Source organism: Astyanax mexicanus, chromosome 1, assembly GCF_023375975.1.
Source record: "Astyanax mexicanus isolate ESR-SI-001 chromosome 1, AstMex3_surface, whole genome shotgun sequence".
NCBI lineage: Eukaryota > Metazoa > Chordata > Actinopteri > Characiformes > Acestrorhamphidae > Astyanax > Astyanax mexicanus.
In genome coordinates, this window is record NC_064408.1 from 59221265 (window position 1) to 59450662 (window position 229398).

General features: G+C 36.4%; 4 protein-coding genes and 4 long non-coding RNA genes across 44 annotated transcripts; 5 read left to right on the forward strand and 3 right to left on the reverse strand.

Moving 5' to 3' along the window:
* The first annotated feature begins 7507 nt into the window (after window positions 1-7507).
* On the forward strand, window positions 7508-51937 carry LOC103026697 (adhesion G protein-coupled receptor F5). Its single transcript, XM_049480842.1, has 25 exons — window positions 7508-7557; window positions 7821-7859; window positions 18020-18102; window positions 18717-18820; window positions 19927-19966; window positions 20539-20691; window positions 20821-20982; window positions 21061-21210; window positions 22762-22935; window positions 29794-29814; window positions 31150-31179; window positions 31275-31304; window positions 37540-37646; window positions 37736-37803; window positions 38091-38227; window positions 38767-38955; window positions 39376-39579; window positions 41134-41286; window positions 42705-42883; window positions 42967-43137; window positions 45152-46507; window positions 47646-47687; window positions 47813-47872; window positions 47992-48055; window positions 51450-51937. Exons 3-25 carry the CDS (start codon window positions 18090-18092, stop codon window positions 51524-51526), a joined length of 3684 nt encoding a protein of 1227 aa, XP_049336799.1. The 5' UTR covers window positions 7508-7557; window positions 7821-7859; window positions 18020-18089; the 3' UTR covers window positions 51527-51937.
* LOC125802519 (uncharacterized) lies at window positions 24718-29659 on the reverse strand. The gene is made up of 5 exons (XR_007439651.1): window positions 29315-29659; window positions 28663-28696; window positions 28096-28160; window positions 27061-27387; window positions 24718-24857 (listed from the first exon to the last, which is right to left on the reverse strand). It is a non-coding gene; the product is annotated as an uncharacterized LOC125802519 (long non-coding RNA).
* A 7953-nt stretch (window positions 51938-59890) lies between the features above and the next one.
* On the forward strand, window positions 59891-111997 carry LOC125780475 (uncharacterized). Its single transcript, XM_049480914.1, has 26 exons — window positions 59891-59985; window positions 60920-60997; window positions 64593-64693; window positions 64884-64932; window positions 65062-65214; window positions 67761-67925; window positions 68001-68150; window positions 69435-69608; window positions 70063-70095; window positions 72919-73071; window positions 75242-75415; window positions 76300-76329; window positions 76463-76612; window positions 76748-76921; window positions 77058-77087; window positions 77233-77382; window positions 77570-77743; window positions 77962-77991; window positions 78140-78289; window positions 101321-101494; window positions 101713-101742; window positions 101891-102040; window positions 107011-107184; window positions 107432-107461; window positions 107700-107846; window positions 111752-111997. Exons 2-26 carry the CDS (start codon window positions 60985-60987, stop codon window positions 111958-111960), a joined length of 2967 nt encoding a protein of 988 aa, XP_049336871.1. The 5' UTR covers window positions 59891-59985; window positions 60920-60984; the 3' UTR covers window positions 111961-111997.
* LOC125802537 (uncharacterized) lies at window positions 84286-92494 on the forward strand. The gene is made up of 3 exons (XR_007439671.1): window positions 84286-84428; window positions 91769-91915; window positions 92351-92494. It is a non-coding gene; the product is annotated as an uncharacterized LOC125802537 (long non-coding RNA).
* adgrf6 (adhesion G protein-coupled receptor F6) lies at window positions 96249-166025 on the forward strand. 11 transcript variants are annotated; one of them, XM_049480851.1, is made up of 19 exons: window positions 96249-96391; window positions 108190-108336; window positions 116195-116341; window positions 132061-132207; window positions 134878-135024; window positions 137280-137333; window positions 140573-140626; window positions 152853-152959; window positions 153059-153123; window positions 154072-154202; window positions 156742-156918; window positions 158006-158209; window positions 159897-160037; window positions 160200-160378; window positions 160470-160640; window positions 162601-163962; window positions 164865-165085; window positions 165193-165232; window positions 165546-166025. In XM_049480851.1, the coding sequence occupies exons 4-17, from the start codon at window positions 132063-132065 to the stop codon at window positions 164946-164948; spliced, it is 3021 nt and encodes a 1006-aa protein (XP_049336808.1). In that variant the 5' UTR covers window positions 96249-96391; window positions 108190-108336; window positions 116195-116341; window positions 132061-132062; the 3' UTR covers window positions 164949-165085; window positions 165193-165232; window positions 165546-166025. The 11 variants fall into 11 exon arrangements, with proteins under 11 accessions (XP_049336808.1, XP_049336809.1, XP_049336805.1 ...); XM_049480852.1 differs by lacking the exon at window positions 116195-116341 and adding an exon at window positions 117339-117485; XM_049480848.1 differs by lacking the exon at window positions 116195-116341 and adding an exon at window positions 119269-119415.
* LOC125802534 (uncharacterized) lies at window positions 144616-151879 on the reverse strand. Of its 3 annotated transcripts, XR_007439668.1 has the most exons (4): window positions 151792-151879; window positions 151350-151381; window positions 147531-147618; window positions 144616-144867 (listed from the first exon to the last, which is right to left on the reverse strand). It is a non-coding gene; the product is annotated as an uncharacterized LOC125802534 (long non-coding RNA). The 3 variants fall into 3 exon arrangements; XR_007439670.1 differs by lacking the exons at window positions 151350-151381; window positions 151792-151879 and adding an exon at window positions 150894-150956; XR_007439669.1 differs by lacking the exons at window positions 151350-151381; window positions 151792-151879 and adding an exon at window positions 150090-150159.
* Window positions 166026-171874: 5849 nt separating the features above from the next.
* On the forward strand, window positions 171875-221794 carry LOC103026087 (fibrillin-2-like). Of its 25 annotated transcripts, XM_049480926.1 has the most exons (45): window positions 171875-171907; window positions 177019-177133; window positions 177803-177851; window positions 178003-178146; window positions 180036-180206; window positions 180629-180664; window positions 182713-182856; window positions 182987-183142; window positions 186349-186495; window positions 186724-186870; window positions 187240-187386; window positions 187668-187814; window positions 188148-188294; window positions 188580-188726; window positions 189016-189162; window positions 189532-189678; window positions 189976-190122; window positions 196308-196454; window positions 196644-196790; window positions 197037-197183; window positions 197430-197576; window positions 198759-198905; window positions 199068-199214; window positions 199461-199607; window positions 200790-200936; window positions 201099-201245; window positions 201492-201638; window positions 202821-202967; window positions 203130-203276; window positions 203695-203841; window positions 204831-204977; window positions 207050-207205; window positions 207590-207696; window positions 208268-208332; window positions 208453-208589; window positions 208740-208940; window positions 209947-210153; window positions 210336-210488; window positions 211479-211657; window positions 211771-211941; window positions 217133-218491; window positions 219276-219317; window positions 220464-220523; window positions 220772-220835; window positions 221038-221794. In XM_049480926.1, the coding sequence occupies exons 1-45, from the start codon at window positions 171879-171881 to the stop codon at window positions 221118-221120; spliced, it is 7209 nt and encodes a 2402-aa protein (XP_049336883.1). In that variant the 5' UTR covers window positions 171875-171878; the 3' UTR covers window positions 221121-221794. The 25 variants fall into 25 exon arrangements, with proteins under 25 accessions (XP_049336883.1, XP_049336894.1, XP_049336889.1 ...); XM_049480937.1 differs by lacking the exon at window positions 188580-188726; XM_049480932.1 differs by lacking the exon at window positions 188148-188294.
* Window positions 213099-214513, reverse strand: LOC111191374 (uncharacterized). Its single transcript, XR_007439798.1, has 4 exons — window positions 214339-214513; window positions 214172-214241; window positions 213953-214030; window positions 213099-213815 (listed from the first exon to the last, which is right to left on the reverse strand). It is a non-coding gene; the product is annotated as an uncharacterized LOC111191374 (long non-coding RNA).
* Window positions 221795-229398: the final 7604 nt, after the last annotated feature.

The window sequence follows — 229398 nt, forward strand, 5'->3', positions numbered from 1 at the left end:
AACAACGCTAAAAGGTTAAGGGTTAACTTAACCTAACACTCAGTGTTACATCTTTATAACCAAGGCTGTATTCTCTGAAAACATTTTGCCCTTTGAGTTGCAGAGCTGTAAAACTGACTGTGGGGGTGGTGGGCAGGCAGCGTTCTTTGCTGCAGTGCTGTGAAATCTGCGAATCTGTTTGCATATATGAATATTCAGGAGCAAGAGCCAAAATCCTGTCCTTCTTCAGAGACCTCCAATTTAGTGAACTAAAGCAGGGCTAAATAGAAACACGTGAGCACTTTTTTTTTTACAAAAAGCGGCTCACATGGCATTCATTCATACTAGATGATGAATGAGACTTTTAAATGAATAATGGTGGTTCAAACTGACTCACCAATTTGATAATGGGTATGGTAACAACATGGAAAATTACTCACAGTTGCTTATAGCTCCTAAATGGACTGCACACGCTGAGCCAGGTCTGTGTACTGAATACTTTTTTACTTTATTATAGATGTCTGTTTTGGAGTAGCTCCAGCAGGCTTTAGTGGCTGTGACTCCAGAGAGAGTGAGAGTAGCTGTGCTCTGATTGAGTAGAGCTAGCATGTGGCCAAGGGTCAGTATGTTAGGTCTAAATTGAACAGGCATGAGACAAAAACCTAGTGCTCATGGCTGGATAAAAACAACAATATAGCTAACAAGCTAGAATAGCTTAGACCTTATCTAATTCTGAGCACTGAGGGAGGGAATTTTCTACTCATTATCTGTTACTGGACTGATCACCATCAGTTATCTATATTTATAACCTGCTGATTATTAATGCTTTAGTATTAGAGTTAGATAATAGTGTGCAGGTTTCCCCGTGGTGGCATTCACATAGCCGAGTGAGAGATAACTTTGGGTTACCAATGTAACTCAGCTTCTCTGATAAGAAGAGTGAGGTGTCTCATCAGACCAAATGCCACATGACGTAAGGTATGCCTGGCATCGAGAAACAGAGCTTCTGAGGTATACAGGTCCTTCTCAAAAAATGAGCATATTGTGATAAAGTTCATTATTTTCTGCAATGTACAGATAAACATTATACTTTCATATATTTTAGATTCATTACACACAACTGAAGTAGTTCATGCCTTTTATTGTTTTAAAGGTGGATTATGTAAGACCTGAGAGCGAGTGTGTGAAATGGCTACAGAAGTCCAATTTTAAAACACCACAGAGAATAGTCTGCTCCGCCCACCCCTCCCCAGCCACGAAGCTTATTTGGGTTGCCAAATTCAGCAGGCTGAATCAACACAACGTCTTCTAAAACCAGTATGTAGAGTTATATTGATTGTGTAGCAGCTGAGGTTTAAAACTGAACCAGCTCTGCTAGCTCCTTTGCTGTGCTGCTGTAGTTCTGGCAACCTCGATGGGCGGAGTTAGTGTTTGGGAAGGAGCAGCAGGAGGAGTCAGAGGACAAAACAAACACAAAACCCGGGACGGCCTGCACATTTAAAATAGGAACGTACTGCTGAAGCCCTGAGACAAGAGCTGCCAGTGCTTTCACTCAACATGTTCACTCAACAAAAATCCCTACCTCAAAAAATTAGCATATTTTATCCGACCAATAAAAGAAAAGTGTTTTTAAAAACAAAAAAGTCAACCTTCAAATAACTATGTTCAGTTATGCACTCAATACTTGGTCGGGAATCCTTTTGCAGAACTGACTGCTTTAATGCGGCGTGGCATAGAGGTAGTCAGCCTGTGGCACTGCTGAGGTTTTTATGGAGGACCAGGATGCTTCGATAGCGGCCTTAAGCTCATCCAGAGTGTTGGGTCTTGCTTCTCTCAACATTCTCTTCACAATATCCCACAGATTCTCTATGGGGTTCAGGTCAGGAGAGTTGGCAGGTCAATTGAGCACAGTAATACCATGGTCAGTAAACCATTTTCCAGTGGTTTTGGCACTGTGAGCAGGTGCCAGGTCGTGCTGAAAAATGAAATCTTCATCTCCATAAAGCTTTTCAGCAGGTGGAAGCATGAAGTGCTCCAAAATCTCCTGATAGCTAGCTGCATTGACCCTGCCCTTGATAAAACACAGTGGACCAACACCAGCAGCTGACATGGCACCCCAGACCATCACTGACTGTGGGTACTTGACACTGGACTTCAGGCATTTTGGCATTTCCTTCTCCCCAGTCTTCCTCCAGACTCTGGCACCTTGATTTCTGAATGACATGCAGAAATTGAGCAACAGTCCAGTGCTGCTTCTCTGTAGCCCAGGTCAGGTGCTTCTGCCGCTGTTTCTGGTTCAAAAGTGGCTTGACCTGGAGAATGCAGCATCTGTAGCCCATTTTCTGCACACGCCTGTGCACGGTGGCTCTGGATGTTTCTACTCCAGACTCAGTCCACTGCTTCCGCAGGTCCCCCAAGGTCTGGAATTGACCCTTCTCCACAATTTTCCTCAGGGTCAGGTCACCTCTTCTCGTTGTGCAGCGCTTTCTGCCACACTTTTTCCTTCCCACTGAGGTGCCTTGATACAGCACTCTGGGAACAGCGTATTCGTTCAGAAAGTTCTTTCTGTGTCTTACCCTCTTGCTTGAAGGTGTCAATGATGGCCATCTGGACAGCAGTCAGGTCGGCAGTCTTACCCATGATTGCGTTTTTGAGTAATGAACCAGGCTGGGAGTTTTAAAAGCCTCAGGAATCTTTTGCAGGTGTTTAAAGTTAATTTGTTGATTCAGATGATTAGGTTTATAGCTCGTTTAGAGAACCTTTTCATGATATGCTAATTTCGTGAGATAGGAATTTTGGGTTTTCATGAGCTGTATGCCAAAATAATCAGTATTAAAACAATAAAAGACCTGAAATATTTCAGTTGGTGTGCAATGAATCTAAAATATATGAAAGTCTAATGTTTAATTTTCATTAATAATGTTTTATTTAATTATGGAAAAGAATGAACTTTATCACAATATGCAATTTTTTTGAGAAGGACCTGTATGTAGAGGGTGTGTATCATTCCTTTGTTTTTCTTTTGTGTATATCGTAAGACACTTTACTCATGCTATCATGGAACTGGGATTACAGGATTAGTAACCTAAAATTTCCATATGTTGCTGTTAAGGTGTAAAATCAATTGACTCATCTTCTGGTGGCACAGATAAGTACCATTGTTTAAATATCATGTATCACATCAGTAAAAAAAAATCTTATAACTTAAAAATAATATACACATAATAGTGAAAATATGATGAAATATATTTCAGTATACATACACTGGTACATTGTCTTGGATATTTGAACAAGATTAAATGAATATTGCTTTGTTCTCTGTGACCAAGGCTGGACTGGTAATCTGGCGTACCAGGCATTTTCCTGGTGGGCTGACAGTCCTCAGGGGCCGCTGCTGTTGGATTTTTTAAATCTTTTTTTTCTAAGAGACTGGCCCACAATATAGAGGGGGCGGCCCATTGTCCCGTCTTCAATATAGACAGTGGACTGAACCAATCAGGATATAGGACGAAAGCAGCTGCACCCATTCTCTACGTGGGGATGGGGCGGGGTCGAAAAATAAATAAATTAACACACTGATTCTCACACGGGATCGAATCCGGGTAGTCAGGGTCGTGGTACATTACACTAACGCTGCCCTGGCTAATGAATTGTGAAAAACGAGAATGCTGAGCGCAACAGAGAGCCAGTGGAGGAGCCAGAGAGGCATTTTATTTATATTTACATTTTTTTCATTATAGTTTAAACAACCACATGGGCCAGATGTTTCATGCTTGCGGGCCACATCATAGCATTTTAGAAATTTAGGTTAAAGGTGTGTTAAAAGGCTGCATAATAGTGTGAATTTGTAGCCTCTGTGCTGTTGTTCAACATGTTCTAAAAAAGCACTTAAACAAGTGAAATAATATTTTAAAATGAATATATGATCAGTAAAAGCTTTGCAATTTAAGCATGACTACAGTAAGTGTAAAAAAGTATAAAAGTAATATTACCAAAAGGTATGCCCACACTGAATAAGAGTGTCAAATGCTGTTAAGACATATTTGCTTTGCATAATTTCATAAAGCACCTTTAAACTGATGAATTAAAATCTACCTGTTATATCAGAGAAATTCAGAAAATACATATTAAAGATGATTTCAATAAAAAAAAAATCAATTGAACTACAAAGAGCAGACAAAAATGTTGTAGTTAACAATAGACACTAAATTTATATTTAATATGTTGATGATACATTATGCTTCTCTGTAACCCCACATACATAAACTACAAGTCAGTTGTGCTCCGCTAATTATGAGGGGCCAGTCTAAACCAAAAATGCCAGGGCCGATTTTTTTGTCCCCAGTCCAGCCCTGTCCGTGACTCAGTACAACCATTAGCAGGTTGTGACATACATAATCCTGAACATCCATTGTTTTTCACTCAAACTAAAACTACTTTTTAATTTGTTGCATGCTGAATAAAGGGAAATGTATAAACAAGCTACGGATAAAAATATATATAACGAAGATTAAAAACAAGACTAGACTAATCTGGGCAGGTTCTGCCTGAAGGAATGTGTTTTTACCTGTTAAAAACAGGTTGTCACCGAGTGTTGTTATCTCATGGCAAGTTCTTAAGAATGTATTTCCTTTCCCAGTGGCTGTTTCATTTATGAGGAAATGCATCGTAATAAAGCCATAACTAGAAAATAATCAGTAAATGTAAAAATAAAGCAAGTTTTTCCAAAAGTAGTGTATAATTAATTTGAATTTTATGAGAAATTTAAACTCCCAGCCCCATTGAACATGGCCATTTTCCTACCAGGCTATACCACACATAAGAATGAGAGTTTCACTGTGTTTTACTGCATATGTACGTCTACTCTTCAAACTCAGTGTCAGACTCACATTCACATTCTGAAATTTCTTCCTCTGCATCGCCATCAGAATCAACTAATCAGTCTGAACAGAGAATCACTTTGCACACTTGATCAGTTGTGTATTTGAACTTTGCTGACAGAACTATTTATAGTGTCACATCACCAAGATTGGTTTAGATGTGTTGGCTGCGATAGTGTTGATGCTCCAATTTTAAAACAATGCTGCAACCTTGTATGGGAACAGCATGGGTGCTCACACTGGCTTTACTTTCTCTCACACACACACACACACACACACAGGCCAAGAGAGGAGGAAGGGAAAATTGAGGTGCACAGAACCTACCATTTTCATACTTTCACTAGTCCCAGAGACCCTGTATGTAATATAAATGTAAAAGGGTTTATGGTTCTTTACAGAAAATAAGCCATGGTCAATTAATTTAAGTCTTTTATCATTTTTTTAAGCTAAGACCAAAAGAACTTACAAAAGGTTAAATCAAGAAATGCTAATGCTATTTATACTCCACTTTGTTCACACAGTATGTTAAGGTTTTCAAAACGTTCTGTTAACTCTTCTAATTTGAGACAGCATGTTCTGAACTAACAAAATGAAGGAATCAAAAAGAGTCTAGGAAGGTTTAGAGAGACATGACGTCTGCTGGTGTTGATACAGTGTGTTTTATCAAGTCCAAAGTCAGTGCAGTGCAGTGTTTTGCCACTGCTGACAACTTTTAGGGAGATGCGAATTTAATTTTCCAGCAGGACTTGATAGAATGCCCACACTGCCTAAAGTACCAATGGGTCTAATATAATATTCAAACACTTTTTGGGTTTTCGTTGGCTGTAAGTCGTAATCATCAACAATAAAAAAACAAGAATAAACACTTAAAATAGATCGCTATGTGTTTAATACATCTATATAATATATGAGTTTCACATTTTGTACTGAATTACTGAAATAAAGTAACTTTTCAATGGTATTTAATTTTTTTGAGATGCACTAGTACTATGTTGTCGACACTCTACATTAAGTCAAAAACTCTGTTGTGTTTCTTAAAACTTTTTAACTCTATCACTTGTGCCATCTTCAAAAAATCTTAGGTATTACGTTGTGCAACTGGCTGTGGAAGGTGTCAGTCTCTTAGAAAAAATTTAAACAAGTTCATGCAAACTGCAACCTAATACAAAGGATTACTTTATTAAAGTAACATCATTTGATTACTCTCATGTAAGTTTTGAAATTGTCTTTCCATATTTAAATCTTCAAATGAAATTAAAAATCTTATTTTATTATAAATTCACATCATATAGTTCTAGTATCTGTAGTCTACACCACCCAAACTGAAATCCACATAAACCAAATCTACTGCCTACTACACACTTCTGAATTAAAGGGGGGCAATAAAATAACCATGTTTGTTCTTTTGAGAACCTTTTGTGTTGAACAGATGTGTTTATTCTTTTAAAGAAAAGCATAACTTTGGCTTGCCCAAAAAAAGCCTCAAACAAGGATGCACTGATTTCTTTTGTGATAGCAATAAAATATGCCCTGTATAATAATAATAATAATAATAATAATATTTATCTATAACTTTCTTAAACACAATTCACAATGTAAAGGTAGCCTTCAATGGTGGGCACTATCAACATGTTTTCTCATAAACATGCTGCAGAGATGTAGAGGAGCAAGACCACATTAACATTTAAAAGTAAAAAAAAAAAAACTATTCTGTATGGCACAGGTAGCCAGTGACACTGGGTGTAATATGATAACATCACGCATGCTAATATTCTGAACACTGAATTTGGGAAAAAATAGTATAAAATACTATTCTTAGAAAGACTTTCAGCAGTGATTTAAACTAGTCCAGATGTGAAGAAATAAATACATGCAAAAGTTCTAATATCAGTTATTATAAGAAGATATTCTGAGCTTGGCTGTGTTCCAAAGGTATTAGAAAGCTGTTCTTGAGACATTACCAACACTGCGTTTAAAGCTTAGTGCTTAGCATTGTGTTTAAGACCTTAGTCAAATGTGACACCAATCGTTTTTATGTAGTCTTGGGCTTTAACTGATAGGGCCTCCATATAAGTTACTGTATCAGTCACAACCATTCCCAATGATGATACCTTCTGTTCGTTCTCATTGAAGTGCAGGAAGTTATAACTTTATCTTTGTTGTTGGAGGTGGTATAGTATTTTTTTTTACACAGATTTAGTTTAAAAGGGATGGTTAGTCATAAATGCATAGTTGAAAGGATTTCAGTGCATAGCTTCAGATTGTCTGAGCTGTTTTTGGTTTAAAGGCTAGTTATCCTTTCAAAAGTTCACCAAATGCTGATAAGCCCTTTGGATACTCAGTTTTGGTCTAAATCCTAATAGTGTTTTTTTTTTTTTTGATTGAGTAGCTGGTTTATCAGTAAGCTGGCCATACTGCTTTTAACCATTTGGATGGCCAGTTTATGTAATACAGATTGTCTGGCTTGGTCAGTTTTGTCATACACTTTGTCACTTTCTAAACTACCAAATACAAACAAAACACTACTTAGTGTTGGTCAAGAGCCAAGTCTGGCAACCAGTTCAACAAACTTGAACTGGCCAGACTGGTACTTCCAGGAAAATTCCAAGGTCATGCGATGTGGGTGAGACAGAAATGGTGTGGTTTCTGGAAACCTGCTACAGATTGATGATGTCCGATGTCTGGCTAATTCAATACGGTGAGACTGCTTAGCATTTGTTTACTAAAATGTTTATTTTATTATTAAATTGTTATATGTGGTGTATCCATTTATTAGAAGGTTTGGTATAAAAATAAGGGTTATTGATTCCTTCTTTACACTTGATTTAAACAGACTTTAAAAAAGGAATTAGTGCAAAAAAATGCTGTTTATTTCTAAGGATGTCAGGGGATGTTCGCATGAGGGTACTTGTACATGATGCTATGCTACCTCTTTATTGTTGTATTTTCTTTTTTTTTCAGAGTGAAACAGCAAACACACTCAAAGTGCAGCTCATACTGGTAAGTGCTATTTGGAGTAACAATTAAAAGCCAGTGTGTGTGATTTATGTTACTAATAATGTGTTTTCTTTGATATTGAAAGCAAATGTTTTGATAAACAATTCTTTGTGTATTTAATATTTGATTGAATTTTTAAATGGGTGCAGTGTGTTATATTTTTCATAAAACAAACAAAATAGATTTTTTGATCGTTTCATCTGTTAGTTGTTTTTCAGTTACTGCCTATATTTTATCCACAATTATGCTAAATTAAGGTTTTATTAGGCTTTTACATATTTTTCTGACTGTCCTTTAACATAAAGTTTAACATTTATATCATATTTCTCCCCATCATGAATATTTAATATGAATGACATAAAAATAACAGGATTGAAGGGACAACCCATGTTTCAATACAATATGGATCTATTTACCTCTAATTTGTTTTTCATTTTTTATATTTTATTCACCATGTGAGGAAGATTTGTTTGTTTTAAATTAATTTGCTTAAAATGTGTTTCTTCAGTGCTGCTAAGTTATTAAATTAATAGTCTCTTAATATAAAAATGTGTTCGGTAAATAATAAAAACATTACCGGTACTTATTTCTATTTTGACTAAAAGTAAATGTTGTATGATGTTAGATCTACTAAAGAAGTACATCAGTATAAAGTAAAATAGAATATAATGATTTAAAACCTCAATAAATACATATTAAATAGAATAAATACAGATTATTTTTATTGTGTCTGACATTGTTGACAAAAAGTAATAACCCATTTTGTGAAGAATAAAAAACTAAACAGTCAAGACCTTAATCTATAATGACATACCTTCAGATCAGGGTTGATTTTTAGACAATTCCATATTTAGCTAAGACAGTATCAGCACATGGTGTTTAGCAAAAAAAAATTGCAATTCAAATGTTGAGCCTGACAAATCCCAATATTACAAAAAAACTTAGGTTAAAAAGGTGACACTATAATCTGAAGTCATTCAAGAGGGAATGTCATTTTTGGGAACTGATTATTCATTTTAAAGAGGGTGAACTGTGACAAGTTTGAACACATACATCCTTTGAGAAATATATACAAATGTAATTAAAATAGACATACATATGGTTACAGCTCTGAAAAATTGTGACCCTAAAAACATTTGGTATTTTCTATTCATTATAAAATGTATGAAGTAAAGTTGGGGGAAAATTCTAAAAAACACCCATATATATTCACAAAACAAAACTAACAAAAATGTGCTTTTATTTTTTTTATTGAATTGATTATAGAATTTTATGAACATTTCCAAAGTATTTCTGGCTAAGGAAGATACAGGAAATAGTTTCCATCTAATTCAAACCAATATCAGATAAACTATATGGAAAAAAAAGCATTGGCATGCATTTTAATAACTGGATTCAAGTGTCCCATTTCTACAAATGTATGAAACCAAGCATATAACCATACAGTGGGGGTGTGCCATACAATAATATGTAGCATTTTTCATTTCTTTATATCATTTTTTTGAATATTGTAAACAATATTATACACTAAATTATAATGCCATATCACCCACCCCTAATCATCAAATAAGGGTGCTACTTTTTCTGTTTTTAGCAGGAATACAGAGTGCTGAGGCCCATAATGAATAAAAGTCTCCAATGCTTCACATTAATGGCTATAGACATAGACAACTAACAAACACCTTTTATCTGAACCCACCCATTTTTCTTGTGAGCTAATGAATTGGAACAGATCAACTTAAAACTAATTAAGTGAATAAAAAAATATTTATTATATTTGTTATGAAACAAATATTTATTTGTGAATCCTTTGCACACCAAAGGTGTAAAAAAAATCATTATTTAGGTAGAAGTATAAATACTAGGGTTTAAAAAAAAACTTTTTATTCAAGTATAAAAGAGTAAACAAACTGGTTTTAAAACTACTTAAAGTATAAAAGTAATGTAAAGCCTATAAAGGACAAAAGCTCAAGCTGTATGAACATGATTCAGAACTGTAATTTTTAATCTTTTAAAATGTATTTTCTGGAAACTGGAAAAGAATATAAATATAAATGCCTGTCCATGTAGCAGTCCTTTCCTTTACTTTAGGACCACTACGCAGTTTGGTTATGCAGAATATTAATTTGTCAAGTCGTCAAAAGAGTAGTATTTAATTTTTACAGTGAATATTAAACAAAAATATCCTATAAAGCTCCTCCTCATTTCATGTGCTCAAAAGTAATTAGACAAGTTATCTCAAACTATTTGAAGCAATTTTAAGAGTGCACAGTGGTGTACAGAGGGTTTATCACGAGGTGCAAAACATTAATAGAAAGTCTGGACTTTAGCAAAACACATCTAAAGATGCTAGCCCAGTTCTTGAATGAAAGTAAGGACATTTTCACACAAGCACTATTTGGTCAGGTTAAAATAGACTCAACAACCTGACCGAGGGGGTGCCAAGTGGCCCAGCGGTCTAAAGTACTGCCACTATGAGCGGGAGGTCGTTAAATCCCCCGGTTTGAACCCCCGCTCATGCAGCTTTGCCATCAGCTGCCAGCTCTCAGCTCTCAGATCATTCAAGTAAACAGGTGAAAACTCTGTCAGTAATGTTGAGCAGTGTAGACTGTTAGGGGTTCTGTGTCTAAGAGGTTCTGGTAAATGGAAAAAATTAATGTGGTTAAAAAAATTAAGACTGAATTTCGAGATTATTTAAGGGTAGTAATTAGAAAAGCGTTAGCTTGGTGAGGCGTGCTGAGTGATGTAGGAGAAAAAAACATCCTGACAGTTATTCCAGAACCACAAAGCTAAAGCTAGCTAACTAAAGAACCATAGAGTCTAAAATACCTAATATAAGAAGGCTTAATTGTGTTTTTTTTCTTCCAATAAACCATTATAAGGACAAATCTTAACGTAGCTTAACGCACTAAAATAACAAGCCGGAAACACCAAACATTTCTAATTTATTTTAACTACATAATAAAGACAGTAAATGGTAAAACTTGCTACAGTGTTTGAAGCTGGTTCTGGAGTAATTCTGTCCTGTTTTAGTGATTTCCTGCTGTGACACTCTTAGCTCTCCTCAGTGAGGGCAGTTAGTTCATTAGTTGCATCAGCTGTGTGTAATATGCTGTAAACATATGGCTGGAGATTGGCTGGCCAAACCCTGCAGCTGGGCTGTAGCATTAGCTTAAGCTAGCATCTTAAACTATCTTGTAATTCAGAGGATCCAGTGATTTTTAGAAGTCAAATGTACACAGAATAAAACGTACAGGGTTCTGAACATATTTATTTACTACAGAATGTGATAGAGAAGTAGCAATGCATTTATATAGCTTGGCTAATGCCTTTTAAAAAGCTTGGCTAATGTTAATTTTCAAAGTAGCCTAATAAAAAGATAGAAAATAAGTCTCACCCTAAAAATTGGTAATACACCAGTTTACTGTAAAACTACTCTTCTAAGTAAGTTAACTAATTCCTCATTTAGGTCTACTGCAGCGTATGAAGCTTTTAGTTTCTTGTTCACATTTCCCTTCTGCCCTAAAACACATCTGTTCCACCTTAACAGTTTCCCTGCATTCAAACAATTTTCTTCACGTTAAAACATAGACTATAGTAGATGATGAGGTGTTTTAAGAGTTCTACACATTTCTGCTTAGGTCGTGCAGAAATCACAAACAGTCCATATAAAATAGAACGTGGATTCCCATTTGAATGTTCTGGTCCACCTTAAAAGCGCCAAAAAAAAAAAAAAAACAGCCACAGCAGCATTTGAGGCGGACTGGTAAATAAGCAGCATTTAAGGTGGGATAGCAAATTCATGTAAGTTATTTATGTAAGGAAAAGCATGTTTAAGAAAGATAGGTATATAGCGGTACCTTACAGGAAATGCTGAAGCTCCAGCATCTTGCGTACTTTCACACCTGCCTCGTTTGGTCCGGACATTCGGACTTTTCAGTTTGGTCCGATCCAAAGTAGCAGGTGTGAAAGGATTTTGGTCCGACTACGAGAGGTGGTCTCGGTCCGGATCTTCTGAACCATGGTCCGGTTCGTCTGCAGTGTGAAAGCGCTTTTCTTTCGGACCAAACTTTCGGACCAATTACAGGAAGCTGAGAAGGCGTTCCTCAACAACAGCAGCAAAAGAAGAAAAATAACCATCTACTACTGACTGCAGCCTGCGGGAAGGCGGAGTTAGACCCACCCACTTTGTCAGTCTCGCAAGCTTGTAGTGTATACACTGTATTTAAGCCGGACGACGCGGCACATTATATTTAAAGACCACTAACTGCCCTGTACATTGTTTACTTCCGTTCAGAGGCGGAGCTAAGACACGATGCTGACAAAGTGGGAGGGACTGGACGGCATGACGCTAACAAAGTGGGCGGAGCTGGACGCACTGGACGTCCAACTCCGCCTTCCTGCAGGCTGCAGTCAGTACCCTCTCAAAATAACCGAAAAGCAGGAAAAATGAGCCGTGGATACAGTTGCTTCAGGACAAGCACGTTCGATTGGCGAATTTGAACTAACCTAGAGTACTGTGCCTGAAGTTGCTGCTCCTGCTGGTATAAAAAACACGATAGCAGCACTATTATGGAGACAAAATAAATCTGTTTATTCATTTTATCCTTATCCTGGAAAGGCTTCCGACCGAATGAACCACCCGCTGAATTGTCAACACGCCAACGTCAGACGTCTGTACATCACGTGCTTTTTTCACCTGTACAGACGTGGATATATTACGTGTACAGACGTAAAAAATTAACGTCTTGGGATTTACTGTCCATCTCAAAAAGCCGCAGTTGCAATATGCAGCCTGTAGATGGCAACATTTACTGAGCTGTAGAAGCAGTCTTAATATGCCTGTACAACACCTCATATCTGCTAGGACAGATTAAAATGTGGATAAACAAGTATTTTTAATGCCACAGTGCCCTACTCAGGGAACCTTGTCAGTATGTGCTCAGCATCTGATTGAACATGATCTGACATTGCAAGCCTTGTGCAGTCAGCAAAAACTGTTCTACAACTCAACAGAAAATTTTGCAGAGCCATGATTGCACTGACCTAAAGGCAGGGTAAACACTATGGATATATAATGGCGGGGGTTACATCATGTGAAATAGGGGGTACATCATAGACACATGATTACAACGTTTCAGTTATGTGGACCTTGCGTGCAGAGTGTGTATGAGTATGTATGGGGCTATGTCACGGTACGTAGATATGGCAAGCCAACTAAGCCAAAACGTGTGGGAAAGAAACGCCTCCACACGTAAAAAAATCACGTGTACAGGCGGTAAAACTGTTCGTGTATACACGTTTTGGCATCTAACATCCAATCGGTAAACGCGCCTATGCATACATTTGCATTGTAATAAGGCAGCCTGACAACACATGATGTCATGCAACGTATTGTATTCCATATTCATAAGACGCTTACGTGGGTTACAACGCAGTGTCTACGTACCGTGACATAGCCCCATACATACTCATACACACTCTGCACGCAAGGTCCACATAACTGAAACGTTGTAATCATGTGTCTATGATGTACCCCCTATTTCACATGATGTAACCCCCGCCATTTTATATCCATAGTGTTTACCCTGCAATTCTGTTAAAGTTTTCCTGAAGCAATCTAAATCTTCGCCCTGCCATTGCTTTCAGTACTTGTTAGCTCTAAATAAATTACATTAAATTACAGTAAATTACATACGGGTTTCTCGCCATCCTCTGGGGGGGGAGGGCGTGCGCTCAAAACGAAAAAAAGACAATAAAAACACTTCACATCTATAAAACAGAGAATGCTAAAACAGTTTAAAAAAGCTATATTTTAATATAGCATTATTTGTATTGTATACTTTGGATGTCTATTTTATTAAAATGCAATTCATAGTGTATATATTAGTCATATTATTGTTATTATTATTATTATTATTATTATTATTATTATTATTATTATTATTATTGTTATTATTATTATTAGTTTTTGTAGTACTAGTCATCTGCACAATAATCTATGGTTATTTTGTCATTTTGATTTGCTTTAGGACAATAAAAATGTAAAAGAAACTAATAAAAGATACAGAGAAATTGTGACTCTAAATTTACTAAATTCAGTGGCTGAACACCGAATGTTGTTTACTAGGGCTTAAAAAAGCATTACAATTTAAAAGTATAACATTTTAAAAGTTAAGACTTTAAGTGTGGACAGTTAGGACTGAAATATTGTGTTTATATTGATTGTAGTTCATTTTTTTTTTTTTTTTTTTTAGACCTAACATTTTTAATAACAGCCTTGCTTTAGTGTTAATTGTGCCGCTATAATACGACTTGACTTAATATGACTTTCCCTGTGGGATCTGTCTTACACCTAGCAATAATAGTTATATTTCTTGTGTGTTAATGTAGGGAATGTTATGTTCCCTGAGTAGGGCACTGTGGCATTAAAAATACTTGTTTATCCACATTTTAATCTGTCCTAGCAGATATGAGGTGTTGTACAGGCATATTAAGACTGCTTCTACAGCTCAGTAAATGTTGCCATCTACAGAATCCGTGTATCATTCGTTCATTTGATATTCAATTGAGAATCAAAATCGGAAAATTAAAAAACCAATTCGTTTTTTCGTTTTTTCGTTTTTGAATATAATACCAAAAAACGAATAACGGCTTGTATTTTGTATTTTTATTTGGTTATCCAAACAAAAATTGGAAATTTAAAAAACGGACCAGGAGCCGAATTTGATTTTGATTTTGAACTTGACCCATTTGTGTGCCCCGGAAGTTACTGATTTGTTTATTCTTGGTGGGTTTCTGTTGCGCGGGAGTTCACTGCAGTGTTATCTACACAGTCTGTATTGCTGTAGGCTTTGGATGGAGTTGAGGATGGAGAGTTTTATCTTGTTCAGAGGAACTAAACGCGTTGCAGTGAAAGAAGACGATATGACAACAGAAAATACATGTCTTTTTCGCTTAAGGTCGTGTTGAACACAGAACCTTCTAACACTCATTGCAGAACATCGCTGGATCCCCATTTGCTGCAACGTGCACGAAATCTCTTCATGCGTCTTACCACCTTCAAAAAGATCTTTAATTAGGCCAGAATGTGGTTCCAGTCCGGCCATGCTGCCTACAGCAATACAGACTGTGTAGATAACACTGCAGTGAACTCCCGCGCAACAGAAACCCACCAAGAATAAACAAATCAGTAACTTCCGGGGCACACAAATGGGTCAAGTTCAAAATCAAAATCAAATTCGGCTCCTGGTCCGTTTTTTAAATTTCCAATTTTTGTTTGGATAACCAAATAAAAATACAAAATACAAGCCGTTATTCGTTTTTTGGTATTATATTCAAAAACGAAAAAACGAAAAAACGAATTGGTTTTTTAATTTTCCGATTTTGATTCTCAATTGAATATCAAATGAACGAATGATACACGGATTGAGGAGCCGAATTTGATTTTGATTTTGAACTTGATCCATTTGTGTGCCCCGGAAATCCGTGTATCATTCGTTCATTTGATATTCAATTGAGAATCAAAATCGGAAAATTAAAAAACCAATTCGTTTTTTCGTTTTTTCGTTTTTGAATATAATACCAAAAAACGAATAACGGCTTGTATTTTGTATTTTTATTTGGTTATCCAAACAAAAATTGGAAATTTAAAAAACGGACCAGGAGCCGAATTTGATTTTGATTTTGAACTTGACCCATTTGTGTGCCCCGGAAGTTACTGATTTGTTTATTCTTGGTGGGTTTCTGTTGCGCGGGAGTTCACTGCAGTGTTATCTACACAGTCTGTATTGCTGTAGGCAGCATGGCCGGACTGGAACCACATTCTGGCCTAATTAAAGATCTTTTTGAAGGTGGTAAGACGCATGAAGAGATTTCGTGCACGTTGCAGCAAATGGGGATCCAGCGATGTTCTGCAATGAGTGTTAGAAGGTTCTGTGTTCAACACGACCTTAAGCGAAAAAGACATGTATTTTCTGTTGTCATATCGTCTTCTTTCACTGCAACGCGTTTAGTTCCTCTGAACAAGATAAAACTCTCCATCCTCAACTCCATCCAAAGCCTACAGCAATACAGACTGTGTAGATAACACTGCAGTGAACTCCCGCGCAACAGAAACCCACCAAGAATAAACAAATCAGTAACTTCCGGGGCACACAAATGGGTCAAGTTCAAAATCAAAATCAAATTCGGCTCCTGGTCCGTTTTTTAAATTTCCAATTTTTGTTTGGATAACCAAATAAAAATACAAAATACAAGCCGTTATTCGTTTTTTGGTATTATATTCAAAAACGAAAAAACGAAAAAACGAATTGGTTTTTTAATTTTCCGATTTTGATTCTCAATTGAATATCAAATGAACGAATGATACACGGATTCTACAGGCTGCATATTGCAACTGCGGCTTTTTGAGATGGACAGTAAATCCCAAGACGTTAATTTTTTACGTCTGTACACGTAATATATTCACGTCTGTACAGGTGAAAAAAAGCACGTGATGTACAGACGGCATAAATTTACGCCTCCACACGTAAAAAGATTACGTCTGTACACGTAAAAAGATAACGTCTTTATCTGTCAACACATGATTTTTTTACGTGTGGACACGTCATATTTTTACGCGTGGAGGCGTTTCTTTCCCACACGTTTTGGCTTAGTTGGCTTGCCATACGTAGACACTGCGTTGTAACCCACGTAAGCGTCTTATGAATATGGAATACAATACGTTGCATGACATCATGTGTTGTCAGGCTGCCTTATTACAATGCAAATGTATGCATAGGCGCGTTTACCGATTGGATGTTAGATGCCAAAACGTGTATACACGAACAGTTTTACCGCCTGTACACGTGATTTTTTTACGTGTGGACACGTCATATTTTTACGCGTGGAGGCGTTTCTTTCCCACACGTTTTGGCTTAGTTGGCTTGCCATACAGTGTCAACGTCCGCCTTTTTTCTGCCCACAAACGAGCTTGCGCGGGTAGCCACGCCCAGCGAGCTGTGGTGATTGAGCTCAGCTGTTGTACATACTTGGTTGTGAGAGAGGCTCACAGTCTCGCGCCGTATCCTCCTCACTGTTGTAACAGCGTACTACAATTCACTCTTCTTTCAGGAAACCTGCGCCCATCCCCACTGTAAGAGAAGTAAGACCACCTAGTACGAGCTACGGTTTACATGTTTAAAAGCAGGATACCCAACTGAGAAGACAACAAGCCGCAACTACTCAAAATATCAGTCCCCCACGCTCCAGTCACCCACCTAGCCTCATTTCACTGTGTTTAGCTCTGAGGACCCCAGGGTGACCATATAACATACCTGACTCACCGGATCAGTCCATGGTGAAGTATGTGTAACAGCTCCTTTTAAAGCTGTGCAAAGTTATTTACAGCACTTTCCCTTTACTTTAAATCATGAAGTTCCTAAGTGACATATACCGAACATCCTGAGAGCATTACAGGACAGTCTGTGAATCTGTGTTCACATTATTACAGAATGTAGGTGTGCTGGATTAGTGCTGGAGATAAAACTAGCTTCTTTTAAAGGTGTATCTAATCTTCTACAGATTTTTAAAAACCATTTAACAATTCAAGTGCTTTAATTAAATGGTTTATGTTCCATAGAACTAAATCTGACCTGATACAACATATATAATTGTTGTCATAAAAAAACAGTCATGTGCCCATAATACAAAAAAAAAAAAAGAATTTATCTGATTCAGTTTAAAGTTGGTATCAATACTGAAAAAGGTGCCTGGACTTATGTGAGTGCTGTTGTTTATATTTTGTCATATTATGTGGAATTAGTGATTAAATACATTTTTTAAATCAGATTTAAAACTGGAACATACCTACAATCATCTGTGAACACCCTATTGAACAAGTTATTTATTTCTGTTGCATCATAATCACAGACTGGCCTGTGCAGCTAAACTAAACCAACTAAATCTGGAAATCATGTAAATGATTTGCTTAAAGAACAGAAAGCACACTGAATAAGAAGTACATTAGTAGTTTTGCCATGTAAATTCTGCTTTGTCTCTCTTGTCTCTGTTATAGTCTTTAAAACATGCTCAGTATACTCAATTTACCATGCCATGTTTCCTGGAGAATGTGATTTATCATGAAGTTTATCAATACAAAAATGTGTGCTGCTGTTTTACAGGTTTGACTGGAGCACTGAAATGTGCACAGAAATGTATGTATCCATCTGAAACTGCTGAAGTGAACGCAGCATGGCTTTTCAATGTAAGATATAAGTGAATAAAGAGCAACTATTTTCCTTTGGCCTCCTTTAGGCCCTGCCTTAAAATGTTTTTGCCTTGAACTTCTATGTCCTCTATTACTAATGTACATCAATATTTATAAGTCACTTTGGATAAAAGTGTCTGCTAAATGTAATGTAATGTAAATACCTCATGCAGCAGAGTGGCTGTTTACATTTGGTCTAATTTTTTGTAGAACAAAGTAAACCCTGTAGTAATCAAGGCCTATATTTAACACCTTAATGTTTTATATTCAAGGCATCAAAATGGCAAGGCAAAAAAAATGACTGTTTATCAATCACAATTCCCTTGATTCTTCAATTAACAAATAAAGCATTTTTAAATTTAATTTCGCAATAATTAAATTATTTAAAAGGGCTATACTGCTCTTGAAGTATTTTCCTATTCAGCATTTTAAGGATTGCATGGCATTTCACCATGAAGCAGCTTCTCCAAACTAAGTACTATACATCTATATATGTAAAGAGAGATATAGAGATATGTTTTAATATACTATAATTATTATACATTTTTATCAATTCAAATTATCAGTCAAATTAATAATACAGGTTTCTTGGATTATGTTATGACTTGCAGGGGGGAAATTCAAATATCTGCTGGTACTTGCTACTGTCTTCTTCATCCTGCTCATACTTATGGAGGACAAGCATGAAGAACATACTTCAAATGTCACTGAGGAGGTATTTTTTTTTACTCTTTAATTTAACGAAAGATTTCCTGAACTTTCCTGAGCTGTCTGATGCCAACAAATTATATAATGTTGTGAGCAACAATATATGGTATATATACTTTATGTATGTATGTAATTTGAATATGTTTCTTGGGCCTAGGCCTGGTGGGTTTAGTGGAGAAGGTTAGGGGTCGAGGCCTTAATGCTACCTCCCTGAACTCAGCTTTTTCAGGGTTGTCTACAGTTATACAGAAATGCAGCATGACTGATAGTCTTTTTACAGTGTATTATACTTTTATTTTAACATCTAAGGTGTTATGTGCAATTTTATCAACTGGGATACCACAGCAACTGCGTACCAACACCTTAGCAATTATACTACCTAAGAAAAAATGAGAAGTCAAACTAAAACCCACCAACCATGTCTATTTAGACAGAAATCCTCAGGTATAAAATACTAAAAAGTAATGATTATTGTTAGGGTTTTTTTTTTTTTAGTTATTTTAGTGCAAACCTACAACAGTCATGCTGACATGAATATGTATGGAGTCAAAAGTCTGGGGTGGGATGGCTGGGACATGCTGGTGAGGGTTTTTTGTTCAGCAGTAGGGTGAAGGTGCTCCGGAGGGCAGGCTAACAGGGAAACCCAATGACCACTGATCTTACATTCTATCAACTATTCAATTAGACATAGTACAGTACCACAGAGAGGACATAAACACATTTTGCTGACATAAAGAGCAAAGGACATCAGTGTGAAGAATGTGGAAGATTATATTTGTGTCAGTAGGTTACTGACACTGTCAGTTAGAATGAATTGAAGGACTGCTAGTAAGACTGCTAGGAAGTGAATCTGTATATTGTTGTTCCCACAGTTCTAATTAGCTTGTTTGTATTTGTGAATGGAAGCCCACATTAAAACCATTGCATTAACAATATTTTCTCAGTTACATTTGGAAGAGTGCCTATATATTATAATTTATGTTGTACGCTCCTTTAGCTTTACTCTTTGATCACTTGTGTAATAAGTGTAAATCCCAACAATGTTCAAAATAAGTTCACAAGAAAGAAAGCAATGTCATTGATATTAAATTCTAACATTTATTAAATTTACAGAATAGTTACACGAAGAAACTGAACCGGTTAAGAAAATCTGGTAAGTAAGAATAGAACAATATGCTGTATATGACCCAAATTATGGCATCATTGTGAATGTGTTAGTATTTTTTCAAAATATGTTTTATTAAAAATGTGAGCAATGTACAATCATGGTCTATCGTTTAAAATGGGCAAATGCATTCAGCTAGTTTTATTTTATCTTACCCTATGGTTACTGTGGCAGCAAATGGTATCCCACAACTTTAAAGGCATGAAAATAGCTTAAACTAAGAAAAAGCTATAATAATAATAAAAGTTAACATAGTTTTAGAAACTTGGTAATAAAACTTTTTATTTTATTTTAGTGATTTATGCAATTAATGCAATTCATGCAAAAATAAACAGCATATCCCAGAAGTGAATTCCAAAATGTATTGTTTTAGTTTTAAAAACATCGATTTAACCTAATATATAATACTGTATATTTGCAAATATATGCAGAAACTGTCAGATGTGTTACAACTTTAATAAAGTTGGTTTATTTAACAGATTATGTTTAATATTTTATTACATTTGTTCTCCAGTTTTACAGATTTTTGACCTTAATCAAAATCCTTTTATTTTTCCCAGTCGGGGCTAGCCCTGTACAGTATGTTGCAGTGGCAGAGTTGACGGTACCACTGTCCTTTTCACAAGATTACATTAAAGGATTAATCAACCAAATGACTGTCCCAATATCACTACAGAACTCCACAGATATCATTGATATAAACATTACAGCAGGTGAGCCAAAGATTTTCTATTTACTTATGGAATTAATAAAAAAGTGCAAGTGTTTCCTTTTTGTCTTTTTTGCTGAAAGCCTTAATTTAATCCTGTTCAGTTCTTTAAAGATGTGCCTTTCTCCGATAGTGTGTCATCAGACTCAAACTGGACAACAGTGTATATGTCAAAATCAGTATGTTTGGGCAAACAACATCTGTTTGACATACCCTGCGTGTAATTACCTATATGCTGGAGCTTGTGACTGTATCAGTGCCAAGCCAACAAGACAGATGTGCATTCCAAGAAGCGGTAAGATAAATTGCAGTAACAGTTGCAATGACAGTGACCTGAAAAAAATTATGCTCATTCATGCTCTTTTTTTCACAGAACTTCCCACCTTTACCTTCACAATTCGGATTGATGTGAACGCAGATGCCACATTGATTAATTTGTATAAAAGCTATCTTCATAATTCAGTCTATGCCCCATACCCACTTTCTACAATAATGGAAGTTTCAAAAGTGGATTTAACAACAGGTAAGCTGTGTTTGGTCACATTTCTTGTATCTGTCCTTTAAAAGTAAGCTGCATAACGAACTTTGAGTAAACTTTCATTTTTATCTTCTTGTTCCTTTCTCTCAGATTCTAAACCATATTCATTAAATTTCTTATCTATTGTGCCACAAAGTTTTGTACATATTAAAGATTTTTAGATGTTCAAAATTTAAATAATAAAAAGCACTCATAGCACCAGTAAAAGTACTTGTCTAAATGTGTATAAGTGTACAGATATGCATTTTAAAAGCAACAGATGCATGTTGCATTCAGTCACTGAGAATGCGATAAAAGTGACAGAGACTGAAAATAGTAGTAGGTAGTTTTAAAGCCATTTAATGGCACTGTTGTCAAAGCTGACACTGTGTTATTTTCTTAGCAGTAGAAGGTGTATATTCAAATCTATAGCAGCAAAGTCAGCAAAGAGCTGCATATTGCATCTTTCTATCAGGAGCAATAACATGGAAGTAGCTAGCCCTTCATAGCAATGATCAAGCACCCCTAAAATGAGTCCCAGCCCCCCTAAAAGTGAAAGCAAAGATATAATCCTGTAGTTTGTGTGTCTAATTGGAATCAAAATTATTTTATTTCTTCTGCTATGCCACGCTCACCCCTCACCTCACAGTGTTTTAAGGGGGGCAGGTGTGGGTGCTGTGCGGTGCGGCTGGGTTATGATCCTACAATCACCTCAGAGCAATAAGATCATCTAAAACCAATGTAGTAGCTTTAGTGGTTTTATGTTTTTTTCTGAAAACAAGCCCACTGTACACTCAATATAGAGTTTAATTGGAGGAATGACTGTAGTTAATCAATATAGTTAGTTGTAATATTTTTGTAAGCAATGAATGCTTAATAAATTGGCTGATATCTGTTTAAATCAGATACCCACCTTAATGCAATGGGGTTACATTATCTATTTTCCAGACACTCTGGAATGATCCACATGCTCAGGAATGATTGGGATAGCAAGTTTAATAAAATGATCAGATTTATTCTCTCCTGTTGTTATTCACACAAAGGGAAGAGGTGCAGGGTTAAGCGGACATTATGGTTAACAGTATCTTTACACCCAGTAATATTTAGAGAGGATTTTACAGACATTCAGTTAAATAGGTAACGACAGCAGCAGCGTGTTAAAAGTCATACACATCACTGTTTATTCAGTTGCCTCATGAGGCAATAGTTTAAGGATTATTATGCACTTAATGAACAGTCTTACAAAACTTGACTGGGTTTGAACAAGCTTCAAAAAGTAGTCTAATTTAGCTTTCTAAATGTTAATGTTAATGTTTTCTCCCCTGTCTGTCTAGAAAGTTTTCAGACTTTATTTATTTCATTAAGAAGCAAAAATATTTTAACAGAAAACCGAACCGGAGGCTCTGTCTGTGCTTAATACTTTTTTTCTAAAATATTCATACAGCTGGAAAAGAACCCTAAAAAAATACTTTTTCTTGGAAATATTCTGTACAAATAAATATTTTTAATCATGACGCTTATTAACTCACTTTGATATTATGTTGTATCATTTCACAGAGTGCCAATTAAATAGTGGTGGATACCAGTGTAAGTGTGGGGATCAGTATTCCTGGCCGTGCGACACATGTTTCAGCTATGGGTACTGTGATAACATCACCAATGCCACCTGTGGATGCATCAACGGTTTTCCAAAAGATGGACAGTTCTGCCAGCCAAGGACAGAACTTACAAGTATGTAAAGACTGTGGTTATTACCTAAAGACTGTTTTTAGCTTGCCTATTTATTTATTTTATTTTAAACGAGATTCAACCACAAAACCAGCTTAGTATTAAATACTAAATGAAAACATCACTTTTTTTCTCTTATTAACAGAAGTCAAACATCATTTAATGTGCTACTCATTGCTGGAAATGTAACATAGAATGTATTTTAATCAATAAATCAAACAATAGTGTCTACGAGAAAATAATTGCAAACATATTAAAAAAACTTGGTGAGGAGATGACCAAACACTAAGCACATTAGCAGGAGAGAGAGAGAGATAGAAAGAGAAGAGGAAGGAGATTTTTATGATGTACATCTATAGTCACCAATCAGCACCACCCACTGCCCTTACAGTGCCATTACACCGCCAGATAAGGGTACAGAAAAAATAGTAACATTAGTAACTTACACATTACGGGCTTGCTGTATTTTTTTTGACCATGTCTGTTTCACTGAGCATAGTGTTTAGATGTTAATGTGAAATAATTAAGCAATACCCAGATAGCAAAAAGCATTCTGGCCGGATCCGGGCCGAGTCTATCACAAGTTCCGCGCCGGATCCGTAAAACGGTTCTGGGCCGGGGTCCAGATGCACAACGGGCCAAAACCGTCACGGATCCGTTTTACGGAGTCAAAAAGATACTGGGCCAGCACCAGTCCAGACCAAGCGTTTCAGGTGTTCCTTTAGACCCAATATGGGCCGGATCCGCTTACCGTTACACTCGCTGGAACAGGTCCGTTACAGATCTGGACCAGATCTGGATCAGCCCCGGATTAGTTCCGTATTAGCTACGGCCAAGCCACGGCCTCCACGGCCTTTTCACGTTCCCCAGCCTACTTATTAATGATTATAATGACATATTTCAAAATAAAAGTAGTAAAGAAAGAGCACTAAGCTATTTGACTTCTTTTTTACATTGATAAATTAAAAGAGTTTAATACAGTACATTAAATGACAAATGCAATATTTAAATAATATAATAAAAAAACATTAGTTGTAAATGCAATCCTTAATTAGGTTAGCTAAATGAAATACAATAATTATAAATACAATACTTAATTAAGCTAATTAAATAAAATACCATAACTTATATATGCAATACTTAATTAAGCTAATTAATGAAAGTACCATCAGTTATAAATGCAATACTTAATTAAGCTAATTAAATAAAATACCATCACTTATAAATGCAATACTTAATTAAGCTAATTATATAAAATATCACTTATAAATGCAATATTAATTAAGCTAATTATATAAAATATCATCACTTATAAATGCAATATTAATTAAGCTAATTCAATAAAATACCATCACTTATAAATGCAATACTTAAGCTAATTAAATAAAATACCATCACTTATAAATGCAATACTTAATTAAGCTAATTATACAAAATATCATCACTTATAAATGCAATATTAATTAAGCTAATTCAATAAAATACCATCACTTATAAATGCAATACTTAAGCTAATTAAATAAAATACCATCACTTACAAATGCAATACTTAATTAAGCTAATTATACAAAATATCATCACTTATAAATGCAATATTAATTAAGCTAATTCAATAAAATACCATCACTTATAAATGCAATACTTAAGCTAATTAAAATAAAATACCATCACTTATAAATGCAATACTTAAGCTAATTAAATAAAATACCATCAGTTATAAATGAAATACTTAATTAAGCTACTTAAATAAAATTTGATTTCAATTAAAAAATTTATAAATCAACAGGCATTAATACAATTATTTTAATAATAAAACCATTTTTAATTCACATAATATAAACATGCAGACACAGACGTTTTTTGCAGCCAGCTGTGCCTCCACTGATGAGAGCATTCTTGGACACTTAACACCACTACAGTGCAGCCTATAAAAAAGACAAAATAAGAAAATATTTTATTTCAGAAACAGCAGAAAAGAAGTGGCTAGAAATGAATATAGCGTACTAAAATGACAAGTGTTTTTCATTTGACCAAATTTCTAAAAGATATATAAATGTCACAGCTGTATTTATTAGGGGCCAGCTAATTTTCATTTATACCATTTCACATAATAAATAATTACCATTTTACTGGAATTATGCACCCAAAATTAAAAGAAAGATAAATAAAAAGTGCACTTATAGCTTTGGGGTGCATTTCCCAAAAGCTTTGTAAGGCTAAGAACTTTGTTAACTCGTACTTAAAATTATATTGTATTTTATTTACAATAGAATATAAGTCAGCGGTTTTTGATAAATGCATTTGTTGTTGCAGTTGTAATTGTGTTTTTGCTAATAAAGCGGCCAGGTGATAAATGTTCAGGTTAACCCTCAAGCCCCCTTCAAATTTTGCACCCTCTGGACACGTTTGTGGTAAAAATGTACAAGCACCTAAAAATGCTCTTAAATCATTATACATCAATATATTTATTTTTTTTACATAAATAAACTTTTTTTTTTTCATAAAATCACTTAATCAACTTCCGTTCTACCCAAAACTACCAAACATTAAATAATTTTCAGGATTTTAACCCTTTAAATGACAGTTTAAATATTTTAACTATTGTTGTATTTTGGCAAAAAAAAAAAAAAGAAACCCCAAAAATTATTTTCCACAAAACAAACATCAGACAAATGAGGCATTGGTGACTATTAGAGTCTTGGACATGTAAAAGATTAGCAACAAAATTGATTTGATTGCATTATTATTTTTTTACGTAGTGCCAGATTTAAATTTTGCACCCTCTGGACACCTTTGTTGCCAAAAATGTACATGCACAAAATCAGCAATAAAATACTCATATACATTTTTTTTTGCTATTTTTTCATAAATCACTTAATCAAATCCAGCCCTGATCAAAATGATCAAATATTTAATACATTCCAGGATTTTAACCCTTTAATTGACAGTTTAATTACATTCATGATTAATTATTCATTAAAAACCCCCACAAAAGTTGTACTATTTCTCATATAATAAATATTAGATGTATGGGGCATTGGTAGAATTTTTTTATGTAGTGTCAAATACTCCCTCTGAACACCTTCTTGGCCAAAAATGCCCCATTGACTTCCATTGAAAACACATTTTTTTTATCTCACTGTAATTACTGTATAAAATTATCATTTAACAGTTATTTAAATGGTTAAAATCCTGATTTATGAAAAAAAAGCAAAACAATATTGATGTATAATGATTTAAGAGCAGTTTGTAGGTGTGTGAACATTTTTGCCATGAACATGTCCAGAGAGTGCAAAATGCGTCCAGAGTGTATGAATGACGTGAGAGTAAAAGACATTAGATTTCAAAAATTTAATGAAAAAGCAGGTTTTCTGCAAAAATGCATTCCCCTGGCTGCAACATAGCCAAAACGATCACCAAATGAAAAAAAAGTTGAGTCAGTACATCAGTAGGTGGGCCCATTACATTCTCATTGAAGGCTAATGCATCCAAAATTGATTTAAATGCTATTCTCAGTGGGCCCTGTTTCTTTTCAAAATAGATATTAGTCACCAAGAATGATAACTCTGTCAGAGTTGAGAGCTACTGCAGCTAAAAAATATACTGAATTTCTTAGTGAATTTTGCATATGGTCCTGGAGGACGGTACATAGTTATCAGCAGGAATGAATGTTGGGTTTTGGTGGCAGTAGATGGGCCTGTGACTATAAGGTTAAACAGTTCAAATGACTTAGCTTCAAACTCTGTATTTTGATTTATTCCTATAACTGACGACTACACCACCACCCTGACCAGTCCTGCATGGGTAGATGAAATAGCTAGAACCTGGGGGGAGTGGACTCATTTAGAGCTAAATATCCATCAGTTTTAACCCATGTCTCATAGAGAGTGCATTGTCAATGATAATTTAACCTACAGTAACTGATTTAGGTGCCAGCGATCTTATATTTAACAGCCCCGATTTAATGTGGTTGTTGCTGTAACTCAGAAGGACAGACGAGTTTGTATTAATTCTAATGGAGTTGTTAAAACAGATTTTCCAGCTATTTTGATAACGTGTTTTATTTACACTATTATGAAGAATTGCCATACAAATAGTACAAGCAGAAATACCAGCAAACAAACCTACTTGGCTGGTGTGACTGGGTAGAGACAGTCAGTCTCAGCGTAGCACCGCCTCGATGTTCACAGAGAGAAGCCTGTCTCTGTGGAACGGGGCCGGTCGCTCCCGAAAGCTCATCCCCACGTGGAGGGCGATGGTGCCGGGGTTCCTGCTTTGGCAATGCGCCCCAGGGAGCCGCTTGCCGACTACCAGCATGCAAGCATCTGGAAGACATGAAATTGTGCCATTACTCTTAGATACTTTTAAATGAGAGTACCGCCCTTGGTAGTTTCCTCTGTGCTGGGGGAGGCGAGGGCTGAGGACCTCGAACCATTTCGCGGATACCAAATCCTGCTGAGAAAGTTGTAAATTAAATAAATTATTTTAAAAAAATCATAAATTGTGATTTCCGGATTTTTATTATGTCTCTCACGGTGGACATGCACCAAAGATGAAAATTTCAGACCCCTCAATGATTTATAAGTGAGAGAACTTGCAAAGTCGCAGGGTGTTCATTTTCCTCACTGTATATATGTGTGCCTCTAGGTCAACTCAGTTCCACAGAGTTCCACCATGTACCACCTAACTGCCCACTGATTTTATGCTACAGGTGGTTTCCTGCAGACAACTGGTGATGGTCACGGTCTTAGCAAGTGTGCAGACTCCAAGTCTGTGCATTCTGTAACCCAGTTGTTACTGCACCATACACACACTTATATGGAATTCCCAAGGAAATACAGGATTTACAGGAATTGCAAAGGGGAGGAGTCAACAAAGACTTGACTAGTCAGGAATAGACAACTGATTAGGAATTATTTTAGTTCAAAAGGTGGCAATCATTTAAGATAAAGCAAAGGGATGAAAAGTAATGAAGTATTAGTACTTGGTTACTTTACTCAAGGGTATAGAGTTAGCACGGACACCAATATCCAGTGATTTTTTAAATGGTCCCCGCCAACAATTTGATTTGATAATTTGAACCTCGATCTGATAACGCCTGATGTAATTGTTATTATACGTAACAACACAAATGTTTTAAAAGGAAAGAAATGTATTTCTTACCTTAACTACTCTATGTATAATGTCACTGCTCAGTGCATCAAGTACTGTTAGGATCCAGGCTGATCCTGCGAGGGGGAGATGCAGCAAGCGCAGACAGAAAACAAAACACAAACTTAAAAGCTATTCTGAACTTCAAAATCACTGTTTCACTCCATTGAGGTGTAATACACTGAATAATATTCTTCTCATGTCTGATCTGACCTCCACGGTGTTGAAAGGAGGCTGAGAAAGTTCTGATAGCAGGGCACGCAAATACTTACATAGCCTTGTTTTAACACAGTGGAGCCCAGATCAGACATGAGAGGACTTTTATTCTGTATATTACAGCTCAATGGAGTGGAACACTAATTTTTATGGTTGTAAATTTACTTCTTTAAAAATGTATATAAATTAATCAAGAAAATCTTACAGTGTCCCTTAAAGTTTTTAGTGCAGTGGCACAACAAACAATTAAAATAAGAAAGTGGATAAATGCTACATTAAGAGCAAACATATCAAGTCAAACGTGTATCAACAGACTTTAAGTCAAAATTAATTACAGAACTGCTGGAAAATAGAATTAATTACCTTGTTAGGTGATTTGATGGGTAAATGATTACACCTAAAAAACAAACAAAACAAAATTACATTCAGTATTGTAAGTTAAGCATTTTCTTTTTTAAAATAAAGGCTGAACTTTAACTTACCATACATCAGATTTGCATCAGACTTTATGTATCCAGATTGAGTTATCCAAAAACTTATTTGCAAATAATGAACAAACTAAACTAAATGAGGCAATAAGTTTTGTAAACCTAACTATTAATCACTGTTGCAGCAACCTATACAAGGTGGAGCAGGAAAACGTCTGACGAGCTTTATTATAATTAAGCCCAAACACAACTATTTAAGGTTCTAAGAATAACTAAAGTTGTTTATTTTAATAAAAAAAAGGTGTGTTACTCGAGCAAAATGAGTTAACAGCGTTTATTACAGCTAGTTAGCCTGGTTAGCTTAGCTAGTTATACTAGCTAATACAAGCATAACTAACTGGTATCGTTAACTGAAGCTTTTTGTCAATTTTGCCTACAAATTGACAACAATTAACATTAAATACACAAAAAAACAATTGATATTATCCAACATACACGTGATAAATCAACTTTAGCATATACAAGATTAAAAATGAGCAATAAATGTAATTAAATGACGCTGATAGCTAGTTAGCTAGTTAACTCACCTGAAGCGCAGATTCAGCAGATGTCAGTTGGTCCTCGCGCTGAGTTTGAATTTCTCCCGCTCCTGTGCCGCTCCGCCGATGCGGCCCGGATCCGCAAAACGACACTGAACTGACACTGAACTCACATCTGGTATCTGACTCCGTGCCGAAGTCATATGGAAGGCGTGAAATGAGACGGACTGTTATGCGGATTTACCGTCAGTAAAACGGATCTGAACGTGAGTCACAATCATAACCCGAACCCGGAGTGAAGCCGGACCAGATCCACTAAACAGACCTGACTGTAGCGCGGATCTGCCGGAGGTAAAACGGATCCGGATCGGAGTAGTCTGCTATCAGGGTAGTGTCTTGAAGACGGAAGCACATGATGTAATTTTATAGTCACATTTTTTCCATTTTAAATGCATAATTAAAGTAGCCCTTTTGTCTGAGATGTGTAAGCAGAACTCTTGATTAATTCCATCCTTTTTGCTTTACAGATGCCTCTTCTTGTGAGCCAGGTAAATGTTATAACATTAAAAAGTGAACATGGTATTAATCATTTCTAATTCATGTTTGTCCTTGCATCCTTGTGTTGAAGGTGTAAAAAAAGTGATTGAGATATTGAGGCATATTTAGATTTTTAATAATTGTATTTGTGTCACTCCATTGTTTGTATAAGGCCACTTTCAAAGGAATATCTAAGTAACCATCAAAAAATCCAGTCTCAGCCCATGAATTTTAATGGAAACAATATGTAATGGGCATTGGGAAATACTTTACAATAAGAGTCACAAAAAACAGTCCCAACAACAATAATAATCAATGCTAAATAGTTAGTTAATGTCTCGCTAATTAATACTAAATTTTAAAGCTTAAGAATGTTGTAAATAGTAATGTATTGATAATTAAATAATGATTTATAATGTCTTAAATAGTGTGAGAATAAGTATTGTTAATTATTCCTTTAAGCAGACAGCGTGAGTGAGAGAGAGAGATAGCAAGCGAGAGAGAGACAGTACGAGCGAATTATCTGTGTTTCTGCACATGCTCTATGCTTGTGTGCTCGAGCCTGCACTGTTCCAGTCAGAGCTAAACTTCTCAGGACAGGCTTAGTCAAAAGCGAGTTGCTAATAGCAACAGTGCTACAGCTGCACCCTCTCGGGTGCAACACTCCATTAGTTCCGCATTACGTTCATTGGTTCCACAAGTCTCCTATAGACTGCCTGTACTCGTGTATTCTGTGTGCGTTTGCGCCAACCGTACCGCGATAATTCATAAAAAATACACGTACCATTACACCCCTACTGGACAGTAGACTGGACATTGGACGGGAACAGAGACTAGACAATAGAAACGAACGGAGACTGGACAATAGACTGGACATTGAAAAGGAACAGAGATATTAGAACAGGATATTAGACATGAATGGAGACTGGACAGTAGACTAGACATTAGACCTGAACAGAGACAGCTAGCATCGCTGGTACAGGACCACTAACAGATGCCACTGTCAGGCCTGGAAGGTTGGTACTTGTGCTGGGTAGAGTTCATTTCGATCGAGGGGTGCATGTGACAGGAAGTCCATGAGATGATGAGAGGGCGGGGCTAGGGCTGAGACAAGATAATAAAAAAATAACAGGGCCTGTGCATAAAGAGCATAATAGGGAAGAAAACAAAACAAGACAGGCAGAAAAACAGGACAAATAAAGGAAAAACAAGATAGACAAGGGCTAAGCTAATAATAATGCTTTCATGTATTTACATTACAAAATGTTAAGATTTTATAAGCCTGAAATACATCAAATATGCTCTCACTGTTTCAGTGTTTTAAAGTACTTACGTTTCTTTCACAGTAACCAGTACGGCAAGCCCAACAACTGCAGGTATGGTTTTAACATCACTGATAGCTGTTCAAGTACATTTTCATACAATCATTTACACAGAAATCATTCATTTATTCAAATCAATCATTTCACAGAAACCAGTACTCCAAGCCCTACAACTGCAGGTATGTTTTTAACACCACTGATAGCTGTTCAAGTACATTTTTATACAATCATTTACACATAACACAAATGTTAATCCCCTTTTATACAGCAACAAAATATTTGAGAGTGTTGTGATAAATATATTTTAAAATGTAGCTGTTTATCATAGTTTGTTTTTAAAATATACATTTGTTACAGTTTTAAAATAAAGCAATAATGACACTTCTGGACTTAACAAGAACTGTCCCTGTGCTCTTCCATTTCCTTACTATGTTCCTCACAGTGGAAACTGACAGGTTAAATCTCTGAGACAAATTTTTGTATCCTTCCTCTGAACAACTATGTTGAACAATCTTTGTTTTTAGATCATTTGAGAGTTGTTTTAATAAGCCCATGATGCCACTCTTCAGAGGAGATTCAAATCAGTCCATCAGTTATTAGATATATCAAACTGAAATGGCTGTTGCAAACACCCAAATATTTAGAACTAAAAATTATTAAGATTAATAGGGGTGCCCAAACGTTTTCATATGACTGTACAAACCAGCACAAGCTTAACGACTTTATTTATTGTTCTGTACATTATTATCAAATATTTGAATACTAGAATACAGCACATTTCTGTTTCCTAAGAAATCTAGTTATCTTTCATATTAGGTTTTAGAAGCCAGAAATACATTAAATGTGCTCTTGCTGTTGCCTGTTGTTCTTTGTATACAGTAAAATGTGGTCAGCTTTCAAAGGCCATACATTACACAAATGACACTTAATTACAGCCTATTATATTAAGGAAAAAAAATATGTGGTTAAAATGCAAATATTAAAAAAAACATAGCAGCTATATAATATAAGCAAATGTAACAACTGTCTGTGCATAGTTCAAATGTATACGTCTGTACAGTGTCCAGACGTATCAAGGCCTGGACTGATGACGGGCCCTACACAAAAGACTTGACCTAGAAATTTTTTTTTCTATATAACCTCTTTATAATTGCATTATATTTATAATTGTATTGTATTATTATATTTTGTTCAACATTAAATACACATTTGCTTCAGAAGTCGAAATAGGAGAAATCTAGTTATCTTTCAAATACATTAAATATGCTTTTGCTGTTGCTTTATCTTAATAAACCTTTGTTTTTTCACAGTAACCACACCTCCAGGTATGATTTTAACACCACTGGTTGCTGTTCAGTTAAAATTTTATGAATGACCCATATATTCTACCCTTATTTTTCTTTTGTTTAAATTGTGAGATTTAAAAACCCAAGACCTGTCCACCCTGCAAAACTACACAATTCTTACTATTACCTGAACATTCCTAAACAACTGAAGAATTACCTACCATGCATAACTGAGCAATAAAAACGTAAAAAAAAAAAAAAAAATACTTGCATTTTATCCCCATTGAAACACCAGACAGATAGGGGTGACGCTTGCCGAATAAAAGGTAAAGACTGGTTTATTTACAGAGCCGTAAACAGAATAACACAGCCAGATAACAGATTGAACAGAACTCACAGTATAAACAGAAGACGTAGTACAGGAAACAGTCCAAGATCCGCAGAGAGACAGTCCGATAATACAACAAATCCGATAAGGGCAAAGACAAAAGGCAAAATCCGTAATACAGGAAAAAGGGTCATAAGAAAAGGGCAGGCAGAAAAAGGTTTGGAAAAACGCTCAGTACGCAACATGAGTCGGCAATACCTCGCAAAGAACATATGCTAACAGAACCCTATATATACAAAACATGGAATTACTATGAACCGGAACAACTTAGAACACAGGAGAGTCTGAACGTGGGAGCGTAACGCGATTGGGTGAAGGTGAGCGGCTGACGATGACGTCATCGCCAGTGGGTATATGGGAAATGGAGTTCGGGAGTGTGAAAGGAGAGCCTAGAGACGTGACAGTACTCCCCCCGAGGAGTCCGAAAGGACCGAAGGATGAGGACGACACACCGAAGCCGCCCGAGTAGCAGCCGACCTACAGCGCCTACCCCTTCCAGGGTCAGGAGACCTCCTCCTCGGACGACCCCTATGGCCTGGTGCTGGACGAGACGGGTGAGACCGGTGGAACTCTTCCACCAACAACGGGTCTAGGATGTCGGCTGCAGTAACCCAGCTTCTCTCCTCAGGTCCATAACTTTCCCAATCCACCAGGTACTCCAGGGCACCCCTTCTCCTTCTGGAGTCTAACAGGCGCCCCACTGCGTAGACTGGTCCCCCATCCATGAGCACCGGCGGAGGAGGTAGCATCCCATGCGAGGTCTCATCCAGCGGGCCAGGGATAACCGGCTTAAGAAGAGAGACATGGAACGAAGGACAGATACGGTATTTATACGGCAGCTCTAGGCGATAAGTGACTTCATTGATGCATTTAGTAATTTTAAAAGGACCAATAAACTTAACTGAGAGTTTTTTGTTTCCCTCAGGGAGCCGGAAATCCCTGGTAGATAGCCAAACACGATCCCCAGGGGAGTAGAGAGGAGCCTCACGGCGATGGCGATCAGCCTGTTGTTTATGTTGCGCTAACACAGCCTCAATGCGTGTCTGTGCACCCTCCAACCAATGACGCCATTCATCTAGGGCTAATTTTATGGCCAGGAGTTCACAATCACCAATTCCGTAATTTTGTTCAGCTGGTGTGAGTTTGTGAGAGTAGTAAGCTACAGGATGCATTTTACTCGGTGAGCTGAATCTTTGGGACATAACAGCACCTACCCCAACACTAGAAGCGTCTACCTCTACCACAAAAGGTTCCTTAGGATCAGGATGTTTTAGCAGGGGAGCGGAAGTGAATTTCCCTTTAAGGGTAGCAAAGGCATCAGTTGCTTGCTCGGACCAAACCAGAGTTTTAGATTTATGTCGCAGCAGATTGGTGAGTGGAGCTGCAACTGAACTATAATTACGAATGAAACGTCTATAAAAGTTTTCGAAACCCAAAAATCTTTGTAATTCTTTCACTGACTTTGGACGTGGCCAATCTGTTACAGCCTGGACCTTGGTAGAGTCCATGGCAACCCCCTTAGAACTGATCACATATCCCAGAAAAGAGACAGTGGAGAGATGAAAAGCACATTTCTCTGCCTTGATAAAAAGCTGATTTTCGAGCAGACGGGATAGTACAGCACGTACCTGGAGGACATGTGTGGGCAAATCAGATGAGTATATGAGAATGTCGTCCATAAATGCAATGATAAATTTTCCTAACATGTCACGTAAAACGTCATTAATAAAAGATTGGAACACAGAGGGGGCATTTTTAAGGCCAAACGGCATGATTAAGTACTCGTAGTGCCCCCTAGTGGTGAAAAAGGCGGTTTTCCACTCATCTCCTTCTTTGAGTCTTACAAGATTATAAGCACTATGGAGATCAAGTTTGGTGAAGACAGAGGCCCCTCGTAATTGTTCTAAGGCTACGGGTACAAGAGGGAGAGGATACGGGTAGGTTTTAGTAACTGCGTTTAGTTGTCTATAATCAATACATGGTCGGAGACCACCGGCTTTCTTTTTTACAAAAAAGAATGATGCAGCAACCGGAGAAGTAGAGTGACGGTTAAAACCCTGAGCCAGAGACTCCTGCACATACTCTTCCATGGCAAGCTCCTCAGTCTGAGTTAGAGGATAGATGTGAGATCTAGGAGGTATTTGATTCTCAATTAGATCAATGGCACAGTCATAGGAGCGGTGTGGTGGGAGTTGAGTAGCCCGAAGTTTACTAAATACTTCACCAAGATCTGAGTATTCTTGGGGGATATGTACAAGAGACTCAGGCTCAGGACTTTCTACTGTTGTAGACTGGACCTTCAATTTAGGAGTAGTGATACAATGTTCATGACAATAGGGAGACCAGGACATTATTTCATTATTTAACCAGGAAATCAATGGGTTGTGTTTTCTCAGCCACGGGAGACCCAAAATAACAAAATAGTCTGTGTCTGTTAGTACAAAGAACCTGATTTCCTCAGAGTGTAGGTCACTGACGTTCATCTTGACTGGAACGGTGGTGTGGGAGATGGTTCCCTGTCCAATTGGTGTCCCATCCACCGCTGACAGTTTCACAGGATCATCCAGGGGCTCTACTGGAATCTGGAGTTGTTGAACCAGCTGCTCATTAATAAAGCTGCCCTCGGCACCGGAGTCTATTAGTGCTGGAAACACAGAAGGAGAAACTGACTGGCAGAGCAGAACAATAGAAATAAAAATGGATTTGGAAATCATGTCAGAGCAGTGACCACTTACCCCTTTAGCGTGTGGAGAAGATTCCACACGCTTTCCCGAGTATTTAGCAGGTGGCTCGTATGGACGGTCCGGGTTGCCATGGAAACCATGGGAGAGCCCACCGCGGGACAAGCCAGGAGTGTTATTATTCAATACTCGGGGGGGCCGAATCTGACAATTTCGGAGCATATGACAAGCTCCACCACAATATAGACATAAGCCAGCCTGTATGCGTCGTTGTCGTTCTTCTCTTGACAATCGAGTAGCGTCGACTTGCATGGGCTCCTCACGGGTCAATGAAGTGGCAGCTGGTCGAGGTGAGGTGGAGAACTGGAGTAAATCCAGCAGAGCGACGAGTAGCCAGGTAAGCAGCTGTAGCAGTATTCTTACGATCTACTGACGAATTTCGTTTAAGCTGATCCATCATCCTTGCAGGCTAACTCAGCTAAAATGTCCGACCGTAAACCATTACGGAACATGACACGCAGAGCTGACTCTTTCAATCCGCTACCCGCCGCTAGTGTACGGAAATCCAGCGCGTAATCTGCTACAGAACGATTCCCCTGGTGTAAACGGACCAATAACTCCCCCTGAGATTGTCCTTGATGGGGATGGTCGAAAAAACAAGCTGAAATTCACCCAAAAACTGTTCATAGGTGCCGTTCTCCACCATAGGCCAGATAGCAGTAGCCCAGTCCAAAGCTTTACCGGTCAAACGTGAAACAAAAAACGAAACGCGAGCTCTATCGGTGGTAGATGGCATGTTGGCAAAAAATAACGACATTTGGAGCAAAAAACCTCTACACAGATCTGGAGAGCCGTCATATTTATCCGGTTTACTCACAGAAAAAACAGTTGCTGCCGGAGCTGGATAAGCTAAGCTAACTGGGGCCTGGCTAGCGGGAGCTAAGCTAGCCGGGGTGGCTACGCTCAGCTAGGCTAACTGAGCTGAGATACCCTGGAGGCTAGCGGTTATCTGGACTAGCTGGGAGTGTTGCTCGGTTTGCTGGGCGGTGAGTGAGCTAACAGAGTGAGTTAGACCCTCAAACAGCTGGCTATGCTGCCCGAGCATTCTCCTCTGGTTATCTACAGCCTGCTGTAAATCCTTAAATTCGGCCATCACAGCTTTCGGCGAGGTATTATGAAACACCAGACAGATAGGGGTGACGCTTGCCGAATAAAATGTAAAGACTGGTTTATTTACAGAGCCGTAAACAGAATAACACAGCCAGATAACAGATTGAACAGAACTCCCAGTATAAACAGAAGACGTAGTACAGGAAACAGTCCAAGATCCGAAGCCAGAGAGACAGTCCGATAATACAACAAATTTGATAAGGGCAAAGACAAAAGGCAAAATCCGTAATACAGGAAAAAGGGTCATAACAAAAGGGCAGGCAGAAAAAGGTTTGGAAAAACGCTCAGTACGCAACATGAGTCGGTAATACCTCGCAAAGAACATATGCTAACAGAACCCTATATATACAAAACATGGAATTACTATGAACCGGAACAACTTAGAACACAGGAGAGTCTGAACGTGGGAGCGTAACGCGATTGGGTGAAGGTGAGCGGCTGACGATGACGTCATCGCCAGTGGGTATATGGGAAATGGAGTTCGGGAGTGTGAAAGGAGAGCCTAGAGACGTGACACACATATTTTAAACCCTTAATATAACAGGCTGCAATAAAGTGTAATTTGTGTAATATTTGGTATTTGAAACCTGACCACATTTTGCTGTAAATTACATGACTGTATGATATATGTAAATGACATTTGAGTGTATACAGTCATAAAGTACACAGGGATTGATTATGCATATAAAAACTTTTAAGCCATGCAGTCACATGTGCACCTGTCAACTGTTTGGTGTTTTGGTGCTTGTTATTGTAACCCTGATATTTAGAAAAAAATCACAAAAAGCTTTCATATTTAGTTACATATTTTAGAATTATTTACTAGTATTAGTATTACTGTAATTGTGATTTAAATAAGCTCCTTTTAATTGTTTGCATTTTTTTCCAGTAATCCGTAGAACTATATCAATGACAATAAATGAAGAGTTTAACAGTGCACTCACAGACAAAACTAGTGAAAAGTATAATCTTTATTCGAAGATCATTAAGAGCTCAGTAAGTATATTTTTATGTGCTTACTCATAACACTTTCAAATGCAGTCTTAGGAAAATAAAATGTTTTAAGTAACTCAATTCTTTTCCAGGTTAATAGTGTTTATGAAAATACACTTACTTCATACAAACCGAATTCTGTGGAAATCATTCAGTTCAGGTATGACTATTTATGTTTACATGCAGTATCTAGTTTAAGCATTGGGCTTTTAAAGGAATAGTTTGACTAGAGGTATAACATAGATTACCTTTAAAACTATGTATTATTTCTCATATACAGAAGGCTGATGTTATCAATACAAATTACAAATTACAAAATACAAATTATATTTGTGGAAATCAATTTAAAATGAACATATCTAAGGTGGACTGTGCATGGATTTGTATAGTTAATACAATTACAATTGCTGCAGAGATCTTTAATTACCTTTTTTGTATTTTTACCAGGCCTGGCAGTGTGATTGCAGACTTTCAAATTGCAACCTCAAGCAAAACACTTGATTTTAGTAAAGCAAACAGAAACCTAGCCTCTAATCTCACTGATCAAAAGATATTAGTGAGTGCTGATTCCTTTGCTGAGACTGGTAAGTTCACAGTTCAATTATTAAATGTAAACCCAGTACTGAGTTAGATTTTCCTATACTGTGGTGTAAAAAATAAGAATATAAATAATAAATAATATAAATAATAATTTACACTGTTGTCTGAAAAGTGCATTGCAGTGCAGAGTTATATACACAACACTATGGTGATGATGTGTTCTTTCTTAGTGCAGAGTTTAATATGGTGATGGATTTTGGATAAAAATTGTTTATTAATCTTGTAGTCTGTCCTCATATGGTCCTGTATCTCTTCCCTGAGGATCATTATGTCGGCGTGTGCATATGCTCTTGCTGAGCCCCCCATGGGAATGTTGCACTCTTCTCTCTTCTGTAATTTACCTATTACTGAGCGTCATGTAAACAGTAAATACAGCCAACAAGAGCTGACACTTGTCAGTTCTGTGGACACTTGGTGTGTTTTTGATAAGGATCAGATGTATGCCCTTAATCTTGAGTAATATGTACTAGTACTGAAAATGTATTACACAAAGTTAATGGAATGTATGTCTTTTTATTTTTAGTGGATAATGGTATATTCCAAAAACGAATATATCCTGGAAAAAATATGAATTTGACCTGTAATACTCCAGACCCAAATATTACGGAAATAACCTGGAGTAAGAATGGCCAAAACATCAAAGACGATGGTGTTAAATATCAAATAAATGATAAAATGCTCACTGTGACAAACACCAATGATAATGACAATGGTAAGTCTTAAATAATACAGAGCATATTTTATCAGATGTATCAGCCTTTGATTCTAATGGGTTCTTACTGGATGTTGTCTGGGATAGTTACAATGACGGGACATTGCTACTGCATACAGCCAATCTTTTACCATAGACCTTTTAAATATTTGTACTTGCTTAATAAACTAACACTAGAAGTGTTCTTAACATCTGACTGGATATTTTTAAGCACTATGAACTGCTCAGAGAACTTTTTACAATGGTGACTAGTTCTACCTATGGATAGTCAGATAAATAATTAGTTAACTGAAATCAGTGTCTGTAGCTGTTGTTGTTGGGTTCCATTTTATTCATTTTCATTAATTGTTATGAATATAATATTTAATATATTATACATTTAATAAAACATAACGTATATATTTCTGTTTGTGTTGACAGGAAAATATGCCTGCAATGTGACCTTTAACTCAATTCCATACATAAACTTCCAAACCATGTCTATTGAGCCAGCTCCTAGACTCACAACTACTGACTCAATAATTCTGAAATGTACTGACACACCAATCAACCTGAAGTGCTGTGCTCACAGCAGCTATAATGTTCTGTGGAGCCCAAAGCCTGCAAATGAGCAGTTGGTTACAGGTCAAACACTCACACTACACATACATTTTCCCCTGTTTAAATAGATATTCAGTTAAATAGACAATTAACAAAGGCAACTATTAACCAGCTACTGTACCAGCTGTAAACATGCCTTCTTGTATTGTTCAATGGGGCTAATTTACACTCTGGAGCAAGATTCTCTGTCTGTTAATCTATATTATTAGCAGGAGGACTGTTAGAAACAGGCCGTTAGAAATGATTGGGTATTGCAGTGAGAGAACACTGATTCACAAAAACATAATACTCAATAAATGTCAAACATGCTGCAGAAAATGTCCAAATACTAAATGATTCAGGCTGCTATGGCCAGTGATATGCTTTGAATGTCAGAGAGAAAGTAAACCTTTTACATTGACTGATAATTTAATTTTACTGATAATTAAATTTTTCTTTTTAAACATTTAAAATACTGTGCAAAAATAAATAGTTATCTGGGTAGTAAGTGTGTTTTTCTTGTAATAATAGTATGTGGGATATTTGGTAAGATGCGTGCAACACCTTTCTATGCTGGAATCTAATCGCCACTAATTTACTGTGACCTGTAGATATAAGCTGTGTTCCAATCTGAAACAGCTGCCTAGGTAGTCATTGCCTTCAAAGACAGCTCTCTCATTCGGCAGCATTTTAACCAATAAGGGGCTTCTATGAGGCGGGGTGTACAGGACACGCTTTAGAGTCAGCATACCTCATCACGTCTAGCGCAGTGTGCTCGTGGGCTTATCCACTTACCTCAGGACCTCCGGCTACTCGGAAAATTGAGAAATTCAGATAGCATTTTTAGCTTTTCCGGTAAATCGGCTTCACCTGGTCAGGTCTTACTTTGAATTAAATACAGGTGAAAACAACACTGTAAAACAAGTAAAAACAGTGTTAAATGTACTAGTTTGATAAACACAGGCAGCAGTGAGTGGAAATGCAGAAAAAAAATTGCACAGAAACTCCCGTTTTTAAACTCTAAGCTAATGAACTGCATCATGGCATTGCCTTCGACGGTAAGGATGCATCTCAAGCTGCCTTCAGAATTGGGGTAAAATAAGGATGCTGCCCACGAAAGATCATATGCTGCCTTACGATTGGGACAGTCCTTTTCTCAGGAACGCATACATCCTGCCTAAAAATGCTGCCAAGTTGGGCAGCTGCCTTCAGAATGGAACACAGCTATAGAATAAAACAGAGAAAGATGAAACAAAGATCTGTTAATACACTAAAATAGATAACAAAGAAAAAAAATATTTTAATATTGAATCCAGAAGAGATTACATTTATGATGGATTGAAGGCTACTTAGACCAACTGTGTGTTGGATGGTAACTGGTCATCCTCAGGAGGAGCTCTGGTAATGAACAACTTCTTCAGTTGTTAAGAGATTTTTTTACAATGTAGGTGGAAACTGTTTAGATAGAGGGCTAAAGAGTTTTACAAATCTATTTTCCAAGATTTGGATTGCATGGTTACTGATAATATACCCTTATTGATAATACTTTACATGTGATTTGTATCATTTAACAATTCTAATGTGTTATTTTATGTGCAGCCCAATCGACAAAGTGCAGCACATTTACTCACAATGTCAGCCTGGTGGATTGTTCGAACAGTGACAAGACTCTAACTTTCACGTGTGAAGCCCGTGATGACACCGATACCTCTCATGAATCAAAATCTTTCACAATAACTTTAACTTCAAAAAGTGAGTCATATTTGTCCTTCTCAAGATATGGCTGTTTACCTGCACAAACCCCAATATTTTTGGCCCATTCTTCTTTGCACAATAGTTTTAATTCAGCCGCACTGGAGGGTTTTAGAGCATGAATATCCTGTTTAAGTTCATGCCACAGCATCTTAATCAGACTTTGACTAGGACACTCCTTCATTTAGTTTAGCTTTTTTAAGCCAGTTAGAGGTGAACTTGTTTGTGTGCTTTGGATCATTGTCCTGCTGCAGAACCCAAGTATGCCTAAACTTCAGGTCACAAACAGATGGTCGAACATTCTCCTTCAGAATTGTCTGGTAAACAGCAGAATTCAAGCTGTCCAGGCCCTGAAGCAGCAAGGCAGCCCCAGACCATCACACCACCACCACCATGTTTTACATTCAGTATGATGTTTGATGTTTGTTTTCTGAAATAAGGTGTTACATTTACACCAGAAGTTACAGGACACACTTTTCAAAAAGTTCCACTTTTGTCACATCAGTCCACAGAATATTTACCCAAAGTTCTGGGGATCATCAAAATGTTTGTTTGTTGGTAATGGGCCGTTGTGCTGTTTTAGTCAGCAGTGGTTTTTGGTGTGGAACTCTTCTATGGAGACCATTTTTGACCAGTTTCTATCTTATTATCGAATACTGAACTTAGTCTTAATGAAGGCAAGTGAGACCTGCAGTTCTTCAAATTTTGTTCTGGGTTCTTTTGTGACCTTTTAAAGTAATTTTGGTAGGCCGGTCACTCCTGGAAAGGTTCACATGTTTTTTCAATTTGTGAATATTAGCTCTCACTGTGGTCCGCTGGTGTCTCTAAGCTTTAGAAATGACTTTGTAATCTTTTCCAGACTGACAGATGATCAAGAACTTTGTTTTCTCATTTGTATTTGAGTTACTTCAGATCGGGGCATAATGTGTTGCTTTTTGAGATGTTTAATCTACCTTATGTTGTCAGACAGGTCAATTCAATTGATTCTACTGGTCTGGCAGTAATCAGGCCTGGTTATAGATAGTGAAATTGTGGATAGTTTTTTTTTCTCTTAATACATGAATTATCATTTAAAAAGTGCTTTTTATATTTACTTAGGTTAGATTTGTCTTATATTAAAGAAAAACAAAATAAATACTTTTTTACGCCACTGTATTCTATTTAATCCCTATTGCAAATGTATTAGCAAAAAAAAATTACTCTCAGCTAACCCTATCAAACAAGCGAATACAGGTAGTTTCTCTGAATTCAGCATATCACTTTTAATACATTACCTGTCAAAGTCTCCAAATTATTAAACCCCTTTATCAAATGGATCTTTAGTGATTAGTACAGCACCCCTGTTGTGTTACTGTTATGACCTGCTTCAAATGTGCACAGCCAGATGTCAGTTTCTGCTTTTTGTGTTTTGCCAATAGAAGACTTCCCTTGCTTCAGTACTCAATATGGAGCTGGACAATTGGATGAAAGAAAGGCTGTTGCTTGTGATGGAAACAGCGTTGGCAACAAGACAGTTCAGTGCACAAATAGTGACTGGAAAACTGTGGAAGATAACTGTGTCTTGCGTGTCCTCCAAGGCCTGGTGGATCAAGCTGTGGTAAACATTTTCTTCTGTGTGCCAAAAAAATAGGTAAAAAAATATTTTTATGTCTGTAGTCACATCCTGTGCTTTTTTTGTAGAATTTACAAGCCGAAGATGTTCCAACCTTTATAAAGAAAGTACTTAATACCACTACAAATAACGCTGGTGAAATTAGAAATTCTACTGCAAACATTGTCGCGGTTGTTAGCTTGCTAAATTCCACGGCCATTGTTTCACAGTCATTTAAGGTGGATCAATCCATTATGGAGGTATGTTTACCTTTTGTTGCTATTTGGAATAATTCATTTGAATGGAATAAAGCATATCTTGAACTGTTATTAAACTCTTTGATGCACATAAATGCACACCCCCTTTAATATGCAACAGGGATACAAAATGCATAAATTTTCTCCATGTTATTTCACACTGGCTGTGTTTTTTTTTTTGTTCTACCTTTCAATATCGATGTATTTAATGATTAAATAATTTCGTTTAAGTATCTACATTTTCTTTAACTATCTTGTTATTGATTAATACTGATCATTATTTGATCATTTTTACTTAATGCGTTATGAAAAAAAACGAATGAAAAATTGCCCAAAAATATCCTGCTACCACTTATTTAATATTTGCAACATGTGTATCACTTTAACATTCTTACACACACACACACACATTCTGTCAGCTTTTTAGGGTGGTTAAGTGGGTAGACCCAAATGCAGACACCATAGGCAGAGGGAGTTTGAACAAAGCATCTTTAATATAACATTAGAAAATTACAAGTTATTAGCTATTAGCTGTTAGCTAACTATAACTTAAATATATTTTAGTGAGGATTACCCCGTTAAGTGCATTTGTGGATTAAGTGGTTAGGAAAATAGAAAAAGTGGTTAAAAGTAAACCTTATTTTTTTTTACCTACAAAAAAATCCATATTGTGATACAGCTGGATTAATTTTTCTGTAACGCATTCTATTTTGTATTTGTTTTGCTGTAAACCTTTGAATTCACATAAAAAAATGTGAATTATTATTATTTTTATTATTATTATTATTATTATTATTATTATTATTACAATATTATTTTACAAGCGAAGTGCAATAAAATCAAAAATCTCAAACAGCAGAATGCCCATATCTGCTATATTAAGCTACAGATCTTAAGTCGGTGTACTGAACATTAATATAAATGTGAGAATTTTTTTTCCTGTTTTTTTTTTTTTTCCTGTTGTTTTTTTCCTAAAGAAGTGATGGTATGTGTTGTTGTGCTTGGGGAGCACAGTGCTCATGGTGATCAGTGATCCAATTCTGGTTGTGCGGCTGACTGTTGAATGTTGTAAGGGTTTTTATCCGTCAGTAGCACCCCTCTACTTTCCGCCGCCAAGATAGAAACAAACCAGAAATTTACCTGAACACACATCATTTCCAGACCACAACGGCCATCAGCGTTAAAATATTCCTAAACTCCAACGCTATTTTAACAACGCGTGTGCAAGGCATGAAAATAAACTATGGACAGTGTGTAAGATAGCAATGCGCATCGCCTCGTGCGTTTTGCAGGGTGTACGCTAAGGCCCAAAATCTTGATAATTTATTGTTATTTACCTAATCTACAAAGGTATCCTGCTAAATGTTTTAAACTGTTATACTATATACAACTAGTCTGTAAACCTGATGTAGAATTACAAAAGATATGATTCTTAATAAAGTGAGAAAGAAAAAGAAAAATTAAGATTTATGCTAAAGAAAAACACAGCTGTACATGAATTAAGATAGAAAATGAATGCAGGTCATTTTTGACCCATGTGTGCATTAGAGGAGTAGTGATACAAAAAGGATTTTTATTCAAAAAGTAAATAAGGAAAAAATAAAATAAAGATACATGATGTTAAAAAAGTTAATTGAGGAATATCTTGAATACTAAATGACTGAATTAATTTATTGCAAAGTTATAGAAGGGGTTATTAGATGGTGGCTCGTACACACGCTGTGGCTTCCTCCTTTTCTTGTATTTAATCAACTATCGCTTTGTTGTTTTTTTTGCAGTAACTTTGGGTAGGAGAGTAACACAGTTTTAATCCTCTGTATGTCCTCTACATATACAGTATTGACAATAAAACTACTTGACATGACTAGAAAATTAAAACTCAGCCAGGTCACTTTTGACCCATGTTGCGCATCAAAGGGTTTATGTTAATTGTTGTTTAGTAATATTATTTGATCAGTAAGATGACTTTAATGTGCAATATTTAATACATTATTAATGATTTTTTTTCCATTTCAAGACTTTCCTAAAAACAGTGGATGTTATTGGATCAGTAAGTGCTAACCAAACATGGCTGAAGCTGAATACACGCAACACAACTCAGCAGACAAGCTCTCTACTTCTGAAGTCTACTGAAGAAATGGGGAAGGCACTAACAAATGAAAACTTCAGCATAACAACAGACATTATTCAACTAAACAGAACTAGCACTAATGGTTCATTTTCTGGAATAATTGGCACAAATTCAACTACTCAAATAGTCATTCCAGACATTACTGCGAATACTTCAATCACCACCATAGTTTTCTCATCTTTTAGCACTGTCCTGCCTGCTCGAAATATAACCTACAACGGCAGTCAAGAGAAAACCAGTATCAATGCAGATGTGGTTGCAGTCATTGTGAACAAAACCATTCAGAACATCTCTTTTACCTTTAATACTAAAAATAAGTCATTGTTAAACCCTCAATGTGTTTTCTGGAACTTCAGTCTTCTGGATGGGATTGGAGGATGGGACTCGACTGGATGTGAATTGAAGACTGATGTGAACAGTACTGACCAGGTTACGTGTGAGTGCAACCACACAACTTCATTTTCAATCCTCATGTCAACATTTCCAGTGGACAATGTCATCTTAGACTATATAACTTACATTGGAGTCGGCATTTCGATTATCTGCCTGATTCTGTCCCTCATCATCGAAGGCATTATTTGGAAATCAATGACAAGGAATGACACTTCCTACATGCGCCACGTCTCCATAGTCAACATTGCTCTGTCCCTCCTGATAGCGGACGTATGCTTTTTAATTGGAGCAGGTATTGTGGAAAAAGGAGAGCTGGCACCAGTTGGGCCGTGCAGTACAGCCACGTTCTTCATGCACTTCTTTTATCTGGCTCTTTTCTTTTGGATGTTGCTCTCTGCACTCTTGCTTCTTTATCGAACTGTTGTGGTCTTTGCTGGAATGTCCAAGACCAAGATGATGATCATAGCCTTCACTGTTGGTTATGGAGCCCCGTTATTAATAGCTGTCATCACTGTGGCAGCGACAGCTGGACAGCAAGGATACATCGTTGAAAGGAGTGCTTGTTGGCTCAACTGGGATAAAACTAAAGCCTTTTTGGCGTTTGTGATTCCCGCACTCACTATTGTGGTGATAAACCTTGTGGTGCTGATTGTGGTTTTATGGAAGATGTTACGGCGTGGAGTTGGAGCCACCACTCAGCCAGACGAGAAACATACCATAGTGGTTATTGCCAGATGTGTGGCCATTCTAACACCTCTGTTCGGTCTGACCTGGGGATTCGGCATCGGGACCATGGTGTCGGGTCTATTAGGGATTCACATAGTCTTCGCAATCCTCAACTCACTGCAGGTACATGTTATGTCCATGTATTTTTGTTAGAACTGGATGTGCATAGTAAAAATGGCTTAATGGTTGCTAATACGTTCAGTTGAAACCTTATTTGAAAAAAAAAACAAAAACAAACATAGTCTTCTGTATTCTGTCCACCAGATAGTGGATAAAAAAACTAAACAGCTAACAGCTCAGCACATGATTGATGACATAAAAGTAAATTAAGGACTGCTTTAAGAGATCATCTGTCACTCAAATGTTTAATCATTATATTAGTGTAAGGGCGGGTGCCCAGCCGAGGCATCCTCCGGGGCATCGGAGGGCGCGCCAAGCAAGTGCCAAAGGTTAATTTGGCTAATTATAACACCTTTTAAACCAGACACTTGGCACTGGATCTTTAAAGCACATCGGAGCAAATCTATGCTGGATTTTCCTCTGAGCTCCGGCTCTCTTTTCCTCCCTGCTCTATCTACGGCAAGTGCCGTTTTCCTGCCTGTGCGAGTGAGATTGGACAGCATAGCCGGCTTTCTCCTCCCCTTTTGAGTTTCCCCCTATCCCTCTCTCTCTCTCTCTCTCTCTCTCTCGAGTCTGTGGGAGCCAGGGCTGAGCTACTGCTCTCCACCCATTAAAATTCGAAATTTTATTTAGGCATGTTTTTGTGCCCATCAATCTCCTGATTTTGCAGTCGTCTTTAAACCCAAAAAAACTGACAGCTCATGGTAAATGTTATATGAATGTACAATATGTTCAGTATCATGAACCCAATGATAAGAACTGCTAGCTTTAATATGTGTACTGTTGATCCAAAAAAGACATTTAAGCCACAACTACAATGATGAATTGTGGCATCTGAGATGTTTTCTAAGAAACTTGACATGACAAACTCAAAATGTTGACTTGCTTTCTCAAAACCAAACGGGTTGTATTTATGAAGATAATTATTTAAACATACAATTGTGACACCAGTAGTAAGTATATTAAGATTAGAAGTAAAACTAACTAAGATGTTAGAAAAGGTCATAAATTATATATTAAGATGATATACCAGCTACCAAAAACAACCTTTATAACTAAAGTTTGCAATTCCATGAACTTGCTATGAAATCTTTTTTTTGCCTATTAATGATTCAAATTGTCTCATCTATCTCATCCAAAGGGTTTTTTTATTTTGGTCTTCGCAATTTTGTTGGACCGTAAGGTACCTATTCCCTTTTCATAACTTATTTCCCCATAAATTCTCATATGCAGTAACTAAATAGTGTGTTTATAAAACCAATAAACTCCAAGTAAACAAAAGTTATGTTGTTACTTTTTTCATCACAGATACGTGAAGAACTGGCAGGAAAGTTGAGGATAAGAAATCTCAGCTCAAACCGTACAAGGGTAATTTATTTTACCTTCATGAGATTCTCTTAGATACATTCAGTGATATGTTTCATTTGCATTTCATTTATTGTACCTGCTATCTAACTGATATTTTCTATCTCTTTATCCATTAACAGACCACTAGCGCAGGCCCATCATCTTCTAGTGGGACAGGCTTCATGGAAATGTTCCGGCGCAGAAGTAAGCATCTAACTGACAAATGTAGTCTGTTAATCAGAAACAGAGATTATAAAACATTTGTATATTGTCAAGTAGATTTATTAGACTCACTGATATTACACAAATGTTTCAGCTCTTAGGTCTTCCACTGCATGCTCACCAAAACATTATCAAAGTTAAGGAATTTGGGGTACATGATCTGCTGTGCACTAGTGATGCATCAAATGCACACACCAGTATTCCCCATCTAGTGGGTTTAGAGGCCTTTTGCAATATTTCTCACAACAATCAGTTGCAGCTTTAAATTCTCTGCCTGAACCAGACACAATGCCAAACCTATAATCGGGCCGAATCGAGCCGAGACTTCCCACCAATTTCCTCAGGCCCTGTCACATCAGGCTTTGGGAAATGTAGGTGTATGTTTTTAATGCAATTTTTATTTTATTTTATATAAAGCTATGACGTGATTATCACAATATAGTAACACATCACACTGTGATCATAAAAAATTACACAAATTTGAATGTTAGAATCATGCAGTGCTGGCCTGAACAGTGCACAAAGGTCAGCTACTTCACTTAAGTTTCACTTTTGAGTTCCATTTATAATAAATATATACATATACATACATATATAATATATCATTTTGAACAGAATTCATTCATTCAAACTCAACTCAGAACCGTAGATAAAAAGTCAGTTTTAACGCTCTACTTACTAAAAAATCAGGCTTGGGCTCATAGTGACAGTTTATGGGGTAGGCCGGGTGTCACGCTAGACCAGGTTAGGATCCAAATGCAGGTTTATTGAAAAAACTTACAAAAATACACAGGCAAACAACACAGGCAAAATCCAAGAGACTTGGTCAAGGTACACAGAAGGAAGGGTCAAATAGATGGTAAAACAACAGAGAGCTATAAATGCTTCAAAATAGCTGGAAAATACAGACAAGACGTCGAAAAGATAGTCCAGAGCAGTGTTCTTATATACTGAGACAATGAGTAAAGGAAAAACAGGTGTGCATGGAACTAATACTGAGGCGAGAGCGACCTCTTGAGTCTAGGAGGCGCAACACCAGGGTTACTGGTAACACCGGGTCGGTTCGGACAGAACGTGTCAGGCTGAATTTTTGGGGCTCTCTCTAAGCTTTAGCTGCAGCCCGCTATAGACAACTGATCGAGAGATATTGACCAAAGAATGTTTCATGTTCCAAAATACATTTTACTTACTAATTCAAATCACAGCTATGGGTTTTCATGTTGCTCCTAATTCTGCAAATCTATTTATGGAAAAATCTAAAAAAGATATTTTGTATTCCAATAATGCATTTTTGGAGTACATTACCATCTAGAATAGGTACACAGCTTATGTGTTTGTGTGGTCTAGTACATAAAACTATTTGAATCTTTTTGGATTATATTAATTCATGATTACCAACTGTTAACTGTACCTTTATGAGTGATGCTGAATCTTTAGCTTTTCTTGATGTAGGGGTTGGCTTGAAGTACAGCAAGATAAAAATATAATTCTTAAAGAATGAGAGACACTAAATGTACAATACAACATAGACACATATGGATATACCTGAGCAATAGACACAAGACAATAGTGCAATAGTGATGGGGGAATTAAAGTGGTCCATTGTAAACAGGACCTGTTTAAACATTAGTGCAAATATAGAGGATTAATAGCTTAAGGCTGGTAAAGTGAACGAGTGCATACAGTTCACAGTTGTAGGGGGATTTAAAGTGGGTAGTGCAAGTATAAGCAGTAGTGCAGGTATGGGCTGTGTGAGCACATATCAGTTTTTGAAAAGTTCCAATACTGTGTAAATTCCAGTATTAAGAGTATCACAAAAAGTCAGATTGAAATGTTTTTTTTTACATTGTTTTTTACATTGTTCATGTGATCATCCATCCTGTAACAAGCATAGTTTGTCATATAGTCAGCTTTTGAGAGTATATCAGATATGTGATAATAATGAGTCTTTTTATAGACAAGCTTATTACGCAAGCACTTCTAGACCTGAGAATACTGTGTGATTTCACGAGATATTAATCGTGAGGACTTTCTCTGAAACAATTCAAAACCACTTATTATTACAATGCATATAGCCACCACTCTCAGTTTTTGAAATGTGTGGAGAACAGTCATGGGTATATACTGAGAAGTGATTAACAAATTGGCGTGCTTTTAAGATTTGTTATAAAAGAGCTTCTAATTTAAGTGACCAATTTGTTTGTGCTCATTTTTCAAAAAGCTTATGTCTTTCCTTTAAAGATCTTAGAGGGTGATTTATTTGTTAGCTTGCTTTTGCTGTCTAAGGTATGTGCAGAAAAAATAACCAGAACTGAATATGAATTAATGAACACAAATACACAATTCTGATAATTCTACAGAATTCTACAACGCAGATGAAAAATCTGCAGTAGCTAGAGGGTTTTAATAATAAGGGGGATCATGCGTTTTTTTTTACACTTTGAGTTTGAAAAAGAGAGAAAGAGGCTTGGGGTATATTTAAATTCAATACAGTGGGTTTGAAAGGTGTGCATAAAGATTCTTCTTTGGTTCGTTTTCTTTTATTCCCTTTTTGGTAGGCATATTTGTTTATTTGTAAAGTGTTTGAACACTATATATATGTATACACATATTTTAATCCTTACTTTGAAGATGGTATTTGACATTTTGCTATAACAATGTCTTTCAATACTTTGGCATATTATTTATATTTTGATACATTTTCTGTTTTTTTCCAAACAACAATGCATTATAATGAGACCTTTTGTAATTGAGTTTTTAATGTTTCTAAGCTGGGCAGGGGGTATACACTTATTTGGTGTATTCAGCAATGCTGTCTGACGTTTGTTTGCATGCTGAGGAAGGCCAACAAGTGAAAAAAACTTACATTTTTTTAGTCTGGTAGGCAGGACAGTTGGTATTGAATTCTAAGATTATTTTGGAGATTAAACTTATAGAATTTTATGTAAAGCATAACAGCTTCACACGCCTCGCTTCTGTGTTTTTTTTACTAAACCCACAACACTAGCATAAAATTATTGCACATTATTTAATAATAACATATTTTCCCCATAAGTTTTGTTTAATTTCTGGGAACTAACATTTTGCAATCAAGGCTTAATATCCTTGATTTTTTTTCTATTAAATGAATGATTTGAATATGATCCCAGGTACTGAGAAGTTACTCTTCAGCTTAATATGTTGCTGATCATCTAAATTAAACAATATTTTTTGTGTAGTTTTCCCAGTAATAATATTAACAATTTAACCAATATCATATCGTCACTTCTGTCAATACAACATTAGTACTTTGGACAAATTAGGTATTATCTTGCATTCAATCTAAATGATATGCTGCACCGTAACCTGATCTCTTACATATGTTTTTCCTTTGCAGATATCTACCACGTGGCAGACAATAGTAGATTCACTGCAGATTCATCTCAGAACTCATATTCATTTATCAATACTTAAACCAGTAATGTTCAACCTGTTTGACAAATGTTTGTCCGACAGCTAAAGTGTACTGAACATTTGAGTTACAAACAGCTCTGAGTTCAACTCATTTTAATTAATTAACTTTCTTACATTAACAAACACAGAACATTCCACATGTAATCCTAAAGATATAGAGTAAAAAGTAGGTAAAAAGTTGTATGTATAACCTTGTAAGATCATCAAATATCAAATATCATTGTAGACATATTTTATCTTTATTACACTACATTTCTATACATGGTGAGATCTTAATTATTGTAAATATTACATAATCAGAGTTGATTCAGTTGTCTCACAAAGCTGCCGCTTTCTGAAAGTTGACATTAACATACAGTACAATGTCTTTTTTATTTTTTAAACTGTGTTCATTTGTTTATTAAATATTTTGTGACTCTAGTATCATATCATTATTCTGCAACACATGGTTTGGCAAATGCTATCGAAGTTTGTTCTCTACACTTACTCACAGAATCACTGCATGTCAATGAAGCACTGTTTTTTGACAATTTACATCAAAACACTTTGTAATGAATTTATTTCCAATTGTTAACAGTGGCCTCCCATAAATACCGATGTACCCAGCTATGGGTATCAGCCCTCAGCACTGGTCTGGGGCACCCTCTGTCGCCCAGGAGAATGCCTCGGTCAGTCACCAGCCCTTACATCATTATACACTGATAAAAAAAAATAAAGAGAACACTCAAATAACACATCTGAATTATTTTTTTTATTTTTTTTATTAAATACTTTGTTCTGTACAAAGTTGAATGTGCTGGCAACAAAATTATAAAACCATTAATGGAAATCAAATGTATTGACCAATGGAGGCCTGGATTTGGAGTCGCACACAAAATCAAAGTGGAAAAATACACTACAGGCTGATCCATCTTTGATGTCCTTAAAACAAGTTAAAATGAGGCTCAGTAGTGTGTGTGTGGCTCCACGTGCCTCTATGACCTCCCTACAACACCTGGGCATGCTCCTGATGAGGTGGCAGATGTTCTCCTGAGGAATCTCCTCCCGGACCTGGACTAAAGCTTTAGTCAACTCCTGGACTGTCTGTGGCGCATTGTGGTGTTGGTGGATGGAAAGAAACATGATGTTCCAGATGTGCTGGATTAGATTCAGGTCTGGGGAACGGGCGGGCCAGTCCACAGCATCAATGTCTTCATCATGCAGGAACTGCTGACACACTTCAGCCACAGGAGGTCTAGGACTGTCCTGCATCAGAAGGAATCCAGGGCCCACTGCACCAGCATATGGTCTCACAATGAGTCTGAGGATCTCATCCTGGAACCTAATGGCAGTCAGGGTACCTCTGGTGAGCACATGAAGGTCTTTGCGGCCCTCCAAACAAAAGCCTCCCAAAACTATTACTGACCCACTGCCAAACCGGTCATGCTGGAGGATGTAGCAGCAGCAGAAAGTTCTCCACAACGTCTCCAGACTCTGTCACATCTGTCACATCTGCTCAGTGGTGAATTTGCCAATCCTGGTGTTATCTGGCAAATGCCAATCGCCCTGCATGGTTTTGGGCTGTAAGCACAACCCCTATCTGTGGACGTCGGGCCCCCATACCATTCATAACAGTTTGTGCAGACACATGCACATTTGTGGCCTGCTGGAAGTCATTTTGCAGGGCTCTGGTAGTGCTCCTCCTGTTTCTCCTTGCACAAAGGAGGAGGTAGTGGTCCTACTGCTGTGCTATTGCTCTCCTCCGGCCTCCTCCGCGTCTCCCGGTATACGGGTCTGTCTCCTGGTATCTGCTCCATGCTCTAGACACTACGCTGACAGACACAGCAAACCTTCTTGCCGCAACTCGTATTGATGTGCCATCCTGGATGAGCCGCACTACCTGAGCCACTTGTATGGGTTGTAGAGTCCGTCTCATGCTACCACAAGTGTGAAAGCACCACAAACATTCAAAACTGATCAAAACATTAGCCAGAAAGCATAGGTACTGAGAAGTGGTTGCCAATAATTTCCACCTGTTGTCTGTGCCATTTGCATAACAGCATTTGAAAGTGATTGTCAATCAATGTTGCTTCCTAACTGGACAGTTTAATGTTACAGAAGTTAGAGTTACGTTGTGTTGTTTAAGTGTTCCTTTTATTTTTTGTCTATTTGACATTAGAAGACTTACATATTACAGAGCTATTACATACTTACAGAGCTTTCAGACCTAAAATAATGCAAAGAAAACAAGTTAAATAAATAGCTTATGCCAGTACATTTAACATGGCATTAATCATTTATTGAAATAAATGTACAGTGGTAGTACAGTTCTCATTCATTACACCTAATCTAGCATCTTGATGTCACTAACCCTCTTTTTTCTAAAAGCAATGCAATTCTCACAGCCATCCACCAACATCTAGTAGATGTTGGTTGTCCTGGACAGTGGAGAGACTAGAAACAACAAAAAAAAAGCAGAATACAATTGAAAATATTAGCCAAGGAGCAGATTCATTTATCCATATGGTGTGTTTGTGTGTATATAGCACTTTCCATTTTGAGTATAAAATATAACATTCTCCACAAGAAGGCAGCAAACTCAAAACAATCTCTGCAGTGGCACAGTAGTTTCATGTGTTCTAATACACATGAGTCAACCTACCAGCACAGCACATGAGCAGATCATTTTTTAGAACAAATTATTTTAAACACAAACTATAATTATAACCAAATTAGCAAATATTTTATCTCAATAAATCTCATAATGTTGGGTGCAAACAAAAAGAAAAGAAACACCATAGACCAGACAAAGGAGTTCATTCTGTCTTCATATTTAATTTATAAATCCGGATGAAAACAAAAGAACAATCATAGAAAAAAATCCAATAGATCATAGACCATAATGCACAACCATATAATGCAATACAGATACAATACTTGAATTACAGGTACTTAATACATAAGCATTTGCCATACGCCATAAGATCATACACTTATCTAGCATTTTGTTGCCAAATATTACCTTTTGGTATTGTGTTTTTTATAGTTAAGAAACAAATAAACACAATTTTGTGATATGTTTATGTGTTATATATGTATGTATATTATTAATTAAACTTTAAACAAAGTCCCGGATAAACTAAGTAAACATTCTTTTTGGAGAGCATTTACTTATAAAAAAAATAGTCTGGAATTTCAGTTCCTCATGCCTTTTCTTATTCATCATACCTTCTGTCAAAGCACATTTCTCTTCCATGACTGAATGGTTGTCAGCTGTTTCTTTAATGTGGTAAGTACCTGTTTGGGCAGTTAAATGTTTTTTTTTTTTTTTTTTTTTTAGCATTTTTGTCATACTTACATTTTTTAGATTATCAAACAAACTTTTATATCAGAGAAATATAACCTGAGTAAATATAAAAGGAATAAAAAAAAAAACTAGTTGCAACCAGGTCTGATTACTGCCAGACCTGTAGAATCAAGAAATCCCCTAAATAGAACCTGTCTGACAAGAAAACAGGGAATACTGGTGAATCTTCCCAGGAAGGCATGGAAAACTCATCCAGCTGGTCCAGAAAAGAACCCAGAACCACATATAAAGAACTGCAGTTCTCATTTGCCTCAGTTAAGGTCATTTTCTTTATGGTTCAATAATAAGAAAGAGACTGTTCAAAAATGGTCTCCATGGAAGAGATCCAAGACAACACTGCTGACCAAAAAAGCACAAAAGCCCATCTTACATTTGCCAGAAAACATCTTGGTGATCTCTTCAGGACTTTGGGTAAATATTCTTTGGACTGATGTGACAAAAGTGGACATTTTTGGAAGGTGTGTTTCCTGTTACATCTGGTGTAAAACTAACACATCATTTCAGAAAAATAACAACATACTGAACTTAAAACGTGGTGGTGTGATGGTCTGGGGATGCTTTGCTGTTTCAGGGCTTGGACAACATGAACATTTACCAGACAATCCTGAAAGAGAATGTCCGACCATTCGTTCATGGCCTCAAGCTCAGGTGTACTTGGGTTCTGCAGCAGGACAATGATCCAAAACACACAAACAGGTCACCCTCTAAAGGGCTTAAAAAACTAAATTAAGGTTTTGGAGTATCCTAGTCATCCGAGATGTTGTGGCATGATCTTAAAAATCCTCCTATGTGTCTGAATTAAAACAATTCTGTAAAGAGGAGTGGACCAAATTTCCTCCACAGAGGTGTGAAAGACTCACTGCCAGTTATCAGTAAAGTTTGATTGCAGCTGTTGCTGCCAAGGGTGACACAACCGAGTTACTAATTTTAGAGGGAAAACACTTTTTCACAAACGGCTAGATTGGTTTGAATGTTTCTTTTATTTAATAAATAAAATGATCATTTAAAAAGTGGTTTGATATTTACTCAGGTTATCTTTTCTGATAATAAAGCGTGTGTGATAATCAGAAAATATCATTATGACAAAAAAAGCAAAAACAAAAGAAATCTTTATGGGGCAAATACTTTTTACGCCAGTGTACATCCAAATCTTGACTAAGAGAGGTAGAGCACTCCTTCCATGAACGTCTGTCTGCTCTTCAGCTGTAATGACAACACCCTCAACCTGTTATTTTCAGTTATACAAGAGCAGACTTCTATGTACCTGAATGGGGAGTGGTTGTCTCCTGCTCACACGGTTATTAACAAGTGATTCACAAGGGTGGATTTCCCTTGATATGGCCATGGTATGAAATATAACAAGATATTTCAGAGAACATAGTCCTGCTAACCCAATTACTGGTGAGTAACGTCTGAAGAGAATAAGACGTGTTTGAGCAGGAATATTAGTAACTTGTTTAACTCCTGCTCAGGTGTAACTGTCAAGCCCTCACACTGAAGTAATTACATTTGACAAATAAATGTAAATGGTACAGCTGTCTGGGTCTGATATTGTGGTTTTAACTTGCACAGTGCAAAGTGCACATGGAAAGACAAAACGGAACAGTGGTTTCACTGGCGCTACCCAAAAGACATTTTTGATGCAGATCATTTGGCACCTAGCTTGGTGCAATGCATATATTTTCTAGACTGCATCTGTGCAACACAGTGCTGTATCTGTTTCGGGGCTGCACTAAACAATTGTGCAAAAAATCTGTAATATTTACTTTTTACACTGATTTTATCTTAGGGTCCCATTCTAGCAATCTATATCGCATCAGTCAAAAATACTGCCACACAATAACAACCACCAAGCAACACTATAACAACTATTTAGCAACACCGTAACACCCACCTGAGACACTTTAGCAAACCAAAATACCTTAACTGTGCAACCCTTACATGTACATAATAATACTAGAATAGTTCAGTATGTGCAATTACTAAAGAAAATGTATTATTACAAATGTTCATTGGTAATGGATTATAAAAACATATATTGAAATAAATAGCACATTAATAAAATACGGTTAATTAAGTGGACATACTGCCTCATTCATCTTGATAGGCTGTCCTTGCTAAGTAAAACTGGGTAATACTAAAGTCAGCTAAAATAATTGTACATATACTGTACAATAAGTTATAACGTAATTGTCATGATAGTCCTACCATCAGAATTACTTTCCTTATTTTTACCAACACTATTATGACTATATCAGTATGGCTACACATGAAAGACACGGAGAGACACACCTAGTAAAACAGCGCTGCCTGGTGAGAGGAACAAACATCATTAAAGACAAAACCCCACAGACTGTTCACTCTTCTGCCCTCAGGCACAAGAGACTGTAGCCTGACATGTAGAACCACAAGATTCCAGGAAAGTTTTTATCCCTTTGCTATTAGGCTGCTGAACACCACTAAATTAATGTTAAGCGCTACCTAAGGTGCAATATATTAGTGCAGTATGATGTGTATGCTTTTTTTTTAGCGGATATATAAAAATCTAGTGGATATTTATTTATCCAGTGTCCTTGTATTCTGTTTTTTGTCAGTGACTTGATGCAGCGTAATTTTGTTCTGCAATAAAGATTGAATTGAATTGAATTGTAAACAGATTTATGGTATAAAATAATGTGTGGCCATGCCTTAATCCTAAGGCGTGGGAATGAGATAATTAAGTCTTGGCCACAACTTAGTAAGGCATGGGAACTGGTTAATTAAATCTAGCTGGGGAATAATAAAGCTTGCTTTTCTGTAAATGAATGCCCAAGATGAAACTGAATATTACATTAAAGCTCCAATCCAAGCATAATCTTTAGTAATGGAGAGTGAACTCATTTCTTTTATCTCGGATTGAATCATGGTGATATTTTGGAGTCTCTTGCAGTAAAACATGGCATAATTTTAAGTAAAAGACTCATAATTCTCATATTAAACAGAATGAGACAGTATACAGACCCGTTTAACTTCCTTATGCAGTCAAATTGTGCACAACTTCTGAGAGCTGCTTGCTTTTTTAAAGTCTGGATGTCTCAAAACTTTCTCAGGTTGAATGGGGATAAAACAGAAGTCCTTATTCTGGGTCCAGAGAATGTGTCCAAGAGGGTGCAGACAGATCTGGACCATGCTGGTTTAAAGGCAAGTTCATCTGTCAGAAATCTGGGTGTGATTTTTGATTCCCATCTAAATTTTGCTGCTCACATTAAAAAGCTTCTTCAATCTTGCTTCCTTCAGCTCAGAAACATTAGTAAGACCAGATATTTCCTGACCTTTTGTAACACTGAGAAACTCATTTACGCCTTTGTCTCCTCCCGATTGGACTTCTGTAATGCCCTGTTCACCTGTTTGAGTCAAAGAGAGGTGTCTCCACTGCAGCTTATTCAAAATGCAGTCGCTCGCCTGTTAACCAGAACTAAACATAGCGAGCATATCACTTCAGTTCTGGGCTCTCTTCTTTGGCTACCGGTGAGATTTAGAATTGATTTAAAAGGGTTACTGAGTGTTCCAAGAACTACACTAAAGTTAAACGGTGACTGGGCTTTTGTAGCTTATGCTCTCAGACTGTGGAATGATCTCCCCACTGACATCAGACTCAGCTTTGGTTCATGTTTTTAAGAAATGTTTAAAGACTCATTTTTATTCTCTTGCTTTTAGTAAGGCATGAACCTTGATTATTTGCTTACTTTATTTGTTATTTTACTTGCTATTTTGGTTTGTTCTTTTGTGTTTTAGATTTCTTTTATTTATTTAATTTGATTTATTTATTATATGTATGTGTATGCATGTGTATGTATGTGTATATATGTATATGTGTATGCACATGTGTATATGTATGCATATGTATGTATTAGGTATTTTATTCTGTAAAGCACTTTGTGAGATGCTCTAGAAAGATGCTATATAAATAAAGCTTACTTACTTACTTTATATCGTTTGTATATATAGATTTATCATTATTTGTTTATATTTTTCCTGACCTGTTTCTCTGTCCTTTCCTCTGTACTGCTGTAACATTGTAAATTCCCCCATTGTGGGATTAATAAAGGATCATCTTATCTTGTCTTATCTTAAAAATAAGTGTAGAAGTACTAAAATGAGTGTTGAACTTCTGAAATGACTACAGACATACTAAAATGAGTGTAGAGCTAGTGTAATTGAGTGTAAAAGTACTAAAATGAGTTTAGAACTTCTGAAATGAGTATAGAAGTACTACAATAAGTTTAGAAGTACTAAAATAAATGGAGAACTAGTAAAATTGAGTGTAGAAGTACTAACATGAGTGTAGAACTTCTGAAATAAGTACAGAAGTACTAAAATCAATATAGAACTTCTGAAATTAGTGTATAAGTACTAAAATGAATGTAGAAGTACTGAAGTGAGTACTTAAATAAGCATATACGTACTAAATTGAGTGTAGAAGAAAGTAGTACAATAGCTGATTTAATTTAATAAACGAGTTTAATAAACTATTAAACACGGTGTTATAGTAGGCAGCACACTCACACACACTCAGCAGCCAGGACTAAGGCCAGACAGCCAACCAGTATACAGAACACAAATGTACATCCAGGAGAGAGGAGTCTAGGAGGAGTTGAGTTTTGCATTGCAGACACGTTAATTAAGTAAAAACTGCACGGCTGTTTCATTATTGTTCTGTGAGACATCAACAGGAGAAAAATGATTAAACCAAAAAGCAGTTCATTTCTTTTTTGAGTGTGCCAGATTTAAGCGCACATAGGTCAACCTCTATCCTGTTGGATTAAATAGACTATATTTACTCAAAACTGTGAAACAAATTCTGTGTCTGATAGTGTGACATGAAGAGACTGCTGTGTAGTTCCCGGAGACCAGCGATGAAAAAAGTTCAGAACATTCTTCTCTTCTTACACAATAGAATGAGGAAACGAGAACCAAAAACTAAACAGGTCCGTCAAGTGGTTACAAGGATACGTATTTTACTTTACTCCAGGAATGGTTGAGAGCAGTTCCCCAGTGCAGGTTCTCAGTCAAAAAATTTAAAGCTGTTTACAACAAACCTCTACAAAAAAAGCTTTGTTTGCCTGAAGCCAAGGTAAGACTTCTAATGACTAATTAAACCATTTAAATTACTAAGATGTATTAATATGTCTATATTTGTATGTTTTAATGGAAGAAAGTTTGTATTGCATACAAAAAGTGCACAAGATGTTACTGTTTGTTTATTATTTGATGTAAAGATTAACTGACTTAGCAAATCACTTGTTCATGACCATGATGTATGATATATATTATATAACGCTAAAATAACTTTCACTCATATTTACACTTTATTATTATATATTTAATTTGTCTTTCAAATAAACATAGAAACCTTAAAAATGTCAATCCAAATTCCAAGACTGACATAAATTGAGATTCATTGACCTGAAAAACTATATGAATAAAGGTTGTATAAATACATATTTAATTTAGCTCATAGCTCAGTAGTAGCTGAGAACAAAAAAAACTGTTCCTGTAAATCTATACATTAATGATAAATAAAATCAATATGGGTTGAAAACAGAGTATAAGAGAATATTATATTGACAATTATAGATTATCTCCTTTTTAATGCAAGTATACAAGAAACAGTAATAATTATAGTAATAATGTATTAAATGCCTCATTTATTATCTGTGTGTGCATTCCATAAGGACACCAGGAATACTTTCAGAAATCTTAAATGTATTGCAGTGTTCTCTGTAGATTAATCACTCACCTTCAAAAATGCATATGATTTTTAGCATTAAATATGTGTGGTATAAAACAAATACTAAAATTAAAATAAAAAATTAAATAAAACATACTTTTCACGGGACATCATTGAACACAAAGATATTAAATGTTTTTTTGTTATTTTTTTGTTCATGCTCAAAACACTCTTTATAGAAACTGAAAGTACCTTATAATGTACCAAACCTTTGCTGTTAAATGATTACAGACAAACGATGTTTCATTCTGAAAATATTTTATTTTCTTTTTGACAGAGGAAAGTGCCCAAATGTATATTGAAATGTTTGAGTGACTAGAGTTCAATCTCTGCATACAAATCATGGGAAATGGAGGTAAGTTTAAATTGTCTGTCATGTAATAATACTGTCATAAAATGCATTTTATACATATGTAATATTTTTTTCTCTATGAAACAATATTTGCTATTAGTTCTATTTAGTTCACTTAAAGTAAATTAGTGCTGCTAATAAACTTGTTCAATCAGATGGCTTCAGATGGTAGGAGGTAAAGGAAAGAGTTCCTCATTGAAAAGCTGCTACTTTAGAGGAAATTATATATGTCCTTCTTTGAAGTGACAAGATATGAACCTGATTGAACTGTAGTTCACTTAGAGTGGTGTAGAAAATGAGCACAATGCGGAACAAACTGTCTAATTTAAGTTTACATTAAATAAAGCATGAAAAAATATTGTTTTCTAACTGTTTTAGTTTAGTTTAATTTTAGTTAAATATATCATATATCAGATGAACACCATAATACTTGAGAAGTGAAATTAAGTTTGTAGGATTTACAGAAAGTGTGCAATAATTCTTTAAACTAAATTAGTCAGGTGCATACATTTGAGAACTACATCAATATTTAGTAGATCCTCCTTTTGCAGAAATAACAGCTTCTAAATGCTTCATATAGCTTCCAATGAGAGTCTGTCTTCTGGTTGAAGGTATTCTTCTTTACTAAACATCCCCAGTTCAGTTCAAATTTGATGGTTTCTGCTCATGAACAGCCCGCTTTAAATCACACCACAGATTTATAATAATATTCAGGTCTGGGGACTGAGATGATCAATCCAGAATGTTGTTTGTTGCTCTGTGTGTATGCTTTAGTAGATTTTTAACAGTGTTTAGGGTCATTGTCTTGTTGAAGTATCCAGCCCCGGCGCAAATTCAACTTTCTTGAGCATTGTTTTCAATAATCTGCTGATTTTTACTGGAATCCATGCAACCCTCAACTTTAACAAGATTCCCAGTACCTGCACTGATCACACAGCCCCACAACATGATGAACCACCACCAGATTTTACTGTGGGGAGCAGTAAAGTGTTTCTCTTGGAATGCTGTGTTTTTTTTTTTACCATGCACACTGCCCTCCAAATAACTTAATTTTAGATTCATCAGTTCACAGCACCTTATTCCATCATGAAGGGTTGACTATAAATGTTTTCATCATTCTACTCTTCTGATTATCTGAGATTTTTCTTGTTCTGCCGCTTCAGACCTTAACTAGAACTGTGTCTGTGGTCTTTCATTTCCTCACTATGTTCCTCACAGTGGAAACTGACAGCTGAAATCTGTAAGATTTTTTTTATCTTTCCCCAAAACCATGATGTTGAACAACAGTTGTTTTAAGACTCCCATGTTGCCACTCTTTAAAAAAGTGCAAAGAGGAGAAAAACTTGCAGTTGCAATGGTGTTTGTCTGTTATATTATATATTTAACTGACATTTCTGATCCCAACAACCAATGATTTATAAAGGAAAATCATGAAAATGATTAGGGGTGCCCAAACCTTTTCATATCACTGTGTTTGAGTAATGCTCTGTAAGAGAATTTTCAAGTGCAATCGTAAAGACCATCAAACATTTTGGTAAAACTTGCTTCCATTAGGAAGACCAGACCAAAGTTACAGCATAAGCTCCAGCCTAAGAAATCTCAAGTTACCAGCACCCCAGATAAGAGCCCACCTTTTGGTTAGTTGTCTACCCCACCCACCCCTTCACAGACACCAAGCTCACTGGGGTTGCCAAGCTGAACCTAAACAAATCAGTGCATTAACTTACATCTGCTCCTCCAGTGAAACTGACTGCAGTTTACTTTAGCATGTTTAGCATGACTGCCTTAGCCAGGAGAGTCCATATCACTTCAGCTTACCTTGGTAATCTAGCTAGCGTAGCTCTCTCAGGTAGCCTCTGCTTTGTTTAATCAGTGGTCTACTGCACACAGACCACTGATATTAATGCGGATACTTAATTGTTTTTATTAATTAAAAATGCCCGTGTCTAATAAGCTAAACTAGTGGTTCTTATAAATAACCTGGATAAAGTAGCTAAATAACCTATTCAGGAGAAACGTAGCAGCTTAATATATTCTTGTCTTTCTGAGCTCTTAGTTTTTATCCATATGTTGAACTCACTGACAGCATTTGCTCCTGTTTTCTTCTATATTTAGTCCTAAGGTTTTTTTGATGAATGCATAGGCTTTTTAGGTTGTGTAGCAGCTAAAGTTTGTTTCCTAGCTTCCATGGTTGCAGCACAGCTGTTGTATTTTTAAACCTGGCAACCACGGGTGAAATTAGTGTTGGGAAATAAGCAGCAGGTGGAGTCAGAGGCCCAGTTTAAACCTTGGACCTTTATCTAGTTTTAGGACTTGCCTGAAAGTGTAATGATGTTTTAGGTAAGTTTTTTTTGCAGAAATATAGACAATTCTAAAGGCTTCACAAACCTTCAAGCACCACTGTAGCGTAACATGGTTTTTGAAGGTTAAAACTGCAAGACAACAAAACTGGCTTTTAAAAATTTGCAGGGTACATTTTCTTTCCATACCTTAAAAAAAAACATATTCTTACATTACTTATAAAGTGTGACTTACAAATTATGACTTTACTGATAAAAAACAACAACTTAGTGGACCACTAACTTACACACTCAGCTCTAAATTCTGAGCTTTTATATAAAAATATAATCCTTCAAACCTGTTCACCCGGAGAGTCAGTATTCAGTGTTTATTTTTGACAGATAAAATTTTAATTGTGAAAAACAACATTCCTTGAGAACATGAGGTTCTTTAATTTAACTGCTGCTGTCCTCCCCTAGCTGAAATAGACATTCTGATTGGTTGTGTAATTACCCTATATTTAAAATGTACCTGTAATCTATTTTTTTTACTGTAACAAATTATAGCAACAGCTTTTTCTGTGTCCTGATTACGTAATGTTACTTGTATTCCCACCCCTGGGACTTTTTATAATTAATTGCTGCCACTGAAATGACCTATGTGGTGTTTATTAGTACTATTAAGGCAATCATTAACTAAAACATTTCCTCATTGCAAAATAACCTGGCACTCGCAAAAAATCCATTTCAGTAACACATTCCTGCTGCTTTATCACAAAACAGTGCATGAGTCACAACATAATACGTATTTAGAAAGTAATAGAGTGTGAGGCACAAGGTAACACAGTGTAATAATTATTTGTTTAGTTAAACCTGAACAGTGTGACTCTCTCTTTGTATTTTTGTGACAGTAAATACTTCTCACAGTATTACAGAAATAAATTCCTAGGTCAGTCCAAATACAAATACAGATGTTTAGTAAAAGTCAATCTATCATTCCTGAGGGTAGTGATATTTTATTATTATGCATTTTTGACAATTTTCTTATTGGTAAAACTCTTTGGTACAGCTAACATCCATAAAAAAGCTATTTGCTTGTAGAATGATAGTAAGCTGTCATTTTGATTGGAGGCAGAATGCAAACTATTTGTTATCTATGTTTTCATTAATTATATGTCTGCTGCATGAATTTGGACTGACTCATGTCTATTGTACACGTGTATTGGTTTCAACAGTATTTTTTTGGGGGTAGACCGATGTTATTAGAATTTAATGTCACAGTAAAATGTGAACTTTTACATTTGTTCATTTATTTTCAGGAACATCAGTTTACTTGCTGGCATTTATAGTCTCCTTGCTTTTGGGAGTGCCTGCGGTGGACTCACAAGGAATGCCTGATATTTCTGACATGATTATAGAGGTACAGTTTTCTCTGACTTTTGCATTTACAGTAATGCAAAGAATCTTTGAGGATATGTCTAAGACTAAAAAAAATGATGTTTATAAAAACATACTCAAGTGTGGACATTCCTCATTATTTTTCATGTTTCAGTGGGCTTATTTTACAGTTGCCTACTGTGTCTTAATATTTCTAATGCTTTAACTTCCAGTTTAGTTATACAGATGAATATCCTGTTCATTCAAGAGGAAAACGAGATGGTAAATATGAGTTCTATATTAACATTTATGTCACAGTTTCAACTGCATGGAGTGTAATTTTGAAAGTTTTTAAAGAAAAAATGTTACTTTTTTTAACCTAAATAATTAAAATTACATTATTGTTTCCAGCCAACTCACTGCCACTGGAATACATTGTGGTGGTGGAAGTCAATGTGTCACAGTTGATTTTGATTGAACAAATCAAATCAACGTTGGACTCAATCAGTCTTCCATTACAAGTAGACAACACCACAGAAATTGATGGCTTGAACCTCACAACAGGTAAACTTGATTTTGGAATATTTAATTGAAATATACCTTTTGGTCTTTTTTTTGTTTTCCATTCATGAAAAAAACAAAAATAAGTATCTTACTGTGGGAAAAGTTAGTTCCGACACATTTCTTCCTTTGAGAGCCACTCAGACTCATAGCACAAGCTTAATCATAAGCTTAATTTTCTGTTGTCACCCATCATAATCATTATTTTACAGATAAAGATGTTTATCAGATTTCTATTTATAGTGAAATTGTATTTCTTTATAATAATAATAATAATAATAATAATAGTAATAATAATAATAATAATAATAATAATAATTATAATAATTATGACAATTATACTAATTATTATACTAATTATAATAATAATAATAATAATAATAATAATAACAACAATAACAACAATAATAATAATAATAATAATAATAATAATAATAATAATAATAATGTGTACATGTAATAATGCTGTGTCTAATTGTAATTTTTTACACTATAACAAATCTCAGAGAATCTTTTTTTTAGAGAATTGCTACTGTATAATGAACTAATTCTAGCTGTAGGACTCATCATGTTACAGAAGCTAGATCTGTAAATTAACATGGTTAGGTCAATTCTACAATAAATATTTATCTTCTATGAGTTTTGGAACATGTTTCTTTTTCAGCAGTTTAATCAAGAATCCGTCTTTGTTAATGTTACATTTTTCATTATTTTCAACTCAATTTTATTATCATGCAGACAGAATCTTTATATTATCTACGCCTCTATAAGGATATGGAAAGCCCATATCGTCGCTGTCCTATGAAAAACACTTATCTCCATTTTTGTCCATTTTTGGTTTACTACATAATTTGAACAGATACTGTGCCAAAATTTCTTAATGAACGGACCAATGGAAACTCTTCAAAATTATGTGAAATTAACTATTTTTATGTTGACAAGTTTAGAAGGTTTTGTCTCTCCTGTAAAGTTACTGTTTTGGAGATAAGTGTTTTTCATTTGACAGCGGTGATATGTTGGTAAGTTGGTTTATGGAGAGTGTACCCACCTCCTATCTCCCCTGTAATATCAGTAAATTATCGCAAATGGCTAACAACACTTGGCCAAAATATTTAGTTTTAATTTTAGAAAGTAGAATTGAAAAACATACAGATATATGTCAGTTTCACCTACACAAGTTTTTTAGACTGTAGAGATGCTAGCCTTTCCCTTGCTGTAAGATGAGTGGTCGGTGAGCTTAAACTGGATTAACAGGCAGAGCATGTTTAAAAGGCCTATAACTGGAGTTAAAAAAAAATAAATATATGTCTTCATAACTGAAACATTTTGATGATTTGTTGTTCTGTGTTATAAGTACTATTTTAGATATGAATATGTTCAGACATTTATACAATCTGATTTTGCTGAACTGCTCCATATGAACCCATTAATTTTGGACTCACATGGGAATCCAAAAAAGAACTTAAGCTTGGTGTTTATTGGCTCCCTGCCGACATTCTTTGGTAGCTACAGCACTGCTATAACAAGAGAAAGAGAAAGAGACTTTAATCAGGTGAACCTATTATTACCAAATAAGGCGTCCATGTTTGTTTACTCTGTGTTAGTTCTTCTGGTGCAGCAGCAGTTCACAACACAAAACAAAAATATTGGGGTCTTGAGGAAATCAGTTTAAATTAAATCCACCACCTTCCACAGGGGAGGAGCTTGCAAATTAGCTAGTTAGCTAATTAGTAAATTAGCTAATTAGCTAATTAGATAATTATTAAATATTCAGGGCTTCCTGATTATCTCAGTGTTTTATTATATACTCAAGTAAACCAAACCTAAATGGTTCTTTTTTACACTAGCTAGCTATGTTGCACAAATAACTTACAAATAAGATTGGTACACAGTGCTATTGTCGGATTTCACATTTTTCCAAATCCCATGGAGCTGTGTTAGTTGACGGCTAAATTTAACACATTCAACCAAAGACCCATTCGTCTGCTCTTACCATTTTACAGAGGTTTAACCAATCCCAGAACATCCTAACCCAAAGAACCAGTTCTGAAGCTCCAGTAAAGTGAGTGTGCCTGGGTGTGCCCCTGCATACGTAGATCAGCTCTAAAGCTAGGAGGGAGGGAGTTTCCCTCCCCAAAGCAGCAAGAACAGACATATGAATGTTCCACAGCACACTGCTCCTCTGCTCTGAAAGGCAGCAGATTAAAGTTACCGTATTAGTTGCACGATAAGGGGAACTTAAAATCCTTTAATTTTCCCAAAACTTGCCAGTGCTTCATATAATCCTTTTGTATGAATTTTGCCAGTCAGGTAAATTAATGCATTCTTCCAAAAGTAATGTAGTAGTAATCTAACAGTAATATAGTAGTTTAATAATTGTTGTGATAAAAATTCAGAAGCCTATTACTGTGATAATAATAAGTAATGTGATTATTAATCTAATACAATTAAAGTATTTTATATGTACTTTGATAATGTACAGTATGCATATGTACACTACAGCAGTGTATTAGCTGCATTTCACAGTGTTGAGTTTTTTTTCTCTCCAGTGTGCCAGCCAAATGGAACCCTTTACCAGTGTGTATGTGAAGATCAGTATGCTTGGTCATATGATTACTGTGCCACATATAAAGCTTGTGATCCTGTAACTACTGGAACATGTGGTTGTATTGGTGGCATTCCAACTGATGGACAGATGTGTGTCCCAAAAAATGGTAAGAAAAGATCAGAGTTTGATTTACTCATACCTGCATATCTTATATTTATGTTAAATATTTTCTTCTGTCTAGAACTACCACTTGTTGACTTCATGGTTGAAATTGAAATGAACACTACGAGCACTGCAGTGATCGAGGAAATTAGGAGCCTCCTAAGTGGATTCAGTTTCCCTTTGCCATTTGATAATCTAACAGACGTCACAGCAATGAACCTCACAACAGGTGAGTATTACACTATAAAATATTATGTATAGATATAATATTTATTGGACTTTTAAAGTCATAAAAAGTATATTAACAGTATATTAAATTTTTGTGATATTTCTGAACACAACAAGCAGTACTTATGTAATGTAAACTATTACAGGCCATGCTGTTTTCTGTTTATTCTCACAAATGTAATGCAACAGCAAACAGCTCTGATTATCTGTAATGTATACTTGTGATGAAGTCACTAAGAGTTGACTCATCACCAACATGTCTACATACAGGTATAACCCTAGAACTGGAAACTAAGGGTAAAGGTCTCAAGTACTTACCTGTCTTAAAATGTTTGTAGGAATGAGGGTGCTGCTGAGTGGGTCCTCTTCTAGGAGCCGGCAGGATCCACTGTTAACATAGGGGAGGGGGGTCTCACTGGTAAAGCCTGTAAAAGAAGAAAAAGGTTAATTAATAAGCTAGCTAAAACATACTTATCAGTAAAACTGTGACTCGCGGCCATGTACATGTATTTTAAAAACATTGTATATATAGTTATTGGGTGTTGTTTTGTCAAGTGTAGTGATGAAGGGAACCTCTGCTGTGTAAACCTCAATAATGGTATGGCCCAGGTTAATTAGGGGAGGGGCCTGGGGTTTAAAAGGACTGTGCTAAGTGGTGAGGGGAGTCTTTCCCCCCTCCCAGATGGCTGTGTGGCTGTGTGGCTGTGTGGCTGTGTGGCTGTGTGGCTGTGTGGCTGTGTGGCTGTGTGGCTGTGTGGCTGTGTGGCTGTGTGGCTGTGTGGCTGTGTGGCTGTGTGGCTGTGTGGCTGTGTGGCTGTGTGGCTGTGTGGCTGTGTGGCTGTGTGGCTGTGACACCACAATACTGAAACTTAAATAGGGCGTGATGTTTAGAAAAGATTAAATGTAAGTTTAATTAACCTGGTTTCATTCATGAACTAAAGCCATGAAGTGTTACAGCTTGCAAAAACAGCACAGATATTAATAAACTGATTTTGTATTATGCAACTAAAAAGCCAATGATTTCATGAATAAATAATGTCATAAATGTCAACTACTAAAATTAAAGCAAAAATAACAGTGGCTTCTGTTCATGAATAGTAAAATGAATGTAAGAAAATTCCATCTGGAGCAGTTTTGTACTGCCAGTTATATAAACATTAAAAGCTGTAATATTTTAATCACATTGCTTATGATTTTCATTCTTCTATACTTTATAGAGTCAGTGTTTCTGTGATCATTTTCTGTTGTTTTCTGTTTTATTTATTAATGTATTGTTGATTTTCAGTCTGCCTGTCGAACAACACTGGATACCAGTGCAGGTGTGAGGAACAGTATTTCTGGCCATGTTCTCAGTGCACAGCATATGGACACTGTGATGACATCATCAATGCTACGTGTGGATGCATCAATGGCATGCCCAGTGATGGACAGTTCTGCCATCCAGTCACGGAGCTGACAGGTTCGTACAAGCTGAATGGCTGTATCTGTTCTGCAGTGATGCTGTTGCAGCACATAGAGGCGGAATGTATAGCTATAGTAAACACTCTCGTTATATGGTTGAAATATATAAAAAAATGGTAATTAAATGTAGATTCACAGTATTGTACGTGAAAGAAACTGCCAATTTAGTGTGGAATACAATATTTGTGAACGCATTATTTCTACCATATAATATAGTTTGGGCTGCCAAAGTTAATTTTTAATTGTAAATTAAGCACATTTTATAACATTTATAACAATTTTTTTATTATTTAAATCATGCCTTAAATTCACATCCATGCCATGGATTTGTTATCATTACAGAATTTTTATTTGTAAGAAGAGCCTTTCTTTTAAAGTTTACAATACAATTTATTATGCATGTAATTCTATATACAACTCTAAGTCATTTTAAAACTTTTTCTGACATTCAGAGACTGCATGTGCAACTCCACCTCCACCAACAGGTAAGGCACTAAATCAAATTCTGGCTGAAGTATATAGCCAAATTTAACGTATGTTTTATACAATATACACACATGGGCAAAATTGTTGGGACCCATCGGTTAATGAAAGAAAAAACATCCAAAAAGCCAAAAAAATAATGGTTCCCTTAACCTATTATTTTGTTCACTGCAATCAAACAATTCCTGTAGTTGTCAATGAGACCTCTGCACCTCTCAGCAGGTGTTTTGTCCCACTCCCTCATGAGCATCAGCCCCAGAACATAGCAGAACCTTCTCCATGTTTCACAGTAGAGACAGTGTTCTTTTCTTGATATGCTTCATTTTTCCATCTGTTAACATAGAGCTGATGTGCCTTGGCAAAAAGTTACATTTTTGTCTCATCTGTCCATAAGACATTCTCCCAGAAGCTTTATGGCTTGTCAACATGTAGTTTGGCAAATTCCAGTCTGGCTTTTTTATGTTTTGATTTCAACAATGGCGTCTCCCATTAAGGCAACTACGGCTCAAACATATATAGGCCCACAGACTGATTACAAGATTGTAGACACCTGTGATGCTAATAAGTGAACACCCCTTGATTAAAGGTCTCCTTCCGCTAAACTCCACTTGTTGTTGTTTGTTAGTTAAATACAATAGGTCTTTCTGAGTTGTATACGCATGCTGCATATAAAACTGTTCTTAGTATCTAGTAAAAGAAAAATATACAGAAAAATCAGGAAAAGCTCTGTGTCTACGTCAACTCTTGAGTTCACGGCCTCGCTCACCTTTGCTCAGGATCGCTCACAGACAGCGCTGAACCTAGGATACAGCAGAGCTGACACTTTCAGCTAAAGAGCTTACAGCTTTGTTATGACCAGCTAGTTAATGTTAGCTATCTTATGTAAGTAACTATAGGTTTGAATCAGATCTTTGGTTGATTCCGTGTTTTACTGAGACCTTAAATATACAATAGGAAGGCACGGGCTTTGACGTGGTGAAACTGCCCAAATCACCAAATCTGAGTTTAGTAGCGTTAGTATAGCTGAAAGAAACGTTATCAGTGTACCTACAACTCAGTGCTACTGTATATCTTTAACTAAGGCTGTATCTCTGAAAACATTTTGTCATTTGAGTTTTAGAGCTGTAAAATTGACTGTGGGGGGAAGAGACTGGAGGCAGGAAGTGTTTTATGCTGCAGTGCTGTTCGGCAATTAGAGTTGATATGGTTGCATGTATAAATATTCATGAGCAAGTGTTGAAATATTGTCTTTCTTCAAAAAACACTAATTAAGTGAAATAAAACAGGGCTAAATAAAAACACCTGAGCACTTTTTTCACAAAAATTGCTCACATTGCATTTATTTATAATAGAGACCACAACTAGACATTTTAAAATTAATTTTAAAACGATGCAATGAGACCTTTAACATGTCCGTTTGGTCACATTATTTTCAGGGGTAATTTTTGTCCATGTGATTTTAAAATAATTCTGTTGAATCAGGGTTTAAAATCAATGTCAAATTTTCATTTGTTCATTTTCATATAATTTTTTTTATCACTTTTGTCAAGTTTAAGTTATTTCTGTGACTATTGTGGGTTTTTCTTTCATTAACCAAGGGATACCAACAATTATGTTCGTGTTTGTATGTTAATTAAAACATATAAGGTTCAGGAATCAAGCTTAGTCTTGGGCTACACAGCATTTTGAATGGAATTGTGTCATTAAAATATTGCATAATAGTTTTTCTTTTAATAGGAAATCGATATTCAAAATGCTGTGTAGTCCAAGACTAGGCTTGATCCCTGTTTTGGAATCTACCACAAATTATTTTTTTGAGCCAAGTGTAACAGAAAATAACTTTATGAGTGAATTTCACTACTTGTCATTAGCTGTGATTTGGAGTTTTTACCTAAATTAGTGATGTGGAGATTTAAACTCACTGGGTCGGTTTCCTGCAAAGGGGTTAAGCCTAGTCCTAGACTAAATGTTCTTTCCAGATCAGTCATTGGTGTAGAAACCAGAGTGGGGCATATCCACACACAATATCAGATACAGGTAGATTAACATTAATAGTTTACATATTAATACCTGTACATTTAAATTTGCATTCACATATGTATAGTGTAAGTCAAATTTCGATATTTTTCTATATTTTTCACACTTGCATACAGTGTGCTCTTTTCTAGGGACTATACAAGTTTGTTACTTAGCTGTAAATATGTGTTTTTATGATGTGACTGATCTAACTAATTTATTCATTCATTTATTCATATTTATTTTATTTAAATGTATTAGTTGTGCTTGTAAGTTAAATGTGATAAGACACCTGGTACACCTTACTGACAATATTACAATATTTGTGACATTCTCACAGTACAGGATATGTAATGTGATTTATAGTTTAACAGTTTAAGTATAGTTTAATAGTTTAACATATTTAACAGGCAAAATAAATGAGCAGCAGTGCTAGATTTTTTTAAACAGAAAGGAAAAGCACAATTACAGGCAGATTTTTGGTACAAAATTAATAAAGTGATAAAGTAAGGCATAATGAGTTGAAATCCAGTCAGCTCCTAGATGTAGCTGTTCAGTGTCCTAGACATACTAATGAGTCCCACACTTAGACTGTGTTGTGTTATTTGGACTACTTGGGAGTGCAAATACACTTCAGCTTTGCATCCAGACTGTGAATCACCTTTCAGTCTTTGATCAGAATAAATCAATAATAAAGCTTTCTCTTCCATCAGAACACCATTCTTCATCCTTGACTTAATTTGAATGAATTATTTCCTGTTTCTTGTTGTGCCATTTTAACAGACTGTTGTTTGTGTTGTTTCCTTCAGTGGCTCCAGTTCTGACCGTGTTTAGGGTTGAGACTGAGATTGACACAATGGATGCAGCGGTTATTGATCTACTAAGAGAACTTCTGAAGAATCTCAGTTTTCCTCTTGTAAACAGTGACATGACACAAATTACTGAAGTTAATATCACCACAGGTAACTATGGTATTGTTGAGGAATATATACATAAAAGCCATATATTTTTTTTACAGCGCCTATCAGTGTTACTGGCATCCGTGCTGCTGCGCACCACATACATTGTGGTAATTGTGATACTTACATTTGTTCTCAAATTATTTAACAAGTATTATAAATGTTCATATTATTAACATGTAAATGTATGTTCAGCTGTTTCCAATAAAACAGTAAAATAAGAAAAGTTTAATACCTCAACACAGTTAACATAACAAGGAAAAAAAATACTTTTATCACAATGAATACTGTATTTTTTGAAGTATTCAAGCCCTTTCATGGCCAACATTTTTGTTTTTTTAAATGTGTGTGCATGTGTTCCGAATGAGGCCATCCATTGAAACCATTACAGCATATAATAATGCAGATCCAGTGTAGAAACTGTTATTAAGTTAAACTTCAGGAAAAATATGATATCGGTTATTTTATAAGTGTAATAAGTGTTATAAAATAACAGTTTTGTAAGAAACTTTCCTTCCCATCCAATCTAACATCCCATACATTCCTTGCTCGTTTCTTAAGGACTTCATAAGGAGTCTTAGCAACCCTTTTCCCTGTCTCCTCTCTTTATAACTTTGCTATGTCAATTTCCTGACTCCAACAAGCAGAACCTGCTGAAACTCTATCCCAGCGTTATCTGAGTTCTCTCCCCTCTCATCATCCTCTTCCGAATAGTTATATGCTGATTGCATGTTGTGAATTGATAAATTTAGCTTGGTGTGAGTGTTTCTAAAACTGCTGACCTTTGGAATCATCAGACAGTAGTCTATAGCAGTCTGTAGAGTCACTCACAATGGGGAAAGGAAAAAAGAAAAAACAGCCAAAAAACACCTTATTTCTCAGAGAGGTTAGCAAAAAATAGACAGACTGGTTTGGAATGGTAGGGTCAGAATTATAATGCAAACAACATAAAATCACTTGTAACTTGTGTAGGTGGTCTAATGTAGGGAATGTTTACTTGGCATATTTCATACTATCTAAGTATTGTTACTGACCATTTACATCATGGATACAATTTACCCATCTACTAATGGCAAATGCCTGCATGACAACACAACATGTCTCTCAAAGCAAAAGTTGTGTGCCTGATAATAAAGGTCATATAATTCAACAGGGTCTTTGTAGATAAAGTACAATTATAAGCTCATTGCTCAATAAGAATTTATTGTCAATAAATAATATACTTCTTATTTTTCCCATAGTTTAATTGTTTTAAATCAAAAAGTTCTGCATCACTTGGAGTAATAATTCTAGAGTCAAACAGCCTTTTGATGTGCTTTTGAAAATGCACATTAAAAATGACAAAGATTTATAAGTGTTTTTGTTAAATGTCCCATATACTATATATTTTACGAAAATGATCACTGCTCTAACATTACAGGATAGCAGCACAGAATGCGAGCAGGTTAGAGGTTGTATAATTACAAAGGTTAGCGGCTGTTCAACCCTTGGACACGGTAATGCACAACACCGCTTACCCTCACAAATTAGTTACTTTAGTAAGAGCATGTGGACAGTAAAATTCTGATCAAGATCTTGACAGAGCAGCTGGTTAACATTGGTTTTTTATATTGCCAAATTTCCTACCCTCTAATTTAATGAGTTCTACAGTCTACTACCCACTAATTTCTGATCATTTTTGGGCTAGTTTAAGTTTCTCCTGTGTTGTTTAGGTTTTCACGTATTGATCTCTAGGCTTTTTATAATTGTACCTCTTTCCTTTATTTAGACTATTAATATACAATGTTAATTGACAAAGACTGAAACAGAACACTGAGGATAATGGTAACAGAATATTATTTCGCATTCACTTCTATTTAAACTGAGCTTGTGTTCAGACGAGTTGTAGTACCATACTGGATAATTATAATTAAAGCTAACTAGCTAAAAAAAAGTGATATAAAACAAGTGAACTATTTGAGCTGAAAACCATTAAAACACCATTAAAAAAGGAGGATTATAGGCAGGACACTTAGATTAGATTATCCTAAATCACTGTATCAGTCTAAAAAGAAGGGCATTTTGAAAAGAAACATTTTTATTTTAATTAATTAGATGTGTAATTTTTTTGTAAAAACATAACAGACCTGCATTATTTAATTTTAATAATAATGTTACTGTGTTTTACTCACAGTGTGTCTTTCGAACAACACTGGATACCAGTGCCGATGTGAGGATCAGTATTTCTGGCCATGTAACAAGTGTGTCGCATATGGAAATTGTGATGTGATCACTGATAACACTTGTGGATGCATCAGTGGTCTTCCAAATGATGGACAGTTCTGCCAGCCATCCAATGAGCTCACAAGTACGTATGAGATATAACATGTAAATAGAAACATATGAAGGCTGCTATGTCATTATGTGATAAATATGGGACGTGTTTTATGCTACCATAAATTATAGTATACATATTTATTCTACTAACATTGACATATTTCTTGTATTTCACTAATAGCTTTAACCTGATTTATTGTTTTATGTTGTTTACATATACTTTATATGTGACAAAAAGAATTTGGTAGCTGCCAAAATCAGATAATGATTATATTAATACTGTGCATGAAAAAATGGATTCAAATGGATAAAGGTGACATGCCCAAGAATGTGCCCGGGGTAGGTGGTCTATTGAAGAAGAGGTTGGTGGAGCTCAGACAACAAGTTTCTGATTGACCCTCTCCGTCTGGCCATTGGATTCTGGGTGGAAACCAGAAAAGAGGCTCACTGAGGCTTCCAGGAGCTGACAGAAAGCCTTCCAAAAACGACTAGTGAACTGGGGTCCTTGATTGACCACATGTTTAGAAAGAGTCATCTCCTTGGTTGATGGAAGTTTGGTTAGGGTCACAAACTTGCAGGCCAAACTTGCAGCATTCAACGTGGATCAGGATAACAGTGTTACCCCTTGAGGAGGGCAGCCCAGTGATGAAATCCAGGGAGACATTAGAGCATGGATACCTGATCTGATAACACCTGGACACATAACCTGGTTTCTGATCGCTAGGGGAATATAGGTCCTACCACGGGGTCTACATCTAGAATAACATCCTTGAACTTTTCCATTTCAAAATTATGTGCTACTAAAAATCTCAATAAAATACATTTATTTTATTTATTTATTTATTTATTTTTTTGGTCGTGGAGACACACCCACACATTTTTCCAATGCATCTTTGTTTTTTTTATTTTTTATAGATATTACAACATGTCTGATTCCAACAACAGGTAAAAAAAACTGTTAATATTTCACTGTACATTGTCTTAATCTCAAATGTATTCATTCGAGTGTAGTAATTTAGCTCTTTTAAATCACTGTAATGAAATTAAAATCTGTTTTTATCTTGATTGATGTCTGCAGTGCCTCCAGTTCCCACTGAGTATATGGTGGAGATTGAGATTGACACTCTGGATGCAGCAGTTCTTAATCAGCTGAGAATTCTTCAGCAAAATCTCAGTTTACCTTTTGAAAAAAGTGACTTTCAGATCACTGAACTCAACATCACTACAGGTAACTGACCTCTCGCTCTGTGCAGATATTTTCTCTTTTAAGATATCATAGATCTTTTTAGCAAACATTTTTTTCTGCTTTTATAAAACTCTTTGCCCTAAATAAATAATAATAACGTGCGTCTGTGATTCACAGTGTGCCTTTTGAACAACACTGCATACCAGTGCCGGTGTGAGAATCAGTATTTCTGGCCATGTGACACATGCATACATTACGGATACTGTGACATGATCAGTGGCAGCACATGTGGATGCATCAATGATATTCCAAATGATGGACAGTTCTGCAGACCACTGACAGAGCTCACCAGTATGTATGATGTGAAACAACAGCAAGAACCTGTGAACATTGTATTTTGTGTTTTGTCCTCAATTAAGTATAAACCATAAACAATAAAATTACTTCATTAATGATAATGATCAGATACTTCATTTATTTTTTACAGATACCACAACATGTCTGATTCCTACAACAGGTAAAACAGAGTTCAAATGTCACTGTATTTCACTGTACACTATCTAAAAAATAAAATTTTCTTAATATGAATATTTAGTAATTTAGCTCTTTTAAATCACTGTAATGAAATTAAAATCTGTTTTTATCTTGATTGATGTCTGCAGTGCCTCCAGTTCCCACTGAGTATATGGTGGAGATTGAGATTGACACTCTGGATGCAGCAGTTCTTAATCAGCTGAGAATTCTTCAGCAAAATCTCAGTTTACCTTTTGGAATAAGTGATTTTCAGATCACTGAACTCAACATCACTACAGGTAACTGACCTCTCGCTCTGTGCAGAGATTTTCTCTTCTAAGATATCATTATTTCTTTTCTTTTTTTTTTTTAGCAGAATTGATTTTTTCTGCTTTTATAAACATATTCGAAGTAATTATGCCACAAACTGTGACAGGCCCTCTTTGCCCTAAATAAATAATAATAACGTGCGTCTGTGATTCACAGTGTGCCTTTTGAACAACACTGCATACCAGTGCCGGTGTGAGAATCAGTATTTCTGGCCATGTGACACATGCATACATTACGGATACTGTGACATGATCAGTGGCAGCACATGTGGATGCATCAATGATATTCCAAATGATGGACAGTTCTGCAGACCACTGACAGAGCTCACCAGTATGTATGATGTGAAACAACAGCAAGAACCTGTGAACATTGTATTTTGTGCTTTGATATTTTCCTTCCATCTCAATTAAGCATAAACCATAATCAATAAATGGACTTTATTAATGATAATTAATCATTATAATTGATAATTTATGAATGATAAGGACTCATGGAGTTAATGTTGGGTTAAATGCAATGTTCAGATCTTTGTTTCTGATTTTTTACAGATACCACAACATGTCTGATTCCTACAACAGGTAAAACAGCCTGTTCAAATTTCACTGTATTTCACTGTATACTATCTTAAAAGAATCCTTCTTCTTAATATGAATATTAAGTAATTTAGCTCTTTTAAATCACTGTAATGAAATTAAAATCTGTTTTTTTCTTGATTGATGTCTGCAGTGCCTCCAGTTCCCACTGAGTATATGGTGGAGATTGAGATTGACACTCTGGATGCAGCAGTTCTTAATCAGCTGAGAATTCTTCAGCAAAATCTCAGTTTACCTTTTGGAATAAGTGATTTTCAGATCACTGAACTCAACATCACTACAGGTAACTGACCTCTCGCTCTGTGCAGAGATTTTCAGCTTAAAATCTATAGAAACAACAAGCTCTTCAATCTGCACATTAGTCACACATTAATATTATCTTCATCTATTAGTATCATGTTTTGATGTTTTTGCTTTAAATTACGTTTAAATTATGTTTAAGTTATGTTTTTTTTTATTATACTTTTGTAACATTGTAAGAAAATTGCTTTAAAATTTACAGCAAGATTGCAACAGTAAACTCAGCTGAACTATTGGATTAAATGATGTTTATTTTTTGTGCTTCTGTCATTCAAAGTGTGTCTTTTGAACAACACTGGATACCAGTGCCGGTGTGAGGATCAATATTTCTGGCCGTGTAACAAGTGTACAGAATACGGAACCTGTGATGTGATCACTGATAACACCTGTGGATGCATCAGTGGTCTTCCAAATGATGGACAGTTCTGCCAGCCAATCACAGAGCTGATCAGTATGTATACACTGAAAATAAATAACAATCTGAAGCAGTGGTGTGACACTTCTTTGTTCGATGCTAGATCAGCGTACAGTATTTTATATGGCAAACATTTCTTACTTTTCTCAGGATTTATTGCATAAATGTACCTGAATTGTGCTGAATGTTTATGATTGATCTGGGTGTAGTCTCCATTTTAAATGTCTTGCATTAGAATCATTTATTATTAGAATGAATAAAGGTATTTTTAATTATTAATAGTTATTAAATATGTATGGGGTGTAATTGAGCAGCATTTGTTCTATTCGTCAGATAATGTTAGAGTCTGTTTGTATAACAATGTTTGTTCTGTTTCATAGATAACACAGTATGTCCAACTGCAACACCAGGTAAATAACAAAATTACAAATGTAAATTGTTTACTTACCACTCTGACTTTATGTGTGATTGGAATGTAACATTATGAAAGACATCAGGAGCATTTGAAACTTTATAAAATTATACTCATACTAGATCAATAGAACACAATGATTTCAGATCATGGTTAAAATGTCTCTTCTGTCCCGATCTGTTTTCGTCAAGATGTGGATGAATGTACTTACAGTCCCTCAGTGTGTGGACCGAATGCAAACTGTACCAACACTTTTGGAAGCTACAGCTGCACATGCCTGAATGGATATAATGTGACCAACTCAAACCAGTCTATCAGTATCAGCAACCCATGCACAGGTACACTTAATCAGTTTAATTTCAGTTTGACTCAATCTGCTCTCAGTCTTGTCTACTCTGTCCTTGGGTCCTTTTAACTGTCTCTAATAGGTAGCTCACCAAGTTAGGTGGTGATGCTCTGAACAATAAAACCTATGTTTAATCTCCTTTCTAGGTGAGCCCTTATAATACTGTTAAAAACTACGAATGTCAATCTATAAAAAAATTGTCATGGATGCTTCTTTGTTATTGTACCATAAATCTGTGCAGAGTTCTTAGCACTTTAGAATCCAGGACTGGAAAAATATTTAATAGACAGTTTTAAAAGCTAATTTTCTTTTTTTTCTTTCTTTCTTTAATGTAGATGTGGACGAGTGTTCTTGGGTTCCTGAAGTGTGTGGTCCAAATGCAAACTGCAGTAATTCTAATGGAAGCTACAGCTGCACATGTCTGAATGGATATAATGTGACCAACTCAAACCAGTCTATCAGTATCAGCAACCCATGCACAGGTACTCTTAATCAGTTTAATTTCAGTTTGACTCAATCTGCTCTCAGTCTTGTCTACTCTGCCCTTGGGTCCTTTTAACTGTCTCTATTAGGTAGCTCACCAAGTTAGGTGGTGATGCTTTGAACCATAAAACCTATGTTTAATCTCCTTTCTAGGTGAGCCCTTATAAAACTGTTAAAAATATATTAATTTTGGCTTTACCTACAAATGTTAAACAATAAAAAATATATATTGTCATGGATGCTTTTTTGTTAATGTACCATAAATCTGTGCGGAGTTCTTAGCACTTTAGAATCCAGGACTGGAAAAATATTTAATTGACAGTGTTTAAAAGCTAATTTGCTTTTTTTTTTCTTTAATGAAGATGTGGATGAATGTATTGAGACTCCTGAAGTGTGTGGTCCAAATGCAAACTGCAGTAATTCTAATGGAAGCTACAGCTGCACATGTCTGAATGGATATAATGTGACCAACTCAAACCAGTCTATCAGTATCAGCAACCCATGCACAGGTACGCTTAACAATCAGTGTTTTGACCATTTATGAATTCGGTAACAAATTGCCTTTAACTGTAAAACTTTTAATAACAAGATTAGTTATGTATGTTATGTAAAACAAGGTAGGAGAGAAAAGTGTGTATAGGAGTCATGATCATATTAAATGATAGAGTGAGTATCTGGTATATTGATCACTGAACCAGTTAAAAATAATATTTGTGCAGTAAGTCTTTCTGAAACCATTCAAGTCTAATTTCTTTATGAAGTCTCTAGACGTTTCTCACTTTGTGAGAATGGGCTTTCTTTTTTTCAGATAATTATATTATAATAAATAACATGGGATTTTGAATTATTAAAATCAGGGACATTTTTTTTTAATATGAACAGAATTTTTTTTTAATAGACAGTGATTAAAAATCACCATCTTAATTTCTTTCTTTTTTAATGAAGATGTGGACGAGTGTTCTTGGGTTCCTGGAGTGTGTGGTCCAAATGCAAACTGCAGTAATTCTAATGGAAGCTACAGCTGCACATGTCTGAATGGATATAATGTGACCAACTCAAACCAGTCTATCAGTATCAGCAACCCATGCACAGGTACACTTAATCAGTTTAATTTCAGTTTGACTCAATCTGCTCTCAGTCTTGTCTACTCTGCCCTTGGGTCCTATTAACTGCCTCTATTAGGTAGCTCACCAAGTTAGGTGGTGATGCTTTGAACCATAAAACCATAAAAAAAAATGTTTAATCTCCTTTCTAGATGAGCCCTTATAAAATGTTAAAATATATATTAATTTTGGCTTTACCTACAAATGTTAAACAATAAAAAATATATATTGTCATGGATGCTTTTTTGTTAATGTACCATAAATCTGTGCGGAGTTCTTAGCACTTTAGAATCCAGGACTGGAAAAATATTTAATTGACAGTGTTTAAAAGCTAATTTGCTTTTTTTTTCTTTAATGAAGATGTGGATGAATGTATTGCGACTCCTGAAGTGTGTGGTCCAAATGCAAACTGCAGTAATTCTAATGGAAGCTACAGCTGCACATGTCTGAATGGATATAATGTGACCAACTTAAACCAGTCTATCAGTACCAGCAACCCATGCACAGGTACTCTTAACAATGAGTATGCACTTGTACACGTTCCCAGTCTCACACCCCCTTAGCCCAAATATTGCTACAATGCATTTATAAGAAATTTATTTTGTTAAAATAAGTAACAATGATCCACTTAGCTTAGCCATCTAGATCTACTACTGCAAAATAAAATTTAATTGTCAGTGTTTAAATGTTTTTTTTGTTTTTTGATTTGTAATGAAGATGTGGACGAGTGTTCTTGGGTTCCTGAAGTGTGTGGTCCAAATGCAAACTGCAGTAATTCTAATGGAAGCTACAGCTGCACATGTCTGAATGGATATAATGTGACCAACTTAAACCAGTCTATCAATATCAGCAACCCATGCATTGGTAAGTATTTTAGGCTCAAGAATTTAATAAAAAATCTTTTCATAAAATATTTAAATTAATTTGAATTTTAAATACATTTTTGTCAACAGACACCATGTGTCCCCAGTCACACACAATATTGTAAACCAGTGAATGGAGATGTGAGCTAATTGTGCACAAAAGTAGTGCAGCATCATTGAAAATAAAGTTCAAAAATAAATAAAAAATAAGAGATAAAAGTATAGACATGCACAAGACAGAAAACGGCAAAAAAAAAACTTAAACAAGATCTTTATTTAACCTCAGCAAAAGCTTCCTAAAAAATGCTTCAGTTGTACAATGGTACTGTAACTGCTATCTGAAAAAGCCCATGTGTCATTTCCAGACAAATATGAAGACTTTTAGGGGGGTTGAATACTTCTTGTAAGATATTGATTGTACAAATCCATATTGTAAGTGAGAAAGTAGCTAGTTCATCTCAGCAATCCTTATTGTTTTGGATTATTATGTCGGATGTTAGAACTCTATTTTGATCACCACTGTATTTAACCTAGACCATCAACATTATGATATTATTTCTTTTTTTTAATGAAGATGTGGACGAGTGTTCTTGGGTTCCTGGAGTGTGTGGTCCAAATGCAAACTGCAGTAATTCTAATGGAAGCTACAGCTGCACATGTCTGAATGGATATAATGTGACCAACTTAAACCAGTCTATCAGTATCAGCAACCCATGCACAGGTACTCTTAATCAGTTTAATTTCAGTTTGACTCAATCTGCTCTCAGTCTTGTCTACTCTGCCCTTATGTCCTATTAACTGCCTCTATTAGGTAGCTCACCAAGTTAGGTGGTGATGCTTTGAACCATAAAACCATAAAAAAATGTTTAATCTCCTTTCTAGGTGAGCCCTTAAAATACTGTTAAAAATATATTAATTTTGGCTTTAACTACAAATGTCAATCAATAAAAAAGTGTTGTCATGGATACTTCTTTGTTATTGTACCATAAATCTGTGCAGAGTTCTTAGCACTTTAGAATCCAGGACTGGAAAAATATTTAATTGACAGTGTTTAAAAGCTAATTTGCTTTTTTTTTTCTTTAATGAAGATGTGGATGAATGTATTGAGACTCCTGAAGTGTGTGGTCCAAATGCAAACTGCAGTAATTCTAATGGAAGCTACAGCTGCACATGTCTGAATGGATATAATGTGACCAACTCAAACCAGTCTATCAGTATCAGCAACCCATGCACAGGTACGCTTAACAATCAGTGTTTTGACCATTTATGAATTCGGTAACAAATTGCCTTTAACTGTAAAACTTTTAATAACAAGATTAGTTATGTATGTTATGTAAAACAAGGTAGGAGAGAAAAGTGTGTATAGGAGTCATGATCATATTAAATGATAGAGTGAGTATCTGGTATATTGATCACTGAACCAGTTAAAAATAATATTTGTGCAGTAAGTCTTTCTGAAACCATTCAAGTCTAATTTCTTTATGAAGTCTCTAGACGTTTCTCACTTTGTGAAAATGTGCTTTCTTTTTTCAGATAATAATATTATAATAAATAACATGGGATTTTGAATTATTAAAATCAGGGACATTTTTTTGAATATGAACGGAAAAATATTTTTTAATAGACAGTGATTAAAAATCACCATCTTAATTTCTTTCTTTTTTAATGAAGATGTGGACGAGTGTTCTTGGGTTCCTGAAGTGTGTGGTCCAAATGCAAACTGCAGTAATTCTAATGGAAGCTACAGCTGCACATGTCTGAATGGATATAATGTGACCAACTCAAACCAGTCTATCAGTATCAGCAACCCATGCATTGGTAAGTATTTTAGGCTCAAGAATTAAATAAAAAATCTTTTCATCAAATATTTGAATTAATATGAATTTTGAATACATTATTTGTCAACAGACACCATGTGTCCCCAGTCACACATAATGTTGTAAACCAGTGAATGATCATTGAAAATAAAGTTCAAAAAGTAAGAGATAAAGGTATAGACATGCACAAGATAGAAAACGTCTGTAAAACCCTAAACAAGATCTTTATTTAACCTCAGTAAAAGCTTCCATAAAAATTGCTTCAGTTGTACAATGGTACTGTAACTGCCATCTGAAAAAAAAACCTATGTGTAATTTTTCCAGAAAAATATGAAGACGTTTAAGGGGATTGAATTCTTTTTGTAAGATATTGATTGTACAAACCCTTATCATGACTTAAAATGTGGCTAGTTCATCTCAGCATTACTTATTGTTTTAGATAATTATGTCAGATGTTAGAACTCTATTTTGCTCACCACTGTATTTAACCTAGACCATCAACTTTATGATTTTGATTCTTTCTATTTTTAATGAAGATGTGGACGAATGTTCTTGGGTTCCTGAAGTGTGTGGTCCAAATGCAAACTGCAGTAATTCTAATGGAAGCTACAGCTGCACATGTCTGAATGGATACACTGTGACCAACTCAAACCAGTCTATCAGTATCAGCAACCCATGCACAGGTACTCTTAACAGTGTCTTTATCCATGATGAATTCGGCAACAAACTGCCTTTAACAGTAAAACTTTCATAACAAGATAAGTTATGTATGTTATGTAAAACAAGTTAAGAGAGAAAAGTGTGTAAAGAAGTTATGATCATATTAAATGTTACACTGAATATCTGGTATAATGACCGAACCAGTTAAAAATAATCTTTGTGCAGTAAGTTTTTCTGAACCCATTCAAGTCTTATTTCTCTATGAAGTCTCTAGACGTTTCCCACTTTTTTTAGATAATAATACTGTAGTAAATAGCATGGTATTTAGAATTATTACAATCAGCGACATTTTCTGAATATGGACTGAAAAAAGATTTTTTTTCGGCCGATTCCGATTGCTGTCTTTCATCTTGATCGGACGATCGCGGATACCGATCTTGGATGGGGCCAAATGCCGCATTAATGCCACACAGGTGCCAGGCAAACCTGGTACAGATTCCCCTAATTACATCCACTGGTAATTTACGCTGATAGTAAATAAACAGAAGAGTCTTACTGACCAAAAAGACCCTTTTCAGGAGAGATACAAGTTATGTGTAAATATTTATAAGACACCAGACTTTTTATATTTATGTCAATACTGCAGAAATGTGTCCCAACATCAGCCGCCTCACAGCCTGTTTTTCGGAGTCAGTTTACTGCTTAAAATAGATCATATTTACTGTTAATATATAACTAATTATATATTATTTTATTAAGAACAACAGTAATCTAGTGCTCCAGCTAGAGCTTAGATTGGGCAAAAAATCCAGCCTGCCCGCTCCATAAATTGTCATTACAAGTGCAGACCTGATTTAAACTCCACTTTTTTTTTTTTAATTAACGTTACAGCAATAAAAGGGAGCTGTTTACTGAATTCCCAAATAGTTGGAATAAGCGAAATCTGTTTTTATGTTAATAAACAGTACAACACGGGAGAAGACTTTTTTTTATTTTACGAAACTGTGACAGCGCTGTGTATTCTCCACAGCGAGGACGTGAATCACTTATCTAACCAGCCTGTACTGATTTTGTTCCACAATAACTCTTTCAATAACCTCTAGTAGACTTTAATTTTCTTCAGGGACCTTCTACGGTCTTACCTGGAAGCTGTGTCCACTAAACCACGTAGTTATAAACATTCTGAGGTGAGCAGCGCGCTAACAGCAAAGTGCCTTTCATTTTTCTGAGCAGAGCTGCGGCTTTCACAGCGCGTCCATTATAAACTAATACGGAGTGGAGGAGCTGGAGTGCGCACACAGAAACTGCAGTGAGGAGCGAAAACTTATGCATATCCAGCTCAAAAAACAGTAACTATAGTCCTCTGCTGCTGTAAGCTTGTGAGCTAACTATACCTCTGTGACTCCTCCTACTGCTGTTAGCTTGTGAGCTAACTATACCTCTGTGACTCCTCCTGCTGTTGTTAGCTTGGGAGCTAACTAGCTTTGTGACTGAAGCGGCTGTTTGCTGCTGTTGTTAGCTTGTGAGCTAATTATAGCTCTGTGACTCCTCCTGCTGCTCTTATCTTGTGAGCTAACTATAGCTCTGTGACTCCTCCTGCTGTTGTAAGATTGTGAGCTAACTATAGCTCTGTGACTCCTCCTGCTGTTGTTAGCTTTTGAGCTAACTATAGCTTTGTGACTCCTCCTGCTGTTGTTAGCTTGGGAGCTAACTATAGCTCTGTGACTCCTCCTGCTGTTGTTAGCTTGTGAGCTAACTATAGCTCTGTGACTCTTCCTGCTGTTGTTAGCTTGTGAGCTAAATAGCTCTGTGACTCCTCCTGCTGTTGTTAGCTTGTGAGCTAACTAGAGCTCTGTGACTCCTCCTGCTGTTGTTAGCTTGTGAGCTAACTATAGCTCTGTGACTCCTCCTGCTGTTGTTAGATTGTGAGCTAACTATAGCTCTGTGACTCCTCCTTCTGCTGTTACCTTGTAAGCTAACTATACCTCTGTGACTCCTCCTGCTGTTGTAAGCTTGTGAGCTAACTATAGTTCTGTGACTCCTCCTACTGCTGTTAGCTTGTGAGCTAACTATAGCTCTGTGACTCCTCCTGCTGTTGTTAGCTTGGGAGCTAACTAGCTTTGTGACTGAAGCGGCTGTTTGCTGCTGTTGTTAGCTTGTGAGCTAATTATAGCTCTGTGACTCCTCCTGCTGTTGTTAGATTGTGAGCTAATTATAGCTCTGTGACTCCTCCTGCGGTTGTTAGATTGTGAGCTAACTATAGCTCTGTGTCTCCTCCTGCTGTTGTTAGCTTGTGAGCTAACTATAGCTCTGTGACTCCTCCTGCTGTTGTAAGATTGTGAGCTAACTATAGCTTTGTGACTCCTCCTGCTGTTGTTAGCTTTTGAGCTAACTATAGCTCTGTGACTCTTCCTGCTGTTGTTACCTTGTGAGCAAACTATAGCTCTGTGACTCTTCCTGCTGTTGTTAGCTTGTGAGCTAACTATAGCTCTGTGACTCCTCCTGCTGTTGTAAGATTGTGAGCTAACTATAGCTTTGTGACTCCGCCTGCTGTTGTTAGCTTTTGAGCTAACTATAGCTCTGTGACTCCTCCTGCTGTTGTTAGCTTGTGAGCTAACTATAGCACTGTGACTCCTCCTGCTGTTGTTAGATTGTGAGCTAACTATAGCTCTGTGACTCCTCCTTCTGCTGTTACCTTGTAAGCTAACTATACCTCTGTGACTCCTCCTGCTGTTGTAAGCTTGTGAGCTAACTATAGTTCTGTGACTCCTCCTGCTGTTGTTAGCTTGGGAGCTAACTAGCTTTGTGACTGAAGCGGCTGTTTGCTGCTATTGTTAGCTTGTGAGCTAATTATAGCTCTGTGACTCCTCCTGCTGTTGTTAGATTGTGAGCTAATTATAGCTCTGTGACTCCTCCTGCTGTTGTTAGATTGTGAGCTAACTATAGCTCTGTGACTCCTCCTGCTGTTGTTAGCTTGGGAGCTAACTAGCTTTGTGACTGAAGCGGCTGTTTGCTGCTATTGTTAGCTTGTGAGCTAATTATAGCTCTGTGACTCCTCCTGCTGTTGTTAGATTGTGAGCTAATTATAGCTCTGTGACTCCTCCTGCTGTTGTTAGATTGTGAGCTAACTATAGCTCTGTGACTCCTCCTGCTGTTGTTAGCTTGTGAGCTAACTAGCTTCGTGACTGATGCGGCTGTTGTTAGCTTGTGAGATAACTATAGCTCTGTGACTCCTCCTGCTGTTGTTAGCTTGTGAGCTAACTAGAGCTCTGTGACTCCTCCTGCTGTTGTAAGATTGTGAGCTAACTATAGCTTTGTGACTCCTCCTGCTGTTGTTAGCTTTTGAGCTAACTATAGCTCTGTGACTCCTCCTGCTGTTGTTAGCTTGTGAGCTAACTATAGCTCTGTGACTCCTCCTGCTGTTGTTAGATTGTGAGCTAACTATAGCTCTGTGACTCCTCCTTCTGCTGTTACCTTGTAAGCTAACTATACCTCTGTGACTCCTCCTGCTGTTGTAAGCTTGTGAGCTAACTATAGTTCTGTGACTCCTCCTGCTGTTGTTAGCTTGGGAGCTAACTAGCTTTGTGACTGAAGCGGCTGTTTGCTGCTATTGTTAGCTTGTGAGCTAATTATAGCTCTGTGACTCCTCCTGCTGTTGTTAGCTTGTGAGCGAACTATAGCTCTGTGACTCCTCCTGCTGTTGTTAGATTGTGAGCTAACTATAGCTCTGTGACTCCTCCTTCTGCTGTTACCTTGTAAGCTAACTATACCTCTGTGACTCCTCCTGCTGTTGTAAGCTTGTGAGCTAATTAGCTTCGTGACTGATGTGGCTGTTGTTAGCTTGTGAGCTAACTATAGCTCTGTGACTCCTCCTCCTGTTGTAAGCTTGTGACCTAATTAGCTTCGTGACTGATGTGGCTGTTGTTAGCTTGTGAGCTAACTATAGCTCTGTGACTCCTCCTGCTGTTGTTAGATTGTGAGCTAACTATAGCTCTGTGACTCCTCCTTCTGCTGTTACCTTGTAAGCTAACTATACCTCTGTGACTCCTCCTGCTGTTGTAAGCTTGTGAGCTAACTATAGCTCTGTGACTCCTCCTGCTGTTGCTAGCTTGTGTTGTTAACTTGCTCTGTGACTGATGCTCCTGAGGTTAGCGGCTGCTGTTAGCTTGTGAGCTAACTAAAGCTCTGTGACTCCTCCTGCTGTTGTTAGATTGTGAGCTAACTATAGCTCTGTGACTCCTCCTGCTGCTGTTATCTTGTGAGCTAACTAGCTTCGTGACTGATGTGGCTGTTGTTAGCTTGTGAGCTAACTATAGCTCTGTGACTCCTCCTCCTGTTGTAAGCTTGTGAGCTAATTAGCTTCGTGACTGATGTGGCTGTTGTTAGCTTGTGAGCTAACTATAGCTCTGTGACTCCTCCTGCTGTTGTTAGATTGTGAGCTAACTATAGCTCTGTGACTCCTCCTTCTGCTGTTACCTTGTAAGCTAACTATACCTCTGTGACTCCTCCTGCTGTTGTAAGCTTGTGAGCTAACTATAGCTCTGTGACTCCTCCTGCTGTTGCTAGCTTGTGTTGTTAACTTGCTCTGTGACTGATGCTCCTGAGGTTAGCGGCTGCTGTTAGCTTGTGAGCTAACTAAAGCTCTGTGACTCCTCCTGCTGTTGTTAGATTGTGAGCTAACTATAGCTCTGTGACTCCTGCTGCTGTTATCTTGTGAGCTAACTAGCTTCGTGACTGATGTGGCTGTTGTTAGCTTGTGAGCTAACTATAGCTCTGTGACTCCTGCTGTTGTAAGATTGTGAGCTAACTATAGCTCTGTGACTCCTCCTACTGTTGTAAGATTGTGAGCTAACTATAGCTCTGTGACTCCTCCTGCTGTTGTTAGCTTGTGAGCTAACTATAGCTCTGTGACTCCTCCTGTTGCTGTTATCTTGTGAGCTAACTATAGCTCTGTGACTCCTCCTGCTGCTGTTATCTTGTGAGCTAACTATAGCTCTGTGACTCCTCCTGCTGTTGTTAGCTTGTGAGCTAACTATAGCTCTGTGACTCCTCCTGCTGCTGTTATCTTGTGAGCTAACTATAGTTCTGTGACTCCTCCTGCTGCTGTTATCTTGTGAGCTAACTATAGCTCTGTGACTCCTCCTGCTGTTGTTAGCTTGTGAGCTAACTAGCTTCGTGACTGATGCGGCAGTTTGCTGCTACCGGTAGCTTGTGAGCTAATTATAGCTCCGTGACTGATGCTCCTGAGGTTAGCTGCTGCTGTCAGCTTGTGAGCTAACTAGTTCAGTGACTCACTGACTGAGCTGAAAGATGAACTGTAGAGAGTTGTATTATGTGTTTAGTGGGGTTAAAACCTTTATTTTATAATAAAGATGTGGACGAATGTTCTTGGGTTCCTGAAGTGTGTGGTCCAAATGCAAACTGCAGTAATTCTAATGGAAGCTACAGCTGCACATGTCTGAATGGATATAATGTGACCAACTCAAACCAGTCTATCAGTACCAGCAACCCATGCACAGGTACTCTTAACAATCAGTGTGCAGTTTATATCTTTACAACTGATGGTCAAATAATGCACACTTTCCTATTTAGGAATCATCTTTGAAGTCTTAAAAGTTCATATATATATATATATATATATATATATATATATATATATATATATATATATATATATATATATATATAAGACTGCAAGGGAAGCTCAGCTTCCCCTAAAATGTAAAAAAATAAGTGATTAAATATATACTATTATGTGTACATGTCACTGATTAAATATGCGCTACACCGCGCTGAACAGAATCAGCTTCTTATCACTGGTAACGCCGTGGCTTTCCTCTCACTCATTCCCGCAGCTTCACAGTGCTGCTTTAAGCAGTGCGGACGCTGAGCGTCCACAGACTTCAATAGCGGAGCAAAGCGCGCGGCGAAACGAGACGAGTCATTGGATAAATGCTGGGCTTTGTCCCGCCCATCGGACGCTCAGCGTCTCTGGGGGTCTATGGGGCAGTGGGCTGGCTTCAGCCGGCCCGGACGCTGAGCTTCTGCCTGATGATTGGATGATCTGTCTGAGGCGGAGTCCCTTTTTGATTGACAGCGAAATAAGCGAATCAGCGATCTTTTAGTGTAAAAATCCATTTGATAGTCTTCCTTACGAATAAAAACTTAAGAGTTAAACAGGAGGCCAGATCAACTGCTCAGATTAATTTGGTGTAAAAGGTGGAGAAAAGTAACAGGTCTTTTCAGCTGTTCTGGTATGATAAAGTGAGCGGGCTGACTGGAAGTGCTGCAACAAATAAAATGTACTGATGGCCATTCTTCTTGATGAAACTATCTCAGGACATAAATTAACAGGGGCCAATAGTAAGTATTGTGTTATTATTAAAAACAATTTAAATAATTTAAATTAATAAAGGGATTATTTAAGGAAATTAAAACTGTCCAAAAAGGAAATAAATTTACCTGCATTTTTTCCTTTACCAACTTTAAAGATTTTGCGTAATGTTTTTTTTTACTGATCATTTTATGTTTATTCATGTCATAGCGTCTTTTTTATGTAATTGTTCAGTGTAAAGAATGGGTACCTTTTTGTTGTGTAGTGAAAACTTGAAAATAATGCCTTATATCCCAGTACTGTTCTGTTGTTATCTTTAAACGCTGTCAGTACGTACTTTTCCAGTTGATTTTATTCTCTATAACATGAGATTCAGAAAACATCATTGGGAGAACAGATACGCTACATGAACTTCATGTTATTTAATTCCAGCTGCTTTTATTATTTTATTATTCTTTCATTCTGCAGTCAATGCTCTCTTTCCTCTTAAACACATAAATATGTATCATTCTAAAAACAAAAAAGAGAAGTTCTCTTCTCACCCAGATCTTCAACAGTTTTTCTGTTTTACGAATCAGACATCCTTGAGGATGGACTGACAAAAAATGTTTATTAGACAGTTATTAAAAGTTTCTTTCTTATTTAATTTTTTTCTTTCCATTTTGTAATGAAGATGTGGACGAATGTTCTTGGGTTCCTGAAGTGTGTGGTCCAAATGCAAACTGCAGTAATTCTAATGGAAGTTACATCTGCACATGCCTGAATGGATATAATGTGACCAACTTAAACCAGTCTATCAGTATCAGCAACCCATGCACAGGTACTCTTAACAATCAGTATGCAGTTATACAAGTTCCCAGTCTCACACCCCCTCAGACTGCATATTGCCACAATGCATTTATAAGAAATTTATTTTGTTAAAATAAGTAACACAGATCCATATAGCTTAGCCATCTAAATCTACTACTGCAAAATAATATTGAATTGATAGTGTTTAAATGTTTGTTTTGTTTTTATTGTTTAATGAAGATGTGGACGAGTGTTCTTGGGTTCCTGAAGTGTGTGGTCCAAATGCAAACTGCAGTAATTCTAATGGAAGCTACAGCTGCACATGTCTGAATGGATACACTGTGACCAACTCAAACCAGTCTATCAGTATCAGCAACCCATGCACAGGTACTCTTAACAATCAGTGCTTTTATCATTGATGAATTTGGCAACAAATTGTAAAACTTTCACTAATGAGATTAGTTATGTATGTTATGTAAAACAAGTTAAGAGCGAAAAGTGAGTATAGAAGTTATGATCATGTTAAATGATAGAGTGAGTATCTGGTATGATTATTACTGAACCAGTTTAGAATAAATAATCTTTTTGCAGTGAGTTCTCTAATTAGTCTTTAGGTGTTTCTCACTTTGTGTGTGTGAGAATGGGAAATTTTTCCATTCTTTTTTCCAGATAATCATATTGCAGCAAATAACGTTATTATAAAATCCATTGTCTTATAATAAGAATTGTCATTTTAATATGGACTAAAATATAAGTTGTTTAATAGACAATAATTAAAAGGTTCTTTCTATTTTAATTTCTTTCTTTCTATTTTTAATGAAGATGTGGACGAGTGTTCTTGGGTTCCTGAAGTGTGTGGTCCAAATGCAAACTGCAGTAATTCTAATGGAAGCTACAGCTGCACATGCCTGAATGGATATAATGTGACCAACTCAAACCAGTCTATCAGTATCAGCAACCCATGCACAGGTACATTTAACAATCAGTGCTTTAACTTAATTTTTTGAGTGATGGCATTCAGTGCAGGTCTGCAAATATTAATATTATAATAATCCATTTGTTTATTATAAGTATATTTGTTATTTTAAAATACTGTTTACAAGTGCCTTTACTAATTAAACAACGCAGGCAAAGGTGTGAAAATAGAATGTTGTCGGGGTATAAGACAGCAAAGAGCATCACAGTGTTTTTCACACGGTTTAAGATAGGGCCCTTATATGGCTTGTTTCAGATTGTCATATTGTAGTAAATAACATGATATTGTAAAATCCAGTGTCTCACAATCAGGGTCATCATTTAAACTAGAGCTCCCCGAGAATATATTGAAATCGATACTTTTTAATAGACAGTGTTTAAATTATTTATTTCTTCCTTAATGAAGATGTGGACGAATGTTCTTGGGTTCCTGAAGTGTGTGGTCCAAAGGCAAACTGCAGTAATTCTAATGGAAGCTACAGCTGCACATGTCTGAATGGATATACTGTGACCCACTCAAACCAGTCTATCAGTATCAGCAACCCATGCATTGGTAAGTATTTTAGGCTCAAGAATTTAATAAAAAATCTTTTCATAAAATATTTAAATTAATTTGAATTTTAAATACATTATTTGTCAACAGACACCATGTGTCCCCAGTCACACACAATAATGTAAACCAGTGAATGGAGATGTGAGCTAATTGTGCACAAAAGTAGTGCAGCATCATTGAAAATAAAGTTCAAAAATATATAAAAAATAAGAGATAAAAGTATAGACATGCACAAGACAGAAAACGGCTAAAAGATCTTTATTTAACCTCAGCAAAAGCTTCCTAAAAATTGCTTCAGTTGTACAATGGTACTGTAACTGCTATCTGAAAAAGCCCATGTGTCATTTCCAGACAAATATGAAGACTTTTAGGGGGGTTGAATACTTCTTGTAAGATATTGATTGTACAAATCCATATTGTAAGTGAGAAAGTAGCTAGTTCATCTCAGCAATCCTTATTGTTTTGGATTATTATGTCGGATGTTAGAACTCTATTTTGATCACCACTGTATTTAACCTAGACCGTCAATATTGTGATATTAATTCTTTTTTTTAATGAAGATGTGGACGAGTGTTCTTGGGTTCCTGGAGTGTGTGGTCCAAATGCAAACTGCAGTAATTCTAATGGAAGCTACAGCTGCACATGTCTGAATGGATATAATGTGACCAACTCAAACCAGTCTATCAGTATCAGCAACCCATGCACAGGTACTCTTAATCAGTTTAATTTCAGTTTGACTCAATCTGCTCTCAGTCTTGTCTACTCTGCCCTTATGTCCTATTAACTGCCTCTATTAGGTAGCTCACCAAGTTAGGTGGTGATGCTGTGAACCATAAAACCATAAAAAAAATGTTTAATCTCCTTTCTAGATGAGCCCTTATAAAATGTTAAAATATATATTAATTTTGGCTTTAACTTCAAATGTTAATCATGGATGCTTATTTGTTATTGTACCATAAATCTGTGCAGAGTTCTTAGCACTTTAGAACCCAGGACTGGAAGAATATTTAATAGAGAGTGTTTAAAAGCTTTTCTTTTCTTTAATATAGATGTGAATGAATGTATTGAGGCTTTCTTTTTTTCAGATAATAATATTATAATAAATAACATGGGATTTTGAATTATTAAAATCAGGGACATTTTTTTGAATATGAACAGATTTTTTTTTTTTAATAGACAGTGATTAAAAAACACCATCTTAATTTCTTTCTTTTTTAATGAAGATGTGGACGAGTGTTCTTGGGTTCCTGAAGTGTGTGGTCCAAATGCAAACTGCAGTAACTCTAATGGAAGCTACAGCTGCACATGTCTGAATGGATATAATGTGACCAACTCAAACCAGTCTATCAGTATCAGCAACCCATGCACAGGTACTCTTAATCAGTTTAATTTCAGTTTGACTCAATCTGCTCTCAGTCTTGTCTACTCTGCCCTTGGGTCCTATTAACTGTCTCTATTAGGTAGCTCACCAAGTTAGGTGGTGATGCTTTGAACCATAAAACCTATGTTTAATCTCCTTTCTAGGTGAGCCCTTATAAAACTGTTAAAAATATATTAATTTTGGCTTTACCTACAAATGTTAAACAATAAAAAATATATATTGTCATGGATGCTTCTTTGTTAATGTACCATAAATCTGTGCGGAGTTCTTAGCACTTTAGAATCCAGGACTGGAAAAATATTTAATTGACAGTGTTTAAAAGCTAATTTGCTTTTTTTTTTCTTTAATGAAGATGTGGATGAATGTATTGAGACTCCTGAAGTGTGTGGTCCAAATGCAAACTGCAGTAATTCTAATGGAAGCTACAGCTGCACATGTCTGAATGGATATAATGTGACCAACTCAAACCAGTCTATCAGTATCAGCAACCCATGCACAGGTACGCTTAACAATCAGTGTTTTGACCATTTATGAATTCGGTAACAAATTGCCTTTAACTGTAAAACTTTTAATAACAAGATTAGTTATGTATGTTATGTAAAACAAGGTAGGAGAGAAAAGTGTGTATAGGAGTCATGATCATATTAAATGATAGAGTGAGTATCTGGTATATTGATCACTGAACCAGTTAAAAATAATATTTGTGCAGTAAGTCTTTCTGAAACCATTCAAGTCTAATTTCTTTATGAAGTCTCTAGACGTTTCTCACTTTGTGAGAATGGGCTTTCTTTTTTCAGATAATAATATTATAATAAATAACATGGGATTTTGAATTATTAAAATCAGGGACATTTTTTTTTTATATGAACGGAATTTTTTTTTTAATAGACAGTGATTAAAAATCACCATCTTAATTTCTTTCTTTTTTAATGAAGATGTGGACGAGTGTTCTTGGGTTCCTGGAGTGTGTGGTCCAAATGCAAACTGCAGTAATTCTAATGGAAGCTACAGCTGCACATGTCTGAATGGATATAATGTGACCAACTCAAACCAGTCTATCAGTATCAGCAACCCATGCACAGGTACACTTAATCAGTTTAATTTCAGTTTGACTCAATCTGCTCTCAGTCTTGTCTACTCTGCCCTTGGGTCCTATTAACTGCCTCTATTAGGTAGCTCACCAAGTTAGGTGGTGATGCTTTGAACCATAAAACCATAAAAAAATGTTTAATCTCCTTTCTAGATGAGCCCTTAAAATACTGTTAAAAATATATTAATGTTGGCTTTACCTACAAATGTTAAACAATAAAAAATATATATTGTCATGGATGCTTTTTTGTTAATGTACCATAAATCTGTGCGGAGTTCTTAGCACTTTAGAATCCAGGACTGGAAAAATATTTAATTGACAGTGTTTAAAAGCTAATTTGCTTTTTTTTTCTTTAATGAAGATGTGGATGAATGTATTGCGACTCCTGAAGTGTGTGGTCCAAATGCAAACTGCAGTAATTCTAATGGAAGCTACAGCTGCACATGTCTGAATGGATATAATGTGACCAACTCAAACCAGTCTATCAGTATCAGCAACCCATGCACAGGTACTCTTAACAATCAGTATGCACCTATACAAGTTCCCAGTCTCACACCCCCTCAGACTGCATATTGCCACAATGCATTATAAGAAATTTATTTTGTTAAAATAAGTAACAAGGATCCACTTAGCTTAGCCATCTAGATCTACTACTGCAAAAATAATATTTAATTGTCAGTGTTTAAATGTTCGTTTTGTTTTTATTGTTTAATGAAGATGTGGACGAGTGTTCTTGGGTTCCTGAAGTGTGTGGTCCAAATGCAAACTGCAGTAATTCTAATGGAAGCTACAGCTGCACATGTCTGAATGGATATACTGTGACCAACTCAAACCAGTCTATCAGTATCAGCAACCCATGCATTGGTAAGTTTTTTGGGCTCAAGAATTAAATAAAAATTCTCTTCATGAAATATTTGAATCAATTTGACTTTTAACAGACACCATGTGTCCCCAGTCACACACAATATTGTAACCAGTGAATGGAGATGTGAGCTAATTGTGCACAAAAGTAGTGCAGCATAATTGAAAATAAAGTTCAAAAATATAAAAAAAAGAGAGATAAAGGTATAGACATGCACAAAATAGAAAACGTCTGAAAAAACCCTAAACAAGATCTTTATTTAACCTCAGCAAAACCTTCCTAAAAATTGCTTCAGTTGTACAATGGTTCTGTAACTGCTATCTGAAAAAGCCCATGTGTCATTTTTCCACACAAATGTGAAGACTTTTAAGTGGTTGAATTATTTTTGTAAGATACTGATTGTACAAACCCTTATCATAAGTTAAAAAGTGTCTGGGCGCCGTGTGGTTCAGCGGCCTAAAGCGCTGCCACTATCAGCGGGAGGTCGCAGGTTTGAACCCCCGCTCATGCAGCTTTGCCATCAAGCCGCCGGCGCTCAGAGAGAGCTTTCCTCCGAGCTCGCAGGCTGCTCGGCCATGCTGCATCAGTAGCAGCAAGAACGGAAGCGGTGTCTGACTTCGCATGTATTAGAGGAAGCATGTGTTAGTCTTCACCCTCCTGGTGTGTTGAGTCCTGGTATGTTAGGGCATTACTAGTGATAGGGTGAGTCCTAATGAGTGGTAATTGGAAAATGGGAAAAATTAGAAATAAAATTATATAAAAAAGTGGCTAATTTATCTCAGCATTAATTATTGTTTTATATTATTATGTCAGATATTACAATTCAGTTTTACTCTCCACTGTATTTGAGCAACACCATCAAGATTATGATATTGATTCTTTCTATTTTTAATGAAGATGTGGACGAATGTTCTTGGGTTCCTGAAGTGTGTGGTCCAAATGCAAACTGCAGTAATTCTAATGGAAGCTACAGCTGCACATGTCTGAATGGATATACTGTGACCCACTCAAACCAGTCTATCAGTATCAGCAACCCATGCACAGGTACACTTAACAATCAGTGCTTTATCATTGATGAATTCGGCAACAAACTGCCTTTAACAGTAAAACTTTCAATAATGAGATATAGATGATATAGATGATATAGTAGTAAATAATATATTATTATGAATTATTACAACCAGGGACATTTTTTGAATATGAACTGAAAAATAAACTGTTGCTTATTTGACAGTGATTAAAAGTTTTCATCTTAATTTCTTTCCCATTTTTTTAATAAAGATGTGAATGAATGTATTAAGACTCCTGGAGTGTGTGGTCCAAATGCAAACTGCAGTAACTCTAATGGAAGCTACAGCTGCACATGCCTGAATGGATATAATGTGACCAACTTAAACCAGTCTATCAGTATCAGCAACCCATGCACAGGTACTCTTAACAATCAGTATGCAGCTATACAAGTTCCCAGTCTCACACCCCCTCAGACTGCATATTGCCACAATGCATTTATAAGAATTTTCTTTTGTTAAAATAAGTAACAATGATCCACTTAGCTTAGCCATCTAGATCTACTACTGCAAAAATAATATTGAATTGACAGTGTTTAAATGTTTTTATTTTTTGTTTCTTTTTTTAATGAAGATGTGGACGAATGTTCTTGGGTTCCTGAAGTGTGTGGTCCAAATGCAAACTGCAGTAATTCTAATGGAAGCTACAGCTGCACATGTCTGAATGGATATAATGTGACCAACTCAAACCAGTCTATCAGTATCAGCAACCCATGCATTGGTAAGTTTTTTAGGCTCAAGAATTAAATAAAAAATCTCTTCGTCAATAATTTGAATCCATAAAAAAATTAAATACATTATTTGTCAACAGACACCATGTGTCCCCAGTCACACATAATGTTGTAAACCAGTGAATGGAGATGTGAGCTATTAAAAAATTAGAGATAAAGGTATAGAAATGCACAAGATAGAAACAGCTGTAAAAACCTAAACAAGATCTTTTGTTAACCTCAGCAAAAGCTTCCTAAAAATTGCTTCAGTTGTACAATGGTACTGTAACTGCTATCTGAAAAGCCTATGTGAATTTATTACAGACAAATATGAAGACTTTTAAGGGGGTTGAATACTTCTTTTAAGATACTGATTAGAGCTTGCCCAAACCCGACCCAAGATCTACCACCACTTTCCTCGAGCCGGGTCAGGTCAGGCTCCAGAAAATAGTCTGTGACATAGGCATGTTTTTTAATGCGATTTTTATTTTATATATAGCTCTGGTGTGATAATCACAATATGGCTAAGTAACCAAGTATTATTGTTAACGAAAACGAATGAAATAACGAAAAATGAAAGTAGAAAAACATATTCGGTAACTACAACTAATAAAAACAGTAATTAAAAGAAAAAAGCATAACTAACTGGAACTGTATTGAGAGTTTATAAAACTAACTAAAACGAATTGACATTACTTATAGAATACACTTTTCTTGTTTGTTAATTCTTTTATAAGTGCTGTTTCCACTCCAGCAGTTTAACAGAGGGCGGTGTTGTGATTCTGCTCGCAAAGGGGAGCCGGATTCTGCAGGGAGTCTCGCGGTCCGTAGCGTTAGTTCTTGTTTAGAGCGCTCGCGCTAGCTGCAAAATAACAACAGAAAACCCTGAGGGAGGTGCAGAATGGCATTAGAATATAAGTGCGAGGGAGATAAAAGCACGTGTTCTGTAGTGAAACAGGAGATACAGTATGAGGAATAAACTACACAGCTACAAATCCTTATGAGAAGCAGCTGTGAGAACCTTTACCTGTGAGTAGCTCATATACCTGAACACCCTGCGCGGGAGGATGAACTGATAAATCTCTCTCTCTCTCTCTCTCTCTCCCCCTCACATAGTTGATCATTTTGGTGAAAATTAGTGAAACCTGTAGAGTTTATTTTTGAGTTTGTTATGTGTTTCTCAGATTTATCTCTCTGATGTGATGTAAACTAGCAAACCCACTCTAAAAACCAATTAAAACTAACTGAATTGGAGGAGAAAAAGTGGGAAAAAAATAACTATAATGAAACATTCAAAACTATTATAACCTAAGTAACAAATCATAATAACAACTGTCTAAAAAAAAAAGTTGCAGGCTGGGTCAGATTTTTTGGGCCCGATCTAAGCTCTAATACTGAGTGTACAAACCCTTATCATAAGTTAAAACATGTCTAATTTATCTCAGCATTACTTATTGTTTTATATCATTATGTCGGATGTTAGAACCCATGTACAGGTACATTTTACTGTCAGTGCCTAGTTTCCCAAATGCGGTGTGATGTGAATATCTTTATAACTGGTGTGAGAATGTTTAAATTGATGATAACTCTACTATTTAGGAATCATCTTCACACTTAAAAGTCCATATATATATATATACGTATATGTATATGTATATATATACGTATATATATATATATATATATATACATATATATATATATATATACGTATATATATATATATATATATATATACGTATATATATATATATATACATATATATATATATATATCCCAGTCCTGTTCTAGTTATCTTTAAACGCTGTCAGTACATACTTTTTCAGTTGCTTTTATTCTCTATAACATGAGATTCAGAAAACATCAGAACAGATACGCTACATGAACTTCATGTTATACAATTTCAGCTGTTTTTATTATTCTTTCATTCTGCTTTCAATCGTCTCTCTTCTCTTAAACGTACAAATGTGTATCATTCTAAAGACAAAGAAAGAGCAGTTCTGCACCAGATATCTTCCTTTAACAGTGTTTCAGGTGTTTTATGAGTTAGACCTCCAGGAATATGGACTGAAGAAAGTTGTTTATTAGACAGTAGTTAAAATGTCCTTTCTTTCTTCATTTCTTTTTTTTTTATATAGACATAGACGAATGCTCTTGGGTTCCTGGAGTGTGTGGTCCAAATGCAAACTGCAGTAATTCTAATGGAAGCTACAGCTGCACATGCCTGAAAGGATATTATGTGACCAACTTAAACCAATCTAGCAGTATCAGCAACCCATGCACAGGTTCGCTTAACGATCATTGCTTTTACTATTTTTGAGTGATGGCATTCAGTGCAAAACGCCAGGTCCCAGAATCCCCAGCTGTAATCACTGCTCAGCTGTGTGAACAGCATAAAACCTGCCAAACCTCAGTTCACTGTCGCATCTTTGTTGAATGGTGACCAGTAACAGCACCACTGTTCAGGGGACTCCATCCATGCAACTGGGAGGTGCCGGTTACCTTTTCAACCACAAGCATAACAGACAGCAGTGAAAGGCTATAGAATAGTCTCTAACAAGGCGGGAAACTGCAGGGTCAAACCCAAGCTGAAAGAATCAGCCTTAGACCCTATGGTATCCTCCATCTCAGAACTAGACCTCTTTGTCAAGTTTGCCTGAGTCCCCTGACAACGTGCCTCACTAACAGCCTTTGTAGACTCGAAGCATAGCAGTAAAATAGATTTTTTTATATTGTATTTTGTTTCAAATATTCCAGATGATTAGCCAGACTACTGTCATAATATTAAAATCTGTTTTTTTCTTGATTGATGTCTGCAGTGCCTCCAGTTCCCACTGAGTATATGGTGGAGATTGAGATTGACACTCTGGATGCAGCAGTTCTTAATCAGCTGAGAATTCTTCAGCAGAATCTCAGTTTACCTTTTGGAAAAAGTGATTTTCAGATCACTGAACTCAACATCACTACAGGTAACTGACCTCTCGCTCTGTGCAGAGATTTTCTCTTCTAAGATATCATTATTTCTTTTTTTTTTTTTTAGCAGAATTGATTTTTTCTGCTTTTATAAACATATTCGAAGTAATTATGCCACAAACTGTGACAGGCCCTCTTTGCCCTAAATAAATAATAATAACGTGCGTCTGTGATTCACAGTGTGCCTTTTGAACAACACTGCATACCAGTGCCGGTGTGAGAATCAGTATTTCTGGCCATGTGACACATGCATACATTACGGATACTGTGACATGATCAGTGGCAGCACATGTGGATGCATCAATGATATTCCAAATGATGGACAGTTCTGCAGACCACTGACAGAGCTCACCAGTATGTATGATGTGAAACAACAGCAAGAACCTATTAACATTGTATTTTGTGCTTTGATATTTTCCGTCCATCCCTATTAAGCATAAACCATAATCAATAAATGGACTTTATTAATGATAATTAATCATTATAATTTATAATTTATGAATGATAAGGACTCATGGAGTTAATGTTGGGTTAAATGCAATGTTCAGATCTTTGTTTCTGATTTTTTACAGATACCACACCATGTCTGATTCCTACAACAGGTAAAACAGCCTGTTCAAATTTCACTGTATTTCACTGTATACTATCTTAAAAGAATCCTTCTTCTTAATATGAATATTTAGTAATTTAGCTCTTTTAAATCACTGTAATGAAATTAAAATCTGTTTTTTTCTTGATTGATGTCTGCAGTGCCTCCAGTTCCCACTGAGTATATGGTGGAGATTGAGATTGACACTCTGGATGCAGCAGTTCTTAATCAGCTGAGAATTCTTCAGCAAAATCTCAGTTTACCTTTTGGAATAAGTGATTTTCAGATCACTGAACTCAACATCACTACAGGTAACTGACCTCTCGCTCTGTGCAGAGATTTTCAGCTTAAAATCTTTCTTTCTTTTAACATTTGTTTATTAAACAGGAGTATATACGTATTCAACATTTACAAATAGTACAATGTATCTTCCCGAATTTTAAATAACACAAATAGTAAACCAATACAGTAACTCACAAACAATAAACACACTAATTAACCTTATCCCCCACCCACACAAACCCCCACCCACACAACTCGTCTTTTGTGGAAAAAAGGGAAAGAAAATCGCTCCGTTACTGCCGTCTGACAGCCGGAACGCTAACCAGCCAGGCTAGGCTAAGCTAAGCTAATGCTGAGCTAAAGCAAGCTACGCTAACCTAACCACAGTCCACAGAGCAGGAGAGGAGAGTATTAGCGTTATTTCACGCTCCTAACATTACCATCTTCACTTATTCCCAATTATTTCAAGCTAACTTTCGTGGTGTTAGTCTGTATGAACCATACACTGTTTTGTAGTTAAGTTTCAGTTCTGTGACAGTTCTTGTGGAACTACTTGTGGGGGGAAGGCACAGTCCATATTAAGCCATATTCTTCCTAAGTTCTTTGAATTATTTTCTTAATTCATTTTGTAAAAAAAACTGTTGTATAAAAGCAATAGAACACGAGAGGGAGTGTGTTATCACGAATAACATCACGGCTATGATGATCTACGGTTCTATTCGTGATAACACACTCCCTCTCATGTTCTATTGCTTAAATGTCTTGTATTTGCTGAGCATGTGTGAATGCCTTCCAAAGCCTTTTCCCACAGATTCCTGCTCCCACTGTTCTTTAAAGGTATCAGTGGATGGTTTATTATGACTCAATAGCATATCATAAAACCCTGATATAGCATGATTTGCCCAGTCACACAGTTTAAAAAAATTATCGAGAACGCTATGCTTGACTTTTTCAAAATTAGGTTGGTGTTTTCTTACATAGTCTGAGAGCCAATTATAGCCGCGATGTTGCTGTGCTGTCGCTTTTGTTCCGTCTCACTGATACCGGAAGTACAGCACAGCGGAGTGTGCGCCGGGACACTGGACAGCACAGCGGAGTGTGCGCCGGGACACTGAACAGCACAGCGGAGTGTGCGCCGGGACACTGAACAGCACAGCGGAGTGTGCGCCGGGACACTGAACAGCACAACGGAATGTGCGTCGGGACACTGAACAGTACAGCGGAGTGTGCGCCGGGACACTGAACAGCACAGCGGAGTGTGCGCCGGGACACTGAACAGTACAGCGGAGTGTGCACTGGGACACTGAACAGCACAGCGGAGTGTGCGCAGGGACACTGAACAGCACAGCGGAGTGTGCGCCGGGACACTGAACAGGACAGCGGAGTGTGCGCCGGGACACTGAACAGCACAGCAGAGTGTGCACCCGGGACACTGAACAGCACAGGGGAGTGTGCGCCAGGAAACTGAACAGCACATGGGAGTGTGCGCCGGGACACAGAACAGCACAGCGGAGTGTGCGCCGGGACACTGAACAGCACAACGGAATGTGCGTCGGGACACTGAACAGTACAGCGGAGTGTGCACTGGGACACTGAACAGCACAGCGGAGTGTGCACCGGCACACTGAACAGCAAGCCGCTGTACTGTTTACTGTGCCGGCGCGCGAGTGAGCCGCTGTGCTGTTCAGTGTCCTGGCGCACACTCCGCTGTGCTGCTATGTGTCCCGGTGCACACTCCGCTGTCCTGTTCAGTGTCCCGGCGCAGACTCCCCTGTGCTGTTCACTGTCCCGGTGCACACTCCCCTGTGCTGTTCAGTTTCCCGGTGCAGACTCCCCTGTGCTGTTCAGTTTTTCCCGGCGCAGACTCCCCTGTGCTGTTCTGTGTCCCGGCGCACACTCCCCTGTGCTGTTCAGTTTCCCGGCGCACACTCCCCTGTGCTGTTCAGTTTCCCGGGTGCACACTCCGCTGTGCTGTTCAGTGTCCCGGCGCACACTCCGCTGTCCTGTTCAGTGTCCCGGCGCACACTACCCTGTGCTGTTCAGTGTCCCGGCGCATACTCCCCTGTGCTGTTCAGTGTCCCGGCGCACACTCTTCTGTGCTGTGCGCCGGGACACTGAACAGCACAGCGGAGTGTGCGCCGGGACACTGAACAGTACAGCGGAGTGTGCACTGGGACACTGAACAGCACAGCGGAGTGTGCACCGGCACACTGAACAGCAAGCCGCTGTACTGTTTACTGTGCCGGCGCGCGAGTGAGCCGCTGTGCTGTTCAGTGTCCTGGCGCACACTCGGCTGTGCTGCTATGTGTCCTGGTGCACACTCCGCTGTCCTGTTCAGTGTCCCGGCGCAGACTCCCCTGTGCTGTTCACTGTCCCGGCGCACACTCCCCTGTGCTGTTCAGTTTCCCGGCGCAGACTCCCCTGTGCTGTTCAGTTTTTCCCGGCGTAGACTCCCCTGTGCTGTTCTGTGTCCCGGCGCACACTCCCCTGTGCTGTTCAGTTTCCCGGCGCACACTCCCCTGTGCTGTTCAGTGTCCCGGCGCACACTCTGCTGTGCTGTTCAGTGTTCCGGCGCACACTACCCTGTGCTGTTCAGTGTCCCGGCGCATACTCCCCTGTGCTGTTCAGTGTCCCGGCGCACACTCTGCTGTGCTGTTCAGTGTTCCGGCGCACACTCCGCTGTCCTGTTCAGTGTCCCGGCGCACACTCCCCTGTGCTGTTCAGTGTCCCGGCGCATACTCCCCTGTGCTGTTCAGTGTCCCGGCGCACACTCTGCTGTGCTGTTCAGTGTCCCGGCGCACACTCCGCTGTGCTGTTCAGTGTCCCGGCGTACACTCCGCTGTTCTGTTCGGTGTCCCGGCGCAGACTCCCCTGTGCTGTTCAGTGTCCCGGCACACACTCCGCTGTGCTGTTCGGTGTCCTGGCGCACACTCCCCTGTGATGTTCAGTGTCCCGGCGCACACTCCGCTGTACTGTTCAGTGTCCCGGCGCAGACTCCCCTGTGCTGTTCAGTGTCCCGGCGCACAGTCCGCTGTGCTGTTCAGTGTCCCGGCGCACAGTCCGCTGTGCTGTTCAGTGAGACGTAACAAAAGGGACAGCAACATTGCGGCTATAACCCCTACTGGATTGTCTTTGACATTCAGGTATCTGAAAAAGTGACTAGAGGGTAGGTCATATTGACTCCGAAGTTGTTCAGTTGAAGCAAAATTGTCCCCCATGTAGAGGTCCCCAACTGTGTGGAGACCTAAACACTAAAAACATGAAATTGGGGAGGGCCAACCCACCCTGAATCTTTGATTCACATAAATGTTTTTTGTTAATATGATGAACTTTATAATCCCATATGAATGGAAGGATAATTTAGTCCAAACGCTTAAAAAAAGCCTTTGGGAGAAAGATGGGAATATTCTGAAATAAATAAAGTATTTGTGGCAAGGAGACATCTTTATAGCGTTGACTCTGGAGATAGGAAGGGATTTCCAAAATTGAATGTTACCTTGTAATTCAAGAAAGGGAGAAAGTTAGCTTGAAATAGAGATTTATAATGTTTAGTGATGACTATTCCCAAGTATGTAAATCTATTCAGCGTTATCTTAAAAGGGAAACGTTGAACATCAGAGATATTGTTTAATCTGATTGGCATTAGTTCACTTTTAGACCAATTTATTCTATAGCCAAAAAACTGACCAAAATTTGAAATTAGTTTGAGAATAACTGGGATTAAAGACTGTGGATTGCTTACAAAGAGAAGGAGATCATCTGTGAAGAGTAAAATCTTACCTATTGTATCTCCCGTGCCATAACCCTGAATATCAGTATTACAACGAATGGCCTGGGCTAGAGGTTCTAGGGCCAAAGCAAACAACATGGGTGAAAGAGCACACCCCTGTCTCGTGTCTCTGTGTAGATGAAGTAGGGAAGACAAATTTTTATTTGTGATTATTCTCGCCGATGATACAGGATTCTTTTCGAGGATTCAAATTCATCACCCAATTTATTTTTTTTCTAAACTGCAAAAAGGTATGGCCACTCTAACTGATCAAAGGCCTTTTCTGTGTCCAAAGAGAAAACAACTAAATCATCCTTATCGCCGCATTGGGAGTAGATTATATCAAAAAGGCGCCGCAAATTATAAAAAGAGTGTCTATTTGGGATGAATCCTGTCTGATCGGAATGAACAAGTTGGCCTATTAACTGATTAAGCCTAATTGCCCGGGTTTTGGTTAGTATTTTTTATCGTAGTTCAGGAGAGAGATTGGTCTATAGCTATTCACCTCAGTAACATCTTTCCTTTTTTTAGGGAGCACTGTAATTATGGATTCATTGAGTGTGGGTGATAAGAAGAAATACATCTTAAGTAAATAAGGAGCAAGAATGTCATTAAATATTAAGTAAAACTCACTTGGATAGCTATCTGAGCCTGGGGCTTTACCTTTTTTTAGCTCCTAAATAGTTTCTTGTATCTCTTGGACTGATAGCTCTACATTCAGGGAATCTTGGTCCTACTAAGTTATCGGTGTGAGCTGTTAACAAGTCACCAGATTCTGCCGTCACCATATTTGTTGTCCGGTCACTTTCCATCTTTCTAAGTGAACGAAAAGTTACCCAGACTGTTCTTTGAACCTAAGCCACAGCCTGTGCGCTGAAAGAGGTACTGGTGCGTTGTTTAAACTTAATTAAAAGTAAAAATTAACGGGAGCTGTTGGGCAGTGCAGCCTACCACGCCATCGCTCAGTAGCGCCCCCATCATCTGTAAAATCTATAGAAACAATCAGCTCTTTAATCTGCACATTACACACATTAATATTATCTTTTTTTTAACTTCATCTATTAGTATCATGTTTTGATGGTTTTGCTTTAAATTAAATTTGTTTTTTTATTATAATTTTGTAACATTGTAAGAAAATTGCTTTAAAATTTACAACAAGATTGCAACAGTAAACTCAGCTGAACTATTGGATTAAATGATGTTTATTTTTTGTGCTTCTGTCATTCAAAGTGTGTCTTTTGAACAACACTGGATACCAGTGCCGGTGTGAGGATCAATATTTCTGGCCGTGTAACAAGTGTACAGAATACGGAACCTGTGATGTGATCACTGATAACACCTGTGGATGCATCAGTGGTCTTCCAAATGATGGACAGTTCTGCCAGCCAATCACAGAGCTGATCAGTATGTATACACTGAAAATAAATAACAATCTGAAGCAGTGGTGTGACACTTCTTTGTTCGATGCTTTGTTTGATGCTCTCCATTCTAAATGTCCTGCATTAGAATCATTTATTATTAGAATGAATAAAGGTCTTTTTAATTATTAATAGTTATTAAATATGTATGGGGTGTAATTGAGCAGCATTTGTTCTATTCGTCAGATAATGTTAGAGTCTGTTTGTATAACAATGTTTGTTCTGTTTCATAGATAACACAGTATGTCCAACTCCAACACCAGGTAAATAACTACACCTCTAAATGATCAGTCAGTTAATAATTGCGTTACATAACTTTTTCAGCTAGCTAACAAAACTACAAATGTATGTTTACCACTCTGACTTCATATGTGATTGAGTAGAAAATACTATAAAGGCATTTGAGCCTTAATGAATTGATACCCATACTAGATCAATAGAGCACAATGATTTCAGATCATGGTTAAAATGTCTCTTCTGTCCCGATCTGTTTTCGTCAAGATGTGGATGAATGTGCTTACAGTCCCTCAGTGTGTGGACTGAATGCAAACTGTACCAACACTTTTGGAAGCTACATCTGCACATGTCTGAATGGATATAATGTGACCAACTCCAACCAGTCTATCAGTATCAGCAACCCATGCACAGGTACTCTTAATCAGTTTAATTTCAGTTTGACTCAATCTGCTCTCAGTCTTGTCTACTCTGTCCTTGGGTCCTTTTAACTGTCTCTATTAGGTAGCTCACCAAGATAGGTGGTGATGCTGTGAACAATAAAACCTATGTTTAATCTCCTTTCTAGGTGAGCCCTTATAATACTGTTAAAAACTACGAATGTCAATCTATAAAAAAATTGTCATGGATGCTTCTTTGTTATTGTACCATAAATCTGTGCAGAGGTCTTAGCACTTTAGAATCCAGGACTGGAAAAATATTTAATAGACAGTTTTAAAAGCTAATTTTCTTTTTTTTCTTTCTTTCTTTAATGTAGATGTGGACGAGTGTTCTTGGGTTCCTGAAGTGTGTGGTCCAAATGCAAACTGCAGTAACTCTAATGGAAGCTACAGCTGCACATGTCTGAATGGATATAATGTAACAGATTTAAATTATTTTCCCAACAACAGCAACCCGTGCAGAGGTATGTCTTAATATGGCTGCTTTTTCTGTTTTCAGCTAATAGATATGGAGAATTATAGCAGTAAAAAGTGGTATTTTATTAGCAAATACAGTAGTCTATATAAGGCACCCCTTATATATTTCATGATTTTACTTTATAAACCATTGATTGTTTAGATCAAAATTTTCAGTTAAATATATCTTATAGCAGATGAACACAGAGATATTTGAGAAGTGAAATAGGTTTATAGGTTTTACAAAAAGTGTGCAATAATTCATTAAACTAAATTATTCAGGTGCATACATTTGGGCACCCTCAATGGAAAAAATACATCAATATTTAGTAGATCCTCCTTTTTCAGAAATAACAATAAACTCCATTTCACTTCTCAAATATCACTGCGTTCATTTGATATATGATATATTTAACTGAAATTTCTGATCCAAACAACCAGTGATTTTTAAAGGGAAATCATAAAAATTATCAGGGGAGCCTAAACTTTTATATACCACTGTACTACACACGTTTCTGACCTTCAATTTACATGTCTGTCATGGTGTGCACAGAATACAGAGACTCGCAGATACAGTATAATGGGTTATTTATTGAAATACAGGGCAGAGAAACAGTCGTACAGAAACAAATAGAGCACCGGTAAACAGAAGCAACGTAGGAATAAACATACCATGAGTGAGAAACAGTCCAGAGTTCAAACACGAGGATGCCAACATAAGAGATAATCCAATAATCAAAAAACGTGAAACAGTCCAGGTCATACACAGAAAAAGTCACAATCAGAGATAATCAAAAATTCGGCGTCGAGAAAAACAAAAGCAAGGTCATACACAGAAAAACACATACAATAGGGTAACGCTTTGTAAAGTGGTATAAACCAGGCAATACGCGGTACCAAAGAGTTCGTGAAGCGCCCTTAAATACTGTGGGGTAATTAATACTCGGGGCTTGCTGGTGGAAGCAGGTAGTTGTTGGCTGTAAACCTCCGTTGGAGCTCAGTGTGGAAGGATCAGGAGTGCCTACAGCACCAGACGTGACAATGTCACACAGTCCCTGACAAATGCTTTTCTTTTTTTTCGCCTCTAATACACAGATGTTCATTAACTGTTCTACTGTGATAAACACCATTATTTGAGTAATCATTATCAGTGATGGGAGTAACAGCGTTGAAATAAATGATGTTACTAACGCCGTTACTTTTTTCAGTAACGAGTAATCTAACTAATTACTCTGAATGTAACTATAACGTCGTTACTATTTCCGACACCTCGTTACTGCACATTACTTTAGCAGCTGAATTAACTTTTTTTTAACTTCGCACATACAGACAAAGGGCCCTATCATACACCCCACGCAAGGCGTGTAGCGTGACGCGTTGCCATCGTACACTCTGTCAACAATCTATTTTTACGCCTTGCACACGTCCTTAAAATAGCGTTGGACTTTTGGAATATATTAACGCTGATGGGTGTGGTGGTCTGGAAATGACGTGTGTTGTGGTAAATTTCTGGTGGTTTCTATCTTGGAGGCGGAAAAAAGCTTTGCCCTTCTTTACCACAGAAAAATAAAGCTCACCCAGAGCCTTCAGCAATCAACTAAAAAAATTAAATATACTTAAAACTCTGCACAGTAACTATACATTATTATAGGTATATTTATTTCTGTCAGTTATAAGGATTTGTATTTATGTTTAGTACACAGACTAAATAACTGAAACTTTTTATAGCAGACAGGCATTCTGCTGTTTAAGAATTTCAACAGATGCTCAGAGTTTTTAAAATGAAAAATTAAAAGAGAAAAGAACTTTGACTGAACATACATTTATTTTAGTTAACTTTGCTATTATTTATAATATAATATAAATAGTAAATATAATTTCACTTTTATATCTGAAAAATAAAGCATGTTGTCACCCTGGCGTGTGGTGCTGCCCGTCAATTATATAAAACTTAAAACATTTGAAATACACAGAAATATAAAGCTATACATTAGAATTTGTTTCTTATCACCAGGGCAAATTTATTAAAAGATTACATTTATTAATTCATGAATTAAAGTCTCGTCCAGCCTCTAAAATATCAGGCACGCAAAGTGGTGCTTGGCGCAGCGCGCGCGGCATTATGCAGAATAACATCTCTCTTCTAAAAGAAAAACGTTTTAATAAATAAGGTCGAACAAGTGTAGTTAAATTCATGTTATTAAACTCACTAAAGCCAACAAATGTACTGATAATTAATCAAGAGAAATCAGGCAACATGCGCTGCGCCTCTCTCGCTCTCGCTGTCTCTCTCTCTCTCTCTCTCTTTCGCAGTGCGGAGCTGAATTATGGCTATAAATAATATAAAACTCAGTTCAGTTAAATAAAAAGTAAGGAACTGTAAGTTAATCAAATATTGTCAAATATAAAGTATAGGTTAAGGTTTTGGTGAGCTGTTTTCATGATTTGAAACTGAAACTAACCAAAACTTTTATTATTCTGCACAAAAAGCCTGTGATTGTTTTAAATGAGATTGTTGTTTTTGTCCATTCTTTTGTTTTGTTTATATATACATTTTTCCTTTGAGTGTGGTTTGGTTTGTTTAACTTTTATCCCCAGATGCGTATTTGGTTTTTCCGTTTTTTTTTTTTCAGTATTACAAGTCTTAGTAATTTTCTTTGGTCCTGTGGAGTTTTTCGTTTCTTATTTTTTAAATATTCGTTAGATTATATTTTTGTCAACATTTTGGGTTTATTTTTGTTTGTTATTTTACTACTAATAATAGTAATTATATTATTTATTTTTCTTTTGTTCATTTTTTTACGGGGCGAAGTAACGCAATAGTTACTTTTACTGGTAACTAGTTACTTTTATATTGAAGTAACTCCGTTAGTAACTCAGTTACTTTTTTGGAGAAGTAACTATTAACTATAACTAATTACTTTTTCAAAGTAACATGCCCAACACTGATCATAATAAAGTGGAATAAATATTGCATAAGACAAGTATTTATTTTCTAATTTCTTGAATGAAGATGTGGACGAGTGTTCTTGGGTTCCTGAAGTGTGTGGTCCAAATGCAAACTGCAGTAATTCTAATGGAAGCTACAGCTGCACATGCCTGAATGGATATAATGTGACCAACTCAAACCAGTCTATCAGTATCAGCAACCCATGCACAGGTACTCTTAACAATCAGCGCATTAACTATTTTTAAATGATGGCATTCAGTGCAAATCTACAAATATTAATATTTTAAATATCCATTTGTTTATTCTAGGCATACAGTTTGTTTTAAAGAATTTTCTTCTCTGAAATAACAAATATAAAAAAGAAATCCTGTTTTTTAATCCAGACCTTTGTTTGACTTGAAAAACGTAAATAATATAACTATAATGCTTTTCAGTACACCATGTTTCATTGTGTTTTAACTTATTATTTAAAGATATGGACGAATGTACTGAGACTCCTGAAGTGTGTGGTCCAAATGCAAACTGCAGTAATTCTAATGGAAGCTACAGCTGCACATGTCTGAATGGATATAATGTGACCAACTTAAACCAGTCTATCAGTATCAGCAACCCATGCACAGGTACTTTTAACAATCAGTATGCAGTTTATATGTTTACAACTGATGTGGGAATGGTCGAATAATGCACACTCTTCTATTTAGAAATAATCTTTGCACTTAAATGTTCATATCTATCCCATTCATGTTCTGGTGTTATCTTTAAATGCTGTCAGAATTGACTTTTCCAGTTGATTTTATTCTTTGTAACATGAGATTCAGAAAACATCATTGGCAGAACAGATACGCTACATGAACTTCATGTTATTTGAGCAACACCATCAACATTATGATATTGATTCTTTCTATTTTTAATGAAGATGTGGACGAATGTTCTTGGGTTCCTGAAGTGTGTGGTCCAAATGCAAACTGCAGTAATTCTAATGGAAGCTACAGCTGCACATGTCTGAATGGATATAATGTGACCAACTCAAACCAGTCTATCAGTATCAGCAACCCATGCATTGGTAAGTGGTGAGCACCAGATAATGGTAGCTAGCAAGCTATGGTTTAAACTGACAGATGCTATGCAGTGTAATAAAGTTGTTAGATAGCTATGTTAGCTACCGTTAACTACTTTATTTCAGTGGGACATGTTTTAGCCAACGTTTTTAACTACTAACTTTAACTACTAAATTTCAGTGAGGAATGTTTTAGCTAACATTAGCTAGGCTAGCTAATTTCAACTATTTTATTTCAGTGGGGAATGTTTTAGCTAACGTTAAATATGTTAGCTAATGTTAATTACTACATTTCAGTGGGGAATGTTTTAGCTAACGGTAGCTAAAGGTAGCTTTAAGCCCAGAGCGAACAAAAGCCAGCTAAATCTTATAAGATGTGCACAAGGCAGGAGGCATCATTTTGTAGAAAAAGCTTTTGGACTCACACACACACACACACACACCCCAAACACAGAGGCTACTCTCACCCATGCCTACCATATATTGTAATGAAAGCAATGCAAGCCTTTTAAGGTAAGGTAACTTAGCTAGCGTTAGGTTAGCTAGCTAGATCTTTGAAACGCAGCCTACATAAGATCACAAATGGGAGCTAAATAAATATGGTTTTGATAATTGGATGGAGGATTGCAGAGCATGTGCACAGCACAACAGAGCAGTCTGTGAAGTCATGTAGAGTACAATAAATATATTCTCTGGTGCTCACCACTTAGTATGTGGTGCTCACCACTTAAAACTGTAGTGCTCACCACTTAGTATATGGTGCTTACCTCTTAGTATGTTATGCTCACCACTTTTTTATAATTGAAAATAAATAAAAAAAATATATATAAAAAAAGAGATAAAGGTATAGACATGCACAAAATAGAAAACGTCTGAAAAAACCCTAAACAAGATCTTTATTTAACCTCAGCAAAAGCTTCCTAAAAATTGATTCAGTTGTACAATGGTACTGTAACTGCTATCTGAAAAAGCCCATGTGTCGTTTTTCCAGACAAATATGGAGACTTTTAGGGGTTGAATACTTTTTCCAAGATACTGTTTGTACAAATCCATATTGTAAGTAAAAAAGTAGCTAGTTCATCTCAGCAAGACGTATTGTTTTGGATTATTATGTCAGATATTAGAACTCTATTTTGATCACCACTGTATTTAACCTAGACCGTCAATATTGTGATATTAATTCTTTCTTTTTTTACTGAAGATGTGGACGAATGTTCTTGGGTTCCTGAAGTGTGTGGTCCAAATGCAAACTGCAGTAATTCTAATGGAAGCTACAGCTGCACATGTCTGAATGGATATAATGTGACCAACTCAAACCAGTCTATCAGTATCAGCAACCCATGCACAGGTACTCTTAACAATCAGTATGCACTTGTACAAATTCCCAGTCTTACACTCCCCTTCAGAGGCTACTCTCACCCATGCCTACCATATATTGTACTGAAAGCAATGCAAGCCTTTTAAGGTAAGGTAACTTAGCTAGCGTTAGGTTAGCTAGCTAGATCTTTGAAACGCAGCCTACATGAGATCACAAATAGCAGCTAAATAATTATGGTTTTGATAATTGGATGGAGGATTGCAGAGCATGTGCACAGCACAACGTAGCAGTCTGTGAAGTCATGTAGAGTGCAGTAAATATACTATCTGGTGCTCACCACTTAGTATGTGGTGCTCACCACTTAAAATTTTAGTGCTCACCACTTAAAGTGTGGTGATCACCACTTAGTATATGGTGCTCACCACCATGTATCTGGTGCTCACCACTTAGTATTTAGTGCTCACCACTTTTTCAATGTAAAAAAAAATACACCATGTCCCTTCAGGTGCTCCGTGAGTTATAGACATGCCCAAGAAAGAAAGCGGCTAAAAAAATCTAAACTAGATCATTATTTAACCTCGGCAAGAGCCTTCTGAACATTTGCTTGAGTGATACAATGGTATTGTAACTGCTATCTGAAAAGCCTATGTGTCATTGTGACTTATTGTTTTATATAATTATGTCAGAGGTTACAATTCTGTTTTACTCTGCACTGTATTTGAGCAACACCATCAACGTTATGATATTGATTCTTTCTATTTTTAATGAAGATGTGGACGAATGTTCTTGGATTCCTGAAGTATGTGGTCCAAATGCAAACTGCAGTAATTCTAATGGAAGCTACAGCTGCACATGTCTGAATGGATATAATGTGACCAACTCAAACCAGTCTATCAGTATCAGCAACCCATGCACAGGTACATTTAACAATCAGTATGCACTTGTACAAATTCCCAGTCTCACACCCCCTCAGACTGCATATTGCCACAATGCATTTATAAGAAATTTATTTTGTTAAAATAAGTAACACAGATCCACTTAACTTAGCCATCTAGATCTACTACTGCAAAAATAATACTGAATTGACAGTGTTTAAATGTTTATTTTGTTTTTATTGTTTAATAAAGATGTGGACGAGTGTTCTTGGGTTCCTGAAGTGTGTGGTCCAAATGCAAACTGCAGTAATTCTAATGGAAGCTACAGCTGCACATGTCTGAATGGATATAATGTGACCAACTCAAACCAGTCTATCAGTATCAGCAACCCATGCATTGGTAAGTGGTGATCAACAGATATTAAGTGGTAAGCACTAGATAGTTAGTGGTGAGCACCAGATAGTAAGTGGTGAGCACCACATACTAGATGTTAAGCACCAGATAATGGTAGCTAGCAAGCTATAGTTTAAACTGACAGATGCTATGCAGTGTAATAAAGTTGTTAGATAGCTATGTTAGCTACCGCTAACTACTTTATTTCAGTGGGACATGTTTTAGCCAACGTTTTTAACTACTAATTTTAACTACTTTATTTCAGTGGGGAATGTTTTAGCTAGCATTAGCTAGGCTAGCTAATTTAACTACTTTATTTCAGCGGGGAATGTTTTAGCTAGCGTTAAATATGTTAGCTAATGTTAATTACTACATTTCAGTGGGGAATGTTTTAGCTAACGTTAAATATGTTAGCTAATGTTAATTACTACATTTCAGTGGGGAATGTTTTAGCTAACGGTAGCTAAAGGTAACTTTAAGCCCAGAGCGAACAAAAGCCAGCTAAATCTTATAAGATGTGCACAAGGCAGGAGGCATCATTTTGTAGAAAAAGCTTTTGGACTCACACACACACACACACACACCCCAAACACAGAGGCTACTCTCACCCATGCCTACCATATATTGTAATGAAAGCAATGCAAGCCTTTTAAGGTAAGGTAACTTAGCTAGCGTTAGGTTAGCTAGCTAGATCTTTGAAACGCAGCCTACATAAGATCACAAATGGGAGCTAAATAAATATGGTTTTGATAATTGGATGGAGGATTGCAGAGCATGTGCACAGCACAATAGAGCAGTCTGTGAAGTCATGTAGAGTACAAAAAATATACTCTCTGGTGCTCACCACTTAGTATGTAGTGCCTACCACTTCATATATGGTGATTACCACTTAGTATATGGTGCTTACCACCATGTATCTGGCGCTTACCACTTAGTATTTGGTGCTCACCACTTAGTATGTTATGCTCACCACTTTTTCAACATGAAAAATACACCATGTCCCTTTAGGTGCTCCGTGAGTTATAGACATGCCCAAGAAAGAAAGCGGCTAAAAAAATGTAAACAAGATCATTATTTAACCTCGGCAAGAGCCTTCTGAACATTTGCTTGAGTGATACAATGGTATTGTAACTGCTATCTGAAAAGCCTATGTGTCATTGTGACTTATTGTTTTATATTATTATGTCAGAGGTTACAATTCTGTTTTACTCTGCACTGTATTTGAGCAACACCATCAACATTATGATAGTAATCCTTTCTATTTTTAATGAAGATGTGGACGAGTGTTCTTGGGTTCCTGAAGTGTGTGGTCCAAATGCAAACTGCAGTAATTCTAATGGAAGCTACAGCTGCACATGTCTGAATGGATATAATGTGACCAACTCAAACCAGTCTATCAGTATCAGCAACCCATGCACAGGTATGCTTTACAATCGATGAGTATTGCAACAAATCTTTCAATTTAAGACATTTAAGAATAATATTTGTGCAGTAAGTCTTACTGAACCAAAAATAAATCTAGATATTTGCCACTGTTTGTGTGAGTGATACCATAAAGAAATGAGTCCAATAATAGATTTTGCAAATTTTATTTAAAATAATCTTCCTGGCGGAAAGGGAGTTTGTGGGATGCAAAGAAAGACAAGAAATTACCTAAAAAGTGAGCTCCATGGTTAAAGACTAAGCAAAGATTAAACCCTAAAATGTTAGCTTTCTGCTTGGTCAAAAAGTAAAAACCATTCGAACTTCCACATAAGATCATCTTGGGTTTTATTCAAAATTTGTACTCTCAGCCTATCACATTCTACCAATCACAGACCAGCAGTGTCATCATTGTCTGTTGATATGACTTAGAACATTCATCTCACATGTTCAATCATCTCTGCTTAGTCCTATGAGTTACACTCGCAAGTTGGACCACATAGTATGTTCTTTTCAAAGACACAATAACAGTTTACCAGTGAATTAGGAAAAGATTTAACGTCATTTTACAGCACCAAAATGATGTGTCTTTTTTATTTACATTTTTTTTCGCAATGTTTGTCTTTTATTCATATGAAGATGTGGACGAATGTTCTTGGGTTCCTGAAGTGTGTGGTCCAAATGCAAACTGCAGTAATTCTAATGGAAGCTACAGCTGCACATGTCTGAATGGATATAATGTGACCAACTCAAACCAGTCTATCAGTATCAGCAACCCATGCACAGGTACTCTTAACAATCAGTATGCACCTATACAAGTTTCCAGTCTCACACCCCCTCAGACTGCATATTGCCACAATGCATTTATAAGAAATTTATTTTGTTAAAATAAGTAACACAGATCCATATAGCTTAGCCATCTAAATCTACTACTGCAAAATAATACTGAATTGACAGTGTTTAAATGTTTGTTTTGTTTTTATTGTTTAATAAAGATGTGGACGAGTGTTCTTGGGTTCCTGAAGTGTGTGGTCCAAATGCAAACTGCAGTAATTCTAATGGAAGCTACAGCTGCACATGTCTGAATGGATATAATGTGACCAACTCAAACCAGTCTATCAGTATCAGCAACCCATGCACAGGTACACTTAACAATATTTTACCATCAACTAATATGGCAACAAAACTTTCAACAATCTTAGAAATGAATCAATGTGTATGGATGTACATATTGTGGACTGTATAGGCACTGGGTTCAAAACTAGTGTCATTCACTCTGGGCTGCAAGTAAAAGCACATGAGGGAGGCAAGAATTTGTCTCCCTTTACTTCGCTGGTAATTCAGAGCAGTTACAGCACATAAACTTCAGTTGGTGTAAGTGTGTGGCTGTAAATTAAAAAAAAAACATTCACTATCACATTACAATGATGCTAAGCACTAAGCGCTCACAGCCACCTTCTAAACAACATTTTATGCAGAAATTCACAACAAAAAACCTTCAACTCTACCTTAATATCATCTACTAAGCGTCATTCAGGAACATATTTCAATTAATTACTTATATAACTGGCATTCATTCACACAACACAACACCTCTCATACTGGGATAGTGCAACTCTCATTTGGGCCCTGAAGGCAACGGGTGCAGCTTGCGCATTGGACCAGCCCATTGACCTCCTCTCAGGCACACAGCCTGGGATGCAAATAAAGCCAGTAAATTACCCAAAAATGTGAGCTCCATGGATAAGCAAAGAATTAAATTATGGAATGTTTGCCTTCTGCCTTCTGTAAAAATCATCTAAACTTCCACGAGATCATCTTCGGTTTTATCCAAGGTTTGGACTCTCAGCCTATTACATTCTACCAATCACAGACCAGCAGTAATGTTATTGTCTGTTGATATGACTTAGAACATTCATCTCACATGTTCAATTATCTCTGCTTTGTCACTCACAAGTTGTACAACACACTATGTCATTTTCAAAGACACAATAACAGTCTTACAACTGGATCAAGAAAATATGTAATGTTATTTTACAGCATAGACAATGTTTTGAAGTGTCTTTATTAATTTTTCCTCTAATTTATAATTTTCTTCAATTCATTTGAAGATGTGAATGAATGTACTGAGACTCCTGAAGTGTGTGGTCCAAATGCAAACTGCAGTAATTCTAATGGAAGCTACAGCTGCACATGCCTGAATGGATATAATGTGACCAACTCAAACCAGTCTATCAGTATCAGCAACCCATGTACAGGTACATTTGACAGTCAGTATGCACTTGTAAAAGTTCCCAGTCTCACACCCCTTCAGACTGCATATTGCCACAATGCATTTATAAGAAATTTATTTTGTTAAAATAAGTAACAATGATCCAGCTTAGCTTAGCCATCTAGATCTACTACTGCAAAAATAATATTTAATTGACAGTGTTTAAATGTTCGTTTTGTTTTTGATTTTTAATGTAGATGTGGACGAGTGTTCTTGGGTTCCTGGAGTGTGTGGTCCAAATGCAAACTGCAGTAATTCTAATGGGAGCCACAGCTGCACATGTCTGAATGGATATAATGTGACCAACTTAAACCAGTCTATCAGTATCAGCAACCCATGCATTGGTAAGTTTTGGGCTCAAGAATTAAATAAAAAATCTCTTCATCTTGGGATTCATCCAAAATTTGTACTCTCAGCCTATCACATTCTACCAATCACAGACCAGCAGTGTCATCATTGTCTGTTGATGACACTCTGCTTAGTCCTATGAGTTACACTCGCAAGTTGGACCACATAGTATGTTCTTTTCAAAGACACAATAACAGTTTACCAGTGAATTAGGAAAAGATTTAACGTCATTTTACAGCACCAAAATGATGTGTCTTTTTTATTTACATTTTTTTTCGCAATGTTTGTCTTTTATTCATATGAAGATGTGGACGAGTGTTCTTGGGTTCCTGAAGTGTGTGGTCCAAATGCAAACTGCAGTAATTCTAATGGAAGCTACAGCTGCACATGTCTGAATGGATATAATGTGACCAACTCAAACCAGTCTATCAGTATCAGCAACCCATGCACAGGTACTCTTAACAATCAGTATGCACTTGTACAAATTCACAGTCTTACACTCCCCTTCAGAGGCTACTTTCACCCATGCCTACCATATATTGTACTGAAAGCAATGCAAGCCTTTTAAGGTAAGGTAACTTAGCTAGCGTTAGGTTAGCTAGCTAGATCTTTGAAACGCAGCCTACATGAGATCACAAATAGCAGCTAAATAATTATGGTTTTGATAATTGGATGGAGGATTGCAGAGCATGTGCACAGCACAACGTAGCAGTCTGTGAAGTCATGTAGAGTGCAGTAAATATACTATCTGGTGCTCACCACTTAGTATGTGGTGCTCACCACTTAAAATTTTAGTGCTCACCACTTAAAGTGTGGTGATCACCACTTAGTATATGGTGCTCACCTCCATGTATCTGGTGCTCACCACTTAGTATTTAGTGCTCACCACTTTTTCAATGTAAAAAAAAATACACCATGTCCCTTCAGGTGCTCCGTGAGTTATAGACATGCCCAAGAAAGAAAGCGGCTAAAAAAATCTAAACTAGATCATTATTTAACCTCGGCAAGAGCCTTCTGAACATTTGCTTGAGTGATACAATGGTATTGTAACTGCTATCTGAAAAGCCTATGTGTCATTGTGACTTATTGTTTTATATAATTATGTCAGAGGTTACAATTCTGTTTTACTCTGCACTGTATTTGAGCAACACCATCAACGTTATGATATTGATTCTTTCTATTTTTAATGAAGATGTGGACGAATGTTCTTGGGTTCCTGAAGTGTGTGGTCCAAATGCAAACTGCAGTAACTCTAATGGAAGCTACAGCTGCACATGTCTGAATGGATATAATGTGACCAACTCAAACCAGTCTATCAGTATCAGCAACCCATGCACAGGTACATTTAACAATCAGTATGCACCTATACAAGTTTCCAGTCTCACACCCCCTTAGACTGCATATTGCCACAATGCATTTATAAGAAATTTATTTTGTTAAAATAAGTAACAAGGATCCACTTAGCTTAGCCATCTAAATCTACTACTGCAAAATAATATTGAATTGATAGTGTTTAAATGTTTGTTTTGTTTTTTTTTTTTTTAATGAAGATGTGGACGAGTGTTCTTGGGTTCCTGAAGTATGTGGTCCAAATGCAAACTGCAGTAATTCTAATGGAAGCTACATCTGCACATGTCTGAATGGATATAATGTGACCAACTCAAACCAGTCTATCAGTATCAGCAACCCATGCATTGGTAAGTGGTGATCACCAGATATTAAGTGGTAAGCACTAGATAGTTAGTGGTGAGCACCAGATAGTAAGTGGTGAGCACCACATACTAGGTGTTGAGCACCACATATTAAGTGGTGAGCACCAGATAATGGTAGCTAGCAAGCTATAGTTTAAACTGACAGATGCTATGCAGTGTAATAAAGTTGTTAGATAGCTATGTTAGCTACCGCTAACTACTTTATTTCAGTGGGACATGCTTTAGCCAACGTCAACTAGGTTAGCTAATGTAAATTACTAAATTTCAGTGAGGAATGTTTTAGCTAACGTTAAATATGTTAGCTAATGTTAATTACTACATTTCAGTGGGGAATGTTTTAGATAATGTTAGCTAGGCTAGTGTTGTAAAAAGAAAATGAAGGGTGGGTTACCCCCACCCCTCATCCGGGGTACAACTCCCCATCACAGCTGCACATGTCTGAATGGATATAATGTGACCAACTCAAACCAGTCTATCAGTATCAGCAACCCATGTACAGGTACACTTAACAATCAGTACTTTTCTCATTGATGAGTATAGCAAACTGCCTTTAAATTAAAAATGTAATAATGAGATAAGTTATGTATGTTATGTAAACAAGTTAAGAAACAAAAGTGTGTATAGAAGTTATGATCATATTACAATTTGGATACACCTACGGGTGCTACTTGGACATCAGTAAAAAACCCAGGGTCATAGGATGTTTTGTGTCTTTAATCTTCATACACCCTCACCTGGGCAACCCAGCCAGGGATGATCCGTCCCTGGCTTGTGTCCAAGTGGTGTGTTGCTCCAAAGATCCCCCCTATGGATCCACAGCCACTGCAAGGCCCTTTCTGCGGCTTCTAAGATGTTTCTGATGGCTCTCTTCAATCTAGTGTAACAACTTGTTTGATGCACTCTGATGTACCATGTCTAATTGGAGAGAATTGGTTGTGATGTTGGTTGGGAGCTGTCTTCCGAGGTCAATTTGAAGCTGCCAGTTACGTGTGATTGTGAGAAGCTCCCCTGTAGAGTTTGGCTGGTGGTGATATGCTTTCTGCCCCACTATAATGAAGGTAATTAAGGTAAGCTCTTAACACTTGGTCTGGGCACCAGTGATACCGGCCCTCTCCTAGTGCTTTTGAGCAGCTACTCAAGATGTGCCCCCATTCTGGCATAGCCTACAGAGTGACCGCCAGTTCCCAGATGTGCAGGTTTGCTGCAGCATTCTTCCTCCAACTCTGCTTGTATCTCATCTTGGTTTATTGGCAGCTTTTACTTTCCACAGAGCCCGTTCGTAATGCTTTACCAGAAAGGAACCAATACCTGCATGCCCTGTTGACACAGAGCCCACCAACAATTTATGTCTCACTTATGTCCACTTATGTCCACTTCACGTGGATCCCTGCTACTGCGACTTTTGTGTCTCTGGAGACCTTGTATGTTAACACCTCTCTGGAAGGGGGATTTTAAACTCCTCTGTTAGCCCACTAAAAGGAAGGTGCAGCTTGGTGGAATGGCTATACAGGGCGATATTGCTTAGAGACTGAGGAAGCCCAGGCCTTCTCCAAAGAAACTGGCTGATGGACTTCTCTAGGGCTTCTATCATTGTAATTTGTAAATTCTAGACTAATAGGGGCCAGTGAATTCTTGGGAGGTCTCTGCTGGTAGATCCATGCTTGTATTTTCCAGAGAGGCCAGACTTGTCGATTGCTGTAAGCCCTTTGTTGCATGTTGAATGGCAGCTGAATGGCAGCTGAGTCCTTCAGGGACCTATCAAAAATGTTGCCCAGGCTCTTGCCCAGTTTTCTCGGTCACTTAAGGAATCATGGTCTCTCCCAAGGTAAAGCAGCGCACAATTGGTTGGTCACTTTACCTTTCCTCGGGACCAGAGATCTGGACTTATTGGGCTTAAAGCTCATTGTTGCCCAGGAGCCTTTCAAGCCCTCAAAGGAGCCACCTGTACCCTGGAACAAATGTTGTCATCACTGTTAGGTCATCCATAAAGGCTCTTATGGGTGGCAGCCTGTCTTATTTATTGACTTGGGCCCTCTGCATTCTATGTCGGATGATTTAACAATTTAGTTCATGGCCAGTGAGAAGAGGGTTACAGATATGGTATGCCAGGGAGATATTATTTGGCCGGTAGAGACTCTTGCGCTGAAGTTGTTGTAATAGTCCATAATGGTGTTACAAAATTTGTCTGGAATGTGATGTCTTCCCAGTGCTGATTTAACAAGCTTGTGTGAAATAGATTCATAGTCATTAGCCAAGTTGAGCCAAAGAGCTACCAAGTCTCTTTTGCTCTTCCATGCCTCCTGGATCAGCTACATCACCATGCCCATGTTGTTCAGACATCCTGGGACTCCTTCCTTCTAGACTAAGGTGTCTATATAGGTGTTCTTCAAGAAGAAGTCTTTCAAACATTGGGACAAGATCTTGAAACAGATCTTGCTCTTGGCATTGAGCAGCTAGATGATAAGAAACTATTCAATATTCTGAGAGCCCTTCTCCACCCTCAAGATCCTCAAAAGATGCCTGAGGGGCCATGGGCACTGTTAGTAGACTTTATATGGGACACTGGTGGGGCTGGGAGCAGGGCTGGATCTTGCAGCTCTGACTACTTCTTCCACCTCCGTTAAGGTGGGTCCTTTAGGGTACAAGGTCCAAGGTCTCTCATAGTGTCACTGAAGGTTACATGTAGATGCTGGTCAATCTCCTCTTCTGGGCAAGTAAGGTGGCCTGTTCGCTTCTGGCCCAGTAGTTTTTTGGTAAGATCAAAGCGATTACCAATGAGCACTGCTTTTCTGGGCCCTTTCTTTACTCTTCCTTTGGTGCCATTCTGCCCTCCTCAATGTGATTCTCTTTCCTACAATGCATAAGTGATCAGACAGGGAAGTTCTTTCATCATCCTTAGCCTTCTTGAACTGACGTCTCAGGGATTTAAGCTCTTGTCTCAGCTGGATAATCTTGGTTTCTTGCTGATTGAGCTTCAATTGATTGCTTTTTCTTTGTCTTTCCTTGATGCCAAACTTCTTTATTCCCATGTTCATAATAATGGCACACATGGACTGGAGTTTCTGGTCAACACTGTCTTTGGAAATTCTAGGCACATATCTACATCCTAATCCAGCTTTAGCCACTCCTTGTTGTTCGTGGCAGGCCACTTAACCCTACGTTGTATTGACTTCCTGCTTGTAGGGGGGCCTTGAGATGCTTGGAGGTTCCGGGTACTATGGGGAGATTCCAGACCTGGCTTCTCCTTCATCTCACTAGGTTCTGCAGTCAGCATGGCAAAAACTCTCACATCAGCTGCCAATCGTTGATTTATTTGGTCCCTCTTAGGGCAGACCATCTTTGCATGGTGGATCTTCAGGCCCCTTAGGTTTCTGCAGACTTTGCCGCAGATACAGACTGCGCTCATATTCCTTTGTCTATTTGTAGCAAATAACATAAAATCCAGTTATAAAAAGAACCATCCTTTAAATGTGGGCTTTAAAATAAATTGCTTATTAGAAAAAAAAAATAAAAGGTTCTTTCTTTGTCCATTGTTTTTTTTTCCTTTAATGAACTTGTATCAACGGTTCAGGCTGGTGGTGGTGGTGGTGCAATGGTGTGGGGGATACTTTCCTGGCACCTGAGTATTGTTGCTACCTGAGTATTGTTGCTCACCATGTCCATGTGGGGAAAAAAGGTTGAAAACTTCAAGGTTGCTGAATACTTTTGCAAGGCACTGTATTTCAGGTACCCTTTGCTTTGTTATCCCAGCTGCACACAGACCACAGATATGTAAATATGAATCCTTATTTTTTAGTTAAAATTCCCATCCCTAATAAGCTAAACTAGTGGTTGTAATAAATTACTGGTAGTGATAAATGACCTGGTTAAAGTAACTAGTTCACCTATTCAGGAGAAAAGTAGCAGCCTGGTGTCTTGTTGTATTTGTGAGCTCTTAGTGTTCTCTATCTGTTGAACTCACTGCAAATATTTACTCTTGTTTTATACAGTCACTTGTCACTGGGTTTTTGGATAAATGCTGAGGCTTTTTAGGCTGTGTAGCAGCTAATCTTTGCTTGCTAGCTTTCATGGCTCCAGCACCACTGTTGTGTTTTTAAATCTGGCAACCTCAAGGGTGGAATTAGTGTTTGGAAAATAAGCAGCAGACAGAGTCAGAGGCCAAAACCAACACAGATTTCCATGACTTACCACACCGTTGTAGTAGAAAAACTCTGGTTTAGTTCTGCTGACAAGAGCTAAAAGTGCTTGAATGTAAAGATGCTTTACATCATACAACATCACATAAAATAAAAAAGGTACCATGGATGACCCTATAAAAAAGCAGAACAATTGTTGGAAAATCCTTAACAGGTAGTGTCCTATCAAATAAAAAATCATGCTACTGGGAGCTTGGTCTTTAGTCCACCAATTTCTGGGACATGTAAGCACCTGATTTAAACCACAAACACTAACATCAGGTAAATTACACCCAAAAATATGTTGGTCTCTATCACTACCGATGGATAAAAATCACCTGAACAAAAGCATGTCTCTTGAAAAACACATAGATGGGAGAGGGAATCAACCGTAACATTAATGGCATCAATGAGCCCTGAAGCTCCCTTAAGTCCCATGCAGCGCAGACAGCAGCGACACCATGAAAAACACCTGAAAAACTGTGTGGGTGAAAATCACCCAGCGATAACATTCTAGGGTTAAACCCCAGATGTGCAGCTCTAACTCATCCACGTCCTCCACCAAAGTGCCAACTAGCATACACAAAAACCACTGTCGGTTAAAAAAAAAGGCACACTGCACTAGTGAAAACTCAGCAGTAACAATTGCATAACAAGTACTCACCTTATTTCACTTTAATTTAGAAACTACTTTGCTGCTAACATTTGATGAGCCTGACAATCAAAGTTATCTTTTGAACTAGACCTCCCAGAGAATGGATTGAAATATATACTGTTTATTAGAAAGTGTTTAAAATCCTCTTTCTTTTTTTAATGAAGATGTGGACGAATGTTCTTGGGTTCCTGAAGTGTGTGGTCCAAATGCAAACTGCAGTAATTCTAATGGAAGCTACAGCTGCACATGTCGGAATGGATATAATGTGACCAAATCAAACCAGTCTATCAGAATCAGCAACCCATGCACAGGTACATTTTACAGTCAGTATTTTGACCATTGATGAATTCGGAAGCAAACTGCCTTTAACAATAAAACTTCTAATAAAGAGATAAGTTACGTAGTGTTATGTAAAACAAGTTAAGAGAGAAAAGTGTATATATATATATATATATATATGTATATATATATATATATATATATATATATATATATATATATATATATATATATATATATATATATATATACATATATATATATATATATATATATATATATGTATATATATATATATATATTCTGATCATATTAAATGTTAGCGTGAGTAGTGAGTTTCTGGTATATTGATCACTGAACCAGTAAAAATAATCTTTGTGCAGTAAGTCTTTCTCAACCCATTTAATCCTTATTTCTCTATGAAGTCTCTAAATGTTTTCCACTTTCTGTGTGAGAATGGACTATCTTTCCCTTTTTTCAGATAATCATATTGTTGCAAATAACATGTTATCACAAAATCCAGTGTCTTACAATCAGGGCCATCACTGAACAAATGTAATTTGTTTATTAAACAGTGATTAAAAGTTTCCTTCTTTATTTCTTTTTTCTTTTTATTTTATTAAGATGTGGACGAGTGTTCTTGGGTTCCTGAAGTGTGTGGTCCAAATGCAAACTGCAGTAATTCTAATGGAAGCTACAGCTGCACATGTCTAAGTGGATATAATGTGACCAACTCAAACCAGTCTATCAGTATCAGCAACCCATGCACAGGTACTCTTAACTATCAGTGTTTTATCAGTGCTTTAACTGTTTTTGAGTGATGGCATTCAGTGCAAGTCTACAGATATTAATGTTTTAATGATTCATTTGTTTATTATAAGCATATTCTTTATTTAAAGATCTTGTTCTCTGAAACAACAAATGTTTATAATGAATCCTGTGTTTTATAATTAAGACATTTGTAAAATATAAATATGTAATGCTTGCCCTACGATGGATTGTTGTGGTCCAGGGTGTATACTGCTTTCTACTCAATGCTTGCTGGGATAGGCTCCAGCCACCCTCAGAGATGTTGAGATGTTCTGCGATCCAAATCTTAGTCTACATTTGCAGTTCCAGAACATAACACTCAATCTTTTCTGTTCCCCTCAGTGGTTAAATGCATGGCATAGTGACTTCTGAAACTCACTATATAACTATGAAAGTGTAGAAACTCAAAGACACTCAGACCACAGACAAAAAGTGTCTCAAAATGGCAATTACTACAGATTAAAAGTTTACTATAGTTGAAACAGGTATACAATTAATAAAACAACATTCCTAAATGAATCCTAGGAGTAAGCAAATAGTCAACAGATCAAACAAACGAGATAAAACAATTCGCATAGTACATTTGAATTAGATGGCTACATGCAGAACGTGGGCAGGCTGATATTGACAGAAAAAAATGGAAGACTATGTCCTTGTGGGTACAGATTTAGTATTCTGGTGGTTTTCACGAGGTATAAGTCTGTGCACTACTGCATGTGCATGTATGCATAACAAGCAGGGTGTATGTGCATTTTGCATGAAATTTACTGCCAAAATTCCAATGAAAGTCTTACTGTTGATATCTGACAGCCTGCAGACAGTGGTTCACCTGTGACAAGATAGCAATTCACCAGACATTTACCTGAACACACTTTATTTGGGACCACCACGCCTATCAGTGTAGATATCATCCCAAGTGCCTTTACTAATTAAACAATGCAGGAACAAGGTGTGAAAATAGAATGTTGTCAGGGTATAAGGCAGCAAAGAGCATCACAACGCTTTTTTCCCATGGTGTAAGAAGGGCCCTAGAAGCTAAGAAGCTAAGCTTCTTTCTTTTTTTTTATTTGAAGATGTGGACGAGTGTTCTTGGGTTCCTGAAGTGTGTGGTCCAAATGCAAACTGCAGTAATTCTAATGGAAGCTACAGCTGCACATGTCTGAATGGATATAATGTGACCAACTCAAACCAGTCTATCAGTATCAGCAACCCATGTACAGGTACTCTTAACAATCAGTGCTTTAACTTAATTTTTTGAGTGATGGCATTCAGTGCAGGTCTGCAAATATTAATATTATAATAATCCATTTGTTTATTATAAGTATATTTGTTATTTTAAAATACTGTTTACAAGTGCCTTTACTAATTAAACAACGCAGGCAAAGGTGTGAAAATAGAATGTTGTCGGGGTATAAGACAGCAAAGAGCATCACAGTGTTTTTCACACGGTTTAAGATAGGGCCCTTATATGGCTTGTTTCAGATTGTCATATTGTAGTAAATAACATGATATTGTAAAATCCAGTGTCTCACAATCAGGGTCATCATTTAAACTAGAGCTCCCCGAGAATATATTGAAATCGATACTTTTTAATAGACAGTGTTTAAATTATTTATTTCTTCCTTAATGAAGATGTGGACGAATGTTCTTGGGTTCCTGAAGTGTGTGGTCCAAAGGCAAACTGCAGTAATTCTAATGGAAGCTACAGCTGCACATGTCTGAATGGATATACTGTGACCCACTCAAACCAGTCTATCAGTATCAGCAACCCATGCACAGGTACTTTTAACAATCAGTGCTTTATCATTGATGAATTCGGCAACAAACTGCCTTTAACAGTAAAACTTTCAATAATGAGATATAGATGATATAGATGATATAGTAGTAAATAACATATTATTATGAATTATTACAACCAGGGACATTTTTTGAATATGAACTGAAAAATAAACTGTTGCTTATTTGACAGTGATTAAAAGTTTTCATCTTAATTTCTTTCCCATTTTTTTAATAAAGATGTGAATGAATGTATTAAGACTCCTGAAGTGTGTGGTCCAAATGCAAACTGCAGTAACTCTAATGGAAGCTACAGCTGCACATGTCTGAATGGATATAATGTGACCAACTCAAACCAGTCTATCAGTATCAGCAACCCATGCACAGGTACTCTTAACAATCAGTATGCACCTATACAAGTTCCCAGTCTCACACCCCCTTAGCCCAAATATTGCCACAATGCATTTATAAGAAATGTATTTTGTTAAAATAAGTAACAATGATCCACTTAGCTTAGCCATCTAGATCTACTACTGCAAAATAAAATTTAATTGTCAGTGTTTAAATGTTTTTTTTGTTTTTTGATTTTTAATCAAGATGTGGACGAGTGTTCTTGGGTTCCTGAAGTGTGTGGTCCAAATGCAAACTGCAGTAATTCTAATGGAAGCTACATCTGCACATGTCTGAATGGATATAATGTGACCAACTCAAACCAGTCTATCAGTATCAGCAACCCATGCATTGGTAAGTTTTTTAGGCTCAAGAATTTAATAAAAATTCTCTTTATGAAATATTTGAATCAATTAGAATGTTTTATATACATTATTTGTCAACAGACACCATGTGTCCCCAGTCACACACAATATTGTAAACCAGTAAATGAAGATGCGAGCTAGTTGGGCACAACAGTAGTGTAGCATCATTGACAATAAAGTCCAAATAAGATTTGCAAATAAGAGATAAAGTTATAGACATGACCAAGAAAGAAAATGACTGAATAAATTTCTAAACTAGATCATTATTTAACTTCAGCAAGAGCCTTCTGAACATTTGCTTGAGTGATACAATGGTATTGTAACTGCTATCTGAAAAGCCTATGTGTCATTGTGACTTATTGTTTTATATTATTATGTCAGATGTTACAATTCTGTTTTACTCTCCACTGTATTTGAGCAACACCATCAACGTTATGATATTGATTCTTTCTATTTTTAATGAAGATGTGGACGAATGTTCTTGGATTCCTGAAGTATGTGGTCCAAATGCAAACTGCAGTAATTCTAATGGAAGCTACAGCTGCACATGTCTGAATGGATATAATGTGACCAACTCAAACCAGTCTATCAGTATCAGCAACCCATGCACAGGTACTCTTAGCAATGAGTATGCACTTGTACACGTTCCCAGTCTCACACCCCCTTAGCCCAAATATTGCCACAATGCATTTATAAGAAATGTATTTTGTTAAAATAAGTAACAATGATCCACTTAGCTTAGCCATCTAGATCTACTACTTCAAAATAATATTGAATTGTCAGTGTTTAAATGTTTTTTTTGTTTTTTGATTTGTAATGAAGATGTGGACGAATGTTCTTGGGTTCCTGAAGTGTGTGGTCCAAATGCAAACTGCAGTAATTTTAATGGAAGCTACAGCTGCACATGTCTGAATGGATATAATGTGACCAACTCAAACCAGTCTATCAGTATCAGCAACCCATGCACAGGTACTCTTAACAATCAGTGCTTTATCATTGATGAATTCGGCAACAAACTGCCTTTAACAGTAAAACTTTCAATAATGAGATATAGATGATATAGATGATATAGTAGTAAATAACATATTATTATGAATTATTACAACCAGGGACATTTTTTGAATATGAACTGAAAAATAAACTGTTGCTTATTTGACAGTGACTAAAAGTTTTCATCTTAATTTCTTTCCCATTTTTTTAATAAAGATGTGAATGAATGTATTAAGACTCCTGAAGTGTGTGGTCCAAATGCAAACTGCAGTAATTCTAATGGAAGCTACAGCTGCACATGTCTGAATGGATATAATGTGACCAACTCAAACCAGTCTATCAGTATCAGCAACCCATGCACAGGTACTCTTAACAATCAGTGCTTTTATCAGTGCTTATTTAAATGATGGCATTCAGTGCAAGTCTGCAAATATTAATATTTTAATAATCCATTTGTTTATTATAAAAAATCCTGTTCTCTAAAATAGGAAATGTTTATAATAAATCCTGTGTTTTATAATTTAGACCTAAAATTTAATTATATACTTTAATTTAATTTTTATTATTTGTTTTTTCTCTTTAATTAATTTGAAGATGTGGACGAATGTTCTTGGGTTCCTGAAGTGTGTGGTCCAAATGCAAACTGCAGTAATTCTAATGGAAGCTACAGCTGCACATGCCTGAAGGGATACACTGTGACCAATTCTATCAGCAACTCATGCACAGGTACGCTTAAATCAGGGCTTTTACCATTGATGAGAACAGCAACAAACTGCATTTGATAATAAAAGTTTAAGTCTACAATTCAACTGGATTAGCCAATCTTTTTGGGTGAAGCTACATATAGTCATGGCAGAAAGGTTTGATACAGCTGAACTGTTTCCAGAAAATGAAGTCTTTCGATCAGAAAAGGTGTGCTCTGACTGGCGGATTTGTATTTTAATGGCACTGCTACCTAGGTATGTCCAGTGCTTTTCAGCAAAGTGAACTAATTTCAATCTTTTCTGTTCCCCTCAGTGGTTAAAAGCATGGCATAGTGATATGTGAAACTCACAATATTAATTAGGTGGCTACATGTATAACGTGGGCAGGCTGATAATGACAGACAAAAATGGAAGACTATGTCCTTGTGGTTATGTATTTTGTATTCTGGAGGTATAGGTCTGTGCACTACTGCATGTGCATGTTTGCATAACAAGGGGGTGTATGTGCATTTTGCATGCAATTTACTGCCAAAATTTTAATGAAAGTCTGGCTGTTGATATCTGACAGATGCCTACAGACAGTGGCACACCTGTGTTTTTATTGCCAAGACCTTATTTGGGACCACCACATATGTTAAGAGAGAAAGGTGTATATAGAAGTTACGATCATATCAAATGTTAGATTGAGTATCTGGTATAATCACTGAACTAGTTAAGAATAACCAGAAAAGGATAATTTATCACTCTATAAAGTCATATTGTAGCTAATAACATGTTATAATGATGGTGTTTATTTTTTCTCTATTTTTTTTGTCTTTAAATAATTGGTAGATGTGAATGAATGTATTAAGACTCCAGGAGTGTGTGGTCCAAATGCAAACTGCAGTAATTCTAATGGAAGCTACAGCTGCACATGTCTGAATGGATATAATGTGACCAACTCAAACCAGTCTATCAGTATCAGCAACCCATGCACAGGTACTCTTAACAATCAGCGCATTAACTATTTTTAAATGATGGCATTCAGTGCAAATCTACAAATATTAATATTTTAAATATCCATTTGTTTATTCTAGGCATACAGTTTGTTTTAAAGAATTTTCTTCTCTGAAATAACAAATATAAAAAAGAAATCCTGTTTTTTAATCCAGACCTTTGTTTGACTTGAAAAACGTAAATAATATAACTATAATGCTTTTCAGTACACCATGTTTCATTGTGTTTTAACTTATTATTTAAAGATATGGACGAATGTACTGAGACTCCTGAAGTGTGTGGTCCAAATGCAAACTGCAGTAATTCTAATGGAAGCTACAGCTGCACATGTCTAAGTGGATATAATGTGACCAACTCAAACCAGTCTATCAGTATCAGCAACCCATGCACAGGTACTCTTAACAATCAGTGCTTTAACTGTTTTTGAGTGATGGCATCCAGTGAAAGTCTGCAAATATTAATATTTTAATGATCCATTTATTTATTATAAGTATATTCTTTATTTAAAAATTCTGTTCTCTGAAACAACAAATGTTTATAATGAATCCTATATTTTATAATTAAGACCTTTGTAAAATTTAAATTATATACTGTATTACTTTTAAATAGATAATGTATTCATGTGTTTTTTTTTTCTATTTTTTCTTTAATTAATTTGTAGATGTGAATGAATGTACTAAAAATTCTGTTCTCTGAAAAAAACTAATGTTTATAATTGTGGCATGGCTAGACGATTATTTTGTTTTGTAGGGTTCAGATAATGGTTATCGCCTGATTAATGTTCCATGTGTCAATAATAGGCCACTAATATAACGTTAGTGAGAGCGTAAATGCTTGGCGGGTCCTTAGTGGATTGGGACGCTGCCAATGTAAGTGGAATGCAGGTAAGAAATGGGTCTGGCGCAGAGGGGGAAGATAAAAGGGGACGCACCCAGGTGAGCTCAACTCCACTTTGGGTAAAAAAAAGATGGCGTCGTATTGTTTGGCGTGGCACTGTCGCTGCTGGAAGAACTCTACTCGCATATGTGTACTGTTGGGAGCCACTAGCCCGGAGGCAAGCTGAAGTGTGTGTGTGCGCGCGCGTGTGTTGCTGAATTATCCGCATAGGTTGGTATGCGTGGTGGCGATTAGCTGTGGTTGCTACCTGGGGCTGGCTTAACGTAGCCTGTATATCCATTGGTTACGGAGCCAGGGTGCTTCTACTGCCTTGATGCCAACAGTATTTGGTGTTTGAGTGGGACCGCAGTCTTGGTGCGTGCGGGCCACTGTTTTCTCCCTCCCTATAAACCATAGGTCGGCAATAGGCGGCCCGCGGGCCAGATGCGGCCCGCAAGCAAGAAACATCTGGCCCGTGAGGTTGAACTATAATGAAAAAAAAAATCGGACTGTCCGTCTCAAAAATGCTCTTTATTTAGAAACTTAATTTTCCAAAACAGAAAAATTTATTAAAGATTTTTTGATAGAGCCACGGGCTGTTAGATAACTGCTAGCTTCTTTATTCTGTTATTTTTATTTTTATTCGTTTGTTTTTTTTTAATTTAACAAACAGGTATATCATTAATAGCGCCCCCAATGGTCAGTCCACAGATTTCACATCAGCCCACTTGAATGTCTGCTTGTCATTTTAAGAGCGCCCTCCCGCATGCCCGCCAATCCGCCCGCCAATCCCCACCCAACACCACCTGTGTGTTGGGGTGGGAGAGACTGGGGGGAAGAAACTGCTGGAAAGCCTGGGGGGAGGTGTTGAGGAAACAGGGAGAGATGGCTGCAGTGTGGTAGAGAGTGTGGTAGAGAGTATGGGGGGGGGTGGACTGGTTAAACCGGTTGAAGAAGTTGTTCAACCTGTTTGCCTCCTCCATTGTTCCCCCTTCAACTCTGGTCTTTGAGTTGTGGCCTGTGATGGTTTTCACACCTTCCCAGACCTCCCTCATGTTGTTCTCCTTCAGCTTCTGCTCCACTTTTCTCCTGTAGCTGTCCTTAGCTTTCCTCACACAGCGTTTCACCTCCTGCTGTGCTGCTTTCATCTCCTCCCTGTTCTTGCTCCGAAATATGCTATATATATGTATATATATACATATATATATACATATATATATGTATATATATATGTATACATATATATACATATATATGTATACATATATATATATATATATATATATATATATATATATATATATATATATATATATGTATATATATATATATATATATATATATATATATATATATATATATATATATATATATATATATATATTTAGATTACCTATTTCTTCTCTGTATTAATACTCTGGTCAGATCTGGATGGTTGAAATTATTTTTATGTTGTTGTTGTAAAATATTGTAATAACATATCAGAGGCCAGTTATTTTTGGAAGTTGTTGTCATTGAAGCATTTGTATTTTTTGTTTTCTTTTGTTTGTGGTCTAGGAGTGGAAACCCCCAGTATTCTGGGTTGTGGATTTGGTCATACAGTGTTGCTGTGGCTTGTTGTGTTTTTTTTTGTTTGGTAAGATTATAGAGTGTAGTGAGGTGTATTGTGTGCTGTGGTGGTCTTTACTGACAGTGTGAATTCTGTGGGTATGGACATTCCTTGACCACATTATTTTTTTTGGGCCTGTGGTTGTTATAGACTTGTGCATTTCCACCCAGATCTGGTACCGTAATTTTTAATGGTAATTATTAAAGTGTTTCTATTTTTAAAATATCTTTGTCATAAAATAAAAAAAGAATATAACTGCAATTTGACATCCTGATTGTGCATGTGTAATATTGGCTGGCTCGGGTACTCATTTAATTGAGTGACCTAGTGGGGGTCCCCGTTCATATCATTAGGGGCGGCGTAGTCGTGATAGCTTTGTGTCCATATGTGGACACTTTTGTTGTGTGGGTTATACCACACTAGGCCCTAATTACTGTTGGTCACATAATGAATCCTGTATTTTGTAATTAAGACCTTCGTAAAATTTAAATGATATACTGTATTACTTTTAAATAGATAATGTATTGATGTGTGTTTATTTATTTTTTCTCTATTTTTTTCTTTAATTAATTTGTAGATGTGAATGAATGTACTGAGACTCCAGGAGTGTGTGGTCCAAATGCAAACTGCATTAATTCTAATGGAAGCTACAGCTGCACATGCCAGAATGGATACACTGTGACCAACTCAAACCAGCCTATCAATATCAGCAACCCATGCACAGGTACTCTTAACAATCAGTGCTTTAACTGTTTTTGAGTGATGGCATTCAGTGAAAGTCTGCAAATATTATTTTAATGATCCATTTGTTTATTATAAGTATATTCTTTATTTAAAAATTCTGTTCTCTGAAAAAACAAATGTTTATATTGAATCCTGTATTTTAAATAATTTCTAAATAAAGAAAATACTTTAAAAAATGAAGGTCAGTCAATCAGATACATTTTAAGAACTTTGAAGTATCTTCAAGTCCAGTCGCAAAGACCATCAAAAACTATGTGATAAAACTGGCCCTCATCAGGACCGCCCCAGGATAGGAAGTTGAGAAGTTGAGAAGTTGAGAGTTGCGAAGGATAAGTTCATCAGAGTTACCAGCCTCAGAAATCGCAAGTTAACAGCAATTCAGAAATAAGCCATCTAAATGTATTTTGGTGTGTTTAACACTTTTAAGTTACTACATGGCTAACGGTAGGGGTGGGCGATATGGCCATAAAATAATATCACGATATTTCATGGTATTTTCACGATAACGATACTCTTGGCGATATGACAAAACGCTTTAAAACATATATAAAAAAAAAAATACACTACACACTACATTTTATTATTACATACAATATAATACTGCACACCCCAAAGTGAGATATTAAAAAATACAAGAATTTTATCAGATTTGTAACAAAGGTCAATTATCCAGAATGTTATGATACTAATAATGTACTCAAAATATCTCCATATATCCAGAATTAAAGTAAAATAAATGATACACTAGCAGCTATATAATGTTAAAATGGGATCGGTGATATGGCACGATAATTTAAGGTATAATATCGTTCACGATATTTAAACATTTTGACCTATATTATCATGTACGATACGATATGGCACACCCCTAGCTAACGGACTATTGCAGAACCAACAACCTACTTTTAAATGTGGATCAAACCAAAGAGGTGGTTGTTGATTCAGGAGAGCACCAGGTAGCCATCACTTGCTGAACATCAACATCTCTGCTCTGGAAATTGTGATGAACAACAGGAACTTCAAGAACCTGGTTCCTCAACACCTTAACCAAGACAGCCCAGCAGCACCTCCACCTCCAGCGGAGACTGAGGAAAGCACATCTTCCACCTTCCATCCTCATCATATTCCACATAGGAAATGTAGAGAGCACCTGGGGCAGCTGCATTACTTTCTGGTTGTGAACTGCAATATTTCAAGACCCTACAGCAGATAGTGAGGACAGCTGAGAAGATCATCAGAGTCTCTCCCCCCAGAGCAGCCGAGCCTTCACTACCAGACTCTGCAACAGCATCTGTCAATAATACACACTTTAATTCCCCAAAAACTGTGAACTGTAAGAACTTTACGCACTCATTCACTTTACCAGCCTAAAAGCTATATACCATATTTGCACTTTTAGATTATATATCTTATTTCTTTTTTACTTATATATATATATATATATATATATATATATATATATATATATATATATATATATATATATATATATATATATATATATATATATATCTCCCCCACCACTACTGCACCTTGTTTCTGTCTCATGTATGTCTATTTGCGTCCCTGCTGTATTGTACACATAGTGTCTCCCATTCTTTCTTTTATTATATCTATTATCTGTACTTTCTGTAAAATTGGGAAGGAGAGTAACGTAATTTCAATTCTCTGTATGTCCTGTAATAATAATAATAATAATAATACATTTTAGTTTTATAGCGCTTTTCAGGATACTCAAAGACGCTTTACATTGCAAAATGTATGCAGTATTGACAATAAAACTACTTGACTTGACTTGACTTGACTTCCACCAGGCAATCACTCACTCACACACACAGACAGACACTCACACACACTGTGATCATGTATAATTTGTTACAGTATGTTACCTTATGCACTTTATCCTCACCACACTCCTTTAAATTCCATTGTTTTGGTACTGCACTGTCCTGTCTTCTCAAGTTTGCTGTATTTATTGTATTTATTGTAGTGTTATACTTCTATATTGGCCATTTGTTGCATGTTTATACTTTTTGTTGTCTATTGTACTCAAACAGAATGAGAATAAAAGCCTTATGAAAGAAAAAAATTGATTCACTGTGTTCCTTCATAGGAAGCAGTAAGATTTCAGTAGTAATTTACACTGTAGGAATGTTTGGGTATTTTATTACTCATACATTTTACAGAAATATGTCTTCTTAATTTAAAACTAACAGTTTTCCTCATTATCTTTAGCAATCACTTCGGCTCCACCAACCACAGTCCCAACCCCGACCCCAACCAAACAAGGTATGGTAAACTGCCTTTTTAACTTTGTTAAAACCTCTTGCAAGAAAAAGTATGTGTAATACCATATATATATATACACATATATATATATATATATGTATATATATATATATATATATATATATATATATATATATATATATATATGATATCTATCTGTCTGTCTGTCTTTCAAGGAGGGGAAGCTCAATTTCGGCCTACATCTTAACATATGTAGTTTTATTTATACAAAAATTCTCCTCTCCCTGAGATGTTTTTTTTTTGTAAACAAAAGGCATTATTTTCAAGTTTTCACTACACAACAAAAAGGTACCCATTCTTTACACTGAACAATTACATAAAAAAGACGCTATGACATGAATAAACATAAAATGATCAGTAAAAAAAAAAACATTACGCAAAATCTTTAAAGTTGGTAAAGGAAAAAATGCAGATAAATTTAGTTCCTTTTTGGAAAGTTTTAATTTCCTTGAATAATCCCTTTATTAATTTAAATTATTTAAATTATTTTTTAATGATAACACAATATTAGTATTTTTATCAAAGAAAATGCCGCTATAAGGATTAGGAAAGTCTCAAGTTCAACTCAGAACAGAATGAAAATACTCCCATCACGATTTTTACACTAAAAGATCGCTGATTCGCTCATTTCGCTGTCAATCAAAAAGGGACTCCTCCTCAGACAGATCATCCAATCATCATGCAGAAGCTGAGCGTCCGATGGGCGGGACAAAGCCCAGCATTTATCCAATGACTCGTCTCGTTTCGCCGCGTGCTGTGCTCCGCTATTGAAGTCTGTGGACGCTCAGCGTCCGCACTGTTTAAAGCAGCGCTGCGGGAATGAGGGACAGGAAAGCCGCGGCGTTACCAGTGATAAGAAGCTGATTCTGAACTAAGTTCAGCGCGCTGTAGCGCATATTTAATCAGTGACATGTACACACAACAGTATATATTTAATCACTTATTTTTTTTTTTACATTTTAGGGGAAGCTGAGCTTCCCTTGCAGTCTTAGAGCAATCACCACTGATATATATATATATATATATATATATATATATATATATATATATATATATATATATATATATATATATGTGTGTGTCTGTGTGTTTGCATGGTTTTATTAAACACAACATGTTAACATGAAATATATAATGACTGTTTGTCTATTGTTGTGACTTAGATGAAGATCAGAACACATTTAATGACAAATTTATTCAGAAATACAAGTAATACTATTACATTACATTTGGCAGACGCTTTTGTCCAAAACGACTTACAATAGTGAAGTACAAAAGTAATAGAAGTTAAAGGTAAAAACATCTTCAGATAGGGTCTAAAGGAGGTCAAAGGGAAATAATGGGATAGAGGAGTGAAGGAGGGGAAGTAGGAAATGAGGTTAGTAGTTTGAAGTTTGTTGGTGTTAAGAGAGTAAGTGCTCTTTGAAGAGCTCTGTCTTCAGGAGTTTTTTTTTAAAGATGGCGAGAGATTCTCCTGATCTGGTAGTGGAAGGAAGTTTCTTCCACCATTGGGGAACTCTGTATGAAAACAGTCTGGATTGCTTTGTGTGAATGTTTGGTAAAGCAGGAAGTGCTGTTTGAGAAACTCCACATACATTATGGAGGTCATATTTACCCCTTCAGGAATCCTTAAGGGGCCGTCAATCTCTCTCCCCATGATTCCAGCCCAAAACATTACTCCACCTCGTCCTTGTTGGCACCGTAGCCTTGTTTGCATGGGGTGTCCATCAACCAGCCATCCACCACTCCATCCATCTGGACCATCAAGTGTTACACAGAACCCATCGATGAACAAAATAGTTTTGTCTTCATGTATTGTTTGGCCCACTGGAGCCGTTTCTGCTTGTGTGCAGTGGATAGAGGAGGTTAACAGGATGTCTTACGCACAGCTCGAACCTCTGAAGGACCCTGCATCTTGATGTTCGGGGGACGTTGGAGGCATCAGCAGCTTCAAAAACTTGTCTGCTGCTATGACATGGCATTTTTGCCTCTTCTCTTTTAACCTGACGTAATTGACTAATCAGCACGTACACGTGTGCGCTCTGAATCGGCTACATACTTCTTGATTGTGTGATGATCACGATGAAGTGTGTTGGCAATGTTAATTGTAGTCATGCCTTGACCTAAACACTTCACAATTTGTTGCTCCTTAGCAGCCGACACATCCTTTTTCTTTCCCATTTTGGCTGAAAATGTAGGCTGCTTAATAATGTGGGCAGTTAGCTTTCAGGTAACAGCTGTGCTGAACCAGTCAAGAGTTAATTTCTTGAATTTCTTGCCTTGTTGTGAAGAGGTAGAGTTGGTATACAGTGAAGACCTCTATTTGAGTGATGTTATTATCCATAGTATGGCAAGATCTACTCAACTAAGTAAATAAAAAAAATACTTTAAAAAATGAAGGTCAGTCAATCAGATATATTTTAAGAAGTTTGAAGTATCTTCAAGTGCAGTCGCAAAGACCATCAAAAACTATATGATGAAACTGGCTCTCATCAGGACAGCCCCAGGATAGGAAGTCCAAGAGTTTCCTCTGTTTCAAAGGATAAGTTCATCAGTTACCTGCCTCAGAAATCGCAAGTTAACAGCACTTCAGATAAGAGCCATTTTAATGTATTTTGGTTTGTTTAACACTTTTAAGTTACTACATGGCTAACGGACTGGTGCAGAACCAACAACCTACCTTTAAATGTGGATAAAACCAAAGAGGTGGTTGTTGACTTCAGGAGAGCACCAGGTATCCATCAGTTGCTGAACATCAACATCTCTGCTCTGGAAATTGTGATTAACAACAGGAACTTCAAGAACCTGGTTCCTCACACTCACTCACACACACTGTGATCATGTATAATTTATGTTACAGTATTGTACCTTATGCACTTTATCCTCACCACACTCCTTTAAATTCCACTGTTTTGGTACTGCACTGTCCTGTCTTTCTCAAGTTTGCTGTATTTATTGTATTTATTGTAGTGTTATACTTCTATGTTGGCCATTTGTTGCACGTTTACACATTTTGTTGTCTATTGTACTCAAACAGAATGATAAGAATAAAAGCCTTATGAAAGAAAAAACTTGATTCACTGTGTTCCTTCATAGGAAGCAGTAAGATTTCAGTAGTAATTTACAATGTAGGAATGTTTGGGTATTTTATTACTCATACATTTTACAGAAATATGTCTTCTTAATTTAAAACTAACAGTTTTCCTCATTATCTTTAGCAATCACTTCGGCTCCACCAACCACAGTCCCAACCCCGACCCCAACCAAACAAGGTATGGTAAACTGCCTTTTTATCTTTGTTAAAACCTCTTGCAAGAAAAAGTATGTGTAATACCACACACAAAAAAAAAAAAAAATATATATATATATATATATATGTGTGTGTATATATATATGTGTTTGCATGGTTTTATTAAACACAACATGTTAACATTTCACAGTGAGGGGGGAAAGTATGTAAACCCCTAGGCTAATGACATTTCTAAGTGTTAGTTGTAGCCAGGATGTGATGAGATTGGATGTGTTGGTTAAAGCTGACCTGCCCTATAAAAAACACACACTGAATTTGAGTTAGCTGTTCTTAAGAAACATTGCTTGATGTGAATCATGCCTCACACAAAAGAGCCACGGTAAGACAGATGGTCTACAAATGAAGAAAGTTCAGCACTGTTGCTACTCTCTCTAGGCGTGGTCGTCCTGTAAAGATGATTGCAAGAGCACAGCGCAAAATGATTAATGAGGTGAGGAAGAATCCTAGAGTGTCAGCTGAAGACTTACAGAAATCTCTGACACATGCTAACATTTTTGTTGACAAATCTACAATAAGAAAAACATTACATTTCATTGGAAGTTCATTGGAGAAAACCACAGATGAAGCCACTGCAGTCCAAAAAAATCATTGAAGTTTGCAAAAGAGCACCTGGAAGTTTACCAAGACATTTTGCAGGAAAACATAAGACTATCTGTACACCAACTTTTGTCCAAAGCGACTTACAATAGTAAAGTACAAAAGTAATAGAAGTTAAAGGTAAAAGCATCTTTAGATAGGGCCTAAAGGAGGTCAAAGGGAAATAATAGGATAGAGGAGTGAAAGAGGGGAAGAAGGAAATGAGGTTAGTAGTAGTTAGTTAGTTAGAGGTGTTAGGAGAGTAAGTGCTCTTTGAAGAGCTCTGTCTTCAGGAGTCTCTTAAAGATAGCGAGAGATTCTCCTGATCTGGTAGTGGAAGGTAGTTTGTTCCACGATTGTGGAACTCTGTATGAGAACAGTCTGGATTGCTTTGTGTGAGTGTTTGGCAAAGCGAGGCGACGTTCATTGGAGGAGTGCAGCAGCCGTGAGGTAGCGTAAGCCTTCAGGAGTGAGTGCAGGTAGGAAGGAGCTGTTCTGTCATCACTTTGTAGGCAACTGTAAGAGCTTTGAATTTGATGCGTGCATCAACTGGTAGCCAGTGGAGCTCAATGAGCAGTGGGATGACATGTGCCCGTTTTGGCTGGTTGAAGACCAGCCGTGCTGCTGCATTCTGAATCATCTGGAGTGGTTTTACTATGCAGGCCGGGAGTCCAGTTAGCAGGGCATTGCAGTAGTCGAGGCGTGAGATGACCACTGATTGTACCAGGAGTTGGGTGGCCTGTTGCGTCAGAAACGGTCAAATTTTGCTGATGTTATAAAGCGCGAAGCGGCAGGATTGAGCAACTGAGGCCACATGGTGCATGAAGGAGAGCTGGTCATCAACCAGAACACCCAGGTTCCTAGCAACCTTTGTCGGTGAGCGAGAGAGAGTCGATGCTTATAGAGAGGTTGTGTTGAAAAGATGGTTTTGCTGGTATAACCAGAAGTTCAGTCTTTGAGAGATTAAGTTGAAGTTGATGCTCCTTCATCCATGCGGATGTGAGAGACACTGCGATATCCGTGCAGAGATTGGGTTATCTTTAGGTGAGAATGACGGGTATAGCTGGGTGTCATCAGCAAACAATGGTAGGAAAAGCCATGTGAGCGGATAACCTGACCAGGAGAGGCAATGTATATTGAGAAGAGAAGAGGTCCCAGTACCGAACCCTGGGCGAACCCAGTGGATAAGGAGTGGGCTGAGGACAGCTGTGCTTGCCATGACACCTTGAACTAGCACCCAGTGAGGTATGATCTGAATTATGACAACACATTGTCTGAGATCCCCATGTTTGTGAGTATAGTTATGAAGAAGTCATGGTTGACTGTGTCGAAGGCGGCCGAGAGGTCCAGCAGAATCAGCACTGAGGACTGTCCTGCAGCTCTGGCAGTTTTCAACGCTTCAGTCACAGACAACAGAGCCGTCTCGGTAGATTGTCCTTTTTTGAAACCAGATTGGTTCTGGTCCAGGAGGTCATTCTGGGAGAGGAAGCCAGAAACTTGATTTAAATCTGCTCTTTCTAATGTTTTAGAGAGAAAAGGTAGTAGTGAGACCGGTCTGTAGTTATGAACCTGGGCGGGGTTTAGAGAAGGCTTTTTAATCTTTAATACCAAAGGTTTCACATACTCTTTATTGCAAATGTATTTGCTGAATAAAGTAAAAGATTCAACTCTAGGGCTTAACTGAAGATTAATATACTTATTTATATATATTTTTTATTATTTCATAAATGAAGGATAAATGTGTAATGCTAATTGTTTAGATCACTCTTTGCATACAGGTCATTTGAGTCAGGTCACACGGACTTTGTAACTGTGTAAGCTAGTTTAATCTCTAAAAATAGGCACAATTATCTCACACTATCCCCTAAAATATACAGTTATACTCTATTCCACTGGAACTGTTCTGTATATTATATGTACAGTAACAAAACATTTTTCAGACTATAAGGCACACCTAAAATTCTTTAATTTTCCAAAAAAAAATTATATTACTAAAGTGCTGCTAACCACAACTGGCTAGCGCTGCTAACCGCAGCTGGCTATGCTGCTAACCGGGGCTGACTTGAGCTGCTACCTGGGGCTGACTAGTTCTGCTAACTGCGGCTGGCTGTGCTGCTAACTAGTGCTGAATAGCACTGCTAACTGGGGCTGGCTAGAGCTGCTAACTGAGGCTGGCTAGAGCTGCTAATCGCGGCTGACTAGCGCTACTAACTGAGGCTGGCTAGAGCTGCTAATTGGAGCTGAGTTGCGCTGCTAACTATTAATTGTGCTGGAAATCTAAGCTTACTGTAAATAAATGAAAGCGCTCTAGTTACCTAAATAAACAGTTTTCAGGAGTGAAATCTGTGTAGATCAACATCCAGCACTTGTTATATATATATATATATATATATATATATATATATATATATATATATATATATATATATATATATATATATATATATATATAATTTTTTTCCCACCATTAGAAGGGAAACATGGCGACACCCTTGCTCACTTAAATGTAGAGATTCAACATATTTTGTCTTAATGCATGATCTGAAAAATATAGTATGTTATGGTTAACACTGAGAAAGTTTAAGTTCAATGCAAGACATTAGACTGGGAGGCTGTGTGCCAACCCTTTGGAACTTACATTTTACACTACTCCAGTCTACTATTTTTTTAAATACTATATAAGTGTGGCAGTATGCAGTTTGGGACATGACCAGAGTTCCCTGATGTTTCCTGATGTTTCATTGTGCTTTATGACAAGTATAAACCCGAAAACCCAAACCCTCCTGGCATGTTAGCAATATTTTTTTCTGGTTGAACCAAAATTAGTTAAAGATAAAGGAGTGTACACTGTGTTCCAAATTATTATGCAAAAACTATTTTTTCACATTTTCTATTAACTATTAGAGTACAATGTTTTTTTAACAAACTACCAATGATACCAGTTTATTTAAAAAAATAATAAAACACTCAAAATGCATGATCCAAATTATTATGCACAGCAGAATTGTCTACCTTTTCATTTTTATAAAGAAAAACAAAATGGTAATTTGTGATATTATAAGCATTAGCAGGTTATTACAAACGAAAATCAAACAGTTTTCCAGTCAAAACTTTATTCTAGGTGATATTACATACCTACACACACTGACAGAACTACAGCTACACAACTACACACACTGAAAAAACTACAGCTACACACCTACACACACTGACAGAACTACAGCTACACACTGACAGAACTACAGCTACACACTGACAGAACTACAGCTACACACCTACACACACTGACAGAACTACAGCTACACACCTACACACACTGAAAGAACTACAGCTACACACCTACACACACTGACAGAACTACAGCTACACACCTACACACACTGACAGAACTACAGCTACACACCTACACACACTGAAAGAACTACAGCTACACACCTACACACACTGACAGAACTACAGCTACACACCTACACACACTGACAAAACTACAGCTACACACCTACACACACTGACAGAACTACAGCTACACACCAACACACACTGACAGAACTACAGCTACACACCTACACACAATGACAGAACTACAGCTACACACCTATACACACTGACAGAACTACAGCTACACACCTACACACACTGACAGAACTACAGCTACACACCTACACACACTGACAGAACTACAGCTACACACCTACACACACTGACAGAACTACAGCTATACACACTGACAGAACTACACCTACACACACTGACAAAACTACAGCTACACACCTACACACACTGACAGAACTACAGCTACACACCTACACACACTGACAAAACTACAGCTAGACACCTACACACACTGACAGAACTACAGCTACACACCAACACACACTGACAGAACTACAGCTACACACCTACACACACACTGACAAAACTACAGGTACACAACTACACACACTGACAAAACTACAGTTACACACTGCCAGAACTACAGCTACACACACTGACAGAACTACAGCTACACACCTACACACACTGACAAAACTACAGCTACACACCTACACACACTTTCAGAACTACAGCTAAACACCTACACACACTGACAAAACTACAGCTACACACCAACACACACTGACAGAACTATAGCTACAACCTACACACTGACAAAACTACAGCTACACACCTACACACACTGACAAAACTACAGCTACACACCTACACACACTGTCAGAACTACAGCTACACACCCACACACACTGACAGAACTACAGCTGCACACCTACACACACTGACAAACCTACAGCTACAGAACTACACACACTGACAAAACTACAGCTACACACACTGACAGAACTACAGCTACACACCAACACAGACTGACAGAACTACAGCTACAACCTACACACACTGACAGAACTACAGCTACACACACTGACAGAACTACAGCTACACACCTACACACACTGACAGAACTACAGCTTCACACACTGACAGAACTACAGCTACACACCAACAAAGACTGAAAGAACTACAGCTACAACCTACACACACTGACAGAACTACAGCTACACACCTACACACACTGACAGAACTACAGCTATACACACTGACAAAACTACAGCTACACACCTACACACACTGACAGAACTACAGCTACACACCTACACACACTGACAGAACTACAGCTTCACACCTACACACACTGACAGAACTACAGCTACACAACTACACACACTGACAGAACTACAGCTACACACCTACACACTGACAGAACTACAGCTACACAACTACACACACTGACAGAACTACACCTACACACACTGACAAAACTACAGCTACACACCTACACACACTGACAAAACTACAGCTACACAAACTGACAGAACTACAGCTACACACCTACACACACACTGACAGAACTACAGCTACATAACTACACACACTGCCAGAACTACAGCTACACACCTACACACACACTGACAGAACTACAGCTACACACACTGCCAGAACTACAGCTACACACCTACACACACTGACAGAGCTACAGCTACACACCTACACACACACTGACAGAACTACAGCTACAGAACTACACACACTGACAGAACTACAGCTACACACCTACACACACTGCCAGAACTACAGCTACACACCTACACACACTGACAGAACTACAGCTACACACCTACACACACTGACAGAACTACAGCTACAGAACTACACACACTGACAGAACTACAGCTACACACCTACACACACTGACAGAACTACAGCTACACACCTACACACACTGACAGAACTACAGCTATACACACTGACAGAACTACACCTACACACACTGACAAAACTACAGCTACACACCTACACACAGTCAGAACTACAGCTACACACCTACACACACTGACAGAACTACAGCTACACACCTACACACACTGACAAAACTACAGCTAGACACCTACACACACTGACAGAACTACAGCTACACACCAACACACACTGACAGAACTACAGCTACACACCTACACACACACTGACAAAACTACAGGTACACACCTACACACACTGACAAAACTACAGCTACACACCTACACACACTGACAAAACTACAGCTACACACTGCCAGAACTACAGCTACACACACTGACAGAACTACAGCTACACACCTACACACACTGACAAAACTACAGCTACACACCTACACACACTTTCAGAACTACAGCTAAACACCTACACACACTGACAAAACTACAGCTACACACCAACACACACTGACAGAACTATAGCTACAACCTACACACTGACAAAACTACAGCTACACACCTACACACACTGACAAAACTACAGCTACACACCTACACACACTGTCAGAACTACAGCTACACACCCACACACACTGACAGAACTACAGCTGCACACCTACACACACTGACAAACCTACAGCTACAGAACTACACACACTGACAAAACTACAGCTACACACACTGACAGAACTACAGCTACACACCAACACAGACTGACAGAACTACAGCTACAACCTACACACACTGACAGAACTACAGCTACACACACTGACAGAACTACAGCTACACACCTACACACACTGACAGAACTACAGCTTCACACACTGACAGAACTACAGCTACACACCAACAAAGACTGAAAGAACTACAGCTACAACCTACACACACTGACAGAACTACAGCTACACACCTACACACACTGACAGAACTACAGCTACAACCTACACACACTGACAAAACTACAGCTACACACCTACACACACTGACAAAACTACAGCTACACACCAACATACACTGACAGAACTACAGCTACAGAACTACACACACTGACAGAACTACACCTACACACACTGACAAAACTACAGCTACACACCTACACACACTGACAGAACTACAACTACACACCTACACACACTGACAGAACTACAGCTATACACACTGACAAAACTACAGCTACACACCTACTAGGGGTGTCACGATTCTCTAAATCCTCGATTCGATTTCATTTTCGATTTGAGGGTCACGATTCGATTCGATTCTCGATTTTCTTGTTTTTTTTTTCTTGTTATTATTTTATGCCTCATAAAATTTAAATAATATATTTATTATTATTATTATAAATATTATAAATATTATTATTATTATTTATTAAGATATATATGGTAATGCCATCTAGTGACTTTTTTTGGTAGCAACAGTGTGCACTATTAAAACAAGCAGTTTATCAGAGCTGTGTGTGGATGGCTGGTGAAACTGCTCACTTACATGAAGCTGCAGTTCTTCATCCAACCACTAGCAGCAGCAGCACAAGCCCCGCTCTCTTCACTCAGTCACTACTTCAGTACAGCCCAGCCACGGGCTACAGAGCTCAGCCAGTCCGTTTTTACTGTTTCTGTAAACAAATAAAGGTTTTAACCCCACTAACCGGATAATACAGCTCACTACAGTTCATCTTTCAGCCCAAGCAGCTAACAGCAGCAGGTTAGAACAGCCGACACGGAGTCACTGCTCGGATTACATTATAAACAGGTCAGTTAGCGCGCTGCTAACCTCAGGATGTTTATAACTACGGAGTTTAGTGGACACACCACGGCCGCAAGGTTAGACTGTTGAAGGCTACTGAAGACTATTAAAGGCTATTAGAGGTTATTGAAAGCATTATTGGGGGGCAGAAATCAGTACAGGCTGGTTAGATAAGTGATGTGGTGAAACTGTGACTAGCGCTGTCACAGTGATGTTTATTAACGTCATTAAAACAGATTTTGTCAGGTATTGTCTTATAAATATTTACACATAACTTATATCTCTCCTGAAAAGCTTTTATTTTAGTCAGAAACACGCTTGTGTTTACTTTATCTGAGAGAAAGATGTTTTTTTTAATTCAATGGAAAGCTACGGAAACTCAGAGCTGCCAAGCCCTAATATATATTTGGCTCAGTATCATGTAATTACGTGAAAAGTTTTATGTTATAACGTGAAATTTACCATGTTATAATGTGATACTTATCACGTTATTTCATGATATGGAATTATCATGTTATTTCATTATGTGGTATTTTCACGTTATAACAAGAAATTATCGCGTTATTTCGTGATATGAAATTATCACGTTATTCCGAGATAAGGAACTATCATGTTATTTCATGATATGCAACTTTCACGTTATTCTGAGATATGCAACTATCACGTTATTCTGAGATAAGAAATTATCACGTTATTCTGAGATATGCAACTATCACGTTATTTAATGTTAAACATTTATCATGTTATTTCATGATATTAGGCCATTCAGCACTTCAACACTTACCAGGTTCAGTGAAGGAACATGGCTCGTCTGCATGACTTAATTCAGTTCTATTTCAAGCTTGGTTTAAGGCATGGTGGAATTCTACAGTTGTTGAGCACTGTAGCTGGAGGCGACGTGAAGTGAAATGGAAGCGCGCTGGCTTGGCCATGTATCAAAGTAAAACCATATTGATGTTTTCACGTTATAACGTTAAAATATCATGAAACAACTTGATAAATGTTTATCACAAAATAACATGATCATTTCATAATTCGAAATAACATGATAATTTCTTATCACGAAATAACATGATAATTTCACGATATAACGTAAAAATACCATATCATGAAATAACATAATAGTTTTGTATCACGAAATAACGTGATAGATATCACGTTATAACGTAATAAATATCACGTTATAATATGAAACCTTTTACGTTATTACATGTTACTGAGTCAAATTATATTTCTATGGCTGGCAGCTCTACGTTGCCGTAGAAAGCAACAGGTGTAGTCAATTATAAGTTTAAGATTTTTAATCCACCTCACTGTGATCTATAGTCAGTGTTCTCAAGTCACACTGACACACGCATTTCAGCGAGTTCACACGCTCTCACCTGCGCGCACCCACCCCTCCGTTAGATACAGATACAAAACCTGCGCGCCCCTCCCCCGTTGGACAGATAAAAAACAGTGATCACACTCCCGCAGACACTCAAAACTTGAGAGCCCTGTCTATATTTCTATAAATCCGTTTTCAGTTTCTCCTCCGTGGTTGAAAGTGTTGGTGCCGCGCCATTTGCGTAGCGCGCTGCGCTATTTGCGTAGCGCGCGCGGGAGGGATCGTCGATCCTCTTTTTGACTTCGAAACTCAAGACCATGACCTCATTTCGATTCGATTTCGATAAAATATCGAGATCGTGACACCCCTAACACCTACACACACTGACAGAACTACAGCTATACACACTGACAAAACTACAGCTACACACCTACACACACTGACAGAACTACAGCTACACAACTACACACACTGACAGAACTACAGCTACACACCTACACACACTGACAGAACTACAGCTTCACACCTACACACACTGACAGAACTACAGCTACACAACTACACACACTGACAGAACTACAGCTACACACCTACACACTGACAGAACTACAGCTACACAACTACACACACTGACAGAACTACACCTACACACACTGACAAAACTACAGCTACACACCTACACACACTGACAAAACTACAGCTACACAAACTGACAGAACTACAGCTACACACCTACACACACACTGACAGAACTACAGCTACATAACTACACACACTGCCAGAACTACAGCTACACACCTACACACACACTGACAGAACTACAGCTACACACACTGCCAGAACTACAGCTACACACCTACACACACTGACAGAGCTACAGCTACACACCTACACACACACTGACAGAACTACAGCTACAGAACTACACACACTGACAGAACTTCAGCTACACACCTACACACACTGCCAGAACTACAGCTACACACCTACACACACTGACAGAACTACAGCTACACACCTACACACACTGACAGAACTACACACACTGACAGAACTACAGCTACACACCTACACACACACTGACAGAACTACAGCTACAGAACTACACACACTGACAGAACTACACACACTGACAGAACTACAGCTACACACCTACACACACTGACAGAACTACACACACTGACAGAACTACAGCTACACACCTACACACACTGACAGAACTACAGCTACACACCTACACACACTGACAGAACTACAGCTTCACACCTACACACACTGACAGAACTACAGCTACACACCTACACACACTGACAAAACTACAGCTACACACCTACACACACTGACAAAACTACAGCTACACACCAACACACACTGACAAAACTACAGCTACACACCTACACACACTGACAGAACTACACACACTGACAGAACTACAGCTACACACCTACACACACTGACAGAACTACAGCTACACAACTACACACACTGACAGAACTACACCTACACACACTGACAAAACTACAGCTACACACCTACACACACTGACAAAACTACAGCTACACACACTGACAGAACTACAGCTACACACCTACACACACACTGACAGAACTACAGCTACAGAACTACACACACTGAGAGAACTACACACACTGACAGAACTACAGCTACACACCTACACACACTGACAGAACTACACACACTGACAGAACTACAGCTACACACCTACACACACTGACAGAACTACAGCTACACACCTACACACACTGACAGAACTACAGCTTCACACCTACACACACTGACAGAACTACAGCTAAACACACTGACAGAACTACACCTACACACACTGACAAAACTACAGCTACACACCTACACACACTGACAAAACTACAGCTAAACACACTGACAGAACTACACCTACACACACTGACAAAACTACAGCTACACACCTACACACACTGACAAAACTACAGCTACACACACTGACAGAACTACAGCTACACACCTACACACACACTGACAGAACTACAGCTACAGAACTACACACACTGACAGAACTACAACTACACACCTACACACACTGGCAGAACTACAGCTACACAACTACACAAACTGACAGAACTACAGCTACACACCTACACACACTGACAGAACTACAGCTTCACACCTACACACACTGACAGAACTACAGCTACACACCTACACACACTGACAGAACTACAGCTACACAACTACACACACTGACAGAACTACAGCTACACACCTACACACTGACAGAACTACAGCTACACAACTACACACACTGACAGAACTACACCTACACACACTGACAAAACTACAGCTACACACCTACACACACTGACAAAACTACAGCTACACAAACTGACAGAACTACAGCTACACACCTACACACACACTGACAGAACTACAGCTACATAACTACACACACTGCCAGAACTACAGCTACACACCTACACACACACTGACAGAACTACAGCTACACACCTACACACACTGCCAGAACTACAGCTACACACCTACACACACTGACAGAGCTACAGCTACACACCTAAACACACTGACAGAACTACAGCTACACACCTACACACACTGACAGAACTACACACACTGACAGAACTACAGCTACACACCTACACACACTGCCAGAACTACAGCTACACACCTACACACACTGACAGAACTACAGCTACACACCTACACACACTGACAGAACTACACACACTGACAGAACTACAGCTACACACCTACACACACTGCCAGAACTACAGCTACACACCTACACACACTGACAGAACTACACCTACACACACTGACAGAACTACACACACTGACAGAACTACAGCTACACACCTACACACACACTGACAGAACTATAGCTACAGAACTACACACACTGCCAGAACTACAGCTACAATTTCAAAACAAATTGAATGTGGAAGAACTTTACTTGTCAGTGAAAGTGGCACTAAGTTTAACATTCAATTGATGTAGATTACTAATGGACTGAAAATAAAACATTTAATTTTTGACATAGGTTTTGATACCATTGGCAGGACCAAAAGTGTCTTCTGATATGACACTTGTGATTTTAATGTACTACGTTACTAAAATGAATAGATGATAAGATAATATGGTATGACCTTTTTGTTATTAAGTATTGATCTGACTCATTTGCTTATACTGAATTTCTTCTTTTATAACAAGTGACTCTAAAATGTTTTCATTTGTTTTCTTGACAGACACCTTGAAAAGCATGGCACTAACAGTAGACACTGAATTTGTACTTGATCTCACTGATTCATCAACTCCAGTGTTTAAAGATACTCAAGCAAAGTTTAAGAAGATGGTAAGTATTTAATGTCAAAATTATATAGAAAGCTAAGAGTTTTATCTTTGTCTTAATATGCTTTTTCTATTTTCATCATATTGGACCTCTGCATTTCAGATTGACGCAAGCTTCCAAAATGTGAAAGGCTTCATAAGTAACTCAGCAGAGGTGACTAAATTCAGGTAGTATTACTCATCCTTTCTATGTTAACTTTAAGTATATGTTTGGATATTTATAATTATTTTTAAGGTTGACAGTTTTATACATTTTCTTTAGTCATGAAAAATGAAAATTACAAACGTAGCATATATAAGTGGCATACAACCAGTTGGGCACCCCTGGTCAAAATATGAATGTGAAGCCCTTGGCTAAAAACATCAGCTTTTACTTACATTGGGTAGTTCATTGTGGATTTTGATGTGTTTAGTGTCATTATTCTGCTGTAGAAGCCATCCTTTCTTTACTCTTCCTTCTACCAGATGACAAGACGTCTGGCTCATTGGTAACACTACCATTGTAATGTCTTCCTGGCCACTTGCGTTAGCATATAAAGTTTATTCTCTAAATTCACCAGTGCTTTATGTGGTCAAAGAGTTCTAATATAACTTCATAAATACAAATGACTTCTATATGCATCAGACATATTTAGAGAAATTTTCTTCTAATGTCTCTTTACCGAGATGATATTTGTATATGTGGGACTGCATAACAGAATAGTGCACCACAGCTCCACTATACCATTTCTAAGTTGCATTAAAAAGTGAAAAAAATGGATGCTGGAAAATTCTATTCTCCTAGAGGAGCACATGTGTGCTGTTTACTGGGCCAAGGCTTGGGAAGTTTTCCTAACAATGAGTATTTGAGACCTCAAAGATTCAGATTTTGCTTGGTGCTTGCTCCAATCTGTATTTCACACAAGGTTATACAAAACAGAAACCAAGCACTTCTCTTACATAAAATTAATGTTCCATATTTAATGACCTATATGAGTTCTACCTACTCAACTAATTACAGGTTTGACCGAAATGTACATACATTTCTGCATGCCACTATTTACTATTTTTCAGTTTGCACGATTTGATCATACATTTAGTATGCATTAAAAGGTGTTTTTTTCGTCTTTTGAACAGACGTGGCAGTGTGATTGCAGATTTCACTATTAAAACCACAGGTGAAACAATTGATTTTACAGAAGCTAATAAACAACTCACAACGAATTTCCAAACTAATGGATTTACTGTAAAGGGTGTCATTCAAAGTGGTAGGTGCATATTTTTTTTTTGTTTGTATAATATATATTGTGTTTTTTCCCCATGTTATTTAAATAGCAACAGTGTTTGTAAATATATTTTGCATGGTGGTGAAGTGTTTTCAGGTAAATTCTGGTGTATTGATATCTTAGCATTGGAAAACACAGGTGCCCACTGACTGAAACTTGTGTGCATTCGGGCCCCTAGTCTTTTTCCGTAATTAAGTTTTAGTTGAACAAATGGGTTAAATTTGTAAAACACTAAATGAAAATTTATTCATTAACATAGACAATAATAGTAGACAAAACTAGCAAGCAAAGGCAAAAGAAAAGGGTCGTATAGTCTGTACCTGCCGTTGGCATTCTTTGTAAAAGTTGATTTTCATAAAAATGAACATGATTCTTTAGAGAAGAGACTTTAAGAGAAATGGGGAGGTACATTTCTAAGCATTAACTACAGTTGCAAGAACAAAGTATGTGAACCCTTTGGAATTACTTGGATTTCTGCATAAATTGGGCATTAAATGTATTATGATCTTAATCTAAGTCACAATAATAGACAAACATAGTCTGTTTAAACTAATGACTCACAAATTTCCTGTAGTTGCAGATCAGACCTGCACAACAGTCAGGATGAATTTTGGACCATTCCTCTTCACAAAACTGTTTCAGTTCAGCAATATTCTTGGGATATGTACAGCTGTATAACTGTATAAGATGTGTTACGGTAATTAGGATTTATTTATAATAAGGATTTATTTAGTTCATTTTATAATTATTCAAGTATGATTTAATGGGGAATGCTTTACAAAAGTAGCATGGGAATGAAGACTATTAGACATTCTATCAAAATAATAAGATAAAAGCTATGGGAATATCAGGTACTCAATTATTTTCAATAAAATAAATAATAATTATGACATAATTAAATAATAAAACATATTCTGAAGTTTGCATGAAAAAGATGTTCTGCTACTAGAGAGCATGGTATTATTAAGGCCCATAGTAAAAGACATAAAAATAAGGAAATAAACATTACAGGTGTAAGGGGAGCTTCTATCCAATAATGATTAAGCTCTCTCATCATCATGCAGTTCACATGCAGCAACTGCAACCTGCAGATTATTATTATTATTATAAGATTATTATACAGCATCATTGTCACATGCTGATGGCGCAGACGCAATTTGCCCAGAACTACCTATAAAAAGCAGCTTCTTACACCCTTAACGGAAAATATATTCATATTTGTAAATACTGTATTGAAACAGTAAATTAATACAGACATTCAAAGTGGGACTCCAATTGAGAAACCCTCAGATCAAGATAAAATTATGAATTTGGGGTAATATCCCACTACACCAGGCAACAGGTACAGGGGTGTAAAAAAGTATTTGCCCCCTACAGATTTCTTATATTTTTGCTTTTTTTCATACTGACAGTTTTCAAACTTAAATATCAAACTTAAATATCAGACTAGAATAACCTGAGTAAATATAAAAAAACACTTTTTTAAATGATCATTTTATTTAGTAAAGGAAAAAACTATCCAAACCAATCTAGCCGTGTGGAAAAAGTATTTTCCCCCTAAACCTAATAACTTGGCTGTGCCACCCTTGCCGGCAACAATTGCAATCAAGCTTTACCGATAATCAAGCTTTACCAGCAATGAGTGTTTCACATCTCTGTGGAGGAATTTTGGCCCACTCTTCTTTACAGAATCATTATAAATCAGCCACATCGGGGTTTTTAAGCATAAACCAACTGTTTAAGATCATACCACAGCATTTCAATTAGACTTTGACTAGGCTACTCCAATACATTAATTTCTTTTTTTCATTGTCCTGCTGCAAAACCCAAGTACGCCTGAGCTTTTTTTTTTTTTTTTGCCATGCAACTCTGCCATGGAGATGATTTTTGTCCAGTCTCTTTATTATTATTGAATCATTAACAATAACCTTAACTGAGGCAACTGAGACCTGCAGTTCTTTAAATGTTGTTCGGGGTTCTATTGTAACCTCCTGGATGAGTAGTCCATGCCCTTTTGCAATAATTTTGGTTGGCGGTCACTACTGGGAAGATTCACCCGTGCTCCATGTTTTCTGCATTTGTGAATAATAGCTCTTACTTTGGTTCGCTGGAGTCCCACAGTTTTAGAAATGATTTTGAAATCTTTTCCACTTTGATATTAAACTTTGATATTCAAGTTTTATAATCAAAAAATTTTAAGTTAAAATGCAAAAGAAATCTATAAGTAGGCAAACAGTTTTGCACACAACTGTTTATTATTTATGTGTAAACAAAAGTAGCAATTCACTGGGTAAAATACAATTATGCATTTACTTTTTAAAATGTGAGCTGTTTATTTTGCTCATACATGTTTCATACATTTCTGCATGTACACTCTGTATGAATGGGCTGTATTCATGTTTTTGTTTTCTTGTATAATTTCACTTCTGCTTGCATGGCTTAGAACTTAGAACCAAAATGTCCAAAAAATGTATGCTTTGACTATTTGCAGAAATGTAATGCACATGAAATTTTATTTCAGATGAGGTTGTACTATACAATCAGCCCATATATCCATTGCAAACAGCGGAACTGACCTGTGGAATTGTAGCGTCAATAACATGGACCAAGAATGGGATTCCTCTTTCAAATCAAAATAATAAATATGAAATCAGTGGAAAAAAACTCACTCTGTTAAATGCAGGATCTTCGGACAGTGGTAGGTCGATATTAACGTGTTTCTACTGTGTAATACTCATGTGTTGAAAAAGAATTTGCATATATTTTTCACCCTTGTTGGTCTCCTTCTTGCCTCAGAGTCTAATGACAATATTTCCTCAAACCACCTGCTTCTGTAACACTCTTTCGCCAGTCATTGGCAGTTCTCTCACTCATCATTACACAGAATACAAATTTGTATCACCTGTGACTCTGTATATTTGATCTATAAGAAACTTAAAAGATGTATGATTTGTGTCAGTGTCATACTACTGATCAACTACCCTATAAGTGTTAAATACTTAATAAAAAAAAAAAGAACGTTTGTGTCCAAGCTGATGGATTGAACACCCTCCACTATGTTGAAGTTTACATGGACATAAATAGCACTGTCATTTGATGTTATTTCAGTTAGTTTTTATACTATTATACCATAATTATTACTTTTATGATTTCTGTCACCACTATTGCGATTACATACACCAGAATATATAACTATATTGATGTACAGCAATATTTTATCAATAATTTATCCAGATTCCCCCCATTGTGATCCTTGGTTCCTTCCCAAGTTTCTTCCTCCAGCTCTGTGAAAGTGTTCCTTGGCACTGTCGCTCCGGGGGGTTTTATGTTCTATATTTTGTTTGACTTTTTGTCCTACCACCAGATTTATGTTAAGTTTTTATGTGATCAATGTTGTAAAAAGCACTAGAAAAAATGGGATTTAATTTAAAACAGCATTGACTTGGGATTGATAGTGATAGTTACTTGCAACCTAGTGATTTTCCCACCTTTGGTAACTACAGTAGTTATATAAAAGTAGGAAGTAAAGACCTATTTCGTCCATATTTTAGTCTTCACTGACACTTCCAATCTACAGCACAAGTCAAAGCTATTATGCAAGGCAGTGCTTTTGGTAAATTTGATAAGTGTCATTGGTGGAATGTGGAAATTCTGAGGTCGAACTTCACACTGTTCACACACTGTAACTCTAATATAACTGTAATATACTTTATGTATATTTGCCAAAGTAAGATTTTTAATTATAGCCTATATATCATATTTAATATGTTTATTTACTTTCACAGGTAGATATGCATGCAGTGGGTCTGTTGATGGAATAACCTATGAGAACTGGCAGCAAATTCAAATTAAGCCAATTCCAAATATCCAAGCAACCAACACCATGACATTAAAATGTGACGGCGTGCCAGTCACACTGCAGTGCTGTGAAGATAATGGTCTTGAACTGGAATGGTCTCCAGACAGCCCCTCGTCTTGTAAAATAAAAGGTAAAATACACAAATACCTTTTTATATTTTATTTAGGTGGTCATGATCAAAGGTCTGCCATTAAAAATAGCGTAAAGAACTTTCCAAAAGAATAAAACTTTGCAGACAGTTTGATTTCTGATGTTGCCACAACCAACTAGGGCTTGTGGCACAAAGAAATTGTCCACTAACCACTTACAGAACACAAAACAAGCATGTCGGATGATTACTGCAAATAATTATAGGCTTTTTATAAGGAAAACAGAATACTCTGAAAAAACTAGAGTTTTTACTTCGTAATAAGGATCTCTTAACAAAGTTTTTTTTTTAAATATATTTTTTTAAAGAATCTACAGTTGTAAGAAAAAGTATGTGAAACCTTTGTGATTACTTGTATTTCTGCATAAATTGGTCATTAAATGTGTTCTGATCTTCAGAATAGTCACACAATCAACAAATACAGTCTGCTTAAACTAATACCACACAAATTATGTTTGCATGGTTTTATTGAACACAACATGTTAACATTCACTGTGGGAGAAAAGTATGTAAACCCCTAGGCTAATGACTTTCCTAAGAGCTAATTGGAGCCAGGATGTGATGAGAGTGTTGGCTAAAACCACCCAACCCAGAGTTTGCTGTTCTTAAGAAGCATTGCTTGATGTGAATCATGCCTCACGCAAAAAGAGCTCTCAGAAGCCCTACGTTCAATAATTGTTGACGTGTATGAATCTGGAAAGGGTTACAAAAGTATCTCTAAAAGCCGTAATGTTCATGTGTCCACGGTAAGACAGACGGTCTACAAATGGAGAAAGTTCAGTACTGTTGCTACTCTCCCTAGGTGTGGTAAAGTCCTGTAGAGATGACTTTAAGGGCACAGCGCAGAATGATCAATGAGGTGAGGAAGAATCCTAGAGTGTCAGCTGAAGACTAAAATCTCTGGCACATGCTAACATTTCTGTTGACAAATCTACAATAAAGAAAACATTAAATAAGAATGGAGTTTAATGAGGTGGGGAAGAATCCTAGAGTGACAGCTGAAGACTTACAGAAATCTCTGGCACATCTACAAATAGACAAATCTACAATAAGGAAAACAAGAATGGAGTTGATGGGAGGACACCACAGAGGAAGCCACTGTTGTCGCAAAAGAACATTGCTGCATGTTTGAAGTTTGCAAAAGAGCACCTGGATGTTCCACAGTATTACTGGCTAAATATACTGTGAACAGATGAAACCAAAATTAAGCTGTTTGAAAGAAACACACAACACTATGTTCAAAAACAGAGAAAGAAGGCAACAAACGAATGTCTTCAACAGAAGAAAATATGCCAGTTGAGATGCTGTGGCGTGACCTCAAGAGAGTGATTCACTCCAGATATCCCAAGAATATTACTGAGTTTAGTAAAGAGGAATGATCCTAATTCCTCCTGACTGTTGGGCAGGTCTGATCTGCAACTACAGGAAACGTTTGGTTGAGGTTTTTGCTGCCAAAGGAGGATCAACAATTATTAAATCCAAAGTTTCACATACTTTTTCCCTCACTGTGAACGTTAACATGTTGTGTTTAATAAAACCATGCAAACATATATTTTGTGTGGTATTAGTTTACGCAGACTGTGTTTGTCTATTGTTGTAATATAAGTTTTATAAAATGTTCAATTGCCAAAAATCATTCAAAAATTCTGTATTTATTCATTTTGCCCAGGAGCACGATGCATTACATGCCAATATGCCATTCAGAAAGACAACTGTCTGGGAACTAAAGCAACATGTCAACTCAGCTTAACAGCACTGAGGGGTTTTAGTTACAGCTCAAAGACCATCCAGATAAACATCATTCAAAATGGTCAGTATTTTTTTTTAGATAGCTCTTATCTAACCTTCTTTTGATTTGTTGCAGTCAACCTACTGCAACAGTAGTGTTTTTCAGTGTTTGCACTATTTTTTTCCTGGAGACTGAAAGAAATGTCCTGTATTTTGTTTATATATTGCTTAATTTCTCTTTTAGTTCCTGATTGTTATGACACAACATATGGAGCTGGATCAACCGGAAAAGAAATAGAGGTTCCATGTCCGGGTGACTTGGTTGGTACTATAACAGTTAAATGTGAAGCTGGAAAATGGCAACAACAGGGCACACAAAATTGTGTGCCAAAGATCATTGCAGAACTGAGTAATCAAGCTCAGGTATATACAGTTATCTATTAACTTTTGTTTGAAGCCTTTTAAATTTAGATTTCACTGGCCATGGTGATTTATTTATTTTGTCCTTCTGTAGAATTTAAAAGAGGAAAATGTCGGACTATTTGTGGCTGATCTCAGCAATGCTACTACATCAAATTCTGCTCAGATAACAGACTCAACTGAGGCTGTACTGAAAATTGCAGAGATTCTTAAAATAATTGACAATACAATAAGCACACTTCCAGTGAACAAACCCATTATGACGGTAAGTATTATTATTATTATTATTATTATTATTATTATTATGAATAATAATAAAATCAACCTTTGTGACATAGTAATTGTTTGTTATATAATAACATAAAATACATATAATATAATTCTACAAAATGTACTACAACCTCAAATCGGAAAAGTTAAGATGGTACAGTAAAATAATTGTATTTATATTACGCTGCAGTTATACTTATTTAACATATTTAATGTTTTGTCTGGTCAACTTATTTTTATTTTTTGCTTGTTTATGTATATCCATTTCCACATTTATAGCAATAAATAGTAACAATGGCATGGGTAGAGTGATCAGGCGGCACTAATATATCATCTGATATATTGAAATTCTCTCATGGTTTATCAAAAAATTATTCATGGGTGTGTTTTCAGCGTAACATGAAATAAACCAATTAGTGTGCCAGTAGTCCTTCCCTTTAAGAGCCAGACACCTGGTACTTTGACGTGTTTGTATCTTAATAGCGCTGACCTGCGTGTTCACACTGTTTGCCAGCAACTCATTTAAGGGAGCAGTAATGTTATTTTATTCCTTATTCTCTTTATTTTTACTATAATTATTGAATTAATATATTTTATATTTTAATAAATGTGACCCGGTGACAAAAAACGTACACAATGTGCTTTAATGTTTTTGAAATATAAAAAAAATATAAAAGTGATTTTTTTAAGTTAAATAATAGCTAAGTGAAATAAAATAAATGTATGTTTAGTCAAAGTGCTCTTTTTTCAATTTTTTATTACCACAACTGCAGGGTTTGAGAAAGAGTGAGTGAGAATTAGCATCTTTCAAATTCTCAAACAGCAGAATGCATACATCTGCTATATGAATCTACAATTATTGAGTCTGTGTACTGAACACAAATATAAATTCTAAATGTTAGGGAAAAATAACTAATAATAATTTATATTTACTGTGCACATTTTTAAGTATATTTTATTTGATATTTTTTTGGTGTGGTAAAGAAGTGATGGTATGTGGTGCACAGTGCTCATGGTGATCATGTCTTGGTTACATGGCTGACTGCTGTCCTGGTTTAAATCGGTTAGTAGCGCACCTGTGTTTCCCGCCACCAAGATAGAAACACGCCAGAAATGTATCTGAACACACCTCACTTCCAGACCACCACACCCATCGGCGAGATTATATTCCTAAACTCCAATGCTTTTTTAACAACGCGTGCACAAGACCTGAAAATAGACTGCTGACGGGGTGTAAGATAGAAACGAGCATCACAACGCGCCTTTCGCAGGGTGTACGATAGGGTCCATAATAATTTCTCGTGATATATACACTAAACAATGAAATCACTCGTGGTGCACATCCAGAAGTTTCTTCTTGGTTGAGTATTTTCACCATGGCTTCCAACGTTTATAGAAACAGTGATAAGAGTGATTACAATTTGCTATTTTAACTTACTGAAACTGAAACTGTTAGAAAATCATATTTAATGAAAGAAAATTAAGCTATATTGTCTTGTTAGATATCTGTTTATTTATCGAGTAAACAGGTCACCATGACATCATAGCATCATAGCCGTAGCTGCAAAAAAGGTGTGGGTACTGAACTTGCTCGACTGCAGTCCTGATGTGTGGAGAATTTTGTAATGAAAAAAAGTGACCCTTTACTGTTACACAGTAAAAAGCAGGAAAAAGTGGTGCTTTTTCTGTTCCAAATTTAGAATGTGATGCAGGCCTGACTTGCAGTAATGGCTCTACCGTGACAAATTAAATGAAGTTTACCAGACAAAACAAGATACATCTGTCTCCAATATATAAAGGTCCAAAGAAATGTAAAAACTGTTTTGGAGTTTTTTTTTTTTTGCATCCACACTTCACTTTACATACTGTTTCTGATGTGTGCTAAAATAACATTATTCAGATGTGCAGTGTTTAACAAGCATTTGAAAATTTTAACAATTCATTCTTTTTTTTAGTCTTTCCTTACCACAATGGATATCATTGGATCACCAGAAACAAATGGCACATGGACAGAGTTGAACAAAGACCCTAAAAGTGAAAATATAAGCTCTCAACTTCTGAAGTCTGTTGAGAGTATGGGAAGTAAACTTTCAAATGAAAGCATTGAGATAACAACTGCAACATCCCACCTTAAAAGAAGAAATTTTAGTCAGTCATTTAATGAAAATATTAATTCTACACAAATAGATATTCCAGGAACTAACAGATCAACCTTTATTACTGCCATAGTTTTCACAGCTCTAAGTAAAGTCTTGCCTGTTCGAACTTCAACAATGTCTTTGAATGACAGCAGCAAGGCTGGTGTTATCATCAATGGAGACGTGGCTGCAGTGCTTGTGGACAATTATATTAACAACATCTCTCTTACCTTTGACATTCAAAATCCAAATGGAACATTGGGAAACCCTCAATGTGTTTTCTGGAACTTCAATCTTCTGGATGGGATTGGAGGATGGGACTCGACTGGATGTGAAGTGAAGACTGATGTGAACAGTACTGACCAGGTTACGTGTGAGTGCAACCACACAACTTCATTTTCAATCCTCATGTCACCATTTGTGTTAAATCATGTCATCTTAGACTATATAACTTACATTGGAGTCGGCATTTCGATTATCTGCCTGATTCTGTCCCTCATCATCGAAGGCATTATTTGGAAATCAATGACAAATAATGACACTGCCTACATGCGACACGTCTCCATAGTCAACATTGCTCTGTCCCTCCTGATAGCGGACGTATGCTTTTTAATTGGAGCAGGTATTGTGGAAAAAGGAGAGCTGGCACCAGTTGGGCCGTGCAGTACAGCCACCTTCTTCATGCACTTCTTTTATCTGGCTCTTTTCTTCTGGATGTTGCTCTCTGCACTCTTGCTTCTTTATCGGACTGTTGTGGTCTTTGCTGGAATGTCCAAGACCAAGATGATGATCATAGCCTTCACTGTTGGTTATGGAGCCCCGTTATTAATAGCTGTCATCACTGTGGCAGCGACAGCTGGACAGCAAGGATACATCGTTGAAAGGAGTGCTTGTTGGCTCAACTGGGATAAAACTAAAGCCTTTTTGGCGTTTGTGATTCCCGCACTCACTATTGTGGTGATAAACCTTGTTGTGCTGATTGTGGTTTTATGGAAGATGTTACGGCGTGGAGTTGGAGCCACCACTCAGCCAGATGAGAAACATACCATAGTGGTTATTGCCAAATGTGTGGCCATTCTAACACCTCTGTTCGGTCTGACCTGGGGATTCGGCATCGGGACCATGGTGTCGGGTCTATTAGGGATTCACATAGTCTTCGCGATCCTCAACTCACTGCAGGTACAATGTTATATTTTGTTATTTTTTATGTGTCAAAAACATTTAAAGTAAATTTGAATCTGCTTAAATTGAAACCCAACCAGATCAGGCTTGAGAAGCATTGCTATATATTTTTTCATGTCTTCACTGTGTATTGCTTTGCTACTCAACTGTGCTGGAGTACTTAGTACTACACCCCAAAATCTGATATTTATTTGGGCCTATCAGGCTCTTGACAGGGTGTCAGACTTCAAGTACAATGTACATGCTGAGGGGACTGGCATTACCACAGCAAAAGACACAATTCAGTTTTCAATTAATACAATTAAGATGGCATGATGGAGATTATTTCCATGACAAATCTTGGTTTCCTGTTTCCTGTTGTTTAATGTCTGATGCGGTTAACACCAAAGCTGTGTTTTCTTTCATGTACTGTGATACCCTGTAACTTTTTAAATTTATTTTATTCTTTGACCTTCCCTTTGTTGCATCATGATTAAAGCTGTGTTACATATCAAATCTTTTTTAAAACCTAAAGAAAATAATGGGATGTCTGGGATGTCAGTAAATACTTTTATAAACTTTAAAATCCCCACTGAAGTGAAGTGAATAACACTGATTATTTTACTACAGTGGCCCCTGTCAAGGAATGAGATATACATATTAGACATTTTCATATTATCACATGAACAGTCAGTTCTTAATGTGATGGAAGCAGTAAAAATGGATTGTTTAAATTTGAAGATGGCTAAATTACTGTATCAGAACATCTCCAAAACAGTTGGTCTTGTGTGGTGTTCCTGATTGCAAGGAAGGACAGTCAGTGAATCATATGTTATATAATGATACAGAACACAAAGCCATATAATATTCATGCTTAGTGTATTACATACATTCATGTTTTTATTTGTTTTTCTGCAAAGGGCTTATTTATTTTGGTGTTTGGAATATTACTGGACAAAAAGGTATGTACTGTATTTCAGCAAATCTACCTACCTATGGTATAAATACTGTGAACTAATAAACCAGTAACCTATAGAATTGCATATTAACAACTAATTATCTTTTCTTGTGATTACAGGTCCGAGACACATTGAGAGGAAAATTGTCCCTTGTGGCTAACATTTCCTCTAACCTCACCGGGGTAAGTACCCTTTAGTATGTAGATTTATAAAACTTTATATCAACTTCCTTTAAATTATTTACTTATTAATTAACTGATATATAATGGCTGATGATTTTTAATTACAGAGTACTAGTGCCGGACATTCAACTTCCAGGCGTCAGAGAAGTATGTAACTGTTTAAAAATATAATTAATATGTTTTTGTGTCCTTATCTTTCTTTGCCATTAAGGTTGACACTCTGACCATCATTTAGTGACATTTATTTTTAGGGTCCATGTGCATTTGGTCACTGAAAAAAAAAAAAAAATCAAACCAGGAAAATGTTTTGTTTTTTTTTTGTAAAAAAAGACTGTTTTGGCCAGTTAAAGTAGAACATAGTGCAAGCAAGCACAGATGACACAGACAGCCTTTGCTTATCACTGAAAAGTGCTGTGTTTTAAATTTAGAACATAAACACAAATATGCTGATCTTTTGCAGATGCATACAACGTAACAGGAAGCAGGGGTGCAGCTTCATCTTCAAGCAACTCGGATACATATATCAACACTTGAGCTTGTTAAACACTTGTCTGTCTAAAACATAACAGCTTTTCAAAAATGTGAAAATTTCCATACTTGTGTTGAAAATTAATAACATATATTGTATGATGTGGGTGGTGGTTGTTTTGTCTTGAGAATCCTGTGTTATTTTTATGATGGAACGTAATTCCTATTGCTATTAATGAATTGAAATTTTACCCAGTATGACCGGAATTACCCCACCTTTCCTGATTCCATCTGCTTTTGCTTTTATTTTTTTTTAGATTATTTTTAAGAAGAGGTGCAGCTAAATATAAGGATGCAATTGCAGATATTGTACCTTAAACCATTAACCAACTAAACTGTACAAAATGGTAAAATATATAAACCTTCACACTTCCAATATACCCAAATAAATAAAACAATGCTTTTAACTGTGTGGAATTTGTCTGTGTATGTCAAAAGACTTGAGAATAAGAAAAAAAAAACATTCTGTTCTTGTTTAATGCACAAACTGATAAATTAAAGGTGCAGTAGGGATAATATTTTCAGTAGTAAATGATAAAGTAATCAGGATGTGTCATCTGATATCAAGGAAACATACAAGGTTCAAGCAATGGCAGCTCTTTTCAGCAAGTCAAGAAAGTTCTTGAATTGTCTTGAACTCGTTCATGTAGCTTCAGTGGCCTGAGCTTGGCAACCCCAGTGAGCTTGGTGTCTGCAGAGGGTTAGGCGGGGGAAACAACTCTTGAACAAAATTGGACTGCTGTCGTCATTTTATACTTTCACTCTCATTTTCTACTGATTGCTCCTTTAAGCAATTGAAATGTGATTGAAATGTAGACTTACAGTTAACTGCTGTGGTTCGATAAAAATATAACATTCACAGTTTGAACTGGCAAACTAAGCAACACCAAAACTCCTGGAAGACCACAACACACATATAAAGCACACAAAAATAGAGTTTATTTAAAAATTACAAATCACTAATAAAGCAACTGGCATGTCAGATTTGTCTTCTATTTTTTGTGTTCCAATCCACACAAACAAAATAAACATGTTTATAACAAAACATGTAATTTCAATCATTTTCAAGGGCGCCAACACTCTCGGCCATGACTGTATGGTAATGTGTAGTAAGGACAAGGGCGTAGGAGCGGGCTTGATATTGGGGGGGACACATTTGCCAATATAAACCCAAACCCACCCAATAGTTTCCTAGAACAACATTTGTGGAAATTACTTTAAATTAAAAGTAAATTATTATTATAAGGTGATTTTACAACCTAAACATGTTACTCCACGTTACAGTTACTGTTGTTAGAAAAAATTATGCATGCAATGTCTGAATTATATACATACGACCAAAATGATCAGTTATCACCTAATATTTATAATAACAGATTTGTCTTATTTTTATTATTATTATTATTATTATTATTATTATTATTATTATTATTATTATTATGTATTGTCATGTCAATTCTGTTGTATATTTACATTTTCTCCTGCGCTTTTTTTTTCTACTGAGAGCTCTTCTTAAGATGGTGTCCTTTTATGTAAAATAATGTAACTTTACGTTTCATAGAGATTTTTATTAACGTCAGGACATGTGGTCTTACTGTGAACTACAAATGAACAGATGTCAGGTTACAGCAGTGTTTCTCAACCCTGTTCTTACATATTCTACTGCATATTCTCCATATTCGAGAGCTTCCTCTGCTTTAAAGGCATTTAATAAAGTAAGTGGTGGTATGATGTGTTTAATACACTGCTGGATATACATGATTAAATTTAGGCTAAAAAAGGGGCTAAAGGATTTTAACAGGTAAACTCAGTAAAGTCACTCAGTAAATGACTCATTTATTAGCTGATCAGATGGATCAGATGGAAAACACTATTTTAGGGTAGTGATGATCAGGGTTAAGAAACTGCTTTAAACTACAAACATAAAGTACTGTACTAAATTCTGGCTATCCACTACATCCAGCTTCTAGATAACTAGTTAGCTAAATTAATTTTCGTTCATTATAGCTCACAGTAAGTCCTGTAATACTAAATTAATAAACAGTTTACACAGTAAACACAGTTTGAAAATGAAATAGTAAATAGATTATCTGGGGTGGGTTTCCCGAAAACGATCAATCTTAGCAAATAACGAACGAAGTAACGAATGACGTGTGTAAAGAACGAGCCAGTTCTGCGAGTGTTTCCCAAAGAGCTTCGCAACGTGAAAATTAACGAACGAGGTTAAAGAACGTCTTTGTTGACTCCTCCCCCAAAACAGTGCGCTCAATCTATCCACAAATATCGATTCAACACTGCCAATTTGCAGTATTTATTCACTATTACACCCTAAAAACGTAGAAATGTGTTGTAATTAACAACATTATACTCCTAAAGATACATATGACTAAATAAATACTCGAAAATCTAATCTATTTTAAAACATTAAACTTATTTTTTACATTTTTAAAACTATTATTGTTAATATATATTAAATTTTAAACCAACAGAAATATGTTTTGTACTTTATACTGTGAAGCTCCAGATCATTCTAAATCAATGGGTTTATGTCAGGGGATTGTCAAGGCCATGCACCTTTTTGTCTACTAATTCCATTTGCGTCAATTCGTTTTCATGGTTTTAATATTAATCGACAATGTAAAAAAAAAAAAACATGGAATGAGACGTGTCCAACTTTTGACTGATATTTATATATTTGCGATCTGACACAACCCAGAGTTTGCCCAGATGAACGGCCACAATGTGGGTTAGAAGCACCTGATTAAGGAATAATATTAAATATTACCTGCACATTCACGATACCCTTTACAATACATGTAGGTGTGATTAAAGACACCGCAGGCATCCCTGCACCGGATACCAGGGATTTTCCAAATAGCATGGAAATATATTATGTTGTGCTGTAATTCCCGGTCTTGTGGGAACTGTATATAAATGTGTGTATGCACATAACAGCTTGATTACAGAATCAACGGACTTGGTGACTTTGCAGCTTTGCTTAGACCGTGAGAAGCATCTGCTTGGTGGCTGGAGTCTATACCAGCTGGCATCGGGCTGAAGGCAGTATACACCCTGGACAGGATGCCAATCCATCACAGGGCAGACAGACAGACACACAGACACATTCACTCACACACTCACACCTAAGGGGCAATTTTTATCCGACATCCAATTAGCCTGAACTAATTTATTTGGACTGTGGGAGGAAACTGGAGCACCCGCAGACACGGGAAATAATATAATATAATATAATATAATAATATAATTTATTATAATTAATAGTAATTTAATATAATTGCTTCAAACACGGAAATTATTATTTTTTTCCTCAAAATTGGCGGTCCCTGGTGTTTAAGGTGCTGAACTGCAAGTCGAGATCCCCTAAAGAAGCTCGTTAAAAATAACGATTGGGTGAGAGCACTCGTTAATCTGCGAGCGAGTTTACGTAGTACTTTAGTTAAGCACGGGTTTGGGAAACACTCTTTAATTAACGATCAATCTTAAGTACGAGATAACGAAATTCTTAGCGTTACGAAGCTTTCGGGAAACCCACCCCTGATCAGGTACAGGGCAATTTGAACATATAGGTTTTTTTCTTTAACCTTGACTCCCAATCGAGCTAATTCCAAAATTAAGCTAACTCACTAACACAGCTGCAGTTTATTAATCACAGTGGGTTTAATGTGTGTGCTGATTCAGATACGTGTATTTTTAACCAGTTATCAGAAACATATCATCACAGTTTACGTGGTTAGCCGGCCATTAACTTTCTTTTGGAAAAATCTCCGTATATCCAGATCTTAATCAGCTGAAGCTGCTGCAGCCCGATCCCGCTGCTAAATCTCACAGTGAGGGGGCGGGGCTTCCCAAACAGCATATTGCCTGTCCTCCGCGCGCGGCAAAATCAGCAAGCTGATTGGCTGTGTCTACTGAGAGGCGGGACTTAATACCTAAACCGGCTCTTGGTCCGGTCTGTCTCCTCGCTGATCTGAGCAAAACGATATAATTTTTGGGGGGGACAAATCCACCTGTTTGTAATATTGGGTGGGACATGTCCCCCCCATCCCCCCCGGTTCCTACGCCAATGAGTAAGGATATTAAGATAATTCTTTCTTTAATGCCACGTTCACACTACACGAGTTTGGGCCAAACTGACAGCCACTGACAGTTTTTCGTTGATCACCAACAAAAAGTCTGTGTTTACTGATCTGTGATTTAACATTTATCCAATTGATCACACAGGCCTGCCTGAGTAAAATTAGGCATGTTAGAACAGGCACTAGGATTATTCTGCTGTTGTGGAGCTCTAAATGTTACACACTGTTCACAAATTACAACATAACTGTTGTATGTTACTTTTTCAAAATGTTAAATGTGTCAGCAGGTGGCAGTGTGTTTATGTGTCTGTTTGTGTCTGCCTGCTTTAAGCAACATCTTAAATAAAAAAGGGTGAAGGAGTTAATGCAACTAAAACGTGAAAAAGTGGACTGATTAAGTGTTGTGCAATCTCAGAAAAGGTCAGGACAGTGTGGAGAATGATGATTAAAAAAATGCAGGGTTTCTTGTCTTTACCATGACATTCATTTCTGTATTTTAGGTCTGCCTAATATGTTGTAAAGCATTTACCACTGAGACATTGTAGAGATATTCTAGAAACACATCTTAAAATATGCAACAATGTGGGATATTTTTTAATTTCATAATTCTCTAAACATTCTCTATTAAGGACAGGTCAGGATGTGCATCATGTGATTTTTCATTGTTTGGTGAGAAATGCATAGATGCCCCTGTAAAAAGTGATCTTTGAGACAGCATTTATTGCTCTAAGCTCACAATGTACTTTCCTTAATTAATGCTGCCACCACCTAAGTGTACAATAGGGGTGTATGGAAATTTTAATATATCAGTGTATCAGAATCAGTGATACTCAGTATAGTGCAAATGTTTTAGGCACCTGTGAGAATTGTTAGTAGAGTAAAAGCTTCAGTATGTGTTTAATAGCTCAGTAAAACACTAACATTACAATAAATCCAAACAGCAATTTTACAAAAAGCAGAGCTTTTACAGCCCTGATCTCCTTAACACATCTTTGATTGATAAAGGGCAGAGTTGATGTCTATGTCTGCAAGCCTCTGGTGTCAGGCATTTTGAGTTTGAGTATTTTGTTTAAACACTTACAGCTATATATTAGTCTAATAACTATTTATCTGTTGTTAAATTACTGTCATGAATGCATTAAAAGTAAATTTGTATTTGGATAATTCTTTTGTACAAAATCAGGATTAATCACCTGTTGACATCATCGTTTGAAATCACGTCATTACTACATTTCTTTCCTCATTACTAGCCTAAATATTTTTTTTTCCTATGCTTTTTGGAATGTGCTGCAGGCCTAAAGTGCACGAATAGATGCATATTAACAAATTAAACAAAGCTGATCAGACGAAACATAAAAACATTTTGGTGAATAGTGTCTGCAAACAAATAAAAGAGTAAGAGATGTTTGTTTGTTTGTTTATTTATTTATTTTAATTTCTTTTTCCATGCTGTCTCGTTTTTCTGATTTAGTTTTGTAAATTAGTGCACTGATATGTAAATATATAATAGATTTTTAAATTATTTTTGTTGCTATTAAAAGGGAGAGTAAATTGCTTTTGATGGAGTAACTGTCTGTACTGTCTATGGAAGGCTCTCTACTAGATTTAGATTTGCAATAACTGCACTGTTAAAGGGACTAGACAAATTGTGCGTGCATTTTCACAAATGTGTCAGCAATGGGTACAACTTAAAGTAGCTGGACACATTAGATAGTGGTGTCCACAAACATTTAAACAAATAGAGTTAATTTTTTAATTTCAAAAGTGTGAGTTTAATCCTTAGAGAAATGTATTTTAAACTTATTTTATTTTCATTTTTATTTAAACTAAATTGTCATTTTAATGTGTTTAGATTTTAAGTCAGAGAAATATGTATATTTTAGCTAATATTTAGCTGAACTGCAGTAGAAACTGCTAAAAAAAACATACTTTTATTAATTTGTGCCACTGTTATGAATAGTCAAGGCTTGGATTTCATAGAGACAAGTGATACGTGGATGGATCCTCTGCTCCCATAACAGAACAAAGAAAACAGAGAGTAACCTAAGCTAGAGTCATAACTGTGTAACAAAGTACGGCTCATTACCTTCTTTCAGGAAGGTTTGTAGGCGGGTCAGTTGTTTAGAAATAAAGCTTCAGTATCCCAGAGCTGTGGGCTGATGTTTAGTATGCGCTTTGGTTGGTTGCTGGAGTCAAGGTAAGGACTAAGAAGTTTATTTTAAAAAGATAACTTAAATGTGAGGATATTAGATTAACTTTATTTTTAAATGTTCTGAACATTGACATGCTCTCTTTTGACCAATCAGCAGTTTGTAAAATATAAATTGGTTTAATGTGTATTAATATGGGTGCTACTGTTCTGAAAAAGAAACATACCTTAAAGTATTCATTTATGTGGCAACAAGAGATTGAGCTGGGTTTCTCCAACTCACTTTAAACCAACCATTTTTACATCATTACCACATGAAGGTTTATTTTTGGGTTGAATGGACTAATCATTTTTACAATGTGCCCAGGAAATTTACAATAAATCTAAACAAATTAAGTGGCAGATAAATGTATAAAATAATTAAAATAATTTAGTCCTTCATTACAAATTTAAAAAAAGAATGTGTGACATATGCAGAATGGTGTGTTCATTATATATTAGTAAAATGATTGAGGAATCTTCAATGCATTTTAAAGCTGCATTTAAAGTTTTAATTAAATTATTATCCAAATGATAATTTCAAAATAAACATTTTAGACATCATTTTCTTATTGCTTCTACTGCTACTACTATCCCCACAACTACTACCCCTATTAATACCACTACTACTTCTACTACTCTTACTACTACTACCACTACTACCACTACTACTACTACTCTTACTACTACTACCACTACTGCCACTACTACTACTTCTACCACTACTACTTCTACTTCTACTACTACTACTACCACTACTACATCTACTACTACTACTCTTACTACTACCCCTATTAATACCACTACTACTTCTACTACTACTACTCTTACTACTACTACCACTACTACTACTACTTCTACTACTACTACTCTTACTACTACTACCACTACTACTACTACTTCTACTACTACTACTCTTACTACTACTACCACTACTACTACTTCTGCTACTACTACTCTTACTCCTACTACCACTACTACTACTACTCTTACTACTACTACCACCACAACTACTACTCCTGTTACTAACACTACTACTTCTACTACTAGTACTACTACTACTACTCTTACTACTACTACCACTACTACTACTACTCTTATTACTACAACCACTACTACTACTACTTCTACTACTACTCTTACTACTGCTACCACCACAACTACTACTCCTATTACTAACACTACTACTTCTACTACTACTATTACTACTACCACCACTACTACTACTCTTACAACTACTACTACTTCTACTACTACTACTACCACTACTGCCACTACTACTCTTACTACTACTACCACAACTACTACTCCTATTACTAACACTACTACTTCTACTACTACTATTACTACTACCACCACTACTACTACTCTTACTACTACTACTACTACTTCTACTACTTCTACTACCACTACTGCCACTACTACTCTTACTACTACTACCACTACTACTACTACTTCTACTACTCTTACTACTACCCCTATTAATACCACTACTACTTCTACTACTACTACTCTTACTACTACTACCACTACTACTACTACTTCTACTACTACTACTCTTACTACTACTACCACTACTACTACTACTACTTCTACTACTACTACTCTTACTACTACTACCACTACTACTACTTCTGCTACTACTACTCTTACTCCTACTACCACTACTACTTCTACTACTACTACTCTTACTACTACTACCACCACAACTACTACTCCTGTTACTAACACTACTACTTCTACTACTAGTACTACTACTACCACTACTACTACTACTCTTACTACTACTACCACTACTACTACTACTCTTATTACTACAACCACTACTACTACTACTTCTACTACTACTCTTACTACTGCTACCACCACAACTACTACTCCTATTACTAACACTACTACTTCTACTACTACTATTACTACTACCACCACTACTACTACTCTTACAACTACTACTACTTCTACTACTACTACTACCACTACTGCCACTACTACTCTTACTACTACTACCACAACTACTACTCCTATTACTAACACTACTACTTCTACTACTACTATTACTACTACCACCACTACTACTACTCTTACTACTACTACTACTACTTCTACTACTTCTACTACCACTACTGCCACTACTACTCTTACTACTACTACCACTACTACTACTACTTCTACTACTCTTACTACTACTACCACCACAACTACTACTCCTATTACTACTACTACTACTTCTACTACTATTACTACTACCACCACTACTACCACTACTACTATTACTCTTACTACTACTACTACTTCTACTACTACCGCTATTGCCACTACTACTATTACTACTACTACTACTTCTACTACTACTACTATTACTACTACTACCACTACTACTACTACCACTACTACTACTGCCACTACTACTTATAATAATATTAATAATAATAATAACAACAATAATAGTAATATTGTACATGCCACAATCTTTTTTTAAGATGTTATGTTAAGTAAAAAAACAGCCTGCAGTATCAATAACAATAAGATCACCTGCCTGAAACCTGGTATGATATTAGGTTTTCTGTTTTTTCCTCATTTCCCCTCTATCTTAAAATCATTTTGGAGAGGTCAGAAAACCTGATTTCTAACATAATAGATAGAGCAACACAAGTTTCACTTGTGGAAAACCTGTTAAACCAGGGTGTTTAGCCAACATTGAACTGATGCCCAAAACAAATAAATCACGCAACTTGGAGATGCTATTGGGTTGGAAACAGGACTGTTTTAACAAAACATATTGATGCGTGCTTCTTGTTTCCGAGAAATGTCTGTCATGTATTTACATATTCATACTGTACTGATCTATATACTGAAATTGAGGTCATGTGTTTTTTTCAGAAACAATAAAAAACAGACAGTAGAAAGAGGTGGCTTTGTATTGTTATGGAGACACTATGTAGATAACACATGTATAAAACAAAACATTAATTTACCCCAATATACCTTAAATGCTAAAAATATATTATGTGAAATTCGTAAAGCCTAAATCATACTTTTTTCAACTACAAAACTAATTCCTAACACTAATGTTTGTGGATAAGCAGGCTTTTTTTTTTACAAGATTATGTGATCAAATAAATAATGACCTGTAAATCATCTAGGGATGTTTTTTTATGTTACCGGTCGTTTGATTTTACAGTTTTTCTTGGTTGCTTTGGAGCATTTCTCACATCAGAATTGAATTGAACCAGTTGTTTTGTCATCATCTAGTCACTTGTGCACATCGCAGAATCCATTTTTCATGTATTTTATACAAACAGCAAATGATTTCATACAGCAGTCTACTGTTTCCCAAATTATCAATTGCTTCTGTAATGCAGATCACAATTTATTATACTTTACTCTATTAGTTTACTGCATATGTCCTCATTCAAATTAGTTAAAATAGCTGTCAGAGCCTTTAATGCAGATTTTATACTGGCAAATATCTCCTGAATTGATGATTAGTGAATCATGATATTAACTAATGATAAAAAGTTGGTGAAAATGATAAAAAGCATGTTCCACATGAAATAAAGATCACATGTTATCAGTGATGGTGTTACACTGGCAGAGGCTGGTTGAAGAGTGCAGCTGATTGTTTAAACGGTTCATACAAAGAACAGGTGTGTAATCTAACAATGTTCACTGTAATGTAATACTGTATTCTTCATATTACAGACAGGCAGAGTGCCCCTTTTCACCCCTCAGCAGAGGAAGGCTATCTGAGCCGTAGTCATAGCTAATATTGATATTAGACTAATATTCTATTAGACTAAGGCGGAGAAAAAGAGTATTATTAAGAAACAACTGTGTTTTTGAAAACAACCAGTCAGTCAGCATCTTAACCACCGACAGGGTGCTGAAAATATTCCAGCTGAGAAAAACACAGCTGTACTGTATAACATACACCACAGAACCACCACAGAGCTAACAGAGTGAACACAGTGTCTAAAACCTGCTGTAAGTTATACAACTATAAACTATTATATCCTACTATTAACTATTAAATCATGCTCAGTGGAGCTGAAAATGGATAAATAGATGTAGCAGGTGGTCATAATGTTATGCTTGATCGGTGTGTAATGATATACAGTACAATAAGCAAACTGTGCACAATGGCTGTAATTTTAGAAATGAACATCTCATGTGTATAACATAACTGTCTCTTGTTCAGAATAACAATGAATGTTATTCATAAAAGTCACATTGTAAATTCTGAAATGTAACATTATGTAACTGGAATAAAGTAAACCATACACCTGGATGAAGCTGAGCTTTAACCTGATGAAACACAATTTACTGACAGTCTTGTCTGTCTGTTTTGTGGTACAACAACAGGGTCTGTCTGTATTAACAGTAAAATCATAAAGGTGATTTCTGTCCAATTTCTTGCAGTCAGGCTCTCATAAACAGTAGTGTGTAATTTTGTACTGCTAAAACTGATTTAAGATTCACAGGAAAAACTTCAGAATTTTTCAATAATTCTCAGTTGGAAAACAACACATTAGCTTTAAGAAAATCCATGATGCATGATCACATGACTAATCATGAACTAGTCTTGTTCATAAATAAAGACTAAACAAAAATTATTCTGATGTTTCTGACAGATTCACTGATAAAAATAGATATAAATGTAAATAGCTGCTCATCCATTATGTGGTGCTGTTTGTACAAACTGTCTTAAGAAATGGCCACAGTATGGTGCAAATATGATTTCCGATGTAAGAAATGCCTCAAAATAACTGATAAAAACTGAAATACCATTTTTAAAACAAATCACATGATACACTGTTAAATTACAATTATACTTTTAATTAGAAACAAAATAAATTGTTAAAGCACACTGCAAAAAGACCAACCTACAAAAGTTATACAATTATTTTTATCAAGTTAATTGAGCAAAAATGTGTAAAATAGAAGTTTAATTTAGCTTTTTTTTGGTAGAAGATAATATTTTACAGTGCACAGGCAAATATTAATATATGGTTTTCACTAGACTGGTAGGTACTGTGAAACATTTCCTTTTCTTATATATGTTAGTGATTCCGATGTTCTCTTCTCTTTTTTCTCATATTCCTTAATTTTCTCACATTTAGAAAACATACAGAGATGGCATTGAAGTACTTTTTGATTTTCACAGTCATCTTACTAGTGAAAATGTGTGTTGTGGAAACACAAGGATTCTTTGAAACGTCAAGTTACACTGCTAAGGTAATGAGAAGGTTTACAGTACACATGCTGCTATGAATCATATCAAGGTCAGGATGATAAGTGTCTGGGTGTTTCTGCTAATTAAAAGTTTTGTTACATCATTAACTTGAAGACTGTAAATAGTAGTTCTATCTTTTTACAGTTATATAATGATGGACTGTAGTCTTGTATCTGTTTCTCTGAATACTTTATCCTCCTCCTTTTATCCAATTGTTATTCTAATAAAATATATTTTTTCCAATGTGCTTTATTTTATAATTATAAAATTTAGAGTCACATTAATAATTTAGCTCCATGTTTTGTCAAGTGATAAGAGATCAAAATGGTCACTGACCTTCCCACAAAATCAACAATGCAGCTGAACAGAACATTAAGTTTGTAGAGAAACAGAAGGACTAAAGTCTGTAATTATAGAACTAAAAGTGCTTCTGTATGCTTTTGCCAGGAGGTAGTTGTAATATTGTGACCTGACTGCGTATATTTCCTTGAGCTGTTTAACGAGGAATTTAAGTACTGTTTGTCTTTACTAAGAAACTATTTTCCCGTTTTAGGGTATACATTTTTGGAACAGTTTTATTATTAGTAATAAAGTAAAAAAAATCACTTCTTTGAGGTCACTATTTTAGTGTAACTGTACTCTACTATACTGTTTACATACATAATCCCCAGGTTAATAATGAAGTTGAACAAATGAACCACTCAAGAGAAAAACGAGAAAGTAAGTTTTCGGTATTCTATTGAAAATAGTTAGTAAAATAGTTCATTTAAAGTTTTGCATCACTTTTTTTAGAATATACAAAACTTCTACTCTTTTTCTACATTGAACCTACAATATAACATATCAACTCACAACTTTGTTGTTCACTCAGCCAGTACATCTGCACTGGAATACATTGTGGTGGTGGAGGTGAATGTTTCCCAATTGATTCTGATTGAGCTACTTAAATCATCATTGGACTCAATCAGTCTTCAATTAGACAACTCCACCACTGTCACTTTGGAAATATCAACTGGTGAGTATTGTTTTTTTTTAAATATACTCAGAAGAACAAAAAGGATTAAAGAATCAAAAGCTATTTATAAAAAGTATTTAACCTTCCATCACAATGCTTGGACAAACCAGATGCTCGCAGATGTGAAAGTAGCAAACAGGTTTAATGTTGGAAGGGCAATCCAAAAGAGTAGTCAAAAAGCCAGCAAACAGCAAAAATAAACACATAGGGATATAACAGGACAATATAAAACATCTGGCAATGAAGTCCAAAAAGTAAATAAAAAATAATACAACATTTAAATACTAAGTACACTTAGTACTTAGTACACTTACACAAATATTTCAATTTCAGCAGCACCTTATAGGGCAAGTGCAAACAGGCCTTGAACACACACAAAGGCAATCAGGGACAGGTGAAGGGAACCACTAATTAGTTACATGTGCAGGGGATTAGAATTCAGGTGACAATGCACCTTATTCTCTGTGCCCATGATGAAAAGAAAGTAAAGCTGAGGGGTACGCCCCTAAACCGAAAATTCCAAGGCAGTGAGGGAGCCGGCAGAATATTCACCAGTTTAAATGACAGCACCTGTGTGGACAACTAAGTGCGCACATCTCCCTGAATTAACGGTGAAAGCAGTCGAAAAATGGGCAGAAAATAAGTGCAAGATTACCCCGGTATCTCTACAGTAACTGGATTGAGGGTTGTGTATGACGTGGAAGGTGGCTAGGTAATTGCCTTTGTTTGCTCTATGGAAAAACTTGTGTGTTAGCTAGCTTGCTAGCTAGTTAATTACTAACTAACTTAGTGACTGTAGAAAAATACCCTGTAGTTGGTATAAATACAGTACTTCTTACAGGCTTCACTAAAGTTCCAGGCACTTCACTAATCTGTCCAGGCAAATAACTTGGGCACAGCATTCTTCTTCAATTTTCACATTACAACCAGTGTCTTAAAGGAACATTCTGTAATAAAGTGTTCTAAACTTACCTTTGTGTTCACGTGTTAACAAAACCATTAATATTCCAAATGCTGTCCAGCTAGGCACGTAAGTGTACACTCTTGTAAGACCAGGCTCCCCACGCTAGGATATTAACTAGCTAGCTAAACAGGATACTATAAAAAGCTACGGCTTGACTAATGTTACCCCTCCCACTTGTTTTGATGTTTAAGAGAATCAGTTCAGGATTAATTAAGTCATTGTAGGGGAACCAAGTTTAGCTAGCTTGCTGTCTTTCATCTCTCATCTGCGTAGATTGACTTGTTTTTATTATATTATATATTACACATATTAATATGGCTAGCCTTAGCTAGCTAGCTAGCACAGTAACATACACCTTAAACTGAAATGACGATATTTACTGAATTAGTCAATCCGTTTATGGTGAAGTACAGGATCTTTAGGGAAACTATGAAAGGTTTGACCTTTATAAAATTTCTTTCTTTTTGAAGAAGTTTATTTGGGAACACAGCAGTGAGGCGGCATTGCTAGTAACCAGTGTTACAACGTTACTTCCATACCTCACAGCCTTGTTTTGGTAGACAATGGTGACATAGGTAAATAAAGCGTATGAGTGGCATGGAAACTGCCTATAGTTGGTTGTAGAGGAGCATGTGACTGATGTTTGAGAGGGAGTGCTATTCTGGGTAATGCAGTCCACAGTGTCAATAGAGGAAGTAGGTCCAGAAAGAGTAACACCTTCCCAAAACATACAAAACTTTATCATTTATTAATTTAGTTTGAAAACTAAAGTACAGAACGTTCTTACTGTAGCAGTACATCTAGCTGTTTACAGACCTCTCACAGAAAGTATTTCTCAAAAATAATTCAATAAAAAATATTTCTTAAGAAATTATGAAACTTCTTGTATGTTCTTGTCAATTTATTTGTATTTTTTATTTCACAGTTTGTCATTACATTAATACTGGATACGAGTGCAGGTGTGAGGATCAGTATGTCTGGCCATGTGAAATGTGCACTGAATATGGTCACTGTGATGACAGCAACACCACATGTGCATGCATCACTGGGTTTCCTGGTGATGGACAGTTCTGTCAACCAGTCACAGAGCTGACAAGTATGTATACACTGGTGTCCTTTTTACACAGACTGTAGCATGTGCAGCCAAATAATGCAGTTAATAAACAATAATGGATTACTTCACAGGCCGCTGGTTTTTCAGCAGGCTGTCAGTTCACACTACTTTACATTACATTTTCATTGCCACTTATATTATGTACTACCACTGCATAGCAATACTATGTAGCTTTTTACCATAACATTAGAAGCTTCTTACAAGGTTTTCACTGGTTTGAACGAACAATATATTAACCCTGTGCATCCCACAAAGTACTGATCACACAAAAAGGCAGAAATGTCAAAACACTTTAAACAACACAAAAAACAAGCAATGTTTCACTGCAAATGTTTACTATGCAGTAAGACAATGTCAATTGTTTTAATGTTTTTTTTTAAGCAATATTTTCTTTTTACCTCTAGATACCACTGCATGCCCAACACTGCCTCCTTTGCCAGGTAAATAACAAGTAGTAAATCAGTTTATTGATTAATGAGTTTCTTGAAATATCACCTGTCCTTGTTTGTTGGGTTTTCTTTCTTCTTTAGGGACAACCCTATAATTTAATTCACAAACATATGCAGGGAGGTGTGTGTGTGTGTGTGAGAGAGAGAGAGAGAGAGAGAGAGAGAGAGAGAGAGAGAGCGAAAGAGAAAGAGAGACAGGAGAGAGAGAAAGAGATAGAGAGAAGGAAAAAGAGAGAGACATTATGTACTCAGGCATAAAGGTCTGTTAGTCCTAGTGTGAAATATTTATTGTACAATGAATTAATTTTTTTGATAGAGTGAGAGAGTTTGAGAAAAGGTCAAATACAAGAGTGAGACAGTGGCAAATACAGCATCCTGACTGGTCTCTCTTCTTGCTTTGTTGACCAATAAGGTTTCTGTGTGGGTGCAGCACTGTGACAAAGTGTCCATTAAACAGAAAATATAAAACACATTTCACCCTAAAACTCTACTACACTCTGGGTTCTAGTCGCTACAGAGTAAACATCAGTGACATTTCTATTAGTTACAGTGAGTTAAATCACTGCAAAAAAAAAACATGCTGAGGTAAGATTAAACAGGGTTCACTCATTATTAGGGGTGTGACGAGACACTAATATCACGAGACGAGAGGAGACACGATACTGGGTTCACGAGAACGAGGCGAGACGAGACGAGATTTAAAAATAAAATTTTAAAGAAAACGTCAAAAATGAAAAATGGCTTGAAAACTAGAGTTTTATTTCACAAAATCATATAACGCACACTTAACAGACTGGTTTCTCTCACACATTGATTCTATAAGAAATAGAAATAGAAATAAGAATAAAAAATAAAAATACTTAAACTTTTCTAGGTCTTATATAGTGCAAACAATAACTGCAAACCACAACCAGTCAGATTAAGCCTAGGGTTTGTGTTTTTTTCTCCTAAATCTCTTGTAATTTAACTATGCATAAACATAACTAGTCATATTAAGACTATGCTTGAAGTGCAAACAGAGGCAATTAAAAAAAAAAATACAGTACAGAGCTAAGGGATTACGATTTACTTACAGTATTTACATATGGTACGCCCGTTCTCGTTTTTCCTCCCGTTCTCGGGCTCCCTATCTTCTCATAAAAGCGTTTTTCACGGCCGCGTCCCAATTCAACAGCCGGAGCAGCGGGACCGCGACCCTGACAACACGGGTTCGATCCCGCGTGAGGAGCGGTGTGTTTATTTATTTATTTATTTTTCCTGCACAGATCTGATTGACTGAAGAGAGCGTTTGGTGATCTTACCCCACACGTGATTGGATTGTGATTTACTAAGTTTACAGCCACCACACTCGCTGCTACGGTGTTGCCAGATCCCTTTTAAAAAGTCCACACTAAACTGTTATTTTTCCCGCGAGACAGGTTTAAGCTTGACGAGAAATAAAGTTTTAATCTCACGAGATCTCGTGCCACCCCTGCTCATTAATGAATATAGCTAATGTTAAGAAGCTTCTGTGCCCTATCCATGCCATTAAAATGATATATTATGTAACATTTAATTTTATTACTTTGGCTAAACAAAGATGTAAATACGGGCATAGGGGTTTAAAGGAGAGGTTTGGGGTCGAGACCTTAATGAAACCTTCCTAAAATTACTGTAGTTTTCAGGAATTGATATCTGCACATAGATAGGTAATGCACTTTGGATGTTGGACTGTTTTAGAAACAGAAACTGTATCACTAGATAGTGTTGATGATGTTCGAAAACTTAGGTAGGACGGTAAATAGACTGTAAATATTCTATAGGGAGAGATCTCAGACTGTGTCGGGAGTTAAGCATAATAGTTATCGCGTCACAGATAGTGGTAGTAAAGTTTACCCAAAGATTTGAGATTTGAAGAACTAAGACCATTATGGTTTCCTTCTAAAACATTCCTCCATCAATTGCATTGTCATCCTATGAAGTTGTACACAACATTTAAATATCCCTGACCTTTTTCCTTTTTCTTTTCTTAATGAAATTAAATAAATATTTTTTTGCAGAACCCTCTGAATATATGATTGATGTTGATGTGGCATTACCAGACTACTACATGGTTCCTTTCTTAAAGGAACTGCTCATGAGTTTCACCTTACCTGTTGTACTGAACAGTGGTGCAAACATGACTGAGATCAGCATCACCACAGGTAACTTCATTTTCTGCAAATATAGTACATTGGATGTCTTTGCATTTGAATGATTAATAATAGTAGATACGTCTAGGGCATTTCCTGTTTATTACACATTTTCCTCTGATTATTCTACTCTCTGTTACAGTGTGTACATTAAACGAGACTGAGTATGTGTGCAGATGTGAGGATCAGTATGCCTGGTCCTATGATACCTGCAGAATGTATGGGATGTGTGATACCAGCATAGGGGGCACATGTGGATGTATCAGAGGACTTCCTGTGAATGAAATGTGCCAGAGAGGTATGCAGTCATAAAATGTTTAAAGCAAATGTTCTAATAGGTCCTGGCAAAAGGCTAAAATAGGCCTATTTACCCAATATCAGAATAAGGAGCCTTTCTAAGCTTGGCTGTCTCAAGGTACTTTAAATTCTGCTGATGGGGACTAACAAGCTAAACGTTGCAGCTTCAGCTGGGCGTGCTCAGGGCAGAGTTTGCAGAAGTTATGGTGAATTACTTGTGGGCAGCCTCAACAGTGTTCTACAAAACATGCTGACAATTCAGGAGAGGAAGGAGGGACAGTGGGGAAGCTGTCCAGAATTGGCTTGGAGAGTTTGTTCAGAATACTAAGACATCACAATTGTCAGCCTTCTTTAGCAGATATTAAATTACAATCTGACTGTACATTGTTTAAAAAAAAAAAAAAAACAAGTGGAGAATACTTGCTAAGTTTCATTCTTTTCTACGTAAACAGGTGTTTCATGTGTTTTTAACCTGAACCAGACCACCACGCCCATCAGTGTAGATTTATTCCTAAACTCCAATGCTATTTTAATGGTGCGAGAGCAAGGTGTGAAAATTGACTATGGACGGGGGGTAAGATAGCAACAAGCATCGCACCGCACCTTGCGCAGGGTGTACCTAGGCCCTAGGCCCTAGGACTCAAATAATGCATAAATATAGCGGTAACACTTTATAATACTGTTCCATAGTTAATAGGTAACTAAGCAGGAACTAAGCAGTAACTAATTAATAGTGCTGCATTAACACCTAAATATTTTCTATTAACTACCAGGGAGTACTGAATAATTACTCAGTAGATAGTACTGAACTAATGATTATAGTAGTTCACTATTAACTCCACAATAATTACTGAGACTTACATATCTCCCAGAGAACTACTTACTAATTATGTCTCCTTTATAATAACTATTCATTAATTACTGCTCAAATCAACATTAATTACTGAAAACCCTTACATCCCACCTGGGGAACTATAGATCTAACTCAGTCTACACAAACAATTATTTAATCAGTGGTGATATTAAAGGCATATTTGAAGCCAGTGACACCATTTGTAGTAGTAGTGACATTAATTACCTTATTATCAACATTATCTTCCAAATATTAGCAACATATAGTAAAATACTACAGTGTGTTGTAATCTGCTTAAACTTTATAACGTAATATTATTACATAGTAGACATTATTTATGTTCTCCAGAAGGCATCTAAGACTCTAAGACTGACTTTACTCAATTTTGTTTTAACGGTCACTGCTTTAATTTTAAGCACCAACCTTATAAACGTTCATCTTCAGCCTTGCAGTCTCACAGACTTTTAGTGCGCATTATTAGGGTAATTACGGTAATTACTAGGGTAATCCACAGCACCGGACCGCTAGCCTCTATCAGTGTGTTTATCTGCTGCTGCAGGTTATTCTATCAGTGGTGATATTAAAGTCAGTGACACCACTTATCATATATTAACCTTACTTACCTTAGTGTCCTCAATATCTTCCAAATGTTAGACACACTGAAATGTGCAGTAGTCTGCTTAACCCCCATTTTTTGTAATGTTCTGTCAGTGTGTTACAGGTGTTTATTCTAAACCTGTGCTCTTCAGTCCTCCTGGAGATGTGCTCAGTAGAAGTGATGGCTCACATACAGCTTTACTGTAGGCTGTGTCCTACATCCTTATTCTGCAGGAAATCATGTTTAAATGAATAAATATTTGTGTTAGATAACGGACTAGGCATCCCTGTGTTCTTCATAGATAATTAATAAGGGGTCCCTGTCTTCTTTTTTCAGGAGTTAACAGCAGCACATGGTAACCCATTACTAATTACTGAGGAGTTACTGTGTTCTTCTTTAGGAGTTACGGCAGATCATGTCACAGTATTATAAAGGGAAATATACATTATTATTAATAATAATAATAATAATAATAATAATAATAATAATAATAATAATAACACATTTAACCTAGCTTACTAACACACACATTTAACCTAGTTAACTAACACACACACATTTCCCCTAGCTAACTTAGCTTGCTAACTAACACACATATAACCTAGCTAACTAACCCACACATAAATGTTAACTTAGCTAGCAAACGAACACACATAACTTAGCTAACTAACACACATTTAAACCAGTTAACTTACACACACATAACCTAGCTAACTTAGCCAGTTAACTAACACACACATAACTTAGCTAACTTAGCTAGCTAACACACATCCTAAAGCTGTTTAACAACCCACAAAGTCCTCCTCTGATCCGGGGGTAAAATAAGCTGTAAAAGATCTCAATATCTTGATTACTAGTTTATTTTCAATCAAATACAGAAATATGAAAGCAGCAGAGTTTCTCTTAATCCTCCTCCAGCAGCAGCGCACAGCAGAGAATTTACACGAAGGACCTGGAGAGCTGCGTCCGCTGTGAAATTACCGTAATTACCCTAATAGTGCGCAGTGAAATAAGTCTCTGTGAGACTGCAAAGGCTGAAGATACACTTTTATAAGGCTGATACCTAATATTAAAGCAATGATTGTTACATTATTACTGTCTTACAGTCATTCTTAGAGTCTTAGGTGCCTTCTGGAGAACTTTCATCAATGTCTTCTATGCAATAATATTACGTTATAATGTTGTTTTTTTATTCCAAAAATGATGGTTAAGCAGAGTAATACACACTAAATATTTTACTATATGTTGCTAATATTTGGAAGGAACTGAGGATAATAAGGTAATTAAGGTTACCACTACTACAAATGGTGTCACTTGCTTAATTCAAAAATGCTTTCAATTAATATGCATTTAACTCAAATATGCCTGATTTAGATCTATAGTTCCCCAGGTGGGATGTAAGGGTTTTCAGTAGCTAATGTTGATTTGAGCAGTAATTAATGAATAGTTATTATAAAGGAGACATCATTAGTAAGTAGTTCTCTGGGAGATATGTAAGTCTCAGTAATTATTGTGGAGTTAATAGTGAACTACTATAATCATTAGTTCAGTACTATCTACTGAGTAATTATTCAGTACTCCCTGGTAGTTAATAGAAAATATTTAGGTGTTAATGCAGCACTATTAATTAGTTACTGCTTAGTTCCTACTTAGTTACCTATTAACTATGGAACAGTATTATAAAGTGTTACCAATATAGCTTTTAAATATAAATTAATGTATGGACCCACCATCTAATTTAAACTTTATCTCACAGATGTGGATGAATGTGTACTTGGTACATCTGCATGTGGTCCAAACTCCATCTGCAGCAACACAATAGGAGGATATAATTGCTCTTGCAGGACTGGATTCACTGTAACCAACTCAAGCCTTCCTGTCAACATTAGTAACCCTTGCAGGGGTGAGTAATTACACAGAACTTAATATGTTTTGAGGCTGTTGTACTAAATAAATAACTAAGTAATCAGGTGTTTCATGTGTAATTGCAGTAATAAACTACATTGTTAGTAAGACTGATGGTAATTTCTAGAGTGGCCACATCAATTTCTATAATCCTGGGGCTCCATAAACCTGAGACTAACTGGGAATACAGTGCTGCACATAAACATGACCAAATCTTTTATTACAGATGTAGATGAATGTGCAACTGCTCCCTCCATCTGTGGTCCAAACTCCATCTGCAGCAACACAATAGGAGGATATAATTGCTCTTGCAGGACTGGATTCACTGTAACCAACTCAAGCCTTCCTGTCAACATTAGTAACCCTTGCAGTGGTGAGTAATTATGTAGATCTAATATTGTACCAAATATGTTTTGAGGCTGTTGTACTAAATAAATAATTAAATAAGCAACTGAATGAATAAATGAATGAATGAGTGAATGTAACTGTTGACATATAGTGATGCCGGATAACTAAATCTATTATGAATGACGGAATGATATGAAGTCAAGTTTCAGAACAACAGCTGAGAAAGATCTCCCTAAATTATCAATAGAAACTTCAGAATTCATTCAAGATGCTTTAATACAGAGACATGAAATTAAATAATGAGTAAATATAGCTTTTAAATATAAAGTAATTTAAGTATCCACCATCTAATTTAAACTTTGCATCATAAAATAAACTTTGCTTTATCTCACAGATGTGGATGAATGTGTACTTGGTACATCTGCATGTGGACCAAACTCCATCTGCAGCAACACAATAGGAGGATATAATTGCTCTTGCTGGACTGGATTCACTGTAACCAACTCAAGTCTTCCTGTCAACATTAGTAACCCTTGCAGGGGTGAGTAATTATGTAGATCTAATATTGTACTAAATATGTTTTGAGGCTGTTGTACTAAATAAATAACTGAATGAGTAAATAACTAAATGAGTGAATATTACATTCCACATGTTAGACTAAGTAATCAGGCGTTTTAAGTGTAATTGCAGTAATAAACTACATCGTTAGTAAGGTTCATGGTAATTTCTAGAGTGGCCACATCAATCCTATGATCCTGGGGCTCCAAAGACTAACTGGGAATACAGTGCTGCACATAAACATGACGAAATCTTTTATTACAGATGTAGATGAATGTGCAACTGCTCCCTCCATCTGTGGACCAAACTCCATCTGCAGCAACACAATAGGAGGATATAATTGCTCTTGCTGGACTGGATTCACTGTAACCAACTCAAGTCTTCCTGTCAACATTAGTAACCCTTGCAGTGGTGAGTAATTACGTAGAACTAATGTACTTAATGTATTTTGAGGCTGTTGTACTAAATAAATAACTGAATGAATGAATGAATAAATGTTACTGTTGACATATATTAATGCCAGATAACTTAATCTAATATGAGTGAGACATTGATATGAAGCCAAGTTTTAGACCAAATGCTAAAAGTTATCATTAGAAATTTAAATATTTACTCAAAATGCTTTAAAACAATGACATGGAGTTGAATATGAAGTAAATATAACTTTTTAATATAAAGTAATTTATGTATCCATCATCTGATTTAAACTTTGCATCATAAAATAAACTTTGCTTTATCTCACAGATGTAGATGAATGTGTACTTGGTACATCTGCATGTGGTCCAAACTCCATCTGCAGCAACACAATAGGAGAATATAATTGCTCTTGCAGGACTGGATTCATTGTAACCAACTCAAGCCTTCCTGTCAACATTAGTAACCCTTGCAGTGGTGAGTAATTACGTAGAACTAATATTGTACTAAATATGTTTTGAGGCTGTTGTACTAAATAAATAACTGAATGAATGAATGAATGAATGAATATTACATTCCACATGTTAGACTAAGTAATCAGGCGTTTTAAGTGTAATTGCAGTAATAAACTACATCGTTAGTAAAGTTCATGGTAATTTCTAGAGTTGCCACATCAATTTATATGATCCTGGGGCTCCATAAACCTGAGACTAACTGGGAATACAGTGCTGCACATAAACATGACCAAATCTTTTATTACAGATGTAGATGAATGTGCAACTGCTCCCTCCATCTGTGGTCCAAACTCCATCTGCAGCAACACAATAGGAGGATATAATTGCTCTTGCAGGACTGGATTCACTGTAACCAACTCAAGTCTTCCTGTCAACATTAGTAACCCTTGCAGTGGTGAGTAATTACGTAAAACTAATGTTTTACTAAATATGTTTTGAGGCTGTTGTACTAAATAAATAACTAAATAAATAACTGAATGAATGAATGAATGAATGAATATTATATTCCACATGTTAGACTAATTAATCAGGTGTTTCACGTGTAATTGCAGTAATAAACTACATCGTTAGTAAGGTTCATTGTAATTTCTAGAGTGGCCACATCAATCCTATGATCCTGGGGCTCCAAAGACTAACTGGGAATACAGTGCTGCACATAAACATGACCAAATCTTTTATTACAGATGTAGATGAATGTGCAACTGCTCCTTCCATCTGTGGACCAAACTCCATCTGCAGCAACACAATAGGAGGATATAATTGCTCTTGCTGGACTGGATTCACTGTAACCAACTCAAGTCTTCCTGTCAACATTAGTAACCCTTGCAGTGGTGAGTAATTATGTAGATCTAATATTGTACCAAATATGTTTTGAGGCTGTTGTACTAAATAAATAATTAAATAAGCAACTGAATGAATAAATGAATGAATGAGTGAATGTAACTGTTGACATATAGTGATGCCGGATAACTAAATCTATTATGAATGACGGAATGATATGAAGTCAAGTTTCAGAACAACAGCTGAGAAAGATCTCCCTAAATTATCAATAGAAACTTCAGAATTCATTCAAGATGCTTTAATACAGAGACATGAAGTTAAATAATGAGTAAATATAGCTTTTAAATATAAAGTAATTTATGTATCCACAATCTAATTTAAACTTTGCATCGTAAAATAAACTTTGCTTTATCTCACAGATGTGGATGAATGTGTACTTGGTACATCTGCATGTGGTCCAAACTCCATCTGCAGCAACACAATAGGAGGATATAATTGCTCTTGCTGGACTGGATTCACTGCAACCAACTCAAGTCTTCCTGTCAACATTAGTAACCCTTGCAGGGGTGAGTAATTATGTAGATCTAATATTGTACTAAATATGTTTTGAGGCTGTTGTACTAAATAAATAACTAAATAAATAACTGAATGAATAAATGAATGAATGAATATTACATTCCACATGTTAGACTAAGTAATCAGGCGTTTTAAGTGTAATTGCAGTAAAAAACTACATTGTTAGTAAGACTGATGGTAATTTCTAGAGTGGCCACATCAATTTATATGATCCTGGGGCTCCATAAACCTGAGACTAACTGGGAATACAGTGCTGCACATAAACATGACCAAATCTTTTATTACAGATGTAGATGAATGTGCAACTGCTCCCTCCATCTGTGGACCAAACTCCATCTGCAGCAACAAAATAGGAGGATATAATTGCTCTTGCTGGACTGGATTCACTGTAACCAACTCAAGTCTTCCTGTCAACATTAGTAACCCTTGCAGTGGTGAGTAATTATGTAGATCTAATATTGTACTAAATATATTTTGAGGCTGTTGTACTAAATAAATAACTAATTAATCAGGTGTTTCATGTGTAATTGCAGTAATAAACTACATTGTTAGTAAGACTGATGGTAATTTCTAGAGTGGCCACATCAATTTATATGATCCTGGGGCTCCATAAACCTGAGACTAACTGGGAATACAGTGCTGCACATAAACATGACCAAATCTTTTATTACAGATGTAGATGAATGTGCAACTGCTCCCTCCATCTGTGGACCAAACTCCATCTGCAGCAACACAATAGGAGGATATAATTGCTCTTGCAGGACTGGATTCACTGTAACCAACTCAAGTCTTCCTGTCAACATTAGTAACCCTTGCAGAGGTGAGTAATTATGTAGATCTAATATTGTACTAAATATGTTTTGAGGCTGTTGTACTAAATAAATAACTGAATGAATGAATGAATGAATGAATGTAACTGTTGACATATATTAATGCCACATAACTTAATCTATTATGAATGACGCAGTGATATGAAGTCAAGTTTTAGACCAAATGTTTAGGAAATCTCTCATCAGTTATCAGTAGAAATTTGAGAATTCCCTAAAGATGTTTTAATACAAAGTCTTGGAGTTGAATATTGAGTAAATATTGCTTTAATATTGCTTAAATATAAAGTAATTTATGTATCCACCAACTAATTTAAACTAAAAACACACCCATGAAAAATTAAAAGAATTGGTACACGCTTTTTGCGCCTTTGAAGCTGCGCTAGGTGTATTTTTTGCGCACTTACGATTCCAAAGACAAAGGACACGCTCCTAAATCCAGCGCCACAAAGCGCAATTAACTAGTGCCCTCTGAGTTAACAGTAGAAATTTGAGAATTCACTCAAGATGCTATATTACAAAGACTTGGAGTCTAAATAACAAGTAAATAAACCTTTAAATATAAAGTCATTTAAGTATCCACCATCTAATTTAAACTTTGCATCGTAAAATAAACTTTGCTTTATCTCACAGATGTAGATGAATGTGTACTTGGTACATCTGCATGTGGTCCAAACTCCATCTGCAGCAACACAATAGGAGGATATAATTGCTCTTGCAGGACTGGATTCATTGTAACCAACTCAAGTCTTCCTGTCAACATTAGTAACCCTTGCAGGGGTGAGTAATTACACAGAACTTAATATGTTTTGAGGCTGTTGTACTAAATAAATAACTAAGTAATCAGGTGTTTCATGTGTAATTGCAGTAATAAACTACATTGTTAGTAAGACTGATGGTAATTTCTAGAGTGGCCACATCAATTTATATGATCCTGGGGCTCCATAAACCTGAGACTAACTGGGAATACAGTGCTGCACATAAACATGACCAAATCTTTTATTATAGATGTAGATGAATGTGCAACTGCTCCCTCCATCTGTGGTCCAAACTCCATCTGCAGCAACACAATAGGAGGATATAATTGCTCTTGCTGGACTGGATTCATTGTAACCAACTCAAGCCTTCCTGTCAACATTAGTAACCCTTGCAGTGGTGAGTAATTACGTAGAACTAATAGAAGGACATACAGTGATAACAGTAGTCAACATTGTATAGGTAACATGCAGGAAGATGTTTTAGGCAGAGTTGGGTAGTAACATGCTGCATTTACTGTTTAATGTTTACTTCAGTAACTTTTTAACCCATTTGTATTTTAAAGAGATGTTTTAAAAGACTGTATTTGCACTTTTACTGGAGTACATTTGTGAACATTTTCTTTTCAAATCCAGGGCAGGGCAGCAGACATAAATTAATCTGCTCTTATTAAAACAGCAGAATGTCCTGCAGTCCACTTTCTTCTGTACTTTAGAGCTATATCAGACATTTTATTATCATGGCACTGATTATTTAGTTATTTATTTAATCAAACAGTATTTCTGTTTTATTCTAGAACTCTGTAGTCATTGTTTTTACAGCCAAAATGTGTAATATATTAGTAAAGTCCGGGTTTAATGGGAGTCAAATGTAATACAAGCATCTGAACCTCTGCATCTGAATTATTACTCCTACTGGTTATAAATACACTGCCTCATGTCCAAGATATGGTTTTACTATAGGTTTGAGAATATTTTGGTTCTGAAACCTGTTCATAACATCAAATATCACTAACATATTGGACAGATATGTGCAGACGAAAAGCTCCTAATAGTCCCCAAAGAAAACATATTTATTCAGGCCTGTCCATATACTAAGGCGTCAAAGTAGGGTCAATTGTTTTTAGAACCAAAAGTATAATCCATTAACAAGAAGTTAAAAATTAAAAAAGAAGAGGACTGTTATTGATATCAAGCATTTTTTAAATCACGTTAGTAAACAAAATATTGAAAAGAGAGTTTAATATTTCATTTTGTGTTTTACCTTCATAAGAAATCTGCTCTTAGTTTTCACATTGTTTTTACAGGTGATTGGGGACTAGTCGGTCAATGGCTGCTGCAAATAAACTCTGTCATTCCACTCACTCACGTCACTAAAAGCCCAAGTCTTATGGCTTGTGGAAAATGGCGAACCGTCACAGTACGGTGACCCGTTAGCTTAACAATCCAGGTCTTACAGCGTCACTAAGGATGCAGTAGCAGTGCCCGGTCCTACCCTGCCCGGCTAGCCATTAGGCAGATCCCTCGGACTTACGCCCTCCCGCTGAGTGGCTCTGTGTCCCCGGGTACGTTAGATCTGTTAGTAAGCGCTCTGTGTGGATAAAACACCTGAACAGAACTCACCTCTGAGCTCAGAACCGTTCAGCAGACCCGCAGCGACAAACTGGCTTTAGTGTTTGGGCTGTAATACAACTTATTTAAGTTACATTGTAATTATAAAGTTAGTGAAGCTGAGGCTTTTACAGTATGCCAGTTATCTCGACCTACTACCAAAACTGTTTTCCTATTTTTGGGAGAAGGACTTGGCTTAAGATTAGTTTAAATATAGAATATATAAAAATATTACACAGCTTAATTACCGTATTTTTCGGACTATAAGGCGCACCGTATTATAAGACGCACTATCAAAGAACGCCTATTTTCTGCTATTTTTCCATACATAGGGCGCATCGCATTATAAGGCGCGTTAAGTGACACTAGAAAGGGTGCCTATATCAAAGTGAACAGGGGTGGCGCCATGTTTCCCTTCCCCCACCGGGGGTGGTCGCTTGCCGGTGGAGCGTCTCAGTATACAAATCTAGCTCTTTCAAAGTCAAACGAGTGCTGGATATTAATCTACACAGATTCCTCTCCTGAAAACTGTTTATTTGGGTGAGTAACGTGCTTCAGTTTATTTACAGTAAGCTTAGATTTCCAGATGTCCACTAAGGCTTGCTGCACCAGCGTTAGCATAGCTATCCGCTAGCACGCTAGCTAGTCACCTAAACTAGTAAAGTTAACCCAAACTTAAACGACAGCGTTACACTGAGTAATCCTGCGTGTTCTGGTAAGACAGTGAGATATTAGCTAGCGATTCGTCCCCCGTAGCTTGTTTTAACACTGTAAACAAGCAGATTACAGGCTGATAAAACTCACCTCTGAGAGAGTTAGCGCTTAGCATCTAGCTAATGCTAGCCAGGCAAAGCAGCACAGACTTACAGGCCGATAACTCACCTCTGAACGGTGAACGCTTAGCGATTAGCATCTAACTCTAATAATACTGCTCCAGCAGTATTAAAAGTGCTAAATTTAGAAAATACTGATCTCTGAACAGTGAAAAAGCTAGCTAGCTAAGCGGTTAGCATCTAGCTAATGCTATTGCTGCTCCAGCCTCGGAGCGGCACGGCTCTGCACGGAGTGTGTGTTTACTGCTCCTTACACCTGACGGGTAAAATTTAGATAATACTGATCTCTGAACAGTGAATAAGCTAGCTAATGCTATTTGCTGCTCCAGCCTCGGAGCTGCACGGCTCTGGACTCTGTATAGCACTGAAACTCTGTATAACGCTGCACGGAGTGTGTGTTTACTGCTACTTACAACCTGACGAGTAAAATTTAGATAATACTGATCTCAGTGAATAAGCTAGCTAGCTTAGCGGTTAGCATCTAGCTAATGCTATTGCTGCTCAGCCTCGGAGCTGCACGGCTCTGGACTCTGTATAGCACTGAAACTCTCTATAACGCTGCACGGAGTGTGTGTTTACTGCTCCTTACAACCTGACGAGTAAAATCCATACAAAAGGCGCACCGTATTATAAGACGCACTGTCAATTTTTGTGAAAATTAAAAGTTTTTAAGTGCGCCTTATAGTCCGAAAAATACGGTATGTATATAATTTTGTATTAAAGCAATAGAAGATGTTATATCGCGAATAACATCAAGGCTGTGATGATCTGCGACACTCGCCTTGGGATCGTGCCTACGACTAAATCAAATGCAACAGCGTACTCATTTAAATAAACCTGCCCCTGAGGGCTGCCTAGACAGAGCTCACACAGTCTATGGTTCAGACCCTTCTAATCAGTTAGCTTAATTTGGAATTAGATAGATAGGTAGTCAAGGTTTGAGAAAAAAAAATTTAATGTTTAACTTGCCCTGATGTGTCTGATCAGACAATAATTATTTCATTTTCAAATTGTGTTCATTAATTTAGGATTGCAGGACTTGTAAGCTATAATACATGAAAATCCATTTAGCTAACTAGTTATCTAAAAGCCGGATGTAGAGGATAGCTAGAATTGAGTACAATTCTAGCATTCTGGGTAATGTTGGTAGTTTAAAGCAGTTTCTTAACCCTGGTCACTGAACTAAAATTCTGTTTGTAGTCTGATACAAATACATGTTATAGCTGTTTAAAGGAGGAAGCACCTTTAACCAGAAGAATTATAATTTATATTATAATTTATATATTATTATAATTATAATATGTTGATGATACATTATGCTTCTATGTAACCCCACATACATAAACTACAAATCGGTTGTGCTCCCCTAATTAGGGGGGCCGGTCTAAACCAAAAATGCCAGGGCTGATTTTTTTGTCCCAGTCCAGCCCGGGTGTGCTGTGTTGTTGGTTAGCTAGCTTTCAGGCTAGCTGCGCCTGCAGGACTGTGGCTAGGTTAGCGTAGCTTGCTTTAGCTTAGTCTAGCATGGCTGGTTACCGTTCTGGCTGTGAGACTGCGGCCGAGGTGACTGATGGATTGACAAACCAGCGCTGTGGGCTGCAGGTGAGCGTGCCTTGGCTGGGCGCTAGCCTGTGCTAAGCTAATGCTGCTGCTGCTGGAGGTGATGAACTAAAAAGCGTCCACGGAGTGATACAGATTTAGTGTGAGAATGCCGTGCTGTTATCACAAACATCAACATGGTTACAACACTTCCCTTCCAATCAGACTATAAGATCGGAACTAATTGTTGTATAATTTAAAATAATATACATAAGAGTTGCCTACACCCTGTACCAGGTCTTCTCACTGCAAGGTTTTTAACAGGCGCAGGTGTTGGGGCACAGTCCATTCCTCTGCCCACAACCTGCGCACACTGCCCAGTAGCAACATAGATAATAACGAAACATTAGTTTATAATGAGAAAGAAGTCCATCGCCAGAGTCAGCTGCAGTGCTGTTCAGGTACCTGTCATTTTAAAAACAACAGAATGTCAATTATATTTAAGATATAGTCAGTAATGCCAGATAACCTAATCTATTATGAGTTATATGAAGACAATTTTCAGACCAAGAGCTGAGAAAGATTTCTATCCAAACTCAGAAATGAAAGATTTATCCTTATGTTGGCAGTCCCTACAAAACAAATCACTGAATAAAATACTATAAAAATGATACAGATAAATATCTCCACCATTTGTTGTATAAAAAAAAAAGCTGCAGGACAGACCACACCTGAAATATGCAAATATGCTGACAAAACTAAATATGACTAAATAAACTTTTTTTTTTATCTCACAGATGAATGTGTAACTGCTCCGTCTGTCTGTGGTCCAAACTCCATCTGCAGCAACACAATAGGAGAATATAATCGCTCTACCTTTATTAGATTTGATAACCATTTACATTTAAATAATAATAAAATATATATTTTAGGTATAGATAAATATCTATTTGCAACGTCAGGTTGGAAAATGTACTGTATCTGCATTAGCAAAATAGGTTAAGGTTTAAATTTTTAAATATTCTAATTAAAAATGTGACAAATTACATTACAGATGTGGATGAATGTGCAACTGCTCCCTCCATCTGTGGTCCAAACTCCATCTGCAGCAACACAATAGGAGGATATAATTGCTCTTGCAGGACTGGATTCACTGCAACAAATCCTGATCTGAATCTCAGCACTACTAATCCGTGTACAGGTGAGATATAAAATACCAGTTTAGTGTTTTAGAAATTTCAGATTTTTTTTTGTGATAATGATGAAATTGTACTAAAGATGCTGTAATATAAACATTAAACTAATACGCTATAAACTGTTCCTGCAACAACAAAATAAGCAGAATTTAAAATGTTAAAATATCACAAAATATACTTAATTTATCTCACAGATGTAGATGAATGTGCAACTGCTCCCTCTATCTGTGGTCCAAACTCCATCTGCAGCAACACAATAGGAGGATATAATTGCTCTTGCAGGACTGGATTCACTGCAACAAATCCTGCTCTGAATCTCAGCACTACTAATCCGTGTACAGGTGAGATATTAAATACCAGTTTAGTGTTTTGTTAAAGAATTTCCAGAATTATCTAATTTTCCTTTCAGATTATATCAAAGTTTACCATTTTAATAATGGTTAAATAAATATTTTATATATAGATAAATATATATGTGCAACATCGGGTTGGAAACTTTATCTGCATTAGCAAAATACGTTAAGGTTTAAATGTTAAATATTCAGATTAAAAATGTGATACATTTTCTTTATTTTTCTTCATTACAGATGTAGATGAATGTAAACCTGCTCCCTCTATCTGTGGACCAAACTCCATCTGCAGCAACACAATAGGAGGATATAATTGCTCTTGCAGGACTGGATTCACTGTAACAAACCCTGCTCTGAATCTCAGCACTGCTAATCCGTGTACAGGTGAGATATAAAATACCAGTTTAGTGTTTTGTTAAAGAATTTCCAGAAGTATCTAATTTTCCTTTCAGATTATATCAAAGTTTACAGTTTAAATAATAAGTAAATAAATATTTTATATAAAGATAAATATTTATGTGCAATATCAGGTTGGAAACTTTATCTGCATTAGCAAAATATGTTAAGGTTTAAATGTTAAAATATTCTGACTAAAATGTGACAAATTTTCTTTATTTTTCTTCATTACAGATGTAGATGAATGTAAACCTGCTCCCTCTATCTGTGGTCCAAACTCCATCTGCAGCAACACAATAGGAGGATATAATTGCTCTTGCAGGACTGGATTCACTGTAACAAACCCTGCTCTGAGTCTCAGCACTGCTAATCCGTGTACAGGTGAGATATAAAATACCTTTTTTATGATAACCTGATCTAAAAACATCACATTTGCATCTTAATTTTACAGGTGGGGGAAAACAAATATTTAAGCAATAATACACAAGAGGGAGTGCTATAACATGTCATATTGGCACTGCTGTGATGCGGTCGAAGGACGAGTGCTGAAGATCAGCACAGCAGTGCCAATATTACACGTTACAGCACAAACCTCGAGTGTATTATTGTGATTATAACACAGTTCCTTTATTGCTGTTTATTGAAAGATTTTGAGTTAAACAGGACGCAAAAAATTGATCTGTTTGGTTATAAACACTCCCTGAGTTAAAATATTTCCATTACTGCTCTGCTTTAGCTGCACTCCAAAATCTGCATTATCTGATATTTCAGTCAAAATTGTGGAAATGTAAGATTACTGTAAATAAACAGAAGAGCTTTACTCACCCAAATAAATGTTTTTTTTTTGGAGATAAATCTGTATATATTAAAGTCCAGCGCTCGTTTGACTAAAAGAAAATATTTTTTTAAGAATTAAAGTTTTGTTTACTTCGGCGCCCCTCCAGCGACAAGACCTGCGGAATTACAAGAGTCCACCTTATATTCAGCTTAAAAGACCCAATATTAACTGGAAAATATATGCTCTTAGGCTTTACTTTAAAAATAACAACTCTTAACCTGGTATTAATGGCTGATAATGTGTGTAATAATGCTTATTTTTGAATCGCTGGGAGGGGCGTGACATGGCGTTTCTGCAGTGTGCCTATGGGATCCAGCGGCTTCCAGTGGTGTTTAATGACATCACATTTGGTTGTTTTTGGTTTGTAAGTGCTGCATTGTTGCTAGGTTACCTGTATGTGGTGGAGTAATACATGAAGAGCTTCAGTTACAGTTCATTACCGGCTGATAATTCCACTCACAAAATTCCTCTTAGCCAATCACATTGCAGGGTCCGAACTGGTATAATACAGATTTAATCAATGTGCCTTTTAACATTGTCAGTTAGCAGTTCAACACAACGTTTCTACAATGAATTAAATATTTTATTAAAATCGGAAGAAAACTTCAGGTGCATTGAGAGATCACATTGGGGGATCATCAGTGCAATTGTATGGTCTTTTAATTCTTACTGAATTCCGAAAATTTGCAGTAAAAATAATGACAAGACAAAATCTTTTATTACAGATGTGGATGAATGTGCAACTGCTCCCTCCATCTGTGGTCCAAACTCCATCTGCAGCAACACAATAGGAGGATATAATTGCTCTTGCAGGACTGGATTCACTGCAACAAACCCTGCTCTGAATCTCAGCACTACTAATCCTTGTACAGGTGAGATATTAAATACCACTTTAGTGAAATTTCAGATTTTTCTTTGTGATAATGATGAAATTGTACTAAAGATTCTGTAATACAAACATTAAACTAATACACACAATAAGCAGAATTTTAAATGTTAAAATATCACAAAATAAACTTTCATTTATCTCACAGATGTAGATGAGTGTAAACCTGCTCCCTCCATCTGTGGACCAAACTCCATCTGTAGCAACACAATAGGAGGATATAATTGCTCTTGCAGGACTGGATTTATTGTAACAAACCCTGCTCTGAGTCTCAGCACTGCTAATCCGTGTACAGGTGAGATATTAAATACCAGTTTAGTGTTTTGTTAAAGAATTTCCAGAAGTATCTAATTTTCCTTTCAGATTATATCAAAGTTTACTGTTTAAATAATAAGTAAATAAATATTTTATATAAAGATAAATATTTATGTGCAATATCAGGTTGGAAACTTTATCTGCATTAGCAAAATATGTTAAGGTTTAAATGTTAAAATATTCTGACTAAAATGTGACAAATTTTCTTTATTTTTCTTCATTACAGATGTAGATGAATGTAAACCTGCTCCCTCTATCTGTGGTCCAAACTCCATCTGCAGCAACACAATAGGAGGATATAATTGCTCTTGCAGGACTGGATTCACTGTAACAAACCCTGCTCTGAGTCTCAGCACTGCTAATCCGTGTACAGGTGAGATATAAAATACCTTTTTTATGATAACCTGATCTAAAAACATCACATTTGCATCTTAATTTTACAGGTGGGGGAAAACAAATATTTAAGCAATAATACACAAGAGGGAGTGCTATAACATGTCATATTGGCACTGCTGTGATGCGGTCGAAGGACGAGTGCTGAAGATCAGCACAGCAGTGCCAATATTACACGTTACAGCACAAACCTCGAGTGTATTATTGTGATTATAACACAGTTCCTTTATTGCTGTTTATTGAAAGATTTTGAGTTAAACAGGACGCAAAAAATTGATCTGTTTGGTTATAAACACTCCCTGAGTTAAAATAGTTCCATTACTGCTCTGCTTTAGCTGCACTCTAAAATCTGCATTATCTGATATTTCAGTCAAAATTGTGGAAATGTAAGATTACTGTAAATAAACAGAAGAGCTTTACTCACCCAAATAAATGTTTTTTTTTTGGAGATAAATCTGTATATATTAAAGTCCAGCGCTCGTTTGACTAAAAGAAAATATTTTTTTAAGAATTAAAGTTTTGTTTACTTCGGCGCCCCTCCAGCGACAAGACCTGCGGAATTACAAGAGTCCACCTTATATTCAGCTTAAAAGACCCAATATTAACTGGAAAATATATGCTCTTAGGCTTTACTTTAAAAATAACAACTCTTAACCTGGTATTAATGGCTGATAATGTGTGTAATAATGCTTATTTTTGAATCGCTGGGAGGGGCGTGACATGGCGTTTCTGCAGTGTGCCTATGGGATCCAGCGGCTTCCAGTGGTGTTTAATGACATCACATTTGGTTGTTTTTGGTTTGTAAGTGCTGCATTGTTGCTAGGTTACCTGTATGTGGTGGAGTAATACATGAAGAGCTTCAGTTACAGTTCATTACCGGCTGATAATTCCACTCACAAAATTCCTCTTAGCCAATCACATTGCAGGGTCCGAACTGGTATAATACAGATTTAATCAATGTGCCTTTTAACATTGTCAGTTAGCAGTTCAACACAACGTTTCTACAATGAATTAAATATTTTATTAAAATCGGAAGAAAACTTCAGGTGCATTGAGAGATCACATTGGGGGATCATCAGTGCAATTGTATGGTCTTTTAATTCTTACTGAATTCCGAAAATTTGCAGTAAAAATAATGACAAGACAAAATCTTTTATTACAGATGTGGATGAATGTGCAACTGCTCCCTCCATCTGTGGTCCAAACTCCATCTGCAGCAACACAATAGGAGGATATAATTGCTCTTGCAGGACTGGATTCACTGCAACAAACCCTGCTCTGAATCTCAGCACTACTAATCCTTGTACAGGTGAGATATTAAATACCACTTTAGTGAAATTTCAGATTTTTCTTTGTGATAATGATGAAATTGTACTAAAGATTCTGTAATACAAACATTAAACTAATACACACAATAAGCAGAATTTTAAATGTTAAAATATCACAAAATAAACTTTCATTTATCTCACAGATGTAGATGAGTGTAAACCTGCTCCCTCCATCTGTGGACCAAACTCCATCTGTAGCAACACAATAGGAGGATATAATTGCTCTTGCAGGACTGGATTTATTGTAACAAACCCTGCTCTGAGTCTCAGCACTGCTAATCCGTGTACAGGTGAGATATTAAATACCAGTTTAGTGTTTTGTTAAAGAATTTCCAGAAGTATCTAATTTTCCTTTCAGATTATATCAAAGTTTACTGTTTAAATAATAAGTAAATAAATATTTTATATAAAGATAAATATTTATGTGCAATATCAGGTTGGAAACTTTATCTGCATTAGCAAAATATGTTAAGGTTTAAATGTTAAAATATTCTGACTAAAATGTGACAAATTTTCTTTATTTTTCTTCATTACAGATGTAGATGAATGTAAACCTGCTCCCTCTATCTGTGGTCCAAACTCCATCTGCAGCAACACAATAGGAGGATATAATTGCTCTTGCAGGACTGGATTCACTGTAACAAACCCTGCTCTGAGTCTCAGCACTGCTAATCCGTGTACAGGTGAGATATAAAATACCTTTTTTATGATAACCTGATCTAAAAACATCACATTTGCATCTTAATTTTACAGGTGGGGGAAAACAAATATTTAAGCAATAATACACAAGAGGGAGTGCTATAACATGTCATATTGGCACTGCTGTGATGCGGTCGAAGGACGAGTGCTGAAGATCAGCACAGCAGTGCCAATATTACACGTTACAGCACAAACCTCGAGTGTATTATTGTGATTATAACACAGTTCCTTTATTGCTGTTTATTGAAAGATTTTGAGTTAAACAGGACGCAAAAAATTGATCTGTTTGGTTATAAACACTCCCTGAGTTAAAATAGTTCCATTACTGCTCTGCTTTAGCTGCACTCTAAAATCTGCATTATCTGATATTTCAGTCAAAATTGTGGAAATGTAAGATTACTGTAAATAAACAGAAGAGCTTTACTCACCCAAATAAATGTTTTTTTTTTGGAGATAAATCTGTATATATTAAAGTCCAGCGCTCGTTTGACTAAAAGAAAATATTTTTTTAAGAATTAAAGTTTTGTTTACTTCGGCGCCCCTCCAGCGACAAGACCTGCGGAATTACAAGAGTCCACCTTATATTCAGCTTAAAAGACCCAATATTAACTGGAAAATATATGCTCTTAGGCTTTACTTTAAAAATAACAACTCTTAACCTGGTATTAATGGCTGATAATGTGTGTAATAATGCTTATTTTTGAATCGCTGGGAGGGGCGTGACATGGCGTTTCTGCAGTGTGCCTATGGGATCCAGCGGCTTCCAGTGGTGTTTAATGACATCACATTTGGTTGTTTTTGGTTTGTAAGTGCTGCATTGTTGCTAGGTTACCTGTATGTGGTGGAGTAATACATGAAGAGCTTCAGTTACAGTTCATTACCGGCTGATAATTCCACTCACAAAATTCCTCTTAGCCAATCACATTGCAGGGTCCGAACTGGTATAATACAGATTTAATCAATGTGCCTTTTAACATTGTCAGTTAGCAGTTCAACACAACGTTTCTACAATGAATTAAATATTTTATTAAAATCGGAAGAAAACTTCAGGTGCATTGAGAGATCACATTGGGGGATCATCAGTGCAATTGTATGGTCTTTTAATTCTTACTGAATTCCGAAAATTTGCAGTAAAAATAATGACAAGACAAAATCTTTTATTACAGATGTGGATGAATGTGCAACTGCTCCCTCCATCTGTGGTCCAAACTCCATCTGCAGCAACACAATAGGAGGATATAATTGCTCTTGCAGGACTGGATTCACTGCAACAAACCCTGCTCTGAATCTCAGCACTACTAATCCTTGTACAGGTGAGATATTAAATACCACTTTAGTGAAATTTCAGATTTTTCTTTGTGATAATGATGAAATTGTACTAAAGATTCTGTAATACAAACATTAAACTAATACACACAATAAGCAGAATTTTAAATGTTAAAATATCACAAAATAAACTTTCATTTATCTCACAGATGTAGATGAGTGTAAACCTGCTCCCTCCATCTGTGGACCAAACTCCATCTGCAGCAACACAATAGGAGGATATAATTGCTCTTGCAGGACTGGATTCACTGTAACAAACCCTGCTCTGAATGTCAGCACTGCTAATCCGTGTACAGGTGAGATATAAAATACCACTTTAGTGTTTTGTTAAAACATTTCCAGAATTATCTAATTTTCCTTTTAGATTATATCAAAGTTTACCATTTTAATAATGGTTAAATAAATATTTTATATATAGATAAATATATATGTGCAATATCAGGTTGGAAAATTAATCTGCATTAGCAAAATATGTTAAAAGTGATTTTTATATTTACTGTAGTATTAAAGTTTGTTTAATATCTGAAAAATGTAAGTATGACAAATAAGCAAAACCAAAAGAAATCTTTAATGGGCCAAATACTTTTTTCTCACCACTATATGTGCAACATCAGGTTGAAAACTTTATCTCCATCAACACAATATTTTAGGGTTTAAATGTTAAATATTCAGATTAAAAATGTGATACATTTTCTTTATTTTTCTTCATTACAGATGTAGATGAATGTAAACCTGCTCCCTCTATCTGTGGACCAAACTCCATCTGCAGCAACACAATAGGAGGATATAATTGCTCTTGCAGGACTGGATTCACTGCAACAAACCCTGCTCTGAGTCTCAGCACTGCTAATCCGTGTACAGGTGAGATATAAAATACCAGTTTAGATGTTTCGTTAGTTTTGTTATATTTTTAGAATTATTTTTGAGATTGCATTACAATCTTTGTTGTTGCTTTTCAAAATCATACACATTGAGTGTTAATCTCTGCTGTTTTGTTCAGGAAACCCTATTTTATATTTACATTTTTAAACTAGGAAAGTTAAACTAACACCACCCATATGAAACCCCTTACCGTCAGTTTTTTTTTTTAACTGTCTTAAGTTTATTCAGAAAAATAATGAAATTTTCACCCCTGTCAATGCTGACATTGTTTCATATTTTCTCAAAAGTTTCTCAGACCACTGGAAACTCATCATTCATCACTCACAAATCTAATTGATCTTACTCTACTGAGCTGGTGAAACTAATTAATATGAATTAGTATTAAACGTTGTTATCTAAATAAAAATACTTTGAGAAGTGTGAATGAATAAAACCTCTTTTTTGGAAAAGGTATTCACTTGAAACATAATTGCTGTATGATCCATAGTCTGATTCAGCTCCGCAGTGAATCTAATACAGTGACCTCCACCTGCTCTAGTGAGACTGTTAGATGTTGTCTGTGTAGTTCAAAACAATGAGCAGTTAAATAGATCATTTTGGGATTCTGAGAATGAGTTAAACTATTTTGAAGAACTAAAGTTCAGCTCTCAGAAGTTCAAACTTTAAACAGATTCAGGTTCACTAAGAGCCGTGTGTACAAAGTCCGAATTTTTCGTGTGAAATGTAGGGAGTAGACATAAAAATGGACTTAAGTACAGTAACACAGATCTACTTAAGTACTTTGTTACTTGTCACTAGGCAATAGTGTATTTAATAAAAAAAAGAGAATTTCCTGTGAATGTAATAATAGTAAAGTTACATTACAATGTTTTGTTTTAGAGAGAATTATAGTGATGAATTAAAGTGATTATGCAAATTTAGACTAAATGATGAAAAATCATGTATTAAATGAAAAAATTGTCTTCTAGATGTGGACAAATGCCTGACCACCCCATCAATATGTGGTCCAAATTCCACCTGCTTGAACACAAAAGGAGGATATAATTGCTCTTGCTTGAAAGGATTTACTGCATTAAACTCAAGTCTTCCTGTCAACATTAGTAACCCTTGTATAGGTAAGTTGTTAACAATCAGCTTATGGTCAAAACAAAAAATGTGCTCCATGTAGCAATGAAGATAAAACAGTAAAATTTTATAGAGACTTTTATTTTATTTAAATAATTATTTATTTAAAAGAAATTAGAATGATACAATAATAAATGGACTTTTTAAAATAAATGTAAAAAAAAATGTAGAATCATTAACACAATATTAAACTTGCTTGTGCTGGGATGATGTTATAGAACATCAGAGCAATCATAGTAATGGCAATCTGAGTTCTTCAATAATAATTAATTTCACATTCATCTTCTATTATCTACAGTTGTTTTCATTAATTTAATGTTAATGTAAACTGTTGAATTATTTTGAGTGAGAGTAAATGCGGCATATGTGATGACACAAAGAATGAGATTTAGATATACATTACTTCACCTACTCCTTTATGTAAATTGAATTTTTGTATGTGATAAAGATTACCAAAGTAAACATAAAACTGCCACGTTCACTGAAGAGTTTTATTGAGGAGAAGTATCCAAAATTTTATATATTTGTCTAAAAAAGTAAAAAACCTCTAGTAGGCCCCAAACATTTTACACATGTTAAAAACACAGGTTTACACTGTCAGAGTCTGGACATTTTCAGAGAATTTTTTTGTCACAACCAACTTCAGTACGAGTTATTCCTGCAGAGGTAAATTATTAAAAACATGGTTAAATATTTTGCAATTGAGGAATTTCAGGCTTCATTAATCAAACAGTCTTATATAGTCTTTCATATTTTAAGGCTATTTTTTTAAACAAGACTAAATGTTTGCCCAACTGCAGTGTTCAAAGTCCATTGCAATGACACACTTGCCATTAAGCTTGCTGTGTCATAAGTGATTACTTGTACAGAAGAGGTTTTGTATATATAAACTTTTCACTGTTTAAGTATAACCTTTTGTATTTGAAATGACAAAAGTAAAAAAGCAATATTTAAAATAAGTTAATATGTAAAACATATGTATGCAGTTTACTTGGAGGGTAAAGTTGGGACAGGTACAGCAAACACTATGGATAAGTCTTTTATTTAATCTTCAGATTTTTTTTTTGTTTTGCTGATTGTTAAAGTGAGTGGATTACTGCAGTCAGATTCAAAGAGCTCTCTGATTAGAGGATTCTGGGAAGAGATTAAAAAGATTTCAGGGCAATTAGAAATGAGCCATTACACTGGAAAATAATTTACCAGTAAAACAAATATCAACATGGCCTAGGTCAGCCCAAGTGCAGACTAGAAGATGTGTAAAAAAAATCTAAAATGTCCAGAAAAGGGTTCACCACAGTTCAGAAAGAGACTAAATAAGATTTTCATGGGAGGTTTCCAAGGAGGAAACCCTTTCAGTAAAAAAACAAAAATTACCAGGGCAAGATTTAAGATTCGTCTGTCCAAAGTGCATTATTTCCTGGCTTTATTCCAATGCTCCCATCCCACATCTTGCCCTGTTGTTTTGTGTGTATGTGTGTGTGTTTTGTTTTACAGTGAAGGTTTCCTTCTTGCACACCTCTCATTAAAAAAAATCTAACTAATTGTCCAACAGTCTAAAGTGCAGCCACTATGATTAGATCGGGAGATTGCTGGTTTGAATCCCGGTCAGGCAGCTTGCCATCAGCTGCCAGAGTCCTGAGAGAGCACAAGTGGCATTTCTCCCTCTGGGTGGGTAAATGGTGCTTTCCCCCCCACATCACTCCAAAAGGGTGGTGATGTTTAGCACAAGCCATATGTGATCATATGTGAGCTAATATTAATTGGAACCGAATCACTGCACTTCCCTCCTGGCTGGCTACTTGGCTCCTCGGCAATGCTACATCAGAAGCAGCTCGAAAAGAAGCGTTGATTGGCTTCACATAGTCTTATAGACTCATAATTATGACTTACTATCTCATAATTATGACTTACTATCTCATAATTATGACTTACTATCCCATAATTATGACTTTTCTATCTGATAAATATGACTTAGTTGAGGACGTTTTTTTTTCTTCAGGTGGCGGAAATGGGCTTCCATATTCCATAGATCTACGATAAAACCTTACTTTTTTCTTTGCAGATGTGGATGAGTGTCTTTTCACACAATTGTATTGTGGTCAAAATACCAACTGCACCAACACAATAGGAGGCTACAATTGCTCCTGTTGGCTTGGATTCACCACAATAAACTCAAGTTTGAGTGTCAGCACCAAAAACCCATGTATACTCATACCAGGTATTTTCTTTCTTTTTAAATTCTATTTGGCAGTATGAGTGAATCTTTTCATATCTTTAAACACTGCCATCTGGTGGTCATTAATTAAAAATGTTCCCAAAAGTGGCAAACATGGAAAACATATCATATCCATGCCAAAGAGAAACTATATGCTACTTAATACATGTTAATCACATTACAGTGTGACATACAATGTAAAGGGCAATCTAAAGATTGTTTTCTCTGATTTTCTATCATTAGTGTGTTTCAATTGGAGTGTGTGACATTGCTACATTTCAGTCGAACTGCTGTTACTAAAAGGCATAACTGCAGTACTATAATGGTACTGTGCAATGAAGCATTACAGTGCACTACATTTAATATGATCTTACTCTTGTTTCCTAGAGATCCCAGTCAATATGTCACTGACATTAAACGAAAAGTTTGACATCACACTCACCAACCCAAACAGTGGAAAGTATATCCAATACAAAAATAGTATTGAGAATTCAGTAAGTACAAAATATATTTTATTTTTGCAGTTTGTGTAAAAGCCATTAATGTCATTTTTTACAAATATTCTTTATTTAATGTATTTAATTCATCAGAAATGTTGTGTTAAATATATAGAGAATATATTGACATTTATTTAGAAAACTAGTTTAACATGCTACCAAAACTGCATGCATTTACTTTATAATAAATTGATAGATATTAAAGTAAATGTTATATATGCATTATTTGAAAATAAATCACTTTAGGTGAAGATGACCATAACCCATTTACAACTTAAACACCTAAAGAAATCATAAACCAAACATAAGACAACAAAGCCAGTCAAAGACAAAAGCAAGAAACACTAATGATAAGACAGGATTAGGTGCACATGAGCAATTTGATTACATCAAATTATTAGCAAAATCGTTAAGGAAATTTTAAAATATGTTGTACAATCAAATGTTAATCTACTATTTAACGCTGAATAATTCTGATTACTTAGAATTACAAAATATTCTTAATTATCAGTTAAGAAATCTCCACTTCTTATAGATCTTACACCATTCAAATGTTTCTCTTTTCCAGATAAATGACGCTTATCTAAAAGTACCTGGCTATATACCTGGTTCTGTCAAAGTGTACAGGTTCAGGTAAGCTTGTGTCCAAAACATATTGTGTGTAGTGTATTATAAAGTATAATTTAATGTGTGAGAATTGCATGCATGGTGAATAGTGAGAGAAGCTGAGCGGTTTTTCTGTGTGATTTTTAGGCCGGGGAGTGTAATTGCAGACTTCACGATTGCCACAGTTGACGATGTACCTAATTTTGGATCAGCAAACACTGAGCTCTCTAGTGCGCTTATTGTCAATGGATTCAGTGTAAATGCAAATGCCTTTGCTGAAAGCAGTAAGTCTTGTGTGCATTTACAAGTGTTTACAGTTTTATTTGTGGCAGATTTACCATGTAAAGCTTGAAATATCAGATGATTTCCAAAGTTGTTTTTATTTAAAGGTTTCGTGAAATCCAATGGTGTGTTTTAATATTTTCACATTTCAGATGAGTGTAACCTGTACCAAAGCTCTGGCAAAATATACCCTCTGCAGGAGCTGCTGTTGAACTGCGACCCTCCTGCTGGTTCAAAGGGAGATATAAAATGGACTGTGAATGGGGGTGACCCTTTGTCAAGTCCTGATAAATATGAAGTCCTTAATAAAAATCGCACACTCCACTTAAAAAGTGTAAATAGTGATTACAGTGGTAAGTCATTCCTAAGACTTTAAACAGTGCTTTCTGTCTTTGGGAATCACTTGGTCATCTTTGTTAAGAGTGAATAGGGTGATGCTTTATTAGTAAAGATCTGTAGGTGGGTTTCCTATAACTAAGATGATTCTAAGACGATCAAGAGAGCTTTACACTGAGCAGTCTTTATTACATTATTCTACATTCAAAAAACTTTTGAGAAACTGGGCCCTGGTATGTTTTAATGTGGAAAATCTACTGAGACCAGAGCTGTAGAATGAATACATATTAAATATATTAAACTTACAGCTATTCTAATAACACTACACTCTACATTTTTTTACACAACTGTATTTTTTCCATTCACATTATTTTATCTTACCAATGTTAACATTTGTTATTTAATTGCTAAAAAGCAATTTTTAATAAGAGCATCCCATTATCCCATAATTTGATAATAGTAAAATGTACACATTAAGGCAGCATTTTTCTAATCTATTATTTTTACAGTGAACAACTGAATAACTGTTATTTGTATGCAGTTTTTTATTAGTTATTAGGTATTAGTATTCGGCTTTAACTTGCTCTTTTAACATTGTTATTAAATGCATATTGGGTAACAACTATGTAAGCAGTGGTGGTCCTTAAGTAGGGCCACAAGTATTTTATTACAATGTTTTGTTAAACTACTGTAATATTAGCATGATTTTTAACTAGTGTAGAAAGTTATTTAAAGAAACTGAAAAGAACATTCATTCACAGCTGCCAGAGGAACTGCAAATCGCAAAATCTGATATTTTTTTGTAGGTATTTGTCCAAACAGTTTGCATAAATGTTAATAAAATGTCTACTCTGGGATTATTACAAAATCTACTTAAGAAAGTCTAGTTTTTACAATTACTTAACAAATTTACAAAATCATAACATGTTCATTCAGTTACTGAAGTTCACATAGAATAAGCAACTATGCCTTCTTCTAACTGTTCTTGGTGTTTTCTTGACTTTCCTCTGTCTTATTTTACAGGTTTATATGAATGCACAACAACCAAGAATTCTCTGCCCAATATCCAGTGGCAGAGAATTCTAGTTCAGCCGTACCCAAATATACAAGTGGGTTCTGATAAAGAGTTTAAATGTGAGCAACAGACAGTTCCACTGCAGTGCTGTGCCCATATCAGCTATACAATTGAGTGGATCCAGAACTCCATTCCCGGCACACTTACACCACCAGGTGAGACAGTACAGAAACAATTGAATTTGACTCTGATGAGGACTCATTTTAACTGAAATTATCTTTTTAACAAAAGAATAAAATTGAGAAGAGTACACTGGATGGTTAGATGTCCAGAAATCTAACACACACTTTATATGTTTAAACCTTCTCTCTCTCTTTATTGTGTTTGCCTGTTCTAGGCTCTGGCTGCATTACATATTATTACACTATCCAGAAGCAGTTTTGTGAGAATGCGGACCTGAATGTTATTTTCACATGCCGGCTTTCAGGTGTGGGCCTAGGAAATTTTCAGTATAGCTCTAAAAACATCACAATAAGAACAACCAAAAAAGGTCAGTCACCTTATTCTGTTCTTTTTTTTCTTCTTCACAGACCTTATTACAGTTACAAAAACAATGATTACTTAAAAATATATCTTGGCAAGTGCAGTCATTTTAAATGTAGTCAAAATGTCTAGTATAACACATGCTTTAGCTACTTGTACAATAACAGATCTAGACTTGATCGTGATTGATTTAGCAATTAGACATCAAGTTGATTTGACACCTCAGTGTTGTTTTTACATTGTTTACCAAAGACTTGGGTAAATAATCTATTAGAATCAATGTTACTGATTAGGAGACTTTCAGTCCATTTTCTCACTCAGACATTGAGCATTTGTCTAAATTCGCAATAAAAAGAATGTTACTAAAATCATGTTTTTCACTGGTAAAAATACAATGGTGTCAATGAGCTTAGTGTTTCCCAGTCAAAAGGAAAACTGTGCATATTTTTGTGCTATTCTTCAAATAGCACATCTTCCATTCCCACTAGCAAAATTACTCTGATGTAAAAATAAATGTACACTAATATTTTGTACCTCTTTTGGATGTGTATGAGGGTATTTCTCTTCAGGTTTGGTAGATAACTGTGTAATACTTGCACATCTAATCATTACATGTGCTTTCAATAGCTTGTAACGCTCGACTCTGAGGTGGAATAGAAGAAATGACAAACTGGTTGAACTTCGAAGTCCACTGAATGTATAAAAAAATGGTGCATACCCTCACACTTCCCAGACCCTGTTTACAAAATAACAGTCTTCAAGTCACTGTATGAGCAATATCCGATGCCACTTGTATAATAAGACTCAATAACTTGTGTGAATAAACCCAGCAGATGGTTAACAGTCTGGAATGGCAGAGGAAGGTCATAGAGAAACAGTTGAAGAACATAAGCCAGACAATATTACACTAATCAAGATGGATTAAGTCCAGCAGAAAAAACTCCTAACTACATAACCCATAATTACAAGCTGAATAACATGTTTTCTTGCCCCGTAGAACCAATCTGCTCAAACAGCAACTTTGGCATTGGAGCTGTAAATCAGAACGCATCTGGAAACTGTGCGGGAGACATGGTTGGCATTCAGTATGCAACGTGTAATTCAAATGGAGATTGGATCCCAACAAAAAACAACTGCACCCTCCGTGTCATCCAGGATTTATCAGACCAAGCTGAAGTAAAATAATTTTCTATTGAACTACCTGAACTATCCAAGCACAGAATTACTTGGTACTGGATGTTGGAAATGTTTAACTGCTAATAAGGCTTATATTTTTTCTTTTTCACTAGCACTTGGATGTGAGTGAAGTGTCTCAGTTTACTGCAAATCTCAGCAATGCTGTAGAACAGAATTCCAAAAACATTACAAATACTTCTGCAACTATTGTAAAAATAGTAGATTTACTCAATACCATCGCCACTGTTTCACAATCATTCACAGTCACCAAAGATATGATGCAGGTATGTATGTAATTTTTATTGGGATTTTTCTTCTGTTTTATTTATAACATGTCACATTTCACATTTAATGTCTATATGGTAAGTTCCAGGAGCCTATTATCCAATGACACATTTATACATTTTAGCAAAACATTTACAATGTTTTATACTGGATAGCTAATAGATGTTTATGAGGTAATATTTTGTTTAATTTACATAAATAAATTGATGTAAAATGTATTTGTTTACAGTGGTGTGAAAAAGTGTTTGCCCCTTTACGATTTCTTATTTTTTTGCATGTTTGTCACTCTTAAATGTTTCAGATTATCCAACTAATTAAAATTTTAAACAAAGACAACACAAGTGAACACAATGTTTTAAATTAAGTTTTTAAATTAAGGTTTACATTATTAGGGGGGTAAACAATTCCAAACCTACACAGCCCTGTGTAAAAATAGGGTTTGGCCCCCAGTTAAAGCGTAACTTAAGTGTGGTTTAATTTTTTAGCCACAACCAGGCCTAATTACTGCCACATCTGTTCTCAATCAAGAAAACTCTTAAATAGGAGCTGCCTGACAAAGTGAAGTATATACTAAAAGATACTTAAAAACTAGACATCAGACCAACATCCAAAGAAATTTAGGAACAAATAAGAAAGAAAGTAATTGAGATCTTTCAGTCTGAAAAAAGATTATAAAGTAATTTCTAAAGTTTTGGGACTTTGGGACAGTGGTGAACCCTCCCAGGAGTGGGCGGTCGACCAAAATACCTCAAGAGCGCAGCGACGTCTCATTCAAGAGGTCAAAAAAGACCCCACAACAACATCCAAAGAACTGCAGGCCTCACTTGCCTCAGTTAAGGTCAGCGTTCATGACTCTATAATAAAGAGACAAAAATTGCCTGCATGGAATAGTGCCAGGACAAAAACCCCTGCTGAACAAAAAGAACATTAAGGCTTGTCTCAATTTTGCCTGAAAACATCTTGATCCCCAAGACTCCAAAATACTCTGACAAGACAAAAGTTTAACTTTTTGTGGCCTCAACAACTTAAGTACCAATAAATATAGACTACGCCACTGTCTAATTATAAAGGGTGAGAGAGCCCTATGTAACTATTTATAGTAATTGCAATTTTCCCCACAGAGGTTTAAGGTAAAATGATCACACAGCTGTTTGAATACAATAACAGTTTATTTAATAAATTATCAAAGAGTATCAAGTGTACATTTGAATATTACCCTTTTGTTTCAGAGTCTATATTCAAACAATAAAAACAGGTTTCATAGGTGGTAGCAATAGCCCCTAGCCCAATATACACAATATCACTGCAATCAATGTGCCATTTGACTTAAACCCACACACCAGATATCTATTTTCCACTTCAAAATAACAAAAAGTAAAAAAAGGTTTTAAGTCACCCAAAACACCACACACAAATGGGCCTAGAATTAAGCTAAGCCACCCACCCAAACAACCACAGTTTGAACTCTGAATAGACTGAATAGAGGGGTCAGTATATAATAAGATATAAAGGGGTATGGAACATAGTTTACAAAATATTATGTAGAATTTATTATAAAATACAAAAGTAGAAAAATAATTTAAGGGAATAGCCCACCTAACAAACAGGCAGTGCCCAAAAGTTATAAGTACCTTATATCAATAAAATATACTACAAATATTAAAAGAGGTCTAAATAGATAGCTGTAAATATTAAACTGTACTCAACTAATTAAAATGATCATTAATAGCCCATTAGCATTACAAGGAGCAGAACCTTCTTATATAAGACCAAGATACCCTTTAGAGTCTGAGATGTCAAAGAAAATAAAATAAAAGCATAAACAGATATGGGAAAAACAGTGGCTACACCATATGGTTGTCTCCAGACATCCCTATAAAGAGACAAACATTTATATTAATATTAATACACATAACCCCAAATCCCCATTAGCCTAAACAGCTCAATAGCCACGTTAGGCTTATGCTAATAGCCCCACCAGTTTACAAAAAGCACCAATGTACACATTACCTCCTTGTAGTTTGCTCAGTAATTATGTCTGCAAATGCCTCTACACGCTCTTCCACTGGCCTCGGTCTCCTTAAATAACTAAACATAATAATAATATTAATTAAAATACAGCTAGCCTAATAATAGTTGATGTAAACAGTACTAAACCACTAAAATATAAAAACTGCAACCCCACACTCTTCAGGCATTATCCAATATTAACCCAGAAGTCATAATTACCTGTAACTCCACTCCTCTCTCCAATATTACTGGCAGTATAAGCAGAACAAACTCCCAGCACTGCATCCAGCTACAAGATAAACAAACAGCTCATTGAGCCTATGTACTACAGTCTGAGCTACTCAGGTACACTCACAATAAATAAAGCACTAAAAGAGTTCACATACCGTTTCTCCTGCGTGCACACAGTCTCACACACACACCACGAGCAAGGGAAAGTCGGAAAATCCAGACTACCTCAGCAGCTCCAGACTAACTTGGCGTCCTGAGCACGCTTCTCAAAAATGCCGGCACACTACGGTTCTCGAGGGAGCTCAATATATTCACTATGGCTGCGTCCGAAATCGCGTACTTCCATACTAAACAGTATGCAAAAGCAGTATGCGAGATCGGGTAGTGTGTCCGAATGCACAGTAGGCGAGTTTGAGTACGCGAAAAGTTCCCGGATGACGTACTGCACCGGGAGACATTTTTAAGTATACAAGCCCAGCACACTTCACCCGCTAATATTTCCCACAATCCACCGGGAGCCGCGCTGAGCTGAGTGACCCGTCAGTGAGCGGCGGAGCGGCGGAGGAGAGGAGAGGAGAGGAGAGGAGAGGAGTGGAGTGGAGAGAGGTTTATGAGGTGAGGAGATTCAGATATATAAACTGTTTTGGTTGTTTGTGATATCAGGCTGTAAATGAGAGATTTATGAGGGTTAGTTTAAGTTAAAATAGCGAGTTATAGGGGTGAGGGTTTGTTATTAATGCTGTTGCAGACAGAATATCTTTATTTTCGTATCTGAACTGCTTTACTGAGCAGCGTTAGCCCTGTGCTACTGAGATCAGTTAGCTTAGCTAGAGTTATTAAACTTATCACAACTCTTTATAAATCTTCTGTTCTACAACACCAGCGTTTACTAACTCACTACAGCCCTGTATACTGCTGCAGTTCTGAGGAGCTGGGGCAGGTTTAATTTAATACCGATCAGTCTGTATAAACTCATCTGAGAAAAAAGGCTGCTGATATCAGAGAGGCTTTTCAACAGACAGACAGACTGGTTGCCAAAAATCACATTAATAAATTATAACCCAAATCTGACAATTTTATTTAGTTTTATTAAATAGCTAGCTAACCAGCCAGGATGGTAAGACTTTTATGTTGTTCAGAATTTATATTATATTTGTTTAATGACCAAGCTAAACTGTTTTAATCTGTGTGTGTTTCAGATTCAACTATCCTTCCTACTCGAGAGGATGAAGATGAAGAGAGGGAGAAAAATGAACAACGAATAAAAAAAATAAATAAAGCTACTTAAAAGACTTGTCATTCTTGTATTTTGTGGGAAATGTATTTGTGTAAATATGCAAGTGAGGGAAAAATTATATTAAATTAAATAACAAATATTTTTTTAATTTACATTTTATTGCCAAATATGATCCCCTGTTTTCCCGAAACTGACTGGTTCTAGCATATTTTATTTACATCAGTAATGCATATATGTTGCCTTTATGTTTAATGCAGTCAGTAAAAGATAATGTATAACAATAAGAATCATGTGTTTAAATATTTATGCTAGAAAAGGAAATTCTGAGGTGAAATGGAAAGGCAGGAATTAATTAACATTTTGGTATTTATCTTTGAAACTTTTTGATAATTGTTTTGTTGCATAAGCAAGTATTATTAATATACTTCATGAATATTAAACAGTCTGTTCATATTTATTATTAAATATTTCATATTTGAGGAAATATTAATTTTAAGTTTTATTTACAGTCAGTGTTTATTAAATAGGACAGTTTGGGGGTTTATTTATTAATAAGAGCTGATTAATTAGGTGATTTTAATGAAATTAATTAGGGTAAAGCTCTGTAAAGTGTGCCGCTGGTTAGGAGGGGTGAGAGGTGAAAGGGCGTCAGAGGTAAGATGGTGGATGTAGTGCGTCCTAGTGATGGGCAGATGAAGCCTCATTGGGTGTATGGCACATTTCCCAAACTGTATCGACACTGTGTTGAAACTGTGTTGCTGTATCACTTAATGGCGACATCTGCTGGACTAAGAAAGTCATTGCAAGCAACTGCGCGAAGAAATGCATCGGTCACGTGGTTTTCCTTAAAATGATACGCGGTCTGACACAGGGGTTCGCCTTGTTTGCTCGGTGCATGCGCTGAAGTTTCAGTGTCGTCAGACCCATCGCTACCAAACGATACAGGGAGTGTATCGGTCACGTGGTTTTCCTTAACTTGATACGCGCACCGACACGGGGTTTCGCCTTGACAGCTCGGCGCATGTGTCGAGGTTTCAGGGTCGTCAGACCCATCACTAGTGCGTCCGAGGCTGCGTGCGTACTGCGGTCTGGCGTACTGAAAAAGCGTACTGCTTTGCTCGACAAGCAGTGCGTACTCACCCCAATCCAGTACGTACTGCTTAAGTACGCGATTTCGGACGCAGCCGTTGGTTTATTACTCTGCGCTGGCGCCACCTACTGGGTCCTAATGCCCCTCGTCTGCACTGGGATTATCCTACAGCCTACATTTTTATAAGGTGTTTGTCTCATTACATTTGCCGTAAAAGTAACACTGCATTTCAGAAAAAGAACATCATACCTACAGTAAAACATGGTGGTGGTAGTGTGATGGTCTGATGGTTTCGCTGCTTTAGGACCTGGAAGACTTGCTGTGATAAACTGACCTGAATCCTTTTAGATTCTGCGGCATGATCGTAAAAAGGCGGTTCATGCTTGAAATCCTTCATTCCTACTTAGTGGTGCGAAAGACTCATTGCAAGTTACACAAACACCTGATTACAGTTGTTGCTGCTAAGCTTGGCCCAACCAGTTTTTACGTTTAGGGGGCAACACTTTCACACAGGGCCATGTTGGTTTGGATTTTTTTGCCTTAATAATGAAAAAAATAATAATTCTTAGGGTTTCTCTGTGATTCAGTTTCACTGTTTAATTGAAGACATTTCTGCTTTAAGGATTTCCTAATAACAGTTGACGTCATTGTATCAAATGACACCTATGGACAATGGCAGAAGCTGAACAAAGATAATGACAGCAAGAATGCAAGCTCTGCTCTTCTGCAGTCAATTGAAAAAATTGGAGAGAGTCTCTCAGATGAGCCGCTTTCATTAACAACCTCAAACATCCAGCTCAACCGGACTAATTTTACTAACTCCTTCCATGGAACATTTGGACAAAGTTCAGACACAGAAATAGATATCCTAAACAGTAACACATCCAGCTCCATCACCATCATAGTTTTTTCAGCCCTTCAGAATATCTTACCTGTCAGAAATGCTACCCACAATGAAAGTATTCTAACAGATACTAAGATCGGTTCAAATGTAGTAATGATCAAACTGGACCAGAAAACGGACCCCTTGCTCTCCCTTTCATTTGACACTAAAAATAATTCACTGTCAACCCCTCAGTGTGTCTTTTGGAACTTTAGTCTCTTGGATGGAGTTGGAGGATGGGACTCAAATGGATGTGAAGCAAATCAATCAGAAAAAACTGGCTATGTTGTTTGTCACTGCAACCACACAACTGCTTTTTCAATTCTGATGTCACCTTTCCCCTTTGATGATCCTGCTTTGGAATTCATAACTTACATTGGTGTTGCTATTTCAATGGGCAGCCTGGTCTTGTGTATCCTCATAGAAATCCTCATTTGGAAATCAATGACCAAAAATGACACGTCCTACATGCGCCATTTATCCACAGTCAACCTGGCAGCATCCCTCCTGATTGCGGATATATGCTTCATCATTGGAGCAGGAATTGTTAAAAAAGGACAGGACATGCCAGTGCGTGCCTGCACTGCAGTGACATTCTTCATGCACTTCTTTTACCTGGCTCTTTTCTTCTGGATGTTACTCTCAGCCCTCCTGCTGCTCTACCGCACACTTGTGGTCTTTTCCAGAATGTCCAGATCTGTGATGATGGCCATAGCCTTCATTATTGGCTATGGGGCTCCACTACTCATAGCTGTTATTACAGTGGCTGTAACAGCTGGAAACAATGGATATATTCAAGAGGCAAAGGCTTGCTGGCTCAACTGGGACAAAACCAAGGCACTTCTAGCATTCGTGATTCCAGCCCTGACCATTGTCGTTATAAATATCCTGGTGCTCGCTGTGGTTTTATATAAGATGTTGAGAAGAGGAGTTGCAGTCACCACTCATGCAGAAGAGAAACATACCATGTTGGTCATTGCCAGATGTGTGGGCATCTTGACTCCTCTCTTTGGTCTGACCTGGGGATTCGGCATCGGGACCATGGTGTCAACTTCTAAAGGGATTCACATAGTCTTCGCAACCCTCAACTCACTGCAGGTAATTACATTTACAGATTCTTAGTGTGTGGAGGACACATGTTCTCATTAGTATGTACAGTATGTACAAAATGATTGTCATTATTTATTATATTATGAACATTTACAAACTTTCAGCTAAACAACTCAACATAGCTCATATAACAGACACAAAATGGCGCTTTTATTGACTACAGTAGTCTCAGAATTATTCAACACCCTGATATATGTAAAAACTATTTTGGTGTGTTTGAAATCGTCATGACAAACATCCACGCCACTGAACATATGAACTTACCTGAACAGAATTTCAGTTGCTTTACCTACAAAATATTATATTAAGTTTTTAAATGGCTTTGATCCAGCCACACTAATTAATTAACATTAATAAATTAATGTTTAATAAAGATGCAAATAGATTGAACAATAGGTAAACTAAGAAAGCTAATAATGATAATCCTGTTAGTCATCTGTGTATTTGTTGTTGAACTACATCCAAACTTTTCTTTATTAATTCAGATGTAATAATGTGTTTGCTTTTTTAATTCTGCTATACCAGCATGTGGAACAATTTATTGCAAAGGCTAAGGGCATACAATTAAAACATGGAACTAGCTAAAATATATCACCAGGTTTATTGAAAATAACATATTTTTATGTTTGTTTTTTATCTATTGTTTATTGCCAAGATAATAGTTTTACACTATTTGCTAATGTTTTTTTTATGTAAATTGGGCCATTCATGTCATATGTATGAAGAATAATGTAACAACTTCTGACAATCTGTCCTCTTTATGTCTTTAAAGGGTTTCTTTATTTTAGTATTCGGAACTCTCTTGGACAATAAGGTATGTATGTGTACGGTATTCTAGAAAGATCATTAAGCAAATATAATTTAGAAATAAAAATCACAGCTTTGGATCAGCATAAGTGAAGAGTAAGCAGTAAATTGGACCAACAGAACTATAGAGGGAACATGTCCTGAACATGTTACATGCTGCATTTTAGATTTTTGCCACTAGGGGTCTACTCTCACTGTTCATTTTGTAGAGCAAATCTGGTGATTGATAAAAAAAATGGTGATTTAAAAGTAGTATACAAATATACTAATTTGGGTATTAAATTTTCATGTACATATCTGCTGATAAACACACATTTATAAAATGAAGAAATCAACACTATGTACAGAGCCAAAAATGCATTTGTCCCCTACTAATTTCACATTTTTGTATATATTTATCACATATATTTCTTCAGATCTACAAACAAATGACAGCCTGAATAATCACAAAATACGTCTTTTAAAGGATAATCTCAGAAGAATATGCACAAAAAGAAGTGATCCTTTGGATATATTCAAATAAACACCTAAACACTTCGAATCTAAACATCACTTAAATAGAACCTTTTTAGTAACAAAAAAGGCTAATTGTCACAATATGCAGATCACTAGGCCATGATCTAAATAAATTGCAGAATTTATTTAACAGTCTGGAAGGTTTTGCATTTCTTAGGATGACAATAACCCCAATCAGAGTCAACATCTCTACGTAAAGAAAACCTGGAAGAATTTTGTTAGGCCAGTTCTGTTCTAATATACATCTATAAAGTCACAAACAAAGAACACAGACAAATATCTGAGGTATAGCCGGCTTTTTCTCTATGACCCATAAGCCTTTAAGAACCATGTTTTGTGGACTGATGAGTGGAAAGTACTGTTGTCCCATGACATTTGGCCAAAAGCAGACACAGTATTCCACCAATAAAACATTACACCAATAGTCAGACTTGGTGGTGGTAGCTTGACGGTGTGGATGCTTACTGCTCCAGGGGTTGAGCCATAAATGCTGCTCTCTACCAGAAAATATGTTTCCAATTTATCTGATTATGTTCTCACACAACCTTGAGTTTGTCCATTTTGTAGACTGTAATGTCCAACTGCACTGTTTTTGAGATTTGAGAATTTGTCATTAATTGATGTTTTCTCTCCATAGATCCGTGAGGCTATTGTAGGAAAGCTAAAGCTGAAGAACATCAGCTCTAACTTCACTGTGGTAAATACTCTCAACGTCTCTTTATCAACAGTTCCAAGCTACACTGAGATATATTATTTATTTATTTATTTATTTATGTCACTATTAAATAGTTAACAATAGTTGTAAATATTAATATATATATATAATATTAAATATATTAAATATATATATATATATATATATATATATATATATATATATATATATATATATATATATATATATATATATATATATATATATATACTTTTTTTTCTTCATTTCAGAGCACTAGTGCAGGACCATCTTCCTCAAATGGAAAGGGTATAATTCACAGATTTCCCAGGAAATGTAAGTAAATGTGTAGACCTACACAGAATACTGTACAAAGTTCACATATTGCAGATCTCTGTTTAATAACCTACACAGAGAACAGAAATGCAATATATCATATTTTATGTAACTTCCATCCACAAATAATAGTATGCTATTGTATACTCATGCTGTCCAATCTAAAGTCAATAACACATTCCTAACACCTGACTTTTTACAGATGTCTACAATATATCTGAAGCAGCTCACTCTTCAACTGTACCTTCAAGCAACTCGGACACGTTTAGATTCATCGACACATGATGCCTTCAATCTGTGGCAGCTGTCGTTCAAATTATTTCCTGGCCATAAAAGATGTTTGGGGAGAAATATATAAACATGTTGCAGGGCATGGTTCGTGGTTTTAATTATTTAATTATTTAAGCAGTAATGCATAAGAAGGAGTGCTATAATATGAGTTATTCACACTTGAATACTCTGATCAGATCACCAGTGCCAATATCAGCACAAACTTCAAGCATATTATTGAGATTATACCATGTGGGATGTGTGAATACCAGCATACAATATCTAGCCTTCATCCTTTGCTTGTTTTTTGTAATTTTACTACTGTAATGAGTAAAATACATATTAAAGGCAATAACTTGAAATATAATCTATGCAGGCAGTTTAACTTGTGCAGTTTTTGCTTATATAACACTGCTTCAGGCTGGTGTATGTCCTGTAAGCACTATCAGCTTGCTAACTTATGTGTGAATGTCTTCAGTTAGAGTGCCATTATTGTGAGGTATTGGCACTGCGATATCATTTCTCAGCATCGTCTCACATCGGTGTCAGAAATAACTGTGGTATAATATTACACTGGATGACATGGGCTTATTGGTTTCATGAATCAACTACTGTATGATGTATTGCATTTACATTTAAAATAATTCCATGTATTTATTTATTTATTTAAATAAATAAACTTGAGCTCATTATGTGCATTACCATATTTTTTACTTCATAACATACTACATACATGTGGTGTCTAATGAGAAATGAGTAAAGGGAATTCTTTCATTTTTCAGCTGCCCCAAAATCTATTCCTACCCATCAACACTGGCCAAGAAACTGAGTGACTGATTCCAAAAAAAATCTATTTCTACTGTGAATTCAGATCTAAATATGTTGCTTTGCAACACCATTTGTAAAAATAAAAAATAAAAAAACTTGAAAAAATATATTTGATTTGATTTATATGAAAATTTAATCCTGAGGATATTATTATAGGAAGTACAAATGCAACCAGACCACAAGTAAAAACTTAATCAAAAATAAAAATCAAAACCTCAACCACAAAAACAGCTGTAGAATAAACCAACCTGCTGTAAAGCCACATTTATATATACCCACAATTTTTCTCCAGGCTTAAATTAACACTATACCAAAACCTAATATAATATTTTCAGATAATCAAATCCTCATCATAGACCCCAAGAAAAACCCAGAGAGGACAACATTACAATCTGGTAAAATATTACGGAATTAAGGAAGATTTGTGTGATTTATTCGGAAGCAAAATAAGTATGTAAAATACGCATCTGGGCATATTCGGTCACTCAATAAAAGCATTTTATAGCATCTTTAAATTTGAATTGCAAATCATGTCAAGAATTACTGACTCAAGTTCACTATGTCTGGTTAATTCTAAGAGTTTTAGGCTGTAAGGAGTGGGCAAGAAATTGTCATTTAATCCCAATGTTAAGACAGACACAAAAACACACAGATTCATAGTTATGAGATTTGGTTAAATCCATACAATTATGACTTTAAAACAATCTCATAATTCAGAGGATCCAGTGATGTTCAGGAGGAAAACACAGAATAAAATTGCAGAGGATACTGAATTCTTAATTACAAAATTAATAGTTTGTTTGAATGTGATTAGCTAACAAAGACCACATCTCGTACAGCTCGTTATTACATTAGAAAATATCTGATGACAGAAATGAAAGCTAACTGTACATAATATTTGATTAGGTTTAGGTTACCCTCAGAGTCATTGTCAGAAATTACAGATAATTATTAATAGCTAGCTATCAGCTGTTGACACAGTTATTTTAGTTAGCTCATTCTACTGTAGCTAGCTATTGTAGTTAGCTAAACTTACTAGCTACTTAGAAAGTAGTTCGCTTAGTAACAGGGTATTTTTGCGATATTATATTCTCATAATAATTGCAAACTGCAAACATTTATATAAAAAAAGATGTGTGTGTTTGTGTGACAAAATGACAAACACTCAGTGTTTGGCCCCACTCACAGATAAAGTAAATAGTTGATTCAAATTTAATGCAGTGATTTCAATGCAGTGACCTAATTTTGTTCATAAAATGTTAAAGTAAAAATAAAAAAAAACAAGATATTAAAAAAATACTTGGAAGATAATTCATAAAATAAATTGATTAATAAAAAGAAAACAAAACTCCATCATGAATTAACCTGGAAATGAATGCAGATTGTGTATATGTGTATATGTTATTGTAAAACAGAGTTTCCATCCAATTATGTCCTGACAATTCCCAGAACTCATTGTCAACTGTTGTAATTGTTGTTGTTGTTGTTGTTTTTTTTGCTGCACATCATTCCCACAATAACGTCAGAGAGAGTTAGGAAGAAAAACTATTCTGGGAATATGTTTTGAATATCTGTATATGCAAATATGTTTCATGGCATCTTATTTGCCAGAAGCACCACCCAATATTTTATTTTACTAATCTCAGATTAGTTTAGCTGTCTTCATCCTCGACTCCCACTAAATACCATGTGGGAAGATATCAGGTCCTCCTGAACAATTTACCAACTCTAGCAACCTCTGTATTCATTTGAGGGTGGAGTATAGGTTGATTGATAATACACAGTTAGAGGTATGTTTTTTGTCAGTAAAGTGATGGTACAGTACCTATCTAGACAGTATATACAGACACTGTATATCTGAATAAATACACTGAATGAATCTGTGGATGTACATCTGTGTTTACATCAATAATGTTGATATTGTAAACACTAAAATAAAAAGAAACTCTTATTTTTGTACTATGTATTGCTACGATGGAATAATATCCATAATGTTTAAAGATTAATCAATCAATTATGATTCTTGATTCATTGTTCATGTGCATCCCCAACATTTAAGTATGATTAAGTTGGTAAAATATATGAAAAATAATGAACAATGAATATATTTTAAACTTTACATTCAGAGAGGTAAAATGGCATGACATGTTGGTCCACAATAACAGGCCTTTGTCAATTTAATTATTTCCCTCATTTTGAATGAGTACACAAAACAGTGAGGTGTCCGTGGTGACCAGTTTGACTAGCAAATACATTTGAAGAAAGCAAGGCCCATTTACAAATGACGTTTTCTTTTGCATACGTAAGTTTTGTAAATCCCACAGACACAGTGAGCAATAGTGAAAAATAGATACATGTCAGAAACTATAAAATTGTTTACAGTGACTGCTAAATTATTACAATTATTATGCACATATATGCAAGTTACATGAAGCCCAGTAAAGATTATAATTATACATTGGTATATAGTTGCCTGTTGACCATTATTAAAACTCTGACCTCGCACATATGCTGTCATTTTACTTTTTATTAAGCTAATATGGGGTGGCTACCGTTTTAAGAATCCCAGATTAGAGCTTTGCACACTTTATTCAACAGTTTATGTCAGCTTTGTTTTTAATTTATTTTTGGTGCTGTTCTTGCTAGACAAAGATCATAGAATTAAACTACTTTAACTTTAAACTATTTTTGTTGGTATTATTGTTGTTGACTTTAATTAATTGGGTTGTTCTACTTTAGATGAGGCTGCTTTTATGTTAATGTAGCCTCATGAATGCTGAGGGGGAAAGCTGAACTCCATTCCATCTGCCATGTAACTTTCCCTCTGTTTAAAGATATTATTAAAATAAAACAAAACATATTATGATTTTTTTCAAAAAACTTCAAATAGTTTTAGGCTTATAAGGCTGGCATTCAGTATAAAATGATTCATGAGTATCCTCTCCATAATTTGTATTTTTATGCAAATGTTTGAGGAATGCAGGAAGGTTGTGTGGGTAACCATTACCGTAGGCATACACCCACACATGTATGTCTAACGGATACCTGACCACAACAATGAGAGTGAAAACCGACCTTCTAACACAGCAGATGGTACATTTTCATGTTGAGTTCCACATTTATGTAGCAATGTTTTACTACGAGATTTTCTTCACCATACAGCATTGAAATCACATGATACAGAAAATGTACTGAATTTTACTAATAATTTGCTTACTGCCTCATCATTACACAAAATATTTTAAAGAAGAAGCTTTTCTATTACTGGCCTTTTATTCTCAAGGCCCAGGCCCTGTAGTTCATGATATCTGTAATTTTTTTTTCTGGAAATTTAAATTTTAGGGTCAGATTAAGTTTTCTACAATAGCTCATTTTTGAGTGCTAAACTGGGTTTAAAATTAAACACTGATTTTGTATTTGGTGTCTTTTTACTTGGTCTCTTAACATCATGTTGGTTGACTAAAGTTCAAGAGCACATATTGTATTAATACACAGCACTATGGGACAGGTCATAGAGTTCAGTACACATCTGTAAAGGACAATCCTAGACTCACACAATCAGGAATTTCATCAGCAAAGCAGAGTTTAGTAATGATGTGTAATTTAGTCCCTAAATTGTAAAAAACAATAAGGACAGCTGCACCATAAAAGGAGAAGTTCAAGCACATCTTTAAACTCTTTTAAGCTCTCTGATAAAGCTTAAGAAGAGGGCAGCTAAATTTGTTAGCCAAATTTCAATGGAAAGCTGGAACCCATAAACAATCAAGTGACCCGGCCAGATGGTACATGAAGGTACAGCATGTAAAATGCAAATACAAATGAAGCATGAAAAATGCAAACACAAATGAGGCACCCCCACACACCCCACCCCCACCTTCTCCAGTTCGTCAACTTTCTTCATTACCATTTCCATTCCACTCAGGAATCAGGCTCTTTACTGTCACCGTGATGTAATGAGAGATAGTATCAGATTCAGATTCAGATAACCTCTAAAATGCAGCTCTTAAGGTAAGTAATATTTTTTGTGCATTTGTTTGTCTTTTTTATAAATATAATTTCAGTACTTTTGTCAGAAACATACTAAAACATATCTAGATTTAAATGTAAAATAAATATCATTATTAATCAATGATGTAAGCTTTTGTATTACTATTAACCAATATTGCAAATGGAAATGCTTACCTTGCTTATGATTGAATTTAATATATAGTACCATATTTGAGAGAGTAAAAACAATAATTGTTTTTTTTTTCAATTGGAAAACTTGTTCTTCCCATTCTTGTTCTTGTAAATTCAAATTCTGTTCAGTCATATCCAATTTGGACCCAGTTTACCAAACTGGTAAATGGAGGGTGTTCAGTGCGATGCTCTAATGCTCAAAAACCTGGCCTGGTAACTTTTTGATTGGTGTATATATTATAATTATTACTTACAACAAGTGGTGAATTAGAATAATTATTATAAAATCTGCAATATCCAGCTGAATATAGAACTATGTTATAGAAATGAGTCTTATGAGTAAGTATATAATCAGAATATGTATCTTCAGTTATTTTTGTGAAGATGTTATAAAATAATGTTATCCATTGTTAAACACTATGTTTATTATTAACTATGATAAGCTCTTCATTATGTTATTTACTCTAGCTCATCTCAAAAGCAATGAACAGAGCTCTTACGCTAGAGAGTACACAGTCTAGTGACCCACAGTCTCAAAAGAATAATACACTTGGCATTAGATACATGTGCTGCTGTTTCAGAGCATCATCTGCTGTTAGCAATGCTTTCCAATGATTTCCTATACTCTATAAAAGCTTTATGCCTACATCAGAAAATGGTGCACCTTGCATTAAAGAGAAGGGGCTGGATATATTTGAAAAGGGTGTGACTTTTTATTACTTGAAATGATCTGCTTTTGTAATGACAAATATTCTAACCACAGCAATTGTGTAGAATCACACAGCATAATTGTACAGTAGTTCAAACTAGAGGTGATAGAGAATAATGTGCTGTAGAACTACAATATTTTTTATTTGGCTCTATTCTATTTTAATTGCAGGCCAGTGACTTAAACAATGAATCAGAAGTCAGTCACAGAAGAAAAGTTAAAATATAAAGCAATTAAAATATATTCTAAAAACAGGAAATGTAGAGTTGCTCTGGTTGTAGTGGGATTGTAGTAACATTCAGTGGCCCAAAGCAAAATGGCCAAAAGTAGATTTTTAAATATCCATGGGTGTTTTTAAACTGCTTTAATAAATCTACTGTATGTTAATGTCTTACTCAACAACACAAAGAAGGTTCTGGCAGTCAGGTCTTCAGCCCTGTAGCAAACGCACAAATTGGTCAGTGGATGCAAATGTGAGGTTGTGTGGTCTTTTGCTGCTATTACATCACAGTGTGTTGCGTCAGGAATTACCGCTATGCCTTGTGGTTCTCACTGCAATTGTTTGAACTAACCGGATTGATGTAGTTAAAAATACTGGAAATGTATTGTAGCTTGATTCTACTTGGTGGGGTGAGGTGGGATGTATTGAAATAAAGTGGTCCTGCCTCAGGTGTGGCACAGAACAACCAGTTAAGGCCATTCGGGACTGTTTCAATTTGCCCTGTAGTAAAGGATGGTAAATGCCTGTAGAGTCAGTTTATCAGTTGCCTGGGGGCACTCCAACCATCTGGGCTGTGACCTCTTTATGCAGTCCTCCCTCCCCCAGAATCAGCACAACTTCATACTCACTAGCATCACTATTACCACACCAGTGCTCCCCTGCCTCACAGTAGAATAGTATAGCTCCCAGCAGCATTAAAACTGTAAACTGTTTAGTTGAAAATTGAGGTGGTGGTGTTGAGAATCCCAAGTGAACATACAATGTAGTAGTCAGTGTACAGCTTTTATAACAATGTAAATTTACTGTGCTCTCAAAATAACTCACAGCCTGGTAAATTTGATGTTTTGGGTACAATTCTCTCATACTGGTCACTGGATATTCAACATGGCACTTAATAGAAAGAAAGGCTATAAGAGACTTAAGAATCTTAAAACTGAAATACAGCACAATGGCCAAGGTCAAACAAGTTTTTTAGAATGTTCCACTCAGAATAGACCTCCTCAGGGTCGAGCAAAGTAGTTGAGTCCACGTGATTAGCATATTATCAAGAGGTGGGTTTCATAAAATGAAGAAACATGAGTGCTGCCAGCATTGCTGCAGAGCTTGAAGATGTGGGAGGTCATCAAACATTAATCAGACAATTTGCCAAAAACTGCTTCAACTCTGTCTGCATGGCACTGTACTAGAAGGTAGCCTCTTCTGAAGCTGATGCACAAGAAAGCCTGCAAACAGTTTCCTGAAGACAAGCATTCCAAGAGCACAGATTATTGGAACTAGGTCCTGTGGTCTGATGAGATCAAGATAAACTGATTTGGCTCAGATGGTGTCTAGGATGTGCCCTGGTAAGGAGTACCAAGAAAACTGTCCCTTGTCTGAAGTCAAGCATGGTGGTGGTGGTATCATCATGGACTGGGGCTGTATGAGTGTTGCAAGCACTGAGGAGCTGAATTCCAACATATACTCTGACATGACCCCAAACACACCTTCACAATGACAATTGCCCTGCAGAGGAAGCTGAAGATGAAGGGGATGGACTGGTCAAGTGTGTCACCAGACCCAAACCTAATTGAGCATCTGTGGGGCCTACTCAAATGTAAGGTGAAGGAGTGCAAGGTCTCTAACGTCCACCAGCTCTGTGTTGTCATCATGGAGGAGTGGAAGTGGATTCCAGTGGAAACCTATAAAACTCTAGTACAAGCTGAACATTGACTACTTTACATTGTATCAAAGTATTATATATTCAGTGTTGCCCCATAAAAGGATATATATTTTGTAATATGTGCCAAAATGTGAGATACTGTACATAGATTTAAAAGATTTCTATACATATTTTCTCAGTTTAAAAAGATAAAGGTCTGCAAAATAAGACTTTGATTAAAGTTGCTTTTTGTTTGCTAAGCAGTAGCTATGGTACTACTGTACATGCTGGTTTCTGTAGTAGTAACAGTGTCTGCTATAGTGTTGATGATGTGATTGTTACAATCTTGAATGGTGTTATGGTATCTCCCGGACTTGCTAGGTGGTTGATGTCGTGTTCCAGTTCTAGTTGGTATGGTGATTTTAGGTGTTTGATTGGTTGTTGCTGTTATAAATGCTGTTATAAATTGATAGTTGCTTAGGAGATACTAGATGATAGTTTTTTTATTATTATTATTTTATTTAATGAATAAAAATATCATTTATAGCAGATGTATGAAATGTAGTCTGCCAACTTTAGAGCTTCTGTTTATTTTTTTGATTTTTACATAAATGGAAAACACCAAACCTTTTTAAAGCTACCATTAAATTGTGTTTTATTCTTCATTTCCCTAATATGTTAAACTAAAAAAATACATACATTGCAAAGTGATTTTGAC

Bases quoted from the DNA above. Each gene is read 5' to 3' on its own strand.
- LOC103026697 (XM_049480842.1), top strand. The intron at 20,983-21,060 runs GTAAGATAAATT...TTTTTTTCACAG, and splicing joins GATGTGCATTCCAAGAAGCG to AACTTCCCACCTTTACCTTC. The intron at 47,688-47,812 runs GTACCTATTCCC...TTTTCATCACAG, and splicing joins CAATTTTGTTGGACCGTAAG to ATACGTGAAGAACTGGCAGG.
- LOC125780475 (XM_049480914.1), top strand. The intron at 76,613-76,747 runs GTAACTGACCTC...TGTGATTCACAG, and splicing joins TGAACTCAACATCACTACAG to TGTGCCTTTTGAACAACACT. The intron at 107,185-107,431 runs GTATGTATACAC...TCTGTTTCATAG, and splicing joins GCCAATCACAGAGCTGATCA to ATAACACAGTATGTCCAACT.
- adgrf6 (XM_049480851.1), top strand. From the start codon at position 132,063: ATGGACGAATGTACTGAGACTCCTGAAGTGTGTGGTCCAAATGCAAAC. The intron at 132,208-134,877 runs GTACTCTTAACA...ATTAATTTGTAG, and splicing joins TATCAGCAACCCATGCACAG to ATGTGAATGAATGTACTGAG. The intron at 140,627-152,852 runs GTATGGTAAACT...TTTTCTTGACAG, and splicing joins CCCGACCCCAACCAAACAAG to ACACCTTGAAAAGCATGGCA.
- LOC103026087 (XM_049480926.1), top strand. From the start codon at position 171,879: ATGCGCTTTGGTTGGTTGCTGGAGTCAAG. The intron at 188,295-188,579 runs GTGAGTAATTAC...CTTTTATTACAG, and splicing joins CATTAGTAACCCTTGCAGTG to ATGTAGATGAATGTGCAACT. The intron at 203,842-204,830 runs GTGAGATATAAA...ATTGTCTTCTAG, and splicing joins CACTGCTAATCCGTGTACAG to ATGTGGACAAATGCCTGACC.